The following is a 288,358-nucleotide window of genomic DNA, read 5'->3' on the forward strand; positions in this document are numbered from 1 at the left end:
TCGAAGGATATTTCCTTTGGACCTATAGTCTTCAAAGGGATCCGCAATATCTGTTCTCAGATTCCACAGAAATAAGGCTAGCAAAGAGATCCACGAAATACAGATGTAACTCTGTGAGATGAATTAACAGAACACTAAGCAGTTTCTCAGAAAGCTTCTTTCCAGATTTCATCTGAGGATATTTCCTTTTTCACCATAGCCCTCTATGAGCTTCCAAATATCACTTTGCCAATTCCTCAAGAACTGTCTTAGGGAAAGGCTTCTTGAGGGGAATGTTGTAACTCTGTGAGTTGATTTCACAGAACACAAAGAAGTTTCTCCGAAAGCTTCTTTCTCTTTGTTATCGGAGGATATTTCCTTTGGCCCTATAGTCTTCAAAGGGATCCGAAATATCTGTTCTCAGATTCCACAGAAATAAGGCTAGCAAAGAGATCCACGAAATACAGATGTAACTCTGTGAGATGAATTAACAGAACACTAAGCAGTTTCTCAGAAAGCTTCTTTCCAGATTTCATCTGAGGATATTTCCTTTTTCACCATAGCCCTCTATGGGCTTCCAAATATCACTTTGCCAATTCCACAAGAAATGTCTTAGCGAAAGGCTTCTTGAGGGGAAAGCTGTAACTCTGTGAGTTGATTTCACAGAACACAAAGAAGTTTCTCAGAAAGCTTCTTTGTCTTTGTTACCGGAGGATATTTCCTTTGGCCCTATAGTCTCCAAAGGGATCCGAAATATCTGTTCTCAGATTCCACAGAAATAAGGCTAGCGAAGAGATCCACGAAATACAGATGTAACTCTGTGAGATGAATTAACAGAACACTAAGCAGTTTCTCAGAAAGCTTCTTTCCAGATTTCATCTGAGGATATTTCCTTTTTCACCATAGCCCTCTATGGGCTTCCAAATATCACTTTGCCAATTCCACAAGAACTGTCTTAGCGAAAGGCGTCTTGAGGGGTAAGCTGTAACTCTGTGAGATGATTTCACACAACACAAAGAAGTTTCTCAGAAAGCTTCCTTCTCTTTGTTATCGGAGGATATTTCCTTTGGCCCTATAGTCTTCAAAGGGATTCGAAATATCTGTTCTCAGATTCCACAGAAATAAGGCTAGCAAAGAGATCCACGAAATACGGATGTAACTCTGTGAGATGAATTAACAGAACACTAAGCTGTTTCTCAGAAAGCTTCTTTCCAGATTTCATTTGAGGATATTTCCTTTTTCACCATAGCCCTCTATGGGCTTCCAAATATCACTTTGCCAATTCCACAAGAACTGTCTTAGCTAAAGGCTTCTTGAGGGGAAAGTTGTAAGTCTGTGAGTTGATTTCACAGAACACAAAGAAGTTTCTCCGAAAGCTTCTTTCTCTTTGTTATCGGAGGATATTTCCTTTGGCCCTATAGTCTTCAAAGGGATCCGAAATATATGTTCTCAGATTCCACAGAAATAAGGCTAGCAAAGAGATCCACGAAATACAGATGTAACTCTGTGAGATGAATTAACAGAACACTAAGCAGTTTCTCAGAAAGCTTCTTTCCAGATTTCATCTGAGGTTATTTCCTTTTTCACCATAGCCCTCTATGGGCTTCCAAATATCACTTTGCCAATTCCACAAGAAATGTCTTAGCGAAAGGCTTCTAAGTGGAAAGCTGTAACTCTGTGAGATGATTTCACAGAACACAAAGAAGTTTCTCAGAAAGCTTCTTTCTCTTTGTTATCGGAGGATATTTCCTTTGGCCCTATAGTCTTCAAAGTGGTCCGAAATATCTGTTCTCAGATTCCACAGAAATAAGGCTAGCAAAGCGATCCCCGAAATACAGATGGAACTCTGTGAGATGAATTAACAGAACACTAAGCAGTTTCTCAGAAAGTTTCTTTCCAGATTTCCTCTGAGGATATTTCCTTTTTCACCATAGCCCTCTATGGGCTTCCAAATATCACTTTGCCAATTCCACAAGAACTGTCTTAGCGAAAGGCTTTTTGAGGGGAAAGCTGTAACTCTGTGAGATGATTTCACAGAACACAAAGAAGTTTCTCAGAAAGCTTCTTTGTCTTTGTTACCGGAGGATATTTCCTTTGGCCCTATAGTCTCCAAAGGGATCCGAAATATCTCTTCTCAGATTCCACAGAAATAAGGCTAGCAAAGAGATCCACGAAATACAGATGTAACTCTGTGAAATGAATTTACAGATCACTAAGCAGTTTCTCAGAAAGCTTCTTTCCAGATTTCCTCTGAGGATATTTCCTTTTTCAACATAGCCCTCTATGGGCTTCCAAATATCACTTTGCCAATTCCACAAGAACTGTCTTAGCGAAAGGCGTCTTGAGGGGTAAGCTGTAACTCTGTGAGATGATTTCACACAACACAAAGAAGTTTCTCAGAAAGCTTCCTTCTCTTTGTTATCGGAGGATATTTCCTTTGGCCCTATAGTCTTCAAAGGGATTCGAAATATCTGTTCTCAGATTCCACAGAAATAAGGCTAGCAAAAAGATCCACGAAATACAGATGTAACTCTGTGAGATGAATTAACAGAACACTAAGCAGTTTCTCAGAAAGCTTCTTTCCAGATTTCATCTGAGGATATTTCCTTTTTCGCCATAGCCCTGTATGGGCTTACAAATATCACTTTGCCAATTCCACAAGAACTGTCTTAGCGAAAGGCTTCTTGAGGGGAAAGCTGTAACTCTGTGAGATGATTTCACAGAACACAAAGAAGTTTCTCAGAAAGCTTCTTTCTCTTTGTTATCGGAGGATATTTCCTTTGGCCCTATAGTCTTCAAAGGGATCCGAAATATCTGTTCTCAGATTCCACAGAAATAAGGCTAGCAAAGAGATCCACGAAATACAGATGTAACTCTGTGAGATGAATTAACAGAACACTAAGCAGTTTCTCAGAAAGCTTCTTTCCAGATTTCATCTGAGGATATTTCCTTTTTCACCATAGCCCTCTATGAGCTTCCAACTATCACTTTGCCAATTGCACAAGAACTTTCTTAGGGAAAGGCTCCTTGAGGGGAAAGTTGTAACTCTGTGAGTTGATTTCACAGAACACAAAGAAGTTTCTCCGAAAGCTTCTTTCTCTTTGTTATCCGAGGATATTTCCTTTGGCCCTATAGTCTTCAAAGGGGTCTGAAATATCTGTTCTCAGATTCCACAGAAATAAGGCTAGCAAAGAGATCCACGAAATACAGATGTAACTCTGTGAGATGAATTAACAGAACACTAAGCAGTTTCTCAGAAAGCTTCTTTCCACATTTCCTCTGAGGATATTTCCTTTTTCAACATCGCCCTCTATGGGCTTCCAAATACACATTGCGAATTCCACAAGAACTGTCTTAGCGAAAGGCTTCTTGAGGGGAAATCTCTAACTCTGTGTGATGATTTCACAGAACACAAAGAAGTTTCTCAGAACACTTCTTTCTCTTTGTTATCGGAGGATATTTCCTTTGGCCCTATTGTCTTCAAAAGGGTCCGAAATATCTGTTCTCAGATTCCACAGAAATAAGGCTAGCAAAGAGATCCACGAAATACAGATGTAACTCTGTGACATGAATTAACAGAACACTAAGCAGTTTCTCAGAAAGCTTCTTTCCAGATTTCATCTGCGGATATTTCCTTTTTCACCATTGCCCTCTATGGGCTTCCAAATATCACTTTGCCAATTCCACAAGAACTGTCTTAGCGAAAGGCTTCTTGAGGGGAAAGCTGTAACTGTGTGAGATGATTTCACAGAACACAAAGAAGTTTCTCAGAAAGCTTCTTCTCTTTGTTATCGGAGGATATTTCCTTTGGCCCTATAGTCTCCAAAGGGATCCGAAATATGTGTTCTCAGATTCCACAGAAATAAGGCTAGCAAAGGGATCCACGAAATACAGATGTAACTCTGTGAGATGAATTAACAGTACACTAAGCAGTTTCTCAGAACGCTTCTTTCCAGATTTCATCTGAGGGTATTTCCTTTTTCACCATAGCCCTCTATGGGCTTCCAAATATCACTTTGCCAATTGCACAAGAACTGTCTTAGCGAAAGGCTTCTGGAGGGGAAAGCTGTAACTCTGTGATATGATTTCACAGAACACAAAGAAGTTTCTCAGAACGCTTCTTTCTCTTTGTTATCGGAGGATATTTCCTTTGGCCCTATAGTCTCCAAAGGGATCCGAAATATCTGTTCTCAGATTCCACAGAAATAAGGCTAGCAAAGAGATCCACGAAATACACATGTAACTCTGTGAGATGAATTAACAGAACACTCAGCAGTTTCTCAGAAAGCTTCTTTCCAGATTTCCTCTGAGGATATTTCCTTTTTCACCATAGACTTCGAAGGGCTTGCAAATATCACTTTGCCAATTCCACAAGAACTGTCTTAGCGAAAGGCTTCTTGAGGGGAAAGCTGTAACTCTGTGAGATGATTTCACAGAAAACAAAGAAGTTTCTGAGAAAGCTTCTTTCTCTTTGTTATCGAAGGATATTTCCTTTGGCCCTATAGTGTTTAAAGGGATCCGAAATATCTGTTCTCAGATTCCACAGACATAAGGCTAGCAAAGAGATCCACGAAATACAGATGTAACTCTGTGAGATGAATTAACAGAACACTAAGCAGTTTCTCAGAAAGCTTCTTTCCAGATTTCCTCTGAGGATATTTCCTTTTTCAACATAGCCCTCTATGGGCTTCCAAATATCAATTTGCCAATTCCACAAGAACTGTCTTAGCGAAAGGCTTTTTGAGGGGAAAGCTGTAACTCTGTGAGATGATTTCACAGAACACAAAGAAGTTTCTCAGAACGCTTCTTTGTCTTTGTTACCGGAGGATATTTCCTTTGGCCCTATAGTCTCCAAAGGGATCCGAAATATCTGTTCTCAGATTCCACAGAAATAAGGCTAGCAAAGAGATCCCCGAAATACAGATGTAACTCTGTGAGATGAATTAACAGAACACTAAGCAGTTTCTCAGAAAGCTTCTTTCCAGATTTCCTCTGAGGATATTTCCTTTTTCAACATCGCCCTCTATCGGCTTCCAAAGATCACATTGCCAATTCCACAAGAACTGTCTTAGCGAAAGGCTTCTTGAGGGGAAATCTGTAACTCTGTGAGATGATTTCACAGAACACAAAGGAGTTTCTCAAAAAGCTTCTTTCTCTTTGTTATCGGAGGAAATTTCCTTTGGCCCTATAGTCTCCAAAGGGATCCGAAATATCTGTTCTCAGATTCCACAGAAATAAGGCTAGCAAAGAGATCCACGAAATACACATGTAACTCTGTGAGATGAATTAACAGAACACTAAGCAGTTTCTCAGAAAGCTTCTTTCCAGATTTCCTCTGAGGATATTTCCTTTTTCAACATCGCCCTCTATGGGCTTCCAAATATCACATTGCCAATTCCACAAGAACTGTCTTAGCGAAAGGCTTCTTGAGGGGAAATCTCTAACTCTGTGAGATGATTTCACAGAACACAAAGAAGTTTCTCAGAACGCTTCTTTCTCTTTGTTATCGAAGGATATTTCCTTTGGCCCTATAGTCTTCAAAGGGATCCGCAATATCTGTTCTCAGATTCCACAGAAATAAGGCTAGCAAAGAGATCCACGAAATACAGATGTAACTCTGTGAGATGAATTAACAGAACACTAAGCAGTTTCTCAGAAAGCTTCTTTCCAGATTTCATCTGAGGATATTTCCTTTTTCACCATAGCCCTCTATGAGCTTCCAAATATCACTTTGCCAATTCCTCAAGAACTGTCTTAGGGAAAGGCTTCTTGAGGGGAATGTTGTAACTCTGTGAGTTGATTTCACAGAACACAAAGAAGTTTCTCCGAAAGCTTCTTTCTCTTTGTTATCGGAGGATATTTCCTTTGGCCCTATAGTCTTCAAAGGGATCCGAAATATCTGTTCTCAGATTCCACAGAAATAAGGCTAGCAAAGAGATCCACGAAATACAGATGTAACTCTGTGAGATGAATTAACAGAACACTAAGCAGTTTCTCAGAAAGCTTCTTTCCAGATTTCATCTGAGGATATTTCCTTTTTCACCATAGCCCTCTATGGGCTTCCAAATATCACTTTGCCAATTCCACAAGAAATGTCTTAGCGAAAGGCTTCTTGAGGGGAAAGCTGTAACTCTGTGAGTTGATTTCACAGAACACAAAGAAGTTTCTCAGAAAGCTTCTTTGTCTTTGTTACCGGAGGATATTTCCTTTGGCCCTATAGTCTCCAAAGGGATCCGAAATATCTGTTCTCAGATTCCACAGAAATAAGGCTAGCGAAGAGATCCACGAAATACAGATGTAACTCTGTGAGATGAATTAACAGAACACTAAGCAGTTTCTCAGAAAGCTTCTTTCCAGATTTCATCTGAGGATATTTCCTTTTTCACCATAGCCCTCTATGGGCTTCCAAATATCACTTTGCCAATTCCACAAGAACTGTCTTAGCGAAAGGCGTCTTGAGGGGTAAGCTGTAACTCTGTGAGATGATTTCACACAACACAAAGAAGTTTCTCAGAAAGCTTCCTTCTCTTTGTTATCGGAGGATATTTCCTTTGGCCCTATAGTCTTCAAAGGGATTCGAAATATCTGTTCTCAGATTCCACAGAAATAAGGCTAGCAAAGAGATCCACGAAATACGGATGTAACTCTGTGAGATGAATTAACAGAACACTAAGCTGTTTCTCAGAAAGCTTCTTTCCAGATTTCATTTGAGGATATTTCCTTTTTCACCATAGCCCTCTATGGGCTTCCAAATATCACTTTGCCAATTCCACAAGAACTGTCTTAGCTAAAGGCTTCTTGAGGGGAAAGTTGTAAGTCTGTGAGTTGATTTCACAGAACACAAAGAAGTTTCTCCGAAAGCTTCTTTCTCTTTGTTATCGGAGGATATTTCCTTTGGCCCTATAGTCTTCAAAGGGATCCGAAATATATGTTCTCAGATTCCACAGAAATAAGGCTAGCAAAGAGATCCACGAAATACAGATGTAACTCTGTGAGATGAATTAACAGAACACTAAGCAGTTTCTCAGAAAGCTTCTTTCCAGATTTCATCTGAGGTTATTTCCTTTTTCACCATAGCCCTCTATGGGCTTCCAAATATCACTTTGCCAATTCCACAAGAAATGTCTTAGCGAAAGGCTTCTAAGTGGAAAGCTGTAACTCTGTGAGATGATTTCACAGAACACAAAGAAGTTTCTCAGAAAGCTTCTTTCTCTTTGTTATCGGAGGATATTTCCTTTGGCCCTATAGTCTTCAAAGTGGTCCGAAATATCTGTTCTCAGATTCCACAGAAATAAGGCTAGCAAAGCGATCCCCGAAATACAGATGGAACTCTGTGAGATGAATTAACAGAACACTAAGCAGTTTCTCAGAAAGTTTCTTTCCAGATTTCCTCTGAGGATATTTCCTTTTTCACCATAGCCCTCTATGGGCTTCCAAATATCACTTTGCCAATTCCACAAGAACTGTCTTAGCGAAAGGCTTTTTGAGGGGAAAGCTGTAACTCTGTGAGATGATTTCACAGAACACAAAGAAGTTTCTCAGAAAGCTTCTTTGTCTTTGTTACCGGAGGATATTTCCTTTGGCCCTATAGTCTCCAAAGGGATCCGAAATATCTCTTCTCAGATTCCACAGAAATAAGGCTAGCAAAGAGATCCACGAAATACAGATGTAACTCTGTGAAATGAATTTACAGATCACTAAGCAGTTTCTCAGAAAGCTTCTTTCCAGATTTCCTCTGAGGATATTTCCTTTTTCAACATAGCCCTCTATGGGCTTCCAAATATCACTTTGCCAATTCCACAAGAACTGTCTTAGCGAAAGGCGTCTTGAGGGGTAAGCTGTAACTCTGTGAGATGATTTCACACAACACAAAGAAGTTTCTCAGAAAGCTTCCTTCTCTTTGTTATCGGAGGATATTTCCTTTGGCCCTATAGTCTTCAAAGGGATTCGAAATATCTGTTCTCAGATTCCACAGAAATAAGGCTAGCAAAAAGATCCACGAAATACAGATGTAACTCTGTGAGATGAATTAACAGAACACTAAGCAGTTTCTCAGAAAGCTTCTTTCCAGATTTCATCTGAGGATATTTCCTTTTTCGCCATAGCCCTGTATGGGCTTACAAATATCACTTTGCCAATTCCACAAGAACTGTCTTAGCGAAAGGCTTCTTGAGGGGAAAGCTGTAACTCTGTGAGATGATTTCACAGAACACAAAGAAGTTTCTCAGAAAGCTTCTTTCTCTTTGTTATCGGAGGATATTTCCTTTGGCCCTATAGTCTTCAAAGGGATCCGAAATATCTGTTCTCAGATTCCACAGAAATAAGGCTAGCAAAGAGATCCACGAAATACAGATGTAACTCTGTGAGATGAATTAACAGAACACTAAGCAGTTTCTCAGAAAGCTTCTTTCCAGATTTCATCTGAGGATATTTCCTTTTTCACCATAGCCCTCTATGAGCTTCCAACTATCACTTTGCCAATTGCACAAGAACTTTCTTAGGGAAAGGCTCCTTGAGGGGAAAGTTGTAACTCTGTGAGTTGATTTCACAGAACACAAAGAAGTTTCTCCGAAAGCTTCTTTCTCTTTGTTATCCGAGGATATTTCCTTTGGCCCTATAGTCTTCAAAGGGGTCTGAAATATCTGTTCTCAGATTCCACAGAAATAAGGCTAGCAAAGAGATCCACGAAATACAGATGTAACTCTGTGAGATGAATTAACAGAACACTAAGCAGTTTCTCAGAAAGCTTCTTTCCACATTTCCTCTGAGGATATTTCCTTTTTCAACATCGCCCTCTATGGGCTTCCAAATACACATTGCGAATTCCACAAGAACTGTCTTAGCGAAAGGCTTCTTGAGGGGAAATCTCTAACTCTGTGTGATGATTTCACAGAACACAAAGAAGTTTCTCAGAACACTTCTTTCTCTTTGTTATCGGAGGATATTTCCTTTGGCCCTATTGTCTTCAAAAGGGTCCGAAATATCTGTTCTCAGATTCCACAGAAATAAGGCTAGCAAAGAGATCCACGAAATACAGATGTAACTCTGTGACATGAATTAACAGAACACTAAGCAGTTTCTCAGAAAGCTTCTTTCCAGATTTCATCTGCGGATATTTCCTTTTTCACCATTGCCCTCTATGGGCTTCCAAATATCACTTTGCCAATTCCACAAGAACTGTCTTAGCGAAAGGCTTCTTGAGGGGAAAGCTGTAACTGTGTGAGATGATTTCACAGAACACAAAGAAGTTTCTCAGAAAGCTTCTTCTCTTTGTTATCGGAGGATATTTCCTTTGGCCCTATAGTCTCCAAAGGGATCCGAAATATGTGTTCTCAGATTCCACAGAAATAAGGCTAGCAAAGGGATCCACGAAATACAGATGTAACTCTGTGAGATGAATTAACAGTACACTAAGCAGTTTCTCAGAACGCTTCTTTCCAGATTTCATCTGAGGGTATTTCCTTTTTCACCATAGCCCTCTATGGGCTTCCAAATATCACTTTGCCAATTGCACAAGAACTGTCTTAGCGAAAGGCTTCTGGAGGGGAAAGCTGTAACTCTGTGATATGATTTCACAGAACACAAAGAAGTTTCTCAGAACGCTTCTTTCTCTTTGTTATCGGAGGATATTTCCTTTGGCCCTATAGTCTCCAAAGGGATCCGAAATATCTGTTCTCAGATTCCACAGAAATAAGGCTAGCAAAGAGATCCACGAAATACACATGTAACTCTGTGAGATGAATTAACAGAACACTCAGCAGTTTCTCAGAAAGCTTCTTTCCAGATTTCCTCTGAGGATATTTCCTTTTTCACCATAGACTTCGAAGGGCTTGCAAATATCACTTTGCCAATTCCACAAGAACTGTCTTAGCGAAAGGCTTCTTGAGGGGAAAGCTGTAACTCTGTGAGATGATTTCACAGAAAACAAAGAAGTTTCTGAGAAAGCTTCTTTCTCTTTGTTATCGAAGGATATTTCCTTTGGCCCTATAGTGTTTAAAGGGATCCGAAATATCTGTTCTCAGATTCCACAGACATAAGGCTAGCAAAGAGATCCACGAAATACAGATGTAACTCTGTGAGATGAATTAACAGAACACTAAGCAGTTTCTCAGAAAGCTTCTTTCCAGATTTCATCTGAGGATATTTCCTTTTTCACCATAGCCCTCTATGGGCTTCCAAATATGACTTTGCCAATTCCACAAGAACTGTCTTAGCGAAAGGCTTCTTGAGGGGAAAGCTGTAACTCTGTGAGGTGATTTCACAGAACACAAAGAAGTTTCTCAGAAAGCTTGTTTCTCTTTGTTATCGGAGGATATTTCCTTTGGCCCTATAGTCTCCAAAGGGATCCGAAATATCTGTTCTCAGATTCCACAGAAATAAGGCTAGCAAAGAGATCCACGAAATACAGATGTAACTCTGTGAGATGAATTAACAGAACACTAAGCAGTTTCTCAGAAAGCTTCTTTCCAGATTTCATCTGAGGATATTTCCTTTTTCACCATAGCCCTCTACGGGCTTCCAAATATCACTTTGCCAATTCCACAAGAACTGTCTTAGCGAAAGGCTTCTTGAGGGGAAAGGTGTAACTCTGTGAGATGATTTCACAGAACACAAAGAAGTTTCTCAGAGAGCTTCTTTCTCTTTGTTATCGGAGGATATTTCCTTTGGCCCTATAGTCTTCAAAGGGATCCGAAATATCTGTTCTCAGATTCCACAGAAATAAGGCTAGCAAAGAGATCCAGGAAATACAGATGTAACTCTGTGAGATGAATTAACAGAACACTAAGCAGTTTCTCAGAAAGCTTCTTTCCAGATTTCATCTGAGGATATTTCCTTTTTCACCATAGCCCTCTATGAGCTTCCAAATATCACTTTGCCAATTCCTCAAGAACTGTCTTAGGGAAAGGCTTATTGAGGGGAATGTTGTAACTCTGTGAGTTGATTTCACAGAACACAAAGAAGTTTCTCCGAAAGCTTCTTTCTCTTTGTTATCGGAGGATATTTCCTTTGGCCCTATAGTCTTCAAAGGGATCCGAAATATCTGTTCTCAGATTGCACAGAAATAAGGCTAGCAAAGAGATCCACGAAATACAGATGTAACTCTGTGAGATGAATTAACAGAACACTAAGCAGTTTCTCAGAAAGCTTCTTTCCAGATTTCATCTGAGGATATTTCCTTTTTCACCATAGCCCTCTATGGCTTCCAAATATCACTTTGCCAATTCCACAAGAAATGTCTTAGCGAAAGGCTTCTTGAGGGGAAAGCTGTAACTCTGTGAGTTGATTTCACAGAACACAAAGAAGTTTCTCAGAAAGCTTCTTTCTCATTGTTATCGGAGGATATTTCCTTTGGCCCTATAGTCTTCAAAGGGATCCGAAATATCTGTTCTCAGATTCCACAGACATAAGGCTAGCAAAGAGATCCACGAAATACAGATGTAACTCTGTGAGATGAATTAACAGAACACTAAGCAGTTTCTCAGAAAGCTTCTTTCCAGATTTCATCTGAGGATATTTCCTTTTTCACCATAGCCCTCTATGGGCTTCCAAATATCACTTTGCCAATTCCACAAGAACTGTCTTAGCGAAAGGCTTCTTGAGGGGAAAGGTGTAACTCTGTGAGATGATTTCACAGAACACAAAGAAGTTTCTCAGAAAGCTTCTTTCTCTTTGTTATCGGAGGATATTTCCTTTGGCCCTATAGTCTTCAAAGGGATCCGAAATATCTGTTCTCAGATTCCACAGACATAAGGCGGGCAAAGAGATCCACGAAATACAGATGTAACTCTGTGAGATGAATTAACAGAACACTAAGCAGTTTCTCAGAAAGCTTCTTTCCAGATTTCATCTGAGGATATTTCCTTTTTCACCGTAGCCCTCTATGAGCTTCCAAATATCACTTTGCCAATTCCTCAAGAACTGTCTTAGGGAAAGGCTTCTTGAGGGGAAAGTTGTAACTCTGTGAGTTGATTTCACAGAACACAAAGAAGTTTCTCCGAAAGCTTCTTTCTCTTTGTTATCGGAGGATATTCCCTTTGGCCCTATAGTCTTCAAAGGGATCCGAAATATCTGTTCTCAGATTCCACAGAAATAAGGCTAGCAAAGAGATCCACGAAATACAGATGTAACTCTGTGAGATGAAGTAACAGAACACTAAGCAGTTTCTCAGAAAGCTTCTTTCCAGAATTCGTATGAGGATATTTCCTTTTTCACCATAGCCCTCTATGGGCTTCCAAATATCACTTTGCCAATTCCACAAGAAATGTCTTAGCGAAAGGCTTCTTGAGGGGAAAGCTCTAACTCTGTGAGATGATTTCACAGAACACAAAGAAGTTTCTCAAAAAGCTTCTTTCTCTTTGTTATCGGAGGATATTTCCTTTGGCCCTATAGTCTTCAAAGGGATCCGAAAAATCTGTTCTCAGATTCCACAGACATAAGGCTAGCAAAGAGATCCACGAAATACAGATGTAACTCTGTGAGATGAATTAACAGAACACTAAGCAGTTTCTCAGAAAGCTTCTTTCCAGATTTTATCTGAGGATATTTCCTTTTTCACCATAGCCCTCTATGGGCTTCCAAATATCACTTTGCCAATTCTACAAGAACTGTCTTAGCGAAAGGCTTCTTAAGGGGAAAGCTGTAACTCTGTGAGATGATTTCACAGAACACAAAGAAGTTTCTCAAAAAGCTTCTTTCTCTTTGTTATCGGAGGATATTTCCTTTGGCCCTATAGTCTTCAAAGGGATCCGAAATATCTGTTCTCAGATTCCACAGAAATAAGGCTAGCAAAGAGATCCACGAAATAGAGATGTAACTCTGTGAGATGAATTAACAGAACACTAAGCAGTTTCTCAGAAAGCTTCTTTCCAGATTTCCTCGGCGGATATTTCCTTTTTCACCATAGCCCTCTATGGGCTTCCAAATATCACTTTGCCAATTCCACAAGAACTGTCTTAGCGAAAGGCTTCTTGAGGGGAAAGCTGTAACTCTGTGAGATGATTTCACAGAACACAAAGAAGTTTCTCAAAAAGCTTCTTTCTCTTTGTTATCGGAGGATATTTCCTTTGGCCCTATTGTCTCCAAAGGGATCCGAAATATCTGTTCTCAGATTCCACAGAAATAAGGCTAGTAAAGAGATCCACGAAATACACATGTAACTCTGTGAGATGAATTAACAGAACACTAAGCAGTTTCTCAGAAAGCTTCTTTCCAGATTTCCTCTGAGGATATTTCCTTTTCCAACATCGCCCTCTATCGGCTTCCAAATATCACATTGCCAATTCCACAAGAACTGTCTTAGCGAAAGGCTTCTTGAGGGGAAATCTGTAACTCTGTGAGATGATTTCACAGAACACAAAGAAGTTTTTCAGAAAGCTTCTTTCTCTTTGTTATAGGAAGATATTTCCTTTGGCCCTATAGACTTCAAAGGGGTCCGAAATATCTGTTCTCAGATTCCACAGACATAAGGCTAGCAAAGAGATCCACGAAATACAGATGTAACTCTGTGAGATGAATTAACAGAACACTAAGCAGTTTCTCAGAAAGCTTCTTTCCAGATTTCATCTGAGGATATTTCCTTTTTCACCATAGCCCTCTATGGGCTTCCAAATATCACTTTGCCAATTCCACAAGAACTGTCTTAGCGAAAGGCTTCTTGAGGGGAAAGCTGTAACTCTGTGAGATGATTTCACAGAACACAAAGAAGTTTCTCAGAAACCTTGTTTCTCTTTGTTATCGGAGGATATTTCCTTTGGCCCTATAGTCTTCAAAGTGGTCCGAAATATCTGTTCTCAGATTCCACAGAAATAAGGCTAGCAAAGCGATCCCCGAAATACAGATGTAACTCTGTGAGATGAATTAACAGAACACTAAGCAGTTTCTCAGAAAGTTTCTTTCCAGATTTCCTCTGAGGATATTTCCTTTTTCACCATAGCCCTCTATGGGCTTCCAAATATCACTTTGCCAATTCCACAAGAACTGTCTTAGCGAAAGGCTTTTTGAGGGGAAAGCTGTAACTCTGTGAGATGATTTCACAGAACACAAAGAAGTTTCTCAGAAAGCTTCTTTGTCTTTTTTACCGGAGGATATTTCCTTTGGCCCTATAGTCTTCAAAGGGATCCGAAATATCTCTTCTCAGATTCCACAGAAATAAGGCTAGCAAAGAGATCCACGAAATACAGATGTAACTCTGTGAAATGAATTTACAGAACACTAAGCAGTTTCTCAGAAAGCTTCTTTCCAGATTTCCTCTGAGGATATTTCCTTTTTCAACATAGCCCTCTATGGGCTTCCAAATAACACTTTGCCAATTCCACAAGAACTGTCTTAGCGAAAGGCGTCTTGAGGGGTAAGCTGTAACTCTGTGAGATGATTTCACAGAACACAAAGAAGTTTCTCAGAAAGCTTCTTTCTCTTTGTTATCGGAGGATATTTCCTTTGGCCCTATAGTCTTCAAAGGGATTCGAAATATCTGTTCTCAGATTCCACAGAAATAAGGCTAGCAAAGAGATCCACGAAATACAGATGTAACTCTGTGAGATGAATTAACAGAACACTAAGCAGTTTCTCAGAAAGCTTCTTTCCAGATTTCATCTGAGGATATTTCCTTTTTCACCATAGCCCTGTATGGGCTTACAAATATCACTTTGCCAATTCCACAAGAACTGTCTTAGCGAAAGGCTTCTTGAGGGGAAAGCTGTAACTCTGTGAGATGATTTCACAGAACACAAAGAAGTTTCTCAGAAAGCTTCTTTCTCTTTGTTATCGGAGGATATTTCCTTTGGCCCTATAGTCTTCAAAGGGATCCGAAATATCTGTTCTCAGATTCCACAGAAATAAGGCTAGCAAAGAGATCCACGAAATACAGATGTAACTCTGTGAGATGAATTAACAGAACACTAAGCAGTTTCTCAGAAAGCTTCTTTCCAGATTTCATCTGAGGATATTTCCTTTTTCACCATAGCCCTCTATGAGCTTCCAACTATCACTTTGCCAATTGCACAAGAACTTTCTTAGGGAAAGGCTCCTTGAGGGGAAAGTTGTAACTCTGTGAGTTGACTTCACAGAACACAAAGAAGTTTCTCCGAAAGCTTCTTTCTCTTTGTTATCCGAGGATATTTCCTTTGGCCCTATAGTCTTCAAAGGGGTCTGAAATATCTGTTCTCAGATTCCACAGAAATAAGGCTAGCAAAGAGATCCACGAAATACAGATGTAACTCTGTGAGATGAATTAACAGAACACTAAGCAGTTTCTCAGAAAGCTTCTTTCCAGATTTCCTCTGAGGATATTTCCTTTTTCAACATAGCCCTCTATGGGCTTCCAAATATCAATTTGCCAATTCCACAAGAACTGTCTTAGCGAAAGGCTTTTTGAGGGGAAAGCTGTAACTCTGTGAGATGATTTCACAGAACACAAAGAAGTTTCTCAGAACGCTTCTTTGTCTTTGTTACCGGAGGATATTTCCTTTGGCCCTATAGTCTCCAAAGGGATCCGAAATATCTGTTCTCAGATTCCACATTAATAAGGCTAGCAAAGAGATCCACGAAATACAGATGTAACTCTGTGAGATGAATTAACAGAACACTAAGCAGTTTCTCAGAAAGCTTCTTTCCAAATTTCCTCTGAGGATATTTCCTTTCTCACACTAGCCCTCTATGGGCTACCAAATATAACTTTGCCAATTCCACAAGAACTGTCTTAGTGAAAGGCTTCTTGAGGGGAAAGCTGTAACTCTGTGAGATGATTTCACAGAACTCAAAGGAGTTTCTCAAAAAGCTTCTTTCTCTTTGTTATCGGAGGATATTTCCTTTGGCCCTATAGTCTTCAAAGGGATCCGAAATATCTGTTCTCAGATTCCACAGACATAAGGCGGGCAAAGAGATCCACGAAATACAGATGTAACTCTGTGAGATGAATTAACAGAACACTAAGCAGTTTCTCAGAAAGCTTCTTTCCAGATTTCATCTGAGGATATTTCCTTTTTCACCGTAGCCCTCTATGAGCTTCCAAATATCACTTTGCCAATTCCTCAAGAACTGTCTTATGGAAAGGCTTCTTGAGGGGAAAGTTGTAACTCTGTGAGTTGATTTCACAGAACACAAAGAAGTTTCTCCGAAAGCTTCTTACTCTTTGTTATCGGAGGATATTCCCTTTGGCCCTATAGTCTTCAAAGGGATCCGAAATATCTGTTCTCAGATTCCACAGAAATAAGGCTAGCAAAGAGATCCACGAAATACAGATGTAACTCTGTGAGATGAAGTAACAGAACACTAAGCAGTTTCTCAGAAAGCTTCTTTCCAGATTTCGTCTGAGGATATTTCCTTTTTCACCATAGCCCTCTATGGGCTTCCAAATATCACTTTGCCAATTCCACAAGAAATGTCTTAGCGAAAGGCTTCTTGAGGGGAAAGCTCTAACTCTGTGAGATGATTTCACAGAACACAAAGAAGTTTCTCAAAAAGCTTCTTTCTCTTTGTTATCGGAGGATATTTCCTTTGGCCCTATAGTCTTCAAAGGGATCCGAAAAATCTGTTCTCAGATTCCACAGACATAAGGCTAGCAAAGAGATCCACGAAATACAGATGTAACTCTGTGAGATGAATTAACAGAACACTAAGCAGTTTCTCAGAAAGCTTCTTTCCAGATTTTATCTGAGGATATTTCCTTTTTCACCATAGCCCTCTATGGGCTTCCAAATATCACATTGCCAATTCTACAAGAACTGTCTTAGCGAAAGGCTTCTTAAGGGGAAAGCTGTAACTCTGTGAGATGATTTCACAGAACACAAAGAAGTTTCTCAAAAAGCTTCTTTCTCTTTGTTATCGGAGGATATTTCCTTTGGCCCTATAGTCTTCAAAGGGATCCGAAATATCTGTTCTCAGATTCCACAGAAATAAGGCTAGCAAAGAGATCCACGAAATACAGATGTAACTCTGTGAGATGAATTAACAGAACACTAAGCAGTTTCTCAGAAAGCTTCTTTCCAGATTTCCTCTGCGGATATTTCCTTTTTCACCATAGCCCTCTATGGGCTTCCAAATATCACTTTGCCAATTCCACAAGAACTGTCTTAGCGAAAGGCTTCTTGAGGGGAAAGCTGTAACTCTGTGAGATGATTTCACAGAACACAAAGAAGTTTCTCAAAAAGCTTCTTTCTCTTTGTTATCGGAGGATATTTCCTTTGGCCCTATTGTCTCCAAAGGGATCCGAAATATCTGTTCTCAGATTCCACAGAAATAAGGCTAGTAAAGAGATCCACGAAATACACATGTAACTCTGTGAGATGAATTAACAGAACACTAAGCAGTTTCTCAGAAAGCTTCTTTCCAGATTTCCTCTGAGGATATTTCCTTTTTCAACATCGCCCTCTATCGGCTTCCAAATATCACATTGCCAATTCCACAAGAACTGTCTTAGCGAAAGGCTTCTTAAGGGGAAAGCTGTAACTCTGTGAGATGATTTCACAGAACACAAAGAAGTTTCTCAAAAAGCTTCTTTCTCTTTGTTATCGGAGGATATTTCCTTTGGCCCTATAGTCTTCAAAGGGATCCGAAATATCTGTTCTCAGATTCCACAGAAATAAGGCTAGCAAAGAGATCCACGAAATACAGATGTAACTCTGTGAGATGAATTAACAGAACACTAAGCAGTTTCTCAGAAAGCTTCTTTCCAGATTTCCTCTGCGGATATTTCCTTTTTCACCATAGCCCTCTATGGGCTTCCAAATATCACTTTGCCAATTCCACAAGAACTGTCTTAGCGAAAGGCTTCTTGAGGGGAAAGCTCTAACTCTGTGAGATGATTTCACAGAACACAAAGAAGTTTCTCAAAAAGCTTCTTTCTCTTTGTTATCGGAGGATATTTCCTTTGGCCCTATTGTCTCCAAAGGGATCCGAAATATCTGTTCTCAGATTCCACAGAAATAGGAGATCCACGAAATACACATGTAACTCTGTGAGATGAATTAACAGAACACTAAGCAGTTTCTCAGAAAGCTTCTTTCCAGATTTCCTCTGAGGATATTTCCTTTTTCAACATCGCCCTCTATCGGCTTCCAAATATCACATTGCCAATTCCACAAGAACTGTCTTAGCGAAAGGCTTCTTGAGGGGAAATCTGTAACTCTGTGAGATGATTTCACAGAACACAAAGAAGTTTTTCAGAAAGCTTCTTTCTCTTTGTTATAGGAAGATATTTCCTTTGGCCCTATAGACTTCAAAGGGGTCCGAAATATCTGTTCTCAGATTCCACAGACATAAGGCTAGCAAAGAGATCCACGAAATACAGATGTAACTCTGTGAGATGAATTAACAGAACACTAAGCAGTTTCTCAGAAAGCTTCTTTCCAGATTTCATCTGAGGATATTTCCTTTTTCACCATAGCCCTCTATGGGCTTCCAAATATCACTTTGCCAATTCCACAAGAACTGTCTTAGCGAAAGGCTTCTTGAGGGGAAAGCTGTAACTCTGTGAGATGATTTCACAGAACACAAAGAAGTTTCTCAGAAACCTTCTTTCTCTTTGTTATCGGAGGATATTTCCTTTGGCCCTATAGTCTTCAAAGGGATCCGAAATATCTATTCTCAGATTCCACAGACAAAAGGCGGGCAAAGAGATCCACGAAATACAGATGTAACTCTGTGAGATGAATTAACAGAACACTAAGCAGTTTCTCAGAAAGCTTCTTTCCAGATTTCATCTGAGGATATTTCCTTTTTCACCGTAGCCCTCTATGAGCTTCCAAATATCACTTTGCCAATTCCTCAAGAACTGTCTTAGTGAAAGGCTTCTTGAGGGGAAAGTTGTAACTCTGTGAGTTGATTTCACAGAACACAAAGAAGTTTCTCCGAAAGCTTCTTTCTCTTTGTTATCGGAGGATATTCCCTTTGGCCTTATAGTCTTCAAAGGGATCCGAAATATCTGTTCTCAGATTCCACAGAAATAAGGCTAGCAAAGAGATCCATGAAATACAGATGTAACTCTGTGAGATGAATTAACAGAACACTAAGCAGTTTCTCAGAAAGCTTCTTTCCAGATTTCATCTGAGGATATTTCCTTTTTCACCATAGCCCTCTATGGGCTTCCAAATATCACTTTGCCAATTCCACAAGAAATGTCTTAGCGAAAGGCTTCTTGAGGGGAAAGCTGTAACTCTGTGAGTTGATTTCACAGAACACAAAGAAGTTTCTCAGAAAGCTTCTTTCTCTTTGTTATCGGAGGATATTTCCTTTGGCCCTATAGTCTTCAAAAGGATCCGAAATATCTGTTCTCAGATTCCACAGACATAAGGCTAGCAAAGAGATCCACGAAATACAGATGTAACTCTGTGAGATGAATTAACAGAACACTAAGCAGTTTCTCAGAAAGCTTCTTTTCAGATTTTATCTGTGGATATTTCCTTTTTCACCATAGCCCTCTATGGGCTTCCAAATATCACTTTGCCAATTCCACAAGAACTGTCTTAGCGAAAGGCTTCTTGAGGGGAAAGCTGTAACTCTGTGAGATGATTTCACAGAACACAAAGAAGTTTCTCAAAAAGCTTCTTTCTCTTTGTTATCGGAGGATATTTCCTTTGGCCCTATAGTCTCCAAAGGTTTCCAAAATATCTGTTCTGAGATTCCACAGAAATAAGGCTAGCAAAGAGATCCACGAAATACAGATGTAACACTGTGAGATGAATTAACAGAACACTAAGCAGTTTCTCAGAAAGCTTCTTTCCAGATTTCCTCTGAATATTTCCTTTCTCACCCTAGCCCTCTATGGGGTACCAAATATCACTTTGCCAATTCCACAAGAACTGTCTTAGCGAAAGGCTTCTTGAGGGGAAAGCTGTAACTCTGTGAGTTGATTTCACAGAACACAAAGAAGTTTCTCAGAAAGCTTCTTTCTCTTTGTTATCGGAGGATATTTCCTTTGGCCCTATAGTCTTCAAAGGGGTCCGAAATATCTGTTCTCAGATTCCACAGAAATAAGGCTAGCAAAGCGATCCACGAAATACAGATGTAGCTTTGTGAGATGAATTAACAGAACACTAAGCAGTTTCTCAGAAAGCTTCTTTCCAGATTTCCTCTGCGGATATTTCCTTTTTCACCATAGCTCTCTATGGGCTTCCAAATATCACTTTGCCAATTCCACAAGAACTGTCTTAGCGAAAGGCTTCTTGAGGGGTAAGCTGTAACTCTGTGAGATGATTTCACAGAACATAAAGAAGTTTCTCAGAACGCTTCTTTGTCTTTGTTACCGGAGGATATTTCCTTTGGCCCTATAGTCTCCAAAGGGATCCGAAATATCTGTTCTCAGATTCCACAGAAATAAGGCTAGCAAAGAGATCCACGAAATACAGATGTAACTCTGTGAGATGAATTAACAGAACACTAAGCAGTTTCTCAGAAAGCTTCTTTCCAAATTTCCTCTGAGGATATTTCCTTTCTCACCCTAGCCCTCTATGGGCTACCAAATATAACTTTGCCAATTCCACAAGAACTGTCTTAGTGAAAGGCTTCTTGAGGGGAAAGCTGTAACTCTGTGAGATGATTTCACAGAACACAAAGGAGTTTCTCAAAAACCTTCTTTCTCTTTGTTATCGGAGGATATTTCCTTTGGCCCTATAGTCTCCAAAGGGATCCGAAATATCTGTTCTCAGATTCCACAGAAATAAGGCTAGCAAAGAGATCCACGAAATACACATGTAACTCTGTGAGATGAATTAACAGAACACTAAGCAGTTTCTCAGAAAGCTTCTTTCCAGATTTCCTCTGAGGATATTTCCTTTTTCAACATCGCCCTCTATGGGCTTCCAAATATCACATTGCCAATTCCACAAGAACTGTCTTAGCGAAAGGCTTCTTGAGGGGAAATCTCTAACTCTGTGAGATGATTTCACAGAACACAAAGAAGTTTCTCAGAACGCTTCTTTCTCTTTGTTATCGGAGGATATTTCCTTTGGCCCTATAGTCTTCAAAAGGGTCCGAAATATCTGCTCTCAGATTCCACAGAAATAAGGCTAGCTAAGAGATCCACGAAATACAGATGTAACTCTGTGAGATGAATTAACAGAACACTAAGCAGTTTCTCAGAAAGCTTCTTTCCAGATTTCATCTGAGGATATTTCCTTTTTCACCATAGCCCTCTATGGGCTTCCAAATATCACTTTGCCAATTCCACAAGAACTGTCTTAGCGAAAGGCTTCTTGAGGGGAAAGCTGTTACTGTGTGAGATGATTTCACAGAACACAAAGAAGTTTCTCAGAAAGCTTCTTTCTCTTTGTTATCGGAGGATATTTCCTTTGGCCCTATAGTCTCCAAAGGGATCCGAAATATCTGTTCTCAGATTCAACAGAAATAAGGCTAGCAAAGAGATCCTCGAAATACAGATGTAACTCTGTGAGATGAATTAACAGTACACTAAGCAGTTTCTCAGAAAGCTTCTTTCCAGATTTCATCTGAGGATATTTCCTTTTTCACCATAGCCCTCTATGGGCTTCCAAATATCACTTTGCCAATTCCACAAGAACTGTCTTAGCGAAAGGCTTCTTGAGGGGAAAGTTGTAAGTCTGTGAGTTGATTTCACAGAACACAAAGAAGTTTCTCCGAAAGCTTCTTTCTCTTTGTTATCGGAGGATATTTCCTTTGGCCCTATAGTCTTCAAAGGGATCCGAAATATATGTTCTCAGATTCCACAGAAATAAGGCTAGCAAAGAGATCCACGAAATACAGATGTAACTCTGTGAGATGAATTAACAGAACACTAAGCAGTTTCTCAGAAAGTTTCTTTCCAGATTTCATCTGAGGTTATTTCCTTTTTCACCATAGCCCTCTAAGGGCTTCCAAATATCACTTTGCCAATTCCACAAGAAATGTCTTAGCGAAAGGCTTCTTGAGGGGAAAGCTGTAACTCTGTGAGTTGATTTCACAGAACACAAAGAAGTTTCGCAGAAAGCTTCTTTCTCTTTGTTATCGGAGGATATTTCCTTTGGCCCTATAGTCTTCAAAGGGATCCGAAATATCTGTTCTCAGATTCCACAGACATAAGGCTAGCAAAGAGATCCACGAAATACAGATGTAACTCTGTGAGATGAATTAACAGAACACTAAGAAGTTTCTCAGAAAGCTTCTTTCCAGATTTCATCTGAGGATATTTCCTTTTTCACCATAGCCCTCTATGGGCTTCCAAATATCACTTTGCCAATTCCACAAGAACTGTCTTAGCGAAAGGCTTCTTGAGGGGAAAGGTGTAACTCTGTGAGATGATTTCACAGAACACAAAGAAGTTTCTCAGAAAGCTTCTTTCTCTTTGTTATCGGAGGATATTTCCTTTGGCCCTATAGTCTCCAAAGGTTTCCAAAATATCTGTTCTGAGATTCCACAGAAATAAGGCTAGCAAAGAGATCCACGAAATACAGATGTAACACTGTGAGATGAATTAACAGAACACTAAGCAGTTTCTCAGAAAGCTTCTTTCCAGATTTCCTCTGAATATTTCCTTTCTCACCCTAGCCCTCTATGGGGTACCAAATATCACTTTGCCAATTCCACAAGAACTGTCTTAGCGAAAGGCTTCTTGAGGGGAAAGCTGTAACTCTGTGAGTTGATTTCACAGAACACAAAGAAGTTTCTCAGAAAGCTTCTTTCTCTTTGTTATCGGAGGATATTTCCTTTGGCCCTATAGTCTTCAAAGGGGTCCGAAATATCTGTTCTCAGATTCCACAGAAATAAGGCTAGCAAAGCGATCCACGAAATACAGATGTAGCTTTGTGAGATGAATTAACAGAACACTAAGCAGTTTCTCAGAAAGCTTCTTTCCAGATTTCCTCTGCGGATATTTCCTTTTTCACCATAGCTCTCTATGGGCTTCCAAATATCACTTTGCCAATTCCACAAGAACTGTCTTAGCGAAAGGCTTCTTGAGGGGTAAGCTGTAACTCTGTGAGATGATTTCACAGAACATAAAGAAGTTTCTCAGAACGCTTCTTTGTCTTTGTTACCGGAGGATATTTCCTTTGGCCCTATAGTCTCCAAAGGGATCCGAAATATCTGTTCTCAGATTCCACAGAAATAAGGCTAGCAAAGAGATCCACGAAATACAGATGTAACTCTGTGAGATGAATTAACAGAACACTAAGCAGTTTCTCAGAAAGCTTCTTTCCAAATTTCCTCTGAGGATATTTCCTTTCTCACCCTAGCCCTCTATGGGCTACCAAATATAACTTTGCCAATTCCACAAGAACTGTCTTAGTGAAAGGCTTCTTGAGGGGAAAGCTGTAACTCTGTGAGATGATTTCACAGAACACAAAGGAGTTTCTCAAAAACCTTCTTTCTCTTTGTTATCGGAGGATATTTCCTTTGGCCCTATAGTCTCCAAAGGGATCCGAAATATCTGTTCTCAGATTCCACAGAAATAAGGCTAGCAAAGAGATCCACGAAATACACATGTAACTCTGTGAGATGAATTAACAGAACACTAAGCAGTTTCTCAGAAAGCTTCTTTCCAGATTTCCTCTGAGGATATTTCCTTTTTCAACATCGCCCTCTATGGGCTTCCAAATATCACATTGCCAATTCCACAAGAACTGTCTTAGCGAAAGGCTTCTTGAGGGGAAATCTCTAACTCTGTGAGATGATTTCACAGAACACAAAGAAGTTTCTCAGAACGCTTCTTTCTCTTTGTTATCGGAGGATATTTCCTTTGGCCCTATAGTATTCAAAAGGGTCCGAAATATCTGCTCTCAGATTCCACAGAAATAAGGCTAGCTAAGAGATCCACGAAATACAGATGTAACTCTGTGAGATGAATTAACAGAACACTAAGCAGTTTCTCAGAAAGCTTCTTTCCAGATTTCATCTGAGGATATTTCCTTTTTCACCATAGCCCTCTATGGGCTTCCAAATATCACTTTGCCAATTCCACAAGAACTGTCTTAGCGAAAGGCTTCTTGAGGGGAAAGCTGTTACTGTGTGAGATGATTTCACAGAACACAAAGAAGTTTCTCAGAAAGCTTCTTTCTCTTTGTTATCGGAGGATATTTCCTTTGGCCCTATAGTCTCCAAAGGGATCCGAAATATCTGTTCTCAGATTCAACAGAAATAAGGCTAGCAAAGAGATCCTCGAAATACAGATGTAACTCTGTGAGATGAATTAACAGTACACTAAGCAGTTTCTCAGAAAGCTTCTTTCCAGATTTCATCTGAGGATATTTCCTTTTTCACCATAGCCCTCTATGGGCTTCCAAATATCACTTTGCCAATTCCACAAGAACTGTCTTAGCGAAAGGCTTCTTGAGGGGAAAGTTGTAAGTCTGTGAGTTGATTTCACAGAACACAAAGAAGTTTCTCCGAAAGCTTCTTTCTCTTTGTTATCGGAGGATATTTCCTTTGGCCCTATAGTCTTCAAAGGGATCCGAAATATATGTTCTCAGATTCCACAGAAATAAGGCTAGCAAAGAGATCCACGAAATACAGATGTAACTCTGTGAGATGAATTAACAGAACACTAAGCAGTTTCTCAGAAAGTTTCTTTCCAGATTTCATCTGAGGTTATTTCCTTTTTCACCATAGCCCTCTAAGGGCTTCCAAATATCACTTTGCCAATTCCACAAGAAATGTCTTAGCGAAAGGCTTCTTGAGGGGAAAGCTGTAACTCTGTGAGTTGATTTCACAGAACACAAAGAAGTTTCGCAGAAAGCTTCTTTCTCTTTGTTATCGGAGGATATTTCCTTTGGCCCTATAGTCTTCAAAGGGATCCGAAATATCTGTTCTCAGATTCCACAGACATAAGGCTAGCAAAGAGATCCACGAAATACAGATGTAACTCTGTGAGATGAATTAACAGAACACTAAGAAGTTTCTCAGAAAGCTTCTTTCCAGATTTCATCTGAGGATATTTCCTTTTTCACCATAGCCCTCTATGGGCTTCCAAATATCACTTTGCCAATTCCACAAGAACTGTCTTAGCGAAAGGCTTCTTGAGGGGAAAGGTGTAACTCTGTGAGATGATTTCACAGAACACAAAGAAGTTTCTCAGAAAGCTTCTTTCTCTTTGTTATCGGAGGATATTTCCTTTGGCCCTATAGTCTTCAAAGGGATCCGAAATATCTGTTCTCAGATTCCACAGACATAAGGCTAGCAAAGAGATCCACGAAATACAGATGTAACTCTGTGAGATGAATTAACAGAACACTAAGAAGTTTCTCAGAAAGCTTCTTTCCAGATTTCATCTGAGGATATTTCCTTTTTCACCATAGCCCTCTATGGGCTTCCAAATATCACTTTGCCAATTCCACAAGAACTGTCTTAGCGAAAGGCTTCTTGAGGGGAAAGGTGTAACTCTGTGAGATGATTTCACAGAACACAAAGAAGTTTCTCAGAAAGCTTCTTTCTCTTTGTTATCGGAGGATATTTCCTTTGGCCCTATAGTCTTCAAAGGGATCCGAAATATCTGTTCTCAGATTCCACAGACATAAGGCTAGCAAAGAGATCCACGAAATACAGATGTAACTCTGTGAGATGAATTAACAAAACACTAAGCAGTTTCTCAGAAAGCTTCTTTCCAGATTTCATCTGAGGATATTTCCTTTTTCACCATAGCCCTGTATGGGCTTACAAATATCACTTTGCCAATTCCACAAGAACTGTCTTAGCGAAAGTCTTCTTGAGGGGAAAGCTGTAACTCTGTGAGATGATTTCACAGAACACAAAGAAGTTTCTCAGAAAGCTTCTTTCTCTTTCTTATCGGAGGATATTTCCTTTGGCCCTATAGTCTTCAAAGGGATCCGAAATATCTGTTCTCAGATTTCACAGAAATAAGGCTAGCAAAGAGATCCACGAAATACAGATGTAACTCTGTGAGATGAATTAACAGAACACTAAGCAGTTTCTCAGAAAGCTTCTTTCCAAATTTCCTCTGAGGATATTTCTGTTCTCACCCTAGCCCTCTATGGGCTACCAAATATAACTTTGCCAATTCCACAAGAACTGTCTTAGTGAAAGGCTTCTTGAGGGGAAAGCTGTAACTCTGTGAGATGATTTCACAGAACACAAAGGAGTTTCTCAAAAAGCTTCTTTCTCTTTGTTATCGGAGGATATTTCCTTTGGCCCTATAGTCTCCAAAGGGATCCGAAATATCTGTTCTCAGATTCCACAGAAATAAGGCTAGCAAAGAGATCCACGAAATACAGATGTAACTCTGTGAGATGAATTAACAGTACACTAAGCAGTTTCTCAGAAAGCTTCTTTCCAGATTTCATCTGAGGATATTTACTTTTTCCCCTAGCCCTCTATGGGCTTCCAAATATCACTTTGCCAATTGCACAAGAACTGTCTTAGCGAAAGGCTTCTGGAGGGGAAAGCTGTAACTCTGTGATATGATTTCACAGAACACAAAGAAGTTTCTCAGAACGCTTCTTTCTCTTTGTTATCGGAGGATATTTCCTTTGGCCCTATAGTCTTCAAAGGGATCCGAAATATCTGTTCTCAGATTCCACAGAAATAAGGCTAGCAAAGAGATCCACGAAATACACATGTAACTCTGTGAGATGAATTAACAGAACACTCAGCAGTTTCTCAGAAAGCTTCTTTCCAGATTTCCTCTGAGGATATTTCCTTTTTCACCATAGCCCTCTATGGGCTTCCAAATATCACTTTGCCAATTCCACAAGAACTGTCTTAGCGAAAGGCTTCTTGAGGGGAAAGCTGTAACTCTGTGAGATGATTTCACAGAACACAAAGAAGTTTCTCAAAAAGCTTCTTTCTCTTTGTTATCGGAGGATATTTCCTTTGGCCCTATTGTCTCCAAAGGGATCCGAAATATCTGTTCTCAGATTCCACAGAAATAAGGCTAGCAAAGAGATCCACGAAATACACATGTAACTCTGTGAGATGAATTAACAGAACACTAAGCAGTTTCTCAGAAAGCTTCTTTCCAGATTTCCTCTGAGGATATTTCCTTTTTCAACATCGCCCTCTATCGGCTTCCAAATATCACATTGCCAAATCCAGAAGAACTGTCTTAGCGAAAGGCCTCTTGAGGGGAAATCTGTAACTCTGTGAGATGATTTCACAGAACACAAAGAAGTTTTTCAGAAAGCTTCTTTCTCTTTGTTATAGGAAGATATTTCCTTTGGCCCTATAGACTTCAAAGGGGTCCGAAATATCTGTTCTCAGATTCCACAGAAATAAGGCTAGCAAAGAGATCCACGAAATACGGATGTAACTCTGTGAGATGAATTAACAGAACACTAAGCAGTTTCTCAGAAAGCTTCTTTCCAGATTTCATCTGAGGATATTTCCTTTTTCACCATAGCCCTCTATGGGCTTCCAAATATCACTTTGCCAATTCCACAAGAACTGTCTTAGCGAAAGGCTTCTTGAGGGGAAAGTTGTAAGTCTGTGAGTTGATTTCACAGAACACAAAGAAGTTTCTCCGAAAGCTTCTTTCTCTTTGTTATCGGAGGATATTTCCTTTGGCCCTATAGTCTTCAAAGGGATTCGAAATATCTGTTCTCAGATTCCACAGACATAAGGCTAGCAAAGAGATCCACGAAATACAGATGTAACTCTGTGAGATGAATTAACAGAACACTAAGCAGTTTCTCAGAAAGCTTCTTTCCAGATTTCATCTGAGGATATTTCCTTTTTCACCATAGCCTTCTATGGGCTTCCAAATATCACTTTGCCAATTGCACAAGAACTGTCTTAGCGAAAGGCTTCTGGAGGGGAAAGCTGTAACTCTGTGATATGATTTCACAGAACACAAAGAAGTTTCTCAGAACGCTTCTTTCTCTTTGTTATCGGAGGATATTTCCTTTGGCCCTATAGTCTCCAAAGGGATCCGAAATATCTGTTTTCAGATTCCACAGAAATAAGGCTAGCAAAGAGATCCACGAAATTCACATGTAACTCTGTGAGATGAATTAACAGAACACTCAGCAGTTTCTCAGAAAGCTTCTTTCCAGATTTCCTCTGAGGATATTTCCTTTTTCACCATAGACTTCGAAGGGCTTGCAAATATCACTTTGACAATTCCACAAGAACTGTCTTAGCGAAAGGCTTCTTGAGGGGAAAGCTGTAACTCTGTGAGATGATTTCACAGAAAACAAAGAAGTTTCTGAGAAAGCTTCTTTCTCTTTGTTATCGAAGGATATTTCCTTTGGCCCTATAGTGTTTAAAGGGATCCGAAATATCTGTTCTCAGATTCCACAGAAATAAGGCTAGCAAAGAGATCCACGAAATACAGATGTAACTCTGTGAGATGAATTAACAGAACACTAAGCAGTTTCTCAGAAAGCTTCTTTCCAGATTTCCTCTGAGGATATTTCCTTTTTCACCGTAGCCCTCTATGGGCTTCCAAATATGACTTTGCCAATTCCACAAGAACTGTCTTAGCGAAAGGCTTCTTGAGGGGAAAGCTGTAACTCTGTGAGGTGATTTCACAGAACACAAAGAAGTTTCTCAGAAAGCTTGTTTCTCTTTGTTATCGGAGGATATTTCCTTTGGCCCTATAGTCTCCAAAGGGATCCGAAATATCTGTTCTCAGATTCCACAGAAATAAGGCTCGCAAAGAGATCCACGAAATACAGATGTAACTCTGTGAGATGAATTAACAGAACACTAAGCAGTTTCTCAGAAAGCTTCTTTCCAGATTTCATCTGAGGATATTTCCTTTTTCACCATAGCCCTCTATGAGCTTCCATATATCACTTTGCCAATTCCTCAAGAACTGTCTTAGGGAAAGGCTTATTGAGGGGAATGTTGTAACTCTGTGAGTTGATTTCACAGAACACAAAGAAGTTTCTCCGAAAGCTTCTTTCTCTTTGTTATCGGAGGATATTTCCTTTGGCCCTATAGTCTTCAAAGGGATCCGAAATATCTGTTCTCAGATTGCACAGAAATAAGGCTAGCAAAGAGATCCACGAAATACAGATGTAACTCTGTGAGAAGAATTAACAGAACACTAAGCAGTTTCTCAGAAAGCTTCTTTCCAGATTTCATCTGAGGATATTTCCTTTTTCACCATAGCCCTCTATGGGCTTCCAAATATCACTTTGCCAATTCCACAAGAACTGTCTTAGCGAAAGGCTTCTTGAGGGGAAAGCTGTAACTCTGTGAGATGATTTCACAGAACACAAAGAAGTTTCTCAAAAAGCTTCTTTCTCTTTGTTATCGGAGGATATTTCCTTTGGCCCTATTGTCTCCAAAGGGATCCGAAATATCTGTTCTCAGATTCCACAGAAATAAGGCTAGCAAATAGATCCACGAAATACACATGTAACTCTGTGAGATGAATTAACAGAACACTAAGCAGTTTCTCAGAAAGCTTCTTTCCAGATTTCCTCTGAGGATATTTCCTTTTTCAACATCGCCCTCTATCGGCTTCCAAATATCACATTGCCAAATCCAGAAGAACTGTCTTAGCGAAAGGCCTCTTGAGGGGAAATCTGTAACTCTGTGAGATGATTTCACAGAACACAAAGAAGTTTTTCAGAAAGCTTCTTTCTCTTTGTTATAGGAAGATATTTCCTTTGGCCCTATAGACTTCAAAGGGGTCCGAAATATCTGTTCTCAGATTCCACAGAAATAAGGCTAGCAAAGAGATCCACGAAATACGGATGTAACTCTGTGAGATGAATTAACAGAACACTAAGCAGTTTCTCAGAAAGCTTCTTTCCAGATTTCATCTGAGGATATTTCCTTTTTCACCATAGCCCTCTATGGGCTTCCAAATATCACTTTGCCAATTCCACAAGAACTGTCTTAGCGAAAGGCTTCTTGAGGGGAAAGTTGTAAGTCTGTGAGTTGATTTCACAGAACACAAAGAAGTTTCTCCGAAAGCTTCTTTCTCTTTGTTATCGGAGGATATTTCCTTTGGCCCTATAGTCTTCAAAGGGATTCGAAATATCTGTTCTCAGATTCCACAGACATAAGGCTAGCAAAGAGATCCACGAAATACAGATGTAACTCTGTGAGATGAATTAACAGAACACTAAGCAGTTTCTCAGAAAGCTTCTTTCCAGATTTCATCTGAGGATATTTCCTTTTTCACCATAGCCTTCTATGGGCTTCCAAATATCACTTTGCCAATTGCACAAGAACTGTCTTAGCGAAAGGCTTCTGGAGGGGAAAGCTGTAACTCCGTGATATGATTTCACAGAACACAAAGAAGTTTCTCAGAACGCTTCTTTCTCTTTGTTATCGGAGGATATTTCCTTTGGCCCTATAGTCTCCAAAGGGATCCGAAATATCTGTTTTCAGATTCCACAGAAATAAGGCTAGCAAAGAGATCCACGAAATTCACATGTAACTCTGTGAGATGAATTAACAGAACACTCAGCAGTTTCTCAGAAAGCTTCTTTCCAGATTTCCTCTGAGGATATTTCCTTTTTCACCATAGACTTCGAAGGGCTTGCAAATATCACTTTGACAATTCCACAAGAACTGTCTTAGCGAAAGGCTTCTTGAGGGGAAAGCTGTAACTCTGTGAGATGATTTCACAGAAAACAAAGAAGTTTCTGAGAAAGCTTCTTTCTCTTTGTTATCGAAGGATATTTCCTTTGGCCCTATAGTGTTTAAAGGGATCCGAAATATCTGTTCTCAGATTCCACAGAAATAAGGCTAGCAAAGAGATCCACGAAATACAGATGTAACTCTGTGAGATGAATTAACAGAACACTAAGCAGTTTCTCAGAAAGCTTCTTTCCAGATTTCCTCTGAGGATATTTCCTTTTTCACCGTAGCCCTCTATGGGCTTCCAAATATGACTTTGCCAATTCCACAAGAACTGTCTTAGCGAAAGGCTTCTTGAGGGGAAAGCTGTAACTCTGTGAGGTGATTTCACAGAACACAAAGAAGTTTCTCAGAAAGCTTGTTTCTCTTTGTTATCGGAGGATATTTCCTTTGGCCCTATAGTCTCCAAAGGGATCCGAAATATCTGTTCTCAGATTCCACAGAAATAAGGCTCGCAAAGAGATCCACGAAATACAGATGTAACTCTGTGAGATGAATTAACAGAACACTAAGCAGTTTCTCAGAAAGCTTCTTTCCAGATTTCATCTGAGGATATTTCCTTTTTCACCATAGCCCTCTATGAGCTTCCAAATATCACTTTGCCAATTCCTCAAGAACTGTCTTAGGGAAAGGCTTATTGAGGGGAATGTTGTAACTCTGTGAGTTGATTTCACAGAACACAAAGAAGTTTCTCCGAAAGCTTCTTTCTCTTTGTTATCGGAGGATATTTCCTTTGGCCCTATAGTCTTCAAAGGGATCCGAAATATCTGTTCTCAGATTGCACAGAAATAAGGCTAGCAAAGAGATCCACGAAATACAGATGCAACTCTGTGAGAAGAATTAACAGAACACTAAGCAGTTTCTCAGAAAGCTTCTTTCCAGATTTCATCTGAGGATATTTCCTTTTTCACCATAGCCCTCTATGGGCTTCCAAATATCACTTTGCCAATTCCACAAGAAATGTCTTAGCGAAAGGCTTCTTGAGGGGAAAGCTGTAACTCTGTGAGTTGATTTCACAGAACACAAAGAAGTTTCTCAGAAAGCTTCTTTCTCTTTCTTATCGGAGGATATTTCCTTTGGCCCTATAGTCTTCAAAGGGATCCGAAATATCTGTTCTCAGATTCCACAGACATAAGGCTAGCAAAGAGATCCACGAAATACAGATGTAACTCTGTGAGATGAATTAACAGAACACTAAGCAGTTTCTCAGAAAGCTTCTTTCCAGATTTCATCTGAGGATATTTCCTTTTTCACCGTAGCCCTCTATGGGCTTCCAAATATCACTTTGCCAATTCCACAAGAACTGTCTTAGCGAAAGGCTTCTTGAGGGGAAAGGTGTAACTCTGTGAGATGATTTCACAGAACACAAAGAAGTTTCTCAGAAAGCTTCTTTCTCTTTGTTATCGGAGGATATTTCCTTTGGCCCTATAGTCTTCAAAGGGATCCGAAATATCTGTTCTCAGATTCCACAGACATAAGGCGGGCAAAGAGATCTACGAAATACAGATGTAACTCTGTGAGATGAATTAACAGAACACTAAGCAGTTTCTCAGAAAGCTTCTTTCCAGATTTCATCTGAGGATATTTCCTTTTTCACCGTAGCCCTCTATGAGCTTCCAAATATCACTTTGCCAATTCCTCAAGTACTGTCTTAGCGAAAGGCTTCTTGAGGGGAAAGTTGTAACTCTGTGAGTTGATTTCACAGAACACAAAGAAGTTTCTCCGAAAGCTTCTTTCTCTTTGTTATCGGAGGATATTCCCTTTGGCCCTATAGTCTTCAAAGGGATCCGAAATATCTGTTCTCAGATTCCACAGAAATAAGGCTAGCAAAGAGATCCACGAAATACAGATGTAACTCTGTGAGATGAATTAACAGAACACTAAGCAGTTTCTCAGAAAGCTTCTTTCCAGATTTCGTCTGAGGATATTTCCTTTTTCACCATAGCCCTCTATGGGCTTCCAAATATCACTTTGCCAATTCCACAAGAACTGTCTTAGCGAAAGGCTTCTTGAGGGGAAAGCTCTAACTCTGTGAGATGATTTCACAGAACACAAAGAAGTTTCTCAAAAAGCTTCTTTCTCTTTGTTATCGGAGGATATTTCCTTTGGCCCTATAGTCTTCAAAGGGATCCGAAAAATCTGTTCTCAGATTCCACAGACATAAGGCTAGCAAAGAGATCCACGAAATACAGATGTAACTCTGTGAGATGAATTAACAGAACACTAAGCAGTTTCTCAGAAAGCTTCTTTCCAGATTTTATCTGAGGATATTTCCTTTTTCACCATAGCCCTCTATGGGCTTCCAAATATCACTTTGCCAATTCTACAAGAACTGTCTTAGCGAAAGGCTTCTTAAGGGGAAAGCTGTAACTCTGAGAGATGATTTCACAGAACACAAAGAAGTTTCTCAAAAAGCTTCTTTCTCTTTGTTATCGGAGGATATTTCCTTTGGCCCTATAGTCTTCAAAGGGATCCGAAATATCTGTTCTCAGATTCCACAGACGTAAGGCTAGCAAAGAGATCCACGAAATACACATGTAACTCTGTGAGATGAATTAACAGAACACTAAGCAGTTTCTCCCAAAGCTTCTTTCCAGATTTCATCTGAGGATATTTCCTTTTTCACCATAGCCCTCTACGGGCTTCCAAATATCACTTTGCCAATTCCACAAGAACTGTCTTAGCGAAAGGCTTCTTGAGGGGAAAGCTGTAACTCTGTGAGATGATTTCACAGAACACAAAGAAGTTTCTCAAAAAGCTTCTTTCTCTTTGTTATCGGAGGATATTTCCTTTGGCCCTATTGTCTCCAAAGGGATCCGAAATATCTGTTCTCAGATTCCACAGAAATAAGGCTAGCAAAGAGATCCACGAAATACACATGTAACTCTGTGAGATGAATTAACAGAACACTAAGCAGTTTCTCAGAAAGCTTCTTTCCAGATTTCCTCTGAGGATATTTCCTTTTTCAACATCGCCCTCTATCGGCTTCCAAATATCACATTGCCAATTCCAAAAGAACTGTCTTAGCGAAAGGCTTCTTGAGGGGAAATCTGTAACTCTGTGAGATGATTTCACAGAACACAAAGAAGTTTTTCAGAAAGCTTCTTTCTCTTTGTTATAGGAAGATATTTCCTTTGGCCCTATAGACTTCAAAGGGGTCCGAAATATCTGTTCTCAGATTCCACAGACATAAGGCTAGCAAAGAGATCCAGGAAATACAGATGTAACTCTGTGAGATGAATTAACAGAACACTAAGCAGTTTCTCAGAAAGCTTCTTTCCAGATTTCATCTGAGGATATTTCCTTTTTCACCATAGCCCTCTATGGGCTTCCAAATATCACTTTGCCAATTCCACAAGAACTGTCTTAGCGAAAGGCTTCTTGAGGGGAAAGCTGTAACTCTGTGAGATGATTTCACAGAACACAAAGAAGTTTCTCAGAAACCTTCTTTCTCTTTGTTATCGGAGGATATTTCCTTTGGCCCTATAGTCTTCAAAGGGATCCGAAATATCTATTCTCAGATTCCACAGACAAAAGGCGGGCAAAGAGATCCACGAAATACAGATGTAACTCTGTGAGATGAATTAACAGAACACTAAGCAGTTTCTCAGAAAGATTCTTTCCAGATTTCATCTGAGGATATTTCCTTTTTCACCGTAGCCCTCTATGAGCTTCCAAATATCACTTTGCCAATTCCTCAAGAACTGTCTTAGTGAAAGGCTTCTTGAGGGGAAAGTTGTAACTCTGTGAGTTGATTTCACAGAACACAAAGAAGTTTCTCCGAAAGCTTCTTTCTCTTTGTTATCGGAGGATATTCCCTTTGGCCCTATAGTCTTCAAAGGGATGCGAAATATCTGTTCTCAGATTCCACAGAAATAAGGCTAGCAAAGAGATCCATGAAATACAGATGTAACTCTGTGAGATGAATTAACAGAACACTAAGCAGTTTCTCAGAAAGCTTCTTTCCAGATTTCATCTGAGGATATTTCCTTTTTCACCATAGCCCTCTATGGGCTTCCAAATATCACTTTGCCAATTCCACAAGAAATGTCTTAGGGAAAGGCTTCTTGAGGGGAAAGCTGTAACTCTGTGAGTTGATTTCACAGAACACAAAGAAGTTTCTCAGAAAGCTTCTTTCTCTTTGTTATCGGAGGATATTTCCTTTGGCCCTATAGTCTTAAAAGGGATCCGAAATATCTGTTCTCAGATTCCACAGACATAAGGCTAGCAAAGAGATCCACGAAATACAGATGTAACTCTGTGAGATGAATTAACAGAACACTAAGCAGTTTCTCAGAAAGCTTCTTTCCAGATTTTATCTGAGGATATTTCCTTTTTCACCATAGCCCTCTACGGGCTTCCAAATATCACTTTGCCAATTCCACAAGAACTGTCTTAGCGAAAGGCTTCTTGAGGGGAAAGCTGTAAGTCTGTGAGATGATTTCACAGAACACAAAGAAGTTTCTCAAAAAGCTTCTTTCTCTTTGTTATCGGAGGATATTTCCTTTGGCCCTATAGTCTCCAAAGGTTTCCAAAATATCTGTTCTCAGATTCCACAGAAATAAGGCTAGCAAAGAGATCCACGAAATACAGATGTAACACTGTGAGATGAATTAACAGAACACTAAGCAGTTTCTCAGAAAGCTTCTTTCCAGATTTCCTCGGAATATTTCCTTTCTCACCCTAGCCCTCTATGGGGTACCAAATATCACTTTGCCAATTCCACAAGAACTGTCTTAGCGAAAGGCTTCTTGAGGGGAAAGCTGTAACTCTGTGAGATGATTTCACAGAACACAAAGAAGTTTCTCAGAAAGCTTCTTTCTCTTTGTTATCGGAGGATATTTCCTTTGGCCCTATAGTCTTCAAAGGGGTCCGAAATATCTGTTCTCAGATTCCACAGAAATAAGACTAGCAAAGCGATCCACGAAATACAGATGTAACTCTGTGAGATGAATTAACAGAACACTAAGCAGTTTCTCAGAAAGCTTCTTTCCAGATTTCCTCTGCGGATATTTCCTTTTTCAACATAGCCCTATATGGGCTTCCAAATATCACTTTGCCAACTCCACAAGAACTGTCTTAGCGAAAGGCTTCTTGAGGGGTAAGCTGTAACTCTGTGAGATGATTTCACAGAACATAAAGAAGTTTCTCAGAACGCTTCTTTGTCTTTGTTACCGGAGGATATTTCCTTTGGCCCTATAGTCTCCAAAGGGATCCGAAATATCTGTTCTCAGATTCCACAGAAATAAGGCTAGCAAAGAGATCCACGAAATACAGATGTAACTCTGTGAGATGAATTAACAGAACACTAAGCAGTTTCTCAGAAAGCTTCTTTCCAAATTTCCTATGAGGATATTTCCTTTCTCACCCTAGCCCTCTATGGGCTACCAAATATAACTTTGCCAATTCCACAAGAACTGTCTTAGTGAAAGGCTTCTTGAGGGGAAAGCTGTAACTCTGTGAGATGATTTCACAGAACACAAAGGAGTTTCTCAAAAAGCTTCTTTCTCTTTGTTATCGGAGGATATTTCCTTTGGCCCTATAGTCTCCAAAGGGATCCGAAATATCTGTTCTCAGATTCCACAGAAATAAGGCTAGCAAAGAGATCCACGAAATACACATGTAACTCTGTGAGATGAATTAACAGAACACTAAGCAGTTTCTCAGAAAGCTTCTTTCCAGATTTCCTCTGAGGATATTTCCTTTTTCAACATCGCCCTCTATGGGCTTCCAAATATCACATTGCCAATTCCACAAGAACTGTCTTAGCGAAAGGCTTCTTGAGGGGAAATCTCTAACTCTGTGAGTTGATTTCACAGAACACAAAGAAGTTTCTCAGAACGCTTCTTTCTCTTTGTTATCGGAGGATATTTCCTTTGGCCCTGTAGTCTTCAAAAGGGTCCGAAATATCTGCTCTCAGATTCCACAGAAATAAGGCTAGCTAAGAGATCCACGAAATACAGATGTAACTCTGTGAGATGAATTAACAGAACACTAAGCAGTTTCTCAGAAAGCTTCTTTCCAGATTTCATCTGAGGATATTTCCTTTTTCACCATAGCCCTCTATGGGCTTCCAAATATCACTTTGCCAATTCCACAAGAACTGTCTTAGCGAAAGTCTTCTTGAGGGGAAAGCTGTAACTGTGTGAGATGATTTCACAGAACACAAAGAAGTTTCTCCGAAAGCTTCTTTCTCTTTGTTATCGGAGGATATTTCCTTTGGCCCTATAGTCTCCAAAGGGATCCGAAATATCTGTTCTCAGATTCCACAGAAATAAGGCTAGCAAAGAGATCCTCGAAATACAGATGTAACTCTGTGAGATGAATTAACAGTACACTAAGCAGTTTCTCAGAAAGCTTCTTTCCGGATTTCATCTGAGGATATTTCCTTTTTCACCATAGCCCTCTATGGGCTTCCAAATATCACTTTGCCAATTCCACAAGAACTGTCTTAGCGAAAGGCTTCTTGAGGGGAAAGGTGTAACTCTGTGAGATGATTTCACAGAACACAAAGAAGTTTCTCAGAAAGCTTCTTTCTCTTTGTTATCGGAGGATATTTCCTTTGGCCCTATAGTCTTCAAAGGGATCCGAAATATCTGTTCTCAGATTCCACAGAAATAAGGCTAGCAAAGAGATCCACGAAATACAGATGTAACTCTGTGAGATGAATTAACAGAACACTAAACAGTTTCTCAGAAAGCTTCTTTCCAGATTTCATCTGAGGATATTTCCTTTTTCACCATAGCCCTGTATGGGCTTACAATTATCACTTTGCCAATTCCACAAGAACTGTCTTAGCGAAAGGCTTCTTGAGGGGAAAGCTGTAACTCTGTGAGATGATTTCACAGAACACAAAGAAGTTTCTCAGAAAGCTTCTTTCTCTTTCTTATCGGAGGATATTTCCTTTGGCCCTATAGTCTTCAAAGGGATCCGAAATATCTGTTCTCAGATTCCACAGAAATAAGGCTAGCAAAGAGATCCACGAAATACAGATGTAACTCTGTGAGATGAATTAACAGTACACTAAGCAGTTTCTCAGAAAGCTTCTTTCCAGATTTCATCTGAGGATATTTCCTTTTTCACCATAGCCCTCTATGAGCTTCCAAATATCACTTTGCCAATTGCACAAGAACTTTCTTAGGGAAAGGCTCCTTGAGGGGAAAGTTGTAACTCTGTGAGTTGATTTCACAGAACACAAAGAAGTTTCTCCGAAAGCTTCTTTCTCTTTGTTATCGGAGGATATTTCCTTTGGCCCTATAGTCTTCAAAGGGGTCTGAAATATCTGTTCTCAGATTCCACAGAAATAAGGCTAGCAAAGAGATCCACGAAATACAGATGTAACTCTGTGAGATGAATTAACAGAACACTAAGCAGTTTCTCAGAAAGCTTCTTTCCAGATTTCCTCTGAGGATATTTCCTTTTTCAACATAGCCCTCTATGGGCTTCCAAATATCAATTTGCCAATTCCACAAGAACTGTCTTAGCGAAAGGCTTTTTGAGGGGAAAGCGGTAACTCTGTGAGATGATTTCACAGAACACAAAGGATTTTCTCAGAACGCTTCTTTGTCTTTGTTACCGGAGGATATTTCCTTTGGCCCTATAGTCTCCAAAGGGATCCGAAATATCTGTTCTCAGATTCCACAGAAATAAGGCTAGCAAAGAGATCCACGAAATACAGATGTAACTCTCTGAGATGAATTAACAGAACACTAAGCAGTTTCTCAGAAAGCTTCTTTCCAAATTTCCTCTGAGGATATTTCTGTTCTCACCCTAGCCCTCTATGGGCTACCAAATATAACTTTGCCAATTCCACAAGAACTGTCTTAGTGAAAGGCTTCTTGAGGGGAAAGCTGTAACTCTGTGAGATGATTTCACAGAACACAAAGGAGTTTCTCAAAAAGCTTCTTTCTCTTTGTTATCGGAGGATATTTCCTTTGGCCCTATAGTCTCCAAAGGGATCCGAAATATCTGTTCTCAGATTCCACAGAAATAAGGCTAGCAAAGAGATCCACGAAATACAGATGTAACTCTGTGAGATGAATTAACAGTACACTAAGCAGTTTCTCAGAAAGCTTCTTTCCAGATTTCATCTGAGGATATTTCCTTTTTCCCCATAGCCCTCTATGGGCTTCCAAATATCACTTTGCCAATTGCACAAGAACTGTCTTAGCGAAAGGCTTCTGGAGGGGAAAGCTGTAACTCTGTGATATGATTTCACAGAACACAAGGAAGTTTCTCAGAACGCTTCTTTCTCTTTGTTATCGGAGGATATTTCCTTTGGCCCTATAGTCTTCAAAGGGATCCGAAATATCTGTTCTCAGATTCCACAGAAATAAGGCTAGCAAAGAGATCCACGAAATACACATGTAACTCTGTGAGATGAATTAACAGAACACTCAGCAGTTTCTCAGAAAGCTTCTTTCCAGATTTCCTCTGAGGATATTTCCTTTTTCACCATAGACTTCGAAGGGCGTGCAAATATCACTTTGCCAATTCCACAAGAACTGTCTTAGCGAAAGGCTTCTTGAGGGGAAAGCTGTAACTCTGTGAGATGATTTCACAGAACAAAAAGAAGTTTCTCAGAAAGCTTCTTTCTCTTTGTTATCGGAGGATATTTCCTTTGGCCCTATAGTCTTCAAAGGGATCCGAAATATCTGTTCTCAGATTCCACAGAAATAAGGCTAGCAAAGAGATCCACGAAATACAGATGTAACTCTGTGAGATGAATTAACAGAACACTAAGCAGTTTCTCAGAAAGCTTCTTTCCAGATTTCCTCTGAGGATATTTCCTTTTTCACCATAGCCCTCTATGGGCTTCCAAATATCACTTTGCCAATTCCACAAGAACTGTCTTAGCGAAAGGCTTCTTGAGGGGAAAGGTGTAACTCTGTGAGATGATTTCACAGAACACAAAGAAGTTTCTCAAAAAGCTTCTTTCTCTTTGTTATCGGAGGATATTTCCTTTGGCCCTATTGTCTCCAAAGGGATCCGAAATATCTGTTCTCAGATTCCACAGAAATAAGGCTAGCAAAGAGATCCACGAAATACACATGTAACTCTGTGAGATGAATTAACAGAACACTAAGCAGTTTCTCAGAAACCTTCTTTCCAGATTTCCTCTGAGGATATTTCCTTTTTCAACATCGCCCTCTATCGGCTTCCAAATATCACTTTGCCAATTCCACAAGAACTGTCTTAGCGAAAGGCTTCTTGAGGGGAAAGGTGTAACTCTGTGAGATGATTTCACAGAACACAAAGAAGTTTCTCAGAAAGCTTCTTTCTCTTTGTTATCGGAGGATATTTCCTTTGGCCCTATAGTCTTCAAAGGGATCCGAAATATCTGTTCTCAGATTCCACAGACATAAGGCTAGCAAAGAGATCCACGAAATACAGATGTAACTCTGTGAGATGAATTAACAGAACACTAAGAAGTTTCTCAGAAAGCTTCTTTCCAGATTTCATCTGAGGATATTTCCTTTTTCACCGTAGCCCTCTATGAGCTTCCAAATATCACTTTGCCAATTCCTCAAGAACTGTCTTAGTGAAAGGCTTCTTGAGGGGAAAGTTGTAACTCTGTGAGTTGATTTCACAGAACACAAAGAAGTTTCTCCGAAAGCTTCTTTCTCTTTGTTATCGGAGGATATTCCCTTTGGCCCTATAGTCTTCAAAGGGATCCGAAATATCTGTTCTCAGATTCCACAGAAATAAGGCAAGGAAAGAGATCCACGAAATACAGATGTAAATCTGTGAGATGAATTAACAGAACACTAAGCAGTTTCTCAGAAAGCTTCTTTCCAGATTTCATCTGAGGATATTTCCTTTTTCACCATAGCCCTCTATGGGCTTCCAAATATCACTTTGCCAATTCCACAAGAAATGTCTTAGCGAAAGGCTTCTTGAGGGGAAAGCTGTAACTCTGTGAGTTGATTTCACAGAACACAAAGAAGTTTCTCAGAAAGCTTCTTTCTCTTTGTTATCGGAGGATATTTCCTTTGGCCCTATAGTCTTAAAAGGGATCCGAAATATCTGTTCTCAGATTCCACAGACATAAGGCTAGCAAAGAGATCCACGAAATACAGATGTAACTCTGTGAGATGAATTAACAGAACACTAAGCAGTTTCTCAGAAAGCTTCTTTCCAGATTTTATCTGAGGATATTTCCTTTTTCACCATAGCCCTCTATGGGCTTCCAAATATCACTTTGCCAATTCCACAAGAACTGTCTTAGCGAAAGGCTTCTTAAGGGGAAATCTGTAACTCTGTGAGATGATTTCACAGAACACAAAGAAGTTTCTCAAAAAGCTTCTCTCTCTTTGTTATCGGAGGATATTTCCTTTCGTCCTATAGTTTCCAAAGGGATCCAAAATATCTGTTCTCAGATTCCTTAGAAATAAGGCTAGCAAAGAGATCCACGAAATACAGATGTAACACTGTGAGATGAATTAACAGAACACTAAGCAGTTTCTCAGAAAGCTTCTTTCCAGATTTCCTCTGAGGATATTTCCTTTTTCAACATAGCCCTCTATGGGCTTCCAAATATCACTTTGCCAATTCCACAAGAACTGTCTTAGCGAAAGGCTTCTTGAGGGGTAAGCTGTAACTCTGTGAGATGATTTCACAGAACACAAAGAAGTTTCTCAGAAAGCTTCTTTCTCTTTGTTATCGGAGGATATTTCCTTTGGCCCTATAGTCTTCAAAGGGATCCGAAATATCTGTTCTCAGATTCCACAGAAATAAGGCTAGCAAAGAGATCCACGAAATACAGATGTAACTCTGTGAGATGAATTAACAGAACACTAAGCAGTTTCTCAGAAAGCTTCTTTCCAGATTTCCTCTGAGGATATTTCCTTTTTCACCATAGCCCTGTATGGGCTTACAAATATCACTTTGCCAATTCCACAAGAACTGTCTTAGCGAAAGGCTTCTTGAGGGGAAAGCTGTAACTCTGTGAGATGATTTCACAGAACACAAAGAAGTTTCTCAGAAAGCTTCTTTCTCTTTGTTATCGGAGGATATTTCCTTTGGCCCTATAGTCTTCAAAGGGATCCGAAATATCTGTTCTCAGATTCCACAGAAATAAGGCTAGCAAAGAGATCCACGAAATACAGATGTAACTCTGTGAGATGAATTAACAGAACACTAAGCAGTTTCTCAGAAAGCTTCTTTCTAGATTTCCTCTGAGGATATTTTCTTTTTCAACATAGCCCTCTATGGGCTTCCAAATATCACTTTGCCAATTCCACAAGAACTGTCTTAGCGAAAGGCTTCTTGAGGGGTAAACTGTAACTATGTGAGATGATTTCACAGAACACAAAGAAGTTTCTCAGAAAGCTTCTTTCTCTTTGTTATCGGAGGATATTTCCTTTGGCCCTATAGTCTTCAAAGGGATCCGAAATATCTGTTCTCAGATTCCACAGAAATAAGGCTAGCAAAGAGATCCACGAAATACAGATGTAACTCTGTGAGATGAATTAACAGAACACTAAGCAGTTTCTCAGAAAGCTTCTTTCCAGATTTCCTCTGAGGATATTTCCTTTTTCACCATAGCCCTGTATGGGCTTACAAATATCACTTTGCCAATTCCACAAGAACTGTCTTAGTGAAAGGCTTCTTGAGGGGAAAGCTGTAACTCTGTGAGATGATTTCACAGAACACAAAGAAGTTTCTCAGAAAGCTTCTTTCTCTTTGTTATCGGAGGATATTTCCTTTGGCCCTATAGTCTTCAAAGGGATCCGAAATATCTGTTCTCAGATTCCACAGAAATAAGGCTAGCAAAGAGATCCAAGAAATACAGATGTAACTCTGTGAGATGAATTAACAGAACACTAAGCAGTTTCTCAGAAAGCTTCTTTCCAGATTTCATCTGAGGATATTTCCTTTTTCACCATAGCCCTCTATGAGCTTCCAAATATCACTTTGCCAATTCCTCAAGAACTGTCTTAGCGAAAGGCTTCTTGAGGGGAAAGCTGTAACTCTGTGAGTTGATTTCACAGAACACAAAGAAGTTTCTCAGAAAGCTTCTTTCTCTTTGTTATCGGAGGATATTTCCTTTGGCCCTATAGTCTTAAAAGGGATCCGAAATATCTGTTCTCAGATTCCACAGACATAAGGCTAGCAAAGAGATCCACGAAATACAGATGTAACTCTGTGAGATGAATTAACAGAACACTAAGCAGTTTCTCAGAAAGCTTCTTTCCAGATTTTATCTGAGGATATTTCCTTTTTCACCATAGCCCTCTATGGGCTTCCAAATATCACTTTGCCAATTCCACAAGAACTGTCTTAGCGAAAGGCTTCTTAAGGGGAAAGCTGTAACTCTGTGAGATGATTTCACAGAACACAAAGAAGTTTCTCAAAAAGCTTCTCTCTCTTTGTTTTCGGAGGATATTTCCTTTCGTCCTATAGTTTCCAAAGGGATCCAAAATATCTGTTCTCAGATTCCACAGAAATAAGGCTAGCAAAGAGATCCACGAAATACACATGTAACTCTGTGAGATGAATTAACAGAACACTAAGCAGTTTCTCAGAAAGCTTCTTTCCAGATTTCCTCTGAGGATATTTCCTTTTTCAACATAGCCCTCTATGGGCTTCCAAATATCACTTTGCCAATTCCACAAGAACTGTCTTAGCGAAAGGCTTCTTGAGGGGTAAGCTGTAACTCTGTGAGATGATTTCACAGAACACAAAGAAGTTTCTCAGAAAGCTTCTTTCTCTTTGTTATCGGAGGATATTTCCTTTGGCCCTATAGTCTTCAAAGGGATCCGAAATATCTGTTCTCAGATTCCACAGAAATAAGGCTAGCAAAGAGATCCACGAAATACAGATGTAACTCTGTGAGATGAATTAACAGAACACTAAGCAGTTTCTCAGAAAGCTTCTTTCCAGATTTCCTCTGAGGATATTTCCTTTTTCACCATAGCCCTGTATGGGCTTACAAATATCACTTTGCCAATTCCACAAGAACTGTCTTAGCGAAAGGCTTCTTGAGGGGAAAGCTGTAACTCTGTGAGATGATTTCACAGAACACAAAGAAGTTTCTCAGAAAGCTTCTTTCTCTTTGTTATCGGAGGATATTTCCTTTGGCCCTATAGTCTTCAAAGGGATCCGAAATATCTGTTCTCAGATTCCACAGAAATAAGGCTAGCAAAGAGATCCACGAAATACAGATGTAACTCTGTGAGATGAATTAACAGAACACTAAGCAGTTTCTCAGAAAGCTTCCTTGCAGATTTCCTCTGAGGATATTTCCTTTTTCAACATAGCCCTCTATGGGCTTCCAAATATCACTTTGCCAATTCCACAAGAACTGTCTTAGCGAAAGGCTTCTTGAGGGGTAAGCTGTAACTCTGTGAGATGATTTCACAGAACACAAAGAAGTTTCTCAGAAAGCTTCTTTCTCTTTGTTATCGGAGGATATTTCCTTTGGCCCTATAGTCTTCAAAGGGATCCGAAATATCTGTTCTCAGATTCCACAGAAATAAGGCTAGCAAAGAGATCCACGAAATACAGATGTAACTCTGTGAGATGAATTAACAGAACACTAAGCAGTTTCTCAGAAAGCTTCTTTCCAGATTTCCTCTGAGGATATTTCCTTTTTCACCATAGCCCTGTATGGGCTTACAAATATCACTTTGCCAATTCCACAAGAACTGTCTTAGTGAAAGGCTTCTTGATGGGAAAGCTGTAACTCTGTGAGATGATTTCACAGAACACAAAGAAGTTTCTCAGAAAGCTTCTTTCTCTTTGTTATCGGAGGATATTTCCTTTGGCCCTATAGTCTTCAAAGGGATCCGAAATATCTGTTCTCAGATTCCACAGAAATAAGGCTAGCAAAGAGATCCACGAAATACAGATGTAACTCTGTGAGATGAATTAACAGAACACTAAGCAGTTTCTCAGAAAGCTTCTTTCCAGATTTCATCTGAGGATATTTCCTTTTTCACCATAGCCCTCTATGAGCTTCCAAATATCACTTTGCCAATTCCTCAAGAACTGTCTTAGGGAGAGGCTTCTTGAAGGGAATGTTGTAACTCTGTGAGTTGATTTCACAGAACACAAAGAAGTTTCTCCGAAAGCTTCTTTCTCTTTGTTATCGGAGGATATTTCCTTTGGCCCTATAGTCTTCAAAGGGATCCGAAATATCTGTTCTCAGATTGTACAGAAATAAGGCTAGCAAAGAGATCCACGAAATACAGATGTAACTCTGTGAGATGAATTAACAGAACACTAAGCAGTTTCTCAGAAAGCTTCTTTCCAGATTTCATCTGAGGATATTTCCTTTTTCACCATAGCCCTCTATGGGCTTCCAAATATCACTTTGCCAATTCCACAAGAAATGTCTTAGCGAAAGGCTTCTTGAGGGGAAAGCTGTAACTCTGTGAGTTGATTTCACAGAACACAAAGAAGTTTCTCAGAAAGCTTCTTTCTCTTTGTTATCGGAGGATATTTCCTTTGGCCCTATTGTCTCCAAAGGGATCCGAAATATCTGTTCTCAGATTCCACAGAAATAAGGCTAGCAAAGAGATCCACGAAATACACATGTAACTCTGTGAGATGAATTAACAGAACACTAAACAGTTTCTCAGAAAGCTTCTTTCCAGATTTCCTCTGAGGATATTACCTTTTTCAACATCGCCCTCTATCGGCTTCCAAATATCACATTGCCAATTCAACAAGAACTGTCTTAGCGAAAGGCTTCTTGAGGGGAAATCTGTAACTCTGTGAGATGATTTCACAGAACACCAAGAAGTTTTTCAGAAAGCTTCTTTCTCTTTGTTATCGGAGGATATTTCCTTTGGCCCTATAGTCTTCAAAGGGATCCGAAATATCTGTTCTCAGATTCCACAGACATAAGGCTAGCAAAGAGATCCACGAAATACAGATGTAACTCTGTGAGATGAATTAACAGAACACTAAGCAGTTTCTCAGAAAGCTTCTTTCCAGATTTCATCTGAGGATATTTCCTTTTTCACCATAGCCCTCTATGGGCTTCCAAATATCACTTTGCCAATTCCACAAGAACTGTCTTAGTGAAAGGCTTCTTGAGGGGAAAGGTGTAACTGTGTGAGATGATTTCACAGAACACAAAGAAGTTTCTCAGAAAGCTTCTTTCTCTTTGTTATCGGAGGATATTTCCTTTGGCCCTATAGTCTTCAAAGGGATCCGAAATATCTGTTCTCAGATTCCACAGACATCAGGCGGGCAAAGAGATCCACGAAATACAGATGTAGCTCTGTGAGATGAATTAACAGAACACTAAGCAGTTTCTCAGAAAGCTTCTTTCCAGATTTCGTCTGAGGATATTTCCTTTTTCACCATAGCCCTCTATGGGCTTCCAAATATCACTTTGCCAATTCCACAAGAAATGTCTTAGCGAAAGGCTTCTTGAGGGGAAAGCTCTAACTCTGTGAGATGATTTCACAGAACACAAAGAAGTTTCTCAAAAAGCTTCTTTCTCTTTGTTATCGGAGGATATTTCCTTTGGCCCTATAGTCTTCAAAGGGATCCGAAAAATCTGTTCTCAGATTCCACAGACATAAGGCTAGCAAAGAGATCCACGAAATACAGATGTAACTCTGTGAGATGAATTAACAGAACACTAAGCAGTTTCTCAGAAAGCTTCTTTCCAGATTTTATCTGAGGATATTTCCTTTTTCACCATAGCCCTCTATGGGCTTCCAAATATCACTTTGCCAATTCCACAAGAACTGTCTTAGCGAAAGGCTTCTTAAGGGGAAAGCTGTAACTCTGTGAGATGATTTCACACAACACAAAGAAGTTTCTCAAAAAGCTTCTTTCTCTTTGTTATCGGAGGATATTTCCTTTGGCCCTGTAGTCTCCAAAGGGATTCAAAATATCTGTTCTCAGATTCCACAGAAATAAGGCTAGCAAAGAGATCCACGAAATACAGATGTAACACTGTGAGACGAATTAACAGAACACTAAGCAGTTTCTCAGAAAGCTTCTTTCCAGATTTCCTCTGAATATTCCCTTTCTCACCCTAGCCCTCTATGGGCTACCAAATATCACTTTGCCAATTCCACAAGAACTGTCTTAGCGAAAGGCTTCTTGAGGGGAAAGTTGTAACTCTGTGAGATGATTTCACAGAACACAAAGAAGTTTCTCAGAAAGCTTCTTTCTCTTTGTTATCGGAGGATATTTCCTTTGGCCCTATAGTCTTCAAAGGGGTCCGAAATATCTGATCTCAGATTCCACAGAAATAAGGCTAGCAAAGCGATCCACGAAATACAGATGTAACTCTGTGAGATGAATTAACAGAACACTAAGCAGTTTCTCTGAAAGCTTCTTTCCACATTTCCTCTGAGGATATTTCCTTTTTCACCATAGCCCTCTATGGGCTTCCAAATATCACTTTGCCAATTCCACAAGAACTGTCTTAGCGAAAGGCTTCTTGAGGGGAAAGCTGTAACTCTGTGAGATGATTTCACAGAACACAAAGAAGTTTCTCAGAAAGCTTCTTTGTCTTTGTTACCGGAGGATATTTCCTTTGGCCCTATAGTCTCCAAAGGGATCCGAAATATCTGTTCTCAGATTCCACAGAAATAAGGCTAGCAAAGAGATCCACGAAATACAGATGTAACTCTGTGAGATGAATTAACAGAACACTAAGCAGTTTCTCAGAAAGCTTCTTTCCAGATTTCCTCTGAGGATATTTCCTTTTTCAACATAGCCCTCTATGGGCTTCCAAATATCACTTTGCCAATTCCACAAGAACTGTCTTAGCGAAAGGCTTCTTGAGGGGAAAGGTGTAACTCTGTGAGATGATTTCACAGAACACAAAGAAGTTTCTCAGAAAGCTTCTTTCTCTTTGTTATCGGAGGATATTTCCTTTGGCCCTATAGTCTTCAAAGGGATCCGAAATATCTGTTCTCAGATTCCACAGACATAAGGCGGGCAAAGAGATCCACGAAATACAGATGTAACTCTGTGAGATGAATTAACAGAACACTAAGCAGTTTCTCAGAAAGCTTCTTTCCAGATTTCATCTGAGGATATTTCCTTTTTCACCATAGCCCTCTATGAGCTTCCAAATATCACTTTGCCAATTCCTCAAGAACTGTCTTAGCGAAAGGCTCTTGAGGGGAATGTTGTAACTCTGTGAGTTGATTTCACAGAACACAAAGAAGTTTCTCCGAAAGCTTCTTTCTCTTTGTTATCGGAGGATATTTCCTTTGGCCCTATAGTCTTCAAAGGGATCCGAAATATCTGTTCTCAGATTGCACAGAAATAAGGCTAGCAAAGAGATCCACGAAATACAGATGTAACTCTGTGAGATGAATTAACAGAATACTAAGCAGTTTCTCAGAAAGCTTCTTTCCAGATTTCATCTGAGGATATTTCCTTTTTCACCATAGCCCTCTACGGGCTTCCAAATATCACTTTGCCAATTCCACAAGAAATGTCTTAGCGAAAGGCTTCTTGAGGGGAAAGCTGTAACTCTGTGAGTTGATTTCACAGAACACAAAGAAGTTTCTCAGAAATCTTCTTTCTCTTTGTTATCGGAGGATATTTCCTTTGGCCCTATAGTCTTCAAAGGGATCCGAAATATCTGTTCTCAGATTCCACAGTAATAAGGCTAGCAAAGAGATCCACGAAATACAGATGTAACTCTGTGAGATGAATTAACAGAATACTAAGCAGTATCTCAGAAAGCTTCTTTCCAGATTTCCTCTGAGGTTATTCCCTTTTTCACCATAGCCCTCTATGGGCTTCCAAATATCACTTTGCCAATTCCACAAGAACTGTCTTAGCGAAAGGCTTCTTGAGGGGAAAGCTGTAACTCTGTGAGATGATTTCACAGAACACAAAGAAGTTTCTCAAAAAGCTTCTTTCTCTTTGTTATCGGAGGATATTTCCTTTGGCCCTATTGTCTCCAAAGGGATCCGAAATATCTGTTCTCAGATTCCACAGAAATAAGGCTAGCAAAGAGATCCACGAAATACACATGTAACTCTGTGAGATGAATTAACAGAACACTAAGCAGTTTCTCAGAAAGCTTCTTTCCAGATTTCCTCTGAGGATATTTCCTTTTTCAACATCGCCCTCTATCGGCTTCCAAATATCACATTGCCAATTCCACAAGAACTGTCTTAGCGAAAGGCTTCTTGAGGGGAAATCTGTAACTCTGTGAGATGATTTCACAGAACACAAAGAAGTTTTTCAGAAAGCTTCTTTCTCTTTGTTATAGGAAGATATTTCCTTTGGCCCTATAGACTTCAAAGGGGTCCGAAATATCTGTTCTCAGATTCCACAGAAATAAGGCTAGCAAAGAGATCCACGAAATACGGATGTAACTCTGTGAGATGAATTAACAGAACACTAAGCAGTTTCTCAGAAAGCTTCTTTCCAAATTTCCTCTGAGGATATTTCCTTTTTCACCATCGCCCTCTAGGGGCTTCCAAATATCACTTTGCCAATTCCACAAGAACTGTCTTAGCGAAAGGCTTCTTGAGGTGAAAGCTGTAACTCTGTGAGTTGATTTCACAGAACACAAAGAAGTTTCTCCGAAAGCTTCTTTCTCTTTGTTATCGGAGGATATTTCCTTTGGCCCTATAGTCTTCAAAGGGATCCGAAATATCTGTTCTCAGATTCCACAGAAATAAGGCTAGCAAAGAGATCCACGAAATACAGATGTAACTCTGTGAGATGAATTAACAGAACACTAAGCAGTTTCTCAGAAAGCTTCTTTCCAGATTTCCTCTGAGGATATTTCCTTTTTCACCATAGCCCTGTATGGGCTTACAAATATCACTTTGCCAATTCCACAAGAACTGTCTTAGTGAAAGGCTTCTTGATGGGAAAGCTGTAACTCTGTGAGATGATTTCACAGAACACAAAGAAGTTTCTCAGAAAGCTTCTTTCTCTTTCTTATCGGAGGATATTTCCTTTGGCCCTATAGTCTTCAAAGGGATCCGAAATATCTGTTCTCAGATTCCACAGAAATAAGGCTAGCAAAGAGATCCACGAAATACAGATGTAACTCTGTGAGATGAATTAACAGAACACTAAGCAGTTTCTCAGAAAGCTTCTTTCCAGATTTCATCTGAGGATATTTCCTTTTTCACCATAGCCCTCTATGAGCTTCCAAATATCACTTTGCCAATTCCTCAAGAACTGTCTTAGGGAGAGGCTTCTTGAAGGGAATGTTGTAACTCTGTGAGTTGATTTCACAGAACACAAAGAAGTTTCTCCGAAAGCTTCTTTCTCTTTGTTATCGGAGGATATTTCCTTTGGCCCTATAGTCTTCAAAGGGATCCGAAATATCTGTTCTCAGATTGTACAGAAATAAGGCTAGCAAAGAGATCCACGAAATACAGATGTAACTCTGTGAGATGAATTAACAGAACACTAAGCAGTTTCTCAGAAAGCTTCTTTCCAGATTTCATCTGAGGATATTTCCTTTTTCACCATAGCCCTCTATGGGCTTCCAAATATCACTTTGCCAATTCCACAAGAAATGTCTTAGCGAAAGGCTTCTTGAGGGGAAAGCTGTAACTCTGTGAGTTGATTTCACAGAACACAAAGAAGTTTCTCAGAAAGCTTCTTTCTCTTTGTTATCGGAGGATATTTCCTTTGGCCCTATTGTCTCGAAAGGGATCCGAAATATCTGTTCTCAGATTCCACAGAAATAAGGCTAGCAAAGAGATCCACGAAATACACATGTAACTCTGTGAGATGAATTAACAGAACACTAAACAGTTTCTCAGAAAGCTTCTTTCCAGATTTCCTCTGAGGATATTACCTTTTTCAACATCGCCCTCTATCGGCTTCCAAATATCACATTGCCAATTCAACAAGAACTGTCTTAGCGAAAGGCTTCTTGAGGGGAAATCTGTAACTCTGTGAGATGATTTCACAGAACACCAAGAAGTTTTTCAGAAAGCTTCTTTCTCTTTGTTATCGGAGGATATTTCCTTTGGCCCTATAGTCTTCAAAGGGATCCGAAATATCTGTTCTCAGAATCCACAGACATAAGGCTAGCAAAGAGATCCACGAAATACAGATGTAACTCTGTGAGATGAATTAACAGAACACTAAGCAGTTTCTCAGAAAGCTTCTTTCCAGATTTCCTCTGAGGATATTTCCTTTTTCACCATAGCCCTCTATGGGCTTCCAAATATCACTTTGCCAATTCCACAAGAACTGTCTTAGTGAAAGGCTTCTTGAGGGGAAAGGTGTAACTGTGTGAGATGATTTCACAGAACACAAAGAAGTTTCTCAGAAAGCTTCTTTCTCTTTGTTATCGGAGGATATTTCCTTTGGCCCTATAGTCTTCAAAGGGATCCGAAATATCTGTTCTCAGATTCCACAGACATCAGGCGGGCAAAGAGATCCACGAAATACAGATGTAACTCTGTGAGATGAATTAACAGAACACTAAGCAGTTTCTCAGAAAGCTTCTTTCCAGATTTCGTCTGAGGATATTTCCTTTTTCACAATAGCCCTCTATGGGCTTCCAAATATCACTTTGCCAATTCCACAAGAAATGTCTTAGCGAAAGGCTTCTTGAGGGGAAAGCTCTAACTCTGTGAGATGATTTCACAGAACACAAAGAAGTTTCTCAAAAAGCTTCTTTCTCTTTGTTATCGGAGGATATTTCCTTTGGCCCTATAGTCTTCAAAGGGATCCGAAAAATCTGTTCTCAGATTCCACAGACATAAGGCTAGCAAAGAGATCCACGAAATACAGATGTAACTCTGTGAGATGAATTAACAGAACACTAAGCAGTTTCTCAGAAAGCTTCTTTCCAGATTTTATCTGAGGATATTTCCTTTTTCACCATAGCCCTCTATGGGCTTCCAAATATCACTTTGCCAATTCCACAAGAACTGTCTTAGCGAAAGGCTTCTTAAGGGGAAAGCTGTAACTCTGTGAGATGATTTCACACAACACAAAGAAGTTTCTCAAAAAGCTTCTTTCTCTTTGTTATCGGAGGATATTTCCTTTGGCCCTATAGTCTCCAAAGGGATTCAAAATATCTGTTCTCAGATTCCACAGAAATAAGGCTAGCAAAGAGATCCACGAAATACAGATGTAACACTGTGAGACGAATTAACAGAACACTAAGCAGTTTCTCAGAAAGCTTCTTTCCAGATTTCCTCTGAATATTCCCTTTCTCACCCTAGCCCTCTATGGGCTACCAAATATCACTTTGCCAATTCCACAAGAACTGTCTTAGCGAAAGGCTTCTTGAGGGGAAAGTTGTAACTCTGTGAGATGATTTCACAGAACACAAAGAAGTTTCTCAGAAAGCTTCTTTCTCTTTGTTATCGGAGGATATTTCCTTTGGCCCTATAGTCTTCAAAGGGGTCCGAAATATCTGATCTCAGATTCCACAGAAATAAGGCTAGCAAAGCGATCCACGAAATACAGATGTAACTCTGTGAGATGAATTAACAGAACACTAAGCAGTTTCTCTGAAAGCTTCTTTCCAGATTTCCTCTGAGGATATTTCCTTTTTCACCATAGCCCTCTATGGGCTTCCAAATATCAATTTGCCAATTCCACAAGAACTGTCTTAGCGAAAGGCTTATTGAGGGGAAAGCTGTAACTCTGTGAGATGATTTCACAGAACACAAAGAAGTTTCTCAGAAAGCTTCTTTGTCTTTGTTACCGGAGGATATTTCCTTTGGCCCTATAGTCTCCAAAGGGATCCGAAATATCTGTTCTCAGATTCCACAGAAATAAGGCTAGCAAAGAGATCCACGAAATACAGATGTAACTCTGTGAGATGAATTAACAGAACACTAAGCAGTTTCTCAGAAAGCTTCTTTCCAGATTTCCTCTGAGGATATTTCCTTTTTCAACATAGCCCTCTATGGGCTTCCAAATATCACTTTGCCAATTCCACAAGAACTGTCTTAGCGAAAGGCTTCTTGAGGGGAAAGGTGTAACTCTGTGAGATGATTTCACAGAACACAAAGAAGTTTCTCAGAAAGCTTCTTTCTCTTTGTTATCGGAGGATATTTCCTTTGGCCCTATAGTCTTCAAAGGGATCCGAAATATCTGTTCTCAGATTCCACAGACATAAGGCGGGCAAAGAGATCCACGAAATACAGATGTAACTCTGTGAGATGAATTAACAGAACACTAAGCAGTTTCTCAGAAAGCTTCTTTCCAGATTTCATCTGAGGATATTTCCTTTTTCACCATAGCCCTCTATGAGCTTCCAAATATCACTTTGCCAATTCCTCAAGAACTGTCTTAGCGAAAGGCTTCTTGAGGGGAATGTTGTAACTCTGTGAGTTGATTTCACAGAACACAAAGAAGTTTCTCCGAAAGCTTCTTTCTCTTTGTTATCGGAGGATATTTCCTTTGGCCCTATAGTCTTCAAAGGGATCCGAAATATCTGTTCTCAGATTGCACAGAAATAAGGCTAGCAAAGAGATCCACGAAATACAGATGTAACTCTGTGAGGTGAATTAACAGAATACTAAGCAGTTTCTCAGAAAGCTTCTTTCCAGATTTCATCTGAGGATATTTCCTTTTTCACCATAGCCCTCTACGGGCTTCCAAATATCACTTTGCCAATTCCACAAGAAATGTCTTAGCGAAAGGCTTCTTGAGGGGAAAGCTGTAACTCTGTGAGTTGATTTCACAGAACACAAAGAAGTTTCTCAGAAAGCTTCTTTCTCTTTGTTATCGGAGGATATTTCCTTTGGCCCTATAGTCTTCATAGGGATCCGAAATATCTGTTCTCAGATTCCACAGTAATAAGGCTAGCAAAGAGATCCACGAAATAGAGATGTAACTCTGTGAGATGAATTAACAGAATACTAAGCAGTATCTCAGAAAGCTTCTTTCCAGATGTCCTCTGAGGTTATTCCCTTTTTCACCATAGCCCTCTATGGGCTTCCAAATATCACTTTGCCAATTCCACAAGAACTGTCTTAGCGAAAGGCTTCTTGAGGGGAAAGCTGTAACTCTGTGAGATGATTTCACAGAACACAAAGAAGTTTCTCAAAAAGCTTCTTTCTCTTTGTTATCGGAGGATATTTCCTTTGGCCCTATTGTCTCCAAAGGGATCCGAAATATCTGTTCTCAGATTCCACAGAAATAAGGCTAGCAAAGAGATCCACGAAATACACATGTAACTCTGTGAGATGAATTAACAGAACACTAAGCAGTTTCTCAGAAAGCTTCTTTCCAGATTTCCTCTGAGGATATTTCCTTTTTCAACATCGCCCTCTATCGGCTTCCAAATATCACATTGCCAATTCCACAAGAACTGTCTTAGCGAAAGGCTTCTTGAGGGGAAATCTGTAACTCTGTGAGATGATTTCACAGAACACAAAGAAGTTTTTCAGAAAGCTTCTTTCTCTTTGTTATAGGAAGATATTTCCTTTGGCCCTATAGACTTCAAAGGGGTCCGAAATATCTGTTCTCAGATTCCACAGAAATAAGGCTAGCAAAGAGATCCACGAAATACGGATGTAACTCTGTGAGATGAATTAACAGAACACTAAGCAGTTTCTCAGAAAGCTTCTTTCCAAATTTCCTCTGAGGATATTTCCTTTTTCACCATCGCCCTCTAGGGGCTTCCAAATATCACTTTGCCAATTCCACAAGAACTGTCTTAGCGAAAGGCTTCTTGAGGTGAAAGCTGTAACTCTGTGAGTTGATTTCACAGAACACAAAGAAGTTTCTCCGAAAGCTTCTTTCTCTTAGTTATCGGAGGATATTTCCTTTGGCCCTATAGTCTTCAAAGGAATCCGAAATATCTGTTCTCAGATTGCACAGAAATAAGGCTAGCAAAGAGATCCACGAAATACAGAGGTAACTCTGTGAGATGAATTAACAGAACACTAAGCAGTTTCTCAGAAAGCTTCTTTCCAGATTTCATCTGAGGATGTTTCCTTTTTCACCATAGCCCTCTAAAGGCTTCCAAATATCACTTTGCCAATTCCACAAGAAATGTCTTAGCGAAAGGCTTCTTGAGGGGAAAGCTGTAACTCTGTGAGTTGATTTCAGAGAACACAAAGAAGTTTCTCAGAAAGCTTCTTTCTCTTTGTTATCGGAGGATATTTCCTTTGGCCCTATAGTCTCCAAAGGGATCCGAAATATCTGTTCTCAGATTCCACAGAAATAAGGCTAGCAAAGAGATCCACGAAATACAGATGTAACTCTGTGAGTTGAATTAACAGAACACTAAGCAGATTCTCAGAAAGCTTCTTTCCAGATTTCATCTGAGGATATTTCCTTTTTCACCATAGCCCTCTATGGGCTTCCAAATATCACTTTGACAATTCCACAAAAACTGTCTTAGCGAAAGGCTTTTTTAGGGGAAAGCTGTAACTCTGTGAGATGATTTCAAAGAACACAAAGAAGTTCCTCAAAAAGCTTCTTTCTCTTTGTTATCGGAGGATATTTCCTTTGGCCCTATAGTCTCCAAAGGGATCCGAAATATCTGTTCTCAGATTCCACAGAAATAAGGCTAGCAAAGAGATCCAAGAAATACAGATGTAACTCTGTGAGATGAATTAACAGAACACTAAGCAGTTTCTCAGAAAGCTTTTTTCCAGATTTCCTCTGAGGATATTTCCATTTTCAACATTGCCCTCTAAGGGCTTCCAAATATCACATTGCCAATTCCACAAGAACTGTCTTAGCGAAAGGCTTCTTGAGGGGAAAGCTGTAACTCTGTGAGATGATTTCACAGAACACAAAGAAGTTTCTCAGAAAGCTTCTTTCTCTTTGTTATCGGAAGATATTTCCTTTGGCCCTATTGTCTTCAAAGGGGTCCGAAATATCTGTTCTCAGATTCCACAGAAATAAGGCTAGCAAAGAGATCCACGAAATACAGATGTAACTCTGTGTGATGAATTAACAGAACACTAAGCAGTTTCTCACAAAGCTTCTTTCCAGATTTCCTCTGAGGATATTTCCTTTTTCACCCTAGCCCTCTATGGGCTTCCAAATATCACTTTGCCAATTCCTCAAGAACTGTCTTAGCAAAAGGCTTCTGGAGGGGAAAGCTGTAACTCTGTGATATGATTTCACAGAACACAAAGAAGTTTCTCAGAACGCTTCTTTCTCTTTGTTATCGGAGGATATTTCCTTTGGCCCTATAGTCTTCAAAGGGATCCGAAATATCTGTTCTCAGATTCCAGAGAAATAAGGCTACCAAAGAGATCCACGAAATACAGATGTAACTCTGTGAGATGAATTAACAGAACACTAAGCAGTTTCTCAGAAAGCTTCTTTCCAGATTTCATCTGAGGATATTTCCTTTTTCACCATAGCCATCTATGGGCTTCCAAATATCACTTTGCCAATTCCACAAGAACTGTCTTAGCGAAAGGCTTCTTGAGGGGATAGCTGAAACTCTGTGAGATGATTACACAGAACACAAAGAAGTTTCTCAGAAAGCTTCTTTCTCTTTGTTATCGGAGGATATTTCCTTTGGCCCTATAGTCTCCAAAGGGATCCAAATATCTGAACTCAGATTCCAGAGAAATAAGGCTAGCAAAGAGATCCACGAAATACAGATGTAACTCTGTGAGATGAATTAACAGAACACTAAGCAGTTTCTCAGAAAGCTTCTTTCCAGATTTCATCTGAGGATATTTCTTATTTCACCATGGCCCTCTATGGGCTTCCAAATATCACTTTGCCAATTCTACAAGAACTGTCTTAGCGAAAGGCTTCTGGAGGGGAAAGCTGTAACTCTGTGAGATGATTTCACAGAACACAAAGAAGTTTCTCAAAAAGCTTCTTTCTCTTTGTTATCGGAGGATATTTCCTTTGGCCCAGTAGTCTCCAAAGGGATCCGAAATATCTGTTCTCAGATTCCACAGAAATAAGGCTAGCAAAGAGATCCACGAAATACCGATGTAACTCTGAGAGATGAATTAACAGAACACTCAGCAGTTTCTCAGAAAGCTTCTTTCCAGATTTCCTCTGAGGATATTACCTTTTTCAACATCGCCCTCTATCGGCTTCCAAATATCACATTGCCAATTCCACAAGAACTGTCTTAGCGAAAGGCTTCTTGAGGGGAAATCTGTAACTCTGTGAGATGATTTCACAGAACACCAAGAAGTTTTTCAGAAAGCTTCTTTCTCTTTGTTATAGGAAGATATTTCCTTTGGCCCTATAGACTTCAAAGGGGTCCGAAATATCTGTTCTCAGAGTCCACAGAAATAAGGCTAGCAAAGAGATCCACGAAATACGGATGTAACTCTGTGAGATGAATTAACAGAACACTAAGCAGTTTCTCAGAAAGCCTCTTTCCAGATTTCATCTGAGGATATTTCCTTTTTCACCATAGCCCTCTATGGGCTTCCAAATATCACTTTGCCAATTCCACAAGAAATGTCTTAGCGAAAGGCTTCTTGAGGGGAAAGCTTTAACTCTGTGAGTTGATTTCACAGAACACAAAGAAGTTTCTCAGAAAGCTTCTTTCTCTTTGTTATCGGAGGATATTTCCTTTGGCCCTATAGTCTCCAAAGGGATCCGAAATATCTGTTTTCAGATTCCACAGAAATAAGGCCAGCAAAGAGATCCACGAAATACAGATGTAACTCTGTGAGATGAATTAACGGAACACTAAGCAGATTCTCAGAAAGCTTCTTTCCAGATTTCATCTGAGGATATTTCCTTTTTCAACATCGCCCTCTATGGGCTTCCAAATATCACATTGCCAATTCCACAAGAACTGTCTTAGCGAAAGGCTTCTTGAGGGGAAAGCTGTAACTCTGTGAGATGATTTCACAGAACACAAAGAAGTTTCTCAGAAAGCTTCTTTCTCTTTGTTATCGGAAGATATTTCCTTTGGCCCTATAGTCTTCAAAGGGGTCCGAAATATCTGTTCTCAGATTCCACAGAAATAAGGCTAGCAAAGAGATCCACGAAATACAGATGTAACTCTGTGAGAAGAATTAACAGAACACTAAGCAGTTTCTCAGAAAGCTTCTTTCCAGATTTCATCTGAGGATATTTCCTTTTTCACCATAGCCCTCTATGGGCTTCCAAATATCACTTTGCCAATTCCACAAGAAATGTCTTAGCGAAAGGCTTCTTGAATCGAAAGCTGTAACTCTGTGTGTTGATTTCACAGAACACAAATAAGTTTCTCCGAAAGCTTCTTTCTCTTTGTTATCGGAGGATATTTCCTTTGGCCCTATAGTCTTCAAAGGGATCCGAAATATCTGTTCTCAGATTCCACAGAAATAAGGCCAGCAAAGAGATCCACGAAATACAGATGTAACTCTGTGAGATGAATTAACAGAACACTAAGCAGTTTCTCAGAAAGCTTCTTTCCAGGTTTCATCTGAGGATATTTCCTTTTTCACCATAGCCCTCTAATGGGTTCCAAATATCAATTTGCCAATTCCACAAGAACTGTCTTAGCGAAAGGCTTCTTAAGGGGAAAGCTGTAACTCTGTGAGATGATTTCACAGAACACAAAGAAGTTTCTCAAAAATCTTCTTTCTCTTTGTTATCGGAGGATATTTCCTTTGGCCCTATAGTCTCCAAAGGGATCTGAAATATCTGTTCTCAGATTCCACAGAAATAAGGCTAGCAAAGAGATCCACGAAATACAGATGTAACTCTGTGAGATGAATTAACAGAACACTAAGCAGTTTCTCAGAAAGCTTCTTTCCAGATTTCATCTGAAGATATTTCCTTTTTCACCATAGCCCTCTACGGGCTTCCAAATATCAATTTGCCAAATCCACAAGAACTGTCTTAGCGAAAGGCTTCTTAAGGGGAAAGCTGTAACTCTGTGAGATGATTTCACAGAACACAAAGAAGTTTCTCAAAAATCTTCTTTCTCTTTGTTATCGGAGGATATTTCCTTTGGCCCTATAGTCTCCAAAGGGATCCGAAATATCTGTTCTCAGATTCCACAGAAATAAGGCCAGCAAAGAGATCCACGAAATACAGATGTAACTCTGTGAGATGAATTAACAGAACACTAAGCAGTTTCTCAGAAAGCTTCTTTCCAGATTTCCTCTGAGGATATTTCCTTTTTCAACATCGCCCTCTATGGGCTTCCAAATATCACATTGCCAATTCCACAAGAACTGTCTTAGCGAAAGGCTTCTTGAGGGGAAAGCTGTAACTCTGTGAGATGATTTCACAGAACACAAAGAAGTTTCTCAGAAAGCTTCTTTCTCTTTGTTATCGGAAGATATTTCCTTTGGCCCTATAGTCTTCAAAGGGGTCCGAAATATCTGTTCTCAGATTCCACAGAAATAAGGCTAGCAAAGAGATCCACGAAATACAGATGTAACTCTGTGAGAAGAATTAACAGAACACTAAGCAGTTTCTCAGAAAGCTTCTTTCCAGATTTCATCTGAGGATATTTCCTTTTTCACCATAGCCCTCTATGGGCTTCCAAATATCACTTTGCCAATTCCACAAGAAATGTCTTAGCGAAAGGCTTCTTGAATCGAAAGCTGTAAATCTGTGTGTTGATTTCACAGAACACAAATAAGTTTCTCCGAAAGCTTCTTTCTCTTTGTTATCGGAGGATATTTCCTTTGGCCCTATAGTCTTCAAAGGGATCCGAAATATCTGTTCTCAGATTCCACAGAAATAAGGCGAGCAAAGAGATCCACGAAATACAGATGTAACTCTGTGAGATGAATTAACAGAACACTAAGCAGTTTCTCAGAAAGCTTCTTTCCAGGTTTCATCTGAGGATATTTCCTTTTTCACCATAGCCCTCTATGGGCTTCCAAATATCAATTTGCCAATTCCACAAGAACTGTCTTAGCGAAAGGCTTCTTAAGGGGAAAGCTGTAACTCTGTGAGATGATTTCACAGAACACAAAGAAGTTTCTCAAAAAGCTTCTTTCTCTTTGTTATCGGAGGATATTTCCTTTGGCCCTATAGTCTCCAAAGGGATCTGAAATATCTGTTCTCAGATTCCACAGAAATAAGGCTAGCAAAGAGATCCACGAAATACAGATGTAACTCTGTGAGATGAATTAACAGAACACTAAGCAGTTTCTCAGAAAGCTTCTTTCCAGATTTCATCTGAAGATATTTCCTTTTTCACCATAGCCCTCTACGGGCTTCCAAATATCAATTTGCCAAATCCACAAGAACTGTCTTAGCGAAAGGCTTCTTAAGGGGAAAGCTGTAACTCTGTGAGATGATTTCACAGAACACAAAGAAGTTTCTCAAAAAGCTTCTTTCTCTTTGTTATCGGAGGATATTTCCTTTGGCCCTATAGTCTCCAAAGGGATCCGAAATATCTGTTCTCAGTTTCCACAGAAATAAGGCTAGCAAAGAGATCCACGAAATACAGATGTAACTCTGTGAGATGAATTAACAGAACAGTAAGCAGTTTGTCAGAAAGCTTCTTTCCAGATTTCCTCTGAATATTTTCTTTCTCACCCTAGCCCTCTATGGGCTTCCAAATATCACTTTGCCAATTCCACAAGAAATGTCTTAGCGAAAGGCTTCTTGAGGGGAAAGCTGTAACTCTGTGAAATGATTACACAGAACAGAAAGAAGTTTCTCAGAAAACTTCTTTCTCTTTGTTATCGGAGGATATTTCCTTTGGCCCTATAGTCTTCAAAGGGATCCGAAATATCTGTTCTCAGATTCCACAGAAATAAGGCTAGCAAAGAGATCCAAGAAATACAGATGTAACTCTGTGAGATGAATTAACAGAACACTAAGTACTTTCTCAGGAAGCTTCTTTCCAGATTTCATCTGAGGATATTTCCTTTTTCACCATAGCCCTCTACGGGCTTCCAAATATCACTTTGCCAATTCCACAAGAACTGTCTTAGCGAAAGGCTTCTTGAGGGGAAAGCTGTAACTCTGTGAGATGATTTCACAGAACACAAAGAAGTTTCTCAAAAAGCTTCTTTCTCTTTGTTATCGGAGGATATTTCCTTTGGCCCTATAGTCTCCAAAGGGATCCGAAATATCTGTTCTCAGATTCCACAGAAATAAGGCCAGCAAAGAGATCCACGAAATACAGATGTAACTCTGTGAGATGAATTAACAGAACACTAAGCAGTTTCTCAGAAAGCTTCTTTCCAGATTTCCTCTGAGGATATTTCCTTTTTCACCATAGCCCTCTATGGGCTTCCAAATATCACTTTGCCAATTCCACAAGAACTGTCTTAGCGAAAGGCTTCTTGAGGGGAAAGCTGTAACTCTGTGAGATGATTTCACAGAACACAGAGAAGTTTCTCAGAAAGCTTCTTTCTCTTTGTTATCGGAGGATATTTCCTTTGGCCCTATAGTCTCCAAAGGGATCCGAAATATCTGTTCTCAGATTCCACAGAAATAAGGCTAGCAAAGAGATCCACGAAATACAGATGTAACTCTGTGAGATGAATTAACAGAACACTAAGCAGTTTCTCAGAAAGCTTCTTTCCAGATTTCATCTGAGGATATTTCCTTTTTCACCATAGCCCTCTATGGGCTTCCAAATATCACTTTGCCAATTCCACAAGAACTGTCTTAGCGAAAGGCTTTTTGAGGGGAAAGCTGTAACTCTGTGAGATGATTTCACAGAACACAAAGTAGTTTCTCAAAAAGCTTCTTTCTCTTTGTTATCGGAGGATATTTCCTTTGGCCCTATAGTCTCCAAAGGGATCCGAAATATATGTTCTCAGATTCCACAGAAATAAGGCTAGCAAAGAGATCCACGAAATACAGATGTAACTCTGTGAGATGAATTAACAGAACACTAAGCAGTTTCTCAGAAAGCTTCTTTCCAGATTTCCTCTGAGGATATTTCCTTTCTCACCCTAGCCCTCTATGGGCTACAAAATATCACTTTGCCAATTCCACAAGAACTGTCTTAGCGAAGGGCTTCTTGAGGGGAAAGCTGTAACTCTGTGAGATGATTTCACAGAACACAAAGAAGTTTCTCAGAAAACTTCTTTCTCTTTGTTATCGGAGGATATTTCCTTTGGCCCTATAGTCTTCAAAGGGATCCGAAATATCTGTTCTCAGATTCCACAGAAATAAGGCTAGCAAAGAGATAAAAGAAATACAGATGTAACTCTGTGAGATGAATTAACAGAACACTCAGCAGTTTCTCAGAAAGCTTCTTTCCAGATTTCATCTGAGGATATTTCCTTTTTCACCATAGCCCTCTATGGGCTTCCAAATATCACTTTGCCAATTCCACAAGAACTGTCTTAGCGAAAGGCTTCTTGAGGGGAAAGTTGTAACTCTGTGAGTTGATTTCACAGAACACAAAGAAGTTTCTCCGAAAGCTTCCTTCTCTTTGTTATCGGAGGATATTTCCTTTGGCCCTATAGTCTTCAAAGGGATCCGAAATATCTGTTCTCAGATTCCACAGAAATAAGGCTAGCAAAGAGATCCACGAAATACAGATGTAACTCTGTGAGATGAATTAACAGAACACTAAGCAGTTTCCCAGAAAGCTTCTTTCCAGATTTCATCTGAGGATATTTCCTTTTTCACCATAGCCCTCTATGGGCTTCCAAATATCACTTTGCCAATTCCACTAGAAATGTCTTAGCGAAAGGCTTCTTGAAGGGAAAGCTGTAACTCTGTGTGTTGATTTCACAGAACACAAAGAAGTTTCTCCGAAAGCTTCTTTCTCTTTGTTATCGGAGGATATTTCCTTTGGCCCTATAGTCTTCAAAGGGATCCGAAATATCTGTTCTCAGATTCCACAGACATAAGGCTAGCAAAGAGATCCACGAAATACAGATGTAACTCTGTGAGATGAATTAACAGAACACTAAGCAGTTTCTCAGAAAGCTTTCCAGATTTCATCTGAGGATATTTCCTTTTTCACCATAGCCCTCTATGGGCTTCCAAATATCAATTTGCCAATTCCACAAGAACTGTCTTAGCGAAAGGCTTCTTAAGGGGAAAGCTGTAACTCTGTGAGATGATTTCACAGAACACAAAGAAGTTTCTCAAAAAGCTTCTTTCTCTTTGTTAACGGAGGATATTTCCTTTGGCCCTATAGTCTCCAAAGGGATCTGAAATATCTGTTCTCAGATTCCACAGAAATAAGGCTAGCAAAGAGATCCACGAAATACAGATGTAACTCTGTGAGATGAATTAACAGAACACTAAGCAGTTTCTCAGAAAGCTTCTTTCCAGATTTCCTCTGAATATTTCCTTTCTCACCCTAGCCCTCTATGGGCTACCAATTATCACTTTGCCAATTCCACAAGAACTGTCTTAGCGAAAGGCTTCTTGAGGGGAAAGCTGTAACTCTGTGAAATGATTTCACAGAACACAAAGAAGTTTCTCAGAAAACTTCTTTCTCTTTGTTATCGGAGGATATTTCCTTTGGCGCTATAGTCTTCAAAGGGATCCGAAATATCTGTTCTCAGATTCCACAGAAATAAGGCTAGCAAAGAGATCCAAGAAATACAGATGTAACTCTGTGAGATGAATTAACAGAACACTAAGTACTTTCTCAGAAAGCTTCTTTCCAGATTTCATCTGAGGATATTTCCTTTTTCACCATAGCCCTCTATGGGCTTCCAAATATCACTTTGCCAATTCCACAAGAACTGTCTTAGCGAAAGGCTTCTTGAGGGGAAAGCTGTAGCTCTGTGAGATGATTTCACATAACACAAAGAAGTTTCTCAAAAAGCTTCTTTCTCTTTATTATCGGAGGATATTTCCTTTGGCCCTATAGTCTCCAAAGGGCTCCGAAATATCTGTTCTCAGATTCCAGAGAAATAAGGCCAGCAAAGAGATCCACGAAATACACATGTAACTCTGTGAGATGAATTAACAGAACACTAAGCAGTTTCTCAGAAAGCTTTCCAGATTTCATCTGAGGATATTTCCTTTTTCACCATAGCCCTCTATGGGCTTCCAAATATCAATTTGCCAATTCCACAAGAACTGTCTTAGCGAAAGTCTTCTTAAGGGGAAAGCTGTAACTCTGTGAGATGATTTCACAGAACACAAAGAAGTTTCTCAAAAAGCTTCTTTCTCTTTGTTAACGGAGGATATTTCCTTTGGCCCTATAGTCTCCAAAGGGATCTGAAATATCTGTTCTCAGATTCCACAGAAATAAGGCTAGCAAAGAGACCCACGAAATACAGATGTAACTCTGTGAGATGAATTAACAGAACACTAAGCAGTTTCTCAGAAAGCTTCTTTCCAGATTTCCTCTGAATATTTCCTTTCTCACCCTAGCCCTCTATGGGCTACCAATTATCACTTTGCCAATTCCACAAGAACTGTCTTAGCGAAAGGCTTCTTGAGGGGAAAGCTGTAACTCTGTGAAATGATTTCACAGAACACAAAGAAGTTTCTCAGAAAACTTCTTTCTCTTTGTTATCAGAGGATATTTCCTTTGGCCCTATAGTCTTCAAAGGGATCCGAAATATCTGTTCTCAGATTCCACAGAAATAAGGCTAGCAAAGAGAGCCAAGAAATACAGATGTAACTCTGTGAGATGAATTAACAGAACACTAAGTACTTTCTCAGAAAGCTTCTTTCCAGATTTCATCTGAGGATATTTCCTTTTTCACCATAGCCCTCTATGGGCTTCCAAATATCACTTTGCCAATTCCACAAGAACTGCCTTAGCGAAAGGCTTCTTGAGGGGAAAGCTGTAACTCTGTGAGATGATTTCACAAAACACAAAGAAGTTTCTCAAAAAGCTTCTTTCTCTTTGTTATCGGAGGATATTTCCTTTGGCCCTATAGTCTCCAAAGGGATCCGAAATATCTGTTCTCAGATTCCACAGAAATAAGGCCAGCAAAGAGATCCACGAAACACACATGTAACTCTGTGAGATGAATTAACAGAACACTAAGCAGTTTCTCAGAAAGCTTCTTTCCAAATTTCCTCTGAGGATATTTCCTTTTTCAACATCGCCCTCTATGGGCTTCCAAATATCACATTGCCAATTCCACAAGAACTGTCTTAGCGAAAGGCTTCTTGAGGGGAAAGCTGTAACTCTGTGAGATGATTTCACAGAACACAAAGAAGTTTCTCAGAAAGCTTCTTTCTCTTTGTTATCGGAAGATATTTCCTTTGGCCCTATAGTCTTCAAAGGGGTCCGAAATATCTGTTCTCAGATTCCACAGAAATAAGGCTAGCAAAGAGATCCACGAAATACAGATGTAACTCTGTGAGATGAATTAACAGAACACTAAGCAATTTCTCACAAAGCTTCTTTCCAGATTTCATCTGAGGATATTTCCTTTTTCACCATAGCCCTCTATGGGCTTCCAAATATCACTTTGCCAATTCCACAAGAACTGTCTTAGCGAAAGGCTTCTTGAGGGGAAAGCTGTAACTCTGTGAGATGATTTCACAGAACACAAAGAAGTTTCTCAGAAAGCTTCTTTCTCTTTGTTATCGGAGGATATTTCCTTTGGCCCTATAGTCTCCAAAGGGATCCGAAATATCTGTTCTCAGATTCCACAGAAATAAGGCTAGCAAAGAGATCCACGAAATACAGATGTAACTCTGTGAGATGAATTAACAGAACACTAAGCAGTTTCTCAGAAAGCTTCTTTCCAGATTTCATCTGAGGATATTTCCTTTTTCACCATAGCCCTCTATGGGCTTCCAAATATCACTTTGCCAATTCCACAAGAAATGTCTTAGCAAAAGGCTTCTTGAAGGGAAAGCTGTAACTCTGTGTGTTGATTTCACAGAACACAAAGAAGTTTCTCCGAAAGCTTCTTTCTCTTTGTTATCGGAGGATATTTCCTTTGGCCCTATAGTCTTCAAAGGGATCCGAAATATCTGTTCTCAGATTCCACAGACATAAGGCTAGCAAAGAGATCCACGAAATACAGATGTAACTCTGTGAGATGAATTAACAGAACACTAAGCAGTTTCTCAGAAAGCTTTCCAGATTTCATCTGAGGATATTTCCTTTTTCACCATAGCCCTCTATGGGCTTCCAAATATCAATTTGCCAATTCCACAAGAACTGTCTTAGCGAAAGGCTTCTTAAGGGGAAAGCTGTAACTCTGTGAGATGATTTCACAGAACACAAAGAAGTTTCTCAAAAAGCTTCTTTCTCTTTGTTATCGGAGGATATTTCCTTTGGCCCTATAGTCTCCAAAGGGATCTGAAATATCTGTTCTCAGATTCCACAGAAATAAGGCTAGCAAAGAGATCCACGAAATACAGATGTAACTCTGTGAGATGAATTAACAGAACACTAAGCAGTTTCTCAGAAAGCTTCTTTCCAGATTTCCTCTGAATATTTCCTTTCTCACCCTAGCCCTCTATGGGCTAACAATTATCACTTTGCCAATTCCACAAGAACTGTCTTAGCGAAAGGCTTCTTGAGGGGAAAGCTGTAACTCTGTGAAATGATTTCACAGAACACAAAGAAGTTTCTCAGAAAACTTCTTTCTCTTTGTTATCGGAGGATATATCCTTTGGCCCTATAGTCTTCAAAGGGATCCGAAATATCTGTTCTCAGATTCCACAGAAATAAGGCTAGCAAAGAGATCCAAGAAATACAGATGTAACTCTGTGAGATGAATTAACAGAACACTAAGTACTTTCTCAGAAAGCTTCTTTCCAGATTTCATCTGAGGTTATTTCCTTTTTCACCATAGCCCTCTATGGGCTTCCAAATATCACTTTGCCAATTCCACAAGAACTGTCTTAGCGAAAGGCTTCTTGAGGGGAAAGCTGTAGCTCTGTGAGATGATTTCACATAACACAAAGAAGTTTCTCAAAAAGCTTCTCTCTCTTTGTTATCGGAGGATATTTCCTTTGGCCCTATAGTCTCCAAAGGGCTCCGAAATATCTGTTCTCAGATTCCAGAGAAATAAGGCCAGCAAAGAGATCCACGAAATACACATGTAACTCTGTGAGATGAATTAACAGAACACTAAGCAGTTTCTCAGAAAGCTTCTTTCCAGATTTCCTCTGAGGATATTTCCTTTTTCAACATCGCCCTCTATGGGCTTCCAAATATCACATTGCCAATTCCACAAGAACTGTCTTAGCGAAAGGCTTCTTGAGGGGAAAGCTGTAACTCTGTGAGATGATTTCACAGAACACAAAGAAGTTTCTCAGAAAGCTTCTTTCTCTTTGTTATCGGAAGATATTTCCTTTGGCCCTATAGTCTTCAAAGGGGTCCGAAATATCTGTTCTCAGATTCCACAGAAATAAGGCTAGCAAAGAGATCCACGAAATACAGATGTAACTCTGTGAGATGAATTAACAGAACACTAAGCAATTTCTCACAAAGCTTCTTTCCAGATTTCATCTGAGGATATTTCCTTTTTCACCATAGCCCTCTATGGGCTTCCAAATATCACTTTGCCAATTCCACAAGAACTGTCTTAGCGAAAGGCTTCTTGAGGGGAAAGCTGTAACTCTGTGAGATGATTTCACAGAACACAAAGAAGTTTCTCAGAAAGCTTCTTTCTCTTTGTTATCGGAGGATATTTCCTTTGGCCCTATAGTCTCCAAAGGGATCCGAAATATCTGTTCTCAGATTCCACAGAAATAAGGCTAGCAAAGAGATCCACGAAATACACATGTAACTCTGTGAGATGAATTAACAGAACACTAAGCAGTTTCTCAGAAAGCTTCTTTCCAGATTTCATCTGAGGATATTTCCTTTTTCACCATAGCCCTCTATGGGCTTCCAAATATCACTTTGCCAATTCCACAAGACCTGTCTTAGCGAAAGGCTTCTGGAGGGGAAAGCTGTAACTCTGTGATATGATTTCACAGAACACAAAGAAGTTTCTCAGAACGTTTCTTTCTCTGTGTTATCGGAGGATATTTCCTTTGGCCCTATAGTCTTCAAAGGGATCCGAAATGTCTGTTCTCAGATTCCACAGAAATAAGGCTAGCAAAGAGATCCACGAAATAAAGATGTAACTCTGTGAGTTGAATTCACAGAACACTAAGCAGTTTCTCAGAAAGCTTCTTTCCAGATTTCATCTGAGGATATTTCCTTTTTCACCATGGCCCTCTATGGGCTTCCAAATATCACTTTGACAATTCCACAAGAACTGTCTTAGCGAAAGGCTTCTTGAGGGGAAAGTTGTAACTCTGTGAGATGATTTCACAGAACACAAAGAAGTTTTTCCGGAAGCTTCTTTCTCTTTGTTATCGGAGGATATTTCCTTTGGCCCTATAGTCTCCAAAGGGATCCGAAATATCTGTTCTGAGATTCCACAGAAATAAGGCTAGCAAAGAGATCCACGAAATACAGATGTAACTGTGTGAGATGAATTAACAGAACAATCAGCAGTTTCTCAGAAAGCTTCTTTCCAGATTTCCTCTGAGGATATTTCCTTTTTCACCATAGCCCTCGAAGGGCTTCCAAATATCACTTTGCCAATTCCACAAGAACTGTCTTAGCGAAAGGCTTTTTGAGGGGAAAGCTGTAACTATGTGAGTTGATTTCACAGAACACAAAGAAGTTTCTCAGAAAGCTTCTTTCTCTTTGTTATCGGAGGATATTTCCTTTGGCCCTATTGTCTCCAAAGGGATCCGAAATATCTGTTCTCAGATTCCACAGAAATAAGGCTAGCAAAGAGATCCACGAAATACAGATGTAACTCTGTGAGATGAATTAACAGAACACTAAGCAGTTTCTCAGAAAGCTTCTTTCCAGATTTCATCTGAGGATATTTCCTTTTTCACCATAGCCCTCTATGGGCTTCCAAATATCACTTTGCCAATTCCACAAGAACTGTCTTAGCGAAAGGCTTCTTGAGGGGAAAGCTGTAGCTCTGTGAGATGATTTCACATAACACAAAGAAGTTTCTCAAAAAGCTTCTCTCTCTTTGTTATCGGAGGATATTTCCTTTGGCCCTATAGTCTCCAAAGGGCTCCGAAATATCTGTTCTCAGATTCCAGAGAAATAAGGCCAGCAAAGAGATCCACGAAATACACATGTAACTCTGTGAGATGAATTAACAGAACACTAAGCAGTTTCTCAGAAAGCTTCTTTCCAGATTTCCTCTGAGGATATTTCCTTTTTCAACATCGCCCTCTATGGGCTTCCAAATATCACATTGCCAATTCCACAAGAACTGTCTTAGCGAAAGGCTTCTTGAGGGGAAAGCTGTAACTCTGTGAGATGATTTCACAGAACACAAAGAAGTTTCTCAGAAAGCTTCTTTCTCTTTGTTATCGGAAGATATTTCCTTTGGCCCTATAGTCTTCAAAGGGGTCCGAAATATCTGTTCTCAGATTCCACAGAAATAAGGCTAGCAAAGAGATCCAAGAAATACAGATGTAACTCTGTGAGATGAATTAACAGAACACTAAGCAATTTCTCACAAAGCTTCTTTCCAGATTTCATCTGAGGATATTTCCTTTTTCACCATAGCCCTCTATGGGCTTCCAAATATCACTTTGCCAATTCCACAAGAACTGTCTTAGCGAAAGGCTTCTTGAGGGGAAAGCTGTAACTCTGTGAGATGATTTCACAGAACACAAAGAAGTTTCTCAGAAAGCTTCTTTCTCTTTGTTATCGGAGGATATTTCCTTTGGCCCTATAGTCTCCAAAGGGATCCGAAATATCTGTTCTCAGATTCCACAGAAATAAGGCTAGCAAAGAGATCCACGAAATACACATGTAACTCTGTGAGATGAATTAACAGAACACTAAGCAGTTTCTCAGAAAGCTTCTTTCCAGATTTCATCTGAGGATATTTCCTTTTTCACCATAGCCCTCTATGGGCTTCCAAATATCACTTTGCCAATTCCACAAGACCTGTCTTAGCGAAAGGCTTCTGGAGGGGAAAGCTGTAACTCTGTGATATGATTTCACAGAACACAAAGAAGTTTCTCAGAACGTTTCTTTCTCTGTGTTATCGGAGGATATTTCCTTTGGCCCTATAGTCTTCAAAGGGATCCGAAATGTCTGTTCTCAGATTCCACAGAAATAAGGCTAGCAAAGAGATCCACGAAATAAAGATGTAACTCTGTGAGTTGAATTCACAGAACACTAAGCAGTTTCTCAGAAAGCTTCTTTCCAGATTTCATCTGAGGATATTTCCTTTTTCACCATGGCCCTCTATGGGCTTCCAAATATCACTTTGACAATTCCACAAGAACTGTCTTAGCGAAAGGCTTCTTGAGGGGAAAGCTGTAACTCTGTGAGATGATTTCACAGAACACAAAGAAGTTTTTCCGAAAGCTTCTTTCTCTTTGTTATCGGAGGATATTTCCTTTGGCCCTATAGTCTCCAAAGGGATCCGAAATATCTGTTCTGAGATTCCACAGAAATAAGGCTAGCAAAGAGATCCACGAAATACAGATGTAACTGTGTGAGATGAATTAACAGAACAATCAGCAGTTTCTCAGAAAGCTTCTTTCCAGATTTCCTCTGAGGATATTTCCTTTTTCACCATAGCCCTCGAAGGGCTTCCAAATATCACTTTGCCAATTCCACAAGAACTGTCTTAGCGAAAGGCTTTTTGAGGGGAAAGCTGTAACTATGTGAGTTGATTTCACAGAACACAAAGAAGTTTCTCAGAAAGCTTCTTTCTCTTTGTTATCGGAGGATATTTCCTTTGGCCCTATTGTCTCCAAAGGGATCCGAAATATCTGTTCTCAGATTCCACAGAAATAAGGCTAGCAAAGAGATCCACGAAATACAGATGTAACTCTGTGAGATGAATTAACAGAACACTAAGCAGTTTCTCAGAAAGCTTCTTTCCAGATTTCATCTGAGGATATTTCCTTTTTCACCATAGCCCTCTATGAGCTTCCAAATATCACTTTGCCAATTCCACAAGAACTGTCTTAGCGAAAGGCTTCTTGAGGGGAAAGCTGTAACTCTGTGAGATGATTTCACAGAACACAAAGAAGTTTCTCAAAAAGCTTCTTTCTCTTTGTTATCGGAGAATATTTCCTTTGGCCCTATAGTCTCCAAAGGGATCCGAAATATCTGTTCTCAGATTCCACAGAAATAAGGCCAGCAAAGAGATCCACGAAATACACATGTAACTCTGTGAGATGAATTAACAGAACACTAAGCAGTTTCTCAGAAAGCTTCTTTCCAGATTTCCTCTGAGGATATTTCCTTTTTCAACATCGCCCTCTATGGGCTTCCAAATATCACATTGCCAATTCCACAAGTACTGTCTTAGCGAAAGGCTTCTAGAGGGGAAAGCTGTAACTCTCTGAGATGATTTCACAGAACACAAAGAAGTTTCTCAGAAAGCTTCTTTCTCTTTGTTATGGGAAGATATTTCCTTTGGCCCTATAGTCTTCAAAGGGGTCCGAAATATCTGTTCTCAGATTCCACAGAAATAAGGCTAGCAAAGAGATCCACGAAATACAGATGTAACTCTGTGAGATGAATTAACAGAACACTAAGCAGTTTCTCAGAAAGCTTCTTTCCAGATTTCATCTGAGGATATTTCCTTTTTCACCATAGCCCTCTATGGGCTTCCAAATATCACTTTGCCAATTCCACAAGAAATGTCTTAGCGAAAGGCTTCTTGAAGGGAAAGCTGTAACTCTGTGTGTTGATTTCACAGAACACAAAGAAGTTTCTCCGAAAGCTTCTTTCTCTTTGTTATCGGAGGATATTTCCTTTGGCCCTATAGTCTTCAAAGGGATCCGAAATATCTGTTCTCAGATTCCACAGACATAAGGCTAGCAAAGAGATCCACGAAATACAGATGTAACTCTGTGAGATGAATTAACAGAACACTAAGCAGTTTCTCAGAAAGCTTTCCAGATTTCATCTGAGGATATTTCCTTTTTCACCATAGCCCTCTATGGGCTTCCAAATATCACTTTGCCAATTCCACAAGAATTGTCTTAGCGAAAGGCTTCTTAAGGGGAAAGCTGTAACTCTGTGAGATGATTTCACAGAACACAAAGAAGTTTCTCAAAAAGCTTCTTTCTCTTTGTTATCGGAGGATATTTCCTTTGGCCCTATAGTCTCCAAAGGGATCTGAAATATCTGTTCTCAGATTCCACAGAAATAAGGCTAGCAAAGAGATCCACGAAATACAGATGTAACTCTGTGAGATGAATTAACAGAACACTAAGCAGTTTCTCAGAAAGCTTCTTTCCAGATTTCCTCTGAATATTTCCTTTCTCACCCTAGCCCTCTATGGGCTACCAATTATCACTTTGCCAATTCCACAAGAACTGTCTTAGCGAAAGGCTTCTTGAGGGGAAAGCTGTAACTCTGTGAAATGATTTCACAGAACACAAAGAAGTTTCTCAGAAAACTTCTTTCTCTTTGTTATCGGAGGATATTTCCTTTGGCCCTATAGTCTTCAAAGGGATCCGAAATATCTGTTCTCAGATTCCACAGAAATAAGGCTAGCAAAGAGATCCAAGAAATACAGATGTAACTCTGTGAGATGAATTAACAGAACACTAAGTACTTTCTCAGAAAGCTTCTTTCCAGATTTCATCTGAGGATATTTCCTTTTTCACCATAGCCCTCTATGGGCTTCCAAATATCACTTTGCCAATTCCACAAGAACTGTCTTAGCGAAAGGCTTCTTGAGGGGAAAGCTGTAGCTCTGTGAGATGATTTCACATAACACAAAGAAGTTTCTCAAAAAGCTTCTCTCTCTTTGTTATCGGAGGATATTTCCTTTGGCCCTATAGTCTCCAAAGGGCTCCGAAATATCTGTTCTCAGATTCCAGAGAAATAAGGCCAGCAAAGAGATCCACGAAATACACATGTAACTCTGTGAGATGAATTAACAGAACACTAAGCAGTTTCTCAGAAAGCTTCTTTCCAGATTTCCTCTGAGAATATTTCCTTTTTCAACATCGCCCTCTATGGGCTTCCAAATATCACATTGCCAATTCCACAAGAACTGTCTTAGCGAAAGGCTTCTTGAGGGGAAAGCTGTAACTCTGTGAGATGATTTCACAGAACACAAAGAAGTTTCTCAGAAAGCTTCTTTCTCTTTGTTATCGGAAGATATTTCCTTTGGCCCTATAGTCTTCAAAGGGGTCCGAAATATCTGTTCTCAGATTCCACAGAAATAAGGCTAGCAAAGAGATCCACGAAATACAGATGTAACTCTGTGAGATGAATTAACAGAACACTAAGCAATTTCTCACAAAGCTTCTTTCCAGATTTCATCTGAGGATATTTCCTTTTTCACCATAGCCCTCTATGGGCTTCCAAATATCACTTTGCCAATTCCACAAGAACTGTCTTAGCGAAAGGCTTCTTGAGGGGAAAGCTGTAACTCTGTGAGATGATTTCACAGAACACAAAGAAGTTTCTCAGAAAGCTTCTTTCTCTTTGTTATCGGAGGATATTTCCTTTGGCCCTATAGTCTCCAAAGGGATCCGAAATATCTGTTCTCAGATTCCACAGAAATAAGGCTAGCAAAGAGATCCACGAAATACACATGTAACTCTGTGAGATGAATTAACAGAACACTAAGCAGTTTCTCAGAAAGCTTCTTTCCAGATTTCATCTGAGGATATTTCCTTTTTCACCATAGCCCTCTATGGGCTTCCAAATATCACTTTGCCAATTCCACAAGAACTGTCTTAGCGAAAGGCTTGTGGAGGGGAAAGCTGTAACTCTGTGAGATGATTTCACAGAACACAAAGTAGTTTCTCAAAAAGCTTCTTTCTCTTTGTTATCGGAGGATATTTCCTTTGGCCCTATAATCTCCAAAGGGATCCGAAATATATGTTCTCAGATTCCACAGAAATAAGGCTAGCAAAGAGATCCACGAAATACAGATGTAACTCTGTGAGATGAATTAACAGAACACTAAGCAGTTTCTCAGAAAGCTTCTTTCCAGATTTCCTCTGAGGATATTTCCTTTCTCACCCTAGCCCTCTATGGGCTACAAAATATCACTTTGCCAATTCCACAAGAACTGTCTTAGCGAAGGGCTTCTTGAGGGGAAAGCTGTAACTCTGTGAGATGATTTCACAGAACACAAAGAAGTTTCTCAGAAAACTTCTTTCTCTTTGTTATCGGAGGATATTTCCTTTGTCCCTATAGTCTTCAAAGGGATCCGAAATATCTGTTCTCAGATTCCACAGAAATAAGGCTAGCAAAGAGATCCAAGAAATACAGATGTAGCTCTGTGAGATGAATTAACAGAACACTCAGCAGTTTCTCAGAAAGCTTCTTTCCAGATTTCATCTGAGGATATTTCCTTTTTCACCATAGCCCTCTATGGGCTTCCAAATATCACTTTGCCAATTCCACAAGAACTGTCTTAGCGAAAGGCTTCTTGAGGGGAAAGTTGTAACTCTGTGAGTTGATTTCACAGAACACAAAGCAGTTTCTCCGAAAGCTTCCTTCTCTTTGTTATCGGAGGATATTTCCTTTGGCCCTATAGTCTTCAAAGGGATCCGAAATATCTGTTCTCAGATTCCACAGAAATAAGGCTAGCAGAGAGATCCACGAAATACAGATGTAACTCTCTGAGATGAATTAACAGAACACTAAGCAGTTTCCCAGAAAGCTTCTTTCCAGATTTCATCTGAGGATATTTCCTTTTTCACCATAGCCCTCTATGGGCTTCCAAATATCACTTTGCCAATTCCACTAGAAATGTCTTAGCGAAAGGCTTCTTGAAGGGAAAGCTGTAACTCTGTGTGTTGATTTCACAGAACACAAAGAAGTTTCTCCGAAAGCTTCTTTCTCTTTGTTATCGGAGGATATTTCCTTTGGCCCTATAGTCTTCAAAGGGATCCGAAATATCTGTTCTCAGATTCCACAGACATAAGGCTAGCAAAGAGATCCACGAAATACAGATGTAACTCTGTGAGATGAATTAACAGAACACTAAGCAGTTTCTCAGAAAGATTCTTTCCAGATTTCATCTGAGGATATTTCCTTTTTCACCATAGCCCTCTATGGGCTTCCAAATATCACTTTGCCAATTCCACAAGAACTGTCTTAGCGAAAGGCTTCTTGAGGGGAAAGCTGTAACTCTGTGAGATGATTTCACAGAACACAAAGTAGTTTCTCAAAAAGCTTCTTTCTCTTTGTTATCGGAGGATATTTCCTTTGGCCCTATAGTCTCCAAAGGGATCTGAAATATCTGTTCTCAGATTCCACAGAAATAAGGCTAGCAAAGAGATCCACGAAATACAGATGTAACTCTGTGAGATGAATTAACAGAACACTAAGCAGTTTCTCAGAAAGCTTCTTTCCAGATTTCCTCTGAATATTTCCTTTCTCACCCTAGCCCTCTATGGGCTACCAATTATCACTTTGCCAATTCCAAAAGAACTGTCTTAGCGAAAGGCTTGTTGAGGGGTAAGCTGTAACTCTGTGAAATGATTTCACAGAACACAAAGAAGTTTCTCAGAAAACTTCTTTCTCTTTGTTATCGGAGGATATTTCCTTTGGCGCTATAGTCTTCAAAGGGATCCGAAATATCTGTTCTCAGATTCCACAGAAATAAAGCTAGCAAAGAGATCCAAGAAATACAGATGTAATTCTGTGAGATGAATTAACAGAACACTAAGTACTTTCTCAGAAAGCTTCTTTACAGATTTCATCTGAGGATATTTCCTTTTTCACCACAGCCCTCTATGGGCTTCCAAATATCACTTTGCCAATTCCACAAGAACTGTCTTAGCGAAAGGCTTCTTGAGGGGAAAGCTGTAGCTCTGTGAGATGATTTCACATAACACAAAGAAGTTTCTCTAAAAGCTTCTTTCTCTTTATTATCGGAGGATATTTCCTTTGGCCCTATAGTCTCCAAAGGGCTCCGAAATATCTGTTCTCAGATTCCAGAGAAATAAGGCCAGCAAAGAGATCCACGAAATACACATGTAACTCTGTGAGATGAATTAACAGAACACTAAGCAGTTTCTCAGAAAGCTTTCCAGATTTCATCTGAGGATATTTCCTTTTTCACCATAGCCCTCTATGGGCTTCCAAATATCAATTTGCCAATTCCACAAGAACTGTCTTAGCGAAAGGCTTCTTAAGGGGAAAGCTGTAACTCTGTGAGATGATTTCACAGAACACAAAGAAGTTTCTCAAAAAGCTTCTTTCTCTTTGTTAACGGAGGATATTTCCTTTGGCCCTATAGCCTCCAAAGGGATCTGAAATATCTGTTCTCAGATTCCACAGAAATAAGGCTAGCAAAGAGACCCACGAAATACAGATGTAACTCTGTGAGATGAATTAACAGAACACTAAGCAGTTTCTCAGAAAGCTTCTTTCCAGATTTCCTCTGAGGATATTTCCTTTTTCACCATAGCCCTCTATGGGCTTCCAAATATCACTTTGCCAATTCCACAAGAACTGCCTTAGCGAAAGGCTTCTTGAGGGGAAAGCTGTAACTCTGTGAGATGATTTCACAAAACACAAAGAAGTTTCTCAAAAAGCTTCTTTCTCTTTGTTATCGGAGGATATTTCCTTTGGCCCTATAGTCTCCAAAGGGATCCGAAATATCTGTTCTCAGATTCCACAGAAATAAGGCCAGCAAAGAGATCCACGAAACACACATGTAACTCTGTGAGATGAATTAACAGAACACTAAGCAGTTTCTCAGAAAGCTTCTTTCCAGATTTCCTCTGAGGATATTTCCTTTTTCAACATCGCCCTCTATGGGCTTCCAAATATCACATTGCCAATTCCACAAGAACTGTCTTAGCGAAAGGCTTCTTGAGGGGAAAGCTGTAACTCTGTGAGATGATTTCACAGAACACAAAGAAGTTTCTCAGTAAACTTCTTTCTCTTTGTTATCGGAAGATATTTCCTTTGGCCCTATAGTCTTCAAAGGGGTCCGAAATATCTGTTCTCAGATTCCACAGAAATAAGGCTAGCAAAGAGATCCACGAAATACAGATGTAACTCTGTGAGATGAATTAACAGAACACTAAGCAATTTCTCACAAAGCTTCTTTCCAGATTTCATCTGAGGATATTTCCTTTTTCACCATAGCCCTCTATGGGCTTCCAAATATCACTTTGCCAATTCCACAAGAACTGTCTTAGCGAAAGGCTTCTTGAGGGGAAAGCTGTAACTCTGTGAGATGATTTCACAGAACACAAAGAAGTTTCTCAGAAAGCTTCTTTCTCTTTGTTATCGGAGGATATTTCCTTTGGCCCTATAGTCTCCAAAGGGATCCGAAATATCTGTTCTCAGATTCCACAGAAATAAGGCTAGCAAAGAGATCCACGAAATACAGATGTAACTCTGTGAGATGAATTAACAGAACACTAAGCAGTTTCTCAGAAAGCTTCTTTCCAGATTTCATCTGAGGATATTTCCTTTTTCACCATAGCCCTCTATGGGCTTCCAAATATCACTTTGCCAATTCCACAAGAAATGTCTTAGCGAAAGGCTTCTTGAAGGGAAAGCTGTAACTCTGTGTGTTGATTTCACAGAACACAAAGAAGTTTCTCAGAACGTTTCTTTCTCTGTGTTATCGGAGGATATTTCCTTTGGCCCTATAGTCTTCAAAGGGATCCGAAATGTCTGTTCTCAGATTCCACAGAAATAAGGCTAGCAAAGAGATCCACGAAATAAAGATGTAACTCTGTGAGTTGAATTCACAGAACACTAAGCAGTTTCTCAGAAAGCTTCTTTCCAGATTTCATCTGAGGATATTTCCTTTTTCACCATGGCCCTCTATGGGCTTCCAAATATCACTTTGACAATTCCACAAGAACTGTCTTAGCGAAAGGCTTCTTGAGGGGAAAGCTGTAACTCTGTGAGATGATTTCACAGAACACAAAGAAGTTTTTCCGAAAGCTTCTTTCTCTTTGTTATCGGAGGATATTTCCTTTGGCCCTATAGTCTCCAAAGGGATCCGAAATATCTGTTCTGAGATTCCACAGAAATAAGGCTAGCAAAGAGATCCACGAAATACAGATGTAACTGTGTGAGATGAATTAACAGAACAATCAGCAGTTTCTCAGAAAGCTTCTTTCCAGATTTCCTCTGAGGATATTTCCTTTTTCACCATAGCCCTCGAAGGGCTTCCAAATATCACTTTGCCAATTCCACAAGAACTGTCTTAGCGAAAGGCTTTTTGAGGGGAAAGCTGTAACTATGTGAGTTGATTTCACAGAACACAAAGAAGTTTCTCAGAAAGCTTCTTTCTCTTTGTTATCGGAGGATATTTCCTTTGGCCCTATTGTCTCCAAAGGGATCCGAAATATCTGTTCTCAGATTCCACAGAAATAAGGCTAGCAAAGAGATCCACGAAATACAGATGTAACTCTGTGAGATGAATTAACAGAACACTAAGCAGTTTCTCAGAAAGCTTCTTTCCAGATTTCATCTGAGGATATTTCCTTTTTCACCATAGCCCTCTATGAGCTTCCAAATATCACTTTGCCAATTCCACAAGAACTGTCTTAGCGAAAGGCTTCTTGAGGGGAAAGCTGTAACTCTGTGAGATGATTTCACAGAACACAAAGAAGTTTCTCAAAAAGCTTCTTTCTCTTTGTTATCGGAGAATATTTCCTTTGGCCCTATAGTCTCCAAAGGGATCCGAAATATCTGTTCTCAGATTCCACAGAAATAAGGCCAGCAAAGAGATCCACGAAATACACATGTAACTCTGTGAGATGAATTAACAGAACACTAAGCAGTTTCTCAGAAAGCTTCTTTCCAGATTTCCTCTGAGGATATTTCCTTTTTCAACATCGCCCTCTATGGGCTTCCAAATATCACATTGCCAATTCCACAAGTACTATCTTAGCGAAAGGCTTCTAGAGGGGAAAGCTGTAACTCTCTGAGATGATTTCACAGAACACAAAGAAGTTTCTCAGAAAGCTTCTTTCTCTTTGTTATCGGAAGATATTTCCTTTGGCCCTATAGTCTTCAAAGGGGTCCGAAATATCTGTTCTCAGATTCCACAGAAATAAGGCTAGCAAAGAGATCCACGAAATACACATGTAACTCTGTGAGATGAATTAACAGAACACTAAGCAGTTTCTCAGAAAGCTTCTTTCCAGATTTCATCTGAGGATATTTCCTTTTTCACCATAGCCCTCGAAGGGCTTCCAAATATCACTTTGCCAATTCCACAAGAACTGTCTTAGCGAAAGGCTTTTTGAGGGGAAAGCTGTAACTATGTGAGTTGATTTCACAGAACACAAAGAAGTTTCTCAGAAAGCTTCTTTCTCTTTGTTATCGGAGGATATTTCCTTTGGCCCTATTGTCTCCAAAGGGATCCGAAATATCTGTTCTCAGATTCCACAGAAATAAGGCTAGCAAAGAGATCCACGAAATACAGATGTAACTCTGTGAGATGAATTAACAGAACACTAAGCAGTTTCTCAGAAAGCTTCTTTCCAGATTTCATCTGAGGATATTTCCTTTTTCACCATAGCCCTCTATGAGCTTCCAAATATCACTTTGCCAATTCCACAAGAACTGTCTTAGCGAAAGGCTTCTTGAGGGGAAAGCTGTAACTCTGTGAGATGATTTCACAGAACACAAAGAAGTTTCTCAAAAAGCTTCTTTCTCTTTGTTATCGGAGAATATTTCCTTTGGCCCTATAGTCTCCAAAGGGATCCGAAATATCTGTTCTCAGATTCCACAGAAATAAGGCCAGCAAAGAGATCCACGAAATACACATGTAACTCTGTGAGATGAATTAACAGAACACTAAGCAGTTTCTCAGAAAGCTTCTTTCCAGATTTCCTCTGAGGATATTTCCTTTTTCAACATCGCCCTCTATGGGCTTCCAAATATCACATTGCCAATTCCACAAGTACTGTCTTAGCGAAAGGCTTCTAGAGGGGAAAGCTGTAACTCTCTGAGATGATTTCACAGAACACAAAGAAGTTTCTCAGAAAGCTTCTTTCTCTTTGTTATGGGAAGATATTTCCTTTGGCCCTATAGTCTTCAAAGGGGTCCGAAATATCTGTTCTCAGATTCCACAGAAATAAGGCTAGCAAAGAGATCCACGAAATACAGATGTAACTCTGTGAGATGAATTAACAGAACACTAAGCAGTTTCTCAGAAAGCTTCTTTCCAGATTTCCTCTGAGGATATTTCCTTTTTCACCATAGCCCTCTATGGGCTTCCAAATATCACTCTGCCAATTCCACAAGAGCTGTCTTAGCGAAAGGCTTCTTGAGGGGAAAGCTGTAACTCTGTGAGATGATTTCAAAGAACACGGAGACGTTTCTCAGAAAGCTTCTTTCTCTTTGTTATCGGAGGATATTTCCTTTGGCCCTATAGTCTCCAAAGGGATCCGAAATATCTGTTCTCAGATTCCACAGAAATAAGGCTAGCAAAGGGATCCACGAAATACAGATGTAACTCTGTGAGATGAATTAACAGAACACTAAGCATTTTCTCAGAAAGCTTCTTTCCAGATTTCATCTGAGGATATTTCCTTTTTCAACATCGCCCTCTATGGGCTTCCAAATATCACTTTGCCAATTCCACAAGAACTGTCTTAGCGAAAGGCTTCTTGAGGGGAAAGCTGTAACTCTGTGAGAAGATTTCACAGAACACAAAGTAGTTTCTCAAAAAGCTTCTTTCTCTTTGTTATCGGAGGATATTTCCTTTGGCCCTATAGTCTCCAAAGGGATCCGTAATATATGTTCTCAGATTCCACAGAAATAAGGCTAGCAAAGAGATCCACGAAATACAGATGTAACTCTGTGAGATGAATTAACAGAACACTAAGCAGTTTCTCAGAAAGCTTCTTTCCAGATTTCCTCTGAGGATATTTCCTTTCTCACCATAGCCCTCTATGGGCTTCCAAATATCACTTTGCCAATTCCACAAGAACTGTCTTAGCGAAAGGCTTCTTGAGGGGAAAGCTGTAACTCTGTGAGATGATTTCACAGAACACAAAGAAGTTTCTCAGAAAGCTTCTTTCTCTTTGTTATCGGAGGATATTTCCTTTGGCCCTATAGTCTCCAAAGGGATCCGAAATATCTGTTCTCAGATTCCACAGAAATAAGGCTAGCAAAGAGATCCACGAAATACAGATGTAACTCTGTGAGATGAATTAACAGAACACTAAGCAGTTTCTCAGAAAGCTTCTTTCCAGATTTCCTCTGAGGATATTTCCTTTCTCACCCTAGCCCTCTATGGGCTACAAAATATCACTTTGCCAATTCCACAAGAACTGTCTTCGCGAAAGTCTTCTTGAGGGGAAAGCTGTAACTCTGTGAGATGATTTCACAGAACACAAAGAAGTTTCTCAGAAAACTTCTTTCTCTTTGTTATCGGAGGATATTTCCTTTGTCCCTATAGTCTTCAAAGGGATCCGACACATCTGTTCTCAGATTCCACAGAAATAAGGCTAGCAAAGAGATCCACGAAATACACATGTAACTCTGTGAGATGAATTAACAGAACACTAAGCAGTTTCTCAGAAAGCTTCTTTCCAGATTTCCTCTGAGGATATTTCCTTTTTCAACATCGCCCTCTATGGGCTTCCAAATATCACATTGCCAATTCCACAAGAACTGTCTTAGCGAAAGGCTTCTTGAGGGGAAAGCTGTAACTCTGTGAGATGATTTCAGAGAACACAAAGAAGTTTCTCAGAAAGCTTCCTTCTCTTTGTTATCGGAAGATATTTCCTTTGGCACTATAGTCTTCAAAGGGGTCCGAAATATCTGTTCTCAGATTCCACAGAAATAAGGCTAGCAAAGAGATCCACGAAATACAGATGTAACTCTGTGAGATGAATTAACAGACACTAAGCAATTTCTCACAAAGCTTCTTTCCAGATTTCATCTGAGGATATTTCCTTTTTCACCATAGCCCTCTATGGGCTTCCAAATATCACTTTGCCAATTCCACAAGAACTGTCTTGGCGAAAGGCTTCTTGAGGGGAAAGCTGTAACTCTGTGAGATGATTTCACAGAACACAAAGAAGTTTCTCAGAAAGCTTCTTTCTCTTTGTTATCGGAGGATATTTCCTTTGGCCCTATAGTCTCCAAAGGGATCCGAAATATCTGTTCTCAGATTCCACAGAAATAAGGCTAGCAAAGAGATCCACGAAATACACATGTAACTCTGTGAGATGAATTAACAGAACACTAAGCAGTTTCTCAGAAAGCTTCTTTCCAGATTTCATCTGAGGATATTTCCTTTTTCACCATAGCCCTCTATGGGCTTCCAAATATCACTTTGCCAATTCCACAAGAACTGTCTTAGCGAAAGGCTTCTGGAGGGGAAAGCTGTAACTCTGTGATATCATTTCACAGAACACAAAGAAGTTTCTCAGAACGCTTCTTTCTCTGTGTTATCGGAGGATATTTCCTTTGGCCCTATAGTCTTCAAAGGGATCCGAAATATCTGTTCTCAGATTCCACAGAAATAAGGCTAGCAAAGAGATCCACGAAATACAGATGTAACTCTGTGAGTTGAATTCACAGAACACTAAGCAGTTTCTCAGAAAGCTTCTTTCCAGATTTCATCTGAGGATATTTCCTTTTTCACCATGGCCCTCTATGGGCTTCCAAATATCACTTTGCCAATTCCACAAGAACTGTCTTAGCGAAAGGCTTCTTGAAGGGAAAGCTGTAACTCTGTGACATGATTTCACAGAACACAAAGAAGTTTCTCAAAAAGCTTCTTTCTCTTTGTTATCGGAGAATATTTCCTTTGGCCCTATAGTCTCCGAAGGGATCCGAAATATCTGTTCTCAGATTCCACAGAAATAAGGCTAGCAAAAAGATCCACGAAATACAGATGTAACTCTGTGAGATGAATTAACAGAACACTCAGCAGTTTCTCAGAAAGCTTCTTTCCAGATTTCCTCTGAGGATATTTCCTTTTTCACCATAGCCCTCTATGGGCTTCCAAATATCACTTTGCCAATTCACAAGAACTGTCTTAGCGAAAGGCTTCTTGAGGGGAAAGTTGTAACTCTTTGAGTTGATTTCATAGAACACAAAGGAGTTTCTCCGAAAGCTTCTTTCTCTTTGTTATCGGAGGATATTTCCTTTGGCCCTATAGTCTTCAAAGGGATCAGAAATATACTTCTCAGATTTCACAGAAATAAGGCTAGCAAAGAGATCCACGAAATACAGATGTAACTCTGTGAGATGAATTAACAGAACACTAAGCAGTTTCTCAGAAAGCTTCTTTCCAGATTTCATCTGAGGATATTTCCTTTTTCACCATAGCCCTCTCTGGGCTTCCAAATATCACTTTGCCAATTCCATAAGAACTGTCTTAGTGAAAGGCTTCTTAAGGGGAAAGCTGTAACTCTGTGAGATGATTTCACAGAACACAAAGAAGTTTTTCAAAAAGCTTCTTTCTCTTTGTTATCGGAGGATATTTCCTTTGGCCCTAAAGTCTCCAAAGGGATCCGAAATATCTGTTCTCAGATTCCAAAGAAATAAGGCTAGCAAAGAGATCCACGAAATAGAGATGTAACTCTGTGAGATGAATACACAGAACACTAAGCAGTTTCTCAGAAAGCTTCTTTCCAGATTTCCTCTGAGGATATTTCCTTTTTCACCATAGCCCTCTATGAGCTTCCAAATATCACTTTGCCAATTCCACAAGAACTGTCTTAGCGAAAGGCTTCTTGAGGGGAAAGCTGTAACTCTGTGAGATGATTTCACAGAACACAAAGAAGTTTCTCAAAAAGCTTCTTTCTCTTTGTTATCGGAGAATATTTCCTTTGGCCCTATAGTCTCCAAATGGATCCGAAATATGTGTTCTCAGATTCCACAGAAATAAGGCTAGCAAAGAGATCCACGAAATACAGATGTAACTCTGTGAGATGAATTAACAGAACACTAAGCAGTTTCTCCGAAAGCTTCTTTCCAGATTTCATCTGAGGATATTTCCTTTTTCACCATAGCCCTCTATGGGCTTCCAAATATCACTTTGCCAATTCCACAAGAACTGTCTTAGCGAAAGGCTTCTTGAGGGGAAAGTTGTAACTCTGTGAGTTGATTTCACAGAACACAAAGAAGATTCTGAAAAACCTTCTTTCTCTTTGTTATCGGAGGATATTTCCTTTGGCCCTATAGTCTTCAAAGGGATCCGAAATATATGTTCTCAGATTCCACAGAAATAAGGCTAGCAAAGAGATCCACGAAATACAGATGTAACTCTGTGAGATGAATTAACAGAACACTAAGCAGTTTCTCAGAAAGCTTCTTTCCAGATTTCCTCTGAGGATATTTCCTGTTTCAACATCGCCCTCTATGGGCTTCCAAATATCACATTGCCAATTCCACAAGAACTGTCTTAGCGAAAGGCTTCTTGAGGGGAAAGTTGTAACTCTGTGAGATGATTTCAAAGAACACGGAGAAGTTTCTCAGAAAGCTTCTTTCTCTTTGTTATCGGAGGATATTTCCTTTGGCCCTATAGTCTCCAAAGGGATCCGAAATATCTGTTCTGAGATTCCACAGAAATAAGTATGCAAAGAGATCCACGAAATAGAGATGTAACTCTGTGAGATGAATTAACAGAACACTAAGCAGTTTCTCAGAAAGCTTCTTTCCAGATTTCCTCTGAATATTTCCTTTCTCACCATAGCCCTCTATGGGCTTCCAAATATCAATTTGCCAATTCCACAAGAACTGTCTTAGCGAAAGGCTTCTTAAGGGGAAAGCTGTAACTCTGTGAGATGATTTCACAGAACACAAAGAAGTTTCTCAAAAAGCTTCTTTCTCTTTGTTATCGGAGAATATTTCCTTTGGCCCTATAGTCTCCAAAGGGATCCGAAATATCTGTTCTCAGATTCCACAGAAATAAGGCCAGCAAAGAGATCCACGAAATACACATGTAACTCTGTGAGATGAATTAACAGAACACTAAGCAGTTTCTCAGAAAGCTTCTTTCCAGATTTCCTCTGAAGATATTTCCTTTTTCACCATAGCCCTCTATGGGCTTCCAAATATCACTTTGCCAATTCCACAAGAACTGTCTTAGCGAAAGGCTTCTTGAGGGGAAAGCTGTAACTCTGTGAGATGATTTCACAGAACACAAAGAAGTTTCTCAGAAAGCTTCTTTCTCTTTGTTATCGGAGGATATTTCCTTTGGCCCTATAGTCTCCAAAGGGATCCGAAATATCTGTTCTCAGATTCCACAGAAATAAGGCTAGCAAAGAGATCCACGAAATACACATGTAACTCTGTGAGATGAATTAACAGAACACTAAGCAGTTTCTCAGAAAGCTTCTTTCCAGATTTCCTCTAAGGATATTTCCTTTTTCACCATAGCCCTCTATGGGCTTCCATATATCACTTTGCCAATTCCACAAGAACTGTCTTAGCGAAAGGCTTCTTGAGGGGAAAGCTGTAACTCTGTGATATGATTTCACAGAACACAAAGAAGTTTCTCAGAACGCTTCTTTCTCTTTGTTATCGGAGGATATTTCCTTTGGCCCTATAGTGTTCAAAGGGATCCGAAATATCTGTTCTCAGATTCCACAGAAATAAGGCTAGCAAAGAGATCCACAAAATACAGATGTAACTCTGTGAGATGAATTAACAGAACACTAAGCAGTTTCTCAGAAAGCTTCTTTCCAGATTTCATCTGAGGATATTTCCTTTTTCACCATAGCCCTCTATGGGCTTCCAAATATCACTTTGCCAATTCCACAAGAACTCTCTTAGCGAAAGGCTTCTTGAGGGGAAAGCTGTAACTCTGTGAGATGATTACACAGAACACAAAGAAGTTTCTCAGAAAGCTTCTTTCTCTTTGATATCGGTGGATATTTCCTTTGGCCCTATAGTCTCCAAAGGGATCCGAAATATCTGTTCTGAGATTCCACAGAAATAAGGCTAGCAAAGAGATCCACGAAATACAGATGTAACTCTGTGAGATGAATTAACAGAACGCTCAGCAGTTTCTCAGAAAGCTTCTTTCCAGATTTCCTCTGAGGATATTTCCTTTTTCACCATAGCCCTCGACGGGCTTCCAAATATCACTTTGCCAATTCCACAAGAACTGTCTTAGCGAAAGGCTTCTTGAGGGGAAAGCTGTAACTCTGTGAGTTGATTTCACAGAACACAAAGAAGTTTCTCAGAAAGTTTCTTTCTCTTTGTTATCGGAGGATATTTCCTTTGGCCCTATAGTCTCCAAAGGGATCCGAAATATCTGTTCTCAGATTCCACAGAAATAAGGCTAGGAAAGAGATCCACGAAATACAGATGTAACTCTGTGAGATGAATTAACAGAACACTAAGCAGTTTCTCACAAAGCTTCTTTCCAGATTTCCTCTGAGGATATTTCCTTTTTCACCATAGCCCTCTATGGGCTTCCAAATATCACTTTGCCAATTCCACAAGAACTGTCTTAGCGAAGGGCTTCTTGAGGGGAAAGCTGTAACTCTGTGAGATGATTTCACAGAACACAAAGAAGTTTCTCAAAAAGCTTCTTTCTCTTTGTTATCGGAGGATATTTCCTTTGGCCCTATAGTCTTCAAAGGGATCCGAAATATCTGTTCTCAGATTCCACAGAAATAAGGCTAGCAAAGAGATCCACGAAATACAGATGTAACTCTGTGAGATGAATTAACAGAACACTAAGCAGTTTCTCAACAAGCTTCTTTCCAGATTTCATCTGAGGATATTTCCTTTTTCACCATAGCCCTCTATGGGCTTCCAAATATCACTTTGCCAATTCCACAAGAAATGTCTTAGCGAAAGGCTTCTTGAAGGGAAAGCTGTAACTCTGTGTGTTGATTTCACAGAACACAAAGAAGTTTCTCCGAAAGCTTCTTTCTCTTTGTTATCGGAGGATATTTCCTTTGGCCCTATAGTCTTCAAAGGGATCCGAAATATCTGTTCTCAGATTCCACAGACATAAGGCTAGCAAAGAGATCCACGAAATACAGATGTAACTCTGTGAGATGAATTAACAGAACACTAAGCAGTTTCTCAGAAAGCTTCTTTCCAGATTTCATCTGAGGATATTTCCTTTTTCACCATAGCCCTCTATGGGCTTCCAAATATCAATTTGCCAATTCCACAAGAACTGTCTTAGCGAAAGGCTTCTTAAGGGGAAAGCTGTAACTCTGTGAGATGATTTCACAGAACACAAAGAAGTTTCTCAAAAAGCTTCTTTCTCTTTGTTATCGGAGGATATTTCCTTTGGCCCTATAGTCTCCAAAGGGATCCGAAATATCTGTTCTCAGATTCCACAGAAATAAGGCTAGCAAAGAGATCCACGAAATGGAGATGTAACTCTGTGAGATGAATTAACAGAACACTAAGCAGTTTCTCAGAAAGCTTCTTTCCAGATTTCCTCTGAATATTTCCTTTCTCACCCTAGCCCTCTATGGGCTACCAATTATCACTTTGCCAATTCCACAAGAACTGTCTTAGCGAAAGGCTTCTTGAGGGGAAAGCTGTAAGTCTGTGAAATGATTTCACAGAACACAAAGAAGTTTCTCAGAAAACTTCTTTCTCTTTGTTATCGGAGGACATTTCCTTTGGCCCTAATGTCTCCAAATTGATCCGAAATATCTGTTCTCAGATTCCACAGAAATAAGGCTAGCAAAGAGATCCACGAAATACAGATGTAACTCTGTGAGATGAATTAACAGAACACTAAGCAGTTTCTCAGAAAGCTTCTTTCCAGATTTCATCTGAGGATATTTCCTTTTTCACCATAGCCCTCTATGAGCTTCCAAATATCACTTTGCCAATTCCACAAGAACTATCTTAGCGAAAGGCTTCTTGAGGGGAAAGCTGTAACTCTGTGAGATGATTTCACAGAACACAAAGAAGTTTCTCAAAAAGCTTCTTTCTCTTTGTTATCGGAGAATATTTCCTTTGGCCCTATAGTCTCCAAAGGGATCCGAAATATCTGTTCTCAGATTCCACAGAAATAAGGCCAGCAAAGAGATCCACGAAATACACATGTAACTCTGTGAGATGAATTAACAGAACACTAAGCAGTTTCTCAGAAAGCTTCTTTCCAGATTTCCTCTGAGGATATTTCCTTTTTCAACATCGCCCTCTATGGGCTTCCAAATATCACATTGCCAATTCCACAAGTACTGTCTTAGCGAAAGGCTTCTAGAGGGGAAAGCTGTAACTCTGTGAGATGATTTCACAGAACACAAAGAAGTTTCTCAGAAAGCTTCTTTCTCTTTGTTATCGGAGGATATTTCCTTTGGCCCTATAGTCTCCAAAGGGATCCGAAATATCTGTTCTCAGATTCCACAGAAATAAGGCTAGCAAAGAGATCCACGAAATACACATGTAACTCTGTGAGATGAATTAACAGAACACTAAGCAGTTTCTCAGAAAGCTTCTTTCCAGATTTCCTCTGAGGATATTTCCTTTTTCACCATAGCCCTCAATGGGCTTCCAAATATCACTTTGCCAATTCCACAAGAACCGTCTTAGCGAAAGGCTTCTGGAGGGGAAAGCTGTAACTCTGTGATATGATTTCACAGAACACAAAGAAGTTTCTCAGAACGCTTCTTTCTCTGTGTTATCGGAGGATATTTCCTTTGGCCCTATAGTCTTCAAAGGGATCCGAAATATCTGTTCTCAGATTCCACAGAAATAAGGGTAGCAGAGAGATGCACGAAATACAGATGTAACTCTGTGAGATGAATTAACAGAACACTAAGCAGTTTCTCAGAAAGCTTCTTTCCAGATTTCATCTGAGGATATTTCCTTTTTCACCATAGCCCTCTTTGGGCTTCCAAATATCACTTTGCCAATTCCACAAGAACTGTCTTAGCGAAAGGCTTCTTGAAGGGAAAGTTGTAACTCTGTGAGTTGATTTCACAGAACACAAAGAAGTTTCTCCGAAAGCTTCTTTCTCTTTGTTATCGGAGGATATTTCCTTTGGCCCTATAGTCTTCAAAGGGATCCGAAATATCTGTTCTCAGATTCCACAGAAATAAGGCTAGCAAAGAGATCCACGAAATACAGATGTAACTCTGTGAGATGAATTAACAGAACACTAAGCAGTTTCTCAGAAAGCTTCTTTCCAGATTTCATCTGAGGATATTTCCTTTTTCACCATAGCCCTCTATGGGCTTCCAAATATCACTTTGCCAATTCCACAAGAAATGTCTTAGCGAAAGGCTTCTTGAAGGGAAAGCTGTAACTCTGTGTGTTGATTTCACAGAACACAAAGAAGTTTCTCCGAAAGCTTCTTTCTCTTTGTTATCGGAGGATATTTCCTTTGGCCCTATAGTCTTCAAAGGGATCCGAAATATCTGTTCTCAGATTCCACAGACATAAGGCTAGCAAAGAGATCCACGAAATACAGATGTAACTCTGTGAGATGAATTAACAGAACACTAAGCAGTTTCTCAGAAAGCTTCTTTCCAGATTTCATCTGAGGATATTTCCTTTTTCACCATAGCCCTCTATGGGCTTCCAAATATCAATTTGCCAATTCCACAAGAACTGTCTTAGCGAAAGGCTTCTTAAGGGGAAAGCTGTAACTCTGTGAGATGATTTCACAGAACACAAAGAAGTTTCTCAAAAAGCTTCTTTCTCTTTGTTATCGGAGGATATTTCCTTTGGCCCTGTAGTCTCCAAAGGGATCTGAAATATCTGTTCTCAGATTCCACAGAAATAAGGCTAGCAAAGAGATCCACGAAATAGAGATGTAACTCTGTGAGATGAATTAACAGAACACTAAGCAGTTTCTCAGAAAGCTTCTTTCCAGATTTCCTCTGAATATTTCCTTTCTCACCCTAGCCCTCTATGGGCTACCAATTATCACTTTGCCAATTCCACAAGAACTGTCTTAGCGAAAGGCTTCTTGAGGGGAAAGCTGTAACTCTGTGAAATGATTTCACAGAACACAAAGAAGTTTCTCAGAAAACTTCTTTCTCTTTGTTATCGGAGGATATTTCCTTTGGCCCTAATGTCTCCAAAGGGATCCGAAATATCTGTTCTCAGATTCCACAGAAATAAGGCTAGCAAAGAGATCCACGAAATACAGATGTAACTCTGTGAGATGAATTAACAGAACACTAAGCAGTTTCTCAGAAAGCTTCTTTCCAGATTTCATCTGAGGATATTTCCTTTTTCACCATAGCCCTCTATGAGCTTCCAAATATCACTTTGCCAATTCCACAAGAACTATCTTAGCGAAAGGCTTCTTGAGGGGAAAGCTGTAACTCTGTGAGATGATTTCACAGAACACAAAGAAGTTTCTCAAAAAGCTTCTTTCTCTTTGTTATCGGAGAATATTTCCTTTGGCCCTATAGTCTCCAAAGGGATCCGAAATATCTGTTCTCAGATTCCACAGAAATAAGGCCAGCAAAGAGATCCACGAAATACACATGTAACTCGGTGAGATGAATTAACAGAACACTAAGCAGTTTCTCAGAAAGCTTCTTTCCAGATTTCCTCTGAGGATATTTCCTTTTTCAACATCGCCCTCTATGGGCTTCCAAATATCACATTGCCAATTCCACAAGTACTGTCTTAGCGAAAGGCTACTAGAGGGGAAAGCTGTAACTCTGTGAGATGATTTCACAGAACACAAAGAAGTTTCTCAGAAAGCTTCTTTCTCTTTGTTATCGGAGGATATTTCCTTTGGCCCTATAGTCTCCAAAGGGATCCGAAATATCTGTTCTCAGATTCCACAGAAATAAGGCTAGCAAAGAGATCCACGAAATACACATGTAACTCTGTGAGATGAATTACCAGAACACTAAGCAGTTTCTCAGAAAGCTTCTTTCCAGATTTCCTCTGAGGATATTTCCTTTTTCACCATAGCCCTCAATGGGCTTCCAAATATCACTTTGCCAATTCCACAAGAACCGTCTTAGCGAAAGGCTTCTGGAGGGGAAAGCTGTAACTCTGTGATATGATTTCACAGAACACAAAGAAGTTTCTCAGAACGCTTCTTTCTCTGTGTTATCGGAGGATATTTCCTTTGGCCCTATAGTCTTCAAAGGGATCCGAAATATCTGTTCTCAGATTCCACAGAAATAAGGGTAGCAGAGAGATGCACGAAATACAGATGTAACTCTGTGAGATGAATTAACAGAACACTAAGCAGTTTCTCAGAAAGCTTCTTTCCAGATTTCATCTGAGGATATTTCCTTTTTCACCATAGCCCTCTTTGGGCTTCCAAATATCACTTTGCCAATTCCACAAGAACTGTCTTAGCGAAAGGCTTCTTGAGGGGAAAGTTGTAACTCTGTGAGTTGATTTCACAGAACACAAAGAAGTTTCTCCGAAAGCTTCTTTCTCTTTGTTATCGGAGGATATTTCCTTTGGCCATATAGTCTTCAAAGGGATCCGAAATATCTGTTCTCAGATTCCACAGAAATAAGGCTAGCAAAGAGATCCACGAAATACAGATGTAACTCTGTGAGATGAATTAACAGAACACTAAGCAGTTTCTCAGAAAGCTTCTTTCCAGATTTCATCTGAGGATATTTCCTTTTTCACCATAGCCCTCTATGGGCTTCCAAATATCATTTGCCAATTCCACAAGAAATGTCCTAGCGAAAGGCTTCTTGAAGGGAAAGCTGTAACTCTGTGTGTTGATTTCACAGAACACAAAGAAGTTTCTCCGAAAACTTCTTTCTCTTTGTTATCGGAGGATATTTCCTTTGGCCCTATAGTCTTCAAAGGGATCCGAAATATCTGTTCTCAGATTCCACAGACATAAGGCTAGCAAAGAGATCCACGAAATACAGATGTAACTCTGTGAGATGAATTAACAGAACACTAAGCAGTTTCTCAGAAAGCTTCTTTCCAGATTTCCTCTGAGGATATTTCCTTTTTCACCATAGCCCTCTATGGGCTTCCAAATATCAATTTGCCAATTCCACAAGAACTGTCTTAGCGAAAGGCTTCTTAAGGGGAAAGCTGTAACTCTGTGAGATGATTTCACAGAACACAAAGAAGTTTCTCAAAAAGCTTCTTTCTCTTTGTTATCGGAGGATATTTCCTTTGGCCCTATAGTCTCCAAAGGGATCTGAAATATCTGTTCTCAGATTCCACAGAAATAAGGCTAGCAAAGAGATCCACGAAATAGAGATGTAACTCTGTGAGATGAATTAACAGAACACTAAGCAGTTTCTCAGAAAGCTTCTTTCCAGATTTCCTCTGAATATTTCCTTTCTCACCCTAGCCCTCTATGGGCTACCAATTATCACTTTGCCAATTCCACAAGAACTGTCTTAGCGAAAGGCTTCTTGAGGGGAAAGCTGTAACTCTGTGAGATGATTTCACAGAACACAAAGAAGTTTCTCAGAAAGCTTCTTTCTCTTTGTTATCGGAGGATATTTCCTTTGGCCCTATAGTCTCCAAAGGGATCCGAAATATCTGTTCTCAGATTCCACAGAAATAAGGCTAGCAAAGAGATCCACGAAAAACACATGTAACTCTGTGAGATGAATTAACAGAACACTAAGCAGTTTCTCAGAAAGCTTCTTTCCAGATTTCCTCTGAGGATATTTCCTTTTTCACCATAGCCCTCTATGGGCTTCCAAATATCACATTGCCAATTCCACAAGAACTGTCTTAGCGAAAGGCTTCTTGAGGGGAAAGCTGTAACTCTGTGAGATGATTTCACAGAACACAAAGAAGTTTCTCAGAAAGCTTCTTTCTCTTTGTTATCGGAGGATATTTCTTTTGGCCCTATAGTCTCCAAAGGGATCCGAAATATCTGTTCTCAGATTCCACAGAAATAAGGATAGCAAAGAGATCCACGAAATACACATGTAACTCTGTGAGATGAATTAACAGAACACTAAGCAGTTTCTCAGAAAGCTTCTTTCCAGATTTCATCTGAGGATATTTCCTTTTTCACCATAGCCCTCTATGGGCTTCCAAATATCACTTTGTCAATTCCACAAGAACTGTCTTAGCGAAAGGCTTCTGGAGGGGAAAGCTGTAACTCTGTGATATGATTTCACAGAACACAAAGAAGTTTCTCAGAACGCTTCTTTCTCTTTGTTATCGGAGGATATTTCCTTTGGCCCTATAGTCTTCAAAGGGATCCGAAATATCTGTTCTCAGATTCCACAGAAATAAGGCTAGCAAAGAGATCCACGAAATACAGATGTAACTCTGTGAGATGAAGTAACAGAACACTAAGCAGTTTCTCAGAAAGCTTCTTTCCAGATTTCATCTGAGGATATTTCCTTTTTCACCATAGCCCTCTATGGGCTTCCAAATATCACTTTGCCAATTCCACAAGAACTGTCTTAGCGAAAGGCTTCTTGAGGGGAAAGCTGTAACTCTGTGAGATGATTACACAGAACACAAAGAAGTTTCTCAGAAAGCTTCTTTCTCTTTGTTATCGGTGGATATTTCCTTTGGCCCTATAGTCTCCAAAGGGATCCGAAATATCTGTTCTGAGATTCACAGAAATAAGGCTAGCAAAGAGATCCACGAAATACAGATGTAACTCTGTGAGATGAATTAAGAGAACGCTCAGCAGTTTCTCAGAAAGCTTCTTTCCAGATTTCCTCTGAGGATATTTCCTTTTTCACCATAGCCCTCGAAGGGCTTCCAAATATCACTTTGCCAATTCCACAAGAACTGTCTTAGCGAAAGGCTTTTTGAGGGGAAAGCTGTAACTCTGTGAGTTGATTTCACAGAACACAAAGAAGTTTCTCAGAAAGCTTCTTTCTCTTTGTTATCGGAGGATATTTCCTTTGGCCCTATAGTCTCCAAAGGGATCCGAAATATCTGTTCTCAGATTCCACAGAAATAAGGCTAGCAAAGAGATCCACGAAATACAGATGTAACTCTGTGAGATGAATTAACAGAACACTAAGCAGTTTCTCAGAAAGCTTCTTTCCAGATTTCCTCTGAATATTTCCTTTCTCACCCTAGCCCTCTATGGGCTACCAAATATCACTTTGCCAATTCCACAAGAACTGTCTTAGCGAAAGGCTTCTTGAGGGGAAAGCTGTAACTCTGTGAAATGATTTCACAGAACACAAAGAAGTTTCTCAGAAAACTTCTTTCTCTTTGTTATCGGAGGATATTTCCTTTGGCCCTATAGTCTTCAAAGGGATCCGAAATATCTGTTCTCAGATTCCACAGAAATAAGGCTAGCAAAGACATCCACGAAATACAGATGTAACTCTGTGAGATGAATTAACAGAACACTAAGCAGTTTCTCAGAAAGCTTCTTTCCAGATTTCCTCTGAGGATATTTCCTTTTTCAACATCGCCCTCTATGGGCTTCCAAATATCACTTTGCCAATTCCACAAGAACTGTCTTAGCGAAAGGCTTCTTGAGGGGAAAGCTGTAACTCTGTGAGATGATTTCACAGAACACAAAGAAGTTTCTCAGAAAGCTTCTTTCTCTTTGTTATCGGAGGATATTTCCTTTGGCCCTACAGTCTCCAAAGGGATCCGAAATATCTGTTCTCAGATTCCACAGAAATAAGGCTAGCAAAGAGATTCACGAAATACACATGTAACTCTGTGAGATGAATTAACAGAACACAAAGCAGTTTCTCAGAAAGCTTCTTTCCAGATTTCATCTGAGGATATTTCCTTTTTCACCATAGCCCTCTATGGGCTTCCAAATATCACTTTGCCAATTCCACAAGAACTGTCTTAGCGAAAGGCTTCTTGAGGGGAAAGCTGTAACTCTGTGAGATGATTTCACAGAACACAAAGAAGTTTCTCAGAAAGCTTCTTTCTCTTTGTTATCGGAGGATATTTCCTTTGGCCCTATAGTCTCCAAAGGGATCCGAAATATCTGTTCTCAGATTCCACAGAAATAAGGCTAGCAAAGAGATCCACGAAATACAGATGTAACTCTGTGAGATGAATTAACAGAACACTAAGCAGTTTCTCAGAAAGCTTCTTTCCAGATTTCATCTGAGGATATTTCCTTTTTCACCATAGCCCTCTATGGGCTTCCAAATATCACTTTGCCAATTCCACAAGAACTGTCTTAGCGAAAGGCTTCTTGAGGGGAAAGCTGTAACTCTGTGATATGATTTCACAGAACACAAAGAAGTTTCTCAGAACGCTTTTTTCTCTTTGTTATCGGAGGATATTTCCTTTGGCCCTATAGTCTTCAAAGGGATCCGAAATATCTGTTCTCAGATTCCACAGAAATAAGGCTAGCAAAGAGATCCAGGAAATACAGATGTAACTCTGTGAGATGAATTAACAAAACACTAAGCAGTTTCTCAGAAAGCTTCTTTCCAGATTTCATCTGAGGATATTTCCTTTTTCACCATAGCCCTCTATGGGCTTCCAAATATCACTTTGCCAATTCCACAAGAACTGTCTTAGCGAAAGGCTTCTTGAGGGGAAAGCTGTAACTCTGTGAGATGATTACACAGAACACAAAGAAGTTTCTCAGAAAGCTTCTTTCTCTTTGGTATCGGTGGATATTTAATTTGGCCCTATAGTCTCCAAAGGGATCCGAAATATCTGTTCTGAGATTCCACAGAAATAAGGCTAGCAAAGAGATCCACGAAATACAGATGTAACTCTGTGAAATGAATTAACAGAACGCTCAGCAGTTTCTCAGAAAGCTTCTTTCCAGATTTCCTCTGAGGATATTTCCTTTTTCACCATAGCCCTCGACGGGCTTCCAAATATCACTTTGCCAATTCCACAAGAACTGTCTTAGCGAAAGGCTTCTTGAGGGGAAAGCTGTAACTCTGTGAGATGATTTCACAGAACACAAAGAAGTTTCTCAAAAAGCTTCTTTCTCTTTGTTATCGGAGGATATTTCCTTTGGCCCTATAGTCTCCAAAGGGATCCGAAATATCTGTTCTCAGATTCCACAGAAATAAGGCTAGCAAAGAGATCCACGAAATACAGATGTAACTCTGTGAGATGAATTAACAGAACACTAAGCAGTTTCTCAGAAAGCTTCTTTCCAGATTTCCTCTGAATATTTCCTTTCTCACCCTAGCCCTCTATGGGCTACCAAATATCACTTTGCCAATTCCACAAGAACTGTCTTAGCGAAAGGCTTCTTGAGGGGAAAGCTGTAACTCTGTGAAATGATTTCACAGAACACAAAGAAGTTTCTCAGAAAACTTCTTTCTCTTTGTTATCGGAGGATATTTCCTTTGGCCCTATAGTCTTCAAAGGGATCCGAAATATCTGTTCTCAGATTCCACAGAAATAAGGCTAGCAAAGAGATCCACGAAATACAGATGTAACTCTGTGAGATGAATTAACAGAACACTAAGCAGTTTCTCAGAAAGCTTCTTTCCAGATTTCCTCTGAGGATATTTGCTTTTTCAACATCGCCCTCTATGGGCTTCCAAATATCACTTTGCCAATTCCACAAGAACTGTCTTAGCGAAAGGCTTCTTGAGGGGAAAGCTGTAACTCTGTGAGATCATTTCACAGAACACAAAGAAGTTTCTCAGAAAGCTTCTTTCTCTTTGTTATCGGAGGATATTTCCTTTGGCCCTACAGTCTCCAAAGGGATCCGAAATATCTGTTCTCAGATTCCACAGAAATAAGGCTAGCAAAGAGATTCACGAAATACACATGTAACTCTGTGAGATGAATTAACAGAACACAAAGCAGTTTCTCAGAAAGCTTCTTTCCAGATTTCATCTGAGGATATTTCCTTTTTCACCATAGCCCTCTATGGGCTTCCAAATATCACTTTGCCAATTCCACAAGAACTGTCTTAGCGAAAGGCTTCTTGAGGGGAAAGCTGTAACTCTGTGAGATGATTTCACAGAACACAAAGAAGTTTCTCAGAAAGCTTCTTTCTCTTTGTTATCGGAGGATATTTCCTTTGGCCCTATAGTCTCCAAAGGGATCCGAAATATCTGTTCTCAGATTCCACAGAAATAAGGCTAGCAAAGAGATCCACGAAATACACATGTAACTCTGTGAGATGAATTAACAGAACACTAAGCAGTTTCTCAGAAAGCTTCTTTCCAGATTTCATCTGAGGATATTTCCTTTTTCACCATAGCCCTCTATTGGCTTCCAAATATCACTTTGTCAATTCCACAAGAACTGTCTTAGCGAAAGGCTTCTTGAGGGGAAAGCTGTAACTCTGTGATATGATTTCACAGAACACAAAGAAGTTTCTCAGAACGCTTCTTTCTCTTTGTTATCGGAGGATATTTCCTTTGGCCCTATAGTCTTCAAAGGGATCCGAAATATCTGTTCTCAGATTCCACAGAAATAAGGCTAGCAAAGAGATCCAGGAAATACAGATGTAACTCTGTGAGATGAATTAACAAAACACTAAGCAGTTTCTCAGAAAGCTTCTTTCCAGATTTCATCTGAGGATATTTCCTTTTTCACCATAGCCCTCTATGGGCTTCCAAATATCACTTTGCCAATTCCACAAGAACTGTCTTAGCGAAAGGCTTCTTGAGGGGAAAGCTGTAACTCTGTGAGATGATTACACAGAACACAAAGAAGTTTCTCAGAAAGCTTCTTTCTCTTTGGTATCGGTGGATATTTAATTTGGCCCTATAGTCTCCAAAGGGATCCGAAATATCTGTTCTGAGATTCCACAGAAATAAGGCTAGCAAAGAGATCCACGAAATACAGATGTAACTCTGTGAGATGAATTAACAGAACGCTCAGCAGTTTCTCAGAAAGCTTCTTTCCAGATTTCATCTGAGGATATTTCCTTTTTCACCATAGCCCTCGACGGGCTTCCAAATATCACTTTGCCAATTCCACAAGAACTGTCTTAGCGAAAGGCTACTTGAGGGGAAAGCTGTAACTCTGTGAGATGATTTCACAGAACACAAAGAAGTTTCTCAAAAAGCTTCTTTCTCTTTGTTATCGGAGGATATTTCCTTTGGCCCTATAGTCTCCAAAGGGATCCGAAATATCTGTTCTCAGATTCCACAGAAATAAGGCCAGCAAAGAGATCCACGAAATACACATGTAACTCTGTGAGATGAATTAACAGAACACTCAGCAGTTTCTCAGAAAGCTTCTTTCCAGATTTCCTCTGAGGATATTTCCTTTTTCACCATAGCCCTCTATGGGCTTCCAAATATCACTTTGCCAATTCCACAAGAACTGTCTTAGCGAAAGGCTTCTTGAGGGGAAAGCTGTAACTCTGTGAGATGATTTCACAGAACACAAAGACGTTTCTCAGAAAGCTTCTTTCTCTTTGTTATCGGAGGATATTTCCTTTGGCCCTATAGTCTCCAAAGGGATCCGAAATATCTCTTCTCAGATTCCACAGAAATAAGGCTAGCAAAGAGATCCACGAAAAACACATGTAACTCTGTGAGATGAATTAACAGAACACTAAGCAGTTTCTCAGAAAGCTTCTTTCCAGATTTCCTCTGAGGATATTTCCTTTTTCACCATAGCCCTCTATGGGCTTCCAAATATCACATTGCCAATTCCACAAGAACTGTCTTAGCGAAAGGCTTCTTGAGGGGAAAGCTGTAACTCTGTGAGATGATTTCACAGAACACAAAGAAGTTTCTCAGAAAGCTTCTTTCTCTTTGTTATCGGAGGATATTTCTTTTGGCCCTATAGTCTCCAAAGGGATCCGAAATATCTGTTCTCAGATTCCACAGAAATAAGGATAGCAAAGAGATCCACGAAATACACATGTAACTCTGTGAGATGAATTAACAGAACACTAAGCAGTTTCTCAGAAAGCTTCTTTCCAGATTTCATCTGAGGATATTTCCTTTTTCACCATAGCCCTCTATGGGCTTCCAAATATCACTTTGTCAATTCCACAAGAACTGTCTTAGCGAAAGGCTTCTTGAGGGGAAAGCTGTAACTCTGTGATATGATTTCACAGAACACAAAGAAGTTTCTCAGAACGCTTCTTTCTCTTTGTTATCGGAGGATATTTCCTTTGGCCCTATAGTCTTCAAAGGGATCCGAAATATCTGTTCTCAGATTCCACAGAAATAAGGCTAGCAAAGAGATCCACGAAATACAGATGTAACTCTGTGAGATGAAGTAACAGAACACTAAGCAGTTTCTCAGAAAGCTTCTTTCCAGATTTCATCTGAGGATATTTCCTTTTTCACCATAGCCCTCTATGGGCTTCCAAATATCACTGTGCCAATTCCACAAGAACTGTCTTAGCGAAAGGCTTCTTGAGGGGAAAGCTGTAACTCTGTGAGATGATTACACAGAACACAAAGAAGTTTCTCAGAAAGCTTCTTTCTCTTTGTTATCGGTGGATATTTCCTTTGGCCCTATAGTCTCCAAAGGGATCCGAAATATCTGTTCTGAGATTCACAGAAATAAGGCTAGCAAAGAGATCCACGAAATACAGATGTAACTCTGGGAGATGAATTAAGAGAACGCTCAGCAGTTTCTCAGAAAGCTTCTTTCCAGATTTCCTCTGAGGATATTTCCTTTTTCACCATAGCCCTCGAAGGGTTTCCAAATATCACTTTGCCAATTCCACAAGTACTGTCTTAGCGAAAGGCTTTTTGAGGGGAAAGCTGTAACTCTGTGAGTTGATTTCACAGAACACAAAGAAGTTTCTCAGAAAGCTTCTTTCTCTTTGTTATCGGAGGATATTTCCTTTGGCCCTATAGTCTCCAAAGGGATCCGAAATATCTGTTCTCAGATTCCACAGAAATAAGGCTAGCAAAGAGATCCACGAAATACAGATGTAACTCTGTGAGATGAATTAACAGAACACTAAGCAGTTTCTCAGAAAGCTTCTTTCCAGATTTCCTCTGAATATTTCCTTTCTCACCCTAGCCCTCTATGGGCTACCAAATATCACTTTGCCAATTCCACAAGAACTGTCTTAGCGAAAGGCTTCTTGAGGGGAAAGCTGTAACTCTGTGAAATGATTTCACAGAACACAAAGAAGTTTCTCAGAAAACTTCTTTCTCTTTGTTATCGGAGGATATTTCCTTTGGCCCTATAGTCTTCAAAGGGATCCGAAATATCTGTTCTCAGATTCCACAGAAATAAGGCTAGCAAAGAGATCCACGAAATACAGATGTAACTCTGTGAGATGAATTAACAGAACACTCAGCAGTTTCTCAGAAAGCTTCTTTCCAGATTTCCTCTGAGGATATTTCCTTTTTCAACATCGCCCTCTATGGGCTTCCAAATATCACTTTGCCAATTCCACAAGAACTGTCTTAGCGAAAGGCTTCTTGAGGGGAAAGCTGTAACTCTGTGAGATGATTTCACAGAACACAAAGAAGTTTCTCAGAAAGCTTCTTTCTCTTTGTTATCGGAGGATATTTCCTTTGGCCCTACAGTCTCCAAAGGGATCCGAAATATCTGTTCTCAGATTCCACAGAAATAAGGCTAGCAAAGAGATCCAAGAAATACAGATGTAACTCTGTGAGATGAATTAACAGAACACTCAGCAGTTTCTCAGAAAGCTTCTTTCCAGATTTCATCTGAGGATATTTCCTTTTTCACCATAGCCCTCTATGGGCTTCCAAATATCACTTTGCCAATTCCACAAGAACTGTCTTAGCGAAAGGCTTCTTGAGGGGAAAGCTGTAACTCTGTGAGATGATTTCACAGAACACAAAGAAGTTTCTCAGAAAGCTTCTTTCTCTTTGTTATCGGAGGATATTTCCTTTGGCCCTATAGTCTCCAAAGGGATCCGAAATATCTGTTCTCAGATTCCACAGAAATAAGGCTAGCAAAGAGATCCACGAAATACACATGTAACTCTGTGAGATGAATTAACAGAACACTAAGCAGTTTCTCAGAAAGCTTCTTTCCAGATTTCATCTGAGGATATTTCCTTTTTCACCATAGCCCTCTATGGGCTTCCAAATATCACTTTGCCAATTCCACAAGAACTGTCTTAGCGAAAGGCTTCTTGAGGGGAAAGCTGTAACTCTGTGATATGATTTCACAGAACACAAAGAAGTTTCTCAGAACGCTTCTTTCTCTTTGTTATCGGAGGATATTTCCTTTGGCCCTATAGTCTTCAAAGGGATCCGAAATATCTGTTCTCAGTTTCCACAGAAATAAGGCTAGCAAAGAGATCCACGAAATACAGATGTAACTCTGTGAGATGAATTAACAAAACACTAAGCAGTTTCTCAGAAAGCTTCTTTCCAGATTTCATCTGAGGATATTTCCTTTTTCACCATAGCCCTCTATGGGCTTCCAAATATCACTTTGCCAATTCCACAAGAACTGTCTTAGCGAAAGGCTTCTTGAGGGGAAAGCTGTAACTCTGTGAGATGATTACACAGAACACAAAGAAGTTTCTCAGAAAGCTTCTTTCTCTTTGGTATCGGTGGATATTTAATTTGGCCCTATAGTCTCCAAAGGGATCCGAAATATCTGTTCTGAGATTCCACAGAAATAAGGCTAGCAAAGAGATCCACGAAATACAGATGTAACTCTGTGAGATGAATTAACAGAACGCTCAGCAGTTTGTCAGAAAGCTTCTTTCCAGATTTCCTCTGAGGATATTTCCTTTTTCACCATAGCCCTCGACGGGCTTCCAAATATCACTTTGCCAATTCCACAAGACTGTCTTAGCGAAAGGCTTCTTGAGGGGAAAGCTGTAACTCTGTGAGAAGATTTCACAGAACACAAAGAAGTTTCTCAAAAAGCTTTTTTCTCTTTGTTATCGGAGGATATTTCCTTTGGCCCTATAGTCTCCAAAGGGATCCGAAATATCTGTTCTCAGATTCCACAGAAATAAGGCCAGCAAAGAGATCCACGAAATACACATGTAACTCTGTGAGATGAATTAACAGAACACTAAGCAGTTTCTCAGAAAGCTTCTTTCCAGATTTCCTCTGAGGATATTTCCTTTTTCAACATCGCGCTCTATGGGCTTCCAAATATCACATTGCCAATTCAACAAGAACTGTCTTAGTGAAAGGCTTCTTGAGGGGAAAGCTGTAACTATGTGAGATGATTTCACAGAACACAAAGAAGTTTCTCAGAAAGCTTCTTTCTCTTTGTTATCGGAAGATATTTCCTTTGGCCCTATAGTCTTCAAAGGGGCCCGAAATATCTGTTCTCAGATTCCACAGAAATAAGGCTAGCAGAGAGATGCACGAAAAACAGATGTAACTCTGTGAGATGAATTAACAGAACACTCAGCAGTTTCTCAGAAAGCTTCTTTCCAGATTTCATATGAGGATATTTCCTTTTTCACCATAGCCCTCTTTGGGCTTCCAAATATCACTTTGCCAATTCCACAAGAACTGTCTTAGCGAAAGGCTTCTTGAGGGGAAAGTTGTAACTCTGTGAGTTGATTTCACAGAACACAAAGAAGTTTCTCCGAAAGCTTCTTTCTCTTTGTTATCGGAGGATATTTCCTTTGGCCCTATAGTCTTCAAAGGGATCCGAAATATCTGTTCTCAGATTCCACAGAAATAAGGCTAGCAAAGAGATTCACGAAATACAGATGTAACTCTGTGAGATGAATTAACAGAACACTAAGCAGTTTCTCAGAAAGCTTCTTTCCAGATTTCATCTGAGGATATTTCCTTTTTCACCATAGCCCTCTATGGGCTTCCAAATATCACTTTGCCAATTCCACAAGAAATGTCTTAGCGAAAGGCTTCTTGAAGGGAAAGCTGTAACTCTGTGTGTTGATTTCACAGAACACAAAGAAGTTTCTCCGAAAGCTTCTATCTCTTTGTTATCGGAGGATATTTCCTTTGGCCCTATAGTCTTCAAAGGGATCCGAAATATCTGTTCTCAGATTCCACAGACATAAGGCTAGCAAAGAGATCCACGAAATACAGATGTAACTCTGTGAGATGAATTAACAGAACACTAAGCAGTTTCTCAGAAAGCTTCTTTCCAGATTTCATCTGAGGATATTTCCTTTTTCACCATAGCCCTCTATGGGCTTCCAAATATCAATTTGCCAATTCCACAAGAACTGTCTTAGCGAAAGGCTTCTTAAGGGGAAAGCTGTAACTCTGTGAGATGATTTCACAGAACACAAAGAAGTTTCTCAAAAAGCTTCTTTCTCTTTGTTATCGGAGGATATTTCCTTTGGCCCTATAGTCCCAAAGGGATCTGAAATATCTGTTCTCAGATTCCACAGAAATAAGGCTAGCAAAGAGATCCACGAAATAGAGATGTAACTCTGTGAGATGAATTAACAGAACACTAAGCAGTTTCTCAGAAAGCTTCTTTCCAGATTTCCTCTGAATATTTCCTTTCTCACCCTAGCCCTCTATGGGCTACCAATTATCACTTTGCCAATTCCACAAGAACTGTCTTAGCGAAAGGCTTCTTGAGGGGAAAGCTGTAACTCTGTGAAATGATTTCACAGAACACAAAGAAGTTTCTCAGAAAACTTCTTTCTCTTTGTTATCGGAGGATATTTCCTTTGGCCCTATTGTCTCCAAAGGGATCCGAAATATCTGTTCTCAGATTCCACAGAAATAAGGCTAGCAAAGAGATCCACGAAAGACAGATGTAACTCTGTAAGATGAATTAACAGAACACTAAGCAGTTTCTCAGAAAGCTTCTTTCCAGATTTCCTCTGAGGATATTTCCTTTTTCAACATCGCCCTCCATGGGCTTCCAAATATCACATTGCCAATTCCACAAGAACTGTCTTAGCGAAAGGCTTCTTGAGGGGAAAGCTGTAACTCTGTGAGATGATTTCACAGAACACAAAGAAGTTTCTCAGAAAGCTTCTTTCTCTTTGTTATGGGAAGATATTTCCTTTGGCCCTATAGTCTTCAAAGGGGTCCGAAATATCTGTTCTCAGATTCCACAGAAATAAGACTAGCAAGGAGATCCACGAAATACAGATGTAACTCTGTGAGATGAATTAACAGAACACTAAGCAGTTTCTCAGAAAGCTTCTTTCCAGATTTCCTCTGAGGATATTTCCTTTTTCACCATAGCCCTCTATGGGCTTCCAAATATCACTTTGCCAATTCCACAAGAACTGTCTTAGCGAAAGGCTTCTTGAGGGGAAAGCTGTAACTCTGTGAGATGATTTCACAGAACACAAAGAAGTTTCTCAGAAAGCTTCTTTCTCTTTGTTATCGGAGGATATTTCCTTTGGCCCTACAGTCTCCAAAGGGATCCGAAATATCTGTTCTCAGATTCCACAGAAATAAGGCTAGCAAAGAGATCCACGAAATACACATGTAACTCTGTGAGATGAATTAACAGAACACTCAGCAGTTTCTCAGAAAGCTTCTTTCCAGATTTCCTCTGAGGATATTTCCTTTTTCACCATAGCCCTCTATGGGCTTCCAAATATCACTTTGCCAATTCACAAGAACTGTCTTAGCGAAAGGCTTCTTGAGGGGAAAGTTATAACTCTTTGAGTTGATTTCACAGAACACAAAGAAGTTTCTCCGAAAGCTTCTTTCTCTTTGTTATCGGAGGATATTTCCTTTGGCCCTATAGTCTTCAAAGGGATCAGAAATATACTTCTCAGATTTCATAGAAATAAGGCTAGCAAAGAGATCCACGAAATACAGATGTAACTCTGTGAGATGAATTAACAGAACACTAAGAAGTTTCTCAGAAAGCTTCTTTCCAGATTTCCTCTGAGGATATTTCCTTTTTCACCGTAGCCCTCTATGGGCTTCCAAATATCACTTTGCCAATTCCACAAGAACTGTCTTAGCGAAAGGCTTCTTGAGGGGAAAGCTGTAACTCTGTGAGATGATTTCACAGAACACAAAGAAGTTTCTCAGAAAGCTTCTTTCTCTTTGTTATCGGAGGATATTTCCTTTGGCCCTATAGTCTCCAAAGGGATCCGAAATATCTGTTCTCAGATTCCACAGAAATAAGGCTAGCAAAGAGATCCACGAAAAACACATGTAACTCTGTGAGATGAATTAACAGAACACTAAGCAGTTTCTCAGAAAGCTTCTTTCCAGATTTCCTCTGAGGATATTTCCTTTTTCACCATAGCCCTCTATGGGCTTCCAAATATCACATTGCCAATTCCACAAGAACTGTCTTAGCGAAAGGCTTCTTGAGGGGAAAGCTGTAACTCTGTGAGATGATTTCACAGAACACAAAGAAGTTTCTCAGAAAGCTTCTTTCTCTTTGTTATCGGAGGATATTTCTTTTGGCCCTATAGTCTCCAAAGGGATCCGAAATATCTGTTCTGAGATTCCACAGAAATAAGGCTAGCAAAGAGATCCACGAAATACAGATGTAACTCTGTGAGATGAATTAACAGAACACTAAGCAGTTTCTCAGAAAGCTTCTTTCCAGATTTCATCTGAGGATATTTCCTTTTTCACCATAGCCCTCTATGGGCTTCCAAATATCACTTTGTCAATTCCACAAGAACTGTCTTAGCGAAAGGCTTCTGGAGGTTAAAGCTGTAACTCTGTGATATGATTTCACAGAACACAAAGAAGTTTCTCAAAACGCTTCTTTCTCTTTGTTATCGGAGGATATTTCCTTTGGCCCTATAGTCTTCAAAGGGATCCGAAATATCTGTTCTCAGATTCCACAGAAATAAGGCTAGCAAAGAGATCCACGAAATACAGATGTAACTCTGTGAGATGAAGTAACAGAACACTAAGCAGTTTCTCAGAAAGCTTCTTTCCAGATTTCATCTGAGGATATTTCCTTTTTCACCATAGCCCTCTATGGGCTTCCAAATATCACTTTGCCAATTCCACAAGAACTGTCTTAGCGAAAGGCTTCTTGAGGGGAAAGCTGTAACTCTGTGAGATGATTACACAGAACACAAAGAAGTTTCTCAGAAAGCTTCTTTCTCTTTGTTATCGGAGGATATTTCCTTTGGCCCTATAGTCTCCAAAGGGATCCGAAATATCTGTTCTCAGATTCCACAGAAATAAGGCTAGCAAAGAGATCCACGAAATACAGATGTAACTCTGTGAGATTAATTAACAGAACACTAAGCAGTTTCTCAGAAAGCTTCTTTCCAGATTTCCTCTGAATATTTCCTTTCTCACCCTAGCCCTCTATGGGCTACCAAATATCACTTACCCATTCCACAAGAACTGTCTTAGCGAAAGGCTTCTTGAGGGGAAAGCTGTAACTCTGTGAAATGATTTCACAGAACACAAAGAAGTTTCTCAGAAAACTTCTTTCTCTTTGTTATCGGAGGATATTTCCTTTGGCCCTATAGTCTTCAAAGGGATCCGAAATATCTGTTCTCAGATTCCACCGAAATAAGGCTAGCAAAGAGATCCACGAAATATAGATGTAACTCTGTGAGATGAATTAACAGAACACTAAGCAGTTTCTCAGAAAGCTTCTTTCCAGGTTTCCTCTGAGGATATTTCCTTTTTCAACATCGCCCTCTATGGGCTTCCAAATATCACTTTGCCAATTCCACAAGAACTGTCTTAGCGAAAGGCTTCTTGTGGGGAAAGCTGTAACTCTGTGAGATGATTTCACAGAACAGAAGGAAGTTTCTCAGAAAGCTTCTTTCTCTTTGTTATCGGAGGATATTTCCTTTGGCCCTATAGTCTCCAAAGGGATCCGAAATATCTGTTCTCAGATTCCACAGAAATAAGGCTAGCAAAGAGATCCACGAAATACACATGTAACTCTGTGAGATGAATTAACAGAACACTAAGCAGTTTCTCAGAAAGCTTCTTTCCAGATTTCTTCTGAGGATATTTCCTTTTTCACCATAGCCCTCTATGGGCTTCCAAATATCACTTTGCCAATTCCACAAGAACTGTCTTAGCGAAAGGCTTCTGGAGGGGAAAGCTGTAACTCTGTGATATGATTTCACAGAACACAAAGAAGTTTCTCAGAACGCTTCTTTCTCTTTGTTGTCGGAGGATATTTCCTTTGGCCCTATAGTCTTCAAAGGGATCCGAAATATCTGTTCTCAGATTCCACAGAAATAAGGCTAGCAAAGAGATCCACGAAATACAGATGTAACTCTGTGAGATGAATTAACAGAACACTAAGCAGTTTCTCAGAAAGCTTCTTTCCAGATTTCATCTGAGGATATTTCCTTTTTCACCATAGCCCTCTAAGGGCTTCCAAATATCACTTTGCCAATTCCACAAGAACTGTCTTAGCGAAAGGCTTCTTGAGGGGAAAGCTGTAACTCTGTGAGATGATTACACAGAACACAAAGAAGTTTCTCAGAAAGCTTCTTTCTCTTTGTTATCGGTGGATATTTCCTTTGGCCCTATAGTCTCCAAAGGGATCCGAAATATCTGTTCTGAGATTCCACAGAAATAAGGCTAGCAAAGAGATCCACGAAATACAGATGTAACTCTGTGAGATGAATTAACAGAACGCTCAGCAGTTTCTCAGAAAGCTTCTTTCCAGATTTCCTCTGAGGATATTTCCTTTTTCACCATAGCCCTCGAAGAGCTTCCAAATATCACTTTGCCAATTCCACAAGAACTGTCTTAGCGAAAGGCTTTTTGAGGGGAAAGCTGTAACTCTGTGAGTTGATTTCACAGAACACAAAGAAGTTTCTCAGAAAGCTTCTTTCTCTTTGTTATCGGAAGATATTTCCTTTGGCCCTATAGTCTTCTAAGGGGTCCGAAATATCTGTTCTCAGATTCCACAGAAATAAGGCTAGCAAAGAGATCCACGAAATAGAGATGTAACTCTGTGAGATGAATTAACAGAACACTAAGCAGTTTCTCAGAAAGCTTCTTTCCAGATTTCCTCTGAATATTTCCTTTCTCACCCTAGCCCTCTATGGGCTACCAATTATCACTTTGCCAATTCCACAAGAACTGTCTTAGCGAAAGGCTTCTTGAGGGGAAAGCTGTAACTCTGTGAAATGATTTCACAGAACACAAAGAAGTTTCTCAGAAAACTTCTTTCTCTTTGTTATCGGAGGATATTTCCTTTGGCCCTATAGTCTTCAAAGGAATCCGAAATATCTGTTCTCAGATTCCACAGAAATAAGGCTAGCAAAGAGATCCAAGAAATACAGATGTAACTCTGTGAGATGAATTAACAGAACACTAAGTACTTTCTCAGAAAGCTTCTTTCCAGATTTCATCTGAGGATATTTCCTTTTTCACCATAGCCCTCTATGGGCTTCCAAATATCACTTTGCCAATTCCACAAGAACTGTCTTAGCGAAAGGCTTCTTGAGGGGAAAGCTGTAACTCTGTGAGATGATTTCACAGAACACAAAGAAGTTTCTCAAAGAGCTTCTTTCTCTTTGTTATCGGAGGATATTTCCTTTGGCCCTATAGTCTCCAAAGGGATCCGAAATATCTGTTCTGAGATTCCACAGAAATAAGGCTAGCAAAGAGATCCACGAAATACAGATGTAACTGTGTGAGATGAATTAACAGAACAATCAGCAGTTTCTCAGAAAGCTTCTTTCCAGATTTCCTCTGAGGATATTTCCTTTTTCACCATAGCCCTCGAAGGGCTTCCAAATATCACTTTGCCAATTCCACAAGAACTGTCTTAGCGAAAGGCTTTTTGAGGGGAAAGCTGTAACTATGTGAGTTGATTTCACAGAACACAAAGAAGTTTCTCAGAAAGCTTCTTTCTCTTTGTTATCGGAGGATATTTCCTTTGGCCCTATTGTCTCCAAAGGGATCCGAAATATCTGTTCTCAGATTCCACAGAAATAAGGCTAGCAAAGAGATCCACGAAATACAGATGTAACTCTGTGAGATGAATTAACAGAACACTAAGCAGTTTCTCAGAAAGCTTCTTTCCAGATTTCATCTGAGGATATTTCCTTTTTCACCATAGCCCTCTATGAGCTTCCAAATATCACTTTGCCAATTCCACAAGAACTGTCTTAGCGAAAGACTTCTTGAGGGGAAAGCTGTAACTCTGTGAGATGATTTCACAGAACACAAAGAAGTTTCTCAAAAAGCTTCTTTCTCTTTGTTATCGGAGAATATTTCCTTTGGCCCTATAGTCTCCAAAGGGGTCCGAAATATCTGTTCTCAGATTCCACAGAAATAAGGCTAGCAAGGAGATCCACGAAATACAGATGTAACTCTGTGAGATGAATTAACAGAACACTAAGCAGTTTCTCAGAAAGCTTCTTTCCAGATTTCCTCTGAATATTTCCTTTCTCACCCTAGCCCTCTATGGGCTACCAATTATCACTTTGCCAATTCCACAAGAACTGTCTTAGCGAAAGGCTTCTTGAGGGGAAAGCTGTAACTCTGTGAAATGATTTCACAGAACACAAAGAAGTTTCTCAGAAAACTTCTTTCTCTTTGTTATCGGAGGATATTTCCTTTGGCCCTATAGTCTTCAAAGGAATCCGAAATATCTGTTCTCAGATTCCACAGAAATAAGGCTAGCAAAGAGATCCAAGAAATACAGATGTAACTCTGTGAGATGAATTAACAGAACACTAAGTACTTTCTCAGAAAGCTTCTTTCCAGATTTCATCTGAGGATATTTCCTTTTTCACCATAGCCCTCTATGGGCTTCCAAATATCACTTTGCCAATTCCACAAGAACTGTCTTAGCGAAAGGCTTCTTGAGGGGAAAGCTGTAACTCTGTGAGATGATTTCACAGAACACAAAGAAGTTTCTCAAAGAGCTTCTTTCTCTTTGTTATCGGAGGATATTTCCTTTGGCCCTATAGTCTCCAAAGGGATCCGAAATATCTGTTCTGAGATTCCACAGAAATAAGGCTAGCAAAGAGATCCACGAAATACAGATGTAACTGTGTGAGATGAATTAACAGAACAATCAGCAGTTTCTCAGAAAGCTTCTTTCCAGATTTCCTCTGAGGATATTTCCTTTTTCACCATAGCCCTCGAAGGGCTTCCAAATATCACTTTGCCAATTCCACAAGAACTGTCTTAGCGAAAGGCTTTTTGAGGGGAAAGCTGTAACTATGTGAGTTGATTTCACAGAACACAAAGAAGTTTCTCAGAAAGCTTCTTTCTCTTTGTTATCGGAGGATATTTCCTTTGGCCCTATTGTCTCCAAAGGGATCCGAAATATCTGTTCTCAGATTCCACAGAAATAAGGCTAGCAAAGAGATCTACGAAATACAGATGTAACTCTGTGAGATGAATTAACAGAACACTAAGCAGTTTCTCAGAAAGCTTCTTTCCAGATTTCATCTGAGGATATTTCCTTTTTCACCATAGCCCTCTATGAGCTTCCAAATATCACTTTGCCAATTCCACAAGAACTGTCTTAGCGAAAGGCTTCTTGAGGGGAAAGCTGTAACTCTGTGAGATGATTTCACAGAACACAAAGAAGTTTCTCAAAAAGCTTCTTTCTCTTTGTTATCGGAGAATATTTCCTTTGGCCCTATAGTCTCCAAAGGGGTCCGAAATATCTGTTCTCAGATTCCACAGAAATAAGGCTAGCAAGGAGATCCACGAAATACAGATGTAACTCTGTGAGATGAATTAACAGAACACTAAGCAGTTTCTCAGAAAGCTTCTTTCCAGATTTCCTCTGAGGATATTTCCTTTTTCACCATAGCCCTCTATGGGCTTCCAAATATCACTTTGCCAATTCCACAAGAACTGTCTTAGCGAAAGGCTTCTTGAGGGGAAAGCTGTAACTCTGTGAAATGATTTCACAGAACACAAAGAAGTTTCTCAGAAAGCTTCTTTCTCTTTGTTATCGGAGGATATTTCCTTTGGCCCTATAGTCTCCAAAGGGATCCGAAATATCTCTTCTCAGATTCCACAGAAATAAGGCTAGCAAAGAGATCCACGAAATACACATGTAACTCTGTGAGATGAATTAACAGAACACTAAGCAGTTTCTCAGAAAGCTTCTTTCCAGATTTCATCTGAGGATATTTCCTTTTTCACCATAGCCCTCTATGGGCTTCCAAATATCACTTTGCCAATTCCACAAGAACTGTCTTAGCGAAAGGCTTCTGGAGGGGAAAGCTGTAACTCTGTGATATGATTTCACAGAACACAAAGAAGTTTCTCAGAACGCTTCTTTCTCTTTGTCATCGGAGGATATTTCCTTTGGCCCTATAGTCTTCAAAGGGATCCGAAATATCTGTTCTCAGATTCCACAGAAATAAGGCTAGCAAAGAGATCCACGAAATACAGATGTAACTCTGTGAGATGAATTAACAGAACACTAAGCAGTTTCTCAGAAAGCTTCTTTCCAGATTTCATCTGAGGATATTTCCTTTTTCACCATAGCCCTCTATGGGCTTCCAAATATCACTTTGCCAATTCCACAAGAACTGTCTTAGCGAAAGGCTTCTTGAGGGGAAAGCTGTAACTCTGTGAGATGATTACACAGAACACAAAGAAGTTTCTCAGAAAGCTTCTTTCTCTTTGGTATCGGTGGATATTTCCTTTGGCCCTATAGTCTCCAAAGGGATCCGAAATATCTGTTCTGAGATTCCACAGAAATAAGGCTAGCAAAGAGATCCACGAAATACAGATGTAACTGTGTGAGATGAATTAACAGAACGCTCAGCAGTTTCTCAGAAAGCTTCTTTCCAGATTTCCTCTGAGGATATTTCCTTTTTCACCATAGCCCTCGACGGGCTTCCAAATATCACTTTGCCAATTCCACAAGAACTGTCTTAGCGAAAGGCTTCTTGAGGGGAAAGCTGTAACTCTGTGAGTTGATTTCACAGAACACAAAGAAGTTTCTCAGAAAGCTTCTTTCTCTTTGTTATCGGAGGATATTTCCTTTGGCCCTATAGTCTCCAAAGGGATCCGAAATATCTGTTCTCAGATTCCACAGAAATAAGGCTAGCAAAGAGATCCACGAAATACAGATGTAACTCTGTGAGATGAATTAACAGAACACTAAGCAGTTTCTCACAAAGCTTCTTTCCAGATTTCCTCTGAGGATATTTCCTTTTTCACCATAGCCCTCTATGGGCTTCCAAATATCACTTTGCCAATTCCACAAGAACTGTCTTAGCGAAGGGCTTCTTGAGGGGAAAGCTGTAACTCTGTGAGATGATTTCACAGAACACAAAGAAGTTTCTCAAAAAGCTTCTTTCTCTTTGTTATCGGAGGATATTTCCTTTGGCCCTATAGTCTCCGAAGGGATCCGAAATATCTGTTCTCAGATTCCACAGAAATAAGGCCAGCAAAGAGATCCACGAAATACACATGTAACTCTGTGAGATGAATTAACAGAACACTAAGCAGTTTCTCAGAAAGCTTCTTTCCAGATTTCCTCTGAGGATATTTCCTTTTTCAACATCGCCCTCTATGGGCTTCCAAATATCACATTGCCAATTCCACAAGAACTGTCTTAGTGAAAGGCTTCTTGAGGGGAAAGCTGTAACTCTGTGAGATGATTTCACAGAACACAAAGAAGTTTCTCAGAAAGCTTCTTTCTCTTTGTTATCGGAAGATATTTCCTTTGGCCCTATAGTCTTCAAAGGGGTCCGAAATATCTGTTCTCAGATTCCACAGAAATAAGGCTAGCAGAGAGATGCACGAAATACAGATGTAACTCTGTGAGATGAATTAACAGAACACTCAGCAGTTTCTCAGAAAGCTTCTTTCCAGATTTCATCTGAGGATATTTCCTTTTTCACCATAGCCCTCTTTGGGCTTCCAATATCACTTTGCCAATTCCACAAGAACTGTCTTAGCGAAAGGCTTCTTGAGGGGAAAGTTGTAACTCTGTGAGTTGATTTCACAGAACACAAAGAAGTTTCTCCGAAAGCTTCTTTCTCTTTGTTATCGGAGGATATTTCCTTTGGCCCTATAGTCTTCAAAGGGATCCGAAATATCTGTTCTCAGATTCCACAGAAATAAGGCTAGCAAAGAGATCCACGAAATACAGATGTAACTCTGTGAGATGAATTAACAGAACACTAAGCATTTTCTCAGAAAGCTTCTTTCCAGATTTCATCTGAGGATATTTCCTTTTTCACCATAGCCCTCTATGGGCTTCCAAATATCACTTTGCCAATTCCACAAGAAATGTCTTAGCGAAAGGCTTCTTGAAGGGAAAGCTGTAACTCTGTGTGTTGATTTCACAGAACACAAAGAAGTTTCTCCGAACGCTCCTTTCTCTTTGTTATCGGAGGATATTTCCTTTGGCCCTATAGTCTTCAAAGGGATCCGAAATATCTGTTCTCAGATTCCACAGACATAAGGCTAGCAAAGAGATCCACGAAATACAGATGTAACTCTGTGAGATGAATTAACAGAACACTAAGTAGTTTCTCAGAAAGCTTCTTTCCAGATTTCATCTGAGGATATTTCCTTTTTCACCATAGCCCTCTATGGGCTTCCAAATATCAATTTGCCAATTCCACAAGAACTGTCTTAGCGAAAGGCTTCTTAAGGGGAAAGCTGTAACTCTGTGAGATGATTTCACAGAACACAAAGAAGTTTCTCAAAAAGCTTCTTTCTCTTTGTTATCGGAGGATATTTCCTTTGGCCCTATAGTCTCCAAAGGGATCTGAAATATCTGTTCTCAGATTCCACAGAAATAAGGCTAGCAAAGAGATCCACGAAATACAGATGTAACTCTGTGAGATGAATTAACAGAACACTAAGCAGTTTCTCAGAAAGCTTCTTTCCAGATTTCCTCTGAATATTTCCTTTCTCACCCTAGCCCTCTATGGGCTACCAATTATCACTTTGCCAATTCCACAAGAACTGTCTTAGCGAAAGGCTTCTTGAGGGGAAAGCTGTAACTCTGTGAAATGATTTCACAGAACACAAAGAAGTTTCTCAGAAAACTTCTTTCTCTTTGTTATCGGAGGATATTTCCTTTGGCCCTATAGTCTCCAAAGGGATCCGAAATATCTGTTCTCAGATTCCACAGAAATAAGGCTAGCGAAGAGATCCACGAAATACACATGTAACTCTGTGAGATGAATTAACAGAACACTAAGCAGTTTCTCAGAAAGCTTCTTTCCAGATTTCCTCTGAGGATATTTCCTTTTTCACCATAGCCCTCAATGGGCTTCCAAATATCACTTTGCCAATTCCACAATAACCGTCTTAGCGAAAGGCTTCTGGAGGGGAAAGCTGTAACTCTGTGATATGATTTCACAGAAAACAAAGAAGTTTCTCAGAACGCTTCTTTCTCTGTGTTATCGGAGGATATTTCCTTTGGCCCTATAGTCTTCAAAGGGATCCGAAATATCTGTTCTCAGATTCCACAGAAATAAGGGTAGCAAAGAGATCCACGAAATACAGATGTAACTCTGTGAGTTGAATTCACAGAACATTAAGCAGTTTCTCAGAAAGCTTCTTTCCAGATTTCATCTGAGGATATTTCCGTTTTCACCATGGCCCTCTATGGGCTTCCAAATATCACTTTGCCAATTCCACAAGAACTGTCTTAGCGAAAGGCTTCTTGAGGGGAAAGCTGTAACTCTGTGACATGATTTCACAGAACACAAAGAAGTTTCTCAAAAAGCTTCTTTCTCTTTGTTATCGGAGAATATTTCCTTGGCCCTATAGTCTCCAAAGGGATCCGAAATATCTGTTCTCAGATTCCACAGAAATAAGGCTAGCAAAGAGATCCACGAAATACAGATGTAACTCTGTGAGATGAATTAACAGAACACTCAGCAGTTTCTCAGAAAGCTTCTTTCCAGATTTCCTCTGAGGATATTTCCTTTTTCTCCATAGCCCTCTATGGGCTTCCAAATATCACTTTGCCAATTCACAAGAACTGTCTTAGCGAAAGGCTTCTTGAGGGGAAAGTTGTAACTCTTTGAGTTGATTTCACAGAACACAAAGAAGTTTCTCCGAAAGCTTCTTTCTCTTTGTTATCGGAGGATATTTCCTTTGGCCCAATAGTCTTCAAAGGGATCAGAAATATACTTCTCAGATTTCATAGAAATAAGGCTAGCAAAGAGATCCACGAAATACAGATGTAACTCTGTGAGATGAATTAACAGAACACTAAGCAGTTTCTCAGAAAGCTTCTTTCCAGATTTCCTCTGAGGATATTTCCTTTTTCACCATAGCCCTCTATGGGCTTCCAAATATCACTTTGCCAATTCCACAAGAACTGTCTTAGCGAAAGGCTTCTTGAGGGGAAAGCTGTAACTCTGTGAGATGATTTCACAGAACACAAAGAAGTTTCTCAGAAAGCTTCTTTCTCTTTGTTATCGGAGGATATTTCCTTTGGCCCTATAGTCTCCAAAGGGATCCGAAATATCTGTTCTCAGATTCCACAGAAATAAGGCTAGCAAAGAGATCCACGAAAAACACATGTAACTCTGTGAGATGAATTAACAGAACACTAAGCAGTTTCTCAGAAAGCTTCTTTCCAGATTTCCTCTGAGGATATTTCCTTTTTCACCATAGCCCTCTATGGGCTTCCAAATATCACATTGCCAATTCCACAAGAACTGTCTTAGCGAAAGGCTTCTTGAGGTGAAAGCTGTAACTCTGTGAGATGATTTCACAGAACACAAAGAAGTTTCTCAGAAAGCTTCTTTCTCTTTGTTATGGGAAGATATTTCCTTTGGCCCTATAGTCTTCAAAGGGGTCCGAAATATCTGTTCTCAGATTCCTCAGAAATAAGGCTAGCAAGGAGATCCACGAAATACAGATGTAACTCTGTGAGATGAATTAACAGAACACTAAGCAGTTTCTCAGACAGCTTCTTTCCAGATTTCCTCTGAGGATATTTCCTTTTTCACCATAGCCCTCTAGGGGCTTCCAAATATCACTTTGCCAATTCCACAAGAACTGTCTTAGCGAAAGGCTTCTTGAGGGGAAAGCTGTAACTCTGTGAGATGATTTCACAGAACACAAAGAAGTTTCTCAGAAAGCTTCTTTCTCTTTGTTATCGGAGGATATTTCCTTTGGCCCTACAGTCTCCAAAGGGATCCGAAATATCTGTTCTCAGATTCCACAGAAATAAGGCTAGCAAAGAGATCCACGAAATACAGATGTAACTCTGTGAGATGAATTAACAGAACACTAAGCAGTTTCTCACAAAGCTTCTTTCCAGATTTCCTCTGAGGATATTTCCTTTTTCAACATCGCCCTCTATGGGCTTCCAAATATCACATTGCCAATTCCACAAGAACTGTCTTAGTGAAAGGCTTCTTGAGGGGAAAGCTGTAACTCTGTGAGATGATTTCACAGAACACAAAGAAGTTTCTCAGAAAGCTTCTTTCTCTTTGTTATCGGAAGATATTTCCTTTGGCCCTATAGTCTTCAAAGGGGTCCGAAATATCTGTTCTCAGATTCCACAGAAATAAGGCTAGCAGAGAGATGCACGAAATACAGATGTAACTCTGTGAGATGAATTAACAGAACACTCAGCAGTTTCTCAGAAAGCTTCTTTCCAGATTTCATCTGAGGATATTTCCTTTTTCACCATAGCCCTCTATGGGCTTCCAAATATCACTTTGCCAATTCCACAAGAACTGTCTTAGCGAAAGGCTTCTTGAGGGGAAAGTTGTAACTCTGTGAGTTGATTTCACAGAACACAAAGAAGTTTCTCCGAAAGCTTCTTTCTCTTTGTTATCGGAGGATATTTCCTTTGGCCCTATAGTCTTCAAAGGGATCGGAAATATCTGTTCTCAGATTCCACAGAAATAAGGCTAGCAAAGAGATCCACGAAATACAGATGTAACTCTGTGAGATGAATTAACAGAACACTAAGCAGTTTCTCAGAAAGCTTCTTTCCAGATTTCATCTGAGGATATTTCCTTTTTCACCCTAGCCCTCTATGGGCTTCCAAATATCACTTTGCCAATTCCACAAGAAATGTCTTAGCGAAAGGCTTCTTGAAGGGAAAGCTGTAACTCTGTGAGATGATTTCACAGAACACAAAGAAGTTTCTCCGAAAGCTTCTTTCTCTTTGTTATCGGAGGATATTTCCTTTGGCCCTATAGTCTTCAAAGGGATCCGAAATATCTGTTCTCAGATTCCACAGACATAAGGCTAGCAAAGAGATCCACGAAATACAGATGTAACTCTGTGAGATGAATTAACAGAACACTAAGCAGTTTCTCAGAAAGCTTCTTTCCAGATTTCATCTGAGGATATTTCCTTTTTCACCATAGCCCTCTATGGGCTTCCAAATATCAATTTGCCAATTCCACAAGAACTGTCTTAGCGAAAGGCTTCTTAAGGGGAAAGCTGTAACTCTGTGAGATGATTTCACAGAACACAAAGAAGTTTCTCAAAAAGCTTCTTTCTCTTTGTTATCGGAGGATATTTCCTTTGGCCCTATAGTCTCCAAAGGGATCTGAAATATCTGTTCTCAGATTCCACAGAAATAAGGCTAGCAAAGAGATCCACGAAATAGAGATGTAACTCTGTGAGATGAATTAACAGAACACTAAGCAGTTTCTCAGAAAGCTTCTTTCCAGATTTCCTCTGAGGATATTTCCTTTCTCACCCTAGCCCTCTATGGGCTACCAATTATCACTTTGCCAATTCCACAAGAACTGTCTTAGCGAAAGGCTTCTTGAGGGGAAAGCTGTAACTCTGTGAAATGATTTCACAGAACACAAAGAAGTTTCTCAGAAAACTTCTTTCTCTTTGTTATCGGAGGATATTTCCTTTGGCCCTATAGTCTTCAAAGGAATCCGAAATATCTGTTCTCAGATTCCACAGAAATAAGGCTAGCAAAGAGATCCAAGAAATACAGATGTAACTCTGTGAGATGAATTAACAGAACACTAAGTACTTTCTCAGAAAGCTTCTTTCCAGATTTCATCTGAGGATATTTCCTTTTAAACCATAGCCCTCTATGGGCTTCCAAATATCACTTTGCCAATTCCACAAGAACTGTCTTAGCGAAAGGCTTCTTGAGGGGAAAGCTGTAACTCTGTGAGATGATTTCACAGAACACAAAGAAGTTTCTCAAAAAGCTTCTTTCTCTTTGTTATCGGAGGATATTTCCTTTGGCCCTATAGTCTCCAAAGGGATCCGAAATATCTGTTCTGAGATTCCACAGAAATAATGCTAGCAAAGAGATCCACGAAATACAGATGTAACTGTGTGAGATGAATTAACAGAACAATCAGCAGTTTCTCAGAAAGCTTCTTTCCAGATTTCCTCTGAGGATATTTCCTTTTTCACCATAGCCCTCGAAGGGCTTCCAAATATCACTTTGCCAATTCCACAAGAACTGTCTTAGCGAAAGGCTTCTTGAGGGGAAAGCTGTAACTCTGTGAGATGATTACACAGAACACAAAGAAGTTTCTCAGAAAGCTTCTTTCTCTTTGTTATCGGTGGATATTTCCTTTGGCCCTATAGTCTCCAAAGGGATCCGAAATATCTGTTCTCAGATTCCACAGAAATAAGGCTAGCAAAGAGATCCACGAAATACAGATGTAACTCTGTGAGATGAATTAACAGAACGCTCAGCAGTTTCTCAGAAAGCTTCTTTCCAGATTTCCTCTTAGGATATTTCCTTTTTCACCATAGCCCTCGACGGGCTTCCAAATATCACTTTGCCAATTCCACAAGAAGTGTCTTAGCGAAAGGCTTCTTGAGGGGAAAGCTGTAACTCTGTGAGTTGATTTCACAGAACACAAAGAAGTTTCTCAGAAAGCTTCTTTCTCTTTGTTATCGGAGGATATTTCCTTTGGCCCTACAGTCTCCAAAGGGATCCGAAATATCTGTTCTCAGATTCCACAGAAATAAGGCTAGCAAAGAGATCCACGAAATACAGATGTAACTCTGTGAGATGAATTAACAGAACACTAAGCAGTTTCTCACAAAGCTTCTTTCCAGATTTCCTCTGAGGATATTTCCTTTTTCACCATAGCCCTCTATGGGCTTCCAAATATCACTTTGCCAATTCCACAAGAACTGTCTTAGCGAAGGGCTTCTTGAGGGGAAAGCTGTAACTCTGTGAGATGATTTCACAGAACACAAAGAAGTTTCTCAAAAAGCTTCTTTCTCTTTGTTATCGGAGGATATTTCCTTTGGCCCTATAGTCTCCAAAGGGATCCGAAATATCTGTTCTCAGATTCCACAGAAATAAGGCCAGCAAAGATATCCACGAAATACACATGTAACTCTGTGAGATGAATTAACAGAACACTAAGCAGTTTCTCAGAAAGCTTCTTTCCAGATTTCCTTTGAGGATATTTCCTTTTTCAACATCGCCCTCTATGGGCTTCCAAACATCACATTGCCAATTCCACAAGAACTGTCTTAGTGAAAGGCTTCTTGAGGGGAAAGCTGTAACTCCGTGAGATGATTTCACAGAACACAAAGAAGTTTCTCAGAAAGCTTCTTTCTCTTTGTTATCGGAAGATATTTCCTTTGGCCCTATATCTTCAAAGGGGTCCGAAATATCTGTTCTCAGATTCCACAGAAATAAGGCTAGCAGAGAGATGCACGAAATACAGATGTAACTCTGTGAGATGAATTAACAGAACACTCAGCAGTTTCTCAGAAAGCTTCTTTCCAGATTTCATCTGAGGATATTTCCTTTTTCACCATAGCCCTCTATGGGCTTCCAAATATCACTTTGCCAATTCCACAAGAACTGTCTTAGCGAAAGGCTTCTTGAGGGGAAAGTTGTAACTCTGTGAGTTGATTTCACAGAACACAAAGAAGTTTCTCCGAAAGCTTCTTTCTCTTTGTTATCGGAGGATATTTCCTTTGGCCCTATAGTCTTCAAAGGGATCCGAAATATCTGTTCTCAGATTCCACAGAAATAAGGCTAGCAAAGAGATCCACGAAATACAGATGTAACTCTGTGAGATGAATTAACAGAACACTAAGCAGTTTCTCAGAAAGCTTCTTTCCAGATTTCATCTGAGGATATTTCCTTTTTCACCATAGCCCTCTATGGGCTTCCAAATATCACTTTGCCAATTCCACAAGAAATGTCTTAGGAAAGGCTTCTTGAAGGGAAAGCTGTAACTCTGTGTGTTGATTTCACAGAACACAAAGAAGTTTCTCCGAAAGCTTCTTTCTCTTTGTTATCGGAGGATATTTCCTTTGGCCCTATAGTATTCAAAGGGATCCGAAATATCTGTTCTCAGATTCCACAGACATAAGGCTAGCAAAGAGATCCACGAAATACAGATGTAACTCTGTGAGATGAATTAACAGAACACTAAGCAGTTTCTCAGAAAGCTTCTTTCCAGATTTCATCTGAGGATATTTCCTTTTTCACCATAGCCCTCTATGGGCTTCCAAATATCAATTTGCCAATTCCACAAGAACTGTCTTAGCGAAAGGCTTCTTAAGGGGAAAGCTGTAACTCTGTGAGATGATTTCACAGAACACAAAGAAGTTTCTCAAAAAGCTTCTTTCTTTTTGTTATCGGAGGATATTTCCTTTGGCCCTATAGTCTCCAAAGGGATCTGAAATATCTGTTCTCAGATTCCACAGAAATAAGGCTAGCAAAGAGATCTACGAAATAGAGATGTAACTCTGTGAGATGAATTAACAGAACACTAAGCAGTTTCTCAGAAAGCTTCTTTCCAGATTTCCTCTGAATATTTCCTTTCTCACCCTAGCCCTCTATGGGCTACCAATTATCACTTTGCCAATTCCACAAGAACTGTCTTAGCGAAAGGCTTCTTGAGGGGAAAGCTGTAACTCTGTGAAATGATTTCACAGAACACAAAGAAGTTTCTCAGAAAACTTCTTTCTCTTTGTTATCGGAGGATATTTCCTTTGGCCCTATTGCCTCCAAAGGGATCCGAAATATCTGTTCTCAGATTCCACAGAAATAAGGCTAGCAAAGAGATCCACGAAATACAGATGTAACTCTGTGAGATGAATTAACAGAACACTAAGCAGTTTCTCAGAAAGCTTCTTTCCAGATTTCATCTGAGGATATTTCCTTTTTCACCATAGCCCTCTATGAGCTTCCAAATATCACTTTGCCAATTCCACAAGAACTATCTTAGCGAAAGGCTTCTTGAGGGGAAAGCTGTAACTCTGTGAGATGATTTCACAGAACACAAAGAAGTTTCTCAAAAAGCTTCTTTCTCTTTGTTATCGGAGAATATTTCCTTTGGCCCTATAGTCTCCAAAGGGATCCGAAATATCTGTTCTCAGATTCCACAGAAATAAGGCCAGCAAAGAGATCCAAGAAATACAGATGTAATTCTGTGAGATGAATTAACAGAACACTAAGCAGTTTCTCAGAAAGCTTCTTTCCAGATTTCCTCTGAGGATATTTCCTTTTTCAACATCGCCCTCTATGGGCTTCCAAATATCACATTGCCAATTCCACAAGTACTGTCTTAGCGAAAGGCTTCTAGAGGGGAAAGCTGTAACTCTGTGAGATGATTTCACAGAACACAAAGAAGTTTCTCAGAAAGCTTCTTTCTCTTTGTTATCGGAGGATATTTCCTTTGGCCCTATAGTCTCCAAAGGGATCCGAAATATCTGTTCTCAGATTCCACAGAAATAAGGCTAGCAAAGAGATCCACGAAATACACATGTAACTCTGTGAGATGAATTAACAGAACACTAAGCAGTTTCTCAGAAAGCTTCTTTCCAGATTTCCTCTGAGGATATTTCCTTTTTCACCATAGCCCTCAATGGGCTTCCAAATGTCACTTTGCCAATTCCACAAGAACCGTCTTAGCGAAAGGCTTCTGGAGGGGAAAGCTGTAACTCTGTGATATGATTTCACAGAACACAAAGAAGTTTCTCAGAACGCTTCTTTCTCTGTGTTATCGGAGGATATTTCCTTTGGCCCTATAGTCTTCAAAGGGATCCGAAATATCTGTTCTCAGATTCCACAGAAATAAGGGTAGCAAAGAGATCCACGAAATACAGATGTAACTGTGTGAGTTGAATTCACAGAACACTAAGCAGTTTCTCAGAAAGCTTCTTTCCAGATTTCATCTGAGGATATTTCCTTTTTCACCATGGCCCTCTATGGGCTTCCAAATATCACTTTGCCAATTCCACAAGAACTGTCTTAGCGAAAGGCTTCTTGAGGGGAAAGCTGTAACTCTGTGACATGATTTCACAGAACACAAAGAAGTTTCTCAAAAAGCTTCCTTCTCTTTGTTATCGGAGAATATTTCCTTTGGACCTATAGTCTCCAAAGGGATCCGAAATATCTGTTCTCAGATTCCACAGAAATAAGGCTAGCAAAGAGATCCACGAAATACAGATGTAACTCTGTGAGATGAATTAACAGAACACTCAGCAGTTTCTCAGAAAGCTTCTTTCCAGATTTCCTCTGAGGATATTTCCTTTTTCACCATAGCCCTCTATGGGCTTCCAAATATCACTTTGCCAATTCACAAGAACTGTCTTAGCGAAAGGCTTCTTGAGGGGAAAGTTGTAACTCTTTGAGTTGATTTCACAGAACACAAAGAAGTTTCTCCGAAAGCTTCTTTCTCTTTGTTATCGGAGGATATTTCCTTTGGCCCTATAGTCTTCAAAGGGATCAGAAATATACTTCTCAGATTTCATAGAAATAAGGCTAGCAAAGAGATCCACGAAATACAGATGTAACTCTCCGGGATGAATTAACAGAACACTAAGCAGTTTCTCAGAAAGCTTCTTTCCAGATTTCATCTGAGGATATTTCCTTTTTCACCATAGCCCTCTATGGGCTTCCAAATATCACTTTGCCAACTCCACAAGAACTGTCTTAGTGAAAGGCTTCTTAAGGGGAAAGCTGTAACTCTGTGAGATGATTTCACAGAACACAAAGAAGTTTCTCAAAAAGCTTCTTTCTCTTTGTTATCGGAGGATATTTCCTTTGGCCCTAAAGTCTCCAAAGGGATCCGAAATATCTGTTCTCAGATTCCAAAGAAATAAGGCTAGCGAAGAGATCCACGAAATACAGAAGTAACTCTGTGAGATGAATAAACAGAACACTAAGCAGTTTCTCAGAAAGCTTCTTTCCAGATTTCCTCTGAGGATATTTCCTTTTTCACCATAGCCCTCTATGAGCTTCCAAATATCACTTTGCCAATTCCACAAGAACTGTCTTAGCGAAAGGCTTCTTGAGGGGAAAGCTGTAACTCTGTGAGATGATTTCACAGAACACAAAGACGTTTCTCAAAAAGCTTCTTTCTCTTTGTTATCGGAGAATATTTCCTTTGGCCCTATAGTCTCCAAATGGATCCGAAATATCTGTTCTCAGATTCCACAGAAATAAGGCTAGCAAAGAGATCCACGAAATACAGATGTAACTCTGTGAGATGAATTAACAGAACACTAAGCAGTTTCTCCGAAAGTTTCTTTCCAGATTTCATCTGAGGATATTTCCTTTTTCACCATAGCCCTCTAAGGGCTTCCAAATATCACTTTGCCAATTCCACAAGAACTGTCTTAGCGAAAGTCTTCTTGAGGGGAAAGTTGTAACTCTGTGAGTTGATTTCACAGAACACAAAGAAGATTCTGAACAACCTTCTTTCTCTTTGTTATCGGAGGATATTTCCTTTGGCCCTATAGTCTTCAAAGGGATCCGAAATATATGTTCTCAGATTCCACAGAAATAAGGCTAGCAAAGAGATCCACGAAATACAGATGTAACTCTGTGAGATGAATTAACAGAACACTAAGCAGTTTCTCAGAAAGCTTCTTTCCAGATTTCCTCTGAGGATATTTCCTTTTTCAACATCGCCCTCTATGGGCTTCCAAATATCACATTGCCAATTCCACAAGAACTGTCTTAGCGAAAGGCTTCTTGAGGGGAAAGCTGTAACTCTGTGAGATGATTTCACAGAACACAAAGAAGTTTCTCAGAAAGCTTCTTTCTCTTTGTTATGGGAAGATATTTCCTTTGGCCCTATAGTCTTCAAAGGGGTCCGAAATATCTGTTCTCAGATTCCACAGAAATAAGGCTAGCAAGGAGATCCACGAAATACAGATGTAACTCTGTGAGATGAATTAACAGAACACTAAGCAGTTTCTCAGAAAGCTTCTTTCCAGATTTCCTCTGAGGAAATTTCCTTTTTCACCATAGCCCTCTATGGGCTTCCAAATATCACTTTGCCAATTCCACAAGAACTGTCTTAGCGAAAGGCTTCTTGAGGGGAAAGCTGTAACTCAGTGAGATGATTTCACAGAACACAAAGAAGTTTCTCAGAAAGCTTCTTTCTCTTTGTTATCGGAGGATATTTCCTTTGGCCCTATAGTCTCCAAAGGGATCCGAAATATCTGTTCTCAGATTCCACAGAAATAAGGCTAGCAAAGAGATCCACGAAAAACACATGTAACTCTGTGAGATGAATTAACAGAACACTAAGCAGTTTCTCAGAAAGCTTCTTTCCAGATTTCCTCTGAGGATATTTCCTTTTTCACCATAGCCCTCTATGGGCTTCCAAATATCACTTTGCCAATTCCACAAGAACTGTCTTAGCGAAAGGCTTCTTGAGGGGAAAGCTGTAACTCTGTGAGATGATTTCACAGAACACAAAGAAGTTTCTCAGAAAGCTTCTTTCTCTTTGTTATCGGAGGATATTTCTTTTGGCCCTATAGTCTCCAAAGGGATCCGAAATATCTGTTCTCAGATTCCACAGAAATAAGGCTAGCAAAGAGATCCACGAAATACACATGTAACTCTGTGAGATGAATTAACAGAACACTAAGCAGTTTCTCAGAAAGCTTCTTTCCAGATTTCATCTGAGGATATTTCCTTTTTCACCATAGCCCTCTATGGGCTTCCAAATATCACTTTGTCAATTCCACAAGAACTGTCTTAGCGAAAGGCTTCTGGAGGGGAAAGCTGTAACTCTGTGATATGATTTCACAGAACACAAAGAAGTTTCTCAGAACGCTTCTTTCTCTTTGTTATCGGAGGATATTTCCTTTGGCCCTATAGTCTTCAAAGGGATCCGAAATATCTGTTCTCAGATTCCACAGAAATAAGGCTAGCAAAGAGATCCACGAAATTCAGATGTAACTCTGTGAGATGAAGTAACAGAACACTAAGCAGTTTCTCAGAAAGCTTCTTTCCAGATTTCTTCTGAGGATATTTCCTTTTTCACCATAGCCCTCTATGGGCTTCCAAATATCACTTTGCCAATTCCACAAGAACTGTCTTAGCGAAAGGCTTCTTGAGGGGAAAGCTGTAACTCTGTGAGATGATTACACAGAACACAAAGAAGTTTCTCAGAAAGCTTCTTTCTCTTTGTTATCGGTGGATATTTCCTTTGGCCCTATAGTCTCCAAAGGGATCCGAAATATCTGTTCTGAGATTCCACAGAAATAAGGCTAGCAAAGAGATCCACGAAATACAGATGTAACTCTGTGAGATGAATTAAGAGAACGCTCAGCAGTTTCTCAGAAAGCTTCTTTCCAGATTTCCTCTGAGGATATTTCCTTTTTCACCATAGCCCTATATGGGCTTCCAAATATCACTTTGCCAATTCCACAAGAACTGTCTTAGCGAAAGGCTTTTTGAGGGGAAAGCTGTAACTCTGTGAGTTGATTTCACAGAACACAAAGAAGTTTCTCAGAAAGCTTCTTTCTCTTTGTTATCGGAGGATATTTCCTTTGGCCCTATAGTCTCCAAAGGGATCCGAAATATCTGTTCTCAGATTCCACAGAAATAAGGCTAGCAAAGAGATCCACGAAATACAGATGTAACTCTGTGAGATGAATTAACAGAACACTAAGCAGTTTCTCAGAAAGCTTCTTTCCAGATTTCCTCTGAATATTTCCTTTCTCACCCTAGCCCTCTATGGGCTACCAAATATCACTTTGCCAATTCCACAAGAACTGTCTTAGCGAAAGGCTTCTTGAGGGGAAAGCTGTAACTCTGTGAGATGATTTCACAGAACACAAAGAAGTTTCTTAAAAAGCTTCTTTCTCTTTGTTATCGGAGGATATTTCCTTTGGCCCTATAGTCTCCAAAGGGATCCGAAATATCTGTTCTCAGATTCCACAGAAATAAGGCTAGCAAAGAGATCCACGAAATACACATGTAACTCTGTGAGATGAGTTAACAGAACACTAAGCAGTTTCTCAGAAAGCTTCTTTCCATATTTGCTCTGAGGATATTTCCTTTTTCAACATCGCCCTCTATGGGCTACCAAATATCACATTGCCAATTCCACAAGAACTGTCTTAGCGAAAGGCTTCTTGAGGGGAAAGCTGTAACTCTGTGAGATGATTTCACAGAACACAAAGAAGTTTCTCAGAAAGCTTCTTTCTCTTTGTTATCGGAAGATATTTCCTTTGGCCCTATAGTCTTCAAAGGGGTCCGAAATATCTGTTCTCAGATTCCACAGAAATAAGGCTAGCAAAGAGATCCACGAAATAGAGATGTAACTCTGTGAGATAAATTAACAGAACACTAAGCAGTTTCTCAGTAAGCTTCTTTCCAGATTTCCTCTGAGGATATTTCCTTTTTCACCATAGGCCTCTAAGGGCTTCCAAATATCACTTTGTCAATTCCACAAGAACTGTCTTAGCGAAAGGCTTCTTGAGGGGAAAGCTGTAACTCTGTGAGATGATTTCACAGAACACAAAGAAGTTTCTCAGAAAGCTTCTTTCTCTTTGTTATCGGAGGATATTTCCTTTGTCCCTATAGTCTCCAAAGGGATCCGAAATATCTGTTCTCAGATTCCACAGAAATAAGGCTAGCAAAGAGATCCACGAAATACAGATGTAACTCTGTGAGATGAATTAACAGAACACTAAGCAGTTTCTCAGAAAGCTTCTTTCCAGATTTCATCTGAGGATATTTCCTTTTTCACCGTAGCCCTCTATGGTCTTCCAAATATCAATTTGCCAATTCCACAAGAAATGTCTTAGTGAAAGGCTTCTTGAGGGGAAAGCTGTAACTCTGTGAGATGATTTCACAGAACACAAAGAAGTTTCTTAAAAAGCTTCTTTCTCTTTGTTATCGGAGGATATTTCCTTTGGCCCTATAGTCTCCAAAGGGATCCGAAATATCTGTTCTCAGACTCCACAGAAATAAGGCTAGCAAAGAGATCCACGAAATACACATGTAACTCTGTGAGATGAATTAACAGAACACTAAGCAGTTTCTCAGAAAGCTTCTTTCCAGATTTCCTCTGAGGATATTTCCTTTTTCAACATCGCCCTCTATGGGCTTCCAAATATCACATTGCCAATTCCACAGGAACTGTCTTAGCGAAAGGCTTCTTGAGGGGAAAGCTGTAACTCTGTGAGATGATTTCACAGAACACAAAGAAGTTTCTCAGAAAGCTTCTTTCTCTTTGTTATCGGAAGATATTTCCTTTGGCCCTATAGTCTGCAAAGGGGTCCGAAATATCTGTTCTCAGATTCCACAGAAATAAGGCTAGCAAAGAGATCCACGAAATACAGATGTAACTCTGTGAGATGAATTAACAGAACACTAAGCAGTTTCTCAGAAAGCTTCTTTCCAGATTTCATCTGAGGATATTTCCTTTTTCACCATTGCCCTCTATGGGCTTCCAAATATCACTTTGCCAATTCCACAAGAACTGTCTTAGCGAAAAGCTTCTTGAGGGTAAAGCTGTAACTCTGTGAGATGATTTCACGGAACACAAAGAAGTTTCTCAGAAAGCTTCTTTGTCTTTGTTATCGGAGGATATTTCCTTTGGCCCTATAGTCTTCAAAGGGATCCGAAATATCTGTTCTCAGATTCCAAAGAAATAAGGCTAGCAAAGAGATCCACGAAATACAGATGTAACTCTGTGAGATGAATAACAGAACACTACGCAGTTTCTCAGAAAGCTTCTTTCCAGATTTCATCTGAGGATACTTCCTTTTTCACCATAGCCCTCTAGGAGGTTCCAAATATCACTTTGCCAATTCCACAAGAACTGTCTTAGGGAAAGGCTTCTTGAGGGGAAAGTTGTAACTCTGTGAGTTGATTTCACAGAACACAAAGAAGATTCTCCGAAAGCTTCTTTCTCTTTGTTATCGGAGGATATTTCCTTTGGCCCTATAGTCTTCAAAGGGATCCGAAATATATGTTCTCAGATTCCACAGAAATAAGGCTAGCAAAGGGATCCACGAAATACAGATGTAACTCTGTGAGATGAATTAACAGAACACTAAGCAGTTTCTCAGAAAGCTTCTTTCCAGATTTCATCTGAGGATATTTCCTTTTTCACCATAGCCCTCTATGGGCTTCCAAATATCACTTTGCCAATTCCACAAGAACTGTCTTAGCGAAAGGCTTCTTGAGGGGAAAGCTGTAACTCTGTGAGATGATTACATAGAACACAAAGAAGTTTCTCAGAAAGCTTCTTTCTCTTTGTTATCGGAGGATATTTCCTTTGGCCCTATAGTCTCCAAAGGGATCCGAAATATCTGTTCTCAGATTCCACAGAAATAAGGCTAGCAAAGAGATCCACGAAATACAGATGTAACTCTGTGAGATGAATTAACAGAACACTAAGCAGTTTCTCAGAAAGCTTCTTTCCAGATTTCATCTGAGAATATTTCCTTTTTCACCATAGCTATGGGCTTCCAAATATCACTTTGCCAATTCCACAAGAACTGTCTTAGCGAAAGGCTTCTTGAGGGAAAAGATGTAACTCTGTGAGATGATTTCACGGAACACAAAGAAGTTTCTCAAAAAGCTTCTTTCTCTTTGTTATCGGAGGATATTTCCTTTGGCCCTATAGTCTCCAAAGGGATCCGAAATATCTGTTCTCAGATTCCACAGAAATAAGGCTAGCAAAGAGATCCACGAAATACACATGTAACTCTGTGAGATGAATTAACAGAACACTAAGCAGTTTCTCAGAAAGCTTCTTTCCAGATTTCATCTGAGGATACTTCCTTTTTCACCATAGCCCTCTATGGGCTTCCAAATATCACTTTGCCAATTCCACAAGAACTGTCTTAGCGAAAGGCTTCTTAAGGGGAAAGCTGTAACTCTGTGAGGTGATTTCACAGAACACAAAGAAGTTTCTCAAAAAGCTTCTTTCTCTTTGTTATCGGAGGATATTTCCTTTGGCCCTATAGTCTCCAAAGGGATCCGAAATATCTGTTCTCAGATTCCACAGAAATAAGGCTAGCAAAGAGATCCACGAAATACAGATGTAACTCTGTGAGATGAATTAACAGAACACTAAGCAGTTTCTCAGAAAGCTTCTTTCCAGATTTCCTCTGAATATTTCCTTTCTCACCCTAGCCCTCTATGGGCTACCAAATATCACTTTTCCAATTCCACAAGAACTGTCTTAGCGAAAGGCTTCTTGAGGGGAAAGCTGTAACTCTGTGAAATGATTTCACAGAACACAAAGAAGTTTCTCAGAAAACTTCTTTCCTTTTTTTGTTCGAGGATATTTCCTTTGGCCCTATAGTCTTCAAAGGAATCCGAAATATCTGTTCTCAGATTCCACAGAAATAAGGCTACCAAAGAGATCCAGGAAATACAGATGTAACTCTGTGAGATGAATTAACAGAACACTAAGCAGTTTCTCAGAAAGCTTCTTTCCAGATTTCATCTGAGGATATTTCCTTTTTCACCATAGCCCTCTATGGGCTTCCAAATATCACTTTGCCAATTCCACAAGAACTGTCTCAGCGAAAGGCTTCTTGAGGGGATAGCTGTAACTCTGTGAGATGATTTCAAAGAACACAAAGAAGTTTCTCAAAAAGCTTCTTTCTCTTTGTTATCGGAGGATATTTCCTTTGGCCCTATAGTCTCCAAAGGGATCCGAAATATCTGTTCTCAGATTCCACAGAAATAAGGCTAGCAAAGAGATCCACGAAATACAGATGTAACTCTGTGAGATGAATTAACAGAACACTAAGCAGTTTCTCACAAAGCTTCTTTCCAGATTTCATCTGAGGATATTTCCTTTTTCACCATAGCCCTCTAAGGGCTTCCAAATATCACTTTACCAATTCCACAAGAACTGTCTTAGCGAAAGGCTTCTTGAGGGGAAAGCTGTAACTCTGTGAGTTGATTTCACAGAACGCAAAGAAGTTTCTCCGAAAGCTTCTTTCTCTTTGTTATCGAAGGATATTTCCTTTGGCCCTATAGTCTTCAAAGGGATTCGAAATATCTGTTCTCAGATTCCACAGAAATAAGGCTAGCAAAGAGATCCACGAAATACAGATGTAACTCTGTGAGATGAATTAACAGAACACTAAGCAGTTTCTCAGAAAGCTTCTTTCCAGATTTCTTCTGAGGATATTTCCTTTTTCACCATAGCCCTCTATGGGCTTCCAAATATCACTTTGCCAATGCCACACGAAATGTCTTAGCGAAAGGCTTCTTGAGGGGACAGCTGTAACTCTGTGAGTTGATTTCACAGAACACAAAGATGTTTCTCAGAAAGCTTCTTTCTCTTTGTTATCGGAGGATATTTCCTTTAGCCCTATAGTCGTCAAAGGGATCCGAAATATCTGTTCTCAGATTCCACAGAAATAAGGCTAGCAAAGAGATCCACGAAATACAGATGTAACTCTGTGAGATGAATTAGCAGAACACTAAGCAGTTTCTCAGAAAGCTTCTTTCCAGATTTCATCTGAGGATATTTCCTTTTTCACCATAGCCCTCTATGGGATTCCAAATATCACTTTGCCAATTCCACAAGAACTGTCTTAGCGAAAGGCTTCTTGAGGGGAAAGCTGTAACTCTGTGAGATGATTTCACAGAACACAAAGAAGTTTCTCAGAAAGCTTCTTTCTCTTTGCTTTCGGAGGATATTTCCTTTGGCCCTATAGTCTCCAAAGGGATCCGAAATATCTGTTCTCAGATTCCACAGCAATAAGGCTAGCAAAGAGATCCACGAAATACAGATGTAACTCTGTGAGATGAATTAACAGAACACTAAGCAGTTTCTCAGAAAGCTTCTTTCCAGATTTCCTCTGAGGATATTTCCTTTTTCACCATCGCCCTCTATGGGCTTCCAAATATCACTTTGCCAATTCCACAAGAACTGTCTTAGCGAAAGGCTTCTTGAGGGGAAAGCTGTAACTCTGTGAGTTGATTTCACAGAACACAAAGAAGTTTCTCAGAAAACTTCTTTCCTTTTTTTGTCGGAGGATATTTCCTTTGGCCCTATAGTCTTCAAAGGAATCCGAAATATCTGTTCTCAGATTCCACAGAAATAAGGCTACCAAAGAGATCCAGGAAATACAGATGTAACTCTGTGAGATGAATTAACAGAACACTAAGCAGTTTCTCAGAAAGCTTCTTTCCAGATTTCATCTGAGGATATTTCCTTTTTCACCATCGCCCTCTATGGGCTTCCAAATATCACTTTGTCAATTCCACAAGAACTGTCTTAGCGAAAGGCTTCTTGAGGGGAAAGCTGTAACTCTGTGAGATGATTTCAAAGAACACAAAGAAGTTTCTCAAAAAGCTTCTTTCTCTTTGTTATCGGAGGATATTTCCTTTGGCCCTATAGTCTCCAAAGGGATCCGAAATATCTGTTCTCAGATTCCACAGAAATAAGGCTAGCAAAGAGATCCACGAAATACAGATGTAACTCTGTGAGATGAATTAACAGAACACTAAGCAGTTTCTCAGAAAGCTTCTTTCCAGATTTCATCTGAGGATATTTCCTTTTTCACCATAGCCCTCTATGGGCTTCCAAATATCACTTTGCCAATTCCACAAGAACTGTCTTAGCGAAAGGCTTCTTGGGGGAAAGCTGTAACTCTGTGAGTTGATTTCACAGAACACAAAGAAGTTTCTCAGAAAGCTTCTTTCTCTTTGTTATCGGAGGATATTTCCTTTGGCCCTATAGTCTTCAAAGGGATTCGAAATATCTGTTCTCAGATTCCACAGAAATAAGGGTAGCAAAGAGATCCACGAAATACAGATGTAACTCTGTGAGATGAATTAACAGAACACTAAGCAGTTTCTCAGAAAGCTTCTTTCCAGATTCCTTCTGAGGATATTTCCTTTTTCACCATAGCCCTCTATGGGCTTCCAAATATCACTTTGCCAATTCCACAAGAAATGTCTTAGCGAAAGGCTTCTTGAGGGGACAGCTGTAACTCTGTGAGTTGATTTCACAGAACAAAAAGATGTTTCTCAGAAAGCTTCTTTCTCTTTGTTATCGGAGGATATTTCCTTTAGCCCTATAGTCTTCAAAGGGATCCGAAATATCTGTTCTCAGATTCCACAGAAATAAGGCTAGCAAAGAGATCCACGAAATACAGATGTAACTCGGTGAGATGAATTAACAGAACACTAAGCAGTTTCTCAGAAAGCTTCTTTCCAGATTTCATCTGAGGATATTTCCTTTTTCACCATAGCCCTCTAGGGGCTTCCAAATATCACTTTGCCAATTCCACAAGAACTGTCTTAGCGAAAGGCTTCTTGAGGGGAAAGCTGTAACTCTGTGAGATGATTTCACAGAACACAAAGAAGTTTCTCAAAAAGCTTCTTTCTCATTGTTATCGGAGGATATTTCCTTTGGCCCAATAGTCTTCAAAGGGATCCGAAATATCTGCTCTCAGATTCCAGAGAAATAAGCCTAGCAAAGAGATCCACGAAATACAGATGTAACTCTGTGAGATGAATTAACAGAACACTAAGCAGTTTCTCAGAAAGCTTCTTTCCAGATTTCATCTGAGGATATTTCCTTTTTCACCATAGCCCTCTATGGGCTTCCAAATATCACTTTGCCAATTCCACAAGAACTGTCTTAGCAAAAGGCTTCTTGAGGGGAAAGCTGTAACTCTGTGAGATGATTACATAGAACACAAAGAAGTTTCTCAGAAAGCTTCTTTCTCTTTGTTATCGGAGGATATTTCCTTTGGCCCTAGTCTCCAAAGGGATCCGAAATATCTGTTCTCAGATTCCACAGAAATGAGGCTAGCAAAGAGATCCACGAAATACAGATGCAACTCTGTGAGATGAATTAACAGAACACTAAGAAGTTTCTCAGAAAGCTTCTTTCCAGATTTCCTCTGAGGATATTTCCTTTTTCACCATAGCCCTCTATGGGCTTCCAAATATCACTTTGCCAATTCCACAAGAACTGTCTTAGCGAAAGGCTTTTTGAGGGGAAAGCTGTAACTCTGTGATATGATTTCACAGAACACAACGAAGTTTCTCAGAACGCTTCTTTCTCTTTGTTATCGTAGGATATTTCCTTTGGCCCTATAGTCTTCAAAGGGATCCGAAATATCTGTTCTCAGATTCCACAGAAATAAGGCTAGCAAAGAGATCCACGAAATACACATGTAACTCTGTGAGATGAATTAACAGAACCCTAAGCAGTTTCTCAGAAAGCTTCTTTCCAGATTTCATCTGAGGATATTTCCTTTTTCACCATAGCCCTCTATGGGCTTCCAAATATCACTTTGCCAATTCCACAAGACCTGTCTTAGCGAAAGGCTTCTTGAGGGGAAAGCTGTAACTCTGTGAGATGATTACATAGAACACAAAGAAGTTTCTCATAAAGCTTCTTTCTCTTTGTTACCGGAGGATATTTCCTTTGGCCCTATAGTCTCCAAAGGGATCCGAAATATCTGTTCTCAGATTCCACAGAAATAAGGCTAGCAAAGAGATCAACGAAATACTCATGTAACTCTGTGAGATGAATTAACAGAACACTCAGCAGTTTCTCAGAAAGCTTCTTTCCAGATTTCATCTGAGGATATTTCCGTTTTCACCATGGCCCTCGATGGGCTTCCAAATATCACTTTGCCAATTCCACAAGAACTGTCTTAGCGAAAGGCTTCTTGAGGGGAAAGCTGTAACTCTGTGAGATGATTTCACAGAACACAAAGAAGTTTCTCAAAAAGCTTCTTTCTCTTTGTTATCGGAGGATATTTCCTTTGGCCCTATAGTCTCCAAAGGGATCCGAAATATCTGTTCTCAGATTCCACAGAAATAAGGCTAGCAAAGAGATCCACGAAATACACATGTAACTCTGTGAGATGAATTAACAGAACACTAAGCAGTTTCTCAGAAAGCTTCTTTCCAGATTTCCTCTGAGGATAATTCCTTTTTCACCATAGCCCTCTATGGGCTTCCAAATATCACTTTGCCAATTCCACAAGAACTGTCTTAGCGAAAGGCTTCTTGAGGGGAAAGTTGTAACTCTGTGAGTTGATTTCACAGAACACAAAGAAGTTTCTCCGAAAGCTTCTTTCTCATTGTTATCGGAGGATATTTCCTTTGGCCCTATAGTCTTCAAAGGGATCCGAAATATATGTTCTCAGATTCCACAGAAATAAGGCTAGCAAAGAGATCCACGAAATACAGATGTAACTCTGTGTGATGAATTAACAGAACACTAAGCAGTTTCTCAGAAAGCTTCTTTCCAGATTTCATCTGAGGATATTTCCTTTTTCACCATAGCCCTCTATGGGCTTCCAAATATCACTTTGCCAATTCCACAAGAACTGTCTTAGCGAAAGGCTTCTTAAGGGGAAAGATGTAACTCTGTGAGATGATTTCACAGAACACAAAGAAGTTTCTCAAAAAGCTTCTTTCTCTTTGTTAACGGAGGATATTTCCTTTGGCCCTATAGTCTCCAAAGGGATCCGAAATATCTGTTCTCAGATTCCACAGAAATAAGGCTAGCAAAGAGATCCACGAAATACAGATGTAACTCTGTGAGATGAATTAACAGAACACTAAGCAGTTTCTCAGAAAGCTTCTTTCCAGGATTGCTCTGAGGATATTTCCTTTTTCACCATAGGCCTCTATGGGCTTCCAAATATCACTTTGTCAATTCCACAAGAACTGTCTTAGCGAAAGGGTTCTTGAGGGGAAAGCTGTAACTCTGTGACATGATTTCACAGAACACAAAGAAGTTTCTCAGAAAGCTTCTTTCTCTTTGTTATCGGAGGATATTTCCTTTGTCCCTATAGTCTCCAAAGGGATCCGAAATATCTGTTCTCAGATTCCACAGAAATAAGGCTAGCAAAGAGATCCACGAAATACACATGTAACTCTGTGAGATGAATTAACAGAACACTAAGCAGTTTCTCAGAAAGCTTCTTTCCAGATTTCCTCTGAGGATATTTCCTTTTTCAACATCGCCCTCTATGGGCTTCCAAATATCACATTGCCAATTCCACAAGAACTGTCTTAGCGAAAGGCTTCTTGAGGGGAAAGCTGTAACTCTGTGAGATGATTTCACAGAACACAAAGAAGTTTCTCAGAAAGCTTCTTTCTCTTTGTTATGGGAAGATATTTCCTTTGGCCCTATAGTCTTCAAAGGGGTCCGAAATATCTGTTCTCAGATTCCACAGAAATAAGGCTAGCAAGGAGATCCACGAAATACAGATGTAACTCTGTGAGATGAATTAACAGAACACTAAGCAGTTTCTCAGAAAGCTTCTTTCCAGATTTCCTCTGAGGATATTTCCTTTTTCACCATAGCCCTCTATGGGCTTCCAAATATCACTTTGCCAATTCCACAAGAACTGTCTTAGCGAAAGGCTTCTTGAGGGGAAAGTTGTAACTCTGTGAGATGATTTCACAGAACACAAAGAAGTTTCTCAGAAAGCTTCTTTCTCTTTGTTATCGGAGGATATTTCCTTTGGCCCTATAGTCTCCAAAGGGATCCGAAATATCTGTTCTCAGATTCCACAGAAATAAGGCTAGCAAAGAGATCCACGAAAAACACATGTAACTCTGTGAGATGAATTAACAGAACACTAAGCAGTTTCTCAGAAAGCTTCTTTCCAGATTTCCTCTGAGGATATTTCCTTTTTCACCATAGCCCTATATGGGCTTCCAAATATCACTTTGCCAATTCCACAAGAACTGTCTTAGCGAAAGGCTTCTTGAGGGGAAAGCTGTAACTCTGTGAGATGATTTCACAGAACACAAAGAAGTTTCTCAGAAAGCTTCTTTCTCTTTGTTATCGGAGGATATTTCTTTTGGCCCTATAGTCTCCAAAGGGATCCGAAATATCTGTTCTCAGATTCCACAGAAATAAGGCTAGCAAAGAGATCCACGAAATACACATGTAACTCTGTGAGATGAATTAACAGAACACTAAGCAGTTTCTCAGAAAGCTTCTTTCCAGATTTCATCTGAGGATATTTCCTTTTTCACCATAGCCCTCTATGGGCTTCCAAATATCACTTTGTCAATTCCACAAGAACTGTCTTAGCGAAAGGCTTCTGGAGGGGAAAGCTGTAACTCTGTGATATGATTTCACAGAACACAAAGAAGTTTCTCAGAACGCTTCTTTCTCTTTGTTATCGGAGGATATTTCCTTTGGCCCTATAGTCTTCAAAGGGATCCGAAATATCTGTTCTCAGATTCCACAGAAATAAGGCTAGCAAAGAGATCCACCAAATACAGATGTAACTCTGTGAGATGAAGTAACAGAACACTAAGCAGTTTCTCAGAAAGCTTCTTTCCAGATTTCATCTGAGGATATTTCCTTTTTCACCATAGCCCTCTATGGGCTTCCAAATATCACTTTGCCAATTCCACAAGAACTGTCTTAGCGAAAGGCTTCTTGAGGGGAAAGCTGTACCTCTGTGAGATGATTACACAGAACACAAAGAAGTTTCTCAGAAAGCTTCTTTCTCTTTGTTATCGGTGGATATTTCCTTTGGCCCTATAGTCTCCAAAGGGATCCGAAATATCTGTTCTGAGATTCCACAGAAATAAGGCTAGCAAAGAGATCCACGAAATACAGATGTAACTCTGTGAGATGAATTAACAGAACACTAAGCAGTTTCTCAGAAAGCTTCTTTCCAGATTTCCTCTGAATATTTCCTTTCTCACACTAGCCCTCTATGGGCTACCAAATATCACTTTGCCAATTCCACAAGAACTGTCTTAGCGAAAGGCTTCTTGAGGGGAAAGCTGTAACTCTGTGAAATGATTTCACAGAACACAAAGAAGTTTCTCAGAAAACTTCTTTCTCTTTGTTATCAGAGGATATTTCCTTTGGTCCTATAGTCTTCAAAGGGATCTGAAATATCTGTTCTCAGATTCCACAGAAATAAGGTTAGCAAAGAGATCCAAGAAATACAGATGTAACTCTGTGAGATGAATTAACAGAACACTAAGTACTTTCTCAGAAAGCTTCCTTCCAGATTTCATCTGAGGATATTTCCTTTTTCACCATCGCCCTCTATGGCCTTCCAAATATCACTTTGCCAATTCCACAAGAACTGTCTTAGCGAAAGGCTTCTTGAGGGGAAAGATGTAACTCTGTGAGATGATTTCACAGAACACAAGGAAGTTTCTCAAAAAGCTTCTTTCTCTTTGTTAACGGAGGATATTTCCTTTGGCCCTATAGTCTCCAAAGGGATCCGAAATATCTGTTCTCAGATTCCACAGAAATAAGGCTAGCAAAGAGATCCACGAAATACAGATGTAACTCTGTGAGATGAATTAACAGAACACTAAGCAGTTTCTCAGAAAGCTTCTTTCCAGGTTTGCTCTGAGGATATTTCCTTTTTCACCATAGGCCTCTATGGGCTTCCAAATATCACTTTGTCAATTCCACAAGAACTGTCTTAGCGAAAGGGTTCTTGAGGGGAAAGCTGTAACTCTGTGAGATGATTTCACAGAACACAAAGAAGTTTCTCAGAAAGCTTCTTTCTCTTTGTTATCGGAGGATATTTCCTTTGTCCCTATAGTCTCCAAAGGGATCAGAAATATCTGTTCTCAGATTCCACAGAAATAAGGCTAGCAAAGAGATCCACGAAATACACATGTAACTCTGTTAGATGAATTAACAGAACACTAAGCAGTTTCTCAGAAAGCTTCTTTCCAGATTTCATCTGAGGATATTTCCTTTTTCACCGTAGCCCTCTATGGGCTTCCAAATATCAATTTGCCAATTCCACAAGAAATGTCTTAGTGAAAGGCTTCTTGAGGGGAAAGCTGTAACTCTGTGAGTTGATTTCACAGAAAACAAAGAAGTTTCTCAGAAAGCTTCTTTCTCTTTGTTATCGGAGGATATTTCCTTTGGCCCTATAGTCTTCAAAGGGATCCGAAATATCTGTTCTCAGATTCCACAGACATAAGGCTAGCAAAGAGATCCACGAAATACAGATGTAACTCTGTGAGATGAATTAACAGAACACTAAGCAGTTTCTCAGAAAGCTTCTTTCCAGATTTCATCTGAGGATATTTCCTTTTTCACCATAGCCCTCTATGGGCTTCCAAATATCACTTTGCAAATTCCACAAGAACTGTCTTAGCGAAAGGCTTCTTAAGGGGAAAGCTGTAACTCTGTGAGGTGATTTCACAGAACACAAAGAAGTTTCTGAAAAAGCTTCTTTCTCTTTGTTATCGGAGGATATTTCCTTTGGCCCTATAGTCTCCAAAGGGATCCGAAATATCTGTTCTCAGATTCCACAGAAATAAGGCTAGCAAAGAGATCCACGAAATACACATGTAACTCTGTGAGATGAATTAACAGAACACTAAGCAGTTTCTCAGAAAGCTTCTTTCCAGATTTCCTCTGAACATTTCCTTTCTCACCCTAGCCCTCTATGGGCTTCCAAATATCACTTTGCCAATTCCACAAGAACTGTCTTAGCGAAAGGCTTCTTGAGGGGAAAGCTGTAACTCTGTGAGATGATTTCACAGAACACAAAGAAGTTTCTCAAAAAGCTTCTTTCTCTTTGTTATCGGAGGATATTTCCTTTGCCCCTATAGTCTCCAAAGGGATACGAAATATCTGTTCTCAGATTCCACAGAAATAAGGCTAGCAAAGAGATCCACGAAATACAGATGTAACTCTGTGAGATGAATTAACAGAACACTAAGCAGTTTCTCAGAAAGCTTCTTTCCAGATTTCCTCTGAGGATATTTCCTTTTTCACCATAGCCCTCTATGGGCTTCCAAATATCACTTTGCCAATTCCACAAGAACTGTCTTAGCGAAAGACTTCTTGAGGCGAAAGCTGTAACTCTGTGAGATGATTTCACAGAACACAAAGAAGTTTCTCAGAAAACTTCTTTCCTTTTTTTGTTCGAGGATATTTCCTTTGGCCCTATAGTCTTCAAAGGAATCCGAAATATCTGTTCTCAGATTCCACAGAAATAAGGCTACCAAAGAGATCCAGGAAATACAGATGTAACTCTGTGAGATGAATTAACAGAACACTAAGCAGTTTCTCAGAAAGCTTCTTTCCAGATTTCATCTGAGGATATTTCCTTTTTCACAATAGCCCTCTATGGGCTTCCAAATATCACTTTGCCAATTCCACAAGAACTGTCTCAGCGAAAGGCTTCTTGAGGGGATAGCTGTAACTCTGTGAGATGATTTCAAAGAACACAAAGAAGTTTCTCAAAAAGCTTCTTTCTCTTTGTTATCGGAGGATATTTCCTTTGGCCCTATAGTCTCCAAAGGGATCCGAAATATCTGTTCTCAGATTCCACAGAAATAAGGCTAGCAAAGAGATCCACGAAATACAGATGTAACTCTGTGAGATGAATTAACAGAACACTAAGCAGTTTCTCAGAAAGCTTCTTTCCAGATTTCATCTGAGGATATTTCCTTTTTCACCATAGCCCTCTAAGGGCTTCCAAATATCACTTTACCAATTCCACAAGAACTGTCTTAGCGAAAGGCTTCTTGAGGGGAAAGCTGTAACTCTGTGAGTTGATTTCACAGAACACAAAGAAGTTTCTCCGAAAGCTTCTTTCTCTTTGTTATCGGAGGATATTTCCTTTGGCCCTATAGTCTTCAAAGGGATTCGAAATATCTGTTCTCAGATTCCACAGAAATAAGGCTAGCAAAGAGATCCACGAAATACAGATGTAACTCTGTGAGATGAATTAACAGAACACTAAGCAGTTTCTCAGAAAGCTTCTTTCCAGATTTCTTCTGAGGATATTTCCTTTTTCACCATAGCCCTCTATGGGCTTCCAAATATCACTTTGCCAATTCCACACGAAATGTCTTAGCGAAAGGCTTCTTGAGGGGACAGCTGTAACTCTGTGAGTTGATTTCACAGAACACAAAGATGTTTCTCAGAAAGCTTCTTTCTCTTTGTTATCGGAGGATATTTCCTTTGGCCCTATAGTCTTCAAAGGGATCCGAAATATCTGTTCTCAGATTCCACAGAAATAAGGCTAGCAAAGAGATCCACGAAATACAGATGTAACTCTGTGAGATGAATTAGCAGAACACTAAGCAGTTTCTCAGAAAGCTTCTTTCCAGATTTCATCTGAGGATATTTCCTTTTTCACCATAGCCCTCTATGGGATTCCAAATATCACTTTGCCAATTCCACAAGAACTGTCTTAGCGAAAGGCTTCTTGAGGGGAAAGCTGTAACTCTGTGAGATGATTTCACAGAACACAAAGAAGTTTCTCAAAAAGCTTCTTTCTCTTTGCTTTCGGAGGATATTTCCTTTGGCCCTATAGTCTCCAAAGGGATCCGAAATATCTGTTCTCAGATTCCACAGAAATAAGGCTAGCAAAGAGATCCACGAAATACAGATGTAACTCTGTGAGATGAATTAACAGAACACTAAGCAGTTTCTCAGAAAGCTTCTTTCCAGATTTCCTCTGAGGGTATTTCCTTTTTCACCATCGCCCTCTATGGGCTTCCAAATATCACTTTGCCAATTCCACAAGAACTGTCTTAGCGAAAGGCTTCTTGAGGGGAAAGCTGTAACTCTGTGAGTTGATTTCACAGAACACAAAGAAGTTTCTCAGAAAACTTCTTTCCTTTTTTTGTCGGAGGATATTTCCTTTGGCCCTATAGTCTTCAAAGGAATCCGAAATATCTGTTCTCAGATTCCACAGAAATAAGGCTACCAAAGAGATCCAGGAAATACAGATGTAACTCTGTGAGATGAATTAACAGAACACTAAGCAGTTTCTCAGAAAGCTTCTTTCCAGATTTCATCTGAGGATATTTCCTTTTTCACCATCGCCCTCTATGGGCTTCCAAATATCACTTTGTCAATTCCACAAGAACTGTCTTAGCGAAAGGCTTCTTGAGGGGAAAGCTGTAACTCTGTGAGATGATTTCAAAGAACACAAAGAAGTTTCTCAAAAAGCTTCTTTCTCTTTGTTATCGGAGGATATTTCCTTTGGCCCTATAGTCTCCAAAGGGATCCGAAATATCTGTTCTCAGATTCCACAGAAATAAGGCTAGCAAAGAGATCCACGAAATACACATGTAACTCTGTGAGATGAATTAACAGAACACTAAGCAGTTTCTCAGAAAGCTTCTTTCCAGATTTCATCTGAGGATATTTCCTTTTTCACCATAGCCCTCTATGGGCTTCCAAATATCACTTTGCCAATTCCACAAGAACTGTCTTAGCGAAAGGCTTCTTGAGGGGACAGCTGTAACTCTGTGAGTTGATTTCACAGAACACAAAGAAGTTTCTCAGAAAGCTTCTTTCTCTTTGTTATCGGAGGATATTTCCTTTGGCCCTATAGTCTTCAAAGGGATTCGAAATATCTGTTCTCAGATTCCACAGAAATAAGGCTAGCAAAGAGATCCACGAAATACACATGTAACTCTGTTAGATGAATTAACAGAACACTAAGCAGTTTCTCAGAAAGCTTCTTTCCAGATTTCATCTGAGGATATTTCCTTTTTCACCATAGCCCTCTAGGGGCTTCCAAATATCACTTTGCCAATTCCACAAGAACTGTCTTAGCGAAAGGCTTCTTGAGGGGAAAGATGTAACTCTGTGAGATGATTCACAGAACACAAAGAAGTTTCTCAAAAAGCTTCTTTCTCTTTGTTATCGGAACATATTTCCTTTGGCCCAATAGTCTTCAAAGGGATCCGAAATATCTGCTCTCAGATTCCACAGAAATAAGCCTAGCAAAGAGATCCACGAAATACAGATGTAACTCTGTGAGATGAATTAACAGAACACTAAGCAGTTTCTCAGAAAGCTTCTTTCCAGATTTCATCTGAGGATATTTCCTTTTTCACCATAGCCCTTTTTGGGCTTCCAAATATCACTTTGCCAATTCCACAAGAACTGTCTTAGCAAAAGGCTTCTTGAGGGGAAAGCTGTAACTCTGTGAGATGATTACATAGAACACAAAGAAGTTTCTCAGAAAGCTTCTTTCTCTTTGTTATCGGAGGATATTTCCTTTGGCCCTATAGTCTCCAAAGGGATCCGAAATATCTGTTCTCAGATTCCACAGAAATAAGGCTAGCAAAGAGATCCACGAAATACAGATGCAACTCTGTGAGATGAATTAACAGAACACTAAGAAGTTTCTCAGAAAGCTTCTTTCCAGATTTCCTCTGAGGATATTTCCTTTTTCACCATAGCCCTCTATGGGCTTCCAAATATCACTTTGCCAATTCCACAAGAACTGTCTTAGCGAAAGGCTTTTTGAGGGGAAAGCTGTAACTCTGTGATATGATTTCACAGAACACAAAGAAGTTTCTCAGAACGCTTCTTTCTCTTTGTTATCGGAGGATATTTCCTTTGGCCCTATAGTCTTCAAAGGGATCCGAAATATCTGTTCTCAGATTCCACAGAAATAAGGCTAGCAAAGAGATCCACGAAATACACATGTAACTCTGTGAGATGAATTAACAGAACCCTAAGCAGTTTCTCAGAAAGCATCTTTCCAGATTTCATCTGAGGATATTTCCTTTTTCACCATAGCCCTCTATGGGCTTCCAAATATCACTTTGCCAATTCCACAAGAACTGTCTTAGCGAAAGGCTTCTTGAGGGGAAAGCTGTAACTCTGTGAGATGATTACATAGAATACAAAGAAGTTTCTCAGAAAGCTTCTTTCTCTTTGTTACCGGAGGATATTTCCTTTGGCCCTATAGTCTCCAAAGGGATCCGAAATATCTGTTCTCAGATTCCACAGAAATAAGGCTAGCAAAGAGATCAACGAAATACTCATGTAACTCTGTGAGATGAATTAACAGAACACTAAGCAGTTTCTCAGAAAGCTTCTTTCCAGATTTCATCTGAGGATATTTCCGTTTTCACCATGGCCCTCTAAGGGCTTCCAAATATCACTTTGCCAATTCCACAAGAACTGTCTTAGCGAAAGGCTTCTTGAGGGGAAAGCTGTAACTCTGTGAGATGATTTCACAGAACACAAAGAAGTTTCTCAAAAAGCTTCTTTCTCTTTGTTATCGGAGGATATTTCCTTTGGCCCTATAGTCTCCAAAGGGATCCGAAATATCTGTTCTCAGATTCCACAGAAATAAGGCTAGCAAAGAGATCCACGAAATACCGATGTAACTCTGTGAGATGAATTAACAGAACACTAAGTATTTTTTCAGAATGCTTCTTTCCAGATTTCCTCTGAGGATAATTCCTTTTTCACCATAGCCCTCTATGGGCTTCCAAATATCACTTTGCCAGTTCCACAAGAACTGTCTTAGCGAAAGGCTTCTTGAGGGGAAAGTTGTAACTCTGTGAGTTGATTTCACAGAACACAAAGAAGTTTCTCCGAAAGCTTCTTTCTCTTTGTTATCGGAGGATATTTCCTTTGGCCCTATAGTCTTCAAAGGGATCCGAAATATATGTTCTCAGATTCCACAGAAATAAGGCTAGCAAAGAGATCCACGAAATACAGATGTAACTCTGTGAGATGAATTAACAGAACACTAAGCAGTTTCTCAGAAAGCTTCTTTCCAGATTTCATCTGAGGATATTTCCTTTTTCACCATAGCCCTCTATGGGCTTCCAAATATCACTTTGCCAATTCCACAAGAAATGTCTTAGCGAAAGGCTTCTTGAGGGGAAAGCTGTAACTCTGTGAGTTGATTTCACAGAACACAAAGAAGTTTCTCAGAAAGCTTCTTTCTCTTTGTTATCGGAGTATATATGCTTTGGCCCTATAGTCTTCAAAGGGATCCGAAATATCTGTTCTCAGATTCCACAGACATAAGGCTAGCAAAGAGATCCACGAAATACAGATGTAACTCTGTGAGATGAATTAACAGAACACTAAGCAGTTTCTCAGAAAGCTTCTTTCCAGATTTCTTCTGAGAATATTTCCTTTTTCACCATAGCCCTCTATGGGCTTCCAAATATCACTTTGCCAATTCCACAAGAACTGTCTTAGCGAAAGGCTTCTTGAGGGGAAAGCAGTAACTCTGTGAGTTGATTTCACAGAAGACAAAGAAGTTTCTCCGAAAGCTGCTTTCTCTTTTTTATCGGAGGATATTTCCTTTGGCCCTATAGTCTTCAAAGGGATCCGAAATATCTGTTCTCAGATTCCACAGAAATAAGGCTAGCAAAGAGATCCACGAAATACAGATGTAACTCTGTGAGATGAGTTAACAGAACACTAAGCAGTTTCTCAGAAAGCTTCTTTCCAGATTTCATCTGAGGATATTTCCTTTTTCACCGTAGTCCTCTATGGGCTTCCAAATATCACTTTGCCAATTCCACAAGAAATGTCTTAGCGAAAGGCTTCTTGAGGGGAAAGCTGTAACTCTGTGAGTTGATTTCACAGAACACAAAGAAGTTTCTCAAAAAGCTTCTTTCTCTTTGTTATCGGAGGATATTTCCTTTGGCCCTATAGTCTTCAAATGATCCGAAATATCTGTTCTCAGATTCCACAGAAATAAGGCTAGCAAAGAGATCCACGAAATACTGATGTAACTCTGTGAGATGAATTAACAGAACACTAAGCAGTTTCTCAGAAAACTTCTTTCCAGATTTCCTCTGTGGATATTTCCTTTCTCACCCTAGCCCTCTATGGGCTACCAAATATCACTTTGCCAATTCCACAAGAACTGTCTTAGCGAAAGGCTTCTTGAGGGGAAAGCTGTAACTCTGTGAAATGATTTCACAGAACGCAAAGAAGTTTCTCAGAAAACTTCTTTCTCTTTGTTATCGGAGTATATTTCCTTTGGCCCTATAGTCTTCAAAGGGATCCGAAATATCTGTTCTCAGATTCCACAGAAATAAGTCTAGCAAAGAGATCCACGAAATACAGATGTAACTCTGTGAGATGAATTAACAGAACACTAAGTACTTTCTCAGAAAGCTTCTTTCCAGATTTCATCTGAGAATATTTCCTTTTTCACCATAGCCCTCTATGGGCTTCCAAATATCACTTTGCCAATTCCACACGAACTGTCTTAGCGAAAGGCTTCTTGAAGGGAAAACTGTAACTCTGTGAGATGATTTCACAGAACACTAAGAAGTTTCTCAAAAAGCTTCTTTCTTTTTGTTATTAGAGGATATTTCCTTTGGCCCTATAGTCTCCAAAGGGATCCGAAATATCTGTTCTAAGATTCCACAGAAATAAGGCTAGCAAAGAGATCCAAGAAATACAGATGTAATTCTGTGAGATGAATTAACAGAACACTAAGCAGTTTCTCAGAAAGCTTCTTTCCAGATTTCCTCTGAGGATATTTCCTTTTTCACCATCGCCCTCTATGGGCTTCCAAATATCACTTTGCCATTTCCACAAGAACTGTCTTAGCGAAAGGCTTCTTGAGGGGAAAGCTGTAACTCTGTGAGTTGATTTCACAGAACACAAAGTAGTTTCTCAGAAAACTTCTTTCCTTTTTTTGTCGGAGGATATTTCCTTTGGCCCTATAGTCTTCAAAGGGATCCGAAATATCTGTTCTCAGATTCCACAGAAATAAGGCTACCAAAGAGATCCAGGAAATACAGATGTAACTCTGTGAGATGAATTAACAGAACACTAAGCAGTTTCTCACAAAGCTTCTTTCCAGATTTCATCTGAGGATATTTCCTTTTTCACCATAGCCCTCTATGGGCTTCCAAATATCACTTTGCCAATTCCACAAGAACTGTCTTAGCGAAAGGCTTCTGGAGGGGAAATGTGTAACTCTGTGAGATGATTTCAAAGAACACAAAGAAGTTTCTCAAAAAGCTTCTTTCTCTTTGTTATCGGAGGATATTTCCTTTGGCCCTATAGTCTCCAAAGGGATCCGAAATATCTGTTCTCAGATTCCACAGAAATAAGGCTAGGAAAGAGATCCACGAAATACAGATGTAACTCTGTGAGATGAATTAACAGAACACTAAGCAGTTTCTCAGAAAGCTTCTTTCCAGATTTCATCTGAGTATATTTCCTTTTTCACCATAGCCCTCTATGGGCTTCCAAATATCACTTTGCCAATTCCACAAGAACTGTCTTAGCGAAAGGCTTCTTGAGGGGAAAGCTGTAACTCTGTGAGTTGATTTCACAGAACACAAAGAAGTTTCTCCGAAAGCTTCTTTCTCTTTGTTATCGGAGGATATTTCCTTTGGCCCTATAGTCTTCAAAGGGATTCGAAATATCTGTTCTCAGATTCCACAGAAATAAGGCTAGCAAAGATATCCACGAAATACAGATGTAACTCTGTGAGATGAATTAACAGAACACTAAGCAGTTTCTCAGAAAGCTTCTTTCCAGATTTCTTCTGAGGATATTTCCTTTTTCACCATAGCCCTCTATGGGCTTCCAAATATCACTTTGCCAATTCCACACGAAATGTCTTAGCGAAAGGCTTCTTGAGGGGACAGCTGTAACTCTGTGACATGATTTCACAGAACACAAAGATGTATCTCAGAAAGCTTCTTTCTCTTTGTTATCGGAGGATATTTCCTTTAGCCCTATAGTCTTCAAAGGGATCCGAAATATCTGTTCTCAGATTCCACAGAAATAAGGCTAGCAAAGAGATCCACGAAATACAGATGTAACTCTGTGAGATGAATTAACAGAACACTAAGCAGTTTCTCAGAAAGTTTCTTTCCAGATTTCCTCTGAGGATATTTCCTTTTTCACCATAGCCCTCTATGGGCTTCCAAATATCACTTTGCCAATTCCACAAGAACTGTCTTAGCGAAAGGCTTCTTGAGGGGAAAGCTGTAACTCTGTGAGATGATTCACAGAACACAAAGAAGTTTCTCAGAAAGCTTCTTTCTCTTTTTTATCGGAGGATATTTCCTTTGGCCCTATAGTCTTCAAAGGGATCCGAAATATCTGTTCTGAGTTCCACAGAAATAAGGCTAGCAAAGAGATCCACGAAATACAGATGTAACTCTGTGAGATGAATTAACAGAACACTAAGCAGTTTCTCAGAAAGCGTCTTTCCAGATTTCCTCTGAGGATATTTCCTTTTTCACCATCGCCCTCTATGGGATTCCAAATATCACTTTGCCGATTCCATAAGAACTCTCTTAGCGAAAGGCTTCTTGAGGGGAAAGCTGTAACTCTGTGAGATGATTTCACAGAAGACAAAGAAGTTTCTCAAAAAGCTTCTTTCTCTTTGTTATCAGAGGATATTTCCTTTGGCCCTATAGTGTTTAAAGGGATCCGAAATATCTGTTCTCAGATTCCACAGAAATAAGGCTAGCAAAGAGAGCCAAGAAATACAGATGTAACTCTGTGAGATGATTTAACAGAACACTAAGCAGTTTCTCAGAAAGCTTCTTTCCAGATTTCCTCTGAGGATATTTCCTTTTTCACCATAGCCCTCTATGGGCTTCCAAATATCACTTTGCCAATTCCACAAGAACTGTCTTAGCGAAAGGCTTCTTGAGGGGAAAGCTGTAACTCTGTGAGATGATTTCACAGAACACAAAGAAGTTTCTCAAAAAGCTTCTTTCTCTTTGTTATCGGAGGATATTTCCTTTGGCCCTATAGTCTTCAAAGGGATCCGAAATATCTGTTCTCAGATTCCACAGAAATAAGGCTAGCAAAGAGACCCACGAAATACACATGTAACTCTGTGAGATGAATTAACAGAACACTCAGCAGTTTCTCAGAAAGCTTCTTTCCAGATTTCCTCTGAGGATATTTCCTTTTTCACCATAGACCTCGAAGGGCTTCCAAATATCACTTTGCCAATTCCACAAGAACTGTCTTAGCGAAAGGCTTCTTGAGGGGAAAGCTGTAACTCTGTGAGATGATTTCACAGAACACAAAGAAGTTTCTGAGAAAGCTTCTTTCTCTTTGTTATCGAAGCATATTTCCTTTGGCCCTATAGTGTTTAAAGGGATCCGAAATATCTGTTCTCAGATTCCACAGAAATAAGGCTAGCAAAGAGACCTACGAAATACAGATGTAACTCTGTGAGATGAATTAACAGAACACTAAGCAGTTTCTCAGAAAGCTTCTTTCCAGATTTCATCTCAGAATATTTCCTTTTTCACCATAGCCCTCTAAGGGCTTCCAAATATCACTTTGCCAATTCCACAAGAACTGTCTTAGCGAAAGGCTTCTTGAGGGGAAAGCTGTAACTCTGTGAGATGATTTCAAAGAACACAAAGAAGTTTCTCAAAAAGCTTCTTTCTCTTTGTTATCGGAGGATATTTCCTTTGGCCCTATAGTCTCCAAAGGGATCCGAAATATCTGTTCTCAGATTCCACAGAAATAAGGCTAGCAAAGAGATCCACGAAATACAGATGTAACTCTGTGAGATGAATTAACAGAACACTAAGCAGTTTCTCAGAAAGCTTCTTTCCAGATTTCCTCTGAGGATATTTCCTTTTTCACCATCGCCCTCTATGGGCTTCCAAATATCACTTTGCCAATTCCACAAGAACTGTCTTAGCGAAAGGCTTCTTGAGGGGAAAGCTGTAACTCTGTGAGATGATTTCACAGAACACAAAGAAGTTTCTCAAAAGGCTTCTTTCTCTTTGTTATCGGAGGATATTTCCTTTGGCCCTATAGTCTTCAAAGGGATCCGAAATATCTGTTCTCAGATTCCACAGAAATAAGGCTAGCAAAGCGATCCACGAAATACAGATGTAACTCTGTGAGATGAATTAACAGAACACTAAGCACTTTCTCAGAAAGCTTCTTTCCAGATTTCCTCTGAGGACATTTCGTTTTTCACCATCGCCCTCTATGGGCTTCCAAATATCACTTTGCCAATTCCACAAGAACTGTCTTAGCGAAAGGCTTCTTGAGGGGAAAGCTGTAACTCTCTGAGATGCTTTCAAAGAACACAAAGAAGTTTCTCAAAAAGCTTCTTTCTCTTTGTTATCAGAGGATATTTCCTTTGGCCCTATAGTGTTTAAAGGGATCCGAAATATCTCTTCTCAGATTCCACAGAAATAAGGCTAGCAAAGAGATCCACGAAATACACATGTAACTCTGTGAGATGAATTAACAGAACACTAAGCAGATTCTCAGAAATCTTCTTTCCAGATTTCCTCTGAGGATAGTTCCTTTTTCACCATCGCCCTCTAAGGGCTTCCAAATATCACTTTGCCAATTCCACAAGAACTGTCTTAGCGAAAGGCTTCTTGAGGGGAAAGCTGTAACTCTATGAGATGATTTCACAGAACACAAAGAAGTTTCTCAGAAAGCTTCTTTCTCTTTGTTATCGGAGGATATTTCCTTTGGCCCTATAGTCTCCAAAGGGATCCGAAATATCTGTTCTCAGATTCCACAGAAATAAGGCTAGCAAAGAGATCCACGAAATACACATGTAACTCTGTGAGATGAATTAACAGAACACTAAGCAGTTTCTCAGAAAGCTTATTTCCAGATTTCCTCTGAGGATATTTCCTTTTTCACCATAGCCCTCTATGGGCTTCCAAATATCACTTTGCCAATTCCACAAGAAATGTCTTAGCGAAAGGCTTCTTGAGGGGAAAGCTGTAACTCTGTGAGTTGATTTCACAGAACACAAAGAAGTTTCTCAGAAAGCTTCTTTCTCTTTGTTATCGGAGTATATATCCTTTGGTCCTATAGTCTTCAAAGGGATCCGAAATATCTGTTCTCAGATTCCACAGAAATAAGGCTAGCAAAGAGACCCACGAAATACACATGTAACTCTGTGAGATGAATTAACAGAACACTCAGCAGTTTCTCAGAAAGCTTCTTTCCAGATTTTATCTGAGGATATTTCCTGTTTCACCATAGCCCTCTATGGGCTTCCAAATATCACTTTGCCAATTCCACAAGAACTGTCTTAGCGAAAGGCTTCTTGAGGGGAAAGCTGTAACTCTGTGAGATGATTTCACAGAACACAAAGAAGTTTCTCAGAAAGCTTCTTTCTCTTTGTTATCGGAGGATATTTACTTTGGCCCTATAGTCTTCAAAGGGATCCGATATGTCTGTTCTCAGATTCCACAGAAATAAGGCTAGCAAAGAGATCCACGAAATACAGATGTAACTCTGTGAGATGAATTAACAGAACACTAAGCAGTTTCACAGAAAGCTTCTTTCCAGATTTCCTCTGAGGATATTTCCTTTCTCACCCTAGCCCTCTATGGGCTACCAAATATCACTTTGCCAATTCCACAAGAACTGTCTTAGCGAAAGGCTTCTTGAGGGTAAAGCTGTAACTCTGTGAGTTGATTTCACAGAACACAAAGAAGTTTCTCAGAAAACTTCTTTCTCTTTTTTATCGGAGGATATTTCCTTTGGCCCTATAGTCTTCAAAGGGATCCGAAATATCTGTTCTCAGATTCCACAGAAATAAGGCTAGCAAAGAGATCCACGAAATACAGATGTAACTCTGTGAGATGAATTAACAGAACACTAAGCAGTTTCTCAGAAAGCTTCTTTCCAGATTTCATCTGAGGATATTTCCTTTTTCACCATAGCCCTCTATGGGCTTCCAAATATCACTTTGCCAATTCCACAAGAACTGTCTTAGCGAAAGGCTTCTTGAGGGGAAAGCAGTAACTCTGTGAGTTGATTTCACAGAAGACAAAGAAGTTTCTCCGAAAGCTTCTTTCTCTTTTTTATCGGAGGATATTTCCTTTGGCCCTATAGTCTTCAAAGGGATCCGAAATATCTGTTCTCAGATTCCACAGAAATAAGTCTAGCAAAGAGATCCACGAAATACAGATGTAACTCTGTGAGATGAATTAACAGAACACTAAGCAGTTTCTCAGAAAGCTTCTTTCCAGATTTCATCTGAGGATATTTCCTTTTTCACCGTAGTCCTCTATGGGCTTCCAAATATCACTTTGCCAATTCCACAAGAAATGTCTTAGCGAAAGGCTTCTTGAGGGGAAAGCTGTAACTCTGTGAGTTGATTTCACAGAACACAAAGAAGTTTCTCAAACAGCTTCTTTCTCTTTGTTATCGGAGGATATTTCCTTTGGCCCTATAGTCTTCAAATGATCCGAAATATCTGTTCTCAGATTCCACAGAAATAAGGCTAGCAAAGAGATCCACGAAATACTGATGTAACTCTGTGAGAAGAATTAACAGAACACTAAGCAGTTTCTCAGAAAACTTCTTTCCAGATTTCCTCTGTGGATATTTCCTTTCTCACCCTAGCCCTCTATGGGCTACCAAATATCACTTTGCCAATTCCACAAGAACTGTCTTAGCGAAAGGCTTCTTGAGGGGAAAGCTGTAACTCTGTGAAATGATTTCACAGAACACAAAGAAGTTTCTCAGAAAACTTCTTTCTCTTTGTTATCGGAGGATATTTCCTTTGGCCCTATAGTCTTCAAAGGGATCCGAAATATCTGTTCTCAGATTCCACAGAAATAAGGCTAGCAAAGAGATCCACGAAATACAGATGTAACACTGTGAGATGAATTAACAGAACACTAAGTACTTTCTCAGAAAGCTTCTTTCCAGATTTCATCTGAGGATATTTCCTTTTTCACCATAGCCCTCTATGGGCTTCCAAATATCACTTTGCCAATTCCACAAGAACTGTCTTAGCGAAAGGCTTCATGAAGGGAAAACTGTAACTCTGTGAGATGATTTCACAGAACACTAAGAAGTTTCTCAAAAAGCTTCTTTCTCTTTGTTATTAGAGGATATTTCCTTTGGCCCTATAGTCTCCAAAGGGATCCGAAATATCTGTTCTAAGATTCCACAGAAATAAGGCTAGCAAAGAGATCCAAGAAATACAGATTTAACTCTGTGAGATGAATTAACAGAACACTAAGCAGTTTCTCAGAAAGCTTCTTTCCAGATTTCCTCTGAGGATATTTCCTTTTTCACCATCGCCCTCTATGGGCTTTCAAATATCACTTTGCCAATTCCACAAGAACTGTCTTAGCGAAAGGCTTCTTGAGGGGAAAGCTGTAACTCTGTGAGTTGATTTCACAGAACACAAAGTAGTGTCTCAGAAAACTTCTTTCCTTTTTTTGTCGGAGGATATTTCCTTTGGCCCTACAGTCTTCAAAGGGATCCGAAATATCTGTTCTCAGATTCCACAGAAATAAGGCTACCAAAGAGATCCAGGAAATACAGATGTAACTCTGTGAGATGAATTAACAGAACACTAAGCAGTTTCTCACAAAGCTTCTTTCCAGATTTCATCTGAGGATATTTCCTTTTTCACCATAGCCCTCTATGGGCTTCCAAATATCACTTTGCCAATTCCACAAGAACTGTCTTAGCGAAAGGCTTCTGGAGGGGAAATGTGTAACTCTGTGAGATGATTTCAAAGAACACAAAGAAGTTTCTCAAAAAGCTTCTTTCTCTTTGTTATCGGAGGATATTTCCTTTGGCCCTATAGTCTCCAAAGGGATCCGAAATATCTGTTCTCAGATTCCACAGAAATAAGGCTAGGAAAGAGATCCACGAAATACAGATGTAACTCTGTGAGATGAATTAACAGAACACTAAGCAGTTTCTCAGAAAGCTTCTTTCCAGATTTCTTCTGAGGATATTTCCTTTTTCACCATAGCCCTCTATGGGCTTCCAAATATCACTTTGCCAATTCCACAAGAACTGTCTTAGCGAAAGGCTTCTTGAGGGGAAAGCTGTAACTCTGTGAGATGATTTCACAGAACACAAAGAAGTTTCTCCGAAAGCTTCTTTCTCTTTGTTATCGGAGGATATTTCCTTTGGCCCTATAGTCTTCAAAGGGATTCGAAATATCTGTTCTCAGATTCCACAGAAATAAGGCTAGCAAAGAGATCCACGAAATACAGATGTAACTCTGTGAGATGAATTAACAGAACACTAAGCAGTTTCTCAGAAAGCTTCTTTCCAGATTTCTTCTGAGAATATTTCCTTTTTCACCATAGCCCTCTATGGGCTTCCAAATATCACTTTGCCAATTCCACAAGAACTGTCTTAGCGAAAGGCTTCTTGAGGGGAAAGCAGTAACTCTGTGAGTTGATTTCACAGAAGACAAAGAAGTTTCTCCGAAAGCTTCTTTCTCTTTTTTATCGGAGGATATTTCCTTTGGCCCTATAGTCTTCAAAGGGATCCGAAATATCTGTTCTCAGATTCCACAGAAATAAGGCTAGCAAAGAGATCCACGAAATACAGATGTAACTCTGTGAGATGAATTAACAGAACACTAAGCAGTTTCTCAGAATGCTTCTTTCCAGATTTCATCTGAGGATATTTCCTTTTTCACCGTAGTCCTCTATGGGCTTCCAAATATCACTTTGCCAATTCCACAAGAAATGTCTTAGCGAAAGGCTTCTTGAGGGGAAAGCTGTAACTCTGTGAGTTGATTTCACAGAACACAAAGAAGTTTCTCAAAAAGCTTCTTTCTCTTTGTTATCGGAGGATATTTCCTTTGGCCCTATAGTCTTCAAATGATCCGAAATATCTGTTCTCAGATTCCACAGAAATAAGGCTAGCAAAGAGATCCACGAAATACTGATGTAACTCTTTGAGATGAATTAACAGAACACTAAGCAGTTTCTCAGAAAACTTCTTTCCAGATTTCCTCTGTGGATATTTCCTTTCTCACCCTAGCCCTCTATGGGCTACCAAATATCACTTTGCCAATTCCACAAGAACTGTCTTAGCGAAAGGCTTCTTGAGGGGAAAGCTGTAACTCTGTGAAATGATTTCACAGAATGCAAAGAAGTTTCTCAGAAAACTTCTTTCTCTTTGTTATCGGAGTATATTTCCTTTGGCCCTATAGTCTTCAAAGGGATCCGAAATATCTGTTCTAAGATTCCACAGAAATAAGGCTAGCAAAGAGATCCAAGAAATACAGATTTAACTCTGTGAGATGAATTAACAGAACACTAAGCAGTTTCTCAGAAAGCTTCTTTCCAGATTTCCTCTGAGGATATTTCCCTTTTCACCATCGCCCTCTATGGGCTTCCAAATATCACTTTGCCAATTCCACAAGAACTGTCTTAGCGAAAGGCTTCTTGAGGGGAAAGCTGTAACTCTGTGAGTTGATTTCACAGAACACAAAGTAGTTTCTCAGAAAACTTCTTTCCTTTTTTTGTCGGAGGATATTTCCTTTGGCCCTATGGTCTTCAAAGGGATCCGAAATATCTGTTCTCAGATTCCACAGAAATAAGGCTACCAAAGAGATCCAGAAAATACAGATGTAACTCTGTGAGATGAATTAACAGAACACTAAGCAGTTTCTCACAAAGCTTCTTTCCAGATTTCATCTGAGGATATTTCCTTTTTCACCATAGCCCTCTATGTGCTTCCAAATATCACTTTGCCAATTCCACAAGAACTGTCTTAGCGAAAGGCTTCTGGAGGGGAAATGTGTAACTCTGTGAGATGATTTCAAAGAACACAAAGAAGTTTCTCAAAAAGCTTCTTTCTCTTTGTTATCGGAGGATATTTCCTTTGGCCCTATAGTCTCCAAAGGGATCCGAAATATCTGTTCTCAGATTCCACAGAAATAAGGCTAGGAAAGAGATCCACGAAATACAGATGTAACTCTGTGAGATGAATTAACAGAACACTAAGCAGTTTCTCAGAAAGCTTCTTTCCAGATTTCATCTGAGTATATTTCCTTTTTCACCATAGCCCTCTATGGGCTTCCAAATATCACTTTGCCAATTCCACAAGAACTGTCTTAGCGAAAGGCTTCTTGAGGGGAAAGCTGTAACTCTGTGAGTTGATTTCACAGAACACAAAGAAGTTTCTCCGAAAGCTTCTTTCTCTTTGTTATCGGAGGATATTTCCTTTGGCCCTATAGTCTTCAAAGGGATTCGAAATATCTGTTCTCAGATTCCACAGAAATAAGGCTAGCAAAGAGATCCACGAAATAGAGATGTAACTCTGTGAGATGAATTAACAGAACACTAAGCAGTTTCTCAGAAAGCTTCTTTCCAGATTTCTTCTGAGGATATTTCCTTTTTCACCTTAGCCCTCTATGGGCTTCCAAATATCACTTTGCCAATTCCACACGAAATGTCTTAGCGAAAGGCTTCTTGAGGGGACAGCTGTAACTCTGTGACATGATTTCACAGAACACAAAGATGTATCTCAGAAAGCTTCTTTCTCTTTGTTATCGGAGGATATTTCCTTTAGCCCTATAGTCTTCAAAGGGATCCGAAATATCTGTTCTCAGATTCCACAGAAATAAGGCTAGCAAAGAGATCCACGAAATACAGATGTAACTCTGTGAGATGAATTAACAGAACACTAAGCAGTTTCTCAGAAAGTTTCTTTCCAGATTTCCTCTGAGGATATTTCCTTTTTCACCATAGCCCTCTATGGGCTTCCAAATATCACTTTGCCAATTCCACAAGAACTGTCTTAGCGAAAGGCTTCTTGAGGGGAAAGCTGTAACTCTGTGAGATGATTCACAGAACACAAATAAGTTTCTCAGAAAGCTTCTTTCTCTTTTTTATCGGAGGATATTTCCTTTGGCCCTATAGTCTTCAAAGGGATCCGAAATATCTGTTCTGAGATTCCACAGAAATAAGGCTAGCAAAGAGATCCACGAAATACAGATGTAACTCTGTGAGATGAATTAACAGAACACTAAGCAGTTTCTCAGAAAGCGTCTTTCCAGATTTCCTCTGAGGATATTTCCTTTTTCACCATCGCCCTCTATGGGATTCCAAATATCACTTTGCCGATTCCATAAGAACTGTCTTAGCGAAAGGCTTCTTGAGGGGAAAGCTGTAACTCTGTGAGATGATTTCACAGAACACAAAGAAGTTTCTCAAAAAGCTTCTTTCTCTTTGTTATCGGAGGATATTTCCTTTGGCCCTATAGTGTTTAAAGGGATCCGAAATATCTGTTCTCAGATTCCACAGAAATAAGGCTAGCAAAGAGAGCCAAGAAATACAGATGTAACTCTGTGAGATGATTTAACAGAACACTAAGCAGTTTCTCAGAAAGCTTCTTTCCAGATTTCCTCTGAGGATATTTCCTTTTTCACCATAGCCCTCTATGGGCTTCCAAATATCACTTTGCCAATTCCACAAGAACTGTCTTAGCGAAAGGCTTCTTGAGGGGAAAGCTGTAACTCTGTGAGATGATTTCACAGAACACAAAGAAGTTTCTCAAAAAGCTTCTTTCTCTTTGTTATCGGAGGATATTTCCTTTGGCCCTATAGTCTTCAAAGGGATCCGAAATATCTGTTCTCAGATTCCACAGAAATAAGGCTAGCAAAGTGATCCACGAAATACAGATGTAACTCTGTGAGATGAATTAACAGAACACTAAGCAGTTTCTCAGAAAGCTTCTTTCCACATTTCATCTCAGGATATTTCCTTTTTCACCATAGCCCTCTATGGGCTTCCAAATATCACTTTGCCAATTCCACAAGAACTGTCTTAGCGAACGGCTTCTTGAGAGGAAAGCTGTAACTCTGTGAGACGATTTCACAGAACACAAAGAAGTTTCTCAAAAAGCTTCTTTCTCTTTGTTATCGGAGGATATTTCCTTTGGCCCTATAGTCTCCAAAGGGATCCGAAATATCTGTTCTCAGATTCCACAGAAATAAGGCTAGCAAAGAGATCCACGAAATACAGATGTAACTCTGTGAGATGAATTAACAGAACACTAAGCAGTTTCTCAGAAAGCTTCTTTCCAGATTTCCTCTGAGGATATTTCCTTTTTCACCATCGCCCTCTATGGGCTTCCAAATATCACTTTGCCAATTCCACAAGAACTGTCTTAGCGAAAGGCTTCTTGAGGGGAAAGCTGTAACTCTGTGAGATGATTTCACAGAACACAAAGAAGTTTCTCAAAAGGCTTCTTTCTCTTTGTTATCGGAGGATATTTCCTTTGGCCCTATAGTCTTCAAAGGGATCCGAAATATCTGTTCTCAGATTCCACAGAAATAAGGCTAGCAAAGCGATCCACGAAATACAGATGTAACTCTGTGAGATGAATTAACAGAACACTAAGCACTTTCTCAGAAAGCTTCTTTCCAGATTTCCTCTGAGGACATTTCGTTTTTCACCATCGCCCTCTATGGGCTTCCAAATATCACTTTGCCAATTCCACAAGAACTGTCTTAGCGAAAGGCTTCTTGAGGGGAAAGCTGTAACTCTCTGAGATGCTTTCAAAGAACACAAAGAAGTTTCTCAAAAAGCTTCTTTCTCTTTGTTATCGGAGGATATTTCCTTTGGCCCTATAGTGTTTAAAGGGATCCGAAATATCAGTTCTCAGATTCCACAGAAATAAGGCTAGCAAAGAGATCCACGAAATACACATGTAACTCTGTGAGATGAATTAACAGAACACTAAGCAGATTCTCAGAAAGCTTCTTTCCAGATTTCCTCTGAGGATAGTTCCTTTTTCACCATTGCCCTCTAAGGGCTTCCAAATATCACTTTGCCAATTCCACAAGAACTGTCTTAGCGAAAGGCTTCTTGAGGGGAAAGCTGTAACTCTATGAGATGATTTCACAGAACACAAAGAAGTTTCTCAGAAAGCTTCTTTCTCTTTGTTATCGGAGGATATTTCCTTTGGCCCTATAGTCTCCAAAGGGATCCGAAATATCTGTTCTCAGATTCCACAGAAATAAGGCTAGCAAAGAGATCCACGAAATACAGATGTAACTCTGTGAGATGAATTAACAGAACACTAAGCAGTTTCTCAGAAAGCTTATTTCCAGATTTCCTCTGAGGATATTTCCTTTTTCACCATCGCCCTCTACGGGCTTCCAAATATCACTTTGCCAATTCCACACGAAATGTCTTAGCGAAAGGCTTCTTGAGGGGACAGCTGTAACTCTGTGACATGATTTCACAGAACACAAAGATGTATCTCAGAAAGCTTCTTTCTCTTTGTTATGGGAGGATATTTCCTTTAGCCCTATAGTCTTCAAAGGGATCCGAAATATCTGTTCTCAGATTCCACAGAAATAAGGCTAGCAAAGAGATCCACGAAATACAGATGTAACTCTGTGAGATGAATTAACAGAACACTAAGCAGTTTCTCAGAAAGTTTCTTTCCAGATTTCCTCTGAGGATATTTCCTTTTTCACCATAGCCCTCTATGGGCTTCCAAATATCACTTTGCCAATTCCACAAGAACTGTCTTAGCGAAAGGCTTCTTGAGGGGAAAGCTGTAACTCTGTGAGATGATTCACAGAACACAAATAAGTTTCTCAGAAAGCTTCTTTCTCTTTTTTATCGGAGGATATTTCCTTTGGCCCTATAGTCTTCAAAGGGATCCGAAATATCTGTTCTGAGATTCCACAGAAATAAGGCTAGCAAAGAGATCCACGAAATACAGATGTAACTCTGTGAGATGAATTAACAGAACACTAAGCAGTTTCTCAGAAAGCGTCTTTCCAGATTTCCTCTGAGGATATTTCCTTTTTCACCATCGCCCTCTATGGGATTCCAAATATCACTTTGCCGATTCCATAAGAACTGTCTTAGCGAAAGGCTTCTTGAGGGGAAAGCTGTAACTCTGTGAGATGATTTCACAGAACACAAAGAAGTTTCTCAAAAAGCTTCTTTCTCTTTGTTATCGGAGGATATTTCCTTTGGCCCTATAGTGTTTAAAGGGATCCGAAATATCTGTTCTCAGATTCCACAGAAATAAGGCTAGCAAAGAGAGCCAAGAAATACAGATGTAACTCTGTGAGATGATTTAACAGAACACTAAGCAGTTTCTCAGAAAGCTTCTTTCCAGATTTCCTCTGAGGATATTTCCTTTTTCACCATAGCCCTCTATGGGCTTCCAAATATCACTTTGCCAATTCCACAAGAACTGTCTTAGCGAAAGGCTTCTTGAGGGGAAAGCTGTAACTCTGTGAGATGATTTCACAGAACACAAAGAAGTTTCTCAAAAAGCTTTTTCTCTTTGTTATCGGAGGATATTTCCTTTGGCCCTATAGTCTTCAAAGGGATCCGAAATATCTGTTCTCAGATTCCACAGAAATAAGGCTAGCAAAGTGATCCACGAAATACAGATGTAACTCTGTGAGATGAATTAACAGAACACTAAGCAGTTTCTCAGAAAGCTTCTTTCCACATTTCATCTCAGGATATTTCCTTTTTCACCATAGCCCTCTATGGGCTTCCAAATATCACTTTGCCAATTCCACAAGAACTGTCTTAGCGAACGGCTTCTTGAGAGGAAAGCTGTAACTCTGTGAGACGATTTCACAGAACACAAAGAAGTTTCTCAAAAAGCTTCTTTCTCTTTGTTATCGGAGGATATTTCCTTTGGCCCTATAGTCTCCAGAGGGATCCGAAATATCTGTTCTCAGATTCCACAGAAATAAGGCTAGCAAAGAGATCCACGAAATACAGATGTAACTCTGTGAGATGAATTAACAGAACACTAAGCAGTTTCTCAGAAAGCTTCTTTCCAGATTTCCTCTGAGGATATTTCCTTTTTCACCATCGCCCTCTATGGGCTTCCAAATATCACTTTGCCAATTCCACAAGAACTGTCTTAGCGAAAGGCTTCTTGAGGGGAAAGCTGTAACTCTGTGAGATGATTTCACAGAACACAAAGAAGTTTCTCAAAAGGCTTCTTTCTCTTTGTTATCGGAGGATATTTCCTTTGGCCCTATAGTCTTCAAAGGGATCCGAAATATCTGTTCTCAGATTCCACAGAAATAAGGCTAGCAAAGCGATCCACGAAATACAGATGTAACTCTGTGAGATGAATTAACAGAACACTAAGCACTTTCTCAGAAAGCTTCTTTCCAGATTTCCTCTGAGGACATTTCGTTTTTCACCATCGCCCTCTATGGGCTTCCAAATATCACTTTGCCAATTCCACAAGAACTGTCTTAGCGAAAGGCTTCTTGAGGGGAAAGCTGTAACTCTCTGAGATGCTTTCAAAGAACACAAAGAAGTTTCTCAAAAAGCTTCTTTCTCTTTGTTATCGGAGGATATTTCCTTTGGCCCTATAGTGTTTAAAGGGATCCGAAATATCAGTTCTCAGATTCCACAGAAATAAGGCTAGCAAAGAGATCCACGAAATACACATGTAACTCTGTGAGATGAATTAACAGAACACTAAGCAGATTCTCAGAAAGCTTCTTTCCAGATTTCCTCTGAGGATAGTTCCTTTTTCACCATCGCCCTCTAAGGGCTTCCAAATATCACTTTGCCAATTCCACAAGAACTGTCTTAGCGAAAGGCTTCTTGAGGGGAAAGCTGTAACTCTATGAGATGATTTCACAGAACACAAAGAAGTTTCTCAGAAAGCTTCTTTCTCTTTGTTATCGGAGGATATTTCCTTTGGCCCTATAGTCTCCAAAGGGATCCGAAATATCTGTTCTCAGATTCCACAGAAATAAGGCTAGCAAAGAGATCCACGAAATACAGATGTAACTCTGTGAGATGAATTAACAGAACACTAAGCAGTTTCTCAGAAAGCTTATTTCCAGATTTCCTCTGAGGATATTTCCTTTTTCACCATCGCCCTCTATGGGCTTCCAAATATCACTTTGCCAATTCCACAAGAACTGTCTTAGCGAAAGGCTTCTTGAGGGGAAAGCTGTAACTCTGGGAGATGATTTCACAGAACACAAAGAAGTTTCTCAAAAAGCTTCTTTCTCTTTGTTATCGGAGGATATTTCCTTTGGCCCTATAGTCTTCAAAGGGATCCGAAATATCTGTTCTCAGATTCCACAGAAATAAGGCTAGCAAAGAGACCCACGAAATACAGATGTAACTCTGTGAGATGAATTAAGAGAACACTAAGCAGTTTCTCAGAAAGCTTCTTTCCAGATTTCAACTCAGGATATTTCCTTTTCCCCATAGCCCTCTATGGGCTTTCAAATATCACTTTGCCAATTCCACAAGAACTGTCTTAGCGAAAGGCTTCTTGAGAGGAAAGCTGGAACTCTGTGAGATGATTTCAAAGAACACAAAGAAGTTTCTCAAAAAGCTTCTTTCTCTTTGTTATCGGAGGATATTTCCTTTGGCCCCATAGTCTCCAAAGGGATCCAAAATATCTGTTCTCAGATTCCACAGAAATAAGGCTAGCAAAGAGATCCACGAAATACAGATGTAACTCTGTGAGATGAATTAACAGAACACTAAGCAGTTTCTCAGAAAGCTTCTTTCCAAATTTCATCTGAGGATATCTCCTTTTTCACCATAGCCCACTATGGGCTTCCAAATATCACTTTGCCAATTCCACAAGAACTGTCTTAGCGAAAGGCTTCTTGAGAGGAAAGCTGTAACTCTGTGAGATGATTTCACAGAACACAAAGAAGTTTCTCAAAAAGCTTCTTTCTCTTTGTTATCGGAGGATATTTCCTTTGGCCCTACAGTCTCCAAAGGGATCCGAATTATCTCTTCTCAGATTCCACAGAAATAAGGCTAGCAAAGAGATCCACGAAATACAGATGTAACTCTGTGAGATGAATTAACAAAACACTAAGCAGTTTCTCAGAAAGCTTCTTTCCAGATTTCATCTGAGGATATTTCCTTTTTCACCATAGCCCACTATGGGCTTCCAAATATCACTTTGCCAATTCCACAAGAAATGTCTTAGCGAAAGGCTTCTTGAGGGGAAAGCTGTAACTCTGTGAGTTGATTTCACAGAACACAAAGAAGTTTCTCAGAAAGCTTCTTTCTCTTTGTTATCGGAGTATATATCCTTTGGTCCTATAGTCTTCAAAGGGATCCGAAATATCTGTTCTCAGATTCCACAGAAATAAGGCTAGCAAAGAGACCCACGAAATACACATGTAACTCTGTGAGATGAATTAACAGAACACTCAGCAGTTTCTCAGAAAGCTTCTTTCCAGATTTCCTCTGAGGATATTTCCTTTTTCACCATAGACCTCGAAGGGCTTCCAAATATCACTTTGCCAATTCCACAAGAACTGTCTTAGCGAAAGGCTTCTTGAGGGGAAAGCTGTAACTCTGTGAGATGATTTCACAGAACACAAAGAAGTTTCTCAAAAATCTTCTTTCTCTTTGTTATCGGAGGATATTTCCTTTGGCCCTATAGTCTCCAAAGGCATCCGAAATATCTGTTCTCAGATTCCACAGAAATAAGGCTAGCAAAGTGATCCACGAAATACAGATGTAACTCTGTGAGATGAATTAACAGAACACTAAGCAGTTTCTCAGAAAGCTTCTTTCCAGATTTCCTCTGAGGATATTTACATTCTCACCCTAGCCATCTATGGGCTACAAAATATCACTTTGCCAATTCCACAAGAACTGTCTTAGCGAAAGGCTTCTTGAGGGGAAAGCTGTAACTCTGTGAGATGATTTCACAGAACACAAAGAAGTTTCTGAGAAAGCTTCTTTCTCTTTGTTATCGAAGCATATTTCCTTTGGCCCTATAGTGTTTAAAGGGATCCGAAATATCTGTTCTCAGATTCCACAGAAATAAGGCTAGCAAAGAGACCTACGAAATACAGATGTAACTCTGTGAGATGAATTAACAGAACACTAAGCAGTTTCTCAGAAAGCTTCTTTCCAGATTTCATCTCAGGATATTTCCTTTTTCACCATAGCCCTCTAAGGGCTTCCAAATATCACTTTGCCAATTCCACAAGAACTGTCTTAGCGAAAGGCTTCTTGAGGGGAAAGCTGTAACTCTGTGAGATGATTTCAAAGAACACAAAGAAGTTTCTCAAAAAGCTTCTTTCTCTTTGTTATCGGAGGATATTTCCTTTGGCCCTATAGTCTCCAAAGGGATCCGAAATATCTGTTCTCAGATTCCACAGAAATAAGGCTAGCAAAGAGATCCACGAAATACAGATGTAACTCTGTGAGATGAATTAACAGAACACTAAGCAGTTTCTCAGAAAGCTTCTTTCCAAATTTCATCTGAGGATATCTCCTTTTTCACCAAAGCCCCCTATGGGCTTCCAAATATCACTTTGCCAATTCCACAAGAACTGTCTTAGCGAAAGGCTTCTTGAGGGGAAAGCTGTAACTCTGTGAGTTGATTTCACAGAACACAAAGAAGTTTCTCAGAAAGCTTCTTTCTCTTTGTTATCGGAGGATATTTCCTTTGGCCCTGTAGTCTTCAAAGGGATCCGAAATATCTGTTCTCAGATTCCACAGAAATAAGGCTAGCAAAGTGATCCACGAAATACAGATGTAACTCTGTGAGATGAATTAACAGAACACTAAGCAGTTTCTCAGAAAGCTTCTTTCCACATTTCATCTCAGGATATTTCCTTTTTCACCATAGCCCTCTATGGGCTTCCAAATATCACTTTGCCAATTCCACAAGAACTGTCTTAGCGAACGGCTTCTTGAGAGGAAAGCTGTAACTCTGTTAGATGATTTCACAGAACACAAAGAAGTTTCTCAAAAAGCTTCTTTCTCTTTGTTATCGGAGGATATTTCCTTTGGCCCTATAGTCTCCAAAGGGATCCGAAATATCTGTTCTCAGATTCCACAGAAATAAGGCTAGCAAAGAGATCCACGAAATACAGATGTAACTCTGTGAGATGAATTAACAGAACACTAAGCAGTTTCTCAGAAAGCTTCTTTCCAGATTTCCTCTGAGGATATTTCCTTTTTCACCATCGCCCTCTATGGGCTTCCAAATATCACTTTGCCAATTCCACAAGAACTGTCTTAGCGAAAGGCTTCTTGAGGGGAAAGCTGTAACTCTGTGAGATGATTTCACAGAACACAAAGAAGTTTCTCAGAAAGCTTCTTTCTCTTTGTTATCGGAGGATATTTACTTTGGCCCTATAGTCTTCAAAGGGATCCGATATGTCTGTTCTCAGATTCCACAGAAATAAGGCTAGCAAAGAGATCCACGAAATACAGATGTAACTCTGTGAGATGAATTAACAGAACACTAAGCAGTTTCACAGAAAGCTTCTTTCCAGATTTCCTCTGAGGATATTTCCTTTCTCACCCTAGCCCTCTATGGGCTACCAATATCACTTTGCCAATTCCACAAGAACTGTCTTAGCGAAAGGCTTCTTGAGGGTAAAGCTGTAACTCTGTGAGTTGATTTCACAGAACACAAAGAAGTTTCTCAGAAAACTTCTTTCTCTTTTTTATCGGAGGATATTTTCTTTGGCCCTATAGTCTTCAAAGGGATCCGAAATATCTGTTCTCAGATTCCACAGAAATAAGGCTAGCAAAGAGATCCACGAAATACAGATGTAACTCTGTGAGATGAATTAACAGAACACTAAGCAGTTTCTCAGAAAGCTTCTTTCCAGATTTCATCTGAGGATATTTCCTTTTTCACCATAGCCCTCTATGGGCTTCCAAATATCACTTTGCCAATTCCACAAGAACTGTCTTAGCGAAAGGCTTCTTGAGGGGAAAGCAGTAACTCTGTGAGTTGATTTCACAGAAGACAAAGAAGTTTCTCTGAAAGCTTCTTTCTCTTTTTTATCGGAGGATATTTCCTTTGGCCCTATAGTCTTCAAAGGGATCCGAAATATCTGTTCTCAGATTCCACAGAAATAAGTCTAGCAAAGAGATCCACGAAATACAGATGTAACTCTGTGAGATGAATTAACAGAACACTAAGCAGTTTCTCAGAAAGCTTCTTTCCAGATTTCATCTGAGGATATTTTCTTTTTCACCGTAGTCCTCTATGGGCTTCCAAATATCACTTTGCCAATTCCACAAGAAATGTCTTAGCGAAAGGCTTCTTGAGGGGAAAGCTGTAACTCTGTGAGTTGATTTCACAGAACACAAAGAAGTTTCTCAAACAGCTTCTTTCTCTTTGTTATCGGAGGATATTTCATTTGGCCCTATAGTCTTCAAATGATCCGAAATATCTGTTCTCAGATTCCACAGAAATAAGGCTAGCAAAGAGATCCACGAAATACTGATGTAACTCTGTGAGAAGAATTAACAGAACACTAAGCAGTTTCTCAGAAAACTTCTTTCCAGATTTCCTCTGTGGATATTTCCTTTCTCACCCTAGCCCTCTATGGGCTACCAAATATCACTTTGCCAATTCCACAAGAACTGTCTTAGCGAAAGGCTTCTTGAGGGGAAAGCTGTAACTCTGTGAAATGATTTCACAGAACACAAAGAAGTTTCTCAGAAAACTTCTTTCTCTTTGTTATCGGAGGATATTTCCTTTGGCCCTATAGTCTTCAAAGGGATCCGAAATATCTGTTCTCAGATTCCACAGAAATAAGGCTAGCAAAGAGATCCACGAAATACAGATGTAACTCTGTGAGATGAATTAACAGAACACTAAGTACTTTCTCAGAAAGCTTCTTTCCAGATTTCATCTGAGGATATTTCCTTTTTCACCATAGCCCTCTATGGGCTTCCAAATATCACTTTGCCAATTCCACAAGAACTGTCTTAGCGAAAGGCTTCTTGAAGGGAAAACTGTAACTCTGTGAGATGATTTCACAGAACACTAAGAAGTTTCTCAAAAAGCTTCTTTCTCTTTGATATTAGAGGATATTTCCTTTGGCCCTATAGTCTCCAAAGGGATCCGAAATATCTGTTCTAAGATTCCACAGAAATAAGGCTAGCAAAGAGATCCAAGAAATACAGATTTAACTCTGTGAGATGAATTAACAGAACACTAAGCAGTTTCTCAGAAAGCTTCTTTCCAGATTTCCTCTGAGGATATTTCCTTTTTCACCATCGCCCTCTATGGGCTTCCAAATATCACTTTGCCAATTCCACAAGAACTGTCTTAGCGAAAGGCTTCTTGAGTGGAAAGCTTTAACTCTGTGAGTTGATTTCACAGAACACAAAGTAGTGTCTCAGAAAACTTCTTTCCTTTTTTTGTCGGAGGATATTTCCTTTGGCCCTACAGTCTTCAAAGGGATCCGAAATATCTGTTCTCAGATTCCACAGAAATAAGGCTACCAAAGAGATCCAGGAAATACAGATGTAACTCTGTGAGATGAATTAACAGAACACTAAGCAGTTTCTCACAAAGCTTCTTTCCAGATTTCATCTGAGGATATTTCCTTTTTCACCATAGCCCTCTATGGGCTTCCAAATATCACTTTGCCAATTCCACAAGAACTGTCTTAGCGAAAGGCTTCTGGAGGGGAAATGTGTAACTCTGTGAGATGATTTCAAAGAACACAAAGAAGTTTCTCAAAAAGCTTCTTTCTCTTTGTTATCGGAGGATATTTCCTTTGGCCCTATAGTCTCCAAAGGGATCCGAAATATCTGTTCTCAGATTCCACAGAAATAAGGCTAGGAAAGAGATCCACGAAATACAGATGTAACTCTGTGAGATGAATTAACAGAACACTAAGCAGTTTCTCAGAAAGCTTCTTTCCAGATTTCTTCTGAGGATATTTCCTTTTTCACCATAGCCCTCTATGGGCTTCCAAAGATCACTTTGCCAATTCCACAAGAACTGTCTTAGCGAAAGGCTTCTTGAGGGGAAAGCTGTAACTCTGTGAGTTGATTTCACAGAACACAAAGAAGTTTCTCCGAAAGCTTCTTTCTCTTTGTTATCGGAGGATATTTCCTTTGGCCCTATAGTCTTCAAAGGGATTCGAAATATCTGTTCTCAGATTCCACAGAAATAAGGCTAGCAAAGAGATCCACGAAATACAGATGTAACTCTGTGAGATGAATTAACAGAACACTAAGCAGTTTCTCAGAAAGCTTCTTTCCAGATTTCTTCTGAGAATATTTCCTTTTTCACCATAGCCCTCTATGGGCTTCCAAATATCACTTTGCCAATTCCACAAGAACTGTCTTAGCGAAAGGCTTCTTGAGGGGAAAGCAGTAACTCTGTGAGTTGATTTCACAGAAGACAAAGAAGTTTCTCCGAAAGCTTCTTTCTCTTTTTTATCGGAGGATATTTCCTTTGGCCCTATAGTCTTCAAAGGGATCCGAAATATCTGTTCTCAGATTCCACAGAAATAAGGCTAGCAAAGAGATCCACGAAATACAGATGTAACTCTGTGAGATGAATTAACAGAACACTAAGCAGTTTCTCACAAAGCTTCTTTCCAGATTTCATCTGAGGATATTTCCTTTTTCACCGTAGTCCTCTATGGGCTTCCAAATATCACTTTGCCAATTCCACAAGAAATGTCTTAGCGAAAGGCTTCTTGAGGGGAAAGCTGTAACTCTGTGAGTTGATTTCACAGAACACAAAGAAGTTTCTCAAAAAGCTTCTTTCTCTTTGTTATCGGAGGATATTTCCTTTGGCCCTATAGTCTTCAAATGATCCGAAATATCTGTTCTCAGATTCCACAGAAATAAGGCTAGCAAAGAGATCCACGAAATACTGATGTAACTCTGTGAGAAGAATTAACAGAACACTAAGCAGTTTCTCAGAAAACTTCTTTCCAGATTTCCTCTGTGGATATTTCCTTTCTCACCCTAGCCCTCTATGGGCTACCAAATATCACTTTGCCAATTCCACAAGAACTGTCTTAGCGAAAGGCTTCTTGAGGGGAAAGCTGTAACTCTGTGAAATGATTTCACAGAACACAAAGAAGTTTCTCAGAAAACTTCTTTCTCTTTGTTATCGGAGGATATTTCCTTTGGCCCTATAGTCTTCAAAGGGATCCGAAATATCTGTTCTCAGATTCCACAGAAATAAGGCTAGCAAAGAGATCCACGAAATACAGATGTAACTCTGTGAGATGAATTAACAGAACACTAAGTACTTTCTCAGAAAGCTTCTTTCCAGATTTCATCTGAGGATATTTCCTTTTTCACCATAGCCCTCTATGGGCTTCCAAATATCACTTTGCCAATTCCACAAGAACTGTCTTAGCGAAAGGCTTCTTGAAGGGAAAACTGTAACTCTGTGAGATGATTTCACAGAACACTAAGAAGTTTCTCAAAAAGCTTCTTTCTCTTTGATATTAGAGGATATTTCCTTTGGCCCTATAGTCTCCAAAGGGATCCGAAATATCTGTTCTAAGATTCCACAGAAATAAGGCTAGCAAAGAGATCCAAGAAATACAGATTTAACTCTGTGAGATGAATTAACAGAACACTAAGCAGTTTCTCAGAAAGCTTCTTTCCAGATTTCCTCTGAGGATATTTCCTTTTTCACCATCGCCCTCTATGGGCTTCCAAATATCACTTTGCCAATTCCACAAGAACTGTCTTAGCGAAAGGCTTCCTGAGTGGAAAGCTTTAACTCTGTGAGTTGATTTCACAGAACACAAAGTAGTGTCTCAGAAAACTTCTTTCCTTTTTTTGTCGGAGGATATTTCCTTTGGCCCTACAGTCTTCAAAGGGATCCGAAATATCTGTTCTCAGATTCCACAGAAATAAGGCTACCAAAGAGATCCAGGAAATACAGATGTAACTCTGTGAGATGAATTAACAGAACACTAAGCAGTTTCTCACAAAGCTTCTTTCCAGATTTCATCTGAGGATATTTCCTTTTTCACCATAGCCCTCTATGGGCTTCCAAATATCACTTTGCCAATTCCACAAGAACTGTCTTAGCGAAAGGCTTCTGGAGGGGAAATGTGTAACTCTGTGAGATGATTTCAAAGAACACAAAGAAGTTTCTCAAAAAGCTTCTTTCTCTTTGTTATCGGAGGATATTTCCTTTGGCCCTATAGTCTCCAAAGGGATCCGAAATATCTGTTCTCAGATTCCACAGAAATAAGGCTAGGAAAGAGATCCACGAAATACAGATGTAACTCTGTGAGATGAATTAACAGAACACTAAGCAGTTTCTCAGAAAGCTTCTTTCCAGATTTCTTCTGAGGATATTTCCTTTTTCACCATAGCCCTCTATGGGCTTCCAAATATCACTTTGCCAATTCCACAAGAACTGTCTTAGCGAAAGGCTTCTTGAGGGGAAAGCTGTAACTCTGTGAGTTGATTTCACAGAACACAAAGAAGTTTCTCCGAAAGCTTCTTTCTCTTTGTTATCGGAGGATATTTCCTTTGGCCCTATAGTCTTCAAAGGGATTCGAAATATCTGTTCTCAGATTCCACAGAAATAAGGCTAGCAAAGAGATCCACGAAATACAGATGTAACTCTGTGAGATGAATTAACAGAACACTAAGCAGTTTCTCAGAAAGCTTCTTTCCAGATTTCTTCTGAGAATATTTCCTTTTTCACCATAGCCCTCTATGGGCTTCCAAATATCACTTTGCCAATTCCACAAGAACTGTCTTAGCGAAAGGCTTCTTGAGGGGAAAGCAGTAACTCTGTGAGTTGATTTCACAGAAGACAAAGAAGTTTCTCCGAAAGCTTCTTTCTCTTTTTTATCGGAGGATATTTCCTTTGGCCCTATAGTCTTCAAAGGGATCCGAAATATCTGTTCTCAGATTCCACAGAAATAAGGCTAGCAAAGAGATCCACGAAATACAGATGTAACTCTGTGAGATGAATTAACAGAACACTAAGCAGTTTCTCAGAAAGCTTCTTTCCAGATTTCATCTGAGGATATTTCCTTTTTCACCGTAGTCCTCTATGGGCTTCCAAATATCACTTTGCCAATTCCACAAGAAATGTCTTAGCGAAAGGCTTCTTGAGGGGAAAGCTGTAACTCTGTGAGTTGATTTCACAGAACACAAAGAAGTTTCTCAAAAAGCTTCTTTCTCTTTGTTATCGGAGGATATTTCCTTTGGCCCTATAGTCTTCAAATGATCCGAAATATCTGTTCTCAGATTCCACAGAAATAAGGCTAGCAAAGAGATCCACGAAATACTGATGTAACTCTTTGAGATGAATTAACAGAACACTAAGCAGTTTCTCAGAAAACTTCTTTCCAGATTTCCTCTATGGATATTTCCTTTCTCACCCTAGCCCTCTATGGGCTACCAAATATCACTTTGCCAATTCCACAAGAACTGTCTTAGCGAAAGGCTTCTTGAGGGGAAAGCTGTAACTCTGTGAAATGATTTCACAGAACGCAAAGAAGTTTCTCAGAAAACTTCTTTCTCTTTGTTATCGGAGTATATTTCCTTTGGCCCTATAGTCTTCAAAGGGATCCGAAATATCTGTTCTCAGATTCCACAGAAATAAGTCTAGCAAAGAGATCCACGAAATACAGGTGTAACTCTGTGAGATGAATTAACAGAACACTAAGTACTTTCTCAGAAAGCTTCTTTCCAGATTTCATCTGAGGATATTTCCTTTTTCACCATAGCCCTCTATGGGCTTCCAAATATCACTTTGCCAATTCCACACGAACTGTCTTAGCGAAAGGCTTCTTGAAGGGAAAACTGTAACTCTGTGAGATGATTTCACAGAACACTAAGAAGTTTCTCAAAAAGCTTCTTTCTCTTTGTTATTAGAGGATATTTCCTTTGGCCCTATAGTCTCCAAAGGGATCCGAAATATCTGTTCTAAGATTCCACAGAAATAAGGCTAGCAAAGAGATCCAAGAAATACAGATGTAATTCTGTGAGATGAATTAACAGAACACTAAGCAGTTTCTCACAAAGCTTCTTTCCAGATTTCCTCTGAGGATATTTCCTTTTTCACCATCGCCCTCTATGGGCTTCCAAATATCACTTTGCCAATTCCACAAGAACTGTCTTAGCGAAAGGCTTCTTGAGGGGAAAGCTGTAACTCTGTGAGTTGATTTCACAGAACACAAAGTAGTTTCTCAGAAAACTTCTTTCCTTTTTTTGTCGGAGGATATTTCCTTTGGCCCTATAGTCTTCAAAGGGATCCGAAATATCTGTTCTCAGATTCCACAGAAATAAGGCTACCAAAGAGATCCAGGAAATACAGATGTAACTCTGTGAGATGAATTAACAGAACACTAAGCAGTTTCTCACAAAGCTTCTTTCCAGATTTCATCTGAGGATATTTCCTTTTTCACCATAGCCCTCTATGGGCTTCCAAATATCACTTTGCCAATTCCACAAGAACTGTCTTAGCGAAAGGCTTCTGGAGGGGAAATGTGTAACTCTGTGAGATGATTTCAAAGAACACAAAGAAGTTTCTCAAAAAGCTTCTTTCTCTTTGTTATCGGAGGATATTTCCTTTGGCCCTATAGTCTCCAAAGGGATCCGAAATATCTGTTCTCAGATTCCACAGAAATAAGGCTAGGAAAGAGATCCACGAAATACAGATGTAACTCTGTGAGATGAATTAACAGAACACTAAGCAGTTTCTCAGAAAGCTTCTTTCCAGATTTCATCTGAGTATATTTCCTTTTTCACCATAGCCCTCTATGGGCTTCCAAATATCACTTTGCCAATTCCACAAGAACTGTCTTAGCGAAAGGCTTCTTGAGGGGAAAGCTGTAACTCTGTGAGTTGATTTCACAGAACACAAAGAAGTTTCTCCGAAAGCTTCTTTCTCTTTGTTATCGGAGGATATTTCCTTTGGCCCTATAGTCTTCAAAGGGATTCGAAATATCTGTTCTCAGATTCCACAGAAATAAGGCTAGCAAAGAGATCCACGAAATAGAGATGTAACTCTGTGAGATGAATTAACAGAACACTAAGCAGTTTCTCAGAAAGCTTCTTTCCAGATTTCTTCTGAGGATATTTCCTTTTTCACCATAGCCCTCTATGGGCTTCCAAATATCACTTTGCCAATTCCACACGAAATGTCTTAGCGAAAGGCTTCTTGAGGGGACAGCTGTAACTCTGTGACATGATTTCACAGAACACAAAGATGTATCTCAGAAAGCTTCTTTCTCTTTGTTATCGGAGGATATTTCCTTTAGCCCTATAGTCTTCAAAGGGATCCGAAATATCTGTTCTCAGATTCCACAGAAATAAGGCTAGCAAAGAGATCCACGAAATACAGATGTAACTCTGTGAGATGAATTAACAGAACACTAAGCAGTTTCTCAGAAAGTTTCTTTCCAGATTTCCTCTGAGGATATTTCCTTTTTCACCATAGCCCTCTATGGGCTTCCAAATATCACTTTGCCAATTCCACAAGAACTGTCTTAGCGAAAGGCTTCTTGAGGGGAAAGCTGTAACTCTGTGAGATGATTCACAGAACACAAAGAAGTTTCTCAGAAAGCTTCTTTCTCTTTTTTATCGGAGGATATTTCCTTTGGCCCTATAGTCTTCAAAGGGATCCGAAATATCTGTTCTGAGATTCCACAGAAATAAGGCTAGCAAAGAGATCCACGAAATACAGATGTAACTCTGTGAGATGAATTAACAGAACACTAAGCAGTTTCTCAGAAAGCGTCTTTCCAGATTTCCTCTGAGGATATTTCCTTTTTCACCATCGCCCTCTATGGGATTCCAAATATCACTTTGCCGATTCCATAAGAACTGTCTTAGCGAAAGGCTTCTTGAGGGGAAAGCTGTAACTCTGTGAGATGACTTCACAGAACACAAAGAAGTTTCTCAAAAAGCTTCTTTCTCTTTGTTATCGGAGGATATTTCCTTTGGCCTTATAGTGTTTAAAGGGATCCGAAATATCTGTTCTCAGATTCCACAGAAATAAGGCTAGCAAAGAGAGCCAAGAAATACAGATGTAACTCTGTGAGATGATTTAACAGAACACTAAGCAGTTTCTCAGAAAGCTTCTTTCCAGATTTCCTCTGAGGATATTTCCTTTTTCACCATAGCCCTCTATGGGCTTCCAAATATCACTTTGCCAATTCCACAAGAACTGTCTTAGCGAAAGGCTTCTTGAGGGGAAAGCTGTAACTCTGTGAGATGATTTCACAGAACACAAAGAAGTTTCTCAAAAAGCTTCTTTCTCTTTGTTATCGGAGGATATTTCCTTTGGCCCTATAGTCTTCAAAGGGATCCGAATTATCTGTTCTCAGATTCCACAGAAATAAGGCTAGCAAAGAGACCCACGAAATACACATGTAACTCTGTGAGATGAATTAACAGAACACTCAGCAGTTTCTCAGAAAGCTTCTTTCCAGATTTCCTCTGAGGATATTTCCTTTTTCACCATAGACCTCGAAGGGCTTCCAAATATCACTTTGCCAATTCCACAAGAACTGTCTTAGCGAAAGGCTTCTTGAGGGGAAAGCTGTAACTCTGTGAGATGATTTCACAGAACACAAAGAAGTTTCTGAGAAAGCTTCTTTCTCTTTGTTATCGAAGCATATTTCCTTTGGCCCTATAGTGTTTAAAGGGATCCGAAATATCTGTTCTCAGATTCCACAGAAATAAGGCTAGCAAAGAGACCTACGAAATACAGATGTAACTCTGTGAGATGAATTAACAGAACACTAAGCAGTTTCTCAGAAAGCTTCTTTCCAGATTTCATCTCAGGATATTTCCTTTTTCACCATAGCCCTCTAAGGGCTTCCAAATATCACTTTGCCAATTCCACAAGAACTGTCTTAGCGAAAGGCTTCTTGAGGGGAAAGCTGTAACTCTGTGAGATGATTTCAAAGAACACAAAGAAGTTTCTCAAAAAGCTTCTTTCTCTTTGTTATCGGAGGATATTTCCTTTGGCCCTATAGTCTCCAAAGGGATCCGAAATATCTGTTCTCAGATTCCACAGAAATAAGGCTAGCAAAGAGATCCAAGAAATACAGATGTAACTCTGTGAGATGAATTAACAGAACACTAAGCAGTTTCTCAGAAAGCTTCTTTCCAAATTTCATCTGAGGATATCTCCTTTTTCACCAAAGCCCCCTATGGGCTTCCAAATATCACTTTGCCAATTCCACAAGAACTGTCTTAGCGAAAGGCTTCTTGAGGGGAAAGCTGTAACTCTGTGAGTTGATTTCACAGAACACAAAGAAGTTTCTCAGAAAGCTTCTTTCTCTTTGTTATCGGAGGATATTTCCTTTGGCCCTGTAGTCTTCAAAGGGATCCGAAATATCTGTTCTCAGATTCCACAGAAATAAGGCTAGCAAAGTGATCCACGAAATACAGATGTAACTCTGTGAGATGAATTAACAGAACACTAAGCAGTTTCTCAGAAAGCTTCTTTCCACATTTTATCTCAGGATATTTCCTTTTTCACCATAGCCCTCTATGGGCTTCCAAATATCACTTTGCCAATTCCACAAGAACTGTGTTAGCGAACGGCTTCTTGAGAGGAAAGCTGTAACTCTGTGAGATGATTTCACAGAACACAAAGAAGTTTCTCAAAAAGCTTCTTTCTCTTTGTTATCGGAGGATATTTCCTTTGGCCCTATAGTCTCCAAAGGGATCCGAAATATCTGTTCTCAGATTCCACAGAAATAAGGCTAGCAAAGAGATCCACGAAATACAGATGTAACTCTGTGAGATGAATTAACAGAACACTAAGCAGTTTCTCAGAAAGCTTCTTTCCAGATTTCCTCTGAGGATATTTCCTTTTTCACCATCGCCCTCTATGGGCTTCCAAATATCACTTTGCCAATTCCACAAGAACTGTCTTAGCGAAAGGCTTCTTGAGGGGAAAGTTGTAACTCTGTGAGATGATTTCACAGAACACAAAGAAGTTTCTCAAAAGGCTTCTTTCTCTTTGTTATCGGAGGATATTTCCTTTGGCCCTATAGTCTTCAAAGGGATCCGAAATATCTGTTCTCAGATTCCACAGAAATAAGGCTAGCAAAGCGATCCACGAAATACAGATGTAACTCTGTGAGATGAATTAACAGAACACTAAGCACTTTCTCAGACAGCTTCTTTCCAGATTTCCTCTGAGGACATTTCGTTTTTCACCATCGCCCTCTATGGGCTTCCAAATATCACTTTGCCAATTCCACAAGAACTGTCTTAGCGAAAGGCTTCTGGAGGGGAAACCTGTAACTCTCTGAGATGCTTTCAAAGAACACAAAGAAGTTTCTCAAAAAGCTTCTTTCTCTTTGTTATCGGAGGATATTTCCTTTGGCCCTATAGTGTTTAAAGGGATCCGAAATATCAGTTCTCAGATTCCACAGAAATAAGGCTAGCAAAGAGATCCACGAAATACACATGTAACTCTGTGAGATGAATTAACAGAACACTAAGCAGATTCTCAGAAAGCTTCTTTCCAGATTTCCTCTGAGGATAGTTCCTTTTTCACCATCGCCCTCTAAGGGCTTCCAAATATCACTTTGCCAATTCCACAAGAACTGTCTTAGCGAAAGGCTTCTTGAGGGGAAAGCTGTAACTCTATGAGATGATTTCACAGAACACAAAGAAGTTTCTCAGAAAGCTTCTTTCTCTTTGTTATCGGAGGATATTTCCTTTGGCCCTATAGTCTCCAAAGGGATCCGAAATATCTGTTCTCAGATTCCACAGAAATAAGGCTAGCAAAGAGATCCAGGAAATACAGATGTAACTCTGTGAGATGAATTAACAGAACACTAAGCAGTTTCTCAGAAAGCTTATTTCCAGATTTCCTCTGAGGATATTTCCTTTTTCACCATCGCCCTCTATGGGCTTCCAAATATCACTTTGCCAATTCCACAAGAACTGTCTTAGCGAAAGGCTTCTTGAGGGGAAAGCTGTAACTCTGTGAGATGATTTCACAGAACACAAAGAAGTTTCTCAAAAAGCTTCTTTCTCTTTGTTATCGGAGGATATTTCCTTTGGCCCTATAGTCTTCAAAGGGATCCGAAATATCTGTTCTCAGATTCCACAGAAATAAGGCTAGCAAAGAGACCCACGAAATACAGATGTAACTCTGTGAGATGAATTAAGAGAACACTAAGCAGTTTCTCAGAAAGCTTCTTTCCAGATTTCAACTCAGGATATTTCCTTTTCCCCATAGCCCTCTATGGGCTTTCAAATATCACTTTGCCAATTCCACAAGAACTGTCGTAGCGAAAGGCTTCTTGAGAGGAAAGCTGGAACTCTGTGAGATGATTTCAAAGAACACAAAGAAGTTTCTCAAAAAGCTTCTTTCTCTTTGTTATCGGAGGATATTTCCTTTGGCCCTATAGTCTCCAAAGGGATCCAAAATATCTGTTCTCAGATTCCACAGAAATAAGGCTAGCAAAGAGATCCACGAAATACAGATGTAACTCTGTGAGATGAATTAACAGAACACTAAGCAGTTTCTCAGAAAGCTTCTTTCCAAATGTCATCTGAGGATATCTCCTTTTTCACAATAGCCCACTATGGGCTTCCAAATATCACTTTGCCAATTCCACAAGAACTGTCTTAGCGAAAGGCTTCTTGAGAGGAAAGCTGTAACTCTGTGAGATGATTTCACAGAACACAAAGAAGTTTCTCAAAAAGCTTCTTTCTCTTTGTTATCGGAGGATATTTCCTTTGGCCCTGTAGTCTCCAAAGGGATCCGAATTATCTGTTCTCAGAATCCACAGAAATAAGACTAGCAAAGAGATCCACGAAATACAGATGTAACTCTGTGAGATGAATTAACAGAACACTAAGCAGTTTCTCAGAAAGCTTCTTTCCAGATTTCATCTGAGGATATTTCCTTTTTCACCATAGCCCTCTATGGGCTTCCAAATATCACTTTGCCAATTCCACAAGAAATGTCTTAGCGAAAGGCTTTTTGAGGGGAAAGCTGTAACTCTGTGAGTTGATTTCACAGAACACAAAGAAGTTTCTCAGAAAGCTTCTTTCTCTTTGTTATCAGAGTATATATCCTTTGGTCCTATAGTCTTCAAAGGGATCCGAAATATCTGTTCTCAGATTTCACAGAAATAAGGCTAGCAAAGAGATCCACGAAATACAGATGTAACTCTGTGAGATGAATTAACAGAACACTAAGCAGTTTCTCAGAAAGCTTCTTTCCAGATCTTATCTGAGGATATTTCCTGTTTCACCATAGCCCTCTAAGGGCTTCCAAATATCACTTTGCCAATTCCACAAGAACAGTCTTAGCGAAAGGCTTCTTAAGGGGAAAGCTGTAACTCTGTGAGATGATTTCACAGAACACAAAGAAGTTTCTCAAAAAGCTTCTTTCTCTTTGTTATCGGAGGATATTTCCTTTGGCCCTATAGTCTCCAAAGGGATCCGAAATATCTGTTCTCAGATTCCACAGAAATAAGGCTAGCAAAGAGATCCACAAAATACTCATGTAACTCTGTGAGATGAATTAACAGAACACTAAGCAGTTTCTCAGAAAGCTTCTTTCCAGATTTCATCTGAGGATATTTCCTTTTTCACCATGGCCCTCTATGGGCTTCCAAATATCACTTTGCCAATTCCACAAGAACTGTCTTAGCGAAAGGCTTCTTGAGAGGAAAGCTGTAACTCTGTGAGATGATTTCACAGAACACAAAGAAGTTTCTCAAAAAGCTTCTTTCTCTTTGTTATCGGAGGATATTTCCTTTGGCCCTATAGTCTCCAAAGGGATCCGAAATATCTGTTCTCAGATTCCACAGAAATAAGGCTAGCAAAGAGATCCACGAAATACAGATGTAACTCTGTGAGATGAATTAACAGAACACTAAGCAGTTTCTCAGAAAGCTTCTTTCCAGATTTCATCTGAGGATATTTCCTTTTTCACCATAGCCATCTATGGGCTTCCAAATAACACTTTGCCAATTCACAAGAACTGACTTAGCGAAAGGCTTCTTGAGGGGAAAGTTGTAACTCTGTGAGTTGAATTCACAGAACACAAAGAAGTTTCTCCGAAAGCTTCTTTCTCTTTGTTATCAGAGGATATTTCCTTTGGCCCTATAGTCTTCAAAGGGTTCCGAAATATCTGTTCTCCGATTTCACAGAAATAAGGCTAGCAAAGAGATCCATGAAATACAGATGTAACTCTGTGAGATGAATTAACAGAACACTAAGCAGTTTCTCACAAAGCTTCTTTCCAGATTTCATCTGAGGATATTTCCTTTTTCACCATAGCCCTCTATGGGCTTCCAAATATCACTTTGCCAATTCCACAAGAACTGTCTTAGCGAAAGACTTCTTGCGGGAAAAGCTGTAACTCTGTGAGTTGATTTCACAGAACACAAAGAAGTTTCTCCGAAAGCTTCTTTCTCATTGTTATCGGAGGATATTTCCTTTGGCCCTATAGTCTTCAAAGGGATTCGAAATATCTGTTCTCAGATTCCACAGAAATAAGGCTAGCAAAGAGATCCACGAAATACAGATGTAACTCTGTGAGATGAATTAACAGAACACTCAGCAGTCTCTCAGAAAGCTTCTTTGAGATTTCATCTGAGGATATTTCCTTTTTCACCATAGCCCTCTATGGGCTTCCAAATATCACTATGCCAATTCAGAAGAACTGTCTTAGCGAAAGGCTTCTTGAGGGGAAAGTTGTAACTCTGTGATTTCATTTCACAGAACACAAAGACGTTTCTCCGAAAGCTTCTTTCTCTTTGTTATCGGAGGATATTTCCTTTGGCCCTATAGTCTTCAAAGGGATCCGAAATATCTGTTCTCAGATTTCACAGAAATAAGGCTAGCAAAGAGATCCACGAAATACAGATGTAACTCTGTGAGATGAATTAACAGAACACTAAGCAGTTTCTCAGAAAGCTTCTTTCCAGATTTCCTCTGAGGATATTTCCTTTTTCACCATAGCCCTCTATGGGCTTCCAAATATCACTTTGCCAATTCCACAAGAACTGTCTTAGCGAAAGGTTTCTTGAGGGGAAAGCTGTAACTCTGTGAGATGATTTCACAGAACACAAAGAAGTTTCTCAGAAAGCTTCTTTCTCTTTGTTATCGTAGGATATTTCCTTTGGCCCTTTACTGTTTGAAGGGATCCGAAATATCTGTTCTCAGATTCCACTGAAATAAGGCTAGCAAAGAGATCCACGAAATACAGATGTAACTCTGTGAGATGAATTAACAGAACACTAAGCAGTTTCTCAGAAAGCTTCTTTCCAGATTTCATCTAAGAATATTTCCTTTTTCACCATAGCCCTCTATGGGCTTCCAAATATCACTTTGCCAATTCCACAAGAACTGTCTTAGCGAAAGGCTTCTTGAGGGGAAAGCTGTAACTCTGTGAGTTGATTTCACAGAACACAAAGAAGTTTCTCAGAAAGCTTCTTTCTCTTTGTTATCGGAGGATATTTCCTTTGGCCCTATAGTCTTCAAAGGGATCCGAAATATCTGTTCTCAGATTCCACAGACATAAGAATAGCAAAGAGATCCACGAAATACAGATGTAACTCTGTGAGCTGAATTAACAGAACACTAAGCAGTTTCTCAGAAAGCTTCTTTCCAGATTTCATCTGAGGATATTTCCTTTTTCACCATAGCCCTCTATGGGCTTCCAAATATCACTTTGCCAATTCCACAAGAACTGTCTTAGGGAAAGGCTTCTTGAGGGGAAAGCTGTAACTCTGTGAGATGATTTCACAGAACACAAAGAAGTGTCTCAAAAAGCTTCTTTCTCTTTGTTATCGGAGGATATTTCCTTTGGCCCTACAGTCTTCAAAGGGATCCGAAATATCTGTTCTCAGATTCCACAGAAATAAGGCTAGCAAAGAGATCCACGAAATACAGATGTAACTCTGTGAGATGAATTAACAGAACACTAAGCAGTTTCTCAGAAAGCTTCTTTCCAGATTTCATCTGAGGATATTTCCTTTTTCACCATAGCCCTCTATGGGCTTCCAAATATCACTTTGCCAATTCCACAAGAACTGTCTTAGCGAAAGGCTTCTTGAGGGGAAAGCTGTAACTCTGTGAGATGATTTCACAGGACACAAAGTAGTTTCTCAAAAAGCTTCTTTCTCTTTGTTATCGGAGGATATTTCCTTTGGCCCTACAGTCTCCAAAGGGATCCGAAATATCGGTTCTCAGATTCCACAGAAATAAGGCTAGCAAAGAGATCCATGAAATAAAGATGTAACTCTGTGAGATGAATTAACAGAACACTAAGCAGTTTCTCAGAAAGCTTCTTTCCAGATTTCCTCTGAGGATATTTCCTTTCTCACCCTAGCCCTCTATGGGCTACCAAATATCACTTTGCCAATTCCACAAGAACTGTCTTAGCGAAAGGCTTCTTGAGGGGAAAGCTGTAACTCTGTGAGATGATTTCACAGAACACAAAGAAGTTTCTCAAAAAGCTTCTTTCTCTTTGTTATCGGAGGATATTTCCTTTGGCCCTATAGTCTCCAAAGGGATCCGAAATATCTGTTCTCAGATTCCACAGAAATAAGGCTAGCAAAGAGATCCACGAAATACACATGTAACTCTGTGAGATGAATTAACAGAACACTAAGCAGTTTCTCAGAAAGCTTCTTTCCAGATTTCCTCTGAGGATATTTCCTTTTTCAACATCGCCCTCTATGGGCTTCCAAATATCACTTTGCCAATTCCACAAGAACTGTCTTAGCGAAAGGCTTCTTGAGGGGAAAGCTGTAACTCTGTGAGATGATTTCACAGAACACAAAGAAGTTTCTCAAAAAGCTTCTTTCTCTTTGTTATCGGAGGATATTTCCTTTGGCCCTGTAGTCTCCAAAGGGATCCGAAATATCTGTTCTCAGATTCCACAGAAATAAGGCTAGCAAAGAGATCCACGAAATACACATGTAACTCTGTGAGATGAATTAACAGAACACTAAGCAGTTTCTAAGAAAGCTTCTTTCCAGATTTCCTCTGAGGATACTTCCTTTTTCAACATCGCCCTCTATGGGCTTCCAAATATCACTTTGCCAATTCCACAAGAACTGTCTTAGCGAAAGGCTTCTTGAGGGGAAATCTGTAACTCTGTGAGATGATTTCACAGAACACAAAGAAGTTTCTCAGAAAGCTTCTTTCTCTTTGTTATCGGAAGATATTTCCTTTGGCCCTATAGTGTTTAAAGGGATCCGAAATATCTGTTCTCAGATTCCACAGAAATAAGGCTAGCAAAGAGATCCACGAAATACAGATGTAACTCTGTGAGATGAATTAACAGAACACTAAGCAGTTTCTCAGAAAGCTTCTTTCCAGATTTCCTCTGAGGATATTTCCTTTTTCACCATAGCCCTCTATGGGCTTCCAAATATCACTTTGCCAATTCCACAAGAACTGTCTTAGCGAAAGGCTTCTTGAGGGGAAAGTTGTAAGTCTGTGAGTTGATTTCACAGAACACAAAGAAGTTTCTCCGAAAGCTTCTTTCTCTTTGTTATCGGAGGATATTTCCTTTGGCCCTCTAGTCTTCAAAGGGATCTGAAATATATGTTCTCAGATTCCACAGAAATAAGGCTAGCAAAGAGATCCACGAAATACAGATGGAACTCTGTGAGATGAATTAACAGAACACTAAGCAGTTTCTCAGAAACCTTCTTTACAGATTTCATCTGAGGTTATTTCCTTTTTCACCATAGCCCTCTATGGGCTTCCAAATATCACTTTGCCAATTCCACAAGAAATGTCTTAGCGAAAGGCTTCTTGAGGGGAACGCTGTAACTCTGTGAGTTGATTTCACAGAACACAAAGAAGTTTCTCAGAAAGCTTCTTTCTCTTTGTTATCGGAGGATATTTCCTTTCGCCCTATAGTCTTCAAAGGGATCCGAAATATCTGTTCTCAGATTCCACAGACATAAGGCTAGCAAAGAGATCCACGAAATACAGATGTAACTCTGTGAGATGAATTAACAGAACACTAAGCAGTTTCTCACAAAGCTTCTTTACAGATTTCATCTGAGGATATTTCCTTTTTCACCATAGCCCTCTATGGGCTTCCAAATATCACTTTGCCAATTCCACAAGAACTGTCTTAGCGAAAGGCTTCTTGAGGGGAAAGCTGTAACTCTGTGAGATGATTTCACAGAACACAAAGAAGTTTCTCAAAAAGCTTCTTTCTCTTTGTTATCGGAGGATATTTCCTTTGGCCCTATAGTCTCCAAAGGGATCCGAAATATCTGTTCTGAGATTCCACAGAAATAAGGCTAGCAAAGAGATCCACGAAATACAGATGTAACTCTGTGAGATGATTTAACAGAACACTCAGCAGTTTCTCAGAAAGCTTCTTTCCAGATTTCCTCTGAGGATATTTCCTTTTTCACCATAGCCCTCGAAGGGCTTCCAAATATCACTTTGCCAATTCCACAAGAACTGTCTTAGCGAAAGGCTTTTTGAGGGGAAAGCTGTAACTCTGTGAGTTGATTTCACAGAACACAAAGAAGTTTCTCAGAAAGCTTCTTTCTCTTTGTTATCGGAGGATATTTCCTTTGGCCCTATAGTGTTTAAAGGGATCCGAAATATCTGTTCTGAGATTCCACAGAAATATGGCTAGCAAAGAGATCCACGAAATACAGATGTAACTCTGTGAGATGAATTAACAGAACACTAAGCAGATTCTCACAAAGCTTCTTTCCAGATTTCATCTGAGGATATTTCCTTTTTCACCATAGCCCTCTATGGGCTTCCAAATATCACTTTGCCAATTCCACAAGAAATGTCTTAGCGAAAGGCTTCTTGAGGGGAAAGCTCTAACTCTGTGAGTTGATTTCACAGAACACAAAGAAGTTTCTCAGAAAGCTTCTTTCTCTTTGTTATCCGAGGATATTTCCTTTGGCCCTATAGTCTTCAAAGGGATCCGAAATATCTGTTCTCAGATTCCACAGACATAAGGCTAGCAAAGAGATACACGAAATACAGATGTAACTCTGTGAGATGAATTAACAGAACACTAAGCAGTTTCTCAGAAAGCTTCTTTCCAGAATTCATCTGAGGATATTTCCTTTTTCACCATAGCCCTCTATGGGCTTCCAAATATCACTTTGCAAATTCCAAAAGAACTGTCTTAGCGAAAGGCTTCTTAAGGGGAAAGCTGTAACTCTGTGAGATGATTTCACAGAACACAAAGAAGTTTGTCAGAAAACTTCTTTCTCTTTGTTATCGGAGGATATTTCCTTTGGCCCTATAGTCTCCAAAGGGATCCGAAATATCTGTTCTCAGATTCCACAGAAAGAAGGCGAACAAAGAGATCCACGAAATACAGATGTAACTCTGTGAGATAAATTAACAGAACACTAAGCAGTTTCTCAGAAAGCTTCTTTCCAGATTTCATCTGAGGATATTTCCTTTTTCACCATAGCCCTCTATGAGCTTCCAAATATCACTTTGCCAATTCCACAAGAACTGTCTTAGCGAAAGGCTTCTTGAGGGAAAGCTGTAACTCTGTGAGATGATTTCACAGAACACAAAGAAGTTTCTCAAAAAGCTTCTTTCTCTTTGTTATCGGAGAATATTTCCTTCGGCCCCGTAGTCTCCAAAGGGATCCGAAATATCTGTTCTCAGATTCCACAGAAATAAAGCTAGCAAAGAGTTCCACGAAATACAGATGTAACTCTGTGAGATGAATTAAAACAACACTAAGTAGTTTCTCAGAAAGCTTCTTTCCAGATTTCCTCTGAATATTTCCTTTCTCACCCTAGCCCTCTATGGGCTACCAAATATCACTTTTCAAATTCCCCAAGAACTGTCTTAGCGAAAGGCTTCTTGAGGGAAAAGCTGTAACTCTTTGAGATGATTTCACAGAACACAAAGAAGTTTCTCAGAAAGCTTCTTTCTCTTTGTTATCGGAGGATATTTCCTTTGGCCCTATAGTCTTCAAAGGGGTCCGAAATATCTGTTCTCAGATTCCACAGAAATAAGGCTAGCAAAGAGATCCACGAAATACAGATGTAACTCTGTGAGATGAATTAACAGAACACTAAGCAGTTTCTCCGAAAGTTTCTTTCCAGATTTCCTCTGAGGATATTTCCTTTTTCACCATAGCCCTCTACGGTCTTCCAAATATCACTTTGCCAATTCCACAAGAACTGTCTTACCGAAAGGCTTCTTGAGGGGAAAGCTGTAACTCTGTGAGATGATTTCACAGAACACAAAGAAGTTTCTCAGAAAGCTTCTTTCTCTTTGTTATCAGAGGATATTTCCTTTGGCCCTATAGTCTCCAAAGGGATCCGAAATATCTGTTCTCAGATTCCACAGAAATAAGGCTAGCAAAGAGATCCACGAAATATAGATGTAACTCTGTGAGATGAATTAACAGAACACTTAGCAGTTTCTCAGAAAGCTTCTTTCCAGATTTCATCTGAGGATATTTTCTTTTTCACCATAGCCCTCTATGGGCTTCCAAATATCACTTTGCCAATTCCACAAGAACTGTCTTAGCGAAAGGCTTCTTGAGGGGAAAGCTGTAACTCTGTGAGATGATTACACAGAACACAAAGAAGTTTCTCAGAAAGCTTCTTTCTCTTTGTTATCGGAGGATATTTCCTTTGGCCCTATAGTCTCCAAAGGGATCCGAAATATCTGTTCTCAGATTCCACAGAAATAAGGCTAGCAAAGAGATCCACGAAATACAGATGTAACTCTGTGAGATGAATTAACAGAACACTAAGCAGTTTCTCAGAAAGCTTCTTTCCAGATTTCATCTGAGGATATTTCCTTTTTCACCATGGCCCTCTATGGGCTTCCAAATATCACTTTGCCAATTCCACAAGAACTGTCTTAGCGAAAGGCTTCTTGAGGGGAAAGCTGTAACTCTGTCAGATGATTTCACAGAACACAAAGAAGTTTCTCAAAAATCTTCTTTCTCTTTGTTATCGGAGGATATTTCCTTTGGCCCTATAGTCTCCAAAGGGATCCGAAATATCTGCTCTCAGATTCCACAGAAATAAGGCTAGCAAAGAGATCCACGAAATACAGATGTAACTCTGTGAGATGAATTAACAGTACACTCAGAAGTTTCTCAGAAAGCTTCTTTCCAGATTTCCTCTGAGGATATTTCCTTTTTCACCATAGACCTCGAAGGGCTTCCAAATATCACTTTGCCAATTCCACAAGAACTGTCTTAGCGAAAGGCTTCTTGAGGGGAAAGCTGTAACTCTGTGAGATGATTTCACAGAACACAAAGAAGTTTCTGAGAAAGCTTCTTTCTCTTTGTTATCGAGGCATATTTCCTTTGGCCCTATAGTGTTTAAAGGGATCCGAAATATCTGTTCTCAGATTCCACAGAAATAAGGCTAGCAAAGAGATCCACGAAATACAGATGTAACTCTGTGAGATGAATTAACAGAACACTAAGCAGTTTCTCAGAAAGCTTCTTTCCAGATTTCCTTTGAGGATATTTCCTTTTTCACCATAGCCCTCTATGGGCTTCCAAATATCACTTTGCCAATTCCACAAGAACTGTCTTAGGGAAAGGCTTCTTGAGGGGAAAGCTGTAACTCTGTGAGATGATTTCACAGAACACAAAGAAGTGTCTCAAAAAGCTTCTTTCTCTTTGTTATCGGAGGATATTTCCTTTGGCCCTACAGTCTTCAAAGGGATCCGAAATATCTGTTCTCAGATTCCACAGAAATAAGGCTAGCAAAGAGATCCACGAAATACAGATGTAACTCTGTGAGATGAATTAACAGAACACTAAGCAGTTTCTCAGAAAGCTTCTTTCCAGATTTCATCTGAGGATATTTCCTTTTTCACCATAGCCCTCTATGGGCTTCCAAATATCACTTTGCCAATTCCACAAGAACTGTCTTAGCGAAAGGCTTCTTGAGGGGAAAGCTGTAACTCTGTGAGATGATTTCACAGGACACAAAGTAGTTTCTCAAAAAGCTTCTTTCTCTTTGTTATCGGAGGATATTTCCTTTGGCCCTACAGTCTCCAAAGGGATCCGAAATATCGGTTCTCAGATTCCACAGAAATAAGGCTAGCAAAGAGATCCATGAAATAAAGATGTAACTCTGTGAGATGAATTAACAGAACACTAAGCAGTTTCTCAGAAAGCTTCTTTCCAGATTTCCTCTGAGGATATTTCCTTTCTCACCCTAGCCCTCTATGGGCTACCAAATATCACTTTGCCAATTCCACAAGAACTGTCTTAGCGAAAGGCTTCTTGAGGGGAAAGCTGTAACTCTGTGAGATGATTTCACAGAACACAAAGAAGTTTCTCAAAAAGCTTCTTTCTCTTTGTTATCGGAGGATATTTCCTTTGGCCCTATAGTCTCCAAAGGGATCCGAAATATCTGTTCTCAGATTCCACAGAAATAAGGCTAGCAAAGAGATCCACGAAATACACATGTAACTCTGTGAGATGAATTAACAGAACACTAAGCAGTTTCTCAGAAAGCTTCTTTCCAGATTTCCTCTGAGGATATTTCCTTTTTCAACATCGCCCTATATGGGCTTCCAAATATCACTTTGCCAATTCCACAAGAACTGTCTTAGCGAAAGGCTTCTTGAGGGGAAAGCTGTAACTCTGTGAGATGATTTCACAGAACACAAAGAAGTTTCTCAAAAAGCTTCTTTCTCTTTGTTATCGGAGGATATTTCCTTTGGCCCTGTAGTCTCCAAAGGGATCCGAAATATCTGTTCTCAGATTCCACAGAAATAAGGCTAGCAAAGAGATCCACGAAATACACATGTAACTCTGTGAGATGAATTAACAGAACACTAAGCAGTTTCTAAGAAAGCTTCTTTCCAGATTTCCTCTGAGGATACTTCCTTTTTCAACATCGCCCTCTATGGGCTTCCAAATATCACTTTGCCAATTCCACAAGAACTGTCTTAGCGAAAGGCTTCTTGAGGGGAAATCTGTAACTCTGTGAGATGATTTCACAGAACACAAAGAAGTTTCTCAGAAAGCTTCTTTCTCTTTGTTATCGGAAGATATTTCCTTTGGCCCTATAGTGTTTAAAGGGATCCGAAATATCTGTTCTCAGATTCCACAGAAATAAGGCTAGCAAAGAGATCCACGAAATACAGATGTAACTCTGTGAGATGAATTAACAGAACACTAAGCAGTTTCTCAGAAAGCTTCTTTCCAGATTTCCTCTGAGGATATTTCCTTTTTCACCATAGCCCTCTATGGGCTTCCAAATATCACTTTGCCAATTCCACAAGAACTGTCTTAGCGAAAGGCTTCTTGAGGGGAAAGTTGTAAGTCTGTGAGTTGATTTCACAGAACACAAAGAAGTTTCTCCGAAAGCTTCTTTCTCTTTGTTATCGGAGGATATTTCCTTTGGCCCTCTAGTCTTCAAAGGGATCTGAAATATATGTTCTCAGATTCCACAGAAATAAGGCTAGCAAAGAGATCCACGAAATACAGATGGAACTCTGTGAGATGAATTAACAGAACACTAAGCAGTTTCTCAGAAACCTTCTTTACAGATTTCATCTGAGGTTATTTCCTTTTTCACCATAGCCCTCTATGGGCTTCCAAATATCACTTTGCCAATTCCACAAGAAATGTCTTAGCGAAAGGCTTCTTGAGGGGAACGCTGTAACTCTGTGAGTTGATTTCACAGAACACAAAGAAGTTTCTCAGAAAGCTTCTTTCTCTTTGTTATCGGAGGATATTTCCTTTCGCCCTATAGTCTTCAAAGGGATCCGAAATATCTGTTCTCAGATTCCACAGACATAAGGCTAGCAAAGAGATCCACGAAATACAGATGTAACTCTGTGAGATGAATTAACAGAACACTAAGCAGTTTCTCACAAAGCTTCTTTACAGATTTCATCTGAGGATATTTCCTTTTTAACCATAGCCCTCTATGGGCTTCCAAATATCACTTTGCCAATTCCACAAGAACTGTCTTAGCGAAAGGCTTCTTGAGGGGAAAGCTGTAACTCTGTGAGATGATTTCACAGAACACAAAGAAGTTTCTCAAAAAGCTTCTTTCTCTTTGTTATCGGAGGATATTTCCTTTGGCCCTATAGTCTCCAAAGGGATCCGAAATATCTGTTCTGAGATTCCACAGAAATAAGGCTAGCAAAGAGATCCACGAAATACAGATGTAACTCTGTGAGATGATTTAACAGAACACTCAGCAGTTTCTCAGAAAGCTTCTTTCCAGATTTCCTCTGAGGATATTTCCTTTTTCACCATAGCCCTCGAAGGGCTTCCAAATATCACTTTGCCAATTCCACAAGAACTGTCTTAGCGAAAGGCTTTTTGAGGGGAAAGCTGTAACTCTGTGAGTTGATTTCACAGAACACAAAGAAGTTTCTCAGAAAGCTTCTTTCTCTTTGTTATCGGAGGATATTTCCTTTGGCCCTATAGTGTTTAAAGGGATCCGAAATATCTGTTCTGAGATTCCACAGAAATATGGCTAGCAAAGAGATCCACGAAATACAGATGTAACTCTGTGAGATGAATTAACAGAACACTAAGCAGATTCTCACAAAGCTTCTTTCCAGATTTCATCTGAGGATATTTCCTTTTTCACCATAGCCCTCTATAGGCTTCCAAATATCACTTTGCAAATTCCAAAAGAACTGTCTTAGCGAAAGGCTTCTTAAGGGGAAAGCTGTAACTCTGTGAGATGATTTCACAGAACACAAAGAAGTTTGTCAGAAAACTTCTTTCTCTTTGTTATCGGAGGATATTTCCTTTGGCCCTATAGTCTCCAAAGGGATCCGAAATATCTGTTCTCAGATTCCACAGAAAGAAGGCGAACAAAGAGATCCACGAAATACAGATGTAACTCTGTGAGATAAATTAACAGAACACTAAGCAGTTTCTCAGAAAGCTTCTTTCCAGATTTCATCTGAGGATATTTCCTTTTTCACCATAGCCCTCTATGAGCTTCCAAATATCACTTTGCCAATTCCACAAGAACTGTCTTAGCGAAAGGCTTCTTGAGGGAAAGCTGTAACTCTGTGAGATGATTTCACAGAACACAAAGAAGTTTCTCAAAAAGCTTCTTTCTCTTTGTTATCGGAGAATATTTCCTTCGGCCCCGTAGTCTCCAAAGGGATCCGAAATATCTGTTCTCAGATTCCACAGAAATAAAGCTAGCAAAGAGTTCCACGAAATACAGATGTAACTCTGTGAGATGAATTAAAACAACACTAAGTAGTTTCTCAGAAAGCTTCTTTCCAGATTTCCTCTGAATATTTCCTTTCTCACCCTAGCCCTCTATGGGCTACCAAATATCACTTTTCAAATTCCCCAAGAACTGTCTTAGCGAAAGGCTTCTTGAGGGAAAAGCTGTAACTCTTTGAGATGATTTCACAGAACACAAAGAAGTTTCTCAGAAAGCTTCTTTCTCTTTGTTATCGGAGGATATTTCCTTTGGCCCTATAGTCTTCAAAGGGGTCCGAAATATCTGTTCTCAGATTCCACAGAAATAAGGCTAGCAAAGAGATCCACGAAATACAGATGTAACTCTGTGAGATGAATTAACAGAACACTAAGCAGTTTCTCCGAAAGTTTCTTTCCAGATTTCCTCTGAGGATATTTCCTTTTTCACCATAGCCCTCTACGGTCTTCCAAATATCACTTTGCCAATTCCACAAGAACTGTCTTACCGAAAGGCTTCTTGAGGGGAAAGCTGTAACTCTGTGAGATGATTTCACAGAACACAAAGAAGTTTCTCAGAAAGCTTCTTTCTCTTTGTTATCAGAGGATATTTCCTTTGGCCCTATAGTCTCCAAAGGGATCCGAAATATCTGTTCTCAGATTCCACAGAAATAAGGCTAGCAAAGAGATCCACGAAATATAGATGTAACTCTGTGAGATGAATTAACAGAACACTTAGCAGTTTCTCAGAAAGCTTCTTTCCAGATTTCATCTGAGGATATTTTCTTTTTCACCATAGCCCTCTATGGGCTTCCAAATATCACTTTGCCAATTCCACAAGAACTGTCTTAGCGAAAGGCTTCTTGAGGGGAAAGCTGTAACTCTGTGAGATGATTACACAGAACACAAAGAAGTTTCTCAGAAAGCTTCTTTCTCTTTGTTATCGGAGGATATTTCCTTTGGCCCTATAGTCTCCAAAGGGATCCGAAATATCTGTTCTCAGATTCCACAGAAATAAGGCTAGCAAAGAGATCCACGAAATACAGATGTAACTCTGTGAGATGAATTAACAGAACACTAAGCAGTTTCTCAGAAAGCTTCTTTCCAGATTTCATCTGAGGATATTTCCTTTTTCACCATGGCCCTCTATGGGCTTCCAAATATCACTTTGCCAATTCCACAAGAACTGTCTTAGCGAAAGGCTTCTTGAGGGGAAAGCTGTAACTCTGTCAGATGATTTCACAGAACACAAAGAAGTTTCTCAAAAATCTTCTTTCTCTTTGTTATCGGAGGATATTTCCTTTGGCCCTATAGTCTCCAAAGGGATCCGAAATATCTGCTCTCAGATTCCACAGAAATAAGGCTAGCAAAGAGATCCACGAAATACAGATGTAACTCTGTGAGATGAATTAACAGTACACTCAGAAGTTTCTCAGAAAGCTTCTTTCCAGATTTCCTCTGAGGATATTTCCTTTTTCACCATAGACCTCGAAGGGCTTCCAAATATCACTTTGCCAATTCCACAAGAACTGTCTTAGCGAAAGGCTTCTTGAGGGGAAAGCTGTAACTCTGTGAGATGATTTCACAGAACACAAAGAAGTTTCTGAGAAAGCTTCTTTCTCTTTGTTATCGAGGCATATTTCCTTTGGCCCTATAGTGTTTAAAGGGATCCGAAATATCTGTTCTCAGATTCCACAGAAATAAGGCTAGCAAAGAGATCCACGAAATACAGATGTAACTCTGTGAGATGAATTAACAGAACACTAAGCAGTTTCTCAGAAAGCTTCTTTCCAGATTTCCTTTGAGGATATTTCCTTTTTCACCATAGCCCTCTATGGGCTTCCAAATATCACTTTTCCAATTCCACAAGAACTGTCTTAGCGAAAGGCTTCTTGAGGGAAAAGCTGTAACTCTGTGAGACGATTTCACAGAACACAAAGAAGTTTCTCAGAAAGCTTCTTTCTCTTTTTTATCGGAGGATATTTCCTTTGGCCCTAGAGTCTTCAAAGGGATCCGAAATATCTGTTCTAAGATTCCACAGAAATAAGGCTAGCAAAGAGATCCACGAAATACAGATGTAACTCTGTGAGATGAATTAACAGAACACTAAGCAGTTTCTCAGAAAGCTTCTTTCCAGATTTCATCTCAGGATATTTCCTTTTTCACCATAGCCCTCTAAGGGCTTCCAAATATCACTTTGCCAATTCCCCAAGAACTGTCTTAGCAAAAGTCTTCTTGAGGGGAAAGTTGTAACTCTGTGAGTTGATTTCACAGAACACAAAGAAGTTTCTCCGAAAGCTTCTTTCTCTTTGTTATCGGATGATATTTCCTTTGGCCCTATAGTCTTGAAAGGGATCCGACATATATGTTCTCAGAATCCACAGAAATAAGGCTAGCAAAGAGATCCACGAAATACAGATGTAACTCTGTGAGATGAATGAACCGAACACTAAGCAGTTTCTCAGAAAGCTTCTTTCCAGATTTCATCTGAGGATATTTCCTTTTTCACCATAGCCCTCTATGGGCTTCCAAATATCACTTTGCCAATTCCACAAGAACTGTCTTAGCGAAAGGCTTCTTGAGGGGAAAGCTGTAACTCTGTGAGTTGATTTCACAGAACACAAAGAAGTTTCTCAGAAAGCTTCTTTCTCTTTGTTATCGGAGGATATTTCCTTTGGCCCTATAGTCTTCAAAGGGATCCGAAATATCTGTTCTCAGATTCCACAGACATAAGGCTAGCAAAGAGATCCACGAAATACAGATGTAACTCTGTGAGATGAATTAACATAACACTAAGCAGTTTCTCAGAAAGCTTCTTTCCAGATTTCATCTGAGGATATTTCCTTTTTCACCATAGCCCTCTACGGGGTTCGAAATATCACTTTGCCAATTCCACAAGAACTGTCTCAGCGAAAGGCTTCTTAAGGGGAAAGCTGTAACTCTGTGAGATGATTTCACAGAACACATAGAAGTTTCTCAAAAAGCTTCTTTCTCTTTGTTATCGGAGGATATTTCCTTTGGCCCTATAGTCTCCAAAGGGATCCGAAATATCTGTTCTCAGATTCCACAGAAATAAGGCTAGCAAAGAGATCCACGAAATACAGATGTAACTCTGTGAGATGAATTAGCAGAACATTAAGCAGTTTCTCAGAAAGCTTCTTTCCAGATTTCCTCTGAATATTTCCTTTCTCACCCTAGCCCTCTATGTGCTACAAAATATCACTTTGCCAATTCCACAAGAACTGTCTTAGCGAAAGGCTTCTTGAGGGGAAAGCTGTAACTCTTTGAAATTATTTCACAGAACACCAAGAAGTTTCTCAGAAAACTTCTTTCTCTTTGTTATCGGAGGATATTTCCTTTGGCCCTATAGTCTTCAAAGGGATCCGAAATATCTGTTCTCAGATTCCACAGAAATAAGGCTAGCAAAGAGATCCAAGAAATACAGATGTAACTCTGTGAGATGAATTAACAGAACACTAAGTACTTTCTCAGAAAGCTTCTTTCCAGATTTCCTCTGAGGATATTTCCTTTTTCACCATAGCCCTCTATGGGCTTCCAAATATCACTTTGCCAATTCCACAAGAACTGTCTTAGCGAAAGGCTTCTTGAGGGGAAAGCTGTAACTCTGTGAGATGATTTCACAGAACACAAAGAAGTTTCTCAGAAAGCTTCTTTCTCTTTGTTATCGGAAGGTATTTCCTTTTGCCCTGTAGTCTTCAAAGGGGTCCGAAATATCTGTTCTCAGATTCCACAGAAATAAGGCTAGCAAAGAGATCCACGAAATACAGATGTAACTCTGTGAGATGAATTAACAGAACACTAAGCAGTTTCTCAGAAAGCTTCTTTCCAGATTTTATCTGAGGATATTTCCTGTTTCACCATAGCCCTCTATGGGCTTCCAAATATCACTTTGCCAATTCCACAAGAACTGTCTTAGCGAAAGGCTTCTAGAGGGGAAAGCTGTAACTCTGTGAGATGATTTCACAGAACACAAAGAAGTTTCTCAGAAAGCTTCTTTCTCTTTGTTATCGGAGGATATTTCCTTTGGCCCTATAGTCTCCAAAGGGATCCGAAATATCTGTTCTCAGATTCCACAGAAATAAGGCTAGCAAAGAGATCCACGAAATACAGATGTAACTCTGTGAGATGAATTAACAGAACACTAAGCAGTTTCTCAGAAAGCTTCTTTCCAGATTTCCTCTGAGGATATTTCCTTTTTCACCATAGCCCTCTATGGGCTTCCAAATATCACTTTGCCAATTCCACAAGACTGTCTTAGCGAAAGGCTTCTAAAGGGGAAAGCTGTTACTCTGTGAGATGATTTCACAGAACACAAAGAAGTTTCTCAAAAAGCTACTTTCTCTTTGTTATCGGAGGATATTTCCTTTGGCCCTATAGTCTCCAAAGGGATCCGAAATATCTGTTCTCAGATTCCACAGAAATAAGGCTAGCAAAGAGATCCACGAAATACAGATGTAACTCTGTGAGATGAATTAACAGAACACTAAGCAGTTTCTCAGATAGCTTCTTTCCAGATTTCCTCTGAATATTTCCTTTCTCACCCTAGCCCTCTATGGGCTACCAAATATCACTTTGCCAATTCCACAAGAACTGTCTTAGCGAAAGGCTTCTTGAGGGGAAAGCTGTAACTCTGTGAAATGATTTCACAGAACACCAAGAAGTTTCTCAGAAAACTTCTTTCTCTTTGTTATCGGAGGATATTTCCTTTGGCCCTATAGTCTTCAAAGGGATCCGAAATATCTCTTCTCAGATTCCACAGAAATATTGCTAGCAAAGAGATCCAAGAAATACAGATGTAACTCTGTGAGATGAATTAACAGAACACTACGTACTTTCTCAGAAAGCTTCTTTCCAGATTTCATCTGAGGATATTTCCTTTTTCACCATAGCCCTCTATGGGCTTCCAAATATCACTTTGCCAATTCCACAAGAACTGTCTTAGCGAAAGGCTTCTTGAGGGGAAAGCTGTAACTCTGTGAGATGATTTCACAGAACACAAAGAAGTTTCTCAAAAAGCTTCTTTCTCTTTGTTATCGGAGGATATTTCCTTTGGCCCTATAGTCTCCAAAGGGATCCGAAATATCTGTTTTCAGATTCCACAGAAATAAGGCCAGCAAAGAGATCCACGAAATACACATGTAACTCTGTGAGATGAATTAAGAGAACACTAAGCAGTTTCTCAGAAAGCTTCTTTCCAGATTTCCTCTGAGGATGTTTCCTTTTTCAACATCGCCCTCTATGGGCTTCCATATATCACATTGCCAATTCCACAAGAACTGTCTTAGCGAAAGGCTTCTTGAGGGGAAAGCTGTAACTCTGCGAGATGATTTCACAGAACACAAAGAAGTTTCTCAGAAAGCTTCTTTCTCTTTGTTATCGGAGGATCTTTCCTTTGGCCCTAGAGTCTTCAAAGGGATCCGAAATATCTGTTCTCAGATTCCACAGAAATAAGGCTAACAAAGAGATCCACGAAATAGAGATGTAACTCTGTGAGATGAATTAACAGAACACTAAGCAGTTTCTCAGAAAGCTTCTTTCCAGATTTCCTCTGAGGATATTTCCTTTTTCACCATAGCCCTCTATGAGCTTCCAAATATCACTTTGCCAATTCCACAAGAACTGTCTTAGCGAAAGGCTTCTTGAGGGGAAAGCTGTAACTCTGTGAGATGATTTCACAGAACACAAAGAAGTTTCTCAAAAAGCTTCTTTCTCTTTGTTATCGGAGAATATGTCCTTTGGCCCTATAGTCTCCAAAGGGATCCGAAATATCTGTTCTCAGATTCCACAGAAATAAGGCTAGCAAAGAGATCCACGAAATACAGATGTAACTCTGTGAGATGAATTAACAGAACACTAAGCAGTTTCTCAGAAAGCTTCTTTCCAGATTTCATCTGAGGATATTTCCTTTTTCACCATAGCCCTCTATTGGCTTCCAAATATCACTTTGCCAATTCCACAAGAACTGTCTTAGCGAAAGTCTTATTGAGGGGAAAGTTGTAACTCTGTGAGTTGATTTCACAGAACACAAAGAAGTTTCTCCGAAAGCTTCTTTCTCTTTGTTATCGGAGGATATTTCCTTTGGCCCTATAGTCTTCAAAGGGATCCGAAATATATGTTCTCAGATTCCACAGAAATAAGGCTAGCAAAGAGATCCACGAAATACAGATGTTACTCTGTGAGATGAATTAACAGAACACTAAGCAGTTTCTCAGAAAGCTTCTTTCCAGATTTCATCTAAGGATATTTCCTTTTTCAGCATAGCCGTCTATGGGCTTCCAAATATCACTTTGCCAATTCCACAAGAACTGTCTTAGCGAAAGGCTTCTTGAGGGGAAAGCTGTAACTCTGTGAGTTGATTTCACAGAACACAAAGAAGTTTCTCAGAAAGCTTCTTTCTCTTTGTTATCGGAGGATATTTCCTTTGGCCCTATAGTCTTCAAAGGGATCCGAAATATCTGTTCTCAGATTCCACAGACATAAGGCTAGCAAAGAGATCCACGAAATACAGATGTAACTCTGTGAGCTGAATTAACAGAACACTAAGCAGTTTCTCAGAATGCTTCTTTCCAGATTTCATCTGAGGATATTTCCTTTTTCACCATAGCCCTCTATGGGCTTCCAAATATCACTATGCCAATTCCACAAGAACTGTCTTAGCGAAAGGCTTCTTAAGGGGAAAGCTGTAACTCTGTGAGATGATTTCACAGAACACAAAGAAGTTTCTCAAAAAGCTTCTTTCTCTTTGTTATCGGAGGATATTTCCTTTGGCCCTACAGTCTTCAAAGGGATCCGAAATATCTGTTCTCAGATTCCACAGAAATAAGGCTAGCAAAGAGATCCACGAAATACAGATGTAACTCTGTGAGATGAATTAACAGAACACTAAGCAGTTTCTCAGAAAGCTTCTTTCCAGATTTCATCTGAGGATATTTCCTTTTTCACCATAGCCCTCTATGGGCTTCCAAATATCATTTGCCAATTCCACAAGAACTGTCTTAGCGAAAGGCTTCTTGAGGGGAAAGCTGTAACTCTGTGAGATGATTTCACAGGACACAAAGTAGTTTCTCAAAAAGCTTCTTTCTCTTTGTTATTGGAGGATATTTCCTTTGGCCCTACAGTCTCCAAAGGGATCCGAAATATCGGTTCTCAGATTCCACAGAAATAAGGCTAGCAAAGAGATCCACGAAATACAGATGTAACTCTGTGAGATGAATTAACAGAACACTAAGCAGTTTCTCAGAAAGCTTCTTTCCAGATTTCCTCTGAGGATATTTCCTTTCTCACCCTAGCCCTCTATGGGCTACCAAATATCACTTTGCCAATTCCACAAGAACTGTCTTAGCGAAAGGCTTCTTGAGGGGAAAGCTGTAACTCTGTGAGATGATTTCACAGAACACAAAGAAGTTTCTCAAAAAGATTCTTTCTCTTTGTTATCGGAGGATATTTCCTTTGGCCCTATAGTCTCCAAAGGGATCCGAAATATCTGTTCTCAGATTCCACAGAAATAAGGCTAGCAAAGAGATCCACGAAATACACATGTAACTCTGTGAGATGAATTAACAGAACACTAAGCAGTTTCTCAGAAAGCTTCTTTCCAGATTTCTTCTGAGGATATTTCCTTTTTCAACATCGCCCTCTATGGGCTTCCAAATATCACTTTGCCAATTCCACAAGAACTGTCTTAGCGAAAGGCTTCTTGTGGGGAAAGCTGTAACTCTGTGAGATGATTTCACAGAACACAAAGAAATTTCTCAAAAAGCTTCTTTCTATTTGTTATCGGAGGATATTTCCTTTGGCCCTGTAGTCTCCAAAGGGATCCGAAATATCTGTTCTCAGATTCCACAGAAATAAGGCTAGCAAAGAGATCCACGAAATACACATGTAACTCTGTGAGATGAATTAACAGAACACTAAGCAGTTTCTAAGAAAGCTTCTTTCCAGATTTCCTCTGAGGATACTTCCTTTTTCTACATCGCCCTCTATGGGCTTCCAAATATCACATTGCCAATTCCACAAGAACTGTCTTAGCGAAAGGCTTCTTGAGGGGAAATCTGTAACTCTGTGAGATGATTTCACAGAACACAAAGAAGTTTCTCAGAAAGCTTCTTTCTATTTGTTATCGGAAGATATTTCCTTTGGCCCTATAGTGTTTAAAGGGATCCGAAATATCTGTTCTCAGATTCCACAGAAATAAGGCTAGCAAAGAGATCCACGAAATACAGATGTAACTCTGTGAGATGAATTAACAGAACACTAAGCAGTTTCTCAGAAAGCTTCTTTCCAGATTTCATCTGAGGATATTTCCTTTTTCACCATAGCCCTCTATGGGCTTCCAAATATCACTTTGCCAATTCCACAAGAACTGTCTTAGCGAAAGGCTTCTTGAGGGGAAAGTTGTAAGTCTGTGAGTTGATTTCACAGAACACAAAGAAGTTTCTCAGAAAGCTTCTTTCTCTTTGTTATCGGAGGATATTTCCTTTGGCCCTCTAGTCTTCAAAGGGATCCGAAATATATGTTCTCAGATTCCACAGAAATAAGGCTAGCAAAGAGATCCACGAAATACAGATGTAACTCTGTGAGATGAATTAACAGAACACTAAGCAGTTTCTCAGAAAGCTTCTTTACAGATTTCATCTGAGATTATTTCCTTTTTCACCATAGCCCTCTATGGGCTTCCAAATATCACTTTGCCAATTCCACAAGAAATGTCTTAGCGAAAGGCTTCTTGAGGGGAAAGCTGTAACTCTGTGAGTTGATTTCACAGAACACAAAGAAGTTTCTCAGAAAGCTTCTTTCTCTTTGTTATCGGAGGATATTTCCTTTCGCCCTATAGTCTTCAAAGGGATCCGAAATATCTGTTCTCAGATTCCACAGACATAAGGCTAGCAAAGAGATCCACGAAATACAGATGTAACTCTGTGAGATGAATTAACAGAACACTAAGCAGTTTCTCACAAAGCTTCTTTCCAGATTTCATCTGAGGATATTTCCTTTTTCACCATAGCCCTCTATGGGCTTCCAAATATCACTTTGCCAATTCCACAAGAACTGTCTTAGCGAAAGGCTTCTTGAGGGGAAAGCTGTAACTCTGTGAGATGATTTCACAGAACACAAAGAAGTTTCTCAAAAAGCTTCTTTCTCTTTGTTATCGGAGGATATTTCCTTTGGCCCTATAGTCTTCAAAGGGATCCGAAATATCTGTTCTCAGATTCCACAGAAATAAGGCTAACAAAGAGATCCACGAAATACAGATGTTACTCTGTGAGATGAATTAACAGAACACTAAGCAGTTTCTCAGAAAGCTTCTTTCCAGATTTCCTCTGAATATTTCCTTTCTCACCCTAGCCCTCTATGGGCTACCAAATATCACTTTGCCAATTCCGCAAGAACTGTCTTAGCGAAAGGCTTCTTGAGGGGAAAGCTGTAACTCTGTGAAATGATTTCACAGAACACAAAGATGTTTCTCAGAACGCTTCTTTCTCTTTGTTATCGGAGGATATTTCCTTTGGCCCTACAGTCTTCAAAGGGATCCGAAATATCTGTTCTCAGATTCCACAGAAATAAGGCTAGCAAAGAGATCCAAGAAACACAGATGTAACTCTGTGAGATGAATTAACAGAACACTAAGCAGTTTCTCAGAAAGCTTCTTTCCAGATTTCCTCTGAGGATATTTCCTTTTTCAACATCGCCCTGTATGGGCTTCCAAATATCACTTGCCAATTCCACAAGAACTGTCTTAGCGAAAGGCTTCTTGAGGGGAAAGCTGTAACTCTGTGAGATGATTTCACAGAACACAAAGAAGTTTCTCTGAAAGCTTCTTTCTCTTTGTTATCGGAAGATATTTCCTTTGGCCCTATAGTCTTCAAAGGGGTCCGAAATATCTGTTCTCAGATTCCACAGAAATAAGCCTAGCAAAGAGATCCACGAAATACAGATGTAACTCTGTGAGATGAATTAACAGAACACTAAGCAGTTTCTCAGAAAGCTTCTTTCCAGATTTCCTCTGAGGATATTTCCTTTTTCACCGTAGCCCTCTAAGGGCTTCCAAATATCACTTTGCCAATTCCACAAGAACTGTCTTAGCGAAAGGCTTCTTGAGGGGAAAGCTGTAACTGTGTGAGATGATTTCACAGAACACAAAGAAGTTTCTCAGAAAGCTTCTTTCTCTTTGTTATCGGAGGATATTTCCTTTGGCCCTACAGTCTCCAAAGGGATCCGAAATATCTGTTCTCAGATTCCACAGAAATAAGGCTAGCAAAGAGATCCACGCAATACAGATGTAACTCTGTGAGATGAATTAACAGAACACTAAGCAGTTTCTCAGAAAGCTTCTTTCCAGATTTCATCTGAGGATATTTCCTTTTTCACCATAGCCCTCTATGGGCTTCCAAATATCACTTTGCCAATTCCACAAGAACTGTCTTAGCGAAAGGCTTCTTGAGGGGAAAGCTGTAACTCTGTGATATGATTTCACAGAACACAAAGAAGATTCTCAGAACGCTTCTTTCTCTTTGTTATCGGAGGATATTTCCTTTGGCCCTACAGTCTTCAAAGGGATCCGAAATATCTGTTCTCAGATTCCACAGAAATAAGGCTAGCAAAGAGATCCACGAAATACAGATGTAACTCTGTGAGATGAATTAACAGAACACTAAGCAGTTTCTCAGAAAGCTTCTTTCCAGATTTCCTCTGAGGATATTTCCTTTTTCAACATCGCCCTGTATGGGCTTCCAAATATCACTTGCCAATTCCACAAGAACTGTCTTAGCGAAAGGCTTCTTGAGGGGAAAGCTGTAACTCTGTGATATGATTTCACAGAACACAAAGAAGTTTCTCTGAAAGCTTCTTTCTCTTTGTTATCGGAAGATATTTCGTTTGGCCCTATAGTCTTCAAAGGGGTCCGAAATATCTGTTCTCAGATTCCACAGAAATAAGCCTAGCAAAGGGATCCACGAAATACAGATGTAACTCTGTGAGATGAATTAACAGAACACTAAGTACTTCCTCAGAAAGCTTCTTTCCAGATTTCCTCTGAGGATATTTCCTTTTTCACCAAAGCCCTCTATGGGCTACCAAATATCACTTTGCCAATTCCACAAGAACTGTCTTAGCGAAAGGCTTCTTGAGGGGAAAGCTGTAACTCTGTGAGATGATTTCACAGAACACAAAGAAGTTTCTCAAAAAGCTTCTTTCTCTTTGTTATCGGAGGATATTTCCTTTGGCCCTATAGTCTCCAAAGGGATCCGAAATATCTGTTCTGAGATTCCACAGAAATAAGGCTAGCAAAGAGATCCACGAAATACAGATGTAACTCTGTGAGATGATTTAACAGAACACTCAGCAGTTTCTCAGAAAGCTTCTTTCCAGATTTCCTCTGAGGATATTTCCTTTTTCACCATAGCCCTCGAAGGGCTTCCAAATATCACTTTGCCAATTCCACAAGAACTGTCTTAGCGAAAGGCTTCTTGAGGGGAAAGCTGTAACTCTGTGAGTTGATTTCACAGAACACAAAGAAGTTTCTCAGAAAGCTTCTTTCTCTTTGTTATCGGAGGATATTTCCTTTGGCCCTATAGTGTTTAAAGGGATCCGAAATATCTGTTCTGAGATTCCACAGAAATATGGCTAGCAAAGAGATCCACGAAATACAGATGTAACTCTGTGAGATGAATTAACAGAACACTAAGCAGATTCTCACAAAGCTTCTTTCCAGATTTCATCTGAGGATATTTCCTTTTTCACCATAGCCCACTATGGGCTTCCAAATATCACTTTGCAAATTCCAAAAGAACTGTCTTAGCGAAAGGCTTCTTAAGGGGAAAGCTGTAACTCTGTGAGATGATCTCACAGAACACAAAGAAGTTTGTTAGAAAGCTTCTTTCTCTTTGTTATCGGAGGATATTTCCTTTGGCCCTATAGTCTCCAAAGGGATCCGAAATATCTGTTCTCAGATTCCACAGAAAGAAGGCTAACAAAGAGATCCACGAAATACAGATGTAACTCTGTGAGATAAATTAACAGAACACTAAGCAGTTTCTCAGAAAGCTTCTTTCCAGATTTCATCTGAGGATATTTCCTTTTTCACCATAGCCCTCTATGAGCTTCCAAATATCACTTTGCCAATTCCACAAGAACTGTCTTAGCGAAAGGCTTCTTGAGGGGAAGGCTGTAACTCTGTGAGATGATTTCACAGAACACAAAGAAGTTTCTCAAAAAGCTTCTTTCTCTTTGTTATCGGAGAATATTTCCTTCGGCCCCATAGTCTCCAAAGGGATCCGAAATATCTGTTCTCAGATTCCACAGAAATAAAGCTAGCGAAGAGTTCCACGAAATACAGATGTAACTCTGTGAGATGAATTAACACAACACTAAGTAGTTTCTCAGAAGCTTCTTTCCAGATTTCCTCTGAATATTTCCTTTCTCACCCTAGCCCTCTATGGGCTACCAAATATCACTTTTCAAATTCCCCAAGAACTGTCTTAGCGAAAGGCTTCTTGAGGGAAAAGCTGTAACTCTTTGAGATGATTTCACAGAACACAAAGAAGTTTCTCAAAAAGCTTCTTTCTCTTTGTTATCGGAGGATATTTCCTTTGGCCCTATAGTCTCCAAAGGGATCCGAAATATCTGTTTTCAGATTCCACAGAAATAAGGCCAGCAAAGAGATCCACGAAATACACATGTAACTCTGTGAGATGAATTAAGAGAACACTAAGCAGTTTCTCAGAAAGCTTCTTTCCAGATTTCCTCTGAGGATATTTCCTTTTTCAACATCGCCCTCTATGGGCATCCATATATCACATTGCCAATTCCACAAGAACTGTCTTAGCGAAAGGCTTCTTGAGGGGAAAGCTGTAACTCTGCGAGATGATTTCACAGAACACAAAGAAGTTTCTCAGAAAGCTTCTTTCTCTTTGTTATCGGAGGATCTTTCCTTTGGCCCTAGAGTCTTCAAAGGGATCCGAAATATCTGTTCTCAGATTCCACAGAAATAAGGCTAACAAAGAGATCCACGAAATAGAGATGTAACTCTGTGAGATGAATTAACAGAACACTAAGTAGTTTCTCAGAAAGCTTCTTTCCAGATTTCCTCTGAGGATATTTCCTTTTTCACCATAGCCCTCTATGGGCTACCAAATATCACTTTGCCAATTCCACAAGAACTGTCTTAGCGAAAGGCTTCTTGAGGGGAAAGCTGTAACTCTGTGAGATGATTTCACAGAACACAAAGAAGTTTCTCAAAAAGCTTCTTTCTCTTTGTTATCGGAGGATATTTCCTTTGGCCCTATAGTCTCCAAAGGGATCCGAAATATCTGTTCTCAGATTCCACAGAAATAAGGCGAGCAAAGAGACCCACGAAATACAGATGTAACTCTGTGAGATGAATTAACAGAACACTAAGCAGTTTCTCAGAAAGCTTCTTTCCAGATTTCCTCTGAGGATATTTCCTTTTTCAACATCGCCCTCCATGGGCTTCCAAATATCACTTTGCCAATTCCACAAGAACTGTCTTAGCGAAAGGCTTCTTGTGGGGAAAGCTGTAACTCTGTGAGATGATTTCACAGAACACAAAGAAGTTTCTCAAAAAGCTTCTTTCTCTTTGTTATCGGAGGATATTTCCTTTGGCCCTGTAGTCTCCAAAGGGATCCGAAATATCTGTTCTCAGATTCCACAGAAATAAGGCTAGCAAAGAGATCCACGAAATACACATGTAACTCTGTGAGATGAATTAACAGAACACTAAGCAGTTTCTAAGAAAGCTTCTTTCCAGATTTCCTCTGAGGATACTTCCTTTTTCAACATCGCCCTCTATGGGCTTCCAAATATCACATTGCCAATTCCACAAGAACTGTCTTAGCGAAAGGCTTCTTGAGGGGAAATCTGTAACTCTGTGAGATGATTTCACAGAACACAAAGAAGTTTCTCAGAAAGCTTCTTTCTCTTTGTTATCGGAAGATATTTCCTTTGGCCCTATAGTGTTTAAAGGGATCCGAAATATCTGTTCTCAGATTCCACAGAAATAAGGCTAGCAAAGAGATCCACGAAATACAGATGTAACTCTGTGAGATGAATTAACGGAACACTAAGCAGTTTCTCAGAAAGCTTCTTTCCAGATTTCATCTGAGGATATTTCCTTTTTCACCATAGCCTTCGAAGGGCTTCCAAATATCACTTTGCCAATTCCACAAGAACTGTCTTAGCGAAAGGCTTCTTGAGGGGAAAGTTGTAAGTCTGTGACTTGATTTCACAGAACACAAAGAAGTTTCTCAGAACGCTTCTTTCTCTTTGTTATCGGAGGATATTTCCTTTGGCCCTACAGTCTTCAAAGGGATCCGAAATATCTGTTCTCAGATTCCACAGAAATAAGGCTAGCAAAGAGATCCAAGAAATACAGATGTAACTCTGTGAGATGAATTAACAGAACACTAAGCAGTTTCTCAGAAAGCTTCTTTCCAGATTTCCTCTGAGGATATTTCCTTTTTCAACATCGCCCTGTATGGGCTTCCAAATATCACTTGCCAATTCCACAAGAACTGTCTTAGCGAAAGGCTTCTTGAGGGGAAAGCTGTAACTCTGTGATATGATTTCACAGAACACAGAGAAGTTTCTCTGAAAGCTTCTTTCTCTTTGTTATCGGAAGATATTTCCTTTGGCCCTATAGTCTTCAAAGGGGTCCGAAATATCTTTTCTCAGATTCCACAGAAATAAGGCTAGCAAAGAGATCCATGAAATACAGATGTAACTCTGTGAGATGAATTAACAGAACACTAAGCAGTTTCTCAGAAAGCTTCTTTCCACATTTCATCTCAGGATATTTCCTTTTTCACCATAGCCCTCTATGGGCTTCCAAATATCACTTTGCCAATTCCACAAGAACTGTCTTAGCGAACGGCTTCTTGAGAGGAAAGCTGTAACTCTGTGAGATGATTTCACAGAACACAAAGAAGTTTCTCAAAAAGCTTCTTTCTCTTTGTTATCGGAGGATATTTCCTTTGGCCCTATAGTCTCCAAAGGGATCCGAAATATCTGTTCTCAGATTCCACAGAAATAAGGCTAGCAAAGAGATCCACGAAATACAGATGTAACTCTGTGAGATGAATTAACAGAACACTAAGCAGTTTCTCAGAAAGCTTCTTTCCAGATTTCCTCTGAGGATATTTCCTTTTTCACCATGGCCCTCTATGGGCTTCCAAATATCACTTTGCCAATTCCACAAGAACTGTCTTAGCGAAAGGCTTCTTGAGGGGAAAGCTGTAACTCTGTGAGATGATTTCATAGAACACAAAGAAGTTTCTCAAAAAGCTTCTTTCTCTTTGTTATCGGAGGATATTTCCTTTGGCCCTATAGTCTTCAAAGGGATCCGAAATATCTGTTCTCAGATTCCACAGAAATAAGGCTAGCAAAGAGACCCACGAAATACAGATGTAACTCTGTGAGATGAATTAAGAGAACACTAAGCAGTTTCTCAGAAAACTTCTTTCCAGATTTCAACTCAGGATATTTCCTTTTCCCCATAGCCCTCTATGGGCTTTCAAATATCACTTTGCCAATTCCACAAGAACTGTCTTAGCGAAAGTCTTCTTGAGAGGAAAGCTGGAACTCTGTGAGATGATTTCAAAGAACACAAAGAAGTTTCTCAAAAAGCTTCTTTCTCTTTGTTATCGGAGGATATTTCCTTTGGCCCTATAGTCTCCAAAGGGATCCAAAATATCTGTTCTCAGATTCCACAGAAATAAGGCTAGCAAAGAGATCCAAGAAATACAGATGTAACTCTGTGAGATGAATTAACAGAACACTAAGCAGTTTCTCAGAAAGCTTCTTTCCAAATTTCATCTGAGGATATCTCCTTTTTCACCATAGCCCACTATGGGCTTCCAAATATCACTTTGCCAATTCCACAAGAACTGTCTTAGCGAAAGGCTTCTTGAGAGGAAAGCTGTAACTCTGTGAGATGATTTCACAGAACACAAAGAAGTTTCTCAAAAAGCTTCTTTCTCTTTGTTATCGGAGGATATTTCCTTTGGCCCTGTAGTCTCCAAAGGGATCCGAATTATCTGTTCTCAGATTCCACAGAAATAAGGCTAGCAAAGAGATCCACGAAATACAGATGTAACTCTGTGAGATGAATTAACAGAACACTAAGCAGTTTCTCAGAAAGCTTCTTTCCAGATTTCATCTGAGGATATTTCCTTTTTCACCATAGCCCTCTATGGGCTTCCAAATATCACTTTGCCAATTCCACAAGAAATGTCTTAGCGAAAGGCTTCTTGAGGGGAAAGCTGTAACTCTGTGAGTTGATTTCACAGAACACAAAGAAGTTTCTCAGAAAGCTTCTTTCTCTTTGTTATCGGAGTATATATCCTTTGGTCCTATAGTCTTCAAAGGGATCCGAAATATCTGTTCTCAGATTCCACAGAAATAAGGCTAGCAAAGAGACCCACGAAATACACATGTAACTCTGTGAGATGAATTAACAGAACACTCAGCAGTTTCTCAGAAAGCTTCTTTCCAGATTTCCTCTGAGGATATTTCCTTTTTCACCATAGACCTCGAAGGGCTTCCAAATATCACTTTGCCAATTCCACAAGAACTGTCTTAGCGAAAGGCTTCTTGAGGGGAAAGCTGTAACTCTGTGAGATGATTTCACAGAACACAAAGAAGTTTCTCAAAAATCTTCTTTCTCTTTGTTATCGGAGGATATTTCCTTTGGCCCTATAGTCTCCAAAGGGATCCGAAATATCTGTTCTCAGATTCCACAGAAATAAGGCTAGCAAAGTGATCCACGAAATACAGATGTAACTCTGTGAGATGAATTAACAGAACACTAAGCAGTTTCTCAGAAAGCTTCTTTCCAAATTTCATCTGAGGATATCTCCTTTTTCACCAAAGCCCCCTATGGGCTTCCAAATATCACTTTGCCAATTCCACAAGAACTGTCTTAGCGAAAGGCTTCTTGAGGGGAAAGCTGTAACTCTGTGAGTTGATTTCACAGAACACAAAGAAGTTTCTCAGAAAGCTTCTTTCTCTTTGTTATCGGAGGATATTTCCTTTGGCCCTGTAGTCTTCAAAGGGATCCGAAATATCTGTTCTCAGATTCCACAGAAATAAGGCTAGCAAAGTGATCCACGAAATACAGATGTAACTCTGTGAGATGAATTAACAGAACACTAAGCAGTTTCTCAGAAAGCTTCTTTCCACATTTCATCTCAGGATATTTCCTTTTTCACCATAGCCCTCTATGGGCTTCCAAATATCACTTTGCCAATTCCACAAGAACTGTCTTAGCGAACGGCTTCTTGAGAGGAAAGCTGTAACTCTGTGAGATGATTTCACAGAACACAAAGAAGTTTCTCAAAAAGCTTCTTTCTCTTTGTTATCGGAGGATATTTCCTTTGGCCCTATAGTCTCCAAAGGGATCCGAAATATCTGTTCTCAGATTCCACAGAAATAAGGCTAGCAAAGAGATCCACGAAATACAGATGTAACTCTGTGAGATGAATTAACAGAACACTAAGCAGTTTCTTAGAAAGCTTCTTTCCAGATTTCCTCTGAGGATATTTCCTTTTTCACCATCGCCCTCTATGGGCTTCCAAATATCACTTTGCCAATTCCACAAGAACTGTCTTAGCGAAAGGCTTCTTGAGGGGAAAGCTGTAAATCTGTGAGATGATTTCACAGAACACAAAGAAGTTTCTCAAAAGGCTTCTTTCTCTTTGTTATCGGAGGATATTTCCTTTGGCCCTATAGTCTTCAAAGGGGTCCGAAATATCTGTTCTCAGATTCCACAGAAATAAGGCTAGCAAAGCGATCCACGAAATACAGATGTAACTCTGTGAGATGAATTAACAGAACACTAAGCACTTTCTCAGAAAGCTTCCTTCCAGATTTCCTCTGAGGACATTTCGTTTTTCACCATCGCCCTCTATGGGCTTCCAAATATCACTTTGCCAATTCCACAAGAACTGTCTTAGCGAAAGGCTTCTGGAGGGGAAACCTGTAACTCTCTGAGATGCTTTCAAAGAACACAAAGAAGTTTCTCAAAAAGCTTCTTTCTCTTTGTTATCGGAGGATATTTCCTTTGGCCCTATAGTGTTTAAAGGGATCCGAAATATCAGTTCTCAGATTCCACAGAAATAAGGCTAGCAAAGAGATCCACGAAATACACATGTAACTTTGTGAGATGAATTAACAGAACACTAAGCAGATTCTCAGAAAGCTTCTTTCCAGATTTCCTCTGAGGATAGTTCCTTTTTCACCATCGCCCTCTAAGGGCTTCCAAATATCACTTTGCCAATTCCACAAGAACTGTCTTAGCGAAAGGCTTCTTGAGGGGAAAGTTGTAAGTCTGTGACTTGATTTCACAGAACACAAAGAAGATTCTCAGAACGCTTCTTTCTCTTTGTTATCGGAGGATATTTCCTTTGGCCCTACAGTCTTCAAAGGGATCCGAAATATCTGTTCTCAGATTCCACAGAAATAAGGCTAGCAAAGAGATCCAAGAAATACAGATGTAACTCTGTGAGATGAATTAACAGAACACTAAGCAGTTTCTCAGAAAGCTTCTTTCCAGATTTCCTCTGAGGATATTTCCTTTTTCAACATCGCCCTGTATGGGCTTCCAAATATCACTTGCCAATTCCACAAGAACTGTCTTAGCGAAAGGCTTCTTGAGGGGAAAGCTGTAACTCTGTGATATGATTTCACAGAACACAGAGAAGTTTCTCTGAAAGCTTCTTTCTCTTTGTTATCGGAAGATATTTCCTTTGGCCCTATAGTCTTCAAAGGGGTCCGAAATATCTTTTCTCAGATTCCACAGAAATAAGGCTAGCAAAGAGATCCATGAAATACAGATGTAACTCTGTGAGATGAATTAACAGAACACTAAGCAGTTTCTCAGAAAGCTTCTTTCCACATTTCATCTCAGGATATTTCCTTTTTCACCATAGCCCTCTATGGGCTTCCAAATATCACTTTGCCAATTCCACAAGAAATGTCTTAGCGAAAGGCTTCTTGAGGGGAAAGCTGTAACTCTGTGAGTTGATTTCACAGAACACAAAGAAGTTTCTCAGAAAGCTTCTTTCTCTTTGTTATCGGAGTATATATCCTTTGGTCCTATAGTCTTCAAAGGGATCCGAAATATCTGTTCTCAGATTCCACAGAAATAAGGCTAGCAAAGAGACCCACGAAATACACATGTAACTCTGTGAGATGAATTAACAGAACACTCAGCAGTTTCTCAGAAAGCTTCTTTCCAGATTTCCTCTGAGGATATTTCCTTTTTCACCATAGACCTCGAAGGGCTTCCAAATATCACTTTGCCAATTCCACAAGAACTGTCTTAGCGAAAGGCTTCTTGAGGGGAAAGCTGTAACTCTGTGAGATGATTTCACAGAACACAAAGAAGTTTCTCAAAAATCTTCTTTCTCTTTGTTATCGGAGGATATTTCCTTTGGCCCTATAGTCTCCAAAGGGATCCGAAATATCTGTTCTCAGATTCCACAGAAATAAGGCTAGCAAAGTGATCCACGAAATACAGATGTAACTCTGTGAGATGAATTAACAGAACACTAAGCAGTTTCTCAGAAAGCTTCTTTCCAAATTTCATCTGAGGATATCTCCTTTTTCACCAAAGCCCCCTATGGGCTTCCAAATATCACTTTGCCAATTCCACAAGAACTGTCTTAGCGAAAGGCTTCTTGAGGGGAAAGCTGTAACTCTGTGAGTTGATTTCACAGAACACAAAGAAGTTTCTCAGAAAGCTTCTTTCTCTTTGTTATCGGAGGATATTTCCTTTGGCCCTGTAGTCTTCAAAGGGATCCGAAATATCTGTTCTCAGATTCCACAGAAATAAGGCTAGCAAAGTGATCCACGAAATACAGATGTAACTCTGTGAGATGAATTAACAGAACACTAAGCAGTTTCTCAGAAAGCTTCTTTCCACATTTCATCTCAGGATATTTCCTTTTTCACCATAGCCCTCTATGGGCTTCCAAATATCACTTTGCCAATTCCACAAGAACTGTCTTAGCGAACGGCTTCTTGAGAGGAAAGCTGTAACTCTGTGAGATGATTTCACAGAACACAAAGAAGTTTCTCAAAAAGCTTCTTTCTCTTTGTTATCGGAGGATATTTCCTTTGGCCCTATAGTCTCCAAAGGGATCCGAAATATCTGTTCTCAGATTCCACAGAAATAAGGCTAGCAAAGAGATCCACGAAATACAGATGTAACTCTGTGAGATGAATTAACAGAACACTAAGCAGTTTCTTAGAAAGCTTCTTTCCAGATTTCCTCTGAGGATATTTCCTTTTTCACCATCGCCCTCTATGGGCTTCCAAATATCACTTTGCCAATTCCACAAGAACTGTCTTAGCGAAAGGCTTCTTGAGGGGAAAGCTGTAACTCTGTGAGATGATTTCACAGAACACAAAGAAGTTTCTCAAAAGGCTTCTTTCTCTTTGTTATCGGAGGATATTTCCTTTGGCCCTATAGTCTTCAAAGGGGTCCGAAATATCTGTTCTCAGATTCCACAGAAATAAGGCTAGCAAAGCGATCCACGAAATACAGATGTAACTCTGTGAGATGAATTAACAGAACACTAAGCACTTTCTCAGAAAGCTTCTTTCCAGATTTCCTCTGAGGACATTTCGTTTTTCACCATCGCCCTCTATGGGCTTCCAAATATCACTTTGCCAATTCCACAAGAACTGTCTTAGCGAAAGGCTTCTGGAGGGGAAACCTGTAACTCTCTGAGATGCTTTCAAAGAACACAAAGAAGTTTCTCAAAAAGCTTCTTTCTCTTTGTTATCGGAGGATATTTCCTTTGGCCCTATAGTGTTTAAAGGGATCCGAAATATCAGTTCTCAGATTCCACAGAAATAAGGCTAGCAAAGAGATCCACGAAATACACATGTAACTTTGTGAGATGAATTAACAGAACACTAAGCAGATTCTCAGAAAGCTTCTTTCCAGATTTCCTCTGAGGATAGTTCCTTTTTCACCATCGCCCTCTAAGGGCTTCCAAATATCACTTTGCCAATTCCACAAGAACTGTCTTAGCGAAAGGCTTCTTGAGGGGAAAGCTGTAACTCTATGAGATGATTTCACAGAACACAAAGAAGTTTCTCAGAAAGCTTCTTTCTCTTTGTTATCGGAGGATATTTCCTTTGGCCCTATAGTCTCCAAAGGGATCCGAAATATCTGTTCTCAGATTCCACAGAAATAAGGCTAGCAAAGAGATCCAGGAAATACAGATGTAACTCTGTGAGATGAATTAACAGAACACTAAGCAGTTTCTCAGAAAGCTTATTTCCAGATTTCCTCTGAGGATATTTCCTTTTTCACCATCGCCCTCTATGGGCTTCCAAATATCACTTTGCCAATTCCACAAGAACTGTCTTAGCGAAAGGCTTCTTGAGGGGAAAGCTGTAACTCTGTGAGATGATTTCACAGAACACAAAGAAGTTTCTCAAAAAGCTTCTTTCTCTTTGTTATCGGAGGATATTTCCTTTGGCCCTATAGTCTTCAAAGGGATCCGAAATATCTGTTCTCAGATTCCACAGAAATAAGGCTAGCAAAGAGACCCACGAAATACAGATGTAACTCTGTGAGATGAATTAAGAGAACACTAAGCAGTTTCTCAGAAAGCTTCTTTCCAGATTTCAACTCAGGATATTTCCTTTTCCCCATAGCCCTCTATGGTCTTTCAAATATCACTTTGCCAATTCCACAAGAACTGTCGTAGCGAAAGGCTTCTTGAGAGGAAAGCTGGAACTCTGTGAGATGATTTCAAAGAACACAAAGAAGTTTCTCAAAAAGCTTCTTTCTCTTTGTTATCGGAGGATATTTCCTTTGGCCCTATAGTCTCCAAAGGGATCCAAAATATCTGTTCTCAGATTCCACAGAAATAAGGCTAGCAAAGAGATCCACGAAATACAGATGTAACTCTGTGAGATGAATTAACAGAACACTAAGCAGTTTCTCAGAAAGCTTCTTTCCAAATGTCATCTGAGGATATCTCCTTTTTCACAATAGCCCACTATGGGCTTCCAAATATCACTTTGCCAATTCCACAAGAACTGTCTTAGCGAAAGGCTTCTTGAGAGGAAAGCTGTAACTCTGTGAGATGATTTCACAGAACACAAAGAAGTTTCTCAAAAAGCTTCTTTCTCTTTGTTATCGGAGGATATTTCCTTTGGCCCTGTAGTCTCCAAAGGGATCCGAATTATCTGTTCTCAGATTCCACAGAAATAAGACTAGCAAAGAGATCCACGAAATACAGATGTAACTCTGTGAGATGAATTAACAGAACACTAAGCAGTTTCTCAGAAAGCTTCTTTCCAGATTTCATCTGAGGATATTTCCTTTTTCACCATAGCCCTCTATGGGCTTCCAAATATCACTTTGCCAATTCCACAAGAAATGTCTTAGCGAAAGGCTTCTTGAGGGGAAAGCTGTAACTCTGTGAGTTGATTTCACAGAACACAAAGAAGTTTCTCAGAAAGCTTCTTTCTCTTTGTTATCAGAGTATATATCCTTTGGTCCTATAGTCTTCAAAGGGATCCGAAATATCTGTTCTCAGATTTCACAGAAATAAGGCTAGCAAAGAGATCCACGAAATACAGATGTAACTCTGTGAGATGAATTAACAGAACACTAAGCAGTTTCTCAGAAAGCTTCTTTCCAGATCTTATCTGAGGATATTTCCTGTTTCACCATAGCCCTCTAAGGGCTTCCAAATATCACTTTGCCAATTCCACAAGAACAGTCTTAGCGAAAGGCTTCTTAAGGGGAAAGCTGTAACTCTGTGAGATGATTTCACAGAACACAAAGAAGTTTCTCAAAAAGCTTCTTTCTCTTTGTTATCGGAGGATATTTCCTTTGGCCCTATAGTCTCCAAAGGGATCCGAAATATCTGTTCTCAGATTCCACAGAAATAAGGCTAGCAAAGAGATCCACAAAATACTCATGTAACTCTGTGAGATGAATTAACAGAACACTAAGCAGTTTCTCAGAAAGCTTCTTTCCAGATTTCATCTGAGGATATTTCCTTTTTCACCATGGCCCTCTATGGGCTTCCAAATATCACTTTGCCAATTCCACAAGAACTGTCTTAGCGAAAGGCTTCTTGAGGGGAAAGCTGTAACTCTGTGAGTTGATTTCACAGAACACAAAGAAGTTTCTCAGAAAGCTTCTTTCTCTTTGTTATCGGAGGATATTTCCTTTGGCCCTGTAGTCTTCAAAGGGATCCGAAATATCTGTTCTCAGATTCCACAGAAATAAGGCTAGCAAAGTGATCCACGAAATACAGATGTAACTCTGTGAGATGAATTAACAGAACACTAAGCAGTTTCTCAGAAAGCTTCTTTCCACATTTCATCTCAGGATATTTCCTTTTTCACCATAGCCCTCTATGGGCTTCCAAATATCACTTTGCCAATTCCACAAGAACTGTCTTAGCGAACGGCTTCTTGAGAGGAAAGCTGTAACTCTGTGAGATGATTTCACAGAACACAAAGAAGTTTCTCAAAAAGCTTCTTTCTCTTTGTTATCGGAGGATATTTCCTTTGGCCCTATAGTCTCCAAAGGGATCCGAAATATCTGTTCTCAGATTCCACAGAAATAAGGCTAGCAAAGAGATCCACGAAATACAGATGTAACTCTGTGAGATGAATTAACAGAACACTAAGCAGTTTCTCAGAAAGCTTCTTTCCAGATTTCCTCTGAGGATATTTCCTTTTTCACCATCGCCCTCTATGGGCTTCCAAATATCACTTTGCCAATTCCACAAGAACTGTCTTAGCGAAAGGCTTCTTGAGGGGAAAGCTGTAACTCTGTGAGATGATTTCACAGAACACAAAGAAGTTTCTCAAAAGGCTTCTTTCTCTTTGTTATCGGAGGATATGTCCTTTGGCCCTATAGTCTTCAAAGGGGTCCGAAATATCTGTTCTCAGATTCCACAGAAATAAGGCTAGCAAAGCGATCCACGAAATACAGATGTAACTCTGTGAGATGAATTAACAGAACACTAAGCACTTTCTCAGAAAGCTTCTTTCCAGATTTCCTCTGAGGACATTTCGTTTTTCACCATCGCCCTCTATGGGCTTCCAAATATCACTTTGCCAATTCCACAAGAACTGTCTTAGCGAAAGGCTTCTGGAGGGGAAACCTGTAACTCTCTGAGATGCTTTCAAAGAACACAAAGAAGTTTCTCAAAAAGCTTCTTTCTCTTTGTTATCGGAGGATATTTCCTTTGGCCCTATAGTGTTTAAAGGGATCCGAAATATCAGTTCTCAGATTCCACAGAAATAAGGCTAGCAAAGAGATCCACGAAATACAGATGTAACTCTGTGAGATGAATTAACAGAACACTAAGCAGATTCTCAGAAAGCTTCTTTCCAGATTTCCTCTGAGGATAGTTCCTTTTTCACCATCGCCCTCTAAGGGTTTCCAAATATCACTTTGCCAATTCCACAAGAACTGTCTTAGCGAAAGGCTTCTTGAGGGGAAAGCTGTAACTCTATGAGATGATTTCACAGAACACAAAGAAGTTTCTCAAAAAGCTTCTTTCTCTTTGTTATCGGAGGATATTTCCTTTGGCCCTATAGTCTCCAAAGGGATCCGAAATATCTGTTCTCAGATTCCACAGAAATAAGGCTAGCAAAGAGATCCAGGAAATACAGATGTAACTCTGTGAGATGAATTAACAGAACACTAAGCAGTTTCTCAGAAAGCTTATTTCCAGATTTCCTCTGAGGATATTTCCTTTTTCACCATCGCCCTCTATGGGCTTCCAAATATCACTTTGCCAATTCCACAAGAACTGTCTTAGCGAAAGGCTTCTTGAGGGGAAAGCTGTAACTCTGTGAGATGATTTCACAGAACACAAAGAAGTTTCTCAAAAAGCTTCTTTCTCTTTGTTATCGGAGGATATTTCCTTTGGCCCTATAGTCTTCAAAGGGATCCGAAATATCTGTTCTCAGATTCCACAGAAATAAGGCTAGCAAAGAGACCCACGAAATACAGATGTAACTCTGTGAGATGAATTAAGAGAACACTAAGCAGTTTCTCAGAAAGCTTCTTTCCAGATTTCAACTCAGGATATTTCCTTTTCCCCATAGCCCTCTATGGGCTTTCAAATATCACTTTGCCAATTCCACAAGAACTGTCGTAGCGAAAGGCTTCTTGAGAGGAAAGCTGGAACTCTGTGAGATGATTTCAAAGAACACAAAGAAGTTTCTCAAAAAGCTTCTTTCTCTTTGTTATCGGAGGATATTTCCTTTGGCCCTATAGTCTCCAAAGGGATCCAAAATATCTGTTCTCAGATTCCACAGAAATAAGGCTAGCAAAGAGATCCACGAAATACAGATGTAACTCTGTGAGATGAATTAACAGAACACTAAGCAGTTTCTCAGAAAGCTTCTTTCCAAATGTCATCTGAGGATATCTCCTTTTTCACAATAGCCCACTATGGGCTTCCAAATATCACTTTGCCAATTCCACAAGAACTGTCTTAGCGAAAGGCTTCTTGAGAGGAAAGCTGTAACTCTGTGAGATGATTTCACAGAACACAAAGAAGTTTCTCAAAAAGCTTCTTTCTCTTTGTTATCGGAGGATATTTCCTTTGGCCCTGTAGTCTCCAAAGGGATCCGAATTATCTGTTCTCAGATTCCACAGAAATAAGACTAGCAAAGAGATCCACGAAATACAGATGTAACTCTGTGAGATGAATTAACAGAACACTAAGCAGTTTCTCAGAAAGCTTCTTTCCAGATTTCATCTGAGGATATTTCCTTTTTCACCATAGCCCTCTATGGGCTTCCAAATATCACTTTGCCAATTCCACAAGAAATGTCTTAGCGAAAGGCTTCTTGAGGGGAAAGCTGTAACTCTGTGAGTTGATTTCACAGAACACAAAGAAGTTTCTCAGAAAGCTTCTTTCTCTTTGTTATCAGAGTATATATCCTTTGGTCCTATAGTCTTCAAAGGGATCCGAAATATCTGTTCTCAGATTTCACAGAAATAAGGCTAGCAAAGAGATCCACGAAATACAGATGTAACTCTGTGAGATGAATTAACAGAACACTAAGCAGTTTCTCAGAAAGCTTCTTTCCAGATCTTATCTGAGGATATTTCCTGTTTCACCATAGCCCTCTAAGGGCTTCCAAATATCACTTTGCCAATTCCACAAGAACAGTCTTAGCGAAAGGCTTCTTAAGGGGAAAGCTGTAACTCTGTGAGATGATTTCACAGAACACAAAGAAGTTTCTCAAAAAGCTTCTTTCTCTTTGTTATCGGAGGATATTTCCTTTGGCCCTATAGTCTCCAAAGGGATCCGAAATATCTGTTCTCAGATTCCACAGAAATAAGGCTAGCAAAGAGATCCACAAAATACTCATGTAACTCTGTGAGATGAATTAACAGAACACTAAGCAGTTTCTCAGAAAGCTTCTTTCCAGATTTCATCTGAGGATATTTCCTTTTTCACCATAGCCCTCTATGGGCTTCCAAATATCACTTTGCCAATTCCACAAGAACTGTCTTAGCGAAAGGCTTCTTGAGGGGAAAGCTGTAACTCTGTGAGATGATTTCACAGAACACAAAGAAGTTTCTCAGAAAGCTTCTTTCTCTTTGTTATTGGAGGATATTTCCTTTGGCCCTATAGTCTTCAAAGGGATCCGAAATGTCACTTCTCAGATTCCACAGAAATAAGGCTAGCAAAGAGATCCACGAAATACAGATGTAACTCTGTGAGATGAATTAACAGAACACTAAGCAGTTTCACAGAAAGCTTCTTTCCAGATTTCCTCTGAGGATATTTCCTTTCTCACCCTAGCCCTCTATGGGCTACCAAATATCACTTTGCCAATTCCACAAGAACTGTCTTAGCGAAAGGCTTCTTGAGGGTAAAGATGTAACTCTGTGAGTTGATTTCACAGAACACAAAGAAGTTTCTCAGAAATCTTCTTTCTCTTTTTTATCGGAGGATATTTCCTTTGGACCTATAGTCTTCAAAGGGATCCGAAATATCTGTTCTCAGATTCCACAGAAATAAGGCTAGCAAAGAGATCCACGAAATACAGATGTAACTCTGAGAGATGAATTAACAGAACACTAAGCAGTTTCTCAGAAAGCTTCTTTCCAGATTTCATCTGAGGATATTTCCTTTTTCACCATAGCCTTCGAAGGGCTTCCAAATATCACTTTGCCAATTCCACAAGAACTGTCTTAGCGAAAGGCTTCTTGAGGGGAAAGCAGTAACTCTGTGAGTTGATTTCACAGAAGACAAAGAAGTTTCTCCGAAAGCTTCTTTCTCTTTTTTATCGGAGGATATTTCCTTTGGCCCTATAGTCTTCAAAGGGATCCGAAATATCTGTTCTCAGATTCCACAGAAATAAGGCTAGCAAAGAGATCCACGAAATACAGATGTAACTCTGTGAGATGAATTAACAGAACACTAAGCAGTTTCTCAGAAAGCTTCTTTCCAGATTTCATCTGAGGATATTTCCTTTTTCACCGTAGCCCTCTATGGGCTTCCAAATATCACTTTGCCAATTCCACAAGAAATGTCTTAGCGAAAGGCTTCTTGAGGGGAAAGCTGTAACTCTGTGAGTTGATTTCACAGAACACAAAGAAGTTTCTCAAAAAGCTTCTTTCTCTTTGTTATCGGAGGATATTTCCTTTGGCCCTATAGTCTTCAAAGGGATCCGAAATATCTGTTCTCAGATTCCACAGAAATAAGGCTAGCAAAGAGATCCACGAAATACAGATGTAACTCTGTGAGATGAATTAACAGAACACTAAGCAGTTTCTCAGAAAGTTTCTTTCCAGATTTCCTCTGAGGATATTTCCTTTTTCACCATAGCCCTCTATGGGCTTCCAAATATCACTTTGCCAATTCCACAAGAACTGTCTTAGCGAAAGGCTTCTTGAGGGGAAAGCTGTAACTCTGTGAGATGATTCACAGAACACAAAGAAGTTTCTCCGAAAGCTTCTTTCTCTTTTTTATCGGAGGATATTTCCTTTGGCCCTATAGTCTTCAAAGGGATCCGAAATATCTGTTCTGAGATTCCACAGAAATAAGGCTAGCAAAGAGATCCACGAAATACAGATGTAACTCTGTGAGATGAATTAACAGAACACTAAGCAGTTTCTCAGAAAGCTTCTTTCCAGATTTCATCTGAGGATATTTCCTTTTTCACAATTGCCCTCGAAGGGCTTCCAAATATCACTTTGCCAATTCCACAAGAACTGTCTTAGCGAAAGGCTTTTTGAGGGGAAAGCTGTAACTCTGTGGGTTGATTTCACAGAACACAAAGAAGTTTCTCAGAAAGCTTCTTTCTCTTTGTTATCGGAGGATATTTCCTTTTGCCCTATAGTGTTTAAAGGGATCCGAAATATCTGTTCTCAGATTCCACAGAAATAAGGCTAGCAAAGAGATCCACGAAATACAGATGTAACTCTGTGAGATGAATTAACAGAACACTAAGCAGTTTCTCACAAAGCTTTTTTCCAGATTTCATCTGAGGATATTTCCTTTTTCACCATAGCCCTCTATGGGCTTCCAAATATCACTTTGCCAATTCCACAAGAACTGTCTTAGCGAAAGGCTTCTTAAGGGGAAAGCTGTAACTCTGTGAGATGATTTCACAGAACACAAAGAAGTTTGTCAGAAAGCTTCTTTCTCTTTGTTATCGGAGGATATTTCCTTTGGCCCTATAGTCTCCAAAGGGATCCGAAATATCTGTTCTCAGATTCCACAGAAAGAAGGCTAACAAAGAGATCCAAGAAATACAGATGTAACTCTGTGAGATGAATTAACAGAACACTAAGCAGTTTCTCAGAAAGCTTCTTTCCAGATTTCATCTGAGGATATTTCCTTTTTCACCATAGCCCTCTATGGGCTTCCAAATATCACTTTGCCAATTCCACAAGAACTGTCTTAGCGAAAGGCTTCTTGAGGGGAAAGCTGTAACTCTGTGAGATGATTTCACAGAACACAAAGAAGTTTCTCAAAAAGCTTCTTTCTCTTTGTTATCGGAGGATATTTCCTTTGGCCCTATAGTCTCCAAAGGGATCCGAAATATCTGTTCTCAGATTCCACAGAAATAAGGCTAGCAAAGAGATCCACGAAATACAGATGTAACTCTGTGAGATGAATTAACAGAACACTAAGCAGTTTCTCAGAAAGCTTCTTTCCAGATTTCATCTGAGGATATTTCCTTTTTCACCATAGCCATCTATGGGCTTCCAAATAACACTTTGCCAATTCACAAGAACTGACTTAGCGAAAGGCTTCCAGAGGGGAAAGTTGTAACTCTGTGAGTTGAATTCACAGAACACAAAGAAGTTTCTCCGAAAGCTTCTTTCTCTTTGTTATCGGAGGATATTTCCTTTGGCCCTATAGTCTTCAAAGGGTTCCGAAATATCTGTTCTCCGATTTCACAGAAATAAGGCTAGCAAAGAGATCCACGAAATACAGATGTAACTCTGTGAGATGAATTAACAGAACACTAAGCAGTTTCTCACAAAGCTTCTTTCCAGATTTCCTCTGAGGATATTTCCTTTTTCACCATAGCCCTCTATGGGCTTCCAAATATCACTTTGCCAATTCCACAAGAACTGTCTTAGCGAAAGACTTCTTGCGGGAAAAGCTGTAACTCTGTGAGTTGATTTCACAGAACACAAAGAAGTTTCTCCGAAAGCTTCTTTCTCTTTGTTATCGGAGGATATTTCCTTTGGCCCTATAGTCTTCAAAGGGATTCGAATTATCTGTTCTCAGATTCCACAGAAATAAGGCTAGCAAAGAGATCCACGAAATACAGATGTAACTCTGTGAGATGAATTAACAGAACACTCAGCAGTCTCTCAGAAAGCTTCTTTGAGATTTCATCTGAGGATATTTCCTTTTTCACCATAGCCCTCTATGGGCTTCCAAATATCACTATGCCAATTCAGAAGAACTGTCTTAGCGAAAGGCTTCTTGAGGGGAAAGTTGTAACTCTGTGATTTGATTTCACAGAACACAAAGACGTTTCTCCGAAAGCTTCTTTCTCTTTGTTATCGGAGGATATTTCCTTTGGCCCTATAGTCTTCAAAGGGATCCGAAATATCTGTTCTCAGATTTCACAGAAATAAGGCTAGCAAAGAGATCCACGAAATACAGATGTAACTCTGTGAGATGAATTAACAGAACACTAAGCAGTTTCTCAGAAAGCTTCTTTCCAGATTTCCTCTGAGGATATTTCCTTTTTCACCATAGCCCTCTATGGGCTTCCAAATATCACTTTGCCAATTCCACAAGAACTGTCTTAGCGAAAGGCTTCTTGAGGGGAAAGCTGTAACTCTGTGAGATGATTTCACAGAACACAAAGAAGTTTCTCAGAAAGCTTCTTTCTCTTTGTTATCGGAGGATCTTTCCTTTGGCCCTAGAGTCTTCAAAGGGATCCGAAATATCTGTTCTCAGATTCCACAGAAATAAGGCTAACAAAGAGATCCACGAAATAGAGATGTAACTCTGTGAGATGAATTAACAGAACACTAAGCAGTTTCTCAGAAAGCTTCTTTCCAGATTTCCTCTGAGGATATTTCCTTTTTCACCATAGCCCTCTATGGGCTTCCAAATATCACATTGCAAATTCCACAAGAACTGTCTTAGCGAAAGGCTTCTTGAGGGGAAAGCTGTAACTCTGGGAGATGATTTCACAGAACACAAAGAAGTTTCTCAAAAAGCTTCTTTCTCTTTGTTATCGGAGGATATTTCCTTTGGCCCTATAGTCTTCAAAGGGATCCGAAATATCTGTTCTCAGATTCCACAGAAATAAGGCTAGCAAAGAGACCCACGAAATACAGATGTAACTCTGTGAGATGAATTAAGAGAACACTAAGCAGTTTCTCAGAAAGCTTCTTTCCAGATTTCAACTCAGGATATTTCCTTTTCCCCATAGCCCTCTATGGGCTTTCAAATATCACTTTGCCAATTCCACAAGAACTGTCTTAGCGAAAGGCTTCTTTAGAGGAAAGCTGGAACTCTGTGAGATGATTTCAAAGAACACAAAGAAGTTTCTCAAAAAGCTTCTTTCTCTTTGTTATCGGAGGATATTTCCTTTGGCCCTATAGTCTCCAAAGGGATCCAAAATATCTGTTCTCAGATTCCACAGAAATAAGGCTAGCAAAGAGATCCACGAAATACAGATGTAACTCTGTGAGATGAATTAACAGAACACTAAGCAGTTTCTCAGAAAGCTTCTTTCCAAATTTCATCTGAGGATATCTCCTTTTTCACCATAGCCTACTATGGGCTTCCAAATATCACTTTGCCAATTCCACAAGAACTGTCTTAGCGAAAGGCTTCTTGAGAGGAAAGCTGTAACTCTGTGAGATGATTTCACAGAACACAAAGAAGTTTCTCAAACAGCTTCTTTCTCTTTGTTATCGGAGGATATTTCCTTTGGCCCTGTAGTCTCCAAAGGGATCCGAATTATCTGTTCTCAGATTCCACAGAAATAAGGCTAGCAAAGAGATCCACGAAATACAGATGTAACTCTGTGAGATGAATTAACAGAACACTAAGCAGTTTCTCAGAAAGCTTCTTTCCAGATTTCATCTGAGGATATTTCCTTTTTCACCATAGCCCTCTATGGGCTTCCAAATATCACTTTGCCAATTCCACAAGAAATGTCTTAGCGAAAGGCTTCTTGAGGGGAAAGCTGTAACTCTGTGAGTTGATTTCACAGAACACAAAGAAGTTTCTCAGAAAGCTTCTTTCTCTTTGTTATCGGAGTATATATCCTTTGGTCCTATAGTCTTCAAAGGGATCCGAAATATCTGTTCTCAGATTCCACAGAAATAAGGCTAGCAAAGAGACCCACGAAATACACATGTAACTCTGTGAGATGAATTAACAGAACACTCAGCAGTTTCTCAGAAAGCTTCTTTCCAGATTTTATCTGAGGATATTTCCTGTTTCACCATAGCCCTCTAAGGGCTTCCAAATATCACTTTGCCAATTCCACAAGAACTGTCTTAGCGAAAGGCTTCTTGAGGGGAAAGCTGTAACTCTGTGAGATGATTTCACAGAACACAAAGAAGTTTCTCAGAAAGCTTCTTTCTCTTTGTTATCGGAGGATATTTACTTTGGCCCTATAGTCTTCAAAGGGATCCGATATGTCTGTTCTCAGATTCCACAGAAATAAGGCTAGCAAAGAGATCCACGAAATACAGATGTAACTCTGTGAGATGAGTTAACAGAACACTAAGCAGTTTCACAGAAAGCTTCTTTCCAGATTTCCTCTGAGGATATTTCCTTTCTCACCCTAGCCCTCTATGGGCTACCAAATATCACTTTGCCAATTCCACAAGAACTGTCTTAGCGAAAGGCTTCTTGAGGGTAAAGCTGTAACTCTGTGAGTTGATTTCACAGAACACAAAGTAGTGTCTCAGAAAACTTCTTTCCTTTTTTTGTCGGAGGATATTTCCTTTGGCCCTACAGTCTTCAAAGGGATCCGAAATATCTGTTCTCAGATTCCACAGAAATAAGGCTACCAAAGAGATCCAGGAAATACAGATGTAACTCTGTGAGATGAATTAACAGAACACTAAGCAGTTTCTCACAAAGCTTCTTTCCAGATTTCATCTGAGGATATTTCCTTTTTCACCATAGCCCTCTATGGGCTTCCAAATATCACTTTGCCAATTCCACAAGAACTGTCTTAGCGAAAGGCTTCTGGAGGGGAAATGTGTAACTCTGTGAGATGATTTCAAAGAACACAAAGAAGTTTCTCAAAAAGCTTCTTTCTCTTTGTTATCGGAGGATATTTCCTTTGGCCCTATAGTCTCCAAAGGGATCCGAAATATCTGTTCTCAGATTCCACAGAAATAAGGCTAGGAAAGAGATCCACGAAATACAGATGTAACTCTGTGAGATGAATTAACAGAACACTAAGCAGTTTCTCAGAAAGCTTCTTTCCAGATTTCTTCTGAGGATATTTCCTTTTTCACCATAGCCCTCTATGGGCTTCCAAATATCACTTTGCCAATTCCACAAGAACTGTCTTAGCGAAAGGCTTCTTGAGGGGAAAGCTGTAACTCTGTGAGTTGATTTCACAGAACACAAAGAAGTTTCTCCGAAAGCTTCTTTCTCTTTGTTATCGGAGGATATTTCCTTTGGCCCTATAGTCTTCAAAGGGATTCGAAATATCTGTTCTCAGATTCCACAGAAATAAGGCTAGCAAAGAGATCCACGAAATACAGATGTAACTCTGTGAGATGAATTAACAGAACACTAAGCAGTTTCTCAGAAAGCTTCTTTCCAGATTTCTTCTGAGAATATTTCCTTTTTCACCATAGCCCTCTATGGGCTTCCAAATATCACTTTGCCAATTCCACAAGAACTGTCTTAGCGAAAGGCTTCTTGAGGGGAAAGCAGTAACTCTGTGAGTTGATTTCACAGAAGACAAAGAAGTTTCTCCGAAAGCTTCTTTCTCTTTTTTATCGGAGGATATTTCCTTTGGCCCTATAGTCTTCAAAGGGATCCGAAATATCTGTTCTCAGATTCCACAGAAATAAGGCTAGCAAAGAGATCCACGAAATACAGATGTAACTCTGTGAGATGAATTAACAGAACACTAAGCAGTTTCTCAGAAAGCTTCTTTCCAGATTTCATCTGAGGATATTTCCTTTTTCACCGTAGTCCTCTATGGGCTTCCAAATATCACTTTGCCAATTCCACAAGAAATGTCTTAGCGAAAGGCTTCTTGAGGGGAAAGCTGTAACTCTGTGAGTTGATTTCACAGAACACAAAGAAGTTTCTCAAAAAGCTTCTTTCTCTTTGTTATCGGAGGATATTTCCTTTGGCCCTATAGTCTTCAAATGATCCGAAATATCTGTTCTCAGATTCCACAGAAATAAGGCTAGCAAAGAGATCCACGAAATACTGATGTAACTCTTTGAGATGAATTAACAGAACACTAAGCAGTTTCTCAGAAAACTTCTTTCCAGATTTCCTCTGTGGATATTTCCTTTCTCACCCTAGCCCTCTATGGGCTACCAAATATCACTTTGCCAATTCCACAAGAACTGTCTTAGCGAAAGGCTTCTTGAGGGGAAAGCTGTAACTCTGTGAAATGATTTCACAGAACGCAAAGAAGTTTCTCAGAAAACTTCTTTCTCTTTGTTATCGGAGTATATTTCCTTTGGCCCTATAGTCTTCAAAGGGATCCGAAATATCTGTTCTCAGATTCCACAGAAATAAGTCTAGCAAAGAGATCCACGAAATACAGATGTAACTCTGTGAGATGAATTAACATAACACTAAGTACTTTCTCAGAAAGCTTCTTTCCAGATTTCATCAGAGGATATTTCCTTTTTCACCATAGCCCTCTATGGGCTTCCAAATATCACTTTGCCAATTCCACACGAACTGTCTTAGCGAAAGGCTTCTTGAAGGGAAAACTGTAACTCTGTGAGATGATTTCACAGAACACTAAGAAGTTTCTCATAAAGCTTCTTTCTCTTTGTTATTAGAGGATATTTCCTTTGGCCCTATAGTCTCCAAAGGGATCCGAAATATCTGTTCTAAGATTCCACAGAAATAAGGCTAGCAAAGAGATCCAAGAAATACAGATGTAATTCTGTGAGATGAATTAACAGAACACTAAGCAGTTTCTCAGAAAGCTTCTTTCCAGATTTCCTCTGAGGATATTTCCTTTTTCACCATCGCCCTCTATGGGCTTCCAAATATCACTTTGCCAATTCCACAAGAACTGTCTTAGCGAAAGGCTTCTTGAGGGGAAAGCTGTAACTCTGTGAGTTGATTTCACAGAACACAAAGTAGTTTCTCAGAAAACTTCTTTCCTTTTTTTGTCGGAGGATATTTCCTTTGGCCCTATAGTCTTCAAAGGGATCCGAAATATCTGTTCTCAGATTCCACAGAAATAAGGCTACCAAAGAGATCCAGGAAATACAGATGTAACTCTGTGAGATGAATTAACAGAACACTAAGCAGTTTCTCACAAAGCTTCTTTCCAGATTTCATCTGAGGATATTTCCTTTTTCACCATAGCCCTCTATGGGCTTCCAAATATCACTTTGCCAATTCCACAAGAACTGTCTTAGCGAAAGGCTTCTGGAGGGGAAATGTGTAACTCTGTGAGATGATTTCAAAGAACACAAAGAAGTTTCTCAAAAAGCTTCTTTCTCTTTGTTATCGGAGGATATTTCCTTTGGCCCTATAGTCTCCAAAGGGATCCGAAATATCTGTTCTCAGATTCCACAGAAATAAGGCTAGGAAAGAGATCCACGAAATACAGATGTAACTCTGTGAGATGAATTAACAGAACACTAAGCAGTTTCTCAGAAAGCTTCTTTCCAGATTTCATCTGAGTATATTTCCTTTTTCACCATAGCCCTCTATGGGCTTCCAAATATCACTTTGCCAATTCCACAAGAACTGTCTTAGCGAAAGGCTTCTTGAGGGGAAAGCTGTAACTCTGTGAGTTGATTTCACAGAACACAAAGAAGTTTCTCTGAAAGCTTCTTTCTCTTTGTTATCGGAGGATATTTCCTTTGGCCCTATAGTCTTCAAAGGGATTCGAAATATCTGTTCTCAGATTCCACAGAAATAAGGCTAGCAAAGGGATCCACGAAATAGAGATGTAACTCTGTGAGATGAATTAACAGAACACTAAGCAGTTTCTCAGAAAGCTTCTTTCCAGATTTCTTCTGAGGATATTTCCTTTTTCACCATAGCCCTCTATGGGCTTCCAAATATCACTTTGCCAATTCCACACGAAATGTCTTAGCGAAAGGCTTCTTGAGGGGACAGCTGTAACTCTGTGACATGATTTCACAGAACACAAAGATGTATCTCAGAAAGCTTCTTTCTCTTTGTTATCGGAGGATATTTCCTTTAGCCCTATAGTCTTCAAAGGGATCCGAAATATCTGTTCTCAGATTCCACAGAAATAAGGCTAGCAAAGAGATCCACGAAATACAGATGTAACTCTGTGAGATGAATTAACAGAACACTAAGCAGTTTCTCAGAAAGTTTCTTTCCAGATTTCCTCTGAGGATATTTCCTTTTTCACCATAGCCCTCTATGGGCTTCCAAATATCACTTTGCCAATTCCGCAAGAACTGTCTTAGCGAAAGGCTTCTTGAGGGGAAAGCTGTAACTCTGTGAGATGACTCACAGAACACAAAGAAGTTTCTCAGAAAGCTTCTTTCTCTTTTTTATCGGAGGATATTTCCTTTGGCCCTATAGTCTTCAAAGGGATCCGAAATATCTGTTCTGAGATTCCACAGAAATAAGGCTAGCAAAGAGATCCACGAAATACAGATGTAACTCTGTGAGATGAATTAACAGAACACTAAGCAGTTTCTCAGAAAGCGTCTTTCCAGATTTCCTCTGAGGATATTTCCTTTTTCACCATCGCCCTCTATGGGATTCCAAATATCACTTTGCCGATTCCATAAGAACTGTCTTAGCGAAAGGCTTCTTGAGGGGAAAGCTGTAACTCTGTGAGATGATTTCACAGAACACAAAGAAGTTTCTCAAAAAGCTTCTTTCTCTTTGTTATCGGAGGATATTTCCTTTGGCCCTATAGTGTTTAAAGGGATCCGAAATATCTGTTCTCAGATTCCACAGAAATAAGGCTAGCAAAGAGAGCCAAGAAATACAGATGTAACTCTGTGAGATGATTTAACAGAACACTAAGCAGTTTCTCAGAAAGCTTCTTTCCAGATTTCCTCTGAGGATATTTCCTTTTTCACCATAGCCCTCTATGGGCTTCCAAATATCACTTTGCCAATTCCACAAGAACTGTCTTAGCGAAAGGCTTCTTGAGGGGAAAGCTGTAACTCTGTGAGATGATTTCACAGAACACAAAGAAGTTTCTCAAAAAGCTTCTTTCTCTTTGTTATCGGAGGATATTTCCTTTGGCCCTATAGTCTTCAAAGGGATCCGAAATATCTGTTCTCAGATTCCACAGAAATAAGGCTAGCAAAGAGACCCACGAAATACACATGTAACTCTGTGAGATGAATTAACAGAACACTCAGCAGTTTCTCAGAAAGCTTCTTTCCAGATTTCCTCTGAGGATATTTCCTTTTTCACCATAGACCTCGAAGGGCTTCCAAATATCACTTTGCCAATTCCACAAGAACTGTCTTAGCGAAAGGCTTCTTGAGGGGAAAGCTGTAACTCTGTGAGATGATTTCACAGAACACAAAGAAGTTTCTGAGAAAGCTTCTTTCTCTTTGTTATCGAAGCATATTTCCTTTGGCCCTATAGTGTTTAAAGGGATCCGAAATATCTGTTCTCAGATTCCACAGAAATAAGGCTAGCAAAGAGACCTACGAAATACAGATGTAACTCTGTGAGATGAATTAACAGAACACTAAGCAGTTTCTCAGAAAGCTTCTTTCCAGATTTCATCTCAGGATATTTCCTTTTTCACCATAGCCCTCTAAGGGCTTCCAAATATCACTTTGCCAATTCCACAAGAACTGTCTTAGCGAAAGGCTTCTTGAGGGGAAAGCTGTAACTCTGTGAGATGATTTCAAAGAACACAAAGAAGTTTCTCAAAAAGCTTCTTTCTCTTTGTTATCGGAGGATATTTCCTTTGGCCCTATAGTCTCCAAAGGGATCCGAAATATCTGTTCTCAGATTCCACAGAAATAAGGCTAGCAAAGAGATCCACGAAATACAGATGTAACTCTGTGAGATGAATTAACAGAACACTAAGCAGTTTCTCAGAAAGCTTCTTTCCAAATTTCATCTGAGGATATCTCCTTTTTCACCAAAGCCCCCTATGGGCTTCCAAATATCACTTTGCCAATTCCACAAGAACTGTCTTAGCGAAAGGCTTCTTGAGGGGAAAGCTGTAACTCTGTGAGTTGATTTCACAGAACACAAAGAAGTTTCTCAGAAAGCTTCTTTCTCTTTGTTATCGGAGGATATTTCCTTTGGCCCTGTAGTCTTCAAAGGGATCCGAAATATCTGTTCTCAGATTCCACAGAAATAAGGCTAGCAAAGTGATCCACGAAATACAGATGTAACTCTGTGAGATGAATTAACAGAACACTAAGCAGTTTCTCAGAAAGCTTCTTTCCACATTTCATCTCAGGATATTTCCTTTTTCACCATAGCCCTCTATGGGCTTCCAAATATCACTTTGCCAATTCCACAAGAACTGTGTTAGCGAACGGCTTCTTGAGAGGAAAGCTGTAACTCTGTGAGATGATTTCACAGAACACAAAGAAGTTTCTGAAAAAGCTTCTTTCTCTTTGTTATCGGAGGATATTTCCTTTGGCCCTATAGTCTCCAAAGGGATCCGAAATATCTGTTCTCAGATTCCACAGAAATAAGGCTAGCAAAGAGATCCACGAAATACAGATGTAACTCTGTGAGATGAATTAACAGAACACTAAGCAGTTTCTCAGAAAGCTTCTTTCCAGATTTCCTCTGAGGATATTTCCTTTTTCACCATCGCCCTCTATGGGCTTCCAAATATCACTTTGCCAATTCCACAAGAACTGTCTTAGCGAAAGGCTTCTTGAGGGGAAAGCTGTAACTCTGTGAGATGATTTCACAGAACACAAAGAAGTTTCTCAAAAGGCTTCTTTCTCTTTGTTATCGGAGGATATTTCCTTTGGCCCTATAGTCTTCAAAGGGATCCGAAATATCTGTTCTCAGATTCCACAGAAATAAGGCTAGCAAAGCGATCCACGAAATACAGATGTAACTCTGTGAGATGAATTAACAGAACACTAAGCACTTTCTCAGAAAGCTTCTTTCCAGATTTCCTCTGAGGATAGTTCCTTTTTCACCATCGCCCTCTAAGGGCTTCCAAATATCACTTTGCCAATTCCACAAGAACTGTCTTAGCGAAAGGCTTCTTGAGGGGAAAGCTGTAACTCTATGAGATGATTTCACAGAACACAAAGAAGTTTCTCCGAAAGCTTCTTTCTCTTTGTTATCGGAGGATATTTCCTTTGGCCCTATAGTCTCCAAAGGGATCCGAAATATCTGTTCTCAGATTCCACAGAAATAAGGCTAGCAAAGAGATCCAGGAAATACAGATGTAACTCTGTGAGATGAATTAACAGAACACTAAGCGGTTTCTCAGAAAGCTTATTTCCAGATTTCCTCTGAGGATATTTCCTTTTTCACCATCGCCCTCTATGGGCTTCCAAATATCACTTTGCCAATTCCACAAGAACTGTCTTAGCGAAAGGCTTCTTGAGGGGAAAGCTGTAACTCTGTGAGATGATTTCACAGAACACAAAGAAGTTTCTCAAAAAGCTTCTTTCTCTTTGTTATCGGAGGATATTTCCTTTGGCCCTATAGTCTTCAAAGGGATCCGAAATATCTGTTCTCAGATTCCACAGAAATAAGGCTAGCAAAGAGACCCACGAAATACAGATGTAACTCTGTGAGATGAATTAAGAGAACACTAAGCAGTTTCTCAGAAAGCTTCTTTCCAGATTTCAACTCAGGATATTTCCTTTTCCCCATAGCCCTCTATGGGCTTTCAAATATCACTTTGCCAATTCCACAAGAACTGTCGTAGCGAAAGGCTTCTTGAGAGGAAAGCTGGAACTCTGTGAGATGATTTCAAAGAACACAAAGAAGTTTCTCAAAAAGCTTCTTTCTCTTTGTTATCGGAGGATATTTCCTTTGGCCCTATAGTCTCCAAAGGGATCCAAAATATCTGTTCTCAGATTCCACAGAAATAAGGCTAGCAAAGAGATCCACGAAATACAGATGTAACTCTGTGAGATGAATTAACAGAACACTAAGCAGTTTCTCAGAAAGCTTCTTTCCAAATGTCATCTGAGGATATCTCCTTTTTCACAATAGCCCACTATGGGCTTCCAAATATCACTTTGCCAATTCCACAAGAACTGTCTTAGCGAAAGGCTTCTTGAGAGGAAAGCTGTAACTCTGTGAGATGATTTCACAGAACACAAAGAAGTTTCTCAAAAAGCTTCTTTCTCTTTGTTATCGGAGGATATTTCCTTTGGCCCTGTAGTCTCCAAAGGGATCCGAATTATCTGTTCTCAGATTCCACAGAAATAAGACTAGCAAAGAGATCCACGAAATACAGATGTAACTCTGTGAGATGAATTAACAGAACACTAAGCAGTTTCTCAGAAAGCTTCTTTCCAGATTTCATCTGAGGATATTTCCTTTTTCACCATAGCCCTCTATGGGCTTCCAAATATCACTTTGCCAATTCCACAAGAAATGTCTTAGCGAAAGGCTTCTTGAGGGGAAAGCTGTAACTCTGTGAGTTGATTTCACAGAACACAAAGAAGTTTCTCAGAAAGCTTCTTTCTCTTTGTTATCAGAGTATATATCCTTTGGTCCTATAGTCTTCAAAGGGATCCGAAATATCTGTTCTCAGATTTCACAGAAATAAGGCTAGCAAAGAGATCCACGAAATACAGATGTAACTCTGTGAGATGAATTAACAGAACACTAAGCAGTTTCTCAGAAAGCTTCTTTCCAGATCTTATCTGAGGATATTTCCTGTTTCACCATAGCCCTCTAAGGGCTTCCAAATATCACTTTGCCAATTCCACAAGAACAGTCTTAGCGAAAGGCTTCTTAAGGGGAAAGCTGTAACTCTGTGAGATGATTTCACAGAACACAAAGAATTTTCTCAAAAAGCTTCTTTCTCTTTGTTATCGGAGGATATTTCCTTTGGCCCTATAGTCTCCAAAGGGATCCGAAATATCTGTTCTCAGATTCCACAGAAATAAGGCTAGCAAAGAGATCCACAAAATACTCATGTAACTCTGTGAGATGAATTAACAGAACACTAAGCAGTTTCTCAGAAAGCTTCTTTCCAGATTTCATCTGAGGATATTTCCTTTTTCACCATGGCCCTCTATGGGCTTCCAAATATCACTTTGCCAATTCCACAAGAACTGTCTTAGCGAAAGGCTTCTTGAGAGGAAAGCTGTAACTCTGTGAGATGATTTCACAGAACACAAAGAAGTTTCTCAAAAAGCTTCTTTCTCTTTGTTATCGGAGGATATTTCCTTTGGCCCTGTAGTCTCCAAAGGGATCCGAATTATCTGTTCTCAGATTCCACAGAAATAAGACTAGCAAAGAGATCCACGAAATACAGATGTAACTCTGTGAGATGAATTAACAGAACACTAAGCAGTTTCTCAGAAAGCTTCTTTCCAGATTTCATCTGAGGATATTTCCTTTTTCACCATAGCCCTCTATGGGCTTCCAAATATCACTTTGCCAATTCCACAAGAAATGTCTTAGCGAAAGGCTTCTTGAGGGGAAAGCTGTAACTCTGTGAGTTGATTTCACAGAACACAAAGAAGTTTCTCAGAAAGCTTCTTTCTCTTTGTTATCAGAGTATATATCCTTTGGTCCTATAGTCTTCAAAGGGATCCGAAATATCTGTTCTCAGATTTCACAGAAATAAGGCTAGCAAAGAGATCCACGAAATACAGATGTAACTCTGTGAGATGAATTAACAGAACACTAAGCAGTTTCTCAGAAAGCTTCTTTCCAGATCTTATCTGAGGATATTTCCTGTTTCACCATAGCCCTCTAAGGGCTTCCAAATATCACTTTGCCAATTCCACAAGAACAGTCTTAGCGAAAGGCTTCTTAAGGGGAAAGCTGTAACTCTGTGAGATGATTTCACAGAACACAAAGAAGTTTCTCAAAAAGCTTCTTTCTCTTTGTTATCGGAGGATATTTCCTTTGGCCCTATAGTCTCCAAAGGGATCCGAAATATCTGTTCTCAGATTCCACAGAAATAAGGCTAGCAAAGAGATCCACAAAATACTCATGTAACTCTGTGAGATGAATTAACAGAACACTAAGCAGTTTCTCAGAAAGCTTCTTTCCAGATTTCATCTGAGGATATTTCCTTTTTCACCATGGCCCTCTATGGGCTTCCAAATATCACTTTGCCAATTCCACAAGAACTGTCTTAGCGAAAGGCTTCTTGAGGGGAAAGCTGTAACTCTGTGAGATGATTTCACAGAACACAAAGAAGTTTCTCAAAAAGCTTCTTTCTCTTTGTTATCGGAGGATATTTCCTTTGGCCCTATAGTCTCCAAAGGGATCCGAAATATCTGTTCTCAGATTCCACAGAAATAAGGCTAGCAAAGAGATCCACGAAATACAGATGTAACTCTGTGTGATGAATTAACAGAACACTAAGCAGTTTCTCAGAAAGCTTCTTTCCAGATTTCATCTGAGGATATTTCCTTTTTCACCATAGCCATCTATGGGCTTCCAAATAACACTTTGCCAATTCACAAGAACTGACTTAGCGAAAGGCTTCTTGAGGGGAAAGTTGTAACTCTGTGAGTTGAATTCACAGAACACAAAGAAGTTTCTCCGAAAGCTTCTTTCTCTTTGTTATCGGAGGATATTTCCTTTGGCCCTATAGTCTTCAAAGGGTTCCGAAATATCTGTTCTCCGATTTCACAGAAATAAGGCTAGCAAAGAGATCCACGAAATACAGATGTAACTCTGTGAGATGAATTAACAGAACACTAAGCAGTTTCTCACAAAGCTTCTTTCCAGATTTCATCTGAGGATATTTCCTTTTTCACCATAGCCCTCTATGGGCTTCCAAATATCACTTTGCCAATTCCACAAGAACTGTCTTAGCGAAAGACTTCTTGCGGGAAAAGCTGTAACTCTGTGAGTTGATTTCACAGAACACAAAGAAGTTTCTCCGAAAGCTTCTTTCTCATTGTTATCGGAGGATATTTCCTTTGGCCCTATAGTCTTCAAAGGGATTCGAAATATCTGTTCTCAGATTCCACAGAAATAAGGCTAGCAAAGAGATCCACGAAATACAGATGTAACTCTGTGAGATGAATTAACAGAACACTCAGCAGTCTCTCAGAAAGCTTCTTTGAGATTTCATCTGAGGATATTTCCTTTTTCACCATAGCCCTCTATGGGCTTCCAAATATCACTATGCCAATTCAGAAGAACTGTCTTAGCGAAAGGCTTCTTGAGGGGAAAGTTGTAACTCTGTGATTTGATTTCACAGAACACAAAGACGTTTCTCCTAAAGCTTCTTTCTCTTTGTTATCGGAGGATATTTCCTTTGGCCCTATAGTCTTCAAAGGGATCCGAAATATCTGTTCTCAGATTTCACAGAAATAAGGCTAGCAAAGAGATCCACGAAATACAGATGTAACTCTGTGAGATGAATTAACAGAACACTAAGCAGTTTCTCAGAAAGCTTCTTTCCAGATTTCCTCTGAGGATATTTCCTTTTTCACCATAGCCCTCTATGGGCTTCCAAATATCACTTTGCCAATTCCACAAGAACTGTCTTAGCGAAAGGCTTCTTGAGGGGAAAGCTGTAACTCTGTGAGATGATTTCACAGAACACAAAGAAGTTTCTCAGAAAGCTTCTTTCTCTTTGTTATCGGAGGATCTTTCCTTTGGCCCTAGAGTCTTCAAAGGGATCCGAAATATCTGTTCTCAGATTCCACAGAAATAAGGCTAACAAAGAGATCCACGAAATAGAGATGTAACTCTGTGAGATGAATTAACAGAACACTAAGCAGTTTCTCAGAAAGCTTCTTTCCAGATTTCATCTAAGAATATTTCCTTTTTCACCATAGCCCTCTATGGGCTTCCAAATATCACTTTGCCAATTCCACAAGAACTGTCTTAGCGAAAGGCTTCTTGAGGGGAAAGCTGTAACTCTGTGAGTTGATTTCACAGAACACAAAGAAGTTTCTCAGAAAGCTTCTTTCTCTTTGTTATCGGAGGATATTTCCTTTGGCCCTATAGTCTTCAAAGGGATCCGAAATATCTGTTCTCAGATTCCACAGACATAAGAATAGCAAAGAGATCCACGAAATACAGATGTAACTCTGTGAGCTGAATTAACAGAACACTAAGCAGTTTCTCAGAAAGCTTCTTTCCAGATTTCATCAGAGGATATTTCCTTTTTCACCATAGCCCTCTATGGGCTTCCAAATATCACTTTGCCAATTCCACAAGAACTGTCTTAGGGAAAGGCTTCTTGAGGGGAAAGCTGTAACTCTGTGAGATGATTTCACAGAACACAAAGAAGTTTCTCAAAAAGCTTCTTTCTCTTTGTTATCGGAGGATATTTCCTTTGGCCCTACAGTCTTCAAAGGGATCCGAAATATCTGTTCTCAGATTCCACAGAAATAAGGCTAGCAAAGAGATCCACGAAACACAGATGTAACTCTGTGAGATGAATTAACAGAACACTAAGCAGTTTCTCAGAAAGCTTCTTTCCAGATTTCATCTGAGGATATTTCCTTTTTCACCATAGCCCTCTATGGGCTTCCAAATATCACTTTGCCAATTCCACAAGAACTGTCTTAGCGAAAGGCTTCTTGAGGGGAAAGCTGTAACTCTGTGAGATGATTTCACAGGACACAAAGTAGTTTCTCAAAAAGCTTCTTTCTCTTTGTTATCGGAGGATATTTCCTTTGGCCCTACAGTCTCCAAAGGGATCCGAAATATCGGTTCTCAGATTCCACAGAAATAAGGCTAGCAAAGAGATCCATGAAATAAAGATGTAACTCTGTGAGATGAATTAACAGAACACTAAGCAGTTTCTCAGAAAGCTTCTTTCCAGATTTCCTCTGAGGATATTTCCTTTCTCACCCTAGCCCTCTATGGGCTACCAAATATCACTTTGCCAATTCCACAAGAACTGTCTTAGCGAAAGGCTTCTTGAGGGGAAAGCTGTAACTCTGTGAGATGATTTCACAGAACACAAAGAAGTTTCTCAAAAAGCTTCTTTCTCTTTGTTATCGGAGGATATTTCCTTTGGCCCTATAGTCTCCAAAGGGATCCGAAATATCTGTTCTCAGATTCCACAGAAATAAGGCTAGCAAAGAGATCCACGAAATACACATGTAACTCTGTGAGATGAATTAACAGAACACTAAGCAGTTTCTCAGAAAGCTTCTTTCCAGATTTCCTCTGAGGATATTTCCTTTTTCAACATCGCCCTCTGTGGGCTTCCAAATATCACTTTGCCAATTCCACAAGAACTGTCTTAGCGAAAGGCTTCTTGAGGGGAAAGCTGTAACTCTGTGAGATGATTTCACAGAACACAAAGAAGTTTCTCAAAAAGCTTCTTTCTCTTTGTTATCGGAGGATATTTCCTTTGGCCCTGTAGTCTCCAAAGGGATCCGAAATATCTGTTCTCAGATTCCACAGAAATAAGGCTAGCAAAGAGATCCACGAAATACACATGTAACTCTGTGAGATGAATTAACAGAACACTAAGCAGTTTCTAAGAAAGCTTCTTTCCAGATTTCCTCTGAGGATACTTCCTTTTTCAACATCGCCCTCTATGGGCTTCCAAATATCACTTTGCCAATTCCACAAGAACTGTCTTAGCGAAAGGCTTCTTGAAGGGAAATCTGTAACTCTGTGAGATGATTTCACAGAACACAAAGAAGTTTCTCAGAAAGCTTCTTTCTCTTTGTTATCGGAAGATATTTCCTTTGGCCCTATAGTGTTTAAAGGGATCCGAAATATCTGTTCTCAGATTCCACAGAAATAAGGCTAGCAAAGAGATCCACGAAATACAGATGTAACTCTGTGAGATGAATTAACAGAACACTAAGCAGTTTCTCAGAAAGCTTCTTTCCAGATTTCCTCTGAGGATATTTCCTTTTTCACCATATCCCTCTATGGGCTTCCAAATATCACTTTGCCAATTCCACAAGAACTGTCTTAGCGAAAGGCTTCTTGAGGGGAAAGTTGTAAGTCTGTGAGTTGATTTCACAGAACACAAAGAAGTTTCTCCGAAAGCTTCTTTCTCTTTGTTATCGGAGGATATTTCCTTTGGCCCTCTAGTCTTCAAAGGGATCTGAAATATATGTTCTCAGATTCCACAGAAATAAGGCTAGCAAAGAGATCCACGAAATACAGATGTAACTCTGTGAGATGAATTAACAGAACACTAAGCAGTTTCTCAGAAAGCTTCTTTACAGATTTCATCTGAGGTTATTTCCTTTTTCACCATAGCCCTCTATGGGCTTCCAAATATCACTTTGCCAATTCCACAAGAAATGTCTTAGCGAAAGGCTTCTTGAGGGGAACGCTGTAACTCTGTGAGTTGATTTCACAGAACACAAAGAAGTTTCTCAGAAAGCTTCTTTCTCTTTGTTATCGGAGGATATTTCCTTTCGCCCTATAGTCTTCAAAGGGATCCGAAATATCTGTTCTCAGATTCCACAGACATAAGGCTAGCAAAGAGATCCACGAAATACAGATGTAACTCTGTGAGATGAATTAACAGAACACTAAGCAGTTTCTCAGAAAGCTTCTTTCCAGATTTCATCTGAGGATATTTCCTTTTTCACCATAGCCCTCTATGGGCTTCCAAATATCACTTTGCCAATTCCACAAGAACTGTCTTAGCGAAAGGCTTCTTGAGGGGAAAGCTGTAACTCTGTGAGATGATTTCACAGAACACAAAGAAGTTTCTCAAAAAGCTTCTTTCTCTTTGTTATCGGAGGATATTTCCTTTGGCCCTATAGTCTTCAAAGGGATACGAAATATGTGTTCTCAGATTCCACAGAAATAAGGCTAACAAAGAGATCCACGAAATACAGATGTTACTCTGTGAGATGAATTAACAGAACACTAAGCAGTTTCTCAGAAAGCTTCTTTCCAGATTTCCTCTGAATATTTCCTTTCTCACCCTAGCCCTCTATGGGCTACCAAATATCACTTTGCCAATTCCGCAAGAACTGTCTTAGCGAAAGGCTTCTTGAGGGGAAAGCTGTAACTCTGTGAAATGATTTCACAGAACACAAAGAAGTTTCTCAGAACGCTTCTTTCTCTTTGTTATCGGAGGATATTTCCTTTGGCCCTACAGTCTTCAAAGGGATCCGAAATATCTGTTCTCAGATTCCACAGAAATAAGGCTAGCAAAGAGATCCAAGAAATACAGATGTAACTCTGTGAGATGAATTAACAGAACACTAAGTACTTCCTCAGAAAGCTTCTTTCCAGATTTCCTCTGAGGATATTTCCTTTTTCACCATAGCCCTCTATGGGCTTCCAAATATCACTTTGCCAATTCCACAAGAACTGTCTTAGCGAAAGGCTTCTTGAGGGGAAAGCTGTAACTCTGTGAGATGATTTCACAGAACACAAGGAAGTTTCTCAAAAAGCTTCTTTCTCTTTGTTATCGGAGGATATTTCCTTTGGCCCTATAGTCTCCAAAGGGATCCGAAATATCTGTTCTGAGATTCCACAGAAATAAGGCTAGCAAAGAGATCCACGAAATACAGATGTAACTCTGTGAGATGATTTAACAGAACACTCAGCAGTTTCTCAGAAAGCTTCTTTCCAGATTTCCTCTGAGGATATTTCCTTTTTCACCATAGCCCTCGAAGGGCTTCCAAATATCACTTTGCCAATTCCACAAGAACTGTCTTAACGAAAGGCTTTTTGAGGGGAAAGCTGTAACTCTGTGAGTTGATTTCACAGAACACAAAGAAGTTTCTCAGAAAGCTTCTTTCTCTTTGTTATCGGAGGATATTTCCTTTGGCCCTATAGTGTTTAAAGGGATCCGAAATATCTGTTCTGAGATTCCACAGAAATATGGCTAGCAAAGAGATCCACGAAATACAGATGTAACTCTGTGAGATGAATTAACAGAACACTAAGCAGATTCTCACAAAGCTTCTTTCCAGATTTCATCTGAGGATATTTCCTTTTTCACCATAGCCCTCTATGGGCTTCCAAATATCACTTTGCCAATTCCACAAGAAATGTCTTAGCGAAAGGCTTCTTGAGGGGAAAGCTCTAACTCTGTGAGTTGATTTCACAGAACACAAAGAAGTTTCTCAGAAAGCTTCTTTCTCTTTGTTATCCGAGGATATTTCCTTTGGCCCTATAGTCTTCAAAGGGATCCGAAATATCTGTTCTCAGATTCCACAGACATAAGGCTAGCAAAGAGATACACGAAATACAGATGTAACTCTGTGAGATGAATTAACAGAACACTAAGCAGTTTCTCAGAAAGCTTCTTTCCAGAATTCATCTGAGGATATTTCCTTTTTCACCATAGCCCTCTATGGGCTTCCAAATATCACTTTGCAAATTCCAAAAGAACTGTCTTAGCTAAAGGCTTCTTAAGGGGAAAGCTGTAACTCTGTGAGATGATTTCACAGAACACAAAGAAGTTTGTCAGAAAACTTCTTTCTCTTTGTTATCGGAGGATATTTCCTTTGGCCCTATAGTCTCCAAAGGGATCCGAAATATCTGTTCTCAGATTCCACAGAAAGAAGGCGAACAAAGAGATCCACGAAATACAGATGTAACTCTGTGAGATAAATTAACAGAACACTAAGCAGTTTCTCAGAAAGCTTCTTTCCAGATTTCATCTGAGGATATTTCCTTTTTCACCATAGCCCTCTATGAGCTTCCAAATATCACTTTGCCAATTCCACAAGAACTGTCTTAGCGAAAGGCTTCTTGAGGGAAAGCTGTAACTCTGTGAGATGATTTCACAGAACACAAAGAAGTTTCTCAAAAAGCTTCTTTCTCTTTGTTATCGGAGAATATTTCCTTCGGCCCCGTAGTCTCCAAAGGGATCCGAAATGTCTGTTCTCAGATTCCACAGAAATAAAGCTAGCAAAGAGTTCCACGAAATACAGATGTAACTCTGTGAGATGAATTAAAACAACACTAAGTAGTTTCTCAGAAAGCTTCTTTCCAGATTTCCTCTGAATATTTCCTTTCTCACCCTAGCCCTCTATGGGCTACCAAATATCACTTTTCAAATTCCCCAAGAACTGTCTTAGCGAAAGGCTTCTTGAGGGAAAAGCTGTAACTCTTTGAGATGATTTCACAGAACACAAAGAAGTTCCTCAGAAAGCTTCTTTCTCTTTGTTATCGGAGGATATTGCCTTTGGCCCTATAGTCTTCAAAGGGGTCCGAAATATCTGTTCTCAGATTCCACAGAAATAAGGGTAGCAAAGAGATCCACGAAATACAGATGTAACTCTGTGAGATGAATTAACAGAACACTAAGCAGTTTCTCAGAAAGCTTCTTTCCAGATTTCATCTGAGGATATTTCCTTTTTCACCATGGCCCTCTATGGGCTTCCAAATATCACTTTGCCAATTCCACAAGAACTGTCTTAGCGAAAGGCTTCCTGAGGGGAAAGCTGTAACTCTGTCAGATGATTTCACAGAACACAAAGAAGTTTCTCAAAAATCTTCTTTCTCTTTGTTATCGGAGGATATTTCCTTTGGCCCTATAGTCTCCAAAGGGATCCGAAATATCTGCTCTCAGATTCCACAGAAATAAGGCTAGCAAAGAGATCCACGAAATACAGATGTAACTCTGTGAGATGAATTAACAGTACACTCAGAAGTTTCTCAGAAAGCTTCTTTCCAGATTTCCTCTGAGGATATTTCCTTTTTCACCATAGCCCTCTATGGGCTTCCAAATATCACTTTGCCAATTCCACAAGAACTGTCTTAGCGAAAGGCTTCTTGAGGGGAAAGCTGTAACTCTGTGAGATGATTTCACAGAACACAAAGAAGTTTCTCAAAAAGCTTCTTTCTCTTTGTTATCGGAGGATATTTCCTTTGGCCCTATAGTCTTCAAAGGGATACGAAATATGTGTTCTCAGATTCCACAGAAATAAGGCTAACAAAGAGATCCACGAAATACAGATGTTACTCTGTGAGATGAATTAACAGAACACTAAGCAGTTTCTCAGAAAGCTTCTTTCCAGATTTCCTCTGAATATTTCCTTTCTCACCCTAGCCCTCTATGGGCTACCAAATATCACTTTGCCAATTCCGCAAGAACTGTCTTAGCGAAAGGCTTCTTGAGGGGAAAGCTGTAACTCTGTGAAATGATTTCACAGAACACAAAGAAGTTTCTCAGAACGCTTCTTTCTCTTTGTTATCGGAGGATATTTCCTTTGGCCCTACAGTCTTCAAAGGGATCCGAAATATCTGTTCTCAGATTCCACAGAAATAAGGCTAGCAAAGAGATCCAAGAAATACAGATGTAACTCTGTGAGATGAATTAACAGAACACTAAGTACTTCCTCAGAAAGCTTCTTTCCAGATTTCCTCTGAGGATATTTCCTTTTTCACCATAGCCCTCTATGGGCTTCCAAATATCACTTTGCCAATTCCACAAGAACTGTCTTAGCGAAAGGCTTCTTGAGGGGAAAGCTGTAACTCTGTGAGATGATTTCACAGAACACAAGGAAGTTTCTCAAAAAGCTTCTTTCTCTTTGTTATCGGAGGATATTTCCTTTGGCCCTATAGTCTCCAAAGGGATCCGAAATATCTGTTCTGAGATTCCACAGAAATAAGGCTAGCAAAGAGATCCACGAAATACAGATGTAACTCTGTGAGATGATTTAACAGAACACTCAGCAGTTTCTCAGAAAGCTTCTTTCCAGATTTCCTCTGAGGATATTTCCTTTTTCACCATAGCCCTCGAAGGGCTTCCAAATATCACTTTGCCAATTCCACAAGAACTGTCTTAACGAAAGGCTTTTTGAGGGGAAAGCTGTAACTCTGTGAGTTGATTTCACAGAACACAAAGAAGTTTCTCAGAAAGCTTCTTTCTCTTTGTTATCGGAGGATATTTCCTTTGGCCCTATAGTGTTTAAAGGGATCCGAAATATCTGTTCTGAGATTCCACAGAAATATGGCTAGCAAAGAGATCCACGAAATACAGATGTAACTCTGTGAGATGAATTAACAGAACACTAAGCAGATTCTCACAAAGCTTCTTTCCAGATTTCATCTGAGGATATTTCCTTTTTCACCATAGCCCTCTATGGGCTTCCAAATATCACTTTGCCAATTCCACAAGAAATGTCTTAGCGAAAGGCTTCTTGAGGGGAAAGCTCTAACTCTGTGAGTTGATTTCACAGAACACAAAGAAGTTTCTCAGAAAGCTTCTTTCTCTTTGTTATCCGAGGATATTTCCTTTGGCCCTATAGTCTTCAAAGGGATCCGAAATATCTGTTCTCAGATTCCACAGACATAAGGCTAGCAAAGAGATACACGAAATACAGATGTAACTCTGTGAGATGAATTAACAGAACACTAAGCAGTTTCTCAGAAAGCTTCTTTCCAGAATTCATCTGAGGATATTTCCTTTTTCACCATAGCCCTCTATGGGCTTCCAAATATCACTTTGCAAATTCCAAAAGAACTGTCTTAGCTAAAGGCTTCTTAAGGGGAAAGCTGTAACTCTGTGAGATGATTTCACAGAACACAAAGAAGTTTGTCAGAAAACTTCTTTCTCTTTGTTATCGGAGGATATTTCCTTTGGCCCTATAGTCTCCAAAGGGATCCGAAATATCTGTTCTCAGATTCCACAGAAAGAAGGCGAACAAAGAGATCCACGAAATACAGATGTAACTCTGTGAGATAAATTAACAGAACACTAAGCAGTTTCTCAGAAAGCTTCTTTCCAGATTTCATCTGAGGATATTTCCTTTTTCACCATAGCCCTCTATGAGCTTCCAAATATCACTTTGCCAATTCCACAAGAACTGTCTTAGCGAAAGGCTTCTTGAGGGAAAGCTGTAACTCTGTGAGATGATTTCACAGAACACAAAGAAGTTTCTCAAAAAGCTTCTTTCTCTTTGTTATCGGAGAATATTTCCTTCGGCCCCGTAGTCTCCAAAGGGATCCGAAATGTCTGTTCTCAGATTCCACAGAAATAAAGCTAGCAAAGAGTTCCACGAAATACAGATGTAACTCTGTGAGATGAATTAAAACAACACTAAGTAGTTTCTCAGAAAGCTTCTTTCCAGATTTCCTCTGAATATTTCCTTTCTCACCCTAGCCCTCTATGGGCTACCAAATATCACTTTTCAAATTCCCCAAGAACTGTCTTAGCGAAAGGCTTCTTGAGGGAAAAGCTGTAACTCTTTGAGATGATTTCACAGAACACAAAGAAGTTCCTCAGAAAGCTTCTTTCTCTTTGTTATCGGAGGATATTGCCTTTGGCCCTATAGTCTTCAAAGGGGTCCGAAATATCTGTTCTCAGATTCCACAGAAATAAGGGTAGCAAAGAGATCCACGAAATACAGATGTAACTCTGTGAGATGAATTAACAGAACACTAAGCAGTTTCTCAGAAAGCTTCTTTCCAGATTTCATCTGAGGATATTTCCTTTTTCACCATGGCCCTCTATGGGCTTCCAAATATCACTTTGCCAATTCCACAAGAACTGTCTTAGCGAAAGGCTTCCTGAGGGGAAAGCTGTAACTCTGTCAGATGATTTCACAGAACACAAAGAAGTTTCTCAAAAATCTTCTTTCTCTTTGTTATCGGAGGATATTTCCTTTGGCCCTATAGTCTCCAAAGGGATCCGAAATATCTGCTCTCAGATTCCACAGAAATAAGGCTAGCAAAGAGATCCACGAAATACAGATGTAACTCTGTGAGATGAATTAACAGTACACTCAGAAGTTTCTCAGAAAGCTTCTTTCCAGATTTCCTCTGAGGATATTTCCTTTTTCACCATAGACCTCGAAGGGCTTCCAAATATCACTTTGCCAATTCCACAAGAACTGTCTAAGCGAAAGGCTTCTTGAGGGGAAAGCTGTAACTCTGTGAGATGATTTCACAGAACACAAAGAAGTTTCTGAGAAAGCTTCTTTCTCTTTGTTATCGAGGCATATTTCCTTTGGCCCTATAGTGTTTAAAGGGATCCGAAATATCTGTTCTCAGATTCCACAGAAATAAGGCTAGCAAAGAGATCCACGAAATACAGATGTAACTCTGTGAGATGAATTAACAGAACACTAAGCAGTTTCTCAGAAAGCTTCTTTCCAGATTTCCTTTGAGGATATTTCCTTTTTCACCATAGCCCTCTATGGGCTTCCAAATATCACTTTGCCAATTCCACAAGAACTGTCTTAGCGAAAGGCTTCTTGAGGGAAAAGCTGTAACTCTGTGAGACGATTTCACAGAACACAAAGAAGTTTCTCAGAAAGCTTCTTTCTCTTTTTTATCGGAGGATATTTCCTTTGGCCCTAGAGTCTTCAAAGGGATCCGAAATATCTGTTCTAAGATTCCACAGAAATAAGGCTAGCAAAGAGATCCACGAAATACAGATGTAACTCTGTGAGATGAATTAACAGAACACTAAGCAGTTTCTCAGAAAGCTTCTTTCCAGATTTCATCTCAGGATATTTTCTTTTTCACCATAGCCCTCTAAGGGCTTCCAAATATCACTTTGCCAATTCCCCAAGAACTGTCTTAGCAAAAGTCTTCTTGAGGGGAAAGTTGTAACTCTGTGAGTTGATTTCACAGAACACAAAGAAGTTTCTCCGAAAGCTTCTTTCTCTTTGTTATCGGAGGATATTTCCTTTGGCCCTATAGTCTTGAAAGGGATCCGACATATATGTTCTCAGATTCCACAGAAATAAGGCTAGCAAAGAGATCCACGAAATACAGATGTAACTCTGTGAGATGAATGAACCGAACACTAAGCAGTTTCTCAGAAAGCTTCTTTCCAGATTTCATCTGAGGATATTTCCTTTTTCACCATAGCCCCCTATGGGCTTCCAAATATCACTTTGCCAATTCCACAAGAACTGTCTTAGCGAAAGGCTTCTTGAGGGGAAAGCTGTAACTCTGTGAGTTGATTTCACAGAACACAAAGAAGTTTCTCAGAAAGCTTCTTTCTCTTTGTTATCGGAGGATATTTCCTTTGGCCCTATAGTCTTCAAAGGGATCCGAAATATCTGTTCTCAGATTCCACAGACATAAGGCTAGCAAAGAGATCCACGAAATACAGATGTAACTCTGTGAGATGAATTAACAGAACACTAAGCAGTTTCTCAGAAAGCTTCTTTCCAGATTTCATCTGAGGATATTTCCTTTTTCACCATAGCCCTCTACGGGTTTCGAAATATCACTTTGCCAATTCCACAAGAACTGTCTAAGCGAAAGGCTTCTTAAGGGGAAAGTTGTAACTCTGTGAGATGATTTCACAGAACACATAGAAGTTTCTCAAAAAGCTTCTTTCTCTTTGTTATCGGAGGATATTTCCTTTGGCCCTATAGTCTCCAAAGGGATCCGAAATATCTGTTCTCAGATTCCACAGAAATAAGGCTAGCAAAGAGATCCACGAAATACAGATGTAACTCTGTGAGATGAATTAACAGAACATTAAGCAGTTTCTCAGAAAGCTTCTTTCCAGATTTCCTCTGAATATTTCCTTTCTCACCCTAGCCCTCTATGTGCTACAAAATATCACTTTGCCAATTCCACAAGAACTGTCTTAGCGAAAGGCTTCTTGAGGGGAAAGCTGTAACTCTTTGAAATTATTTCACAGAACACCAAGAAGTTTCTCAGAAAACTTCTTTCTCTTTGTTATCGGAGGATATTTCCTTTGGCCCTATAGTCTTCAAAGGGATCCGAAATATCTGTTCTCAGATTCCACAGAAATAAGGCTAGCAAAGAGATCCAAGAAATACAGATGTAACTCTGTGAGATGAATTAACAGAACACTAAGTACTTTCTCAGAAAGCTTCTTTCCAGATTTCCTCTGAGGATATTTCCTTTTTCACCATAGCCCTCTATGGGCTTCCAAATATCACTTTGCCAATTCCACAAGAACTGTCTTAGCGAAAGGCTTCTAGAGGGGAAAGCTGTAACTCTGTGAGATGATTTCACAGAACACAAAGAAGTTTCTCAGAAAGCTTCTTTCTCTTTGTTATCGGAGGATACTTCCTTTGGCCCTATAGTCTCCAAAGGGATCCGAAATATCTGTTCTCAGATTCCACAGAAATAAGGCTAGCAAAGAGATCCACGAAATACAGATGTAACTCTGTGAGATGAATTAACAGAACACTAAGCAGTTTCTCAGAAAGCTTCTTTCCAGATTTCCTCTGAGGATATTTCCTTTTTCACCATAGCCCTCTATGGGCTTCCAAATATCACTTTGCCAATTCCACAAGACTGTCTTAGCGAAAGGCTTCTAAAGGGGAAAGCTGTTACTCTGTGAGATGATTTCACAGAACACAAAGAAGTTTCTCAAAAAGCTACTTTCTCTTTGTTATCGGAGGATATTTCCTTTGGCCCTATAGTCTCCAAAGGGATCCGAAATATCTGTTCTCAGATTCCACAGAAATAAGGCTAGCAAAGAGATCCACGAAATACAGATGTAACTCTGTGAGATGAATTAACAGAACACTAAGCAGTTTCTCAGAAAGCTTCTTTCCAGATTTCATCTGAGGATATTTCCTTTTTCACCATAGCCCTCTATTGGCTTCCAAATATCACTTTGCCAATTCCACAAAAACTGTCTTAGCGAAAGTCTTATTGAGGGGAAAGTTGTAACTCTGTGAGTTGATTTCACAGAACACAAAGAAGTTTCTCCGAAAGCTTCTTTCTCTTTGTTATCGGAGGATATTTCCTTTGGCCCTATAGTCTTCAAAGGGATCCGAAATATATGTTCTCAGATTCCACAGAAATAAGGCTAGCAAAGATATCCACGAAATACAGATGTTACTCTGTGAGATGAATTAACAGAACACTAAGCAGTTTCTCAGAAAGCTTCTTTCCAGATTTCATCTAAGGATATTTCCTTTTTCACCATAGCCGTCTATGGGCTTCCAAATATCACTTTGCCAATTCCACAAGAACTGTCTTAGCGAAAGGCTTCTTGAGGGGAAAGCTGTAACTCTGTGAGTTGATTTCACAGAACACAAAGAAGTTTCTCAGAAAGCTTCTTTCTCTTTGTTATCGGAGGATATTTCCTTTGGCCCTATAGTCTTCAAAGGGATCCGAAATATCTGTTCTCAGATTCCACAGACATAAGGCTAGCAAAGAGATCCACGAAATACAGATGTAACTCTGTGAGCTGAATTAACAGAACACTAAGCAGTTTCTCAGAAAGCTTCTTTCCAGATTTCATCTGAGGATATTTCCTTTTTCACCATAGCCCTCTATGGGCTTCCAAATATCACTTTGCCAATTCCACAAGAACTGTCTTAGCGAAAGGCTTCTTAAGGGGAAAGCTGTAACTCTGTGAGATGATTTCACAGAACACAAAGAAGTTTCTCAAAAAGCTTCTTTCTCTTTGTTATCGGAGGATATTTCCTTTGGCCCTGTAGTCTCCAAAGGGATCCGAAATATCTGTTCTCAGATTCCACAGAAATAAGGCTAGCAAAGAGATCCACGAAATACACATGTAACTCTGTGAGATGAATTAACAGAACACTAAGCAGTTTCTCAGAAAGCTTCTTTCCAGATTTCCTCTGAGGATATTTCCTTTTTCAACATCGCCCTCTATGGGCTTCCAAATATAACTTTGCCAATTCCACAAGAACTGTCTTAGCGAAAGGCTTCTTGTGGGGAAAGCTGTAACTCTGTGAGATGATTTCACAGAACACAAAGAAGTTTCTCAAAAAGCTTCTTTCTATTTGTTATCGGAGGATATTTCCTTTGGCCCTGTAGTCTCCAAAGGGATCCGAAATATCTGTTCTCAGATTCCACAGAAATAAGGCTAGCAAAGAGATCCACGAAATACACATGTAACTCTGTGAGATGAATTAACAGAACACTAAGCAGTTTCTAAGAAAGCTTCTTTCCAGATTTCCTCTGAGGATACTTCCTTTTTCTACATCGCCCTCTATGGGCTTCCAAATATCACATTGCCAATTCCACAAGAACTGTCTTAGCGAAAGGCTTCTTGAGGGGAAATCTGTAACTCTGTGAGATGATTTCACAGAACACAAAGAAGTTTCTCTGAAAGCTTCTTTCTCTTTGTTATCGGAAGATATTTCCTTTGGCCCTATAGTGTTTAAAGGGATCCGAAATATCTGTTCTCAGATTCCACAGAAATAAGGCTAGCAAAGAGATCCACGAAATACAGATGTAACTCTGTGAGATGAATTAACAGAACACTAAGCAGTTTCTCAGAAAGCTTCTTTCCAGATTTCATCTGAGGATATTTCCTTTTTCACCATAGCCCTCTATGGGCTTCCAAATATCACTTTGCCAATTCCACAAGAACTGTCTTAGCGAAAGGCTTCTTGAGGGGAAAGTTGTAAGTCTGTGAGTTGATTTCACAGAACACAAAGAAGTTTCTCCGAAAGCTTCTTTCTCTTTGTTATCGGAGGATATTTCCTTTGGCCCTCTAGTCTTCAAAGGGATCCGAAATATATGTTCTCAGATTCCACAGAAATAAGGCTAGCAAAGAGATCCACGAAATACAGATGTAACTCTGTGAGATGAATTAACAGAACACTAAGCAGTTTCTCAGAAAGCTTCTTTACAGATTTCATCTGAGGTTATTTCCTTTTTCACCATAGCCCTCTATGGGCTTCCAAATATCACTTTGCCAATTCCACAAGAAATGTCTTAGCGAAAGGCTTCTTGAGGGGAAAGCTGTAACTCTGTGAGTTGATTTCACAGAACACAAAGAAGTTTCTCAGAAAGCTTCTTTCTCTTTGTTATCGGAGGATATTTCCTTTCGCCCTATAGTCTTCAAAGGGATCCGAAATATCTGTTCTCAGATTCCACAGACATAAGGCTAGCAAAGAGATCCACGAAATACAGATGTAACTCTGTGAGATGAATTAACAGAACACTAAGCAGTTTCTCACAAAGCTTCTTTCCAGATTTCATCTGAGGATATTTCCTTTTTCACCATAGCCCTCTATGGGCTTCCAAATATCACTTTGCCAATTCCACAAGAACTGTCTTAGCGAAAGGCTTCTTGAGGGGAAAGCTGTAACTCTGTGAGATGATTTCACAGAACACAAAGAAGTTTCTCAAAAAGCTTCTTTCTCTTTGTTATCGGAGGATATTTCCTTTGGCCCTATAGTCTTCAAAGGGATCCGAAATATCTGTTCTCAGATTCCACAGAAATAAGGCTAACAAAGAGATCCACGAAATACAGATGTTACTCTGTGAGATGAATTAACAGAACACTAAGCAGTTTCTCAGAAAGCTTCTTTCCAGATTTCCTCTGAATATTTCCTTTCTCACCCTAGCCCTCTATGGGCTACCAAATATCACTTTGCCAATTCCGCAAGAACTGTCTTAGCGAAAGGCTTCTTGAGGGGAAAGCTGTAACTCTGTGAAATGATTTCACAGAACACAAAGAAGTTTCTCAGAACGCTTCTTTCTCTTTGTTATCGGAGGATATTTCCTTTGGCCCTACAGTCTTCAAAGGGATCCGAAATATCTGTTCTCAGATTCCACAGAAATAAGGCTAGCAAAGAGATCCAAGAAATACAGATGTAACTCTGTGAGATGAATTAACAGAACACTAAGCAGTTTCTCAGAAAGCTTCTTTCCAGATTTCCTCTGAGGATATTTCCTTTTTCAACATCGCCCTGTATGGGCTTCCAAATATCACTTGCCAATTCCACAAGAACTGTCTTAGCGAAAGTCTTCTTGAGGGGAAAGCTGTAACTCTGTGAGATGATTTCACAGAACACAAAGAAGTTTCTCTGAAAGCTTCTTTCTCTTTGTTATCGGAAGATATTTCCTTTGGCCCTATAGTCTTCAAAGGGGTCCGAAATATCTGTTCTCAGATTCCACAGAAATAAGCCTAGCAAAGAGATCCACGAAATACAGATGTAACTCTGTGAGATGAATTAACAGAACACTAAGCAGTTTCTCAGAAAGCTTCTTTCCAGATTTCCTCTGAGGATATTTCCTTTTACACCATAGCCCTCTAAGGGCTTCCAAATATCACTTTGCCAATTCCACAAGAACTGTCTTAGCGAAAGGCTTCTTGAGGGGAAAGCTGTAACTCTGTGAGATGATTTCACAGAACACAAAGAAGTTTCTCAGAAAGCTTCTTTCTCTTTGTTATCGGAGGATATTTCCTTTGGCCCTACAGTCTCCAAAGGGATCCGAAATATCTGTCCTCAGATTCCACAGAAATAAGGCTAGCAAAGAGATCCACGCAATACAGATGTAACTCTGTGAGATGAATTAACAGAACACTAAGCAGTTTCTCAGAAAGCTTCTTTCCAGATTTCATCTGAGGATATTTCCTTTTTCACCATAGCCCTCTATGGGCTTCCAAATATCACTTTGCCAATTCCACAAGAACTGTCTTAGCGAAAGGCTTCTTGAGGGGAAAGCTGTAACTCTGTGATATGATTTCACAGAACACAAAGAAGATTCTCAGAACGCTTCTTTCTCTTTGTTATCGGAGCATATTTCCTTTGGCCCTACAGTCTTCAAAGGGATCCGAAATATCTGTTCTCAGATTCCACAGAAATAAGGCTAGCAAAGAGATCCAAGAAATACAGATGTAACTCTGTGAGATGAATTAACAGAACACTAAGCAGTTTCTCAGAAAGCTTCTTTCCAGATTTCCTCTGAGGATATTTCCTTTTTCAACATCACCCTGTATGGGCTTCCAAATATCACTTGCCAATTCCACAAGAACTGTCTTAGCGAAAGGCTTCTTGAGGGGAAAGCTGTAACTCTGTGATATGATTTCACAGAACACAAAGAAGTTTCTCTGAAAGCTTCTTTCTCTTTGTTATCGGAAGATATTTCCTTTGGCCCTATAGTCTTCAAAGGGGTCCGAAATATCTGTTCTCAGATTCCACAGAAATAAGCCTAGCAAAGAGATCCACGAAATACAGATGTAACTCTGTGAGATGAATTAACAGAACACTAAGTACTTCCTCAGAAAGCTTCTTTCCAGATTTCCTCTGAGGATATTTCCTTTTTCACCAAAGCCCTCTATGGGCTACCAAATATCACTTTGCCAATTCCACAAGAACTGTCTTAGCGAAAGGCTTCTTGAGGGGAAAGCTGTAACTCTGTGAGATGATTTCACAGAACACAAAGAAGTTTCTCAAAAAGCTTCTTTCTCTTTGTTATCGGAGGATATTTCCTTTGGCCCTATAGTCTCCAAAGGGATCCGAAATATCTGTTCTGAGATTCCACAGAAATAAGGCTAGCAAAGAGATCCACGAAATACAGATGTAACTCTATGAGATGATTTAACAGAACACTCAGCAGTTTCTCAGAAAGCTTCTTTCCAGATTTCCTCTGAGGATATTTCCTTTTTCACCATAGCCCTCGAAGGGCTTCCAAATATCACTTTGCCAATTCCACAAGAACTGTCTTAGCGAAAGGCTTCTTGAGGGGAAAGCTGTAACTCTGTGAGTTGATTTCACAGAACACAAAGAAGTTTCTCAGAAAGCTTCTTTCTCTTTGTTATCGGAGGATATTTCCTTTGGCCCTATAGTGTTTAAAGGGATCCGAAATATCTGTTCTGAGATTCCACAGAAATATGGCTAGCAAAGAGATCCACGAAATACAGATGTAACTCTGTGAGATGAATTAACAGAACACTAAGCAGATTCTCACAAAGCTTCTTTCCAGATTTCATCTGAGGATATTTCCTTTTTCACCATAGCCCACTATGGGCTTCCAAATATCACTTTGCAAATTCCAAAAGAACTGTCTTAGCGAAAGGCTTCTTAAGGGGAAAGCTGTAACTCTGTGAGATGATCTCACAGAACACAAAGAAGTTTGTTAGAAAGCTTCTTTCTCTTTGTTATCGGAGGATATTTCCTTTGGCCCTATAGTCTCCAAAGGGATCCGAAATATCTGTTCTCAGATTCCACAGAAAGAAGGCTAACAAAGAGATCCACGAAATACAGATGTAACTCTGTGAGATAAATTAACAGAACACTAAGCAGTTTCTCAGAAAGCTTCTTTCCAGATTTCATCTGAGGATATTTCCTTTTTCACCATAGCCCTCTATGAGCTTCCAAATATCACTTTGCCAATTCCACAAGAACTGTCTTAGCGAAAGGCTTCTTGAGGGGAAAGCTGTAACTCTGTGAGATGATTTCACAGAACACAAAGAAGTTTCTCAAAAAGCTTCTTTCTCTTTGTTATCGGAGAATATTTCCTTCGGCCCGATAGTCTCCAAAGGGATCCGAAATATCTGTTCTCAGATTCCACAGAAATAAAGCTAGCGAAGAGTTCCACGAAATACAGATGTAACTCTGTGAGATGAATTAACACAACACTAAGTAGTTTCTCAGAAAGCTTCTTTTCAGATTTCCTCTGAATATTTCCTTTCTCACCCTAGCCCTCTATGGGCTACCAAATATCACTTTTCAAATTCCCCAAGAACTGTCTTAGCGAAAGGCTTCTTGAGGGAAAAGCTGTAACTCTTTGAGATGATTTCACAGAACACAAAGAAGTTTCTCAAAAAGCTTCTTTCTCTTTGTTATCGGAGGATATTTCCTTTGGCCCTATAGTCTCCAAAGGGATCCGAAATATCTGTTTTCAGATTCCACAGAAATAAGGCCAGCAAAGAGATCCACGAAATACACATGTAACTCTGTGAGATGAATTAAGAGAACACTAAGCAGTTTCTCAGAAAGCTTCTTTCCAGATTTCCTCTGAGGATATTTCCTTTTTCAACATCGCCCTCTATTGGCATCCATATATCACATGGCCAATTCCACAAGAACTGTCTTAGCGAAAGGCTTCTTGAGGGGAAAGCTGTAACTCTGCGAGATGATTTCACAGAACACAAAGAAGTTTCTCAGAAAGCTTCTTTCTCTTTGTTATCGGAGGATCTTTCCTTTGGCCCTAGAGTCTTCAAAGGGATCCGAAATATCTGTTCTCAGATTCCACAGAAATAAGGCTAACAAAGAGATCCACGAAATAGAGATGTAACTCTGTGAGATGAATTAACAGAACACTAAGCAGTTTCTCAGAAAGCTTCTTTCCAGATTTCCTCTGAGGATATTTCCTTTTTCACCATAGCCCTCTATGGGCTACCAAATATCACTTTGCCAATTCCACAAGAACTGTCTTAGCGAAAGGCTTCTTGAGGGGAAAGCTGTAACTCTGTGAGATGATTTCACAGAACACAAAGAAGTTTCTCAAAAAGCTTCTTTCTCTTTGTTATCGGAGGATATTTCCTTTGGCCCTATAGTCTCCAAAGGGATCCGAAATATCTGTTCTCAGATTCCACAGAAATAAGGCGAGCAAAGAGACCCACGAAATACAGATGTAACTCTGTGAGATGAATTAACAGAACACTCAGCAGTTTCTCAGAAAGCTTCTTTCCAGATTTCATCTGAGGATATTTCCTTTTTCACCATAGCCCTCTATTGGCTTCCAAATATCACTTTGCCAATTCCACAAGAACTGTCTTAGCGAAAGTCTTATTGAGGGGAAAGTTGTAACTCTGTGAGTTGATTTCACAGAACACAAAGAAGTTTCTCCGAAAGCTTCTTTCTCTTTGTTATCGGAGGATATTTCCTTTGGCCCTATAGTCTTCAAAGGGATCCGAAATATATGTTCTCAGATTCCACAGAAATAAGGCTAGCAAAGAGATCCACGAAATACAGATGTTACTCTGTGAGATGAATTAACAGAACACTAAGCAGTTTCTCAGAAAGCTTCTTTCCAGATTTCATCTAAGGATATTTCCTTTTTCACCATGGCCCTCTATGGGCTTCCAAATATCACTTTGCCAATTCCACAAGAACTGTATTAGCGAAAGGCTTCTTGAGGGAAAAGCTGTAACTCTGTGAGTTGATTTCACAGAACACAAAGAAGTTTCTCAGAAAGCTTCTTTCTCTTTGTTATCGGAGGATATTTCCTTTCGCCCTATAGTCTTCAAAGGGATCCGAAATATCTGTTCTCAGATTCCACAGACATAAGGCGAGCAAAGAGATCCACGAAATACAGATGTAACTCTGTGAGATGAATTAACAGAACACCAAGCAGTTTCTCACAAAGCTTCTTTCCAGATTTCATCTGAGGATATTTCCTTTTTCACCATAGCCCTCTATGGGCTTCCAAATATCACTTTGCCAATTCCACAAGAACTGTCTTAGCGAAAGGCTTCTTGAGGGGAAAGCTGTAACTCTGTGAGATGATTTCACAGAACACAAAGAAGTTTCTCAAAAAGCTTCTTTCTCTTTGTTATCGGAGGATATTTCCTTTGGCCCTATAGTCTTCAAAGGGATCCGAAATATCTGTTCTCAGATTCCACAGAAATAAGGCTAACAAAGAGATCCACGAAATACAGATGTTACTCTGTGAGATGAATTAGCAGAACACTAAGCAGTTTCTCAGAAAGCTTCTTTCCAGATTTCCTCTGAATATTTCCTTTCTCACCCTAGCCCTCTATGGGCTACCAAATATCACTTTGCCAATTCCGCAAGAACTGTCTTAGCGAAAGGCTTCTTGAGGGGAAAGATGTAACTCTGTGAAATGATTTCACAGAACACAAAGAAGTTTCTCAGAACGCTTCTTTCTCTTTGTTATCGGAGGATATTTCCTTTGGCCCTACAGTCTTCAAAGGGATCCGAAATATCTGTTCTCAGATTCCACAGAAATAAGGCTAGCAAAGAGATCCAAGAAATACAGATGTAACTCTGTGAGATGAATTAACAGAACACTAAGCAGTTTCTCAGAAAGCTTCTTTCCAGATTTCCTCTGAGGATATTTCCTTTTTCAACATCGCCCTGTATGGGCTTCCAAATATCACTTGCCAATTCCACAAGAACTGTCTTAGCGAAAGGCTTCTTGAGGGGAAAGCTGTAACTCTGTGAGATGATTTCACAGAACACAAAGAAGTTTCTCTGAAAGCTTCTTTCTCTTTGTTATCGGAAGATATTTCCTTTGGCCCTATAGTCTTCAAAGGGGTCCGAAATATCTGTTCTCAGATTCCACAAAAATAAGCCTAGCAAAGAGATCCACGAAAGACAGATGTAACTCTGTGAGATGAATTAACAGAACACTAAGCGGTTTCTCAGAAAGCTTCTTTCCAGATTTCCTCTGAGGATATTTCCTTTTTCACCATAGCCCTCTAAGGGCTTCCAAATATCACTTTGCCAATTCCACAAGAACTGTCTTAGCGAAAGGCTTCTTGAGGGGAAAGCTGTAACTCTGTGAGATGATTTCACAGAACACAAAGAAGTTTCTCAGAAAGCTTCTTTCTCTTTGTTATCGGAGGATATTTCCTTTGGCCCTACAGTCTCCAAAGGGATCCGAAATATCTGTTCTCAGATTCCACAGAAATAAGGCTAGCAAAGAGATCCACGCAATACAGATGTAACTCTGTGAGATGAATTAACAGAACACTAAGCAGTTTCTCAGAAAGCTTCTTTCCAGATTTCATCTGAGGATATTTCCTTTTTCACCATAGCCCTCTAAGGGCTTCCAAATATCACTTTGCCAATTCCACAAGAACTGTCTTAGCGAAAGGCTTCTTGAGGGGAAAGCTGTAACTCTGTGATATGATTTCACAGAACACAAAGAAGATTCTCAGAACGCTTCTTTCTCTTTGTTATCGGAGGATATTTCCTTTGGCCCTACAGTCTTCAAAGGGATCCGAAATATCTGTTCTCAGATTCCACAGAAATAAGGCTAGCAAAGAGATCCAAGAAATACAGATGTAACTCTGTGAGATGAATTAACAGAACACTAAGCAGTTTCTCAGAAAGCTTCTTTCCAGATTTCCTCTGAGGATATTTCCTTTTTCAACATCGCCCTGTATGGGCTTCCAAATATCACTTGCCAATTCCACAAGAACTGTCTTAGCGAAAGGCTTCTTGAGGGGAAAGCTGTAACTCTGTGATATGATTTCACAGAACACAAAGAAGTTTCTCTGAAAGCTTCTTTCTCTTTGTTATCGGAAGATATTTCCTTTGGCCCTATAGTCTTCAAAGGGGTCCGAAATATCTGTTCTCAGATTCCACAGAAATAAGCCTAGCAAAGAGATCCACGAAATACAGATGTAACTCTGTGAGATGAATTAACAGAACACTAAGTACTTCCTCAGAAAGCTTCTTTCCAGATTTCCTCTGAGGATATTTCCTTTTTCACCAAAGCCCTCTATGGGCTACCAAATATCACTTTGCCAATTCCACAAGAACTGTCTTAGCGAAAGGCTTCTTGAGGGGAAAGCTGTAACTCTGTGAGATGATTTCACAGAACACAAAGAAGTTTCTCAAAAAGCTTCTTTCTCTTTGTTATCGGAGGATATTTCCTTTGGCCCTATAGTCTCCAAAGGGATCCGAAATATCTGTTCTGAGATTCCACAGAAATAAGGTTAGCAAAGAGATCCACGAAATACAGATGTAACTCTGTGAGATGATTTAACAGAACACTCAGCAGTTTCTCAGAAAGCTTCTTTCCAGATTTCCTCTGAGGATATTTCCTTTTTCACCATAGCCCTCGAAGGGCTTCCAAATATCACTTTGCCAATTCCACAAGAACTGTCTTAGCGAAAGGCTTCTTGAGGGGAAAGCTGTAACTCTGTGAGTTGATTTCACAGAACACAAAGAAGTTTCTCAGAAAGCTTCTTTCTCTTTGTTATCGGAGGATATTTCCTTTGGCCCTATAGTGTTTAAAGGGATCCGAAATATCTGTTCTGAGATTCCACAGAAATATGGCTAGCAAAGAGATCCACGAAATACAGATGTAACTCTGTGAGATGAATTAACAGAACACTAAGCAGATTCTCACAAAGCTTCTTTCCAGATTTCATCTGAGGATATTTCCTTTTTCACCATAGCCCACTATGGGCTTCCAAATATCACTTTGCAAATTCCAAAAGAACTGTCTTAGCGAAAGGCTTCGTAAGGGGAAAGCTGTAACTCTGTGAGATGATCTCACAGAACACAAAGAAGTTTGTTAGAAAGCTTCTTTCTCTTTGTTATCGGAGGATATTTCCTTTGGCCCTATAGTCTCCAAAGGGATCCGAAATATCTGTTCTCAGATTCCACAGAAAGAAGGCTAACAAAGAGATCCACGAAATACAGATGTAACTCTGTGAGATAAATTAACAGAACACTAAGCAGTTTCTCAGAAAGCTTCTTTCCAGATTTCATCTGAGGATATTTCCTTTTTCACCATAGCCCTCTATGGGCTTCCAAATATCACTTTGCAATTCCACAAGAACTGTCTTAGCGAAAGGCTTCTTAAGGGGAAAGCTGTAACTCTGTGAGATGATTTCACAGAACACAAAGAAGTTTCCCAAAAAGCTTCTTTCTCTTTGTTATCGGAGGATATTTCCTTTGGCCCTACAGTCTTCAAAGGGATCCGAAATATCTGTTATCAGATTCCACAGAAATAAGGCTAGCAAAGAGATCCAAGAAATACAGATGTAACTCTGTGAGATGAATTAACAGAACACTAAGAAGTTTCTCAGAAAGCTTCTTTCCAGATTTCATCTGAGGATATTTCCTTTTTCACCATAGCCCTCTATGGGCTTCCAAATATCACTTTGCCAATTCCACAAGAACTGTCTTAGCGAAAGGCTTCTTGAGGGGAAAGCTGTAACTCTGTGAGATGATTTCACAGGACACAAAGTAGTTTCTCAAAAAGCTTCTTTCTCTTTGTTATCGGAGGATATTTCCTTTGGCCCTACAGTCTCCAAAGGGATCCGAAATATCGGTTCTCAGATTCCACAGAAATAAGGCTAGCAAAGAGATCCACGAAATACAGATGTAACTCTGTGAGATGAATTAACAGAACACTAAGCAGTTTCTCAGAAAGCTTCTTTCCAGATTTCCTCTGAGGATATTTCCTTTCTCACCCTAGCCCTCTATGGGCTACCAAATATCACTTTGCCAATTCCACAAGAACTGTCTTTGCGAAAGGCTTCTTGAGGGGAAAGCTGTAACTCTGTGAGATGATTTCACAGAACACAAAGAAGTTTCTCAAAAAGATTCTTTCTCTTTGTTATCGGAGGATATTTCCTTTGGCCCTATAGTCTCCAAAGGGATCCGAAATATCTGTTCTCAGATTCCACAGAAATAAGGCTAGCAAAGAGATCCACGAAATACACATGTAACTCTGTGAGATGAATTAACAGAACACTAAGCAGTTTATCAGAAAGCTTCTTTCCAGATTTCATCTGAGGATATTTCCTTTTTCAACATCGCCCTCTATGGGCTTCCAAATATCACTTTGCCAATTCCACAAGAATTGTCTTAGCGAAAGGCTTCTTGTGGGGAAAGCTGTAACTCTGTGAGATGATTTCACAGAACACAAAGAAGTTTCTCAAAAAGCTTCTTTCTCTTTGTTATCGGAGAATATTTCCTTCGGCCCCATATCTCCAAAGGGATCCGAAATATCTGTTCTCAGATTCCACAGAAATAAAGCTAGCGAAGAGTTCCACGAAATACAGATGTAACTCTGTGAGATGAATTAACACAACACTAAGTAGTTTCTCAGAAAGCTTCTTTCCAGATTTCCTCTGAATATTTCCTTTCTCACCCTAGCCCTCTATGGGCTACCAAATATCACTTTTCAAATTCCCCAAGAACTGTCTTAGCGAAAGGCTTCTTGAGGGAAAAGCTGTAACTCTTTGAGATGATTTCACAGAACACAAAGAAGTTTCTCAAAAAGCTTCTTTCTCTTTGTTATCGGAGGATATTTCCTTTGGCCCTATAGTCTCCAAAGGGATCCGAAATATCTGTTTTCAGATTCCACAGAAATAAGGCCAGCAAAGAGATCCACGAAATACACATGTAACTCTGTGAGATGAATTAAGAGAACACTACGCAGTTTCTCAGAAAGCTTCTTTCCAGATTTCCTCTGAGGATATTTCCTTTTTCAACATCGCCCTCTATGGGCATCCATATATCACATTGCCAATGCCACAAGAACTGTCTTAGCGAAAGGCTTCTTGAGGGGAAAGCTGTAACTCTGCGAGATGATTTCACAGAACACAAAGAAGTTTCTCAGAAAGCTTCTCTCTCTTTGTTATCGGAGGATCTCTCCTTTGGCCCTAGAGTCTTCAAAGGGATCCGAAATATCTGTTCTCAGATTCCACAGAAATAAGGCTAACAAAGAGATCCACGAAATAGAGATGTAACTCTGTGAGATGAATTAACAGAACACTAAGCAGTTTCTCAGAAAGCTTCTTTCCAAATTTCCTCTGAGGATATTTCCTTTTTCACCATAGCCCTCTATGGGCTACCAAATATCACTTTGCCAATTCCACAAGAACTGTCTTAGCGAAAGGCTTCTTGAGGGGAAAGCTGTAACTCTGTGAGATGATTTCACAGAACACAAAGAAGTTTCTCAAAAAGCTTCTTTCTCTTTGTTATCGGAGGATATTTCCTTTGGCCCTATAGTCTCCAAAGGGATCCGAAATATCTGTTCTCAGATTCCACAGAAATAAGGCGAGCAAAGAGACCCACGAAATACAGATGTAACTCTGTGAGATGAAGTAACAGAACACTCAGCAGTTTCTCAGAAAGCTTCTTTCCAGATTTCATCTGAGGATATTTCCTTTTTCACCATAGCCCTCTATTGGCTTCCAAATATCACTTTGCCAATTCCACAAGAACTGTCTTAGCGAAAGTCTTATTGAGGGGAAAGTTGTAACTCTGTGAGTTGATTTCACAGAACACAAAGAAGTTTCTCCGAAAGCTTCTTTCTCTTTGTTATCGGAGGATATTTCCTTTGGCCCTATAGTCTTCAAAGGGATCCGAAATATATGTTCTCAGATTCCACAGAAATAAGGCTAGCAAAGAGATCCACGAAATACAGATGTTACTCTGTGAGATGAATTAACAGAACACTAAGCGGTTTCTCAGAAAGCTTCTTTCCAGATTTCATCTAAGGATATTTCCTTTTTCACCATAGCCCTCTATGGGCTTCCAAATATCACTTTGCCAATTCCACAAGAACTGTATTAGCGAAAGGCCTCTTGAGGGGAAATCTGTAACTCTGTGAGTTGATTTCACAGAACACAAAGAAGTTTCTCAGAAAGCTTCTTTCTCTTTGTTATCGGAGGATATTTCCTTTGGCCCTATAGTCTTCAAAGGGATCCGAAATATCTGTTCTCAGATTCCACAGACATAAGGCTAGCAAAGAGATCCACGAAATACAGATGTAACTCTGTGAGCTGAATTAACAGAACACTAAGCAGTTTCTCAGAAAGCTTCTTTCCAGATTTCATCTGAGGATATTTCCTTTTTCACCATAGCCCTCTATGGGCTTCCAAATATCACTTTGCAATTCCACAAGAACTGTCTTAGCGAAAGGCTTCTTAAGGGGAAAGCTGTAACTCTGTGAGATGATTTCACAGAACACAAAGAAGTTTCTCAAAAAGCTTCTTTCTCTTTGTTATCGGAGGATATTTCCTTTGGCCCTACAGTCTTCAAAGGGATCCGAAATATCTGTTCTCAGATTCCACAGACATAAGGCTAGCAAAGAGATCCAAGAAATACAGATGTAACTCTGTGAGATGAATTAACAGAACACTAAGAAGTTTCTCAGAAAGCTTCTTTCCAGATTTCATCTGAGGATATTTCCTTTTTCACCATCGCCCTCTATGGGCTTCCAAATATCACTTTGCCAATTCCACAAGAACTGTCTTAGCGAAAGGCTTCTTGAGGGGAAAGCTGTAACTCTGTGAGATGATTTCACAGGACACAAAGTAGTTTCTCAAAAAGCTTCTTTCTCTTTGTTATCGGAGGATATTTCCTTTGGCCCTACAGTCTCCAAAGGGATCCGAAATATCGGTTCTCAGATTCCACAGAAATAAGGCTAGCAAAGAGATCCACGAAATACAGATGTAACTCTGTGAGATGAATTAACAGAACACTAAGCAGTTTCTCAGAAAGCTTCTTTCCAGATTTCCTCTGAGGATATTTCCTTTCTCACCCTAGCCCTCTATGGGCTACCAAATATCACTTTGCCAATTCCACAAGAACTGTCTTAGCGAAAGGCTTCTTGAGGGGAAAGCTGTAACTCTGTGAGATGATTTCACAGAACACAAAGAAGTTTCTCAAAAAGATTCTTTCTCTTTGTTATCGGAGGATATTTCCTTTGGCCCTATAGTCTCCAAAGGGATCCGAAATATCTGTTCTCAGATTCCACAGAAATAAGGCTAGCAAAGAGATCCACGAAATACACATGTAACTCTGTGAGATGAATTAACAGAACACTAAGCAGTTTATCAGAAAGCTTCTTTCCAGATTTCCTCTGAGGATATTTCCTTTTTCAACATCGCCCTCTATGGGCTTCCAAATATCACTTTGCCAATTCCACAAGAACTGTCTTAGCGAAAGGCTTCTTGTGGGGAAAGCTGTAACTCTGTGAGATGATTTCACAGAACACAAAGAAGTTTCTCAAAAAGCTTCTTTCTCTTTGTTATCGGAGGATATTTCCTTTGGCCCTGTAGTCTCCAAAGGGATCCGAAATATCTGTTCTCAGATTCCACAGAAATAAGGCTAGCAAAGAGATCCACGAAATACACATGTAACTCTGTGAGATGAATTAACAGAACACTAAGCAGTTTCTAAGAAAGCTTCTTTCCAGATTTCCTCTGAGGATACTTCCTTTTTCAACATCGCCCTCTATGGGCTTCCAAATATCACATTGCCAATTCCACAAGAACTGTCTTAGCGAAAGGCTTCTTGAGGGGAAATCTGTAACTCTGTGAGATGATTTCACAGAACACAAAGAAGTTTCTCAGAAAGCTTCTTTCTCTTTGTTATCGGAAGATATTTCCTTTGGCCCTATAGTGTTTAAAGGGATCCGAAATATCTGTTCTCAGATTCCACAGAAATAAGGCTAGCAAAGAGATCCACGAAATACAGATGTAACTCTGTGAGATGAATTAACGGAACACTAAGCAGTTTCTCAGAAAGCTTCTTTCCAGATTTCATCTGAGGATATTTCCTTTTTCACCATAGCCCTCTATGGGCTTCCAAATATCACTTTGCCAATTCCACAAGAACTGTCTTAGCGAAAGGCTTCTTGAGGGGAAAGTTGTAAGTCTGTGACTTGATTTCACAGAACACAAAGAAGTTTCTCAGAACGCTTCTTTCTCTTTGTTATCGGAGGATATTTCCTTTGGCCCTACAGTCTTCAAAGGGATCCGAAATATCTGTTCTCAGATTCCACAGAAATAAGGCTAGCAAAGAGATCCAAGAAATACAGATGTAACTCTGTGAGATGAATTAACAGAACACTAAGCAGTTTCTCAGAAAGCTTCTTTCCAGATTTCCTCTGAGGATATTTCCTTTTTCAACATCGCCCTGTATGGGCTTCCAATTATCACTTGCCAATTCCACAAGAACTGTCTTAGCGAAAGGCTTCTTGAGGGGAAAGCTGTAACTCTGTGATATGATTTCACAGAACACAGAGAAGTTTCTCTGAAAGCTTCTTTCTCTTTCTTATCGGAAGATATTTCCTTTGGCCCTATAGTCTTCAAAGGGGTCCGAAATATCTTTTCTCAGATTCCACAGAAATAAGCCTAGCAAAGAGATCCACGAAATACAGATGTAACTCTGTGAGATGAATTAACAGAACACTAAGCAGTTTCTCAGAAAGCTTCCTTCCAGATTTCCTCTGAGGATATTTCCTTTTTCACCATAGCCCTCTATGGCCTTCCAAATATCACTTTGCCAATTCCACAAGAACTGTCTTAGCGAAAGGCTTCTTGAGGGGAAAGCTGTAACTCTGTGAGATGATTTCACAGAACACAAAGAAGTTTCTCAGAAAGCTTCTTTCTCTTTGTTATCGGAGGATATTTCCTTTGGCCCTACAGTCTCCAAAGGGATCCGAAATATCTGTTCTCAGATTTCACAGAAATAAGGCTAGCAAAGAGATCCACGCAATACAGATGTAACTCTGTGAGATGAATTAACAGAACACTAAGCAGTTTCTCAGAAAGCTTCTTTCCAGATTTCATCTGAGGATATTTCCTTTTTCACCATAGCCCTCTATGGGCTTCCAAATATCACTTTGCCAATTCCACAAGAACTGTCTTAGCGAAAGGCTTCTTGAGGGGAAAGCTGTAACTCTGTGATATGATTTCACAGAACACAAAGAAGATTCTCAGAACGCTTCTTTCTCTTTGTTATCGGAGGATATTTCCTTTGGCCCTATAGTCTTCAAAGGGATCCGAAATATATGTTCTCAGATTCCACAGAAATAAGGCTAGCAAAGAGATCCACGAAATACAGATGTAACTCTGTGAGATGAATTAACAGAACACTAAGCAGTTTCTCAGAAAGTTTCTTTACAGATTTCATCTGAGGTTATTTCCTTTTTCACCATAGCCCTCTATGGGCTTCCAAATATCACTTTGCCAATTCCACAAGAAATGTCTTAGCGAAAGGCTTCTTGAGGGGAACGCTGTAACCTTGTGAGTTGATTTCACAGAACACAAAGAAGTTTCTCAGAAAGCTTCTTTCTCTTTGTTATCGGAGGATATTTCCTTTCGCCTTACAGTCTTCAAAGGGATCCGAAATATCTGTTCTCAGATTCCACAGACATAAGGCTAGCAAAGAGATCCACGAAATACAGATGTAACTCAGTGAGATGAATTAACAGAACACTAAGCAGTTTCTCACAAAGCTTCTTTCCAGATTTCATCTGAGGATATTTCCTTTTTCACCATAGCCCTCTATGGGCTTCCAAATATCACTTTGCCAATTCCACAAGAACTGTCTTAGCGAAAGGCTTCTTGAGGGGAAAGCTGTAACTCTGTGAGATGATTTCACAGAACACAAAGAAGTTTCTCAAAAAGCTTCTTTCTCTTTGTTATCGGAGGATATTTCCTTTGGCCCTATAGTCTTCAAAGGGATCCGAAATATCTGTTCTCAGATTCCACAGAAATAAGGCTAACAAAGAGATCCAGGAAATACAGATGTTACTCTGTGAGATGAATTAACAGAACACTAAGCAGTTTCTCAGAAAGCTTCTTTCCAGATTTCCTCTGAATATTTCCTTTCTCACCCTAGCCCTCTATGGGCTACCAAATATCACTTTGCCAATTCCGCAAGAACTGTCTTAGCGAAAGTCTTCTTGAGGGGAAAGCTGTAACTCTGTGAAATGATTTCACAGAACACAAAAAAGTTTCTCAGAACGCTTCTTTCTCTTTGTTATCGGAGGATATTTCCTTTGGCCCTACAGTCTTCAAAGGGATCCGAAATATCTGTTCTCAGATTCCACAGAAATAAGCCTAGCAAAGAGATCCACGAAATACAGATGTAACTCTGTGAGATGAATTAACAGAACACTAAGCAGTTTCTCAGAAAGCTTCTTTCCAGATTTCCTCTGAGGATATTTCCTTTTTCACCATAGCCCTCTACGGGCTTCCAAATATCACTTTGCCAATTCCACAAGAACTGTCTTAGCGAAAGGCTTCTTGAGGGGAAGGCTGTAACTCTGTGAGATGATTTCACAGAACACAAAGAAGTTTCTCAGAAAGCTTCTTTCTCTTTGTTATCGGAGGATATTTCCTTTGGCCCTATAGTCTCCAAAGGGATCCGAAATATCTGTTCTCAGATTCCACAGAAATAAGGCTAGCAAAGAGATCCACGCAATACAGATGTAACTCTGTGAGATGAATTAACAGAACACTAAGCAGTTTCTCAGAAAGCTTCTTTCCAGATTTCATCTGAGGATATTTCCTTTTTCACCATAGCCCTCTATGGGCTTCCAAATATCACTTCGCCAATTCCACAAGAACTGTCTTAGCGAAAGGCTTCTTGAGGGGAAAGCTGTAACTCTGTGATATGATTTCACAGAACACAAAGAAGATTCTCAGAACGCTTCTTTCTCTTTGTTATCGGAGGATATTTCCTTTGGCCCTATAGTCTTCAAAGGGATCCGAAATATCTGTTCTCAGATTCCACAGAAATAAGGCTAGCAAAGAGATCCAAGAAATACAGATGTAATTCTGTGAGATGAATTAACAGAACACTAAGTACTTCCTCAGAAAGCTTCTTTCCAGATTTCCTCTGAGGATATTTCCTTTTTCACCATAGCCCTCTATGGGCTTCCAAATATCACTTTGCCAATTCCACAAGAACTGTCTTAGCGAAAGGCTTCTTGAGGGGAAAGCTGTAACTCTGTGAGATGATTTCACAGAACACAAAGAAGTTTCTCAAAAGCTTCTTTCTCTTTGTTATCGGAGGATATTTCCTTTGGCCCTATAGTCTCCAAAGGGATCCGAAATATCTGTTCTGAGATTCCACAGAAATAAGGCTAGCAAAGAGATCCACGAAATACAGATGTAACTCTGTGAGATGATTTAACAGAACACTAAGCAGTTTCTCAGAAAGCTTCTTTCCAGATTTCCTCTGAGGATATTTCCTTTTTCACCATCGCCCTCTATGGGCTTCCAAATATCACTTTGCCAATTCCACAAGAACTGTCTTAGCGAAAGGCTTTTTGAGGGGAAAGCTGTAACTCTGTGAGTTGATTTCACAGAACACAAAGAAGTTTCTCAGAAAGCTTCTTTCTCTTTGTTATCGGAGGATATTTCCTTTGGCCCTATAGTGTTTAAAGGGATCCGAAATATCTGTTCTGAGATTCCACAGAAATATGGCTAGCAAAGAGATCCACGAAATACAGATGTAACTCTGTGAGATGAATTAACAGAACACTAAGCAGATTCTCACAAAGCTTCTTTCCAGATTTCATCTGAGGATATTTCCTTTTTCACCATAGCCCTCTATGGGCTTCCAAATATCACTTTGCCAATTCCACAAGAAATGTCTTAGCGAAAGGCTTCTTGAGGGGAAAGCTCTAACTCTGTGAGTTGATTTCACAGAACACAAAGAAGTTTCTCAGAAAGCTTCTTTCTCTTTGTTATCCGAGGATATTTCCTTTGGCCCTATAGTCTTCAAAGGGATCCGAAATATCTGTTCTCAGATTCCACAGACATAAGGCTAGCAAAGAGATACACGAAATACAGATGTAACTCTGTGAGATGAATTAACAGAACACTAAGCAGTTTCTCAGAAAGCTTCTTTCCAGAATTCATCTGAGGATATTTCCTTTTTCACCATAGCCCTCTATGGGCTTCCAAATATCACTTTGCAAATTCCAAAAGAACTGTCTTAGCGAAAGGCTTCTTAAGGGGAAAGCTGTAACTCTGTGAGATGATTTCACAGAACACAAAGAAGTTTGTCAGAAAGCTTCTTTCTCTTTGTTATCGGAGGATATTTCCTTTGGCCCTATAGTCTCCAAAGGGATCCGAAATATCTGTTCTCAGATTCCACAGAAAGAAGGCTAACAAAGAGATCCACGAAATACAGATGTAACTCTGTGAGATAAATTAACAGAACACTAAGCAGTTTCTCAGAAAGCTTCTTTCCAGATTTCATCTGAGGATATTTCCTTTTTCACCATAGCCCTCTTTGAGCTTCCAAATATCACTTTGCCAATTCCACAAGAACTGTCTTAGCGAAAGGCTTCTTGAGGGGAAAGCTGTAACTCTGTGAGATGATTTCAGAGAACACAAAGAAGTTTCTCAAAAAGCTTCTTTCACTTTGTTATCGGAGAATATTTCCTTCGGCCCCATAGTCTCCAAAGGGATCCGAAATATCTGTTCTCAGATTCCACAGAAATAAAGCTAGCGAAGAGTTCCACGAAATACAGATATAACTCTGTGAGATGAATTAACACAACACTAAGTAGTTTCTCAGAAAGCTTCTTTCCAGATTTCCTCTGAATATTTCCTTTCTCACCCTAGCCCTCTATGGGCTACCAAATATCACTTTTCAAATTCCCCAAGAACTGTCTTAGCGAAAGGCTTCTTGAGGGAAAAGCTGTAACTCTTTGAGATGATTTCACAGAACACAAAGAAGTTTCTCAGAAAGCTTCTTTCTCTTTGTTATCGGAGGATATTTCCTTTGGCCCTATAGTCTTGAAAGGGATCCGACATATATGTTCTCAGATTCCACAGAAATAAGGCTAGCAAAGAGATCCACGAAATACAGATGTAACTCTGTGAGATGAATGAACAGAACACTAAGCAGTTTCTCAGAAAGCTTCTTTCCAGATTTCATCTGAGGATATTTCCTTTTTCACCATAGCCCTCTATGGGCTTCCAAATATCACTTTGCCAATTCCACAAGAACTGTCTTAGCGAAAGGCTTCTTGAGGGGAAAGCTGTAACTCTGTGAGTTGATTTCACAGAACACAAAGAAGTTTCTCAGAAAGCTTCTTTCTCTTTGTTATCGGAGGATATTTCCTTTGGCCCTATAGTCTTCAAAGGGATCCGAAATATCTGTTCTCAGATTCCACAGAAATAAGGCTAGCAAAGAGATCCACGAAATACAGATGTAACTCTGTGAGATGAATTAACAGAACACTAAGCAGTTTCTCAGAAAGCTTCTTTCCAGATTTCATCTGAGGATATTTCCTTTTTCACCATAGCCCTCTATGGGCTTCGAAATATCACTTTGCCAATTCCACAAGAACTGTCTAAGCGAAAGGCTTCTTAAGGGGAAAGCTGTAACTCTGTGAGATGATTTCACAGAACACATAGAAGTTTCTCAAAAAGCTTCTTTCTCTTTGTTATCGGAGGATATTTCCTTTGGCCCTATAGTCTCCAAAGGGATCCGAAATATCTGTTATCAGATTCCACAGAAATAAGGCTAGCAAAGAGATCCACGAAATACAGATGTAACTCTGTGAGATGAATTAACAGAACATTAAGCAGTTTCTCAGAAAGCTTCTTTCCAGATTTCCTCTGAATATTTCCTTTCTCACCCTAGCCCTCTATGGGCTACAAAATATCACTTTGCCAATTCCACAAGAACTGTCTTAGCGAAAGGCTTCTTGAGGGGAAAGCTGTAACTCTGTGAAATTATTTCACAGAACACCAAGAAGTTTCTCAGAAAACTTCTTTCTCTTTGTTATCGGAGGATATTTACTTTGGCCCTATAGTCTCCAAAGGGATCCAAATATCTGTTCTCAGATTCCACAGAAATAAGGCTAGCAAAGAGATCCAAGAAATACAGATGTAACTCTGTGAGATGAATTAACAGAACACTAAGTACTTTCTCAGAAAGCTTCTTTCCAGATTTCCTCTGAGGATATTTCCTTTTTCACCATAGCCCTCTATGGGCTTCCAAATATCACTTTGCCAATTCCACAAGAACTGTCTTAGCGAAGGGCTTCGTGAGGGGAAAGCTGTAACTCTGTGAGATGATTTCACAGAACACAAAGAAGTTTCTCAAAAAGCTTCTTTCTCCTTGTTATCGGAGGATATTTCCTTTGGCCCTATAGTCTCCAAAGGGATCCGAAATATCTGTTTTCAGATTCCACAGAAATAAGGACAGCAAAGAGATCCACGAAATACACATGTAACTCTGTGAGATGAATTAAGAGAACACTAAGCAGTTTCTCAGAAAGCTTCTTTCCAGATTTCCTCTGAGGATATTTCCTTTTTCAACATCGCCCTCTATGGGCTTCCAAATATCACATTGCCAATTCCACAAGAACTGTCTTAGCGAAAGGCTTCTTGAGGGGAAAGCTGTAACTCTGTGAGATGATTTCACAGAACACAAAGAAGTTTCTCAGAAAGCTTCTTTCTCTTTGTTATCGGAAGGTATTTCCTTTTGCCCTGTAGTCTTCAAAGGGGTCCGAAATATCTGTTCTCAGATTCCACAGAAATAAGGCAAGCAAAGAGATCCACGAAATACAGATGTAACTCTGTGAGATGAATTAACAGAACACTAAGCAGTTTCTCAGAAAGCTTCTTTCCAGATTTTATCTGAGGATATTTCCTGTTTCACCATAGCCCTCTATGGGCTTCCAAATATCACTTTGCCAATTCCACAAGAACTGTCTTAGCGAAAGGCTTCTAGAGGGGAAAGCTGTAACTCTGTGAGATGATTTCACAGAACACAAAGAAGTTTCTCAGAAAGCTTCTTTCTCTTTGTTATCGGAGGATAATTCCTTTGGCCCTATAGTCTCCAAAGGGATCCGAAATATCTGTTCTCAGATTCCACAGAAATAAGGCTAGCAAAGAGATCCACGAAATACAGATGTAACTCTGTGAGATGAATTAACAGAACACTAAGCAGTTTCTCAGAAAGCTTCTTTCCAGATTTCCTCTGAGGATATTTCCTTTTTCACCCTAGCCCTCTATGGGCTTCCAAATATCACTTTGCCAATTCCACAAGACTGTCTTAGCGAAAGGCTTCTAAAGGGGAAAGCTGTTACTCTGTGAGATGATTTCACAGAACACAAAGAAGTTTCTCAAAAAGCTTCTTTCTCTTTGTTATCGGAGGATATTTCCTTTGGCCCTATAGTCTCCAAAGGGATCCGAAATATCTGTTCTCAGATTCCACAGAAATAAGGCTAGCAAAGAGATCCACGAAATACAGATGTAACTCTGTGAGATGAATTAACAGAACACTAAGCAGTTTCTCAGATAGCTTCTTTCCAGATTTCCTCTGAATATTTCCTTTCTCACCCTAGCCCTCTATGGGCTTCCAAATATCACTTTGCCAATTCCACAAGAACTGTCTTAGCGAAAGGCTTCTTGAGGGGAAAGCTGTAACTCTGTGAAATGATTTCACAGAACACCAAGAAGTTTCTCAGAAAACTTCTTTCTCTTTGTTATCGGAGGATATTTAATTTGGCCCTATAGTCTTCAAAGAGATCCGAAATATCTCTTCTCAGATTCCACAGAAATATTGCTAGCAAAGAGATCCAAGAAATACAGATGTAACTCTGTGAGATGAATTAACAGAACACTAAGTACTTTCTCAGAAAGCTTCTTTCCAGATTTCATGTGAGGATATTTCCTTTTTCACCATAGCCCTCTATGGGCTTCCAAATATCACTTTGCCAATTCCACAAGAACTGTCTTAGCGAAAGGCTTCTTGAGGGGAAAGCTGTAACTCTGTGAGATGATTTCACAGAACACAAAGAAGTTTCTCAAAAAGCTTCTTTCTCTTTGTTATCGGAGGATATTTCCTTTGGCCCTATAGTCTCCAAAGGGATCCGAAATATCTGTTCTCATATTCCACAGAAATAAGGCTAGCAAAGAGATCCACGAAATACAGATGTAACTCTGTGAGATGAATTAACAGAACACTAAGCAGTTTCTCAGAAAGCTTCTTTCCAGATTTCCTCTGAGGATATTTCCTTTTTCAACATCGCCCTCTATGGGCTTCCATATATCACATTGCCAATTCCACAAGAACTGTCTTAGCTAAAGGCTTCTTGAGCGGAAAGCTGTAACTCTGCGAGATGATTTCACAGAACACAAAGAAGTTTCTCAGAAAGCTTCTTTCTCTTTGTTATCGGAGGATATTTCCTTTGGCCCTATAGTCTCCAAAGGGATCCGAAATATCTGTTCTCATATTCCACAGAAATAAGGCTAGCAAAGAGATCCACGAAATACAGATGTAACTCTGTGAGATGAATTAACAGAACACTAAGCAGTTTCTCAGAAAGCTTCTTTCCAGATTTCCCCTGAATATATCCTTTCTCACCCTAGCCCTCTATGGGCTACCAAATATCACTTTGCAAATTCCACAAGAACTGTCTTAGCGAAAGGCTTCTTGAGGGGAAAGCTGTAACTCTGTGAGATGATTTCACAGAACACAAAGAAGTTTCTCAGAAAGCTTCTTTCTCTTTGTTATCGGAGGATATTTCCTTTGGCCCTATGGTCTTCAAAGGGGTCCGAAATATCTGTTCTCAGATTCCACAGAAATAAGGCTAGCAAAGAGATCCACGAAATACAGATGTAACTCTGTGAGATGAATTAACAGAACACTAAGCAGTTTCTCAGAAAGCTTCTTTCCAGATTTCCTCTGAGGATATTTCCTTTTTCACCATAGCCCTCTATGGGCTTCCAAATATCACTTTGCCAATTCCACAAGAACTGTCTTAGCGAAAGGATTCTTGAGGGGAAAGCTGTAACTCTGTGAGATGATTTCACAGAACACAAAGAAGTTTCTCAGAAAGCTTCTTTCTCTTTGTTATCGGAGGATATTTCCTTTGGCCCTATAGTCTCCAAAGGGATCCGAAATATCTGTTCTCAGATTCCACAGAAATAAGGCTAGCAAAGAGATCCACGAAATACAGATGTAACTCTGTGAGATGAATTAACAGTACACTAAGCAGTTTCTCAGAAAGCTTCTTTCCAGATTTCATCTGAGGATATTTCCTTTTTCACCATAGCCCTCTATGGGCTTCCAAATATCACTTTGCCAATTCCTCAAGAACTGTCTTAGAGAAAGGCTTCTGGAGGGGAAAGCTGTAACTCTGTGATATGATTTCACAGAACACAAAGAAGTTTCTCAGAACGCTTCTTTCTCTTTGTTATCGGAGGATATTTCCTTTGGCCCTATAGTCTTCAAAGGGATCCGAAATATCTGTTCTCAGATTCCACAGAAATAAGGCTAGCAAAGAGATCCACGAAATACAGATGTAACTCTGTGAGATGAATTAACAGAACACTCAGCAGTTTCTCAGAAAGCTTCTTTCCAGATTTCATCTGAGGATATTTCCTTTTTCACCATGGCCCTCTATGGGCTTCCAAATATCACTTTGCCAATTCCACAAGAACTGTCTTAGCGCAAGGCTTCTTGAGGGGAAAGCTGTAACTCTGTGAGATGATTTCAAAGAAGACAAAGAAGTTTCTCAAAAAGCTTCTTTCTCTTTGTTATCGGAAGATATTTCCTTTGGCCCTATAGTCTCCAAAGGGATCCGAAATATCTGTTCTCAGATTCCACAGAAATAAGGCTAGCAAAGAGATCCACGAAAAACACATGTAACTCTGTGAGATGAATTAACAGAACACTCAGCAGTTTCTCAGAAAGCTTCTTTCCAGATTTCCTCTGAGGATATTTCCTTTTTCACCATAGACCTCGAAGGGCTTCCAAATATCACTTTGCCAATTCCACAAGAACTGTCTTAGAGAAAGTCTTCTTGAGGGGAAAGTTGTAACTCTGTGAGTTGATTTCACAGAACACAAAGAAGTTTCTCCGAAAGCTTCTTTCTTTTTGTTATCGGAGGATATTTCCTTTGGCCCTATAGTCTTGAAAGGGATCCGACATATATGTTCTCAGATTCCACAGAAATAAGGCTAGCAAAGAGATCCACGAAATACAGATGTAACTCTGTGAGATGAATTAACAGAACACTAAGCAGTTTCATAGAAAGCTTCTTTCCAGATTTCATCTGAGGATATTTCCTTTTTCACCATAGCCCTCTATGGGCTTCCAAATATCACTTTGCCAATTCCACAAGAAATGTCTTAGCGAAAGGCTTCTTGTGGGGAAAGCTGTAACTCTGTGAGTTGATTTCACAGAACACAAAGAAGTATCTCAGAAAGCTTCTTTCTCTTTGTTATCGGAGGATATTTCCTTTGGCCCTATAGTCTTCAAAGGGATCCGAAATATCTGTTCTCAGATTCCACAGACATAAGGCTAGCAAAGAGATCCACGAAATACAGATGTAACTCTGTGAGATGAATTAACAGAACACTAAGCAGTTTCTCAGAAAGCTTCTTTCCAGATTTTATCTGAGGATATTTCTTGTTTCACCATAGCCCTCTATGGGCTTCCAAATATCACTTTGCCAATTCCACAAGAACTGTCTTAGCGAAAGGCTTCTTGAGGGGAAAGCTGTAACTCTGTGAGATGATTTCACAGAACACAAAGAAGTTTCTCAGAAAGCTTCTTTCACTTTGTTATCGGAGGATATTTCCTTTGGCCCTATAGTCTCCAAAGGGATCCGAAATATCTGTTCTCAGATTCCACAGAAATAAGGCTAGCAAAGAGATCCACGAAATACAGATGTAACTCTGTGAGATGAATTAACAGAACACTAAGCAGTTTCTCAGAAAGCTTCTTTCCAGATTTCATCTGAGGATATTTCCTTTTTCACCATAGCCCTCTATGGGCTTCCAAATATCACTTTGCCAATTCCACAAGAACTGTCTTAGCGAAAGGCTTCTTGAGGGGAAAGCTGTAACTCTGTGAGTTGATTTCACAGAACACAAAGAAGTTTCTCAGAAAGCTTCTTTCTCTTTGTTATCGGAGGATATTTCCTTTGGCCCTATAGTCGTCAAAGGGATCAGAAATATCTGTTCTCAGTTTCCACAGACATAAGGCTAGCAAAGAGATCCACGAAATACAGATGTAACTCTGTGAGATGAATTAACAGAACACTAAGCAGTTTCTCAGAAAGCTTCTTTCCAGATTTCATCTGAGGATATTTCCTTTTTCACCATAGCCCTCTAAGGGCTTCCAAATATCACTTTGCCAATTACACAAGAACTGTCTTAGCGAAAGGCTTCTTAAGGGGAAAGCTGTAACTCTGTGAGATGATTTCACAGAACACAAAGAAGTTTCTCAAAAAGCTTCTTTCTATTTGTTATCGCAGGATATTTCCTTTGGCCCTATAGTCTCCAAAGGGATCCGAAATATCTATTCTCAGATTCCACAGAAATAAGGCTAGCAAAGAGATCCACGAAATACAGATGTAACTCTGTGAGATGAATTAAAAGAACACTAAGCAGTTTCTCAGAAAGCTTCTTTCCAGATTTCCTCTGAATATTTCCTTTCTCACCATAGCCTTCTATGGGCTACCAAATATCACTTTGAAAATTCCACAAGAACTGTCTTAGCGAAAGGCTTCTTGAGGGGAAAGATGTAACTCTGTGAAATGATTTCACAGAACACCAAGAAGTTTCTCAGAAAACTTCTTTCTCTTTGTTATCGGAGGATATTTCCTTTGGCCCTAGAGTCTTCAAAGGGATCCGAAATATCTGTTCTCAGATTCCACAGAAATAAGGCTAGCAAAGAGATCCAAGAAATACAGATGTAACACTGTGAGATGAATTAACAGAACACTAAGCAGTTTCTCAGAAAGCTTCTTTCCAGATTTCATCTGAGGATATTTCCTTTTTCACCATAGCCCTCTATGGGCTTCCAAATATCACTTTGCCAATTCCACAAGAACTGTCTTAGCGAAAGGCTTCTTGAGGGGAATGATGTAACTCTGTGAGATGATTTCGCAGAACACATGGAAGTTTCTCAAAAAGCTTCTTTCCCTTTTTTATCGGAGAATATTTCCTTTGGACCTATAGTCTCCAAAGGGATCCGAAATATCTGTTCTCAGATTCCACAGAAATAAGGCTAGCAAAGAGATCCACGAAATACAGATGTAACTCTGTGAGATGAATTAACAGAACACTCAGCAGTTTCTCAGAAAGCTTCTTTCCAGATTTCATCTGAGGATATTTCCTTTTTCACCATAGCCCTCTATGGGCTTCCAAATATCACTTTGCCAATTCACAAGAACTGTCTTAGCGAAAGGCTTCTTGAGGGGAAAGTTGTAACTCTGTGAGATGATTACATAGAACACAAAGAAGTTTCTCAAAAAGCTTCTTTCTCTTTGTTATCGGAGGATATTTCCTTTGGCCCTATAGACTCCAAAGGGATCCGAAATATCTGTTCTCAGATTCCACAGAAATAAGGCTAGCAAAGAGATCCACGAAATACAGATGTAACTCTGTGAGATGAATTAACAGAACACTAAGCAGTTTCTCAGAAAGCTTCTTTCCAGATTTCATCTCAGGATATTTCCTTTTTCACCATAGCCCTCTAAGGGCTTCCAAATATCACTTTGCCAATTCCCCAAGAACTGTCTTAGCAAAAGTCTTCTTGAGGGGAAAGTTGTAACTCTGTGAGTTGATTTCACAGAACACAAAGAAGTTTCTCCGAAAGTTTCTTTCTCTTTGTTATCGGAGGATATTTCCTTTGGCCCTATAGTCTTGAAAGGGATCCGACATATATGTTCTCAGATTCCACAGAAATAAGGCTAGCAAAGAGATCCACGAAATACAGATGTAACTCTGTGAGATGAATGAACAGAACACTAAGCAGTTTCTCAGAAAGCTTCTTTCCAGATTTCATCTGAGGATATTTCCTTTTTCACCATAGCCCTCTATGGGCTTCCAAATATCACTTTGCCAATTCCACAAGAACTGTCTTAGCGAAAGGCTTCTTGAGGGGAAAGCTGTAACTCTGTGAGTTGATTTCACAGAACACAAAGAAGTTTCTCAGAAAGCTTCTTTCTCTTTGTTATCGGAGGATATTTCCTTTGGCCTTATAGTCTTCAAAGGGATCCGAAATATCTGTTCTCAGATTCCACAGACATAAGGCTAGCAAAGAGATCCACGAAATACAGATGTAACTCTGTGAGATGAATTAACAGAACACTAAGCAGTTTCTCAGAAAGCTTCTTTCCAGATTTCATCTGAGGATATTTCCTTTTTCACCATAGCCCTCTATGGGCTTCGAAATATCACTTTGCCAATTCCACAAGAACTGTCTTAGCGAAAGGCTTCTTAAGGGGAAAGCTGTAACTCTGTGAGATGATTTCACAGAACACAAAGAAGTTTCTCAAAAAGCTTCTTTCTCTTTGTTATCGGAGGATATTTCCTTTGGCCCTATAGTCTCCAAAGGGATCCGAAATATCTGTTCTCAGATTCCACAGAAATAAGGCTAGCAAAGAGATCCACGAAATACAGATGTAACTCTGTGAGATGAATTAACAGAACATTAAGCAGTTTCTCAGAAAGCTTCTTTCCAGATTTCCTCTGAATATTTCCTTTCTCACCGTAGCCCTGTATGGGCTACAAAATATCACTTTGCCAATTCCACAAGAACTGTCTTAGCGAAAGGCTTCTTGAGGGGAAAGCTGTAACTCTGTGAAATTATTTCACAGAACACCAAGAAGTTTCTCACAATACTTCTTTCTCTTTGTTATCGGAGGATATTTACTTTGGCCCTATAGTCTTCAAAGGGATCCGAAATATCTGTTCTCAGATTCCACAGAAATAAGGCTAGCAAAGAGATCCAAGAAATACAGATGTAACTCTGTGAGATGAATTAACAGAACACTAAGTACTTTCTCAGAAAGCTTCTTTCCAGATTTCCTCTGAGGATATTTCCTTTTTCACCATAGCCCTCTATGGGCTTCCAAATATCACTTTGCCAATTCCACAAGAACTGTCTTAGCGAAAGGCTTCTTGAGGGGAAAGCTGTAACTCTGTGAGATAATTTCACAGAACACAAAGAAGTTTCTCAAAAAGCTTCTTTCTCTTTGTTATCGGAGGATATTTCCTTTGGCCCTATAGTCTCCAAAGGGATCCGAAATATCTGTTTTCAGATTCCACAGAAATAAGGCCAGCAAAGAGATCCACGAAATACACATGTAACTCTGTGAGATAAATTAAGAGAACACTAAGTAGATTCTCAGAAAGCTTCTTTCCAGATTTCCTCTGAGGATATTTCCTTTTTCAACATCGCCCTCTATGGGCTTCCAAATATCACATTGCCAATTCCACAAGAACTGTCTTAGCGAAAGGCTTCTTGAGGGGAAAGCTGTAACTCTGTGAGATGATTTCACAGAACACAAAGAAGTTTCTCAGAAAGCTTCTTTCTCTTTGTTATCGGAAGGTATTTCCTTTTGCCCTGTAGTCTTCAAAAGGGTCCGAAATATCTGTTCTCAGATTCCACAGAAATAAGGCTAGCAAAGAGATCCACGAAATACAGATGTAACTCTGTGAGATGAATTAACAGAACACTAAGCAGTTTCTCAGAAAGCTTCTTTCCAGATTTCATCTGAGGATATTTCCTGTTTCACCATAGCCCTCTATGGCCTTCCAAATATCACTTTGCCAATTCCACAAGAACTGTCTTAGCGAAAGGCTTCTAGAGGGGAAAGCTGTAACTCTGTGAGATGATTTCACAGAACACAAAGAAGTTTCTCAGAAAGCTTCTTTCTCTTTGTTATCGGAGGATATTTCCTTTGGCCCTATAGTCTCCAAAGGGATCCGAAATATCTGTTCTCAGATTCCACAGAAATAAGGCTAGCAAAGAGATCCACGAAATACAGATGTAACTCTGTGAGATGAATTAACAGAACACTAAGCAGTTTCTCAGAAAGCTTCTTTCCAGATTTCCTCTGAGGATATTTCCTTTTTCACCATAGCCCTCTATGGGCTTCCAAATATCACTTTGCCAATTCCACAAGACTGTCTTAGCGAAAGGCTTCTTAAGGGGAAAGCTGTAACTCTGTGAGATGATTTCACAGAACACAAAGAAGTTTCTCAAAAAGCTTCTTTCTCTTTGTTATCGGAGGATATTTCCTTTGGCCCTATAGTCTCCAAAGGGATCCGAAATATCTGTTCTCAGATTCCACAGAAATAAGGCTAGCAAAGAGATCCACGAAATACAGATGTAACTCTGTGAGATGAATTAACAGATCACTAAGCAGTTTCTCAGATAGCTTCTTTCCAGATTTCCTCTGAATATTTCCTTTCTCAACCTAGCCCTCTATGGGCTACCAAATATCACTTTGCCAATTCCACAAGAACTGTCTTAGCGAAAGGCTTCTTGAGGGGAAAGCTGTAACTCTGTGAAATGATTTCACAGAACACCAAGAAGTTTCTCAGAAAACTTCTTTCTCTTTGTTATCGGAGGATATTTCCTTTGGCTCTATAGTCTTCAAAGGGATCCGAAATATCTCTTCTCAGATTCCACAGAAATATTCCTAGCAAAGAGATCCAAGAAATACAGATGTAACTCTGTGATATGAATTAACAGAACACTAAGTACTTTCTCAGAAAGCTTCTTTCCAGATTTCATCTGAGGATATTTCCTTTTTCAGCATAGCCCTCTATGGGCTTCCAAATATCACTTTGCCAATTCCACAAGAACTGTCTTAGCGAAAGGCTTCTTGAGGGGAAAGCTGTAACTCTGTGAGATGATTTCACAGAACACAAAGAAGTTTCTCAAAAAGCTTCTTTCTCTTTGTTATCGGAGGATATTTCCTTTGGCCCTATAGTCTCCAAAGGGATCCGAAATATCTGTTTTCAGATTCCACAGAAATAAGGCCAGCAAAGAGATCCACGAAATACACATGTAACTCTGTGAGATGAATTAAGAGAACACTAAGCAGTTTCTCAGAAAGCTTCTTTCCAGATTTCCTCTGAGGATATTTCCTTTTTCAACATCGCCCTCTATGGGCTCCCATATATCACATTGCCAATTCCACAAGAACTGTCTTAGCGAAAGGCTTCTTGAGGGGAAAGCTGTAACTCTGCGAGATGATTTCACAGAACACAAAGAAGTTTCTCAGAAAGCTTCTTTCCCTTTGTTATCGGAGGATATTTCCTTTGGCCCTATAGTCTCCAAAGGGATCCGAAATATCTGTTCTCATATTCCACAGAAATAAGGCTAGCAAAGAGATCCACGAAATACAGATGTAACTCTGTGAGATGATTTAACAGAACACTCAGCAATTTCTCAGAAAGCTTCTTTCCAGATTTCCTCTGAGGATATTTCCTTTTTCACCATAGCCCTCGAAGGGCTTCCAAATATCACTTTGCCAATTCCACAAGAACTGTCTTAGCGAAAGGCTTTTTGAGGGGAAAGCTGTAACTCTGTGAGTTGATTTCACAGAACACAAAGAAGTTTCTCAGAAAGCTTCTTTCTCTTTGTTATCGGAGGATATTTCCTTTGGCCCTATAGTGTTAAAAGGGATCCGAAATATCTGTTCTGAGATTCCACAGAAATATGGCTAGCAAAGAGATCCACGAAATACAGATGTAACTCTGTGAGATGAATTAACAGAACACTAAGCAGATTCTCACAAAGCTTCTTTCCAGATTTCATCTGAGGATATTTCCTTTTTCACCATAGCCCTCTATGGGCTTCCAAATATCACTTTGCCAATTCCACAAGAAATGTCTTAGCGAAAGGCTTCTTGAGGGGAAAGCTCTAACTCTGTGAGTTGATTTCACAGAACACAAAGAAGTTTCTCAGAAAGCTTCTTTCTCTTTGTTATCCGAGGATATTTCCTTTGGCCCTATAGTCTTCAAAGGGATCCGAAATATCTGTTCTCAGATTCCACAGACATAAGGCTAGCAAAGAGATACACGAAATAGAGATGTAACTCTGTGAGATGAATTAACAGAACACTAAGCAGTTTCTCAGAAAGCTTCTTTCCAGAATTCATCTGAGGATATTTCCTTTTTCACCATAGCCCTCTATGGGCTTCCAAATATCACTTTGCAAATTCCAAAAGAACTGTCTTAGCGAAAGGCTTCTTAAGGGGAAAGCTGTAACTCTGTGAGATGATTTCACAGAACACAAAGAACTTTGTCAGAAAGCTTCTTTCTCTTTGTTATCGGAGGATATTTCCTTTGGCCCTATAGTCTCCAAAGGGATCCGAAATATCTGTTCTCAGATTCCACAGAAAGAAGGCTAACAAAGAGATCCACGAAATACAGATGTAACTCTGTGAGATAAATTAACAGAACACTAAGCAGTTTCTCAGAAAGCTTCTTTCCAGATTTCATCTGAGGATATTTCCTTTTTCACCATAGCCCTCTATGAGCTTCCAAATATCACTTTGCCAATTCCACAAGAACTGTCTTAGCGAAAGGCTTCTTGAGGGGAAAGCTGTAACTCTGTGAGATGATTTCACAGAACACAAAGAAGTTTCTCAAAAAGCTTCTTTCACTTTGTTATCGGAGAATATTTCCTTCGGCCCCATAGTCTCCAAAGGGATCCGAAATATCTGTTCTCAGATTCCACAGAAATAAAGCTAGCGAAGAGTTCCACGAAATACAGATGTAACTCTGTGAGATGAATTAACACAACACTAAGTAGTTTCTCAGAAAGCTTCTTTCCAGATTTCCTCTGAATATTTCCTTTCTCACCCTAGCCCTCTATGGGCTACCAAATATCACTTTTCAAATTCCCCAAGAACTGTCTTAGCGAAAGGCTTCTTGAGGGAAAAGCTGTAACTCTTTGAGATGATTTCACAGAACACAAAGAAGTTTCTCAGAAAGCTTCTTTCTCTTTGTTATCAGAGGATATTTCCTTTGGCCCTATAGTCTCCAAAGGGATCCGAAATATCTGTTCTCTGATTCCACAGAAATAAGGCTAGCAAAGAGATCCACGAAATACAGATGTAACTCTGTGAGATGAATTAACAGAACACTTAGCAGTTTCTCAGAAAGCTTCTTTCCAGATTTCATCTGAGGATATTTCCTTTTTCACCATAGCCCTCTATGGGCTTCCAAATATCACTTTGCCAATTCCACAAGAACTGTCTTAGCGAAAGGCTTCTTGAGGGGAAAGCTGTAACTCTGTGAGATGATTTCACAGAACACAAAGAAGTTTCTCCGAAAGCTTCTTTCTCTTTGTTATCGGAGGATATTTCCTTTGGCCCTATAGTCTCCAAAGGGATCCGAAATATCTGTTCTCAGATTCCACAGAAATAAGGCTAGCAAAGAGATCCACGAAATACAGATGTAACTCTGTGAGATGAATTAACAGAACACTAAGCAGTTTCTCAGAAAGCTTCTTTCCAGATTTCATCTGAGGATATTTCCTTTTTCACCATGGCCCTCTATGGGCTTCCAAATATCACTTTGCCAATTCCACAAGAACTGTCTTAGCGAAAGGCTTCTTGAGGGGAAAGCTGTAACTCTGTCAGATGATTTCACAGAACACAAAGAAGTTTCTCAAAAATCTTCTTTCTCTTTGTTATCGGAGGATATTTCCTTTGGCCCTATAGTCTCCAAAGGGATCCGAAATATCTGCTCTCAGATTCCACAGAAATAAGGCTAGCAAAGAGATCCACGAAATACAGATGTAACTCTGTGAGATGAATTAACAGAACACTCAGCAGTTTCTCAGAAAGCTTCTTTCCAGATTTCCTCTGAGGATATTTCCTTTTTCACCATAGACCTCGAAGGGCTTCCAAATATCACTTTGCCAATTCCACAAGAACTGTCTTAGCGAAAGGCTTCTTGAGGGGAAAGCTGTAACTCTGTGAGATGATTTCACAGAACACAAAGAAGTTTCTGAGAAAGCTTCTTTCTCTTTGTTATCGAGGCATATTTCCTTTGGCCCTATAGTGTTTAAAGGGATCAGAAATATCTGTTCTCAGATTCCACAGAAATAAGGCTAGCAAAGAGATCCAAGAAATACAGATGTAACTCTGTGCGATGAATTAACAGAACACTAAGCAGTTTCTCAGAAAGCTTCTTTCCAGATTTCCTCTGAGGATATTTCCTTTTTCACCATAGCCCTCTATGGGCTTCCAAATATCACTTTGCCAATTCCACAAGAACTGTCTAGCGAAAGGCTTCTTGAGGGAAAAGCTGTAACTCTGTGAGATGATTTCACAGAACACAAAGAAGTTTCTCAGAAAGCTTCTTTCTCTTTTTTATCGGAGGATATTTCCTTTGGCCCTAGAGTCTTCAAAGGGATCCGAAATATCTGTTCTCAGATTCCACAGAAATAAGGCTAGCAAAGAGATCCACGAAATACAGATGTAACTCTGTGAGATGAATTAACAGAACACTAAGCAGTTTCTCAGAAAGCTTCTTTCCAGATTTCATCTCAGGATATTTCCTTTTTCACCATAGCCCTCTAAGGGCTTCCAAATATCACTTTGCCAATTCCCCAAGAACTGTCTTAGCAAAAGTCTTCTTGAGGGGAAAGTTGTAACTCTGTGAGTTGATTTCACAGAACACAAAGAAGTTTCTCCGAAAGCTTCTTTCTCTTTGTTATCGGAGGATATTTCCTTTGGCCCTATAGTCTTGAAAGGGATCCGACATATATGTTCTCAGATTCCACAGAAATAAGGCTAGCAGAGAGATCCACGAAATACAGATGTAACTCTGTGAGATGAATGAACAGAACACTAAGCAGTTTCTCAGAAAGCTTCTTTCCAGATTTCATCTGAGGATATTTCCTTTTTCACCATAGCCCTCTATGGGCTTCCAAATATCACTTTGCCAATTCCACAAGAACTGTCTTAGCGAAAGGCTTCTTGAGGGGAAAGCTGTAACTCTGTGAGTTGATTTCACAGAACACAAAGAAGTTTCTCAGAAAGCTTCTTTCTCTTTGTTATCGGAGGATATTTTCTTTGGCCCTATAGTCTTCAAAGGGATCCGAAATATCTGTTCTCAGATTCCACAGACATAAGGCTAGCAAAGAGATCCACGAAATACAGATGTAACTCTGTGAGATGAATTAACAGAACACTAAGCAGTTTCTCAGAAAGCTTCTTTCCAGATTTCATCTGAGGATATTTCCTTTTTCACCATAGCCCTCTATGAGCTTCCAAATATCACTTTGCCAATTCCACAAGAACTGTCTTAGCGAAAGGCTTCTTGAGGGGAAAGCTGTAACTCTGTGAGATGATTTCACAGAACACAAAGAAGTTTCTCAAAAAGCTTCTTTCACTTTGTTATCGGAGAATATTTCCTTCGGCCCCATAGTCTCCAAAGGGATCCGAAATATCTGTTCTCAGATTCCACAGAAATAAAGCTAGCGAAGAGTTCCACGAAATACAGATGTAACTCTGTGAGATGAATTAACACAACACTAAGTAGTTTCTCAGAAAGCTTCTTTCCAGATTTCCTCTGAATATTTCCTTTCTCACCCTAGCCCTCTATGGGCTACCAAATATCACTTTTCAAATTCCCCAAGAACTGTCTTAGCGAAAGGCTTCTTGAGGGAAAAGCTGTAACTCTTTGAGATGATTTCACAGAACACAAAGAAGTTTCTCAGAAAGCTTCTTTCTCTTTGTTATCAGAGGATATTTCCTTTGGCCCTATAGTCTCCAAAGGGATCCGAAATATCTGTTCTCTGATTCCACAGAAATAAGGCTAGCAAAGAGATCCACGAAATACAGATGTAACTCTGTGAGATGAATTAACAGAACACTTAGCAGTTTCTCAGAAAGCTTCTTTCCAGATTTCATCTGAGGATATTTCCTTTTTCACCATAGCCCTCTATGGGCTTCCAAATATCACTTTGCCAATTCCACAAGAACTGTCTTAGCGAAAGGCTTCTTGAGGGGAAAGCTGTAACTCTGTGAGATGATTTCACAGAACACAAAGAAGTTTCTCAGAAAGCTTCTTTCTCTTTGTTATCGGAGGATATTTCCTTTGGCCCTATAGTCTCCAAAGGGATCCGAAATATCTGTTCTCAGATTCCACAGAAATAAGGCTAGCAAAGAGATCCACGAAATACAGATGTAACTCTGTGAGATGAATTAACAGAACACTAAGCAGTTTCTCAGAAAGCTTCTTTCCAGATTTCATCTGAGGATATTTCCTTTTTCACCATGGCCCTCTATGGGCTTCCAAATATCACTTTGCCAATTCCACAAGAACTGTCTTAGCGAAAGGCTTCTTGAGGGGAAAGCTGTAACTCTGTCAGATGATTTCACAGAACACAAAGAAGTTTCTCAAAAATCTTCTTTCTCTTTGTTATCGGAGGATATTTCCTTTGGCCCTATAGTCTCCAAAGGGATCCGAAATATCTGCTCTCAGATTCCACAGAAATAAGGCTAGCAAAGAGATCCACGAAATACAGATGTAACTCTGTGAGATGAATTAACAGAACACTCAGCAGTTTCTCAGAAAGCTTCTTTCCAGATTTCCTCTGAGGATATTTCCTTTTTCACCATAGACCTCGAAGGGCTTCCAAATATCACTTTGCCAATTCCACAAGAACTGTCTTAGCGAAAGGCTTCTTGAGGGGAAAGCTGTAACTCTGTGAGATGATTTCACAGAACACAAAGAAGTTTCTGAGAAAGCTTCTTTCTCTTTGTTATCGAGGCATATTTCCTTTGGCCCTATAGTGTTTAAAGGGATCCGAAATATCTGTTCTCAGATTCCACAGAAATAAGGCTAGCAAAGAGATCCAAGAAATACAGATGTAACTCTGTGCGATGAATTAACAGAACACTAAGCAGTTTCTCAGAAAGCTTCTTTCCAGATTTCATCTCAGGATATTTCCTTTTTCACCATAGCCCTCTATGGGCTTCCAAATATCACTTTGCCAATTCCACAAGAACTGTCTAGCGAAAGGCTTCTTGAGGGAAAAGCTGTAACTCTGTGAGATGATTTCACAGAACACAAAGAAGTTTCTCAGAAAGCTTCTTTCTCTTTTTTATCGGAGGATATTTCCTTTGGCCCTAGAGTCTTCAAAGGGATCCGAAATATCTGTTCTCAGATTCCACAGAAATAAGGCTAGCAAAGAGATCCACGAAATACAGATGTAACTCTGTGAGATGAATTAACAGAACACTAAGCAGTTTCTCAGAAAGCTTCTTTCCAGATTTCATCTCAGGATATTTCCTTTTTCACCATAGCCCTCTAAGGGCTTCCAAATATCACTTTGCCAATTCCCCAAGAACTGTCTTAGCAAAAGTCTTCTTGAGGGGAAAGTTGTAACTCTGTGAGTTGATTTCACAGAACACAAAGAAGTTTCTCCGAAAGCTTCTTTCTCTTTGTTATCGGAGGATATTTCCTTTGGCCCTATAGTCTTGAAAGGGATCCGACATATATGTTCTCAGATTCCACAGAAATAAGGCTAGCAGAGAGATCCACGAAATACAGATGTAACTCTGTGAGATGAATGAACAGAACACTAAGCAGTTTCTCAGAAAGCTTCTTTCCAGATTTCATCTGAGGATATTTCCTTTTTCACCATAGCCCTCTATGGGCTTCCAAATATCACTTTGCCAATTCCACAAGAACTGTCTTAGCGAAAGGCTTCTTGAGGGGAAAGCTGTAACTCTGTGAGTTGATTTCACAGAACACAAAGAAGTTTCTCAGAAAGCTTCTTTCTCTTTGTTATCGGAGGATATTTCCTTTGGCCCTATAGTCTCCAAAGGGATCCGAAATATCTGTTCTCAGATTCCACAGAAATAAGGCTAGCAAAGAGATCCACGAAATACACATGTAACTCTGTGAGATGAATTAACAGTACACTAAGCAGTTTCTCAGAAAGCTTCTTTCCAGATTTCATCTGAGGATATTTCCTTTTTCACCATAGCCCTCTATGGGCTTCCAAATATCACTTTGCCAATTCCTCAAGAACTGTCATAGAGAAAGGCATCTGGAGGGGAAAGCTGTAACTCTGTGATATGATTTCACAGAACACAAAGAAGTTTCTCAGAACGCTTCTTTCTCTTTGTTATCGGAGGATATTTCCTTTGGCCCTATAGTCTTCAAAGGGATCCGAAATATCTGTTCTCAGATTCCACAGAAATAAGGCTAGCAAAGAGATCCACGAAATACAGATGTAACTCTGTGAGATGAATTAACAGAACACTCAGCAGTTTCTCAGAAAGCTTCTTTCCAGATTTCATCTGAGGATATTTCCTTTTTCACCATGGCCCTCTATGGGCTTCCAAATATCACTTTGCCAATTCCACAAGAACTGTCTTAGCGCAAGGCTTCTTGAGGGGAAAGCTGTAACTCTGTGAGATGATTTCAAAGAAGACAAAGAAGTTTCTCAAAATCTTCTTTCTCTTTGTTATCGGAAGATATTTCCTTTGGCCCTATAGTCTCCAAAGGGATCCGAAATATCTGTTCTCAGATTCCACAGAAATAAGGCTAGCAAAGAGATCCACGAAATACACATGTAACTCTGTGAGATGAATTAAGAGAACACTAAGCAGTTTCTCAGAAAGCTTCTTTCCAGATTTCCTCTGAGGATATTTCCTTTTTCAACATCGCCCTCTATGGGCTTCCATATATCACATTGCCAATTTCACAAGAACTGTCTTAGCGAAAGGCTTCTTGAGGGGAAAGCTGTAACTCTGCGAGATGATTTCACAGAACACAAAGAAGTTTCTCAGAAAGCTTCTTTCCCTTTGTTATCGGAGGATATTTCCTTTGGCCCTATAGTCTCCAAAGGGATCCGAAATATCTGTTCTCATATTCCACAGAAATAAGGCTAGCAAAGAGATCCACGAAATACAGATGTAACTCTGTGAGATGAATTAACAGAACACTAAGCAGTTTCTCAGAAAGCTTCTTTCCAGATTTCATCTGAGGATATTTCCTTTTTCACCTTGGCCCTCTATGGGCTTCCAAATATCACTTTGCCAATTCCACAAGAACTGTCTTAGCGAAAGGCTTCTTGAGGGGAAAGCTGTAACTCTGTGAGATGATTTCACAGAACACAAAGAAGTTTCTCAAAAAGCTTCTTTGTCTTTGTTATCGGAGGAAATTTCCTTTGACCCTATAGTCTCCAAAGGGATCCGAAATATCTGTTCTGAGATTCCACAGAAATAAGGCTAGCAAAGAGATCCACGAAATACAGATGTAACTCTGTGAGATGAATTAACAGAACACTCAGCAGTTTCTCAGAAAGCTTCTTTCCAGATTTCCTCTGAGGATATTTCCTTTTTCACCATAGCCCTCGAAGGGCTTCCAAATATCACTTTGCCAATTCCACAAGAACTGTCTTAGCGAAAGGCTTCTTAAGGGGAAAGCTGTAACTCTGTGAGATGATTTCACAGAACACAAAGAAGTTTCTCAAAAAGCTTCTTTCTCTTTGTTATCGGAGGATATTTCCTTTGGCCCTATAGTCTCCAAAGGGATCCGAAATATCTGTTCTCAGATTCCACAGAAATAAGGCTAGCGAAGAGATCCACGAAATACAGATGTAACTCTGTGAGATGAATTAACAGAACACTAAGCAGTTTCTCAGAAAGCTTCTTTCCAGATTTCCCCTGAATATATCCTTTCTCACCCTAGCCCTCTATGGGCTACCAAATATCACTTTGCAAATTCCACAAGAACTGTCTTAGCGAAAGGCTTCTTGAGGGGAAAGCTGTAACTCTGTGAGATGATTTCACAGAACACAAAGAAGTTTCTCAGAAAGCTTCTTTCTCTTTGTTATCGGAGGATATTTCCTTTGGCCCTATGGTCTTCAAAGGGGTCCGAAATATCTGTTCTCAGATTCCACAGAAATAAGGCTAGCAAAGATATCCACGAAATACAGATGTAACTCTGTGAGATGAATTAACAGAACACTAAGCAGTTTCTCAGAAAGCTTCTTTCCAGATTTCCTCTGAGGATATTTCCTTTTTCACCATAGCCCTCTATGGGCTTCCAAATATCACTTTGCCAATTCCACAAGAACTGTCTTAGCGAAAGGCTTCTTGAGGGGAAAGCTGTAACTCTGTGAGATGATTTCACAGAACACAAAGAAGTTTCTCAGAAAGCTTCTTTCTCTTTGTTATCGGAGGATATTTCCTTTGGCCCTATAGTCTCCAAAGGGATCCGAAATATGTGTTCTCAGATTCCACAGAAATAAGGCTAGCAAAGAGATCCACGAAATAGAGATGTAACTCTGTGAGATGAATTAACAGTACACTAAGCAGTTTCTCAGAAAGCTTCTTTCCAGATTTCATCTGAGGATATTTCCTTTTTCACCATAGCCCTCTAGGGGTTCCAAATATCACTTTGCCAATTCCTCAAGAACTGTCTTAGCGAAAGGCTTCTGGAGGGGAAAGCTGTAACTCTGTGATATGATTTCACAGAACACAAAGAAGTTTCTCAGAACGCTTCTTTCTCTTTGTTATCGGAGGATATTTCCTTTGGCCCTATAGTCTTCAAAGGGATCCGAAATATCTGTTCTCAGATTCCACAGAAATAAGGCTAGCAAAGAGATCCACGAAATACAGATGTAACTCTGTGAGATGAATTAACAGAACACTCAGCAGTTTCTCAGAAAGCTTCTTTCCAGATTTCATCTGAGGATATTTCCTTTTTCACCATGGCCCTCTACGGGCTTCCAAATATCACTTTGCCAATTCCACAAGAACTGTCTTAGCGGAAGGCTTCTTAAGGGGAAAGCTGTAACTCTGTGAGATGATTTCACAGAACACAAAGAAGTTTCTCAGAAAGCTTCTTTCTCTTTGTTATCGGAGGATATTTCCTTTGGCCCTATAGTCTTCAAAGGGATCCGAAATATCTGTTCTCAGATTCCACAGACATAAGGCTAGCAAAGAGATCCACGAAATACAGATGTAACTCTGTGAGATGAATTAACAGAACACTAAGCAGTTTCTCAGATAGCTTCTTTCCAGATTTATTGTGAATATTTCCTTTCTCACCCTAGCCCTCTATGGGCTACCAAATATCACTTGCCAATTCCACAAGAACTGTCTTAGCGAAAGGCTTCTTGAGGGGAAAGCTGTAACTCTGTGAAATGATTTCACAGAACAACAAGAAGTTTCTCAGAAAACTTCTTTCTCTTTGTTATCGGAGGATATTTCCTTTGGCCCTATAGTCTTCAAAGGGATCCGAAATATCTCTTCTCAGATTCCACAGAAATATTCCTAGCAAAGAGATCCAAGAAATACAGATGTAACTCTGTGAGATGAATTAACAGAACACTAAGTACTTTCTCAGAAAGCTTCTTTCCAGATTTCCTCTGAGGATATTTCCTTTTTCACCATAGCCCTCTATGGGCTTCCAAATATCACTTTGCCAATTCCTCAAGAACTGTCTTAGCGAAAGGCTTCTGGAGGGGAAAGCTGTAACTCTGTGATATGATTTCACAGAACACAAAGAAGTTTCTCAGAACGCTTCTTTCTCTTTGTTATCGGAGGATATTTCCTTTGGCCCTATAGTCTTCAAAGGGATCCGAAATATCTGTTCTCAGATTCCACAGAAATAAGGCTAGCAAAGAGATCCACGAAATACAGATGTAACTCTGTGAGATGAATTAACAGAACACTCAGCAGTTTCTCAGAAAGCTTCTTTCCAGATTTCATCTGAGGATATTTCCTTTTTCACCATGGCCCTCTACGGGCTTCCAAATATCACTTTGCCAATTCCACAAGAAATGTCTTAGCGAAAGGCTTCTTGAGGGGAAAGCTGTAACTCTGTGAGTTGATTTCACAGAACACAAAGAAGTTTCTCAGAAAGCTTCTTTCTCTTTGTTATCAGAGGATATTTCCTTTGGCCCTATAGTCTTCAAAGGGATCCGAAATATCTGTTCTCAGATTCCACAGACATAAGGCTAGCAAAGAGATCCACGAAATACAGATGTAACTCTGTGAGATGAATTAACAGAACACTAAGCAGTTTCTCAGAAAGCTTCTTTCCAGATTTCATCTGAGGATATTTCCTTTTTCACCATAGCCCTCTATCGGCTTCGAAATATCACTTTGCCAATTCCACAAGAACTGTGTTAGCGAAAGGCTTCTTAAGGGGAAAGCTGTAACTCTGTGAGATGATTTCACAGAACACAAAGAAGTTTCTCAAAAAGCTTCTTTCTCTTTGTTATCGGAGGATATTTCCTTTGGCCCTATAGTCTCCAAAGGGATCTGAAATATCTGTTCTCAGATACCACAGAAATAAGGCGAGCAAAGAGATCCACGAAATACAGATGTAACTCTGTGAGATGAATTAACAGAACATTAAGCAGTTTCTCAGAAAGCTTCTTTCCAGATTTCCTCTGAATATTTCCTTTCTCACCCTAGCCCTCTATGGGCTACAAAATATCACTTTGCCAATTCCACAAGAACTGTCTTAGCGAAAGGCTTCTTAAGGGGAAAGCTGTAACTCTGTGAAATTATTTCACAGAACACCAAGAAGTTTCTCAGAAAACTTCTTTCTCTTTGTTATCGGAGGATATTTCCTTTGGCCCTATAGTCTCCAAAGGGATCCGAAATATCTGTTCTCAGATTCCACAGAAATAAGGCTAGCAAAGAGATCCACGAAATACACATGTAACTCTGTGAGATGAATTAACAGAACAATAAGCAGTTTCTCAGAAAGCGTCTTTCCAGATTTCCTCTGAGGATATTTCCTTTTTCACCATCGCCCTCTATGGGCTTCCAAATATCACTTTGCCAATTCCACAAGAACTGTCTTAGCGAAAGGCTTCTTGAGGGGAAAGCTGTAACTCTGTGAGATGATTTCACAGAACACAAAGAAGTTTCTCAAAAAGCTTCTTTCTCTTTGTTATCGGAGGATATTTCCTTTGGCCCTATAGTGTTTAAAGGGATCCGAAATATCTGTTCTCAGATTCCACAGAAATAAGGCTAGCAAAGAGATCCACGAAATACAGATGTAACTCTGTGAGATGATTTAACAGAACACTAAGCAGTTTCTCAGAAAGCTTCTTTCCAGATTTCCTCTGAGGATATTTCCTTTTTCACCATAGCCCTCTATGGGCTTCCAAATATCACTTTGCCAATTCCACAAGAACTGTCTTAGCGAAAGGCTTCTTGAGGGGAAAGCTGTAACTCTGTGAGATGATTTCACAGAACACAAAGAAGTTTCTCAAAAAGCTTCTTTCTCTTTGTTATCGGAGGATATTTCCTTTGGCCCTATAGTCTTCAAAGGGATCCGAAATATCTGTTCTCAGATTCCACAGAAATAAGGCTAGCAAAGAGACAAACGAAATACAGATGTAACTCTGTGAGATGAATTAACAGAACACTAAGCAGTTTCTCAGAAAGCTTCTTTCCAGATTTCATCTCAGGATATTTCCTTTTTCACCATGGCCCTCTATGGGCTTCCATATATCACTTTGCCAATTCCACAAGAACTGTCTTAGCGAAAGGCTTCTTGAGGGGAAAGCTGTAACTCTGTGAGATGATTTCAAAGAACACAAAGAAGTTTCTCAAAAAGCTTCTTTCTCTTTGTTATCGGAGGATATTTCCTTTGGCCCAATATTCTCCAAAGGGATCCGAAATATCTGTTCTCAGATTCCACAGAAATAAGGCTAGCAAAGAGATCCACGAAATACACATGTAACTCTGTGAGATGAATTAACAGAACACTAAGCAGTTTCTCAGAAAGCTTATTTCCAGATTTCCTCTGAGGATATTTCCTTTTTCACCATCGCCCTCTATGGGCTTCCAAATATCACTTTGCCAATTCCACAAGAACTGTCTTAGCGAAAGGCTTCTTGAGGGGAAAGCTGTAACTCTGTGAGATGATTTCACAGAACACAAAAAGTTTCTCAAAAAGCTTCTTTCTCTTTGTTATCGGAGGATATTTCCTTTGGCCCTATAGTCTTCAAAGGGATCCGAAATATCTGTTCTCAGATTCCACAGAAATAAGGCTAGCAAAGAGATCCACGAAATACAGATGTAACTCTGTGAGATGAATTAACAGAACACTAAGCAGTTTCTCAGAAAGCTTCTTTCCAGATTTCCTCTGTGGATATTTCCTTTTTCACCATCGCCCTCTATGGGCTTCTAAATATCACTTTGCCAATTCCACAAGAACTGTCTTAGCGAAAGGCTTCTTGAGGGGAAAGCTGTAACTCTGTGAGATGATTTCACAGAACACAAAGAAGTTTCTCAGAAAGCTTCTTTCTCTTTGTTATCGGAGGATATTTCCTTTGGCCCTATAGTCTCCAAAGGGATCCGAAATATCTGTTCTCAGATTCCACAGAAATAAGGCTAGCAAAGAGACCCACGAAATACCGATGTAACTCTGTGAGATGAATTAACAGAACACTAAGCACTTTCTCAGAAAGCTTCTTTCCAGATTTCCTCTGAGGATATTTCCTTTTTCACCATAGCCCTCTATGGGCTTCCAAATATCACTTTGCCAATTCCACAAGAACTGTCTTAGCGAAAGACTTCTTGCGGGAAAAGCTGTAACTCTGTGAGTTGACTTCACAGAACACAAAGAAGTTTCTCAGAAAGCTTCTTTCTCTTTTTTATCGGAGGATATTTCCTTTGGCCCTATAGTCTCCAAAGGGATCCGAAATATCTGTTCTCAGATTCCACAGAAATAAGGCTAGCAAAGAGATCCACGAAATACACATGTAACTCTGTGAGATGAATTAACAGAACAATAAGCAGTTTCTCAGAAAGCGTCTTTCCAGATTTCCTCTGAGGATATTTCCTTTTTCAACATCGCCCTCTATGGGCTTCCAAATATCACTTTGCCAATTCCACAAGAACTGTCTTAGCGAAAGGCTTCTTGAGGGGAAAGCTGTAACTCTGTGAGATGATTTCACAGAACACAAAGAAGTTTCTCAAAAAGCTTCTTTCTCTTTGTTATCGGAGGATATTTCCTTTGGCCCTATAGTGTTTAAAGGGATCCGAAATATCTGTTCTCAGATTCCACAGAAATAAGGCTAGCAAAGAGATCCACGAAATACAGATGTAACTCTGTGAGATGATTTAACAGAACACTAAGCAGTTTCTCAGAAAGCTTCTTTCCAGATTTCCTCTGAGGATATTTCCTTTTTCACCATAGCCCTCTATGGGCTTCCAAATATCACTTTGCCAATTCCACAAGAACTGTCTTAGCGAAAGGCTTCTTGAGGGGAAAGCTGTAACTCTGTGAGATGATTTCACAGAACACAAAGAAGTTTCTCAAAAAGCTTCTTTCTCTTTGTTATCGGAGGATATTTCCTTTGGCCCTATAGTCTTCAAAGGGATCCGAAATATCTGTTCTCAGATTCCACAGAAATAAGGCTAGCAAAGAGACAAACGAAATACAGATGTAACTCTGTGAGATGAATTAACAGAACA

The sequence above is a fragment of the Macaca mulatta genome, chromosome 7 (assembly GCF_049350105.2).
Source record: "Macaca mulatta isolate MMU2019108-1 chromosome 7, T2T-MMU8v2.0, whole genome shotgun sequence".
NCBI lineage: Eukaryota > Metazoa > Chordata > Mammalia > Primates > Cercopithecidae > Macaca > Macaca mulatta.